Below are 238,703 nucleotides of genomic sequence, written 5' to 3'. Positions count from 1 at the left end.
GATCCTATTTTGAAGTTTTAATGCCAATTTACTCCATCCATCTATTAATTAGCTGTTATAAGTTGGACATAAAAATATGTTAAATAACTAAATTGCACATTGATGAGAAAAAAAAGAGTCAAATGTTTTATTTCATTTTTCCTTCTCATATATAGGCTAATATTGCAATACATATTCACCATGTTATTGACAAAAAACCTTCAAAATGTTGGGATCATAAAGTGCATTTCGTTTTATTTATTAGAGAAAATTAACAAAGTTTTCCACTTCAATATAATAGATCTACATGCCTTCAAGTTTATCAGTGTTCCCAAGTATACTCTAAATGATATTCTTGATTTTCACTATCGAAAAAGTATATTCCATCATCTTGGACCCGCCAATTGCAATCCATATAATTTCGATTTTGGAAATATTGAATTGATTCTGAACACTTTTCAAAAATGAAAGACATTGTAGCCCTAAAAACATCAAAGGTCTTATGTCCACCCGACCACGACAGGTCGCAGAAGTAGAGTGTGGTCCCCCAAAAGTTCATGTCGAATGCCCAATGGAACTCTTCACGCAAAGAGATATGCTGGAGGCCAAGATCTTGGTCTCCAGACTTGCAATGAGCTTGTAGAGTTTGATTTGATAAGCTATTTTCAATGTAAACAAAATACTTGTAGGGTTTCCACTCGTTGGGGATTTCCAGGCGTTGGTGATTAGCGATTGACTCATACACAAAGCCAAGACAAGCAATAATGCTAAATTTACTCATTTTCTCTACTTCCATGGTTTGATTCATTTCGAATGCTTTTAATTTTGCTACTTCTTACATCCTTTAAATACCTACACAATTGTAAACAACTCATTCATTGTATACTAAGAATTTAGTGGCACATATGATAAACCGTTAAACACTATTAATGTTCTAAGGTTACTTACCGCTAATCCTATTAAATTGTAGGTTAACTAATAGAAGTGATTTCCATATGAAGAAAACAAAAACCCCATTATTAAATTGTCTTAATGAATAAAACAAAATGTTTTCAAATTTTCTCTTTCTCTCTCTATTTTTCATTTTATATTCAATTGATTTTTGTTTATATCCTCGATGTGAGATAGTTAAAACTTGGAACATGCTCCTCTCCAGTTAGTTATAGTTGAGGGTATGTTTGTCTTTTTCACTTTTTGAAGAAACAAAAATACCCATCCACTATAACTAACTGGATATTCTACAATTCAAATGAAATAAAGATGATCCTAATTCAACTTAAAACGTATGGGTTTTATTTGGAATGCATTTAATTGACGTCTTAATAAAGAAAACAAAAGGTTCGCAAATTCGCTCTTTCTCTCTCTCTCTCTCTCTCTTTGTTTATTTTTCTTTTTTCTTCTCTTACTTTCTATATATATTTAAGCCGAGTTTTGGCTTAGAGAGTACATAGAATAGTGACACAGTCTTCAAGGGTAGCTCAATCGACTGGGGATCACGTCTTATGAAGCGGAGGTCTTTAGTTCGAATCCCCATCTCCCCTCTTGTGTGGACATATAAAAAAAAAAAAAAAAAAAAGAATTGCGACACGTATCCTGAACCTATTTGTTTTTATTGAGTGAATTGGTCCTCTTAGAGGGTGCCTAGTGGCGTTTTTGAAGTAAAATTTCCATTTAGGTGAGACAATTAAAACATGATGAACTTAAAAAAGTATGGGTTTTATTTGTAATGCATTTAATTGTCTTAATGAAAAAATAAAAGATTCACAAATTTTGTCTCTTTATTTAATTGTCCTTTTATCTCTTGGTTTCTACTTTCCACTTATATATCAATGTGAGACAATTAAAATATAGGGATTTTATTTGTAATATATTTAATTGTTTTAATGAAAAAAAAAAACACAAAAACAAAAAGTTCTCAATTTTTTTTTTCTCTCTCTATTTTGATTTTTATCTTCTCTTGCTTTGTGTTTATATCCTCAATATGAGACAATTAAAACGTAGGGGTTTTATTTGAAATACATTTAATTGATGTCTTAATGAAGAAAAGAAAATGTTCCCAAATTATCTCTTTCTCTCTCTGTTTATTTTTCTTTTTTTCTTCTCTTGTTTTCTATTCGTATCTCAAAGTTATTTTGTAAATTTTACACTCAATTTTATGAAAAATATGAGAGAGAGAGAGTTTCCAATCATTGTTTCTCAAAGAAAAAATATAATACAATTTTTTTTCTCTTTTTTTTTTTCTTGGTTATAACAGTTCTTTTCAATTATATTAGTATTTTATTTTATTTTTTTCCTTTTTTTTATCTTTATCCGGTGGTTATGTTCTTCAATTTTTATCTGTGTCCCTTTTTTTCTTTTTCTTTTTTTCTAAATTATATATTATTTTTATTCAAATTGAGTACTTCTCTTTTACAAATTTTACATTGAATTCGGGAAATTTTACAATTAAAACGTACGTAGGGGTTTTATTTGTAATATATTTAATTGCCTTAATGAAGAAAACAAAAGATTCCCAAATTTTCTCTTTGTCTCTCTATTTTTCTTTTGGACTGAAATTTTCTCCAAATCGGTATGAAGGAAATATCTTTCAACCCATGTAAAATAGTGCAAAGTATCTGTAAACATTTAAAAGGCACATTAAATTTACTCTAAATTAGTAAACTGCTATTCATGAGATTAAAAATTTAATGTGTCTTTTAAATGATTACAGACACTTGACACTATTTTACATGAGTTAGAAGATATTTCCTTTATACCGGTTTGGAGAAAATTTCTTTTTCTTTTTATATTCTCTTGATTTCTGTTTATATCCTCAATGTAAGACAATTAAAATGTAGGGTTTTATTTGGAATGCATTTAATTGATGTCTTAATGAAGAAAACAAAAGCTTTCCAAATTCTCTATTTTCTCTCTCTCTTTATTTTTCTTTTTTTCTTCTCTTGTTTTCTATTTATATCTCAATGTTATTTTGTAAATTTTACACTCAATTTATGAAAAAGACAAGAGAAAGAGAGAGAGAGAGTTTTTGATCGTTGTTTCTCAATGAAAAAATATACTACAATTTTTTTTTCAATTATATTAGTATTTTCATTTTTTTTCCTTTTTTTTTTTAATTTTTTTTAAATTTTTTTATCATGTGATTATGTTCTTCAATTTTCGTTTGTGTCCCTTATATATATATATATATATATTTTTTTTTTTTCTATATTATATATTATATTTATTCAAATTAATTACTTCTCTTTCGTAAATTTTACACTGAATTCAGGAAATTTATGATTAAAACGTATAGATTTTATTTGTAATATATTTAATTGTCTTAATGAAGAAAATAAAAGGTTCTCAAATTTTATCTTTCTCTCTCTATTTTTCTTTTTATATTCTCTTGCTTTTTGTTTATATTCTACAATTAGAACATAGGAGTTTTATTTGGAATGCATTTAATTGATGTCTTAGTGAAGTAAATAAAAGATTCTCAAATTCTTTCTTTCTCTCTCTGTTTATTTTTCTTTTTTCTTCTCTTGCTTTCTATTTATATCTCAATGTTATTTTATAAATTTTATACTCAATTTAGGAAATAGACGAGACAGAGAGGGAGTTTCCAATCATTTTTTCTCAATGAAAAAATATACTACAGTTCTTTTATTTCTTTTTTCCTTTTGTTTTGCTAGAATAGTTATTTTTAATTATATTTGTATTTTCATCTTTTAAAAGATAAATCTGTTTAAAGTCCAAAAACTATCAAAGGTCGTATATCCACCCTGCCACAACAGGTTGCAGAAGTAGAGTGTGGTCCCCCAAAAGTTGATGGAAAACCCCCATTTGAAATCGTCAAACACATGGATATGCTGCTGGCTGATATCTTGGTCTCCGGACTTACAATGAGCTTGTAGAGTTGATGTTTTGATAACCAATTTCTAATGAGCTTGTAGAGTTGATGTTTTGATAACCAATTTCTGATGTGAACAACATACTTGTAGGTGGTAAGGCGTTGGTGATTAGCGGTTGACTCATGCACAAAGTCAAGACAAACAAGAGTGCTAAATTACTTATTTTCTCTACTTCTATGGCTTGATTCATTTCGAATGCTTCAAATTTCGCTACTTCTTACATCCTTTAAATACCCACATGATTGAAAACAACTCATTCATTGTAAACTAAGAATTTAATGACACATATGATAAACTATTAAACACTATTAATGTTCTTAGGTTACTTACTGCTAATCCTATTAAATTGTTGGTTATCTAATAGAAGTGGTTTCCATATGAATTAACTCATCTTTGATGGGAAATTGAGTTATATGTGAATAAAGGAAACTGTCCTCTCTTTGTGTATCATAGGTGTTATCCGAGAGAAATCGGTTTAGGCTTTTGGCTTCCATAAACTGGGTTCAGGGGTTCATTGAGCTACAAGGGATGTTTGGGCTTTGTTGTAAGAACCAAGAATACAGAATGAAATTTTACTTCAATTCCTGAAAGATTAGCTAGTTTTATGTTTTAACTGCAGCCATTAACTTCCAGGGGTAACAATTTCCCCCAAATTAAAAAAAAAATTAATTCGATTTGAATACCAGTTAGAAAATGAAATAAAAATGAGTATAATCTTCTTCTTTTTTTTTCTTTTTTTTCTTTTTTTGTCTTTTCTTTCTTCCCTTGGTCCTTGCTTTCTCTGAACCAAAATAAGAATCTGATTTGAATGAAGCAGCCTTGACAATTACAATTTACATTCCACAAGAGGACCAGAGACCAAAAAAAAAAAAAAAAAATCAATTACAACTAAAAATGGTAGCTAGTTCCAACATGAACGAGCTGTCAAACAAATAAGAAGCATATTTATCACTGACACCCCTGAACCCTTCTTCCAAAAATTCTTTCATGAAACCTTGGTATCAGTCTCCTTTTCAGGGAATTTTGAAGCCCTGCAAACATCCCAAGTTCAAAAATGGTTCAACAACCCATTTGGCTCCAAAAAGAAGAAGTGGGTACTGGCAAACAAGCAGTCAAATGGGAAGCCTAGCCTGCTGTATTATTGACAAAGAATCAACAACACTCAACCTCTGTGCTAGTCTTGATCTATTCTTTCTACATCTTCAACACCAGATGGTTCAGGGAATATCTCTTTGGAATGCCGTCTGCGTGAGGATGAATGATCACCCCCACCATTTTGGCCACTTGCTTGTGAGCCTGTGGTTCCCGACTGTTTTAAACTACTTGCTCCTTCTGCTCTATAAGTAGAGGCTGCTGGGATAATTGTTGCTTCTGATGAGCTCTGGCGCCAGCTACCAAACAGAGCAGCATTCCAAGACCCTCTAGAAGATGTAGTTCTAAGCCTTGCCGACCCGGAATTTTCGTCCCGGACAACCTTTAAAGGATTCTCCAAAGCCTTGAGGATGTATCTCATGAGGGGACGCCTTGAAGGCTTCGGATTGAGGCAAGACCTGGCAACAACAGCCATGGCCCACACTTCCTCTAATAAATCCTCATCTATGATCAGGGAGGGATCCACAATTTTTGTCACAAGTTCCTTGTCGTATATACTAATGTATGGCAGTGTATGTTCTAACCATTCCTTAACTTGGGCATCACTAGAGGCGCTGATACCAAGTTTACCGGTTACGAGTTCGAGTAACACCTTACCAAGGCAGTAAACATCATACGAACATACTGCTGTCAGTGAACCTGGTCATTTGATTTGAGAAAAAGGCAATTTCAGTAATGGAATTCAAATTCTTACTTCCAATGCTATGTCATAGTAAGGATTATGGGCTATCTCCCTTGGAGAAAGACAATAAGGATCATCATCTCATATATAAGGAATAGGACTTATGCTATCCACGTATAAAGCTTGAATGGTACAGACTGCTATTTCTACTAAATAAAAGGCTAAACAAATTTAAGAGATAAGCAAATGGCTATTTCTACTCAAATAGATCCGCAAATAATATTATTAATTAATTTAAGAAAACAACAACCATCTATGGAACAAAACGGATTTGGAAAATCAATAACAAGTTTTATAACGAAATATGTACTTACCAGAAGTGCCCTGTTCAGATGATGACCTGCACATAATAAAGAGAAAAATATTATAACAATGTCATATAAGCATCATAGATCATAAAATCTTGATAAAATCCAAATAAAACGTTCATAAAAATTAAAAGAAGAGAAGGGGGTGATTTGTTACACTAAAACATGCAATACAGCAATTATCCTTGAAAAAGTAAAAGCCAACAACAACAAGAAGACATACTAGTTAATTTATTTGGTAATTATGTTGATTCCAAAAGCATAACAATAACACTAGTCTTGCTCAAGGTTTAGCTAACACCAATTATTTATACATTTCATTAGCAGGCATGTCACAGCTTTTCTGCAACAAACATCACTGACACACCCCATTTGACAATAACCCTTCATCAAGTGAATATGTGAAGAAAGAAGGCTTATGAGGCATGATCAAATATCATCAATAAGACAACACTCTTGAAAGTGGTATATGGGAAGCAAGTCAACAAGAAGCAACATATAATAGATGGAAAGACTAACTACAGGCTGATTCCCTATTAGAGGCCAATAGAATGTGAAAAGTCAAACATAATGAGAAACTTAACAAGTGAGTGAATTCAAACTCATATTAAATTCGATATAAGCTACACAGATACCTAGTGGGATTTAGACCATGACCACACCCTCCACTTTATTCATACAGCAGAAGGAGGTGCAGATTTGAGCACATCTAGTATAATGTTCATCCAGGTATATTTGTCATATAAATGTTCATCCAGGTGTATTCAAGTTCTGAAAATGAATCAACTATCAAGATATTGAACTATCAATAGAATACTTACTGTGGCAACCGCAGCAATCTGGTAATTCTACTTTGATGAGCATCCCCTTCTTGAGCACAGACCTCGCTCAGGCTTCCTAGCCGCACTTCAAATTTATCATCAAGCAGTATACTGCTTGCTTGAACATCTCTTCAACAACCAAAAGAAAGCCATGTCACTACTTGCACTACTAGGCACAAACTATCCTACTGTAAAACTAGTTAAAAAAATCATCTGATGAACAGAGAAGCCAGTTAACTTCTTTACAATTTTTTCCTCTCAAAGAAGCCAAAATGTCAGCTAAACAAAACTAAAACACAGAATGATGGAAGAGTAGATTTTGCACCACATAAACAATACATACAAAAGTAAGTCAATTATAAAATAAGTACGCCAAACCGATGAAACAAGGAACTTGTTACATTTCCAACTTTTTTCTCTATATGAATCAACTTTCTCAAGCTTCCTATCTATATTGCTCGGTTATTCCCAAACATCACACCTAATTCATCAGCTGTAAAATTAACCAAATCTTTCAACTTGGCAAGGCAAGATTGCAAGATAACAGGATGCACGAGTTTAAGAGATTTGGAGTCTACCAGATAAGTGTCTACTGAACAAGAAGACAGATGAACTTAACAGCTTTGTACTTTCTCATCTTGCCTGTGTGTGACCCAAATTTCATGATAAAGTATATCAATAAATGGAGAAACTAGCTTCCTCCATTTATTCTCTTCCAGTCCCATATTTTATTTTTAAAATTTTGTTCATAATCTGCCACAGCTGCATCTGATTCTGATTTTGTTGAATATCTGCAGTCAAGTTGGACACATTCACAACATCTGACTTCCTGTCTCAAGGATATTATAGTCACCTCTTACAATTCCTAGAAAATTATTGAAGCTCACCGGTAATATAATTAGAATTATAAGTAACTAGAACAACCATAATTTTCTATTGAATATCTCAATCCAACAGACTTGATTCTACTTCACAGCCACTATTGGTTTGCCCAACTTTCAACTTTCACTGACACTCATAACTAGTATCTTGCAGCATATAGTAAGCTCTCTCTAGGCAGCAATTAACATATGCCATGGTTTAACTCTCAAAGCATCTTAAGAATATGAACCTATCACGAAGTCATCCTCAAGCTACCATCAGTTTTATATTCATATTGAGAAACATTCATTAATGAGCATGCCAATAGATAGACACAAACCTTCAACAAAATGTAAAAGGTATGTTAAATTTACTTGAGATTTTCATATGGACATAAATATCATATTATGATGACAGAACTCAGTTAATTCGGTGAATTGGCAATAAAGAAGTATTAGTTATATAAATGAAGGTGGGGGGAGTGGCTTTAGATACGTCCAAACTTTCACCGGAACAACTCACTTACATCAATAACAGGAAGGACAAAAGTAAGAGAATAACAGAAGGGAAAGAAAGAAACATAACAAAAAATGAATCTTGAAATACCTGTGCACAAGGGGAGGAATACACTCATGATGCAGATAACATAGACCCTCCGCAGCTCCTATTGCAATTTTCAGTCTTGTTATCCAATCCAATGACTCTAAACCATCTTCCACTGACTTGTTTTTCCTGTACAAGGAATTTGACAAGTCTCCATTTGGCATGAACTTGTAAACAAGGAACTTCTCGTGCTCATTCTCTAGGCAGTATCCCAAGAAGGGGACCAATCGTGTATGTGAAGGCTTACTAAAGAAATCCAATTCCAGAAGGTATGTTTCCTTTTTAATTGCGCGCAAATCAATCCTTTTGATGACCACATCAATCCCATTCTCCAAGACACCCCGGAACAGATCCCCCGAGTGGCCATGTTTGATGAGGTTTGTTTCGCTAAAGTCACCAGTGGCTTGAAGCAGTTGCTGATATGTAAATGCGTCTCCTAGACTGGAAAAGTTAATCACTAATCCAGGAGGTGGTGCACTGCCTTCGGCAGGAACTGGCCCCACACCAACCCCTCTTTGATTTGTAGCACCCCTCTTGCGGGTGCATAACAGCAGCAGTACCAACAACACAACCAAAAGCACAAAGACAATTCCCCCAAAAACTGCGGCCAATATGATTTTCTTTCTATTGCTCTTCCCAGAATTTCCCGCTGCTGGAGGTTGTGTGGGAATTGGAAGTCCAAAATTATCAAAAGTCAGACCCTTCCCTGCATAGAATGATGAGCACTCTGTCAGTGTCCTTTGACTCGTCACATTTTGAAGGCAATTACTCTCAAGTGACGCATTACTAAGCACATAGTCCGGAACACTGCCTTCAAAGTAATTGCCAGACAGATCAATGACACGGAATGTTCTCAGTAAAGGCGTAAGACCTCCATAGAACATATTTTGAGAAATATTAAGTATTGCAGCAGTGGCATTCGTGTTCGAACTCAAATTGGGCAGCATGCCAGAGAAATTATTGCCAGATACATCAAGTAAACGCAATTCAGGCAATGACCACAATCCACCAGGCAGATCACCAGTAAAACGATTGTGTCTCAGAACTATGGACTGCAACTGCGTCAGACTAGCAAACAAATCATTCGGCAACGACCCATCAAGCAAATTGTCCCCAATTATCATACTCCGCAAATTTCTCAAGGCTCTCAAGTCCTCAAGCAACGACCCAGACAAAGTATTGAAGCTGAGATCAAGGTCAACCAAGTTACTGAGGTCCCCGAGTTGAGGAGGTATGCGAGACGACAAACTATTGCTCGAAAGGTTCAAATATTGAAGCTTCACTAGGGTCCCAATGCCTGGGGGAATCGACCCCGATAAGTTATTTGAAGACATATCAAGAATTGAAAGATTTCGGAGCGACATAGACGGCAAGGGAATCAATCCTTCAAGCGAATTCGTCGAAAGATCAAGAACCGAAAGGCTCAACAATTGACCCAAACTAAAAGGAATTTGCCCAGTGAGGTTATTATGGGATAGGTACAGACTAGTTAAATTGGTCAAATTTCCAAGACTCGAAGGGATAGCACCCTCAACAGAACAATACCGAAGATCAAGCAATTGGAGGGCACCCATTCGAAACCCGAACCAGTCGGGAATCGGGCCGGGAAGCAAGAAATTCGAAGCATTAAACGAAGACAAAAGCGTCAAATTGGCCAAAGCATTGACAGCGAACTGAGGATTTTGCTTGCCAATTCTGGTTCTTTGAAACCCAGAAATGTTCAACCCAATGACTCTACCTTTTAGGCATCTCACACCGTTCCATCTGCGGCAAGGGTCGACCTTTCGAGGCCAGTCCCTGCTTCTCAACCCTAATGACGATCTGAGTTCGAACAGAGCAGCTAGGTCAGTGCGCCAACTCAGTGGCTCCGACTGCTCTAATGTGTACTCGAACAGCAACAATAACAAGAACCCAAACAATACTATGCTTTGCCGATCCGCCATGCCTTAAGAACACTAACCCAAAGATCCAAACATGCCAATATCTCTCTGCCTCTGTCTCTCTTTCTTTTTCTTTCACATATGTATGTATAACAAGTGTATGTATCTTTGACTCAAAGAATCACAATTTGAGATGCCAACCACACTAAAATGCTTTCTTTCTTTTTTTTTAATCTCTCTCTCTCTCTCTCTCTCTCAAAAAGAGCAAAACCAAAAACTCTTACCTCAAACTTCCGTTCTTGAAACACTGTTTCTGAATGGTGACAAATCTGTTTCACTTTTCTTCTCTAGCTTCTTCTCTCATTTTCCCCTCTCTCCCTCTCTTTGTTTCTCTCTGTGAGTGTCTCTCTTTCTGTCTCTTTCTCAGTCTACCTGCTCTATGAATCCTTCCGCAGTTTCTCCGGTTGACAAAAGAGAGAGAAGAGTAAGAGAGAGAGAGAGAACAGAGAGAGAGATAAACCTTTTTAAAAATGGGTAAATGAAAAATAATAATAATAATTTAGAGAGATAGTAAAAAATATAAAAATAAAAAGACTAGTCAAGATTCAAGAACACCTTTGGACTATCACCCTCTCCCTCCCTCTAATCTACAACACAGCTTTAGCTTAGCTTATCGGCTATTGTGCTGCTTGGCCATTTATGACTCCGTAAAAGGTCCCAAAAAAAAAGTCTGAGAGTGGCCTGAGCTGCAAAAATTATTTTGAGCCACAGGCGCAAGCCAGGGGGTAAAGTCAGGTACTGGACCGGTGGCTCGGTGGTTGGGAAAGACTCTGATCACTGTCTGACACCCACCCAGGTCCGGCGCCGGGTGTGTTCCCAGCAGGGGTTTGACCTCCGCTTATCCCGCCCAATCCAGCTAAGCCCAATCAAAAACTACACCTAATTAAAATATTATTGCTCACTATAAAATTTCTGAGAGGGTTTTTATTTTTTCCTAATTAAAATATTGCCCACTATTGATGAATTCGTATAGGTCAGAGCCCATCTACGCGCACTGTTTATTTTTTCACGTTAGTAATTTTTTCACTGAAAGACTAGCCAAACCCCTTTTTCTTAAGATCCTTGTAAAAGGTATCATGCCTTTTATGTTGACTTTCTGTTATTTTATTTTTAAAAATAATAATAATATGATAATGTGCTTTAAAAATAAATAAAAATAAAATACTCTATCTCTTTTAACATATGAAAACAGTTAGAATGTAAATCTACTTGATTTTAAAATCTTCATCTAGATAGTTTTTTTTTTGTTGTGGAATTCCTTAATCGGTAAAGTAGACATAGCCGTGTTGAAACAAGAGTGTGGGACATTGTTATGGACTTTGACTCATTAGGATAGATGCATCACATAAAACTGAACCATTAACATTGACCCGTTAAGATTGCGACACATATATTTTTTTTATATTCTATTATAGAGCATGTGTGCCAATTTCAATAAGTCCAGTTCTAATTATAATAAATGGTATGTTTGCGTTTGCAATTTAAAAATAGTAGTTTTAAAATGTACTTTTAAAAATTCAGTTAAGTATTTAGTAATTTAGCCTTTAAAATTGCGCGTTTTAAAAAAATACATCCTTAATAAAAATACAGATTTTTTACGTTTTCAAATCGCAGTCTGAAATAATCAAATTTTTGCGATTTGGTTTAAAATCACACATTTTACGTATAAAATCGCAATGATAACTGTTTGCAGATCTGAATTTATGAAGATAACATTTATGTCCATCACCTGCACACAAAATTAAAAGAGTAAAGCGTGGTGTTATAGTTTGAGCTGGCTTTGCAATATCTCTTTAATTGAAGATAATTACTTTCCATAATGCATTAATTTTAAGATTTTCTTTTATTATAGGTGCAACCGTGCTGCAATGCATAGGTCCCTTAAATATGTCTTGCCCTATGTTCACTCACCATAATGATCAATCAAAAGCTATTACCTTGCATTCTTTATCGACATTATTCCAAAATGAGTATTACAGTTTTTACTATATTTTTTTGTCAAATTAATGTGGTAGTTCATAATTAATAAAATAATTAACAGTACATGGTTGATAAGTCAGTTATTAATCAATTAAATTGACAAGTTATATTTTTTGCTCAACCAATTCACTAGTTATACTAGCTTTCGGTAAAAATTGGTGCAAATTTAGTCATCTAATTGATGGAATTAAAGATGGATTGAGCCAGCTACGATCGTAAAGGATTGAACATGTAAAGAGAGATCCGAACTCGGTCGCTCATAGTCTAACTAGAGAGGCTATTTTAGATGTCGTAGATATAATTTAGGTTGAAAAAAACTCCAGGTTGTATATATGGTATTGTGAATAGGGAGCAATTTGCCCCTATTTGATCAATGACGATCAATAAATATTACAATTTCTTCAACAACAAACAAAGTTATACTAGACACACAGATATTTCTAAAAACACAAGACAGGAAAAAGAGTTTGAATGGGAAGGTGAACCCAACCAAGTCTTGCCAAACTATGTCTTACACTTTGACACTCAAATTCAAAGCAGCTGCATTTCATGAATAAATCTCCATTTTTATTTTATTTTATTTAAAAATAATAATAATAATAATAATAATCTCCTTTTGAGATAAAGGTCAAAGCTTGTTAACAAATGCCTTTCAAGTATTGTTGAAGGACTTTTCTCATCAATGTAAAACCTAATTAATCTCTGACATTTTTACAACTACCTATATATCTCTTGAATTTAATTTATTAAAGTGTCTCCGACATTTGTCACTATCATAATATTGGCAGTGAAGCTTTGTCAATATCAATGATGCTTCTCTTCAGTCTCATTTAACTTGTTGCATCACTAAGCAAGTCAGGTTCTGATGAACCTTGTTAAATTTGGCTCTTTTTGCCAGGAAAATTTGTAGGAGTGTTGTAGGAGGGCTACCTATCCGAGCAGAAAATTTCCTGCTTGAGCCTTTGAGTGGACTCCATATTCAAGCAGGAAAGTCAAATTCCCACAGTCGGAAAAAGAAAATACTAAGAGCATGTTTGAGATTGTGTTTGAGAAATAGAGTTTTTAAGTCAAAAAGAACTTTTGGACAAAAGCTTCATTTTTAAGCTTTTGCTAAAAGTACATTTTGATCATTTTTAGGCTTTTAGCACCTTTAAAAGCGCTTTTAATTTTTTTACCAAACGAGTACTTTTTTCTTCAAACGGACTTTTTGAGAAACACTTTTAAGCCCCTCAAACGCAATCACAAACAAGCCCTAAAACACATGAAACAATTTAATTAGATTTTGTTTCGGTGCATGAAAAATACTGGATATTTTATTCCGCAGCGTTATTTTTTCCAACAAAAAAAAACCTCATTTAACACTTGATGCATGTGTAGGCTTGCATCAGTTGGGCCAACAAGATTTTATTTGATTTGCCATTAGCATTAGTGTGTGATGCCTATAAAGTAATTAAAATCAATCAATCACCATCTCTATTGCACATAATTACTGCTGATAGAGATAAAATATAAACATATATATGGTGGATAGTGTAAAAAAGGGTTACACCTGATTCAACAAGTCACCTTTCTTTCCATTTCAAGAAAATAAATGTTGTTTCAACAAGTTGCCTTCCCCTTCTAATTCAAACAACCTACAAAAGTCCTTGACTTGATTACTGTGGACCTGGCTCTACCTGTTTCTTGAGAAAAGAATTAAAGTGCCAAATGGTGGCACAAGCCACAGCCATAAAACTCTTCCTTTTTTTTTTTTTTTTTTTCAACAAATATCTCAAAACGCAACCATTCTCTTTATCTTTTTATTATTATTATTATTATTTTTTTTTTTTTTTTTTTTTTAATTTGTGAGGGATTTAGACTGTGGGTACAATGGGCGCTTGTCTAATAACGTGCTTTACTATCTAGAGAAGAAAAAGCTAGTGATTAAAGAGCGTGGCACGTGGAATAATTTTATCAGATCATATGTTCGGTGGATGAGAAGTACCGAAATTATATTCGTTACTTATATGTTTATATTTGTAACAAGATACTAAGATAGAACCAAATGCTCTTGTCAAATTTGGCTTGGATTCTTCTTAGACACTGCTTTTTTGAGTTACCAACCAAAAAATCTAAATGCACTGAGAGTCTCAGGAGAGAAGAGGAGAGTGGAGAGTCAACTTGATTTAGTGGTCAAAACACTGTTTTGTGTCTGAAACAGTGGATCATTCCCCGTCATGTTGAAGATCCTGAACATGGCAACAGCAGCAATAATAATTGACAGCAACAACGTTAAGAAAAAAGGTCCAATAAAGGGTACCAGAATAAGTGGGCATTACTATTATCACATGTTTTTTCCCCTGTTTCAATCGATTGAAAAAGACACGCTGAATCTAACTATTGACAAAGCCAAACCAAAGAATTTTCCCATAAAGATTGAAAGAAAGAAATTTAAAATTTATATTTGGATGGGTTTGTTAGGATTTTTTGAGTGTGCATTTTTTTTTTGAAAAAATTATTCTGGTATTCAATGAAGGAAGAGGGGCCAGAGATTGCATTGAATTTTTTTTTTTTTTTAAATGGGCCATCATAGTGAAAACAAATTCTATCAACAGCTGGTTATTCCATTTTTTTATATTTTATTTTTTGACATGTTCGCATAAGAGAGAGGAGAATGATTTGAACTAGTGACATCTGCTTCTTTAAGCGTGATCATAGTCGGTTATTCCATTTAAGAGAGCAAAATTGTCTAATTTTTTTTTCCACAAAATTTTCTGAAAAATTTGTCCTCATAAACACATTAATTGAATCCTTTCCATTTCATCATAGCAAGGATTTATTTATTTATTTATTTTTAAAGTACCCTAAATAACTTTTTTTTTTTTTTTTTTTTTTGGGAGGAGGGAGCTTGGTAGGGGCCATGGCCGCTCAGAGTCCCCCCAAATAAAATTAAAAATAATTTTAATTAAGTTATATTTTTTTAGTGATTTGTTAAGCCCCGTTTGGTTTGCGGAATAGACCATTGGATTGGATTAGCTAACACTAGATATAGTTAATCCTTTGTTTGCACTACAAAAATTAATTTTGTTTTTGACTAGGGGTTTTGGACGCGTCGTTTTTGACGTTTGTCGACCGTTAAAAGGGTAGGTGTCAAAAAAATTTTGACGTGTCGAAAATGGCACGTCAAAAAAAATGTTTTTGACGTACTACTTTGACACGTCAAAATTTTTTTGACGTGTCACAATGACACGTCAAAAAAGTTTTTGACTTGTCAAAATGGCACGTCAGAAATGTTTTTGACGTGCCATTTTCACACGTCAAAAACTTTTTTGACGTGTCATTGTGACACGTCAAAAAAGTTTTGACGTGTCAATTTTGACACGTCAAAAATTTGTACGTATGATTTTTGACGTGTCAGACAGTTTGACACGTCAAAAATTGTTTTTTTTTTTTTTTTTTTAATAATTCTAATATGCCTGATATTCAAATATTCCTGATATTCCTGATATTTCAAATATTCCTGATATTCCCCAATTACAATAATTTCAATATTCAAATATTTGTAATCCATAATCTACATCCAATATATATCCAATATCCAACATCCAATATATATCCAATATCCAACATCCAACATCCAATATATATCCAATATATATCCAACATCCAACATCCAATATATATCCAAAATCCAACATATATATCATTAAACTAAATCCAATATCCAACACAACTTCATTAAACAAAATTCAATATCCAATCCACTTACATAATCCACAATCCAATCCATAATCCACAATCCAATCCACATACATAATACAATTCACCTATATAATCTACAATCCAATCTATAATACACATCCATAATACAATCCACCTACATAATCCACAATCCAATACATAATACACATTCATAATACAATCCACCTATATAATCTACAATCCAATCTATAATACACATCCATAATACAATCCACCTACATAATCCACAATCCAATACATAATACACATTCATAATACAATCCACCTATATAATCTACAATCCAATCTATAATACACATCCATAATACAATCCACCTACATAATCCACAATCTAATACATAATACACATTCATAATACAATCCACCTACATAATCCACAATTCATCTACATAATCCACAATCCACATATATAATCTACTATCCATAATCCAATCTAATCCAATCCATAATCAATTTCCAAGTATATATATATCCAACACAACTTCATTAAACCAAATTCTATTTCCAATATATATATATACAACACAACACAACTTAATTAAACAAAGTTCTATTTCCAATATATATATCCAACACAACACAATATTACTAGACTGATCGATTTATGCATGCATGATACATATATATATATATATATATATATATACCAACTTCATTTATACTAATATGATAAACTATATATAATTTTCCTATCCAATCAAAATTAATTTTCTATGCCAATTAACATTAAGTGTTGTTTATTACATATTTTTTTATATCATATTAAAATTATTTTTGATATACATATATATACATATATATATATATATATATATATATATATATAATTTTTTGACGTGTCATGCTTGACACGTCAATAGTTTTTGACGTGCCATGCATGACACGTCAAAAGTTTTTGACGTGCCAAACATGGCACGTCAAAAACTTATATAATATATATATATATATTATCTTATTTAAACTATTTTCATAAAATTTTATTTATTTAAATGTTATTAAAATAGTATTTACTCTATCATATATATATATATATATATATATATTTATTCTCTCCAATTAAAATTAATTAGAGAATAAAAAAAAAAAAAACCCCATATATTCTAGATGTATAGATATATAATTAAATGTATCAACTAACCGGCCGCATATATTGTGTTTGTCGAGTTCATATGAGTTTTGCAGGTCTTATAAAATAAATGCATCGAGTATGTTTTATATATTTTTAGAAAAATAATATGTGTAGCTATCATATTAATATTAATAGACTGATCAATTTACGCATGCATACATATATACTAATGATAATAAACTATAATTTATACTAATGACAATAAATATTAATTTTTTATGCCAATTAACATTAATTGTTTGTTAATGCATATTTGTTTATATCAAAATTATTGTTAATTTTTTTTTTATTAAAAAAAGTTTTTTGACGTGTGGAATTGACACGTCAAAAGTTTTTGACGTGTGAAATTTACACGTCAAAACTTTTTGACGTGTCAAGCTGACACGTCAAAAGTTTTTGATGTGTCGATTCCACACGTCAAAAACTTTTGACGTGTGAATTTCACACGTCAAAAAACTTTTGACGTGTAAAAAAAGACACGTCAACAAAAATTTTTTTGACGTGCTTACTTAGACACGTCAAAAGTTTTTGACGTGGCAAACATAAGTTACTGTTTGCCACGTCAAAAAACTCATATTTTTTTGTAGTGTTGGTAACACTCTATTCCTAGGAGTAGTCTATTCTCATGGGACTACTAATCTCATACACACAAAGTTAGCTAAGCCACTAAAAAATGAGTGGCTTACCTAATCCTTTCCTATGGGATTAAATTTCGTTCTCTCTCTCTCTGGTTCATCTATATTTCTCTTTCTTTCTCTCTCTCTCTCTCTCTATATATATATATATATATATATATATATATATATATCTGTTTCTCTTTTCTCCGTCTCTATATTTCATTCTCTCTTTTTCTATCTCTCTTTCTATTTTCTCTCTGATTCTTCTGGTACAATTTTTCTGCAAGTGCAAACGGTTTTTTTTTTTTTTCTCTATGTCGTCTCCCTTCTCTAGACCGTTTCTCTCTGATTTTCTTCTCTCCGTTTCTCTGTTTTTTATTTTATTTTATTTATGTACCTTTTTTTTTCTTTTTTCTTTTTTTATTCTATTTCTCCGTCTCTCTTTTTTCTCAGTTTTTTTTTCTTTGACAGAGAAACAGAATCTGCAAGGTTTTTATAAAATACAAATATATAATCTATTTTTTAAATTTCTTTTGATTTTCTGTACATTCTCCAACTATATATTTTTGATTTCAAGATTGAGTTTGATTATGTTTTCTCCAATTATATATATTTTTTGTATAAATAATTTTGTAGCATAATTGCAAAAAACAAAAAAAAAAAACAAAAAAAACAAAAGGCCACATACCTGACATAATTAAAAACAAAAAAGAAAAAGAAATTATAGTAAAGTTGTTTATGATTTTTTTTTAAAAAAAAGAAGGAAAGTCCTTAATAATATAAATTGTATTTGTATTATAAGGGTATTTTAGGAAATTTGATCACAATATGATTCCATTCACTGACATATTGCATTGTACCAAACGAAGGAATATGATTAGCTAGTCTATTCTAGCGTTACAACCAAACAAAGGAATAAGAATAACTAATATATTCCACACTCTTCTATTCCCAGTAGTATTTAATCATTTTCCAATGGACTAGACATTCCGTGAACCAAACAAGGCCTTAGTGTTTTTGTTTTGAAAAAAATAAAACAAAAAAAGAATGAAAAGGTGTTATTAAACAAATTAATTATTGAAAAACCTCGTTTTACCACATGTAATTAGTCTTTTTTTTTTAAGTGAACTCTCATACTTTCATTCATAATAAGTCAAATCACATGTAATTAATTTAATCGGCTAAAGACCACGCCTTATAAAGCGGAGGTTATTAGATCGAATCTCCCCTCTTTATCTTGTGTGGACATGTAAAAAAAAAAAAACAATTTTAATAACAAAGTTTGCCTCCACGCTAGCCAATTAAGTTTATTAAACTATGTTTTTAAAGCATATAATTTATGAAAATCAGTAATACATGTGAGATTCACATACTTTAATGATAAATGACACTTTAATAAATTAAATCAGAAAAAATTGCTTCCGCCCAATAATTTGAATGAAACTTTCTCCATTCTAATGTGGCGTTTCAAAGATGGAATTCCAAAAAGAAGCAATTCTGAAAACTAGATTGGTCAAATTCAATATAAAGGGCTGAGATTAAATCAACATGACCTGGTCTTCTTTTTTTTTTTTTCGGCTACCACAAGAGGATCTGAACCCCTTGGTCAGTCATTGACAATGGAGATCATTCCACATTGACTAAAAAAAGTTAATGATATTTTGTAAAATTAAATGACAATTAATAAGGTTAAAGCGGCACAATTAGGGCTAATTAATTATTTTTCAATGATCATTTTGAAAACTTTAAAGTCTTCAATGGGATCACATACAATAGCCCTTATTTTTATTTTTTTAATTATTATTATTATTATTTTTTCCGGCTCTACCCACTCAAGTAATTCAAACACGTCCATGATGTATATCACTGACCGAACAATGGCAGAAGTTTATGCGACTTGAAATGTGGTGTTTTTTGGTTGAGACAGGGGGTACGCAATGCCATCTTGAAAGGTGATAGTTTGGAGATAGTACATGCATTTTCATAAGAAAGATTAACTGTGACAAATGTATGGTAATTTGTAGGGGTGTAAAAAAAAACCGGGAAACCGGAACCGGGACCGGAAAACCGGGAAACCGGGAAACCGGAAACCGGAAAACCGGGACCTGGTTCCGGTTCCGGTTCCAAAAAAAAAAAAAAAACCGGGACCCCGGTTCCGGTCTCGGTTTTTGGCACCCGGTCAAAACCGGGAAAACCGGAACCGGGTATTATTTTATTAAATAATATATATATATATATATATATATATCTTATTATTTTAATTCTTTTATTTTTTGGGGTTTTGAATTGTTGTAGTAAGGGGTATTTATTTCTTGTGCATGTTGGTTTGTTTACATATTTGTTTTTACTTTTTATTGTTTTAATGTTTTCTTTATGTATCTAATTTAAAATTATGTTTAGGGTATTTTAAAAAATTTGAATTTTTATTTCTAAGGCTCATATAGGCAAAAACATTGATTATTTAGGATTTTTATGCTTTTTTAGGTTTATTTTTTAATTATTTGAAACAATCACAATCAAGCCTCTTTAATTTAGACAAAAAGATTAATAGTTTTTTTTTTTTTTAAATGAGCTAACTTATGAAAAAAAATAATGGGCTTATTTTAGGCCCAATACCTAAAATAAGCCCCAAACACTAATTATTTTCAAAAACCGGGTACCGGACCGGGTAAAACCGGAACCGGCCGAGAATCGGGACCCCGGTTAACCGGGGTCCCAGTTCCGGTTCCGGTTTTGGCCAAAAACCAGGAAACCGGACCGGGTTGACACCCCTAGTAATTTGATTGAAAACTCAAAGATTATATTAAACAGTCTTCAGTCATGACATGTGGCACATATAAGAAGGAAAGCAAATACGACAGTACATTAATTGAAGAAGGCAGGGCTTCAAACTTCCACAAAAGGAATTCGGATGGAAGAGTACATTGTGTCTAGGGGTGTAAACGAGCCGAGCTTGAGTGAACTTCCCTTGTTCAAGCTTGGCTCGTTTAAATTTTACTCGAGCTCAAGGGCGAGCCAAAAAAATCGAGTTCGAGCTAATAATAAGTCGAGCCGCGAACTGGCTCTTATATTTAATATTTTTGTTTTAAAAAAAAAATTTAACTTCAAGTACTCTTAAACGGCTTAAGAAGTTAGTTTGCATATGAATATTTGCTTAGCCTGGCTAGTTGAGTATGGAACCTGAGTCAATACAGCAAGGCATTTTGTTTCAAAAAAAGAGGATATGCATCATTTTATAGATAAGCAAACTTGGAGATTGATGTTTTCTTAACAATGTGGGACAAGTTAACAGGTTGCATTTAGACTGCATTGGGACAACGCCCCTTACAAATTTTTTTTTTTTTTAACGTCTCTCTCTCAATCCCCCTCACTAGTCACAATGGATCTTCCACTTAAACTCTCATTTTTCACTCTCTCACTCTCACTCACTAGACAGGTAGTGATAGTGTTTGGGTATGTTTGATTCTTCAATAGTTTATGCCTTTCGCAATCTCCCTCAATAGTTTCGGTTTGATTCTTCTTCCTTTCGTTTGGGTCTGCTCTAATTGAATCGAGGTCTTTTTAATGATTGCTCTCTCTCTCTTTGATCACGAAGGGTCTAGAATTTTTCATTCTCTAATGCTTAAATATAAATGCAATTTTAAGGTTTTAATAATTATGAGATTTATAATTAATTATGTATTACTTAGTTTATATATATATATACACGAGCTTAGCCAAATCGAGCCGAGCTTGCTTCATTTAATATTCGAGTTAGGATTTGTGTTCATGAAGTGTTTCATTTAATATTCGAGTCGAGCACGAGCCGAGCCCGAGCTTACTCGCGAGACGCTTCGCTCACTTAACAGCCCTAATTGTGTCTGTGTTCCTTCATGATATTGTGAGTGCTGATTATTGTATGATTTAACTTTTTATGAATGAAAGTATGAGAGATCACTTTAAAAAAAAAAAAATTAAAAAAAATGGTAATTCAGAGCCCTTTTGTCTATTAATTGTCTAGCTTTCAAACAATTCTCAATAAGTAATATAAAATATGAATTTTATGTCTAAAGTTCAACGTGATATTTTACGTAACACTTATTATATTAATCACTAAATAATTAAATTTTATTGTAACTGGCATAATAGTACCACATAAACCTATATAACTGTCACATTAATTTAAAAAATTATGAAATATTTATCAAATTAGTCGCTAAATAATCAAATTTGATTATCTTTAATATTATACTTGTATATGAGCTATCACCTCGATTTATTAAAAAATTATAATAAAAGATGGGAAAGTCACAAACGTAAACACTATAAACACCATGAAAAGCTAACAAACATATTTCTTTTAACTTGTTAATTTGAGCACGACTTCTCAAGTGTTCTCACCATTGATGTGATATGAGTTTTTAACGCTCATATGATGTGCACCTAGTCGTTCTTCGGTAGCTTTTTGACTCCTCTAACATTATTGAGTCAGTCAACTACCACTTGCTGCGTAGGTGTGCCACTTGGTTTTTCTTTCTAAATGTCGGCTGCCATGTCATCAACATCGGCTTTATTTGGTATGGACATAGTTTTATTTTATACCGGAGTAATTCAATTTATAAAAATGATGTGTGTTATTTGAATATGTGATATGCACATGCTTTTTAAAAGTATAAACAAAGTTTCAATCAATTTTATTAAAATTTATAAACTAAGTTTGAGAAAATTTCTTCAGTCCAGTTTGAAGAAAAACTCTGTTCATTTGGGTATTGGCCTTTGGTTGGTATTTTTCTGTAGCAGTATCTTATTGATATAGGAATGATCGATTGATAAGAAAAAAGAAAAAAAATTTGTTTTGCAGTGATTTGTTTAATTAAATAGTAATAAAAGGTAATTAATATGATGTAAAAAATAGTTGAATTTTGAATGAATAGTATGAAGCCATTTTTTGGCCATTGCCAAACATAGCCATCAAGTCAAGATGTTATTTTAGTCCACGTAAGTTTAGATTTGGTGTGAATTTGATTATGCTTTAGTTTGAAGATTTTTATTTATACAATTTTACATTTGAAATGGAGCTAATCTATTTTGCAGTCGTTATTTTAGTTTGTTGAATTTAATGGTGTACCTATGTATCAGATTGAGTCTGTTTAAAGCAGACATATTGTTATAACTGAAGATTACTCATGGGTTAGCAAATGTTGATGTCATAGATAGGTCTTGAATATAAGATTGTTATGTATGTATTTATAATGTTGTAACATCGTAACTTTGGCTATGATTTTTTCAGAGCTTTATGCTCTGCGATGTAAAAGTTTTATGCTCATGACCATTTTTCAATTAATGAGACTGGAATGATTTTTCCTTTAATATATATAATACTAAAATAATAAACATTGAGTTTATAAAGATGATAAATATGAATATGTTAATATAAAAATAATTATTAAGATCTGAAAGAGAAAGAAAAATTACTTTTAGACTTGAGAATTCTAAAGAATCCACTATCCTATTTAACTATGAATAAAAATAAATTTAAAAAGATGCCAATAAAAATAAATTTAAAAAGATAACAAAATTAAATTCAGGTACACTGGACTGCAAATGACGGATCCATGTGATGTTAATTTAATATTTCTGACGGATGGACCGCACCACTTCCTCTATGATTAGGATATAATTATAGCCACTCGTGATTTATTAATCAGTGGCCTTGATTTCAGATTCCAGGCTGTACAGTAGATCCGTGTGCAGGAAAAAAAAAACATTGTCAATGTTTAGTTACTTAATAGACAATTAAAAAATAAGATTAAAGAAAATAAAAAGTAATTAATTTGTCGGCTTAGTGAACCCAATACCCGGTCGAGCAACCAACCAGTTCGAGATCAGGTGTATGGTGTTAGCGGTTGGGAATTAGGCAACATTTGCAGCAGGGAAGTCTCCAATGAATACGGGACATGCGGTCGACGATTGAGGCATATACGCTATAAAAAATGGTGGCGTACACTAGGCAAGATGGGATTTCCGTCTTCTTCTCTTTTACGTTACCTTTGTTTTCTCAAAATTATTTTCTTTGAATCATATTATCTCAAGCATCAAAGTTATCTTCCATCTGTCCACTACAATAAACTCGTTTGCTAAGCTCTTTTTTTCTTGTAGGTACTTCTAATCATGCCTTGACTCACAACCAACTATTCTACCATAATCACAACAAAATCATAAAAGCATTCTAAAATCTCTAATGTTTGCCAAATAATAATAATTATTATTGAAGACTTTTGACAGCTAATTGAAGGAAAATAACTTAATTTTTTTTTTTTTTTTTCTTTTTGGAGCTTTTCACATTAGTTTACATTTCTATTTTGCTAGAAGATTGTAACAACTAATAAAGTAAACACTATATTACACCAATGTCATGTTCATGATTTCCATGGAGTTGAGGCTTTAAAAAACAAGAGGCGTGGTCACAAGTTCGAATCTCTATTCCCCTCTTGTGCGAATATGTCAAAAAAAAAGAAGGCAAAAATTAATTATTGGATGCGCAGACACGGGAGCGCTAGTTCCGGTGAGGCACACCACGACATTCAGTGGGGATATATCAATTTCCTTCTCTAAAACATCTTACTTGGGGGAGGGAGAGACAGATTTTAGACATCATAACAATGACATGTAAACAGACAATTGCGTGGAGTAAAGAGGTATTTTTTTAAAAAAATTTTAAAGGAAAAAAAAATGTAAAATCAGTTTACAATTAATTCTATGTGATAAGATTAAAAAATAAAAAAATAAAAAATATCTGCACCTAACTTTCGTTTAAAATTCTGACAAAAATTGTCAGCTTTTAATCAAATGGGGGTTGCCAAAACTACCTCCTAATCATTTGAGGATGTCGAACCATCTCCTCTAAAGCATATTTGGGGTGGCTAAGTGGTTGTTTCGGCTACCTCTATTAACCGTTTCGGAGTAGTTTGGCCCTCAAATATGTGTTGTATTTACTCTGATTTGATCATTTAATTAATATTATAATATATTTAAATTCAAATATTTTAGGATGTGTAATAAACTAAGTAAATAAAAAAAATTCACATATGTATGAGTCTAAAAAATGGTAGATGCAATATGGACCTACAAATACATCAAAAAGGGGGCAATGCTATGATTTTCAAAGCATATTATCCACCCTCTCGACCCTATGCACTTATAAAAGTTAAAAACATAAATGTGTTACTATCATAATTACTTGATGAGGGCTATCAAACCCATTGTCATCATGTCCAACATATGCCTACTTACCATATTATGATCTTACCAAATTACCAATCCGTGTAACCTTAATTTTAATGTCATGCTTACGTCAATAAAAGAGGGAGCTCAGTAATCTGGTTTTTGATTAAGGGGATCATGAATTCAGGCAAACAAGTTGTCCCAGATGTACGAGAATTGCCTTACGGATTTGACTTGGGTGCCGTAAAAGGTTACGTCATTTAAATATGGATCGTTGAAAAAACTACAATACGTATATTATAATTTTTTGGATAAACTTCACTTAAGACTCTTGAATTACCATGCGTTTTAAGAAGACTTCCCAGATTTCAAAAAATCTCAATTTAACCCCTTGAATTTTCAATTTGATTAAGTTGACCACCTCCATCAAATTCAGTTGTTAAGCCCTAACGGAAATGACTAAAAAGACCAATTTACACTTTGATTTTTTTTTTTAATTTAATTTAATTTGAAATTAAGGGTAAATTTGAAATTTTATAATAAATTTAGGGGTATAAAGGTTATTTTATCATTTTTTAACGTTTAAAATCTGATGAATATGATACATTGCATTAAATTGAAAGTTTAGGGAGGGGTAAAACTAAGAGTCTTTGAAATTTAGGAGGTCCTCTTAAAATACATAATAATTCAGGAGTTTTAAGTGAATTTTTTTTTTTAATTGTTTTATAGCACTTAAGCCAAATCTTTGCCTTATGTCATTGTTGGTGCCAAATTGCCAATCAACCATTGTTAATATATATATATATATATATATATATATATATAGATTAAAATTAAAAGTTGGTTGACATAAACTATGAGGGGACATTATATATTGAGTTTGTGTAGTCAATTTGATGCTATTGGTGAAGATGATATAATTAGAGAATGCTTTGGGAGGATCAATTGAGTGGCGTCTCAGTCAAGTATAAACAATCATTCAAAGAAATTATAAAAAAAAGATGTCTTCTAAGTCAAATTGCACATTGTTTTTTTTTTTTTTTTTTTAGATTAACAGTTTCAACAAATAAAAGTAGTATATTGTTCATCGCTTGCACGCACAAAACGCATCTGCCAAGACAACCTTAGTTATATCTTAAAATTGTTGCTTTCATGAAATAGGATAACAATGATGCGCCACCATTTCCCTGAAAGATGTAGTAATCCCTGTTGTTATCAAATTAATTGCGATTATTCAAACCCTTGGAAAGTTTTTTTTTTTTTTGGTTATATTATTACCAAGGACTGCAATTCTGGGGTAATGCTAAGGACCATCTTTTTATCCTCCTAAAGTTGATGTGACTTTCAAAATTACCATTTGATTAAAATTCAAGTATGATTCATCTAAAATTTAATGGTGATTTTAAAAGTCACATCAACTTTAAAAGGATAAAAAGACGGTCCTTAGCATTACTCACAATTATGTATATATTAAATAAATTAGTAGTGTTATTTCTGATACTCATTTGTCAGATCCATTTCACACGGATTAATGTTACTTGTTTTAAGGAAACTGAATCCTCTCTAGTCCAAAATAGACCGGAGAAATTGTAGGGTACTCATAATAAAAAAAAAAAAAATTATTTAAAGTTAGAAAAAAATAATAATAATAAAAAAAAAGAATGGGGTGGTTGGCCACCCTAATTTGGGTAGCTTGAGCCACCCCCAATGGCCAGCCAGAAGGTGGCCGAACCACTTCCATAGGGGGCCTATTGAACCACCCCATTTTGGGTAGCTTGAGCCACCCCCAATGGCCAGCTAGGAGGTGGCCGAACAACCCCCATAGGCGGCCTATGAGGGTAGTTCGGCCACCCCTTGGCTAGCCATTGGGGGCCCCTACCCTAAATGGGGTGCCAGCCATCCCATTCTTTTTATTTTTTTTTATTATTATTTTAACTTTAAATAATATTTTATTAAATTTTTATTATGAGTACACATGTCTCATTTGTAACCCTAAGATTTTTTTTAAAGAAATCTTAACTATAAACTGGATATTGAAGAGGATCCAAATCCTTGTTTTAAGTGGCTTCCCACATCACCCATTTATGAACAGTAGCATTACTCCTAAATAAATGTGTGGTTATAACATGTAGACCGATTATCGGATTATATGACTTTTTTTTTTTAAAAAAAAAAATGAAGTGTTGTTCGAGGTATTACAACTTTTATTATAAATTGACTTGTTAAATAATATTACATTTAACACATTTACAAACTGACACGACAGTCATTTTGACACTCATTTACATAAAAATATAGCCTACTATATGTAACTGCAGATGATATAAGTGAATGTGTACAGGCTTTTTGTGATTTTGAAGCCCAAGACAGAAAGCCCATCAACTTCTTATTTCTAAACAGAGGATTAATAACCCAAAATTCTGTGGCAAGATTTTTTAGGGGCTGAAGGCCCATAGCCAGCAATAACAGAGTTATTGGAAATTGTGATTGTACACCCAATTTGTTGTATTACGGGCCTCTCCAAGCCCGCCATAGATTAAAACACACCATCTATATTTGTAATTATAACCCAAAATTCTGTGGCAAGATTTTTAGGGGCTGAAGGCCCATAGCCAGCAATAACAGAGTTATTGGAAATTGTGATTGTACACCCAATTTGTTGTATTACGGGCCTCTCCAAGCCCGCCATAGATTAAAACACACCATCTATATTTGGAATTATATATATATATATATATATATATATATATATATATAAAGTGGGAATGCATGCCAAATAGTAACTTTTATTTTGCACTTTAAATTTACTATTTTATCCTTACTCTTTGTTCATCATGATTTAGTTAGATGAGGTTATTTTTGTCTTTTGACATTTATTTAAATTGTAAAACTATAAATTTGCCCTTCTTAAATCTAATGAATCTAAAAAGTTGTCTGGATATTTTTGTCTTTTACTTAAATTTACTATTTTATCTTTACTCTTTGTTCATAATAATTTAGTTAGATAAGGTTATTTTTGTCTTTTGACATTTTTTTAGATTGCGAAACTACTAATTTGCCCTTCCTGAATCTAATGAATTTAAAAAGCTGTCTGGATATTTTTGTCTTTTATATGTAAATTACCATTTTGCCCTTTGAGTAGGTAAACAATCAAACTTTTTGAGAGATTTTTTGGTCTTTTATGAAGGAAGCTTCAGAAATGAACAAGATTAATGGGCGATTCAAAAGGAATGAGCAAAAAATGGGCGATTAAGAAGGGAATGGGTAAGAAAGAAAAGCAATATATATATATATATATATATATATATATATATATATATATATATATATTTTAGTTGCAGAAGTGTACAAAAGTAAAAACAAAATCTACTTAAACCGATTTTGTATTCAAATAAGGAATGGAGGAGAAATGAGTAAAAAAGAAAATCTACAACTCAGAGAAGAAATGGAGGAGAAAAGGTGGAACCATTCTTTTTTTTTTTTTTGAGAAAATTGCAATGCCACTCCACCTCCACCCAATCCCTCAAGTCTCTATCTTTTTTTCCAACGATCCAATGTTCCATTTCCTCAGCTTGGTAATTTTGTGAGTTTTTGGTGGACTTTTCTAGATGGATTTTGGGGCGGTGAGTTTGGATGGGTTAATAGGTTTAGAGACAGATTTTTCTTCTCTTGCTTTAGATCCTGAGACAAAGCAGAAATGGTACAAAGCTGGGTTCCTCAAGCAGGAGAGATCTGCTGGAACCTTTGAAGATGACTGGAGGAGCTCAAAGTTGGCAAAGACTGATGATTTCTCTGCCTCAAAAGTCATGGTGCTTCAACAAATAAATGCTTTACGGAGATCTAAGAAGAATGTTATGAAGACGGTGAGTTGTTTTTCAATTTTTATTTTATATTATAATTACGTTATACCCGGTGATTATTAAGCACATAAATCATGCTAATTGGTAGTATTTTGCTTAGGTGATTTTTGGGTTGAGTTTTGTGGGAATTTCTTTTTTTGTGGGTTTCCGTTTGGGGGGGGGGGGGGGGGGGGGTCAACAATGAGTTTGGGTTTTTTTTTTTGAAAAAAAAATTTATTTTTTATTTTTTTTATGGAGTATGTGTGATATGAATCAGAAGTGAGTTTGGTAAGCGCTAATTTTCAGTGACTTCGTTAGGTTTGATATTGTGAGAACAAACATATTGTTGCTAATGACTTAATAACAAATGAATCTATGGGACAATGTCTTTGTACAATTGCTTTGCTCTATTCAATACCCAATTAATAGAGAAAATGCTGATGATGCATTCTATGAGTTTCAGAACCCCAAGGGGAAGATCCAGGCTTATGTGTTTGATGGCAATTTCTTAGCTTTGGCTTTTTTTTTTTTTGAATAAATTGGGAATCCATGGAAATAAACCTTGAAGCATCTTATTCATCCAAGGATGCAGTTCCTGACAGCGAGAGTTATGATTCAATCTCGTCAATGGGTAGAAATCATGAAGGAATGAAGATCAAGAAGCCCACGCTTTTGCTTCCTAAACCAGTGACATTGTTTTCTCCAAAGCCAGTTAGTGAGCTTGATGTTGCTGCAACTAAGCTTTTGAAAGTCTATTAAGAGTTGTTGGACTAGACGGAACCTTGCAGATTATGTAGTTGTGGTTGAGGAGGAACTCTAGATTGTTTTTATATTATCTTAATTTCTTTCATTTGTGGTTGAGGGTTTAATTTCTATTGTGCTCTATGGGTTTCTTGAGTTTGGTGGGTTTTTGACAATTCTTTCGTTGGGTGCAGAGTATGACTTTTATAGTTAAATTTTCGATTTTTCATGTGTGAAATTTGATAAATTTGATGGGTTTTGTTTAATTTTTTTTATTGGCTGTTTCTTTGATTGTCCAGAGTAGAGAGGTAAGATCGAGAGAGACGAGCGGAGAGTGAGATCTTGAGATAGAGAGAAGCTGAGAAACAAATTAAAGACCTGTTGTTGCATATTGCTTCCTCATGTTTAGTGATTGGGTACGGCTGGGTTTTGCTTCCTCATGTTGGTGATTTTGTATTGCTGGATATTTTTCTAAAAGTAATTTATTTTTTAAAATTGTAAATTTTGAGAATGCTGCTACAATTTTTTTGTTGGCTCAATGAATAGTAAATTTGAAAAACAAGTGCCAAATATTTTTTTGAATTTATTCTGTATTCATGGCAGCTTCATATATTATATTTTTTATTTGGTTACTGGTAAATTTTATTCAAATTTTGCAAGAAAAACATACGTGTAGTAATTTTTATCAGCTTCATATGTTATATTCGTCAATTGTCCCCAAGGGGTACAACATGTTTTTGAAAGAACTAGCATACATATCATGTCTTGAAATACTTTTTAAGCTCTTATATTTACAGCACAATAAGACTATTTATCTTGGAAGACCTAAGAGAGAACTTGTAATATGAGTATCTTCGAACTTTTCTGTAATAAGATGTATGATGATTACATATACATATGCAGCAACATAGTGGTCTATGCATGTTATTTAGATAGATACTGAGTAATTATTAATAATTGTATATATAGAGTTAGTGTGCAGATCCCTATTTCCGACATATCCACTTCCACATGACTTATCTGTTTTTTTTTTTTTTTTTTTACAAAATTCACCTCACATTCAACATACAACACACCCATATTATATACTAAACTTACTCATATCCTTATTTCTTCTTCTTTCCTCATTTTTCAAACTTACTCACCTAAACAAATGACTCAGTCACTTGCTTTTGTTTCTTTTCTCCTTTGCTTTTATTTATTTTCTCCTTTTCCTAATGTCTCATGCAGTTTGTTCCCAACTTTTTTTTTTTTTTTACCTATATGGGGATTTGAGAGAGAACAAAATAAGAACGAAGAAAAGAAGGAATAAAAATTTAAAAGAAAATAAGGAAACAAAGCATGGGTCATTTATTCATAAAGGAAGATAATGAGTAGATTCTCCAATAATGCTTAAATTTTCAGCGAAATGAATTGGAATGCTGAAATTTAAAAGCAGCATCCGTAAACAAAAGAAAAGTCTAAGCTATTGGGCCATGATGAGTTGTATAAAAATCTTACACATCCTTTCTTACAAACTCATATATAATCAACTTTCTATATTTATCTTATTGCAAAAAACAATTGCATCAAAATTATAAACTCCAACAAACAATGAATGCAGCACTCCATCTTTTGGGTCAAAGCAAAAATCATTGTCAATAACTTGCAACAACGTTTTGGTTACATGGCCGGCAACAAATGTAGCAAAACTACATGTGTAGAAGTTAATGAAACACTTGCTTGTCTAAATTGCATGGAAACAAATGCTATTGCACAACCACGGTATGGACAATCTACTTCTACATGACTTTTCTTTAACTTGGAAATATAAAATAAACAAATTTTATACTTTTAACATCATATCCCTAATTTTTTTTCTTCTATGTTTTATGATATGATTTTAGATGTCGTGTACATGTGGAATTTCATGATGCAACTGGTTTGTTAGTCGCATCTTTGTTTGGCGAAGATGCAAAAAAGTTCTTGCAATGCTCAACAAATAAATTAATGTAATACAGCACTGAGGCATTAAAAAAATCAAAATTAAAATTGTCATAGCTCACAAAATGTTTTTGTTACTCAATATTATGAATATAGGTTATCAATATTTTCCGCTTTTTTCATAGTACCAACAAATACCTTCCACTTCTCGTCAAACCTTTGCAACATGAATTTTTCCTCTTTGTTTTTATGATTCATCAAACCTATCTTACTTTTATTCTCCTGTAAATAAGAGGGCATTACTGATATAGAAAGCCTTGTAAGACTTTCTTCAAAGCAACAATTCATTATTCGGTTAAGAGCTACATTGATTGATAGACGTGAAGGACTATGCTAAAGATTCAACATTACTGCTGTTGAAGAGCTACCAAACGAAAATAGATCAATTTTCACAACTGAATAATTATGTGTGCTATATAAATTAACTTTTTCTCATATTTTAACACCGAGAACCAATGCACGTGCTATCCCCACTAGTATATATATAAACTTTTATCATTATTTTTTTTACAATTTACATGGTAGTCTATGCGAGCATAAAATATAGCTAAATGCTTTGAAATTACAAAGGCATAGATATAATCAGAAATTTTTTAAAATCAAATGATATCTATGACATCCAGTTCCGCTAACCCATATACAACTTTAGTTATAAAACAGATCTACTCCAGGCATATTAGATCTAAGATATGGGTAGTTCAAATTACCAAAAATTATTTTCCGCCTGTGAGAGATAATCCATCACACCGATTCTCCTCGGCCTCAAAGGTCAGGAGTCAACTCTAGTCCTCAATCCAAAAGTTAGGAAAAAAATAGCAAAAAACTGAAAACCACAAAACCCCACCAGAAGCAGCAACAGAGGAGCACGACATCGTAAACATTTATGGAAAAACACGATTTGGCGCGTGAGATCCATTCGTTGGCACGTGAGAAACACGCTCTGGGACGCGAGACTTCGTTGGTTGATCAATGCAGAAGCAATGGAAAGCAAAGAAACCGGCGGGAACAAGTAGATCTGAGTATGAAGAATTAGATCAATATCTAAAGTAAAACACCAAAACAAAAACCAAAATAGACTACATAGAAAGCACCTAGCACTACTACCGGGGGGGGGGGGGGGGAAGGAAGAGAAAGAGAGAAGAACAAGGAAGGGGAGAGGAGAGAAGAACGGCATCTGTGTTTTTTTCACTTGTCAAACCTCCTAAAAATTACATTTTAAAATTACTATTTTTTCAAACCACACTTTTTGAAACCCTTGAACTAACCTAACAAATGTGTCCAACAACTTTGACATACTATTCTAGCCCAAGATCAAGTCCACCATGAGTACATGACTAATTTCTTACGTTAAGCTAATGTAATGAGTAATGCCAAAAATTGTATTTTTATCTCACAAATATCTTATAATGTTGTCGTGGTTATCTTAACTATTTTTTTTAATAACGACTAATTCGAGAATTAGTTAAAACTATCACATTAGCATATAATTATGAAATAAAATTATAATTTTTTTGAGAATATTTTTCCGGTCATGGTATAAACAATGTGTTTTGTACCGTGGAATATGAAGCATACACATAAGCTTGAAACACAATAAAAATAATGTAATTGTTCACACCAAATCATTTTAATTCTATTGACAAAATACTTCATAGACAAAATATTAATTATCAAAATCACCATAGCCACCGTTTTAGTTGAATTTAGAGACTCCGATGTCGGAGATTCGCACGTAAGTGAATAGTTTGGTAATAAATAGAGGGTATTTTGTTAGAATTAATGAAAAATGCCATAAAATTGAGTTGAAGTCAATAATTTCTTCCATAGAGTAACGTCAAGGCATCTCAATGTGTCATCTACGTGTGGTCCATTCTTATCTAAATCGGAGTCAATTCTGATATTTTGTTCTCATCTCAAACAAAAGGGACAGATAAATAAAAATACCATTTTAGGACGTGACCTAGACGGCAAGAAAAAAAACTGGAAAAAGAGAAAAACAAGTATGTGTGGAATTTCGTAAGAAGTGAGGGGCATAACTGTACTTACACACTGAGATATTTTCAAATCCCTATTTAGGAGATATTTTCAAGGCCGTAAATATCTGTCGTATTGAATCAACATCACGTGACTGCAGTGGACCCTACTACCTAACCATCTTGGTCACTTTTATTAACCAGGGTTCCCCCGAGCCAGCCAGCCACATTGACTCTCTTGGCGGTGTGTTTGGTTACAAGTACTGGCTTACTCTGAACCCAAAACCACTCTCACTCTTTGTTTTATTTTTTTATATTATTTAAAGGAAAACTAACAAATATTTTAGCAGCTAATTTTTATTTTATCGAGAAAAATCCTGCATTTTATAGCAGAAGAGTATGCTTTGATATCTTGAAATGCACTTTTTATTTATTTATTCATATCTTGATATGCACTTGATGCCTATCTTCACCTAACTTGTCTTGAAATTCTTGAGGGAATCTCTATATATTTTTTTTTTTTACTTTGATTGATTTGCTTTTAGCACTTTTCCAACCACAGGTAAAGGATATCCGTTTCTTCCCTCCTCCTCCTCCCTAATATATATATATATATTTCTTTCTTCTGAAAAATACAGTGGTGAGTCAAGTTTTTCTATTATTTAAAGTTTAAATTTATTTTAGTTGGTTTTTAAGGTTTTATTTAGATAAAATCCTCTGAGTAGTGGTTTTAGATCTCCGATATGTCTTTCATTTTTTTGTCATTGTTTTTCTTTTTTTTGAAAGTACATAACTAACAAATGGCGGATGAATTTCTAGACATGTGAAATAATTTGTCATTGATGGCGGAGGAAGAGAAGAAAATTGTGATTAGAAGTGCGCTTTGTAGCGAAGATGGAAAAGATAGAAAATCATTGCTTAATTGGAAAAGTTATGATAGATCAGACAATGGACATGGATGTGATTTGTTTTACTAAAATATGATGTGGATCTAAAAACTGTTGGGACGATAGCATTCAATGAGTTAGATATGAACGTGGTCCTCATGTAGTTAATATGATTAGGTCTAATTCTATCATCTTCTTTTGCTTATATGACACGTGGGATCTAGCCAAAAAAGACAGTTAAACAAAACATAGATCGAATTTGAATGAAATAAATTTCACGTTGTATCTATGGTATTGTTTGGTTAGAGCAACTTACTCTCTTTTTATGAAATTAATGAAGAATATTTGTTCTAAAAAATCAAATGTTTTGAAACCGTTAAACAAAATAGACCCTTTATATCTTCACACTTATTTTCTTTAATTATTATATCTTATTGAAAATTGCATATTTTTTATACAATGAAAATGCATGTACCAATTGAGTTCATAGAAAATTAACACCATTGCATCAACCTCTAATAGAAGAATTTAGATTAGAGTAAAGTAAGCCACTAAAAAGATATCATATTAGCGGTATAAAATGTATAATAAATGAGAACAAAGAATAGCATTACTTATTTAGATTGAGTGCCTTTGCATTGCGATTTCGCAAATCAAAAATGCTTTAACTATATTTAAAAAAAAGAAAAAATTACAGTTTATCCATTCAAAGTTGACATCAAAGTTTTAATTCGAACATCAAAATTTCAATTTTTGCAATCCACCTCCACAAAATTCTAATTTTTTTTCAATTTGACCAATATTATCCCAAAATTTCCATATTGCCCCTGATTATTTTTTTATTTTTTTATTTTTTATGAAGAAAAAAAATTTGGGGGTGCAAAAATGGCCAGATGGCCAAAGGGGTGGCTACGGCCACCCTGAATTTTTTTTATAAAAAATAAAAAAATAAAAATTAGGAGCAATATGGGAAGTTTTGGATTCAATTGGTCAAATTACAAAAATTTGAAACTTTGGGTGGTGGATTGCAAAAATTGAAACTTTGATGTTCGAATTGAAAAAGACTGTTAACTTTTGGGAGGTAAACTGTAATTTTCCCTTAAAAAAATTTGTATATTTTGAAATCGTTCAAAACAAATATCCTCATGAGATTATTTATCAAATAGTTCAAAAATCAAATTGCTTTCTCAAGTGAGTCAAGTGTATGGAATAACAAATAATAAATAAATTCAATTAAATAATTTACCGAACTCTAAGATTACGATTGCATAGGTAATTAGTGTATTATCTTTTAAATTACTATTATAAGTAAAACTTAAAAAGGAAGGGTTTATTATATGCTGGCAGGGTTTGACTAAGGCAAGAATAGGCAACACCTTATCCGGAGTATCCTATTTACAACTCACAAAGACAGACTAGTATCTGTAACCAAACAGACCACCACAATCACCGCTCGTTCCGCTCTGAAGTTAACCCGAGTTAGCAACGAAGGTGCACCGCAAACTAACCCTGGTTACACCTCTCAGATCTATATAATCATGCTTGAGGCTCCTTCATTACTCGCACTTTCCTGAGAGATCCCTCTCAATTTCCTATTTTCCCTACCTATCCCTTTTCTAGGTTTTACTCTCAGCTATGTCTGCCGAAGTTGAATACAGATGCTTTGTCGGCGGGCTCGCCTGGGCCACCGATGACGAGGCCCTGCAGCGAGCCTTTTCTCCCTATGGCGATATCCTTGAATCGAAGGTCCGTTTGTCGTCGCAGAGAGCTCGGATCTGACTCGATTCGGCTTTGCGATGCGAAATCTGTTCTGATCTGATCTGCTCTGTTTGTGTTACTTGATTCTCTCTGTGTTACTATATGAAACTGATTCTTTTATTACTCTCTCACACAAATCGGTACGTTCATCTTCCGCTTTGTTACAAAAGGGCGAAGATCGATCGGTTCTGTATTTTTTTTTTTCTCTTTTCACTGTGGTTCTGATTAGATCTGGTTGTTTTGTTTCTCAGATTATCAACGACCGCGAGACCGGTAGGTCCAGAGGCTTCGGATTCGTGACCTTCGGCAACGAGAAGGCGATGAGGGATGCGATCGAAGGTATGAACGGTCAGAACCTCGACGGTCGTAACATTACCGTCAACGAGGCCCAATCCCGTGGAAACGGAGGAGGTGGCGGCGGCGGCGGTTATGGCGGTAGCCGTAGCGGTGGTGGTTATGGAGGCGGTGGACGCCGTGAAGGAGGTGGTGGTTACAGCCGAGGCGGTGGTGGAGGTGGTTACGGTGGTGGTGGTGGCGGCTACGGTGGTGGCGGTAGCGGCGGAGGCGGTTATGGTGGTAGCCGTGACCGTGGATACGGTGACAGCGGTGGTTCAAGGTATTCTTCCAGGGGTGGCGGCGGCAGTGAAGGCAGCTGGAGGAGCTGAATGATTTGCTTAGCGTTTGTTTAGGCTTTTGATGATTTGTGTTCTCGTTGATTTGAGTGTTGGTGCTCTGGCTCGTTCTGGTTCTCTTATGTTATGGCTTTCAGTTTGGTGCTCTCTTTTTTGACCGATGGTTCCCGTGTTCCGAGGTTATGTTACCCAAAAATGTGAAAGAAAATTACTTTAATGAAATGAAGTATATATGTTCTTTCGAATACCTTGTTATCTGATTTATTTCTTGTCGACTTTGCAAAACAGTGCCTCTGAATCTAAAGTACGCAACTAATCCAATCTAGGGCTGTAATATTTGTCACAATAATTTGAAAGAATTACGAATTAAATTGGTTAGATCTTTAGATTGATTTAAATGTCGAATTCGACATTGAAGAACATAGTCTACCACCTAATGATTTGTTATTGTATATGATTTCTTTTTTCGTAGAAGATTGGGTTCTGATTCTTCACCAAAAAAAAAGGTAGTAGAGAAATCTCGCCACTACGAATTCGTCGACTTTTGTGATTCTAGTCGTCGGCGTGGGATTGTAATGTCGAATTCGACATTGAAGAACATAGGCTACCACCTAATGATTTGTTATTGTATATGATTTCTTTTTCGTAGAAGATTAGGTTCTGATTCTTTACAAAAAGGAAAAGGTAGTAGAGAAATCTCGCCACTACGAATTCGTCGACTTTTGTGATTCTAGTCGTCGGCGTGGGATTGTAATGGTATATTCTCTAGGGTTTTCTAGAATTATCGCTAGGTATCTTCAATCCGGAAAGGAACGGTTTAGATCGGGTCAACTTATTTGTCGGTTATTAGTCCTGAGTTAGCTATTTCTTTTAATTAGCTTGAAGATTATTGTTATTTTTAAAATTTTATTGACACAATATAGGTTTAATTGAGTGGGCATAAATAACAGTATCTTGCATCTCGATAAAATACCTTAGGTATTATTCCGCCAAGTTTCAATATACGTTGTAATTCCCACATCTCAGATTCTCATGTAACCTTTTTCTCAGCTACTAGAAGACTAGTGTTATCTTTTCTCAATTGTGTTTCCCATTATCCAGCAATAGCAGCGGGAGAAAATTCGTAAGACAAGCGCAGGAGACCACCACGTAGGCTGTCCTAGAGACATGGGCTGCTAACCATTTAGGAGAACTTGGGCCTCCAGCACAGTATTAACCTCCAAAATCAACTTCTCTAGGCCCAGATTAATAGTTCTTGAGCATCAATCACGGCCGCTTGGGCCTCACCAGAGTTTGGATCGTATCGCATGGCTGGCATCTTTTCTCTAGTTTACTGTTTTTGTTTTTCTGTTTTTAATCTTTTCTCTAACTTTGAAGAATCCAGACCACCCAATGGGGCAAGGCACGCCCAAAAGAAAGTAAAAAAGAAATTCTTAGGACTCGGGAGAAGCAAGGAATAAGGATCAAGAATTGGAATTTTATCAAAATTTATACGATTAATTGTTACAGTCCCTCTATACTTGTCTCTTTCAGCCTTCTCAAGTATTTGACTTATAAGCTGTTTTGTATTTAGGGTGTTTGAATCAGTGAGAGTTTATATGAGTCCATTTATGGTAAAATTGTATAGAGAGAAGTTTGTTTGCTTGAAGGAGGTGAAGTTTTCTAACCTATCCTAAATTACCCCATTGCGGACCTGATATTCAAGTTCTTAACATCAAAAACTGTGTAAGGAGGAGAAGAAGAAAGGAAGAAGCGTTCGAATTTTGTTAAAGTATACAATCAATGACCTTGATAATTAAAATGAAGAATAATGCTACACTTATTCTCACTTTTTTTTTTTTTTTTAATGGGGTATATGTCTCATTTATGGCCTCAACATCTCTTTAAAGAGATTCTGACCATTAACTGAATATTCTTCAGTTCAAAATGGACTGGAGATGATCCTGTTCCCAATTCTTTACACAATTTTTTTCACATTTATAGGTTGCTTTTAAAACTACTATTGAATATGAAATTGATTTTTATTGAATTTTAATTCAATGATGATTTTAAAAGTTACGCATGAAAGAAACAGATCATCTCAATTTCATTTCATTTGGCACCTCCTAAATATACTAACTGGATCCTCTTAATTTCAAATGAAATGGAAAAGATCATTCTTCACAACTATGAGCGTGGAAAAATGAATGTAAAAAAGTGAAAGTAAGATAGCATTACTCTAAAATGAATTATGGTTTACTCAAACAATGAGACAATCAAATTTACTTATTCATTGATAAATAAAATTCCTTATTAAGATGGCTTGGGCACAATTTGTCATTGAGCGGCTCCCTAGACAAGGCAACCTCAACATGTCCTCTCATGTGGTGACTTCCAACCCCATAAAAAGAACCTAATTGTCCCCTCCCTCCTCTTGGTGCCACCCACCTTCAACTATTGCCCGTTATTTTCTTGTTTTGTCTTAACCAAACAATATGAAATTAAAGAAAAAGTTTACATACTCCCCTCAAATTATCACCAAATTAACAAAGTTACTCCCGAACTTTCAATCAAGATAATGTCCTCCTAAACTACTAAAATATTGCCCATGTCCCCCAAGGCTTGCAAGAAGACAAAAATGACTATAATTTATTTTTTTTTTGGGTCAAAAACACAAAAATACCCCTATAAATTAAAAAACAAAAAAAAAGATTAAATTTCCACTCCCTTTTTATTTATTTATTTATTTTCTGTTTTTAATTTTTTGTTTTTTTATTAAGGGTATTTTCTTCATTAGGAGGACATTGACAATTTTTGATAATTTTGGAGGACATTGTTGTAATTAAAAGTTTAGGACTAGGTGGACTTTCCCATAAAATTAATAATTTTCTTTAAAAATAATTTGAAAGAGAATTTCCGGAATGGGAAAATATCTTTTATGGGCCGAGTCCGGGCCTGGAGTTTTACTTAGGGCCATACCAATACACTGTCGCTGCAAATCCTCTCCCCTTTTCTTCCATTCGATAAAAGTAGAAAGGATCCACTCATTTGGCCCCTCTTCCTTTTTGTATTGCATACCAAAAAAATATTTTATAATGTGGAATAATAATATTGTGGAAATAACAATAAGGAGAGAAAAGAGATAAATTTACAAAAATTAAGGTGGTTTGACAATATGTCTATATCCACACACTAAAGCACTATACATTTTGCTTTTATTAAATGATTTGATAGTATATATAAGGCTTCAATATATAGAAGCCAAATGGAGGGAGACTCTCATACATTAGCAATATGGGACAAGCCTACTGAAGAAATTCGTGGGCTTAATTCATCTCATAAAATCGGTTCAATAAGAGAGGGTTGCCTATTCCTTATAAATATGCCCAAGATCTTGTCCACAAGCAATGTGGAATCATTCCTCAACACCTTTCCTCACGTATAGGCCAATATTTTTTCTAATCCTTATCACGAGTAAGTAGTGTGGGCTCCATTTTTTCTAATCCTTATCATGAAAAAAATTGTAGTCTTAACGCATCTCATAAAACCGGTTTAATAAGAGAGAGCTGTCAGTTTCTTATAAACATGTCCAAGATCTTGTCCATATGTAATGTGAGATCATTCCTCCGTCAATTCACCCCATTTAACATGGTATCAGAGCCAAAGATTCTGTGATTAAACTTTGACTCCGTCAATTCACTCCCATTTAAATTAAATATTCTACGTGTTGAGCCTCACTTATTAAAAAGGAGTTTGAGCCCATATGTGAGGAGGAATATTAAAGTAATGATTAAGTAATTAAATTTACCTCTTCCTATCAGCTTAAACTTTTGAAAGGAATAGTAGTTTAACACCTACATATTCTCTAACAGCATTGGATACATTGAAAATCAATATCATCTAATTATCGAGATAAATTATGAGAGGTACTAGACCATCCAAAATACCTCGAACCGGCTTGTATGCTCAAAAAAGCATTTGAACTCACAAGAAACACGACATGTTGCAAGAGTCTAAAAAGTGTTGAATGATTATGAATTGTACACTTACATAGGAAGAATCTTGGTACGAGATTCATCCATATCCAACACAGTTTCTGTCCAAATCCTCATCTAAATCTGACACGAGCTACTGTACAGAACCTTAGGTGTTTCCTAGAACAAGTCCAAGAAAATGACATGACTGGCTACAACTGATACACTCGTTTCTTCTGTGGTCGCCAGTTAGCTACCTCAAAAATTTCAAGTTCTACAAATTTTTTTCTTCTTCTTCAATATCTAGCATTTAATGTTAAGGAACCAACATAGTTTGTTTTGGATTCACTCTTTAAATCCAAACAGATCGGAACCACTCTCTAGCATTATCTCTAACATTATCCTTATCTCTAGCATTATCCTTATAATTGTTTTTATTTTTTCCCTTTTAGTGTTCTAGTTGTATTTGTTCTACTTGTTTGTATTATATTAGTTCTCCTAGTTTGTATTAAGTTTGGGTTTATCAAACTTGATTACAATTGTAACTTTTTGCCTATATAGACAATGAGAGAACGAAGTTGAGACTTCATTCTGCCAAAAGCAAGTTTAATCTGCTTTCTTTCATTTAGGACTGCATTTTGTCAACTTAAAATAGCTATAAAGAAGGGATTTAGGTTCCTGCTATTCCCTTAATTCAAGCTGTTCATTCAAGATAGAGCCATGCACAGAAGCAGTAAAAATAATAAATAGGAAAAAAAATCTCAAGAAGTTAACGGGCCAGATCACTCATTAATTAAGATGGTTGATCACTCCAACAAAGTGTTTAGCAAACGCCACCTTTAATAAAGTAGTTGTGATGGGAAGCTGCAAGGGAGGGATTTTTTGTGTGAGGAGTTTGAATTTATGTGAATAAATAAATACATAAATACATATAATCTTTTTATATATATGTGCACACGTTTATGTAGAATAAAAGTATAGCAGTCTTCAACTTATTTCCATAACAATTAACAAATCATAAGTCATAATTGTATATAAAAGTTATATATTTATAAAATCATCTATATTGTGCTTGTGTTTTTTAAAAGCTATAAGCCTACAACATGGCTATGTTGTTTTGGTCTGAGTACTACTAGTAGACAGCTTGAACTATTTGAGGGGTGAAAGTTAACATTGATTGGGCCATACTACAGAAAATATCATTTTTTATAAAGATTGTAAAAAATTTTTGGAGTTGCCAATACTACCCAACAATCTACGCAAATCTGCTTTCGGCTACCATCCCAAATGATTGATTAGCCACCAAAAGGGGTGGTAATTGGCTACCTTAGGGGAATGCTTGGGTGGTCAACCATCCCTTTAAAGGGTGAGAGGGTGATCAACCACCCTTAAGCTAGCTATATATGTGGGTAGTCAGCCACTTCTAAAAAAGTTATGGGGTGAACCAACTACCTCTATACGCTTTAAAAGGGTGGTTGGCTAAAGGGTGAGGAGGTGATCAAACCACCTCAGCCACTTTTTTGGGGTGCTCAGCTCACCCTGAACAATTTCTTAAAGTGGTGTATAATTGTTATAGATAGAATTAGGATGAGATAAGATTAGAAGTTGTGTTGGGTTGGTTTAATTAATAAGAATCATTTAAATTTAAGATTGAGATTAGAATTAATTTTAGGGTTAAATACTCAAAAACCCCTTGGGGTTTTTCAACTTTATTTTTTCCTCCTGGGGTTTCATTTTTATCACAGGAGGTCCCTGTGGTTTTGATAAGTGACCAAATTAGTCCATCCGTTAGTTGACCGTTAGAACTGACACGTGGACCAATCAGACGTCGACACGTGGCACATATATTAATTTTTTTATTATTTTTTTTAAATTAAAAAAAACATTTTTTTAATTAAAAAAAATTAAAAAAAAATTAATATATGTGTTACGTGTCGACATCGGATTGGTCCACGTGTCAGTCCGTACAGTCAACTAACGGTCAACTAACGGATGGACTAATTTGGTCACTTATCAAAACCACAGGGACCTCCTGTGATAAAAATGAAACCACAGGGGAGAAAAAAATAAAGTTGGAAAACCCCAGGGGAGGTATGGAGTATTTAACCCTTAATTTTATCATTGTTTTAAGATTTGAGTTCTTATTAGTTTAAGTGTTTTCTTATTGTATAGTCTATTTAAAGACTATTCTATTGTTAATAAAATTATCAGACAAGTTTATTCCCAAACTTAGGTTGGAAGAAAGTTCAAATTCTCTCTAATAACTTAACCTAAATTATCTACCTCTTTTATTTTTAGTTTTTACTTGGTTCATTGATTGAAAATAAAGAAACTGGAGTTTTGAGGAACACTGTTGTACCATATCGCAAGCAAATCACAAAGGATGAGGAAGGACAAAAGCATTGACATTGCACTTGAATGAGAATGACAATCGAGCAGTGTAAGGATAGAAGAATACATGGCGCCCGACAAGATCGATCTTGGACTGTTCCGACTGAATCTTTTCTAACACGAATCAAAGTACAGGTGAATTCATGGAAAATTTGAATTCAGATGTTAGAAATGAAGTGAATTCCTGAAGCTAAAACGCAGGCCAACTACTTTTCAAATACTTCCAACATGGTCTTTCAACATGCTCATCATAAAATGATAAGAGAACCATATATCATTGGTGTATCCATCTCGGCATGCCACTATAAAAAAACTATCAATTTCTGACGTGGTTACAGTATATGAATTTTTTCACGTCACTAATTACTGACGTGGCATTTTGTACCACGTCAGTAAATATTTTATTGACGTATTAAATTTCAACACGTCAATAATTACTGATGTATTAAAATACCGCTTCAGAAATTGTCAAAAATTACTGACGTGTTAAAATACCACGTCAGAAATTTCTGACGTGGTATTTTAACATGTAAGTAATTTTTGACGTGTGAAACTACTACGTCAGAAATTTCTGACGTGGTATTTTAACACTTCTGACGTGACATTTTCGCACGTCAATAATTGCTGACGTGTTAAATGTTGGCACGTCACTAAAAAAATGAGCGGGATATTCAACTTTTTTCCTCTTCTTATTATTTATTCTTTCCCTCTTCTTTTATTTCCCCACACTCTCTCTCTCCTCTCTCAATCTCCGTCTTCTCTCTGCACAGCCAGGTCCCTCTAGAGTCTAGAGGGAAGAAGAAAAAGAAAAGGGGAAGAGAAAAAGAAGAGAAGCAGTAGAAGAAAAGTAGACGAAGAAGAAAAGGAGAAGAGAAGCAGAAGAAAAGAAAAAAAAAAAAAAAAAAAAAAAGGAGAAGAGAAGATAAGAAGATTTTTTGGGTTTTTGAAGATTTGTTGAATTTGATGTTTGGGTTTTTGATTTTTCAGGTTGATTTTTTGATATGGGTTTTTGATTTTTTGAAGATTTTTTGGGTTTGGGTTTTTGAAAATGGAGAAAAGAAGAGAGAGAGAGTGAGAAAATGGAGAAAAGAAGAGAGGGAGAGCTGGAGAAATGAAATTGGTGAAAAAAAAAATTTAAAAATTATTTTAATTGAAAAAAAAAATTCCAAAAAAAATTTTAAAAAAGAAAAAATTATTATTTTTTAATAATTTTTTAAAAATTTACTTGTGTCAAATAGTAACACGTTATTAAAAAAAATTTACTAACTCCTATATTTTTTACCTTCAACTCACATCATAAACGCTATGTCAGAAAAGTTTTATGACATATTAGACACCATGACACATAAAAAAACTCTGGCCAAGAAAAAAATGATTTTTTTGTAGTGTGCTGATTGGTGACACCTATGAAATGTCTATTAATTAGCTATTATTTCCTGTGATGTCTTTTGCATGGCTCATGTCTTATGAGTGCATCATATCTTATCCAACCTATAGTGGCCACATACTTATTATCAACTTTTATGAGGCTTTCTTATGGTTTCAACCTGTTTCACTCATAATCATACCTAAACGAAACATATCCAAATGCGGATATAAAGATATGCTTGATTAGTATTAGTCACCTTAAATTTTTATTGACGCTTTGGTTGGGTCGGACTTGAGGAAGCGTCTGCAGTTTCCACCTTCTAAGTTCTTCCTATGCGGCTCCCAGCAAGTAGGTGCTACTATGGTCACACTCAGGTAAGATAGTCACAATTGATTTCCCTCGCCTACTCTTTTGTGAGGATTTTTTTTTTTTTTTTTTTTCAATGAGCCGGTGATACCATTAACCAAGGGCCCACACGACCTCAGTCCATATCAGGCCCAACAAGGCCCGTTTACCCATTGGGTTGAGCAGTGTCGGTCGATGAACAAGGACTTTGATGAAGGTTTAAAAATTTAGAGGATTGATATAACCCCAACTTTGGGCCAACTTTTTTCTTATTTTTTAATTTAAAAAATAACAAAATTAAAAATAAAAAGGTTTCTGAAGGAATAATTTTTATTTTTTTGGTATTTTTTTTAATATAATTTTTATTTTTTTTAAAAATACCAAATAAAAGAATGACCAAAATAAAAATTATTGCTTCAAAAACTTTTTTAATTTTTTAAATTAAAAAATAAGTAAAAAGTTTTTGAAGCAAAATACAATTTTTATTTTTTAAAAAATACCAAAAAATAAAATAAAAATTATTGCTTTAAAAACTTTTTATATTTTTAAATTAAAAAATAAGACAAAAGTTGGCCAGGCTAAAAATAGTTTTGCCACAGTTGGGCAAAATTTACCTGCTAACGTGGACTTGTTTTTATAAGGGAGGGACGTGGCACAATCTGGTTGGAAAAGCGGTAAATATTTTCCTTCACACAAGGTTGTGAGTGAGAGTGGTCCTACCGCTTATCGTGATGGTGATGGTGACGTGGCATGGGGAAAGGTTTTGTGTTTTTCGTAATGCAACCGACAGGCGGGGGAATCTTTGAAGTTCTTCCACCCTTTCCTATTTCTCGTTAATTAGAATTTCTAATTTTTCAAAGTTGCCCTTTTTGTTAAAAGATTCCACCAACAAGGCAACCTTTATGCTTTTGCGGCCAAGGTAGGACCGGCCGGCCAAGTGTGAGTGGTGGACCTGTTCCTCGTCACCATCCATTATGTTGGAGATTCCAGGTTGCCTGGTGAGATGAGTGAGATAAAATCATAAAAGGGCTTAATTTGGATCAACGATTTCTGAGCAGAAATACAGCTAGTACTCTTGGACTGTCAAGGATATTTTCTCCTACATCATCTCACAGTCCACGTCATGCAAATTCAAATCATGAGGATCCAGAATAAGATGAACCACCGTGATCAACAAGCCAATGATAAGGCAAAAAGAGTCCAAGGCAACTCAATTTCTCCCACTAGTAATGAAGGACCACCGGTGGAAGAAAAGTCCTAAGGAAGAAGAGGAGGAGGATTCCATAGATGTTACTTTCTATGGAGATAGACTTGGTTGATAAGGATTCGAAATATTTGTAGGAGGCCAGGGTGTATAATCTCAAAGCATCACTCCTTTTCTTTTTTAAGTTTTTGTACAGATTCCTAGAAAAATTGCTCACGTAGTTTTCAACTAATGATCAGTGCTAGCCCCACTAGCATGTGGCCAGAATCCCATGACCATGACTCGATCATGCAACTTGGCAATGGGGGGTGCCTTTTCCTTCCAATGTTTACACACCTGCTGCTCTTTAATTTTAACTCTTAAGGGATTGACTCAACTGGTGATGATCTTAGAGTTTAGTGGCATAATCATTAGCTTTAAGATTCTAATTTCTTTGAATGCAAACAATTCTTTGTGAACTATATTTAACCGATCTGTATGGTGAGAGTGCATTACACGGGTCTGAAGTTTATCTTTCAGGGGTTGGAGTTGATACATGAAGGGAGAGGTCTTAGAGGGTTTTCCATCAAAAATAAAAAACTTAAATTCTCAACCAAATTCAATCACTACAGCATCATCAAGATCGTAAGCAGTGACGAAGAGAGGAGGGACTGGGATAGGCCATACCCCCCACCAAAATAAAATAAGGAAAAAAAAAAAAAAGTAAAGTTTTAATTTTAGTCATTTGTTCAACTCTAAATTTTTTTTTTGGCCATATTCTTAATTTTTTTGGGCCATACCCATTAATGTTTTTTTTTTTTTTTTTTTTTTTTCAAATGCCCACTTTTTTAACCCTTACGGTAGTCTTTAATTCATAAAAACAACAAAAATATATTAAAAAAAAAAAAAAAAAAAAACAATTTTGCTGGCCCCTCCTATAAAATTTCTTGATTCCGTCCCTCATCATAAGGAATCATAAGCCATGCATTTTTACTGCTGAGATTTGTGTTATAGATTCTAGAAGAAGTAGTGAATAGACTAAACTGAAGTCTACTTGCAAGGATTTTCCTCAACATAGGCCGGCCCATAGGTTGGGGCTAACATACACCAACTTGCAGCTTAAAGCCATGGTATCACACCGCCAGGCTCCTATATTGATGCTTTCTTAGTTTAGCTTTTTATTCCAAACAGATATTTGTGTCATTTTCTCCATGGAGACACTTCCTAATGGAGCATATCGTGGGATATTAATAATATGCTCACCCTAGGAGGCTAGGACGACTACTCCAAACCAAATCTACAAGTTATATGGACCAGCCTTCTTGCTTCTTAAGCACACAATTCTGAACTAGAAAAAAGCATTGTTTACTATTCCTTACCTTAACAAAGACAAATTCAGGACTCAGTTATGAATCATAGATTAATTAGGCATGAAAAATTGCTAAAAAAGGGGGGGTTGGAAAGGGCTTGTCTGCAATCAATCTGCATGCATCAAATACAAAAAAGGTTGCTCAAGTAATCTATGAAGTTTAACTTTCTAGCCCGTACTTTCTTACATAAGAAAGTACGGGCTAAGTATCTTCATACAGCTAAAACCCATTGCCCTGTAAAAGAGAAATTTCTTAGTTTGTTAAGGCACCATTAGTACGAAATTATGGAAACTAGGGACGACAGAAAGATATGAAAACCTTCGGGCTTGTTTGGAAAGATAATTATTTTCAACTTTTTTATTTTTATTTTTTAGTTGATTTGATAGACTAATAATCAACTCAACTCAAAAAATTTCAACTTTATTCAAAATTTTATATTTTTCAAACAACCCAAACATAATCTAAACTCTTTTTTCTCTTCGATATTCGTAATTTTGAATTCAGTTTAGTAAAATAGAAAAAAAAATGGCAAACCCAAATGAGCCTTTTTGTGTAATCTGGCCTGCAATTGTTTATCGAAACAGAGAACAATGGAAGTGCGAAGAGTTCCAAACGTACAGTACTAGGCCAATAGGAACTCTTCACATTCAGAGCATGAAAAGATTCCCCCCAATTATTGCATTTCAGTTCCCCATGCCTAACCTGATATCAGCTAGGATATTTTTGGATCTTCCTCATCATCAATAAGGGTGAAACAGATATATGGGCCAGCCAAGCTCAAGGCGTGTGTTCATCCAAGAGAGGTAAAACTTCAAGTCATTTTTCCTTTTACTTGAGGAATGACAATATATAGCCATAAAGATTGATTTATTTCTAAACCATAATGAGTTGTGGGGGGCTCCAGCTAGCACACCATCCCGAGGTACCAACTAAAAAACAACTCAAATAGATCATCTGTGGACATCCTTGTTGCATATAGAGTACGTTATTTTGTATTACTTGTTATGTGCTTTCCAACTGTCTCAGCAAGAAACATAATTAGCCAAAATGTACAAGTTTAAGCCTTTTTAGTTAAGGTGGTGTCTTAACATATTCTATCAACTTTAACTCCCCAACACATACTACCTGTTTATCACATTAGTTTTTGCTTCATCTGCAAGGCCTATAGCTCAGTTTTCTACAAAAATAATTTGATTACTGACCAACCCTTTTGAAAGATTCTCACATTAACTTAAAATAATGCATATATCAATCATGAAAAACAAGGTTTCTGCCCATTTGATAGTGATGTCTTTGTGACACATGCATTGAATCTATGTCAACTGCGCAACCACAAATATTACATGTTATGCTTAGAGTCCAAGACCAAGTCAATCAACCACTAAATGAACCTCGTTTTTCATTAGTTTGACTAACAACGAGGAATAACACTGCCCGAATTGAGATTTTCTAAATTTTTTTTTAAACTTGAGATTCTCAAATTTATAAATATCAACCGTTCATCTCATTTAATGAGAAAACATGATTTATTAAATTCCTTGAAGGTAACTTTTTTATTAAATTTTCTCATTAAATACTAAAATATGACTTATTTTAGATGAGATAAACAACTGAAATTTATGAATTAGAAAATCTTAAATTTAAAGACAATTCTAGAGATCTCCCTTAATCATTTATTGAACTTTCACGATATTAAATAAATTAGGAAACTTTCATTGTCCGATAGGAAAGAAATCCAAATTAAGTACGTTTGTTGGTAGTAGAGTCTTATCGTTCTAGAGCAATGGGTGGAACAGAATCTCCTTGTTAAGTAGCCAAACACCAACCAGAGAGACCTAAGTCTGCCTGCTAAGACACCCCTCACTAAGAAAGACTAACATTCAGGACAGGTCTCAACATAGGTTGGCCTGTCCGCAGAGGAAAAAAAAAAAAAAAAAAACGATATAATCATTGTACGGACTCATCTGGCCAGCTAGAGTGCTTGGAATGTTACTCAGTAATGAAGAGAAACCCAGAAAGCTTTATTTGCAGCAGATCTCCCTCGAACAGGAAACAAAATGGATTTTGGTGAACACGTGATAGCCTTGGTACGGTCATTGGATTGATTGGGGTTTGAGCTTGGGCCTACCCTATGACCCAAAAAATTTACCTAATTGTCCAGAAGTTAGGTGACTTCCACAGTCCCACAAACCAACCCACGTGGATTTTGCTAAGCCTAGTTTACTAGCAAAACATGAAAAGGCTTTTCTGGTGTTTATAGGTTCTACTATTTTCAGATAATGTGTTTTCGTGTATATGATCTACATGCTTATTTTTATTTAACTTGTAGAGATATTCGAATCTCCCCTAGCATCCTCTCCCCTTGGGCCAATTACTTACAAAAAATAAATAAATAAATAAACTTGTTGAGATACTGATTCTCCCACATTGTTGGTCTGCTTTGTCCTGCTTCATTTTTGTGGTATCTAAGGAGACAAATCACAAAAAATTCGACTAGAATTTTGCAAGATTTCTACGCCAACTGGCGCTACCCCACCTCACCCCCCTCCACTCCTGCTTATAAAGAGAAGGTGCATTGCCACCTCTTTGCACATAGAAAAATCCCCTTGACTTGAGTCTTCTCCCTTGACTATCTATCTCTTCAAACCTCTCTCATTTCTTGCACTCACTCTAAGCTTCACCCTCCTAAGCAATGGCATCCAGTTCCATGTCCTCCCACAGCTCTGACACGTGGACTGCCAAGGACAACAAGGCCTTTGAGAGGGCTCTGGCTGTGTATGATAAGGACACCCCCGACCGTTGGTACAATGTCGCCAAAGCCGTTGGTGGGAAAACTCCTGAAGAGGTGAAGAGGCGCTATGAAGAACTCGTGGAGGATGTCAAGCGTATTGAGGCTGGCCGCGTGCCCTTCCCCAAATACAAGCCAACTCAGGGAAATGATGAGGACAAGAGGTACTATATATATATACTTCAACCCCTTCCTTCTATATATATATATATATTCCTACCTTATTCTATAATATTTCTTTTCCCAATGCAAATTCATCGTCTAAAATCCTTAACAAGTAACCAAGCAGAAGATAATAACACTACCTCTTAACTTTTATTTGGATTCTCTTATCACTTCTTGTTAAAAAATGTCTTGAAAGTATCATTTCATGGGTGAGTGCCACCACTTTTGTTAGAAGTTTTTCTTACAAATCGATATGATAGTAATTTTTTATAATCACATGTGAGTTTGTATGGAAATTATAATAAAACTTTATCATGGACCCAAAAAAAAAATATTTTTCTCTGTTGGCGGATCAAAATCATCACTTTCCTTGCTTTTCAAAGGCAAAATTGCTTTCTTTGACCACCCAAAGCAAGTATTTCCAAATTGCTCAGTCAATGGACAATATCTTGTCCACGTTTACACGGAATCCGCATATATTCAAATCAAATATTAAATCTATAAAGACATATTAAACATGCATGGCTCATATACTCTAGCTGCACTCGTGGACAAGGTGCCTTCTACTACTACTATCCACGTGCCTTAAATGTTTGTTTCATAAACTCTGTGCACTCTGCTCTCAACAACATGACACGTAAATTAAACCCCGCCCTTCCCACCAAAAAAGAGTTTTTCTTTTTGTTAAGCCTAGTTTTTGTGGAATTTTCCTCTTATTTGCAGGATGAGAAACCTGAGGCTCCACTGAAAAACAACCGCCATGGCAGCAACAATAAAGAATAAATGGCGCTGCTCTTGCTAATATTTGACTTTCTTGTAATTGCAAATGGATCACGAATGAGTGATTGTAATTTCAGTTTCATGTCCTTCAGTTCTAGTTTATCACCTATTGTAGTTCCTATTCCACCGTAATTATATCAGTGCAGTGCAGTGCAATGAAAAATATATATAAATAAAAATAATAGCACGTATTTTATTCAATAGATCTGAGAAATCTCCTTTCCATTTCACTCAAAATGAACAGGATCCTATTCCTAATCCTAGCAAGACCTCTTGAATCTTGACCAATTCATTATAGCAGAAAATATAATCCAAATATGTCATTAAATTGAAAGAAAGAAAGAAAGAAAGAAACTAAAAAGCAATCTAGATCAGAGTTTGAGATTTGAAAATTTCTGACCTCGTCGGCCCTTGGAGATCAGTGATTGGCTTTAGAATTCTCCTGAATTGAATCAACGCGAAGCAGGTTGAAGAGAGGGGGAGAGAATGAGGGACACAACAAGAGAACGGGGGCAGTGAAGACCGAAGAGGCGGGAATTATTGCTTTAAAAAAGTCCTTTAAATTCTTTGGCCGATTAACGTTTCGATGACTCGACGACGTTTCGCGTGATCAAATTCTTCCGCATGGCAAAAGAAACGTACACCACCTCCAATTATTTTTTGTGATAAAGTGATGCTAAGAATATTACATCTTTTATTATATATTTTTTTTTCTTTTTACAAATTGATGTAGTAATTTATAATTAGTACAATGACTTGTCAATATAATTAATTACTAACTGACTTTTAATTATTCACATCAATTTGTACGGAACGTTATAGTAAAAATTATAGTATTCTTATCATTTTCCTTACTAAATTGGTTAATTAAGATTTTTTTTTTATTTTTATCTAATTTAATTAAGATATTCTTGGATCATGAAAAGTATATACTTTCTTCATTTCCTTGTGGAAAAAATCTTTGATACATCACATAGAGTTTCATCCAATTTTTTTTTTTTTATTATTATTCTTTTTACATTTCATTTTTTTTTCTTTTTTCGGCTCTCTTTATATTCAATACGATCAGGAACGGAAACAATTCTCTAGCAAACTACAAAAAGTTTCACACCCATAATGTGTTTAGAGAGAATGATTAACGAAACTTTTGAGATAAGCGATGATTTAATAAAATAAAAATTTCAACAATTTTGTCATTTAAATTGTTAGCAATTTTGACAACAAATTATTAGGAATCGATATTGAATTTAACGTGATATCATAATAAATTTTTTTTTACTCCAACTCTCACTCTTAATGGCTAGTATTAGACTACTAGCTAGTAGATCGAGTTGATATATATATATATTGTCCACCATGTCCTCTCGTATAGGCAAAGGCAACGACTTACACCAAGAAAATAAAAACCTTGCAATTCGTAGAAGCTTTGGATCCTTGGTGGTGAAAAGAAAAAAGAAAAGTGCATCTTGATATAAGTTTCCATGTATTCAACCCAAAAAGTCAACAAATTTAAGCTTAATGCGGTACGATGATTTGGCCGGCTTAAGATTAAGTGGGCCGAAGCCAATCGTGGTTACTTGATAATTACTTAATTAGGTTGGTTGTTCAACAACCTCCCTCTGTATACGAGATGCATGTGGCATTGAGGACTCATATTCAAGGCAGCCAATTGGTAATAAATATAAATAAATACAGGTAAGGAAACCTCAAAATATCTTCCACCTACCTCCAAAAACATAAAAGAAGGAAAAGAGATAAGTTTATAGGTTAAGTACACTTAACCCTTTTAAATTACCATTTCAATGATAATCTACCTTTTAAATTATCAATTGTGATAATTTATTCTCAAAACTATCAAAACAATGACAATGTATCTCTAATTTTAACAAAATAACGAAATTACTCTTACTAAAATAAAGACAAAAATACTAAAATTTAATTTTTTTTTCAAATTTTAAGAGTATTTTTGTCTTATTAAAAATTATATAGGGGTAATTTTGTCATTTTGCTAGTATTAGAGGGTAAATTGTCATGATAGTTTTAGAAGTAGATTATCATTGAAGTGATAATTTAAGGGAGTTATACATATATAAAGCCTAATTGGGGTCATATGTTAAAGTACACAAAGAATCGGATGAAGCCTTGGGTCCATCACAAAAAGAATAAAATAAAAAATAAAAAAATGAAGCCTAATTGGGATAATATGTTAAAATACACAAAGAAAGCCAAGCGAATTGTAATGCTAAAAATATTACAACTTTTATTATCACTCTTTTACGAATTGACATGATAGTCCATGTGATACTTACTATGTCAGCCACTAAAATATGGACTCTCACGTGAGAGCTCACATGTCACTTAACACATTTATAAACCGACTAGTCAGTTTACATTATACTTATCATATCAGTTACTAAATTGCAAACTATCACATAATAGTCCAAATAACACTTGTTTCCATAAAATATGAATTGCCACGGAAGCTTATATGGGGTTATAGTAAAAATTAGAGTACCGAATTCGGCAAATAATTGCCCTCATAAGCAAATCAACTCCTGAAAGGTAGTTACCGGAGCATTGGGGAGCAAGAGAATTGAACCGTCATCTGTAGATAGTACTTGGACAAGCAGTCTCAAGACATGTTCCTCTTTCTCTCCCTACTGAATCTTCCTTTGAATAGTGAGAAAGACACTCCTTGATAGTTTTTGTTGGCCTATTTTTTGTAGAGGCATGGGTTTTATTTTCTTCTTGTATTTGCTTTGGTTCCTTTGTGTTTTCTGTTTACATTCTCATCCTAAAAAAACAGTAGCCACAAGAAGCCCGACAAAGTTTGCACATGGTAGACCGATAATCTTGTTAAAAATAAGTTATCATTTGAAAATTGAAGACTTGAAGTACTGGATCTTGCCAACTTCTTAGCAGTCTTATATTGGTTTAGAAGAAATGCTGTGGTACATGGGGGTGTTTTTTCCCATCCTAATCAAGTGCTCCGTGAAACTAGGGACTCCTTAGTGACTTCCAAAGACAAAACTCACATGATTATGAGGAGAGGGGGCATTCTCAGGTAAAACAAACTGTTCAATGGAAGCCGCCACCCTATAATAGGATTAAGATCAACTACGATGCAGCGGTGGACAAGAAACATGGATGTATAGGTCTGGGGATGATAGCCCGTGATGGTTCTGGCTGGGTGATGGCAGCTTGAAGCACCACGCACACTAGCGTAGCAGAACCTGTCATGGCCGAATTAGCACAAGCAGCACTCTACGCTATGATTTTCAGCCAGGAGATGGGCTTTACAAACATTATTCTTGAAGATGTGCTGCAAATTGTGAAAGCAGTAAACTCAAATATGCCAAACAACAACTGCTATGGACACTTTGTGGAAGGGATTCAAACAGGCTTGTGCCACTTTCAGACTTCTAGTTTTACTCATGTAATGCGGGATGCCAATATGCTACCCACGGGTTAGCAAAAGAGGCTACCAACCATGTCATAGATAAAACTTGGATGGGACAAATTCCACCCAGCATCAATGGTATTGTCAGTCAGTCGGGAGATCACTTTCCCCACTGTGATCTTTTTTGATCTTTTCTCATATTATCAATAAAAGAAGAATTTGTTCAAAAAAAAATATATAGCAGACCGGATTCAAATTGGACTAATCCCAATCCACCTCAGTAGAGTTCGACTCCAAGCCCATCCGACAGAGTCCGGCTTCCTACCTAGTACCTCCTAATTGTTGAGCCACCAACAGGTCACAACTAAGAGGTTTCATGGCTTTCCAACAACGGGGCATGCTGTCATATGAACCATGACCTAATTGATCATCACCTATAACTAAGGCAATCCCCACATGACTCAGACCACAAACTTATCTACTATGCAAAGCTGCAAAACACACATTGACATAGACCTATGAATGATGAAATCCATTCATCTGAAATCCAATTTGGGATAGTCAAAGAAACTTACTCATATTTAACATCCAAGCAGGATTAGTTTACCCAAGTCAAAATTCTAACAAGAAACATAGCCTAGTATTATTATCCATGGAGAAAATCATGGTCTAAAACTAGATATAAAGCTGTCACCAAAGAAGGGGAGACATTCTAGTCTGACACTGTTGTTTGGAGGGGCAGAGAGCTTTCAACTCCCTTAGATTCTGAACTCCTTTCTGCAACAATCTTTGACATTCCAAACATCTGAAATTGAATTTGAGCTACACAATCAGTAACAAGTACAAAAAGGCAAGGCAATGAAAAAACATAAGCTTGTGGAATAGAAGAAGTAGCATAGAAGTTAAAAGATGGAAGCACCTTCTGTATAGTCTTCTTGAAGCAAGTTTTGTGTTCATCCATAGATGCATGCACAAACTCATCAATGTGCTCCTTCAAATCCTCCAAGAATGTGGCTTCCTCATTCTTCTTCTTTCGACATGAAGCCATTGGTGGGGTTGCAGCAGCAGGTGAAGACTGTTTTTCACTTTTTTGTGCTTCCATCCTTAGTTACCTGATACAGAAGTTACTCCGTATGAGCATTAAGCTTAGTAAAAGAGTCTGATGAGATGAAATCAGCAGCTGTGCTTACTAACTATCCATCACTTGAAACTCCATCAAAGCCATGTCAAGCCACCTGATTCTTTTTAGTCATTCAAATTTAAAAACAGCACAGAAAACCTTGCAAATCCACTCACCAAAATATCACTCCATAATTCAGAATAATCTCAATAATACACACTGCATGAAAATCAAGTTGTGAAAACAGAACCGCTTTACATACAAATAAGTCATCCTGCTATGCGCATACAGGCTAAATTTCGAGGAAAATACACTTAGCCCCCTAAACTTACGCCCATTAGGCACTTAGATCATCAAACTTTAAAAAGTGACGCTCGATTCCCTCTAACTACAACTCCATTACTGTCAATACCTACATGTATTTTTTAACATAAACTGCCGAAAATGCTCCTTTTTATAAGTTACAGTTTTCTTTTTTTTCCTTTTTCAGTCCGTTTGTTTGAAGTTTTTTTAAGTTGAGATAGGACACCAATGGTCTGTAACTTATAACCCACATGTTCCTAGTACCAGTACAGCTAGGGGTGGGTATCGGTTCAGTTCGAAAAAGTCATTTTCGATCTGTTAATCGAAATTGTCGGTTAAATCGGTATGCGGTTAATAAGAATATAAGATGCAAAAAACTTAATCAAACAACAATCAATCTTCTGAAGAAAAAAAAAAAAAGCCAATGAATGCACCCCATGCACCCAGCATATACATCATACCTAAAGGTCCTAAACAACCAAAACCTGACACAAACAGAGAAGAAAAACAATGACCCAACAGCAATACAAATTTCAAGAATAATTACAGCAATTAGCAAATGCTTATCCAAAAGAAGAAAATTTATTTGCAGGAAAAATCAAGTAGCGTAAATCAGATCAAGGTTGCGTAAAAAACTAAAAATCTATCATTTTCATTCCTAAGTATTCCTAAATCCTAATAATATAAACAAACTCGAAAATAAATGCAAAATCAAAGAATCAAGTGTTCAAAATCAAAGAATCAAAATCTAAACCCTCAATTAGTTCAAAAAATAAAAATCAAAGAAAATGAAGTAACTCGAAAAATCTGTACCTGAAAAGACGAGAGAAAGATACGACGGCTTGCCGCTTGCAACGAGAAAGCGAGGGAGACGACGATGAAGTTAAGCCACCGGACACGACGGGAGACGAGAGAGAGAGAGAGAGACGACGGCTCGCCGCTTGCAACGAGAAAGCGAGAGAGAGAGTCGACAGACGGCCGAGGTTTTAGTAACAGCGGTGGCGGTTAAGGTTTTACTTGGAAATGAGACTTTTCAGCGAAGGGCTGGTGAGCTTTGAACGTGTCGATGAGGTATTGGCTAAAAGCATAATTAAAGGTAGGAACTTTGACTTTTCATTCAATGGGTCAACGTATTTCTGACTTGTCATCTAAGTTTTACTAGGGGCAAACCATCTAATCACTGCTCTTTTGCTTGGAAAGCAAGTTGCTTGGAGAAGCCGAATATTATATATATATATATATATATTGGCGGAGTAAAGATTTTGATTCAGGGGATCAAAATTAAAAATAAAATTGAACAAATATTGATTAAAAATATTAAAAAAATATAAGTAAAAATAAATAACAATTCAACAAAAAATTAATTATTGTTTAAAAGATATAAATGTAATTTACAATTTATTTTGTTAGGTCTAACATTAATTTATTCGATTGTCCCGGATGAGTCTTCATATTTTAAAATCGCTACACATTACGTAATATTTCAAACATGTTTTTACAAATTGTGTTTTTCATCGCAAGATCACTTTTGTAGATATGCTTTTAGGATTTGATCTCTTTCATTAAGATCAAATTTTTGTTAATAAGCTTATCGACTCGCATTAGTGTTCTCCATAATTTGAGCTAACTACAATTATATATTTCATATAATTAAAATGTGTAACAAAAACTATATATATTTATAAACAATAAATTTAATTGAGCAAGCTAAATATAAGAGGTTACATAGACTTTTTATTATTTAATAAATCTGTGTATAATTTGATTATATGTCTCAAACTTTTTCAAAAGGATTTTTTTTTTTTTATTAAAAAAGTAGAAAATATTTTCATAAAAATAATGTTCTATATCATACTTTTATCTTACAACTATTTCATAATACTGACGTGGCAGCTAAAATAAAAATAGTAGTTTCTAGCATTTCTTTATTTTAAAAATATTAAAGTTTATTTATGTCTAAATGATTAATATTCAATTATTCATGTTTTTTTTTTCTTTTTCTTTTCTAAGTGTCCAAATAACAAACAAATTATTTATATTATTTCTTATTAAAATTTGATTCCATTTTAGATCGGATTAGTCGATTTCCGAATTTTTTTTTTTTTTTTTTGTGAAAAGGTTGGTTGACTAAGTTGAACATTTGGAATTTTGGTGGACTCATGGTTCTTACAGCATTAAAAAATGCTTTTTTTTTTTTTTTTTTTTAGAGCAAGTTTAACCAACGACCAGCGTTTTTTGGTCTTTTATTAAGGCATGAATTTTTTTTTTTTTTTTTTTTTTTACATGTCTGCATAAGAAGAGGAGGGATATTCGAAATGGTAACATTCGTTTCATTAGGCATAGTCCCAGCCGATTGAGCTACTTCATAAAAACTATTGAAACATGAATTAAATCGCAATGTTTCTACTTAAAGTGAGACGCAGCATTTTGGTAGGAGACTTGAGTTGTCTTTTAACTTCGTCCTTTAGCCCTAAACTTTTGAAAATCTGAAACACAAACACAATTACGTAAATAATAATGAAACGAGAGAATAAAATTCTGTGATGTCAAATCCCAGTGCTGTTAAAAATTTTTGTTCCCTGAGAAGTGGCGGAGGGAAACTTCTACCGGGGGAAAAGAAAAATTTGTGGGCTGAGGGGAGGGACATTTGACCCCCTCCCTCCGCCCGTATATATATATAAAATTACTTAAACGACCACGTTTGTAGCTATTGTTAGTTTGTGACAACACGTTTGGACCATCGTTGAAGCCCAAAACAAAAGTACTGCAAAAACAACCAGAGTTGGGCTTAAGCCTAAATGCTGAGCACCCATCGTCATTTTGGCCCAAAAAACACACGTATTTCTCGATTTGCTGAGCCCATATCCCTAGCACTCGTCAAGAATTTTTTTTATTTTTTTTTTTTTGAGAAATGCTACATTTTTTTTTTATTTTTTTTCCTAAAAAAATTGTTCTTCAATTGACGTGTCATAATCTTATATAATCTATTATTTTAGAAAATGTGTTATCATCTCATGAGATTGTGATATATCATTTCGGAAGCAAATTTTAGAGAGAAATTTTAGAACGTATAACATTTTTTTTCTTCTTGAAATGTTTGTTTGGATTATCGACATATGTGTGTTTTGGCCTATTTCAAATTTGCAATCCTATTTTGACCTTTTCAATTTGTTTTGGCCTGCATTTACGTTTCAAATTACTATAATCATCAAAGTAATCTGAAACATAAATGTGAAAAGCTCTTCTTAAACATCAAATTAGGTTAAATTGGGATGCTGGACCAACTAAAATCAGCACATAAGAATTGACATTATTATTAGACCACGACATAAAGGTGCTCGCATCTCTTAACTCCAAGAAAAATTGTACTTTTGGATTTGGTAGCAGCAAAGGCATTGGCGGCATTGAATGTTGAATGTATAATTCAATCGAGATTTTGGGTTGCAGCAAATTATAGCAAAAGGAGATGCAATGCAGATAGTGATGGAATGTGATGAATTTGAAGGGCATAAATTGAAATAAATTCTAGATTGAAGGGGTTTGGTAGCCAACTCTGCACTAATAGCTATAAGTCAACATGATAATGCATGACACAATGGTAGATGGTGTAGCATTGATTCAATAGTTTGGTTCCATTTGCCGTTGCTCACATGAAATCTGTCTAAGACAAGTACGGTGAGTCAAATACAGACAAGGTGAGCAGACTTTAATAGCCGTTGTATTCAATAAAGTTTGTTATAATTACTGCCTGCGGGGGAAGGTGTGGGTTGGCACTTGGCCGTTGAAATTAATTGTGGAAGCGTTGGATTGGTAAATGCTAGTGACGTGGATGACGATCTTGTTGGCAGAATTTGAAGACACGTCGCCAGAAAAAAAGGTGGGAGAAAATTGACATAGGAAGGTTTCAAGCTTGGTGGCAGTTCAAAAAAGTCAAAAACCATTATTATTATTTGTAATTATCTCTAAAAACAAGAAAATAACTTATAATTTATCTTAAAATTTATTATTCAAAATAGAAATACTACATCGTTTACACAAGTTAATTATAAATTAATATGACAATTCATGGTAATTATTAAATAATTAAATCTGGGTGTGCTTGATGTGGCAATACCTTATATATGGATTATCATGTTTGTTGGTAAAGTTTGCGTGACACTTATGACTTATAACATTTGATTATGACATGACATAACAAATTTATTTCTTGTTCATCTTTTGTCTATATGTAGGGGTGATTTGAATTTCTTGTATGGAGACGAATAAGACTATTATTTGAGAGATTCTAAACCTTTTAGAAACTCAAACACACTCATCATAATGTATTATAGATAACACTATAAGATATTGTATCCTAGTACTTTGACATAAAACTAACTACAATGTAAGATAAACTATTGAGGCACTCTTTGACAACTCATTCTCCTTTCCTCAGTATTATTCACGTTTCATTTTCTTAAAAAAAATTAATATCAAAACATTTTCAAATTTTTATTTTCTAAATAACATAATTCATTTTTTACTACTATTTAAATAAACAAATCATTACAAAATAAATTTTTTTTCATACCAAACATTCTCATATATATATTACAAGTTTTTTTTTTTTTTTGATGAATATATATTACAAGTTATTTATTAAATTGTGATTACTTAAATTATATAGAGATTTGGTTGTGATTTTCAAAAGATATGCAGGTAATTTATATATGATTATTCCTAACCATATGTAGATAATTTAGAATTTATGCAAACTTTTATATTAAAACCATCTTTCATTCACTATGAGAAGCATCGAATGACGAGAGACATTTGTTGAAGTAATTAGTATGGTTGCCCTTTAAATAGTTGCAACTTGGTGTGGATAACATTATGGTATTATAATAGTAGTTATAGATAAGTGAGATGTGATTGGCCGGTGCTTATTGTCATACACATATAATAAGTGAGATCCTATTATTATAATAATAATAGGATCTCTTGAATGTTGCTTTTATCATTTTTAGTTGTTGGCAATTCTACACGAGCCTACTAATAATCAATACAAGGTCTAAGCTTAAAACTTATTATATATAATAAGCTCACTCAAGCAGTCTATTACATGAAGAATAATTGAACATAATTGACAACTTTGAGCCCGCCACATGATGATAACCCTTAACTTTAATTTAAAAGAGACACTCTCACCAAAACTAAAAGATAAGAAGACTTAGGTAAAACGTCTTTTCTCTTCGATATCTTTCTTTGTTTTTCATACAAAATACTAACTTCGATTAGTCACACAAAACTTCATTGATTATTTTCTTATCTTGCAGGCTTCATCAACGAGCAAGGAAATTTTTTCAAACTTTCAATTATAAAAAAGGATCCGATACTTTGGGAAGTGTCCAAGTTATATGCAAATTCACAAGCAATTGTAGTAGGGATCCAATTCAATATACTGTAGAAAGGTCAAAGAGGCATAGAAGTATTAGAAAATCAAATGTGGTGGCTAGAGGCTTATTAAATACTTCTCCGCGCAACGATAATGTGTGAGTGGGGCCAAAAATGATCCACAACAAATGCCAACCTGCCCGGTCAAAGTGAACAACCTGGCCACCACAGTGATTTATTATTAATGTTTTGGCCGAAGGTTTTTTTTTTTTTTGTTTTGGGGAGAGGAAATTATCATTTTTCCCTACGAATTAAAATGCCATAACTATTTCTCCCATCAATTGCCAATTTTACATTATGACCTCATCAAACTATCATTTTGTTACTAAAATTCTCATTTCGTCAGTCGACGCCGTTAAGTCGGACGGTCAATCGTACTGTTCACGATATTGTTTCGTCAGTCAACGATCACGGTACTGTTCACGCACGTGATGGATGATCGTTCGACTTAACGGCATTGACTGAAGGAGAAGGAGTTTTTGGTGACGAAATTGTAGTTTGATGGGGTCGTAATGTAAAGTTTATAGTTGGTGGGGAGAAAATGGTCATTGCGTGGTAGTTTATGGAGGGAAAAGATAATTTCCCCCCACCCCAACCTTTTTTATTTATTTATTTATTTACTTTTTTTAACTTAAAACATGACGTGCCTTTTAAAATTACTATTAATTAACCGATGATTTTAAAAGTCACTTCAATTTTTATTTATTTATTTTTTTTTTAAAGTAATAGAGTGATTATTATAGATTGCTAAACAACATTAAGCATAACGCTCTACATATATAATATTCAAAACACAATGGGGAGTTTTCTCATTAAAACCTTGCTCCACGACGAGAGATAGCGCTTCTTTCGCAAGGCGATGGGTTGTGCCATTGGAATTAGGATCATCTCCACTTTATTTGAACTAGAGAGGATTCTGTTCCGTACCATTGAAGTGTGTCTAACATGATTAATCTTTCATCTTTGAAGACAATTTAATATTTCTCAAACTTTCCCATTTTTAAAATAACACAATAATGACACAAAAATAACTTCAAAAATTAATGGGATTCATCATTTATTGGCTTCTAGAAGACTAGAACTGCACGATCAGTTGGACAGTTGGGTGTAGATATGATCATATGAGGACAAGGACGCCCGTCTCAACCCTCACCAATGTCAATTGGGGAGTTGTCATAATTGGACTACATTATATTTTCCAGTTTCGTGTTAATTTAATTATGGTTTACAAATAAGATACGTGAACGGGACCAAAACTTCATATTGTGAGCTCTCTCTCTCCCGGTCGCATGAGCGTTATAAGTTGTTTTCTTATTATTAGACAGCACTTTAATGAATCACATCTCGTGTTATCTCGTGTTATGTCTTGTCTTTCGTTATGATATAGTTTTAAGAAAGTAATAAGATATGATGTGTGTACCAAAATGTAGCATTATCTTATATTTTGTTGAGAATATGGAAAGTGATTGAAGTAAAGTATCAAGATCACGGTTAACAGATAACTTAAAACATAAAATATATAAAATTGTTTTAACTTTTATGTCGTATTAAAACACTTTTACAGAAATAAAATAAAATAAAAGTACCCTAAAAAAAAATTAACAAATGGAACCAATTATAGCTTCTTAATACATGCCATAAGCCAATAAAGTTGTTAGAATATACGAAAAATATAATATTTTTCGTAAATTCGATAATTATGTTGATATCAAATAATCTATATTTATGGGTTTAAAAAAAAAAAAGGGTTAATAAGCACAATGTAATTCATAGGGGTATTCCGAGTGATGGACGTAGGTGTCTAACACCGATTCACTCATAAATTCTTTTTGTTCACTCTCTTTCTTACTTCTACTCAATATTCTCACATCATTATTATTTTAACATGGTATCAGAACTATTTAACAAAGATAAAACTGTAAAAGTGAATAAATGATATGATTTGAAAGTGCAAATATTAATTTAGGATAAATTCAAAAGATGTCAATGTCTAACTATATCAACATGCTCGTATAGTGCCTTCAAAATAATTTTTGATGAGCACCTTAGTCTTATCTTAAAAGAGTCAGCAGTTGAGTTTTTTATTTGAGCAGTTAGCAGTTGGGAACTTGGGGTCATGCAATAATAAATGTGGATATATTTATTTATTTATTTGTTTTTTATTTTATTTTACATCATTACACATTCTTTTCAAACTCTTAAAAAAAAAAAAATCCTTCCGGCACGCATTAACAAACAAAGCTCTGTCCTGTAAGAATTCCAAAAATGATGTCCCCAACTCTTACGTTATTTTTTCGTAAAATTTTTGTTTCTCTTGTGTTGTTTTTGAGTCAATTTAAGAATGATGTGGTTATTAAAATTATAATTTGATCAAAATTCAAGAATGATCGATCACAAACTCAATAATAATTTTAATAACCGCAAAAATGAATTAAAAAAGAAAAAAAAAAAAACTTGGACCATTACTCTATTTTATTTTTTTAGTACAAACCAACACAGATTAGAAAAACCCAAACAAGCGTCAGTTCCGAAGCGAAGACGTGCAGAGAAGCCACTTTGAACCTTCCGCTCCCTTCTGGCTGACTCTTTCAAATCCCCCCTCCTCTTTTTTCTTCCCTATAAATTTGATTTCTCCCACCAAACAAACACAGAAAATAGCCATCATATTCCTCAACAACAAGATTCCTCAGAGAGAAAGAGGTTGCAGAGGAAACAGAACAGACCAACCTCGTCACTCTTCTCACTGATTTTCTCATATATCTACGTGGTCCGTGATGATCTGTACTGGGTCGTTGCTTTAGTTGTATCAAACCCTTCTAAAAGCCCATCCGACAACCCCTCCAACCATATTTCTCTCAGATATCCTATCCGTCTTCACCATCTATATTATAAACCATCAAACTCCCCCAAATCCAAAATCCATAGAAACAGAATTTTCCCATCATGAGCACTGAACCCGCCGCCGCATATGGGGTTCGGATCCACCAGACCCGGAGGCTACCGGACTTCCTCCAGAGCGTGAATCTCAAGTACGTGAAACTGGGCTACCACTATCTGGTTTCCCACCTCTTGACTCTTTGCTTGGTCCCTCTCATTGCCGTCATTGTCATTCAAGCCGCCCAGCTCAAACCCGACGACATTCACCAACTCTGGCTCCACCTCCAGTACAATCTCCTCAGCGTCGTCATCTTCTCCGTCGTTCTCGTTTTCGGATCCACCGTCTACATCATGAGCCGCCCGAGATCCATCTACCTCGTTGACTACTCCTGCTATCTTCCTCCCTCGCATCTCCAGGTCCAGTTCCACCGCTTCATGGAGCACTCCAAGCTCACCGGCGACTTCGACGATTCGTCGTTGGAGTTCCAGCGCAAGATTCTCGAGCGCTCCGGTCTCGGCGAAGAGACCTACGTCCCGGAAGCTATGCACTACCTTCCTCCCAGGCCGTCAATGGCGGCGGCGAGAGAAGAGGCAGAGCAAGTGATGTTTGGCGCCTTGGATAACCTGTTCGCGAATACCAATGTCAAGCCCAAGGATATCGGTATTCTCGTTGTGAATTGCAGCCTGTTTAATCCAACGCCATCCCTTTCGGCTATGATTGTCAACAAGTATAAGCTGAGGGGTAATATCAGGAGTTTCAATTTGGGCGGAATGGGCTGCAGTGCTGGTGTTATAGCCATTGATCTTGCTAAGGACATGTTGCAAGTTCATCGGAACACTTACGCAGTTGTTGTTAGCACTGAGAACATCACTCAGAATTGGTACTTCGGAAACAAGAAATCAATGTTAATACCCAATTGCTTGTTTAGAGTCGGCGGCGCCGCCGTTTTGCTATCCAACAAACCAGCGGATCGGCGGCGAGCTAAATATAAGCTTGTACACGTTGTGAGGACACATCGCGGAGCCGACGACATGGCCTTTCGTTGTGTTTATCAGGAGCAGGATGATGCTGGGAAAACCGGGGTTTCTTTGTCTAAGGACCTCATGGCAATTGCCGGTGGAGCTCTTAAGGCTAATATCACGACTATGGGTCCCCTTGTGCTTCCTCTAAGCGAGCAGCTTCTTTTTTTTACTACCTTGGTGGCCAAGAAACTGTTCAATGCCAAAGTGAAGCCTTATATCCCGGATTTCAAGCTGGCTTTCGACCATTTCTGCGTTCATGCTGGCGGGAGGGCTGTGATTGATGAGCTTGAGAAGAATTTGCAGCTTCTCCCTCAACATGTGGAGGCTTCTAGGATGACTCTGCACAGATTTGGTAACACTTCATCCAGCTCGATTTGGTATGAGCTTGCTTACACAGAAGCCAAGGGGAGGATGCGAAAGAGGAACCGGGTGTGGCAGATTGCATTTGGGAGTGGTTTCAAGTGTAATAGTGCAGTTTGGGAAGCCCTGAGGAATGTAAAACCTGCGCCTAATAATCCATGGGAAGATTGCATTCACAAGTATCCGTTGCAGACAGTTGGATAGCCCGACCGCAATTCGGTTTTGGCTCTTGTTTTACAGAATTGGGATGCCTTGATAGTTTGAACTTCGCAATTATCTTGTTCTTCTGTCCTCCCTATCACTTTTCATGTTTAGAATTTTATTTTTTGGGTCCTGCTATGTGTTGTTTGATCTTCAAAAGCCATAATATGTACCTTGCTTCTTGTACTTTGATGTTATATATATATATATATAAGATCCAGTTGTGCATGGAGTTCATTTCATCTACTTTGTGACAGAATTTGAATGCATAAATTCCAATTCAAATGAAGCGCACGGACAACAGCTGCTATGGGAACAGAGAGTTTCTCAATTTTCATTTCCACATGGTTTCCTGAAGCTTCCTCATGAAAGCACCACCCTTGCAAGCCTTCGGTGCATGCAGATTTATCTCAACTATATTACCAAACACCTGTGTGCTTGTATGGGTAATTCTATGACAGTGATATTTCTGAGAACTTTATTGCCTTGCGGCAGCTGAACACTAGCTATTCTGTCCTAGCCAAAGATTATGCAGGAGAATTGCATGGGGAACCCACTTTTGCAAGATGATGTTTGGTATTGTCCAGTATATTGATTGCTTGTACATATAGATCCACCTATCAAAGTCTAAACTTCACAGCATTCACCCTTCTTTGGGTTGGTGGACCCTGTACGGGCTTTCTCACATTTGATCTTCGGATCACAAACTTCGTATCATAGTTTATCACTCAAAAGAGAAATGTTACCGTTCCTCTTAGTATTCTGTTAATCATATGTGGATATTGCTTTCCAAAAAAGCAGGGAAAAAAAAAAAAAAAAAAAACGTACTCCATCGGTACCTCAAGAATAAAATTTAAAAAAAAAAAAAAAAAAAACAATATTTACGTAAAATCAGGATAACACCTTTTAAAAAATTAGATATCATGATTCGGGATTTGGATACTATGCAATTTATTGTCCTAATTGCTAGAAATTATGATACAGATTTGTGATGCCCTAGATGTGGTGCAGAAATCTAGGTAGGTGTTATTTACAATTTATTAATTTCCATCACCTGTCTAAAATTTACTTGTCTTGCTATGTGGCTTCTGCAGTTCTGCAACCAGTTTTGGGCGACTTTGGGTGATGGGGATTGGGGAGTGTCTTATCATATGGAATCATGGCTAAAACTCTTCTTTACTCTTACTCTTTCTGAGTTTTGAGGGGTCTCATAGGCTCTACATCTACCTACTACATATGTAAAATAAAATTAGGCAAAAGGTATGATGTCTGAGGCCTTCTATCTTTACTGAGCATTATGAAATAAATTTGCTATATATCTTCATAGACATGCTAAAAACAATCACCATGGCTAGATTTTGGATTATGCTCTTTGCATAATTGCTTTAGGTTATACGTGAGTTATCTTGGGCTCATGTTTGTTTCTGGGAAATATAACAGAGCCATTGCTGATTAAATCTTGACATATATATGTCCTTGATATAATGGGAAAAGAGGCAAAATCTCTCTTATCAGTCCTTTCCAAGTTTATCCACTTTTGGAGATTTCCTTCTTGCTTGTATCATTGTATATCTATCATTTTCCCTCCATTTTCTTTTAGCCGAAGCTTCCTTCAACCCAAAATGCCATTGCTGATTAAATCTTGACATATATATGTCCTTGTTATGATGGGAAAAGGGGTAAATCTCTCCTTATCAATTCCTTTCAAGTTTCAAGTTTATCCACTTTTGGAGACTTCCTTCTTGCTTGTATGATTGTATCTATCATTTTCCCTCCATTTTCTTTTAGCTGAAGCCTCCTTCAACCCAAAATGAATAAGGGTCTGTTTGGGATTGCAGTTTCAATTAGTGCGATTTAAAAAATTTTGTTTTTAAAAATTTTGTTTTTGAAATCGCTACTTTTTAAAATCACAAAGGCGTTTGGTAAAACATGTAAAAAAAAATATTTTTATCAAATATTTGTTATGCGAAACAGTGATTTTTGTTTAAATTTGGGCTTTTTCAAATAAGCGCACCCTAGTCTACTTATAGAAATCACATTTTTTTATTCTTATTTTACATTAATTGTTTTAAATCGTAGTGTCAAACGTCTTACGTTTTGCGATATCTTTTAATAATATAGATTATTCTTACGAAATCTCAATCCCAAGTGCACCCAAAGTAAATATATAAAACTTTTGGTAATATCCCTATTTCACATGCATTGTAACAAGAAATCTGTGGTAATTAATATCCTTTTAGTCATGAACCCTTAATTTATATCCTTGGACTTGGGTCAGTTAGCCCATTAAAAGGACTGACCAGCCCAGCTCCAAGTTAGCCCAATAATGTTGCTATTGGTGAGGTATCAAGAAATTGAATTCTCAATTTCCACAATTAATATTTGTGTCTTACCAAATTAGGAACATGGGGCCTCGGTTTCTCCTCCTAAGACAAATCAAGCTCGATTTGGGCCTAATGTCTCACAGTCTTGGTCGTTTGCTGATGATCGTATCCAAATATTTTGGATTAAAATTGGGGAGTTTGAATTGCATGCAATTTAAGCAACTTTATAGCGAGCAGGTGTTACTATGATCAGGCCCAAATAGAATAGTCACAGTTAATTTTTCCCATCTACCTTTCTTTATTAGAAAAAAAAAAATTAAGCAACTTTACATAGGTGAGGCTGCGAAACCCACATTCCTCATGCAGGTCAGGTTCGACTTTGAGCTGCTTGGAATAGGTAGGCCCTGTAGTTCACTCTCTTTAGGGTTTGACCTTTTTACCACACTACCCTATATAATTCCATCGAACGGAAGACAACAAATGTAAGTTTTTTAATACAAGATTCTGTTTAATACTGCAATTTTGCAAGTTAAAAGTGAGTTTTTAAACAAAATAGTGAATAATGTCCAAACTTAGAAGTACGCTTTTTTTAAAATGACAGAAATTTTTTCCAAACTAATTTATAGGAAATTTCCTCAAACCTAATCTAATAAGTGCTAAGTCTCATCTGTCACATGTTTTCTTTAATATTTTAACAATAATTTATTGTCATTCTATTAATTTAGGAATCCAAACATTAATTTTTTAGAAACTAAAAAATATTAAATAACGTGGGATAAAAAAAAAATAGTAATTTAAAAAATTTAAATCTCAATGGAATATACGAACAGCTCAGATAACGTATACAAATTTCGTTTTCTATTTGGCATTGACTTGGAATTTCTAAACTAAGGGATGGTTACATTATGGGATCGGGATCCCCTCCAATTGAAAGTAATTGGAGAGTCTGATGTTGAGGGATCTTGGCCTTTGATGAAATCCAATGGTGTAAGAGCTTTTGTGTAATCAAGGTGCAGTGAATTTTGATTTTAAACTTTTTGTTTTATCGATGTGCTGTCTTAATTTGTCTTCCTCATTTGAAAAAAAAAAAATAATAATAATAAAAAAAAAACTTTTCTTCCTCACCTCACCACACCATGAAAGCTGCTTCTTTCTTCACACAGGATTTTTTTGCAACATTCAAAGGTAGAATAATAAAATCCTATCTTTTACAATAGTCTTCACCAACCCAGACCAGGAAAGCTTCTTCTTTCTTCACACAGGATTTTTTTGCAACAGTCAAAGGTAGAAAAAAAAAAATTCCTATCTTTTGCAACAGTTTTCACCAACCCAGACCTGGTTGGTTGTTCGTACGTGGTTGTTCTTCGTTTCTTCTTCCGTACGTGGTTGTTCCCGATGACTTGCTGGGTGAGCTTATCTTTTCTTTCAATTGTTGAAGTTTTCATATTCTTATGTTTTGTTTAAATGGACGAAAAATTGGTGGTTGAAGTGAGTTGGGTTGATTTTTTATGGGGTTTTGTTTTGATCTTTCTTTTGATTTTTTCTAAGAACGGAATGGGTTTTCTTTGGGTTGTTTGCTAAATCGAAAATGGGTAAGAAATTTTAGTTAGTTATGGTTTTATTTTTCCTTTCTATTTCAGTTGAGCACCGATTGGGCATGTGGAGAAAACGTTCTGTTCTTTTTATTTTTTACCATGGCCAAATGAGCAAGTTGGGGTTGGGTTTCTTTTGCTCCCCGCTTTGATTTTGCTTCACTGAATAGTAAATGGTCAATTTTCGTAATTTATCAATTTGCATATACAGTCATGAATTTCTCTATACTAATTAATTACATTGGGTTTTCATCAAGAAAACAAACAAAAGAAAAAAAAAATGACTTTATGTTTCCTATGGCTAGCTGTATCATTTTCTTTATATCCTGTTTCAATATATAGATATACAACTGTTGGGAGAGATACTCTTTCCCAAAAAAAAAAAAAAAAAAAAAAAAAAAAAAACTAGAGATGTGATTCTATCTGCAATGCTAGTGGAAGCTGAATTAAAGATAGGGGAGCGAGGTGTTGTATGTGGATGGACAACTAGAAGCAAAGCAGCACCGATCCTCAATTAATGTTTTCAATGATTCAACTAGGGTTGTTTTGCTGGATGCGGTATGGACTCCATCAGTGGAAAGGCAAGCTATATCCCGTGCGCATAGGTTTGGGCATGAAAAAATTTGTGTACATCCATCATTTTGTAATTGGTTCACGAAGTTTTGTGGCCTCATAAAGTCTTTATAGAAAAGTGCCAGTAGATTTTAGAAAAATGTAAATGGTTTGCTTCCTCGGTAGTCTATATATCTATAATTAGTGATTCTTAGTTATGTTTCTTGAATTTTGAAGTATGATTTTCTTAGAATGGATATATTTGCTAATACTCTAATTCACGCCAACAACATCATAAAGAAGATTTTATTTGTTGTGATTGTCGGGATATTACTCTTTAAAATTATATCAGTAGCACTGCCATTCAAATTTGGATACAAATGCACACAAATTGATAACCATCCATATGAATAAACAACACTGATTTTCCTCTTAGTTCCTTACAATGTTCCTTTGCATCAACTTACAATAGTTTCCAACACAAAAAATGTTCTAATCACAACACGAAGTCACCAACCCACCAAAACATCAAAAAATCGCAATCAGCACCCCCTTTCAATCTCACACCACCTTTCAATGTCCTGAACATGTTTCAAAATCAAGGTTAATTTTTCAAATGAATAAGAAAATACTAAAAGATTTCTCTATTAGTAAGTTTGCTACTTACCAAGAAAATTAATGAGATCCATATTTGCATTTGTGCTATCAGCAATTGATGTTGGTGTAAGATTGAACCCATTGGTTTCCTAAAAAATAAGAATATCATTTAACTTGTCAACCTAATATGAGATGCATTAATGTTTTCAAATATGAATAAAATGTATATTTTTACCTGAGTAATGTACGCATGATTTGATACTTGAGAAGATGAGGGCAATGAACTTTGATCAAATGGTTCCTACATAACCACATCAATCATATAAAAAAGTAAAATAGTGTTCGGGCATTGGTAAAATGGTCACTATATAATCATAAGAGTAGAATGTGTAAATGTACCGATAGAAAGTTAATGAAACTGGTTTCGCATCTATGTTGAAACGATTCTTCAAATATTATCATTGGTATTGAATAAGGCACTTGATCATTTTGCTATATAACAAAACAAAATATAATCTCATTAACACAAGCTACAAATGGATAATACATTTGGACATATCATACGATTCAAGTTATTTTAAGCTATTCATTTTTCCTTTTTATTTTTTTCTAAGTGCATTTAGACATATCATGAAATATAGCAAAATATTATAAACTCAAATAATACTCACCTAATGAGAGTAACATTCTAAATGCGAGTTAGAGTCATCATCCCAAAGGTTGAGATAACAATTAATTTCCTGTAAGTAAGAATAAAATTCAATTAGTCAAATGGTATTAAATCTAATAAATTATATGTGATTAATGTGAATTTATAGAGCTAGAATATTACCCGAGAATACTTTTTTTCAATTTTTTTTTTGCTATAATTTTTTTTGTCTTCTTTGGTTGCGTCTCAACCTAACTTTTTAATGTTTTCCACCCTTTCGACCATCCTTCTTCTTTATCCCTTTTACCGTTTCAAATAATGTCTCAACAGATTGAGTATGATTTGCAATTTTATTGCCGTCTGACAATGACAGTTGAGCTTCATTATCAAGAGTAGCACTCGAACCTTTTTTAATATTTCGAACTCTATTTTGCATTTCTTTTACCATCTTCTTTACGAAAGCAAATGCCTCTTAATTGTCAGCTACTTCAGTGGCTACTCCCACTAGCATTGGACACAATATTCTATATCGTTGTGTAGCATTTAAATTCACATCCTCTTGCACATTCATTGTCGTAGTATTTAAGATGTCTTCACTATTTGCTTCTCTTGTCCACCTCTTCAAAATGTATGTGTCGGGAATTGTCTTTATATCAAGTACGTCAAAAATTTTCAAAGCATGACAACACAAAATCCCAAAGGTTTCAAACTTCCTACAACTACATGAAATTATCTTATTGGCATGGTCGTAAACTACTTTGTACTCTTTACTGTCATTGACAAACCTAACAATATATTCATGCACTAGCTGGCTATCATTGCAGTATTTTACTATCGCTGTTGATGCATAATCATACTCATTATGAAATTTTTTAAATATCACAAGAGTATATGTTTGGCTTACCTGCTTCAACAAAGGAGAATTCTTTAATCCCAAAGTAGTCAATTTTTCTCGAGCATTAAATACAGCCTCCAATTCCTTATGTCGCTTTTGCTTTGCCACTAGCTCAAAATGTTGAAAAAATTCTGTTATGCTCAAATTTGATTTTAAGTACGCTTTCAAGTCACTCTCACTAAGTTGAGTACTTCACACTCCAAGAGTAAGGACATTCTTCATGTGACATCTAGCCCATTTTGTCTTCAATTTGTATATACCATCCAACCAACTAATTGACCCGACGTTGTACTTCTGAATCATTTTGTCCCAAGCATTTTCAAATTCAGCCTCATCATCATATTCAAACATACAAGATTTAAAGTCTCGTAGAAAATAAAAACCATCTTTCATGAAATTCCCCAATGCTTGATGCCATTTTGCATTATGTGCCAAGTACATAATCCATGCCAAATTTTTGGCATTACCTCAATTAATGCCTTTGCCATTGCAACGTTTTGAACTGTAAAAATTGATCGAGGCTTTTTACTTGCATGTGCATCCAAGAAACTTTTAAAAAGCCATTTGAATGACTCTACCGTCTCATCATATAGAAGTGCAGCCCCAAAAATCACAACCCCTCTATGGTAATTAAAACCAGTAAATACAGCCAGGGGTCTGAATTCTTTATTAGTGTCATATGTAGTATCAAAAGTCATCATGTCACCAAAATAGACATAGTCAACGATCATTCTTGCATCAGCCCAAAAAATATTCGTAATTTTTTCTTCGGTATCTAATTGGACTGCATAATGAAATAATGGATCTTTATTAATTTGTTCCTGAAAGTAGTTCAAAAAGCTACCTGCTTCACCATATATTAAGTTCATTTGCTGTCTTGATCGAAGATAATTTTTTTGATCGAGCTCATTATATCCAAGATTTGCCTTCCCACCAGCCTCTCTACTCATCAATGCATGTGTTGCCTTAGGAGAGATTCTAGAAGCACATGCCAAATCAATTTCAGATACTTGAACTTGATATATATATATATATATATTAAAAAAGCGGGTCTCAGACGCACCTCCACACTCCGGCAGAAGAATTTGGGCCTAAGCTTCACGCGCCTCAGCGCCACCACAGCGAAGCGCGTGTGCTACACGCGCTAGAAGTTCTCCTACATCCACATGTCGTTCAAACAGAGTGCCACCTCAACCCTAGTCTTATGTCAGCACCTCTGCCACGTCAGCACATTCTCAGGCTTGACTTTAACCAATTGTTGGACTTTTGATTTTGATTATTCAAGTTTACTTTGACCGTTGGCCGTTGACTTTGATCGCTCTCAGAGTTGACCAAGTGTTCCCTACTCTATTTTTCGTCCGGATTTCATATTTGTGGTCTGTTTTTTGCTTTTGGCATCTCTATACAGCAGAAAATGAGATTCTTCACCAAGTTAAGGCTTTTGTTTTATCCGGTTCAAGTCGGTTCATGCATTGTTCTGTTCAGTTCAGTTCCACAACCTTTTTCAGCACAGTTCAACCTGGTTCAATCTTCTTGAGGTCATTTTTTCTCGGGCACTCTCGTGTCAAACCGATCCTTTCATTTAGTCCATGGGTTCGGACCAAACAAGTCCATTTCAAATGGCCCACTTACGCCTTGCCAACCGCCACCATCACTGGTTACTGCAGCCTCTCCCCAAGCCATCGATCCATTACTAGCTCAGAATTTTCAGGTCAGACCTTTCAGCAATCCATGAATTTTTGGGCGTGATTGGCCCTTTCAACCGGCTCTTTCTCTCAACTTGACTAGGCGAGACGGTCCAAGGGTTTCAAGCCAAATTAGCTTGTTCAACCAGCCCTTTTCTCTCTGCTCAGCCGACCAAGCAAGCTAGTCTATTACTAGTATATGATTTTCGAGTCAAATTGTCACCAAGTGAACCAAGCTCCAGTCCAAATGCATGACTTAATTAGCCAAGGCCCATCACAGCGGCCCAATCCACTATTCCATCAGTAGGCAACCGGTCTCTTGCAACTTTTATGGCGTCACTCTGGCAACTCTTCCGGCACAAGCAGCTTTTTCAGCGAATTCAAAGAAAAAAAATATTCTTTTTCTTTCCTTTTTTTTTCCTAAACTCAAGCTTGCACCTTGCGTTTAAGGGGGATGTTAAGAATATATATTTGATATTATTTTAGGGTTATTTCCTTCTTGATGTATTCTAGGGTTTCCTTAGTCTAATAGGTTTACTTGCCTATCACTTATAACCTCTTTATAAATAGAGGTATCTGTAATACTTCATCATAATTGATCTTACTACAATGTAGTCCATTATATGCTTCCACTCTCTCTTCTTCAGTATATATCTCCAATATATTCAACAGTGTCTCCCTTTCTTGTTGTCATCCGTGTTGGAATTGTGGTTTCAATTAGTATGATTTACAAATGTTTATTTTTAAAAATTGCGTTTTTAAAATCGTAAAAGCGTTTGGTAAAATATGTAAAAATAATATTTTTATCAAATATTTGTTATGCGAAATAGTGATTTTTGTTTAAATTCGTGCCTTTTCAAATAAGCGTACCCTAGCCTACTTATAGAAATCACATATTTTTATTCTTATTTTATATTAAGCGTTTTAAATCACAATACCAAACGTATTACATTTTGTAATATATTTTAAAAATGTAGATTATTCTTGCGAATTCGCAATCCTAAACGCATCCAAAGTAAATATATAAAAATTTTGGTAATATCCCTATTTCACATCACATGCATTGTAACAAGAAATCTGTGGTAATTAATATCCTTTAGGTCATGAACCCTCAACATCACGATTTATATCCTTGGACTTAGGCCAGTTAGCCCATTAGAAGGACTGACCAGCCCAGCTCCAAGTTAGCCCAATAATGTTGCTATTGGTGAGGTATCGCTATCAAGAAATTGAATTCCTATTTCCACAATTAATATTTGTGTCTTACCAAATTAGGAACTGGCCGGGCCCGCCGGTTTCTCCTCCTTCTAAGACTAATAAAGCTCGATTTGGGCCTAATGTCTCACAGTCTTGGTCTTTTGTTGATGATCGTATCCAAATATTTTGGATTAAAATTTGGAAGTTTAAATTGTATGCAATTCAAGCAATTTTATAGCAAGCAGAGATTATTATAATCACGCTCAAGTAGAACAGTTACAGTTAATTTTTTTCACCTGCCTGTTTTAATTAGAAAAAAAATAAATTTTAAGCAACTTTACAGAGGAGAGGCTGCGAAACCCACATTTCTCAGGTAGGTCAGCTTCGACTCTGAGCTGCCTGGAATAGGTAGGCCTTGTAGTTCACTCTCTTTAGGGCTTGACCTTTTTACCATGCTACCCTATATAATTCCATCGAGCGGAAGACAAAGAATGTAAGTTTTTTAATACAAGATTCCGTTTAATACTGCAATTTTGCAAGTTAAAAGTGAGTTTTTAAACAAAATCGTGAATAGTGTCCAAACTTAGGAATACGCTTTTTTTTTTTTTTTTTTTTTTTCAAACGACAGAAATTTCTTTCAAACTGGTTTGTAGGAAGTTTTTTTCAACTTACTCTAATAAGTGCTAAGTCTCATCTGCCACATATTTTCTTTAATATTTTAACAATAATTTATTGTCATTCTATTAATTTAGAAATCAAAACATTAATTTTATAGAAACTAAAAAATATTAAATAACGTGGGATAAAAAAAAAAAAAAAGTAATTTAAAAAATTTAAATCTCAATGGAATATACGAACAGCTCAGATAACGTAAACAAATTTCGTTTTCTATTTGGCATTGACTTGGAATTTCTAAACTAAGGGATGGTTACACCATGACTCATCCTCGTAGTTGTAGCCGGAATACTTTAATTAAGGAATCGAAGGAGAAACTTCCAAAAAAAAGAAAAGAAGAAAAAAAGAAAAAGAAGAAGAAAAGGAATAAAAGGAGAAATTGGTAACCATCTCTCATATGCATGTACCCTGCAGATGCTTAATTTGACTTTGAGCAGCAAAAAAGGTGTGGGAACAATTTTATTTTTGTTTAATATAAAACACATCTTAACCCCCAAAAAAAAAAAAAAAAAAAAAAAAAAAAAGTACGAAGGAGAGTCTTTGTTACTCATAATCCTAAGAAAAGTAAAGGAAATGAGAATTGTCGGGAATGCTTTTAAATATCTAGTGAAAAACGACCCATTTAGCAACCGGGTGTACCTGAAAATTGGCACATTTACAGACCTTAAAACTTAGAAGTGATCCAAAACGAAATAGAAGAGAGCTGGTGATGATAGTCACTAATGATTCAAGGACACGACCAATTTATAAAGAAGTGGCCTTGGTTGAGAGCTATAATGGTGAGTGAGGGAGTTACCTTCAAACAAGATGAAAGAGTAGCCATGGGATGGAGTCGGTCGGATACCAATGAGGACTGCAAAAGCTTCACCAAAAGAGACATCCGAAGGTGACAGCCTAAGAGTGCGGGCTGCCATAATCCATCCATCATGATATAACGACTCTCGGTTATGTTTTTGTTTATTTCTCGATCTTTTGTGTTGTTGTTAGATACAAGAATCCATCCTAATATAAGGGTGTTTTGTTTTGTTTTTTCTATTCAAAAGAGTAGGACGACCATGTGTGGCTTTTTTTATTTAGGTGAAATGAAATTATAATAATATATACTCACCAAAACCTCAACAAAAGAACGGTCGCCAAAGCAAGGTAAACGGTCTAGCTACGGTCTACCCACAAGGTTGCTTTATTATGTGCATGTGAAGAATTGAGAGATATGTCTAGCTAGATACGTTGTAACATAGAATTAATGTAAATTATATGAAGAGATTATTTTATACTTTGTAACCTAAATCGTCAAAATTTATCAATGCAACCTCCTTCATAAGAGAGAAAAATTTCAAAGCCATCTCCTTAGCCAAATGGAGACCACCCTACGGCTGTGACTAGTGGTGGTGACCTTGAATGAGAGGGTTAATTTGGCCGTTGAGATTACCTCTCCAACAAAAATTCTTGAACTAATTTAGTATCTTAAATTGTCATGATAAAGTTTTATAAATACAACTAAATATCTTTTTTTTTAAAAAAAAAAAAAATTATTTTTTACGAGGGAGATTGATAAAATGCTTTATTATCATCATTTCCTCCTATATTTAGTTTTATTATTATTAAATTAACCCAAAATAAATAAATAAATCAATATATATATAGCCAGCTCAGGTGGGTTCGTATCGTATCAAGATCGACTGAATGGAAGTGGAATTATTATATCCAATTCTTCCAACCATAAGTCCATAAGAGGAAAAGTCAACTTTCAATTCTTCTCTCCATGGTTTTCGTGTCTGACCCGAAGGAAAAACAGAAAGGAACATCATAAATCACTGTCCTACATTCTCTTTCAGTTTCTTCATTCAATTGAAATATATTGAAAGTGCTTTAGGCTTGAATACCTAAACAGCACAATATCACGTTTATTATATAGAGTAATGTACAGTTTGAATTCTATATAATCTTTACAAGAGAATTTGAATATGATACTAGAGTCCTGCTTAGAGTACAATGTTATCTCTTAGGATATAAGATAAATAAAGAGATAAATATATGAGGAGATAATATAGAAGAAAAACATTATCTCCTTCTTGATCTTGATTCCTCTTGTGGTTTATCTTTGAAGTGGTCTTCTCTAATATCGTCTTTATCTCTAACAGCCCCCCTCAAGCTAAGGGGAGGTTTAATCACCGTAAGTTTGTCACGCAACATGCAAAAACGGGCTGATGTAAGGCCTTTGGTAAAAACATCCGCTAGTTGATCATGTGTGGAGAGATATTTAACAAGGATATCCTTGTTAACGACTTTCTCACGAGTGAAGTGATAGTCAACCTCAATGTGCTTAGTACGACCATGATAGACCGGGTTAGACGCAAGAGCAAGGGCACCAATGTTGTCACACCACAATGTAGGAGGAGATGGTAGTAAAATGCGAAGATCTTTGAGCAACATTCGGAGCCAATAGATCTCAGCAGTGGCAACTGCCATTGCCCGATACTCAGCCTCAGTGCTTGAACGAGCAACCACTGATTGCTTCTTGGCACACCAAGACACTAGACAAGGGCCAAGAAAAATACCAAATCCTGTAGTAGAGCGACGACTATCCGGATCACCAGCCCAATCTGAGTCACAAAATGCTTCTAAGCAAAGCGAGCCCTTGCGAAAAAACAAGCCATGGTCTATACTTCCTTTAAGGTAGCGTAAAACTCGCTTAGCTGCCACCCAATGAACCGTGGTGGGTGAGTGCATAAATTGACATAATTGATTTACCGGGTATGAGAGATCTGGCCTAGTCATGGTGCAATATTGTAAGGTACCAAGGACTTGGCGATAGATGGCACTGTCAGCTTCAGAGAGAGGATCGCCATCTGTTGCTGAGAGTTTAGAGCCAGACACTGTAGGAGCTGCATATGGCTTGGCACCTACCATTTTTGACTTGTGCAATAAGTCAATGATGTATTTGGATTGCCGTAAATGTAACCCAGTGGAATCACGGATTGCTTGCATACCTAGGAAGAAGCCAAGGTCACCTAGATCCTTCATTGCAAACACACGTTGCAGCTGGTTGATGACAGAAAAGATTTCAACTTTGCTTGTTCCTGTAATTAAAATATCATCCACATATACTAAAACATATAAAGTGGCATTGGTAGTGTAATAGATGAAAAGAGATGTATCCACAGCAGAGGAGTGAAACCCAATGTCAAACAGTGCTTGAGAGAGCCGAGTAAACCAGGCCCGGGGTGCTTGTTTAAGGCCATAGATAGCCTTATGCAGATGACAAACAAAATCAGGATGAGAAGCATCTACAAAACCCTGAGGTTGTTCCATAAAAACATCTTCCGCTAGATGACCATGAAGGAAAGCATTGGAAACATCTAATTGGCGAATGCACCAATCAAAATGAACAGCCAAAGTTAAAACCACACGGATCGTAGATTGCTTAATGACAGGGCTGAACGTCTCTGTAAAATCAACCCCACTCCTCTGATCAAAACCCTTAGCAACTAGCCTTGCCTTGAACCTCTCAATGGAGCCATCTTGTTTACGTTTGATCTTGTAAACCCATTTATTGCGAACAATGTTCTTATGTAAAGGACGTGGGCATAAAGACCATGTGCCATTAGCAAGGAGAGCATCAAACTCACAACCCATAGCAGCTCTCCATTCAGGTGATGACACTACTTGTGTGTAACAGCTAGGTTCAGCATATTGTAGAACACTTGAGAAGGCTTTGAGTGGGTGTTTGGTGGAGTAGAGAGCTGTGTAGTCTGGAAAAGATTTCGGCTTAAGGTTTCCTGTCTTTGTCCGAGTGAGCATTGGATGGGAGGGGGATGGACTGATGGGTAATGAGAGATTTTGGTCATTGGCAAGAGATGGAGATCCGTGTGATGCAGGGAGTGATATGGAGGTGTCACGGACTGATTCAAGGCTGTCTAGTGAGGCCAAGGGCGCACATGGGTCTGTAGAAAAAGTAGGTGCAGCAGTGTGTGCAGGTCCGTGTACTGCAGGGAGTGATATGGATGTGTCACAAATGAGTAATGCTATTCGTGAGCATTTCGTGCGCAGTTCATGCGCAAAATGGTTGGTTAACCCAACCTGGGTTAACCAACTTTCTAATAAAAAAATAAAAAATAATAAAAAAACCAAAAACGCGCCTTTAGTTTTAGGTTTCATTTTCCCCCTCTCTCCCAAAAGCTCCCGCCACCCCCCTCTCTCTCAATTTCTCCCTCACCACAACCGGCTGCCACCGCCGGCTACACCATCCAGTGGCTACGAAGCGCCGCCGACCCGAACCCAGTTTCTCCCTCTCTCCCAAACCACCGGCCACCACGAAGCAGCAGCACCGACGCAAACACCATCTGCCTCCGCCCACCACTAGCGACGCCCACCCTCTTTGGCACCAGCTAGATCCGCAAAAGTACCGAGCCCGGCACCCACGGCCACCAGGTTCGTCCATCTCCATCTCCGGCCACAAGGTACCTCGCCATCTCCAGCTCCGACGACCAATCGGCATCTACATCCACCGTACATTCTCGCGCCGCTGCTGCACCCAACACCCACAATCTTTGGGTTTTCGATTTTTTGTGTGTTTTTAGCTCAAATTTCTTGCATTTTCCAACCGTATTTCATTCAGGGTGTGATTTCTATTGAAAATTCGAAATTTCTTGTTTTTCTTTGTTATTTCTCTTATTTTCTGCTGCGGTTGAGTTGCAAACTTTGTTTGCATTGTATCTAAGCTTAATTTCCGAAATCTAATGAACTCTTTTCTCTTGCCTGCTATGTACACCTTGTGTTCGGCAAAATGCCTAACCGGCATTTTGAGCTATGTTTTTCAATTCCTGTTTTAAAATGCTCTTGCTAAATATCTATGGTGTTTAGTTTGTGTTTGTGAGAATTTTTAGCGTGAGTATCTTTGGTTATAACATGCTCAATTTTAGATGCATACCATGTGTTTGATGAGTTACCTATAATGAAGTTTTTCTTTTTTCTAACCATGTTGCTAACCTTTACCACTTTTGTTTTTTTGCTAGTTATGTTCTGCTCTGAAAAATTTAAACAAATTGGTCCAGTCCACCAACTCAAATGTGAGGCTGTGTGAAGCTGCTGTCGGAGAAGCATCAGCCAAGGCCATCCATGTCTGTTTGAAACAAATTGTTCACATGAAATTGTTTGTTGTCCAACGGGAATGTACTGTAACCTCATATGAGTGAAACTTCAAGCTATATTGTGCATAAAAATATAGAGGCCTTGCGAGTAATTTTGCCATTTATGATATATATATGTACTGCCTTTTTTTATTGTAATTTTGCGACCTTAAAATGTTTTGTTTTTATCTAGCAATTATGCCCAATATGCACATCATTTGAGATGGTGGATAATCAGGAGGTTTTTTGTTGTTGATGTTTGTCATTAGTGTTTTTGTTTTTGCATTTCAAGTTTGATGAAATTTTCATGAGAAAGAGCTTTAATTTGGAGCAAATACTGGGAGATGGTATACCTAATTTGCTCACACTTCCTCGAGGATTTGATAAGAGAACATAGCAAGAGAGAAGAGCCAACCCCATTAAGCTACTGTTAATGCCTTTTTAACATGCCATGCACAAATAAATCACATTCATTTGTCAATGCTTTAGAGCAATAGATATTAGTCGGTGGAATCAAGATGCAAAAATGTCAAAATTACTATCCACACAAGACATTGTACTTCAATGCACCAAAAAATCCAATTAACATCTCTATATGAGAACTACATCTACATGTTACAAGTTTCGCATAGAAAAAAATCACTCCTTTGAATATAACTTTTTCCTGCTAGAAGGAATAACCTAAAAATACAAACAAGGAAGCTAAAAGACAATTAGGTACATCGTGTAACAGAAAATTGTCCTCCTTTGTTGTTGCTTTAGGTTGCCAGAAAATTGTCCTCCTTTGTTGTTGCTTTGGGTTGCCTCTCCAATAACCATGGTGTGTCAATACTCCCATCTCTTCTACCTCCAGATTGTTGTTCATTTGATGGGCAAGAAACAAACTTTAAAGAGAGATCTGAGAGAGATGCATTAACACCACTTTCAAAACAATCCATTTGCATCTTGGTTCATATTTCATTCAACGGTCTTTCAAGCGAATGAAATCAAACACATGCACATATAGCTCCCGAAACAAAAAAACAGAAGTAAACATACTGTTTTTCTCACAGCATTCAACTAAAAATAATAGAATACAAGAACAAAAACACCAATGACAAACATCAACAAAAATCTCTCATGGAAATTTCATCAAACATATGAAATGCAAAAATAAAAACATCAATGACAAACATCAACAACAAAAAATCTCTCATGAAAATTTCATCAAACAAACACATGGAATTCAAAAATCAAAAAACCAATGACAAACATCAACAACAAAAAATCTCTCATGGAAATTTCATCAAACAAAGAGAATAAGGGAAATTGACTGAGAGAGGACGGTGTGAAATATTTACCCAGATTCTGGAGGAGGGTCGCACAGGGCCCGGTAATTCATTAGATTTGTGGAAGACATAATCTGAATCTTAAGTACTATAAAAACTCTAATCAACAAAACCCCTACAAAAACTCTAGTCATCAAAACCTAATGATTCAGAAACTCGAATCCTTCAAAATCCCCTAAAACGTAAGAAACTACAAATCCTAAAAATGAGAAAACCAGATTCAACCCACAAAAAAATCTGAGATTCAGACCCAGCCAGATTTAGAACAATCAAAACTCAGATTCGAAATCCAAAGACAACTAAAAAAACCAGATCTATGGGAAAATCAAAATCAAGAACCAATTACACATCAACACCTAAAACAAACCTGGCAAAGCAGGTTGAAAACAACCTACGCAGAGGCCAAAAACCAGAACCACACTAAACAAAAAAAAAAACACAAGCTGCAAAACACCAACAGCAACCCAGAAACAGGCTAAACCAAACCCTTACAAAAGACTAGACAAAACCAAACTTTCATCAACAAAGTAAGTTGCAGGCAAGGTCAGAAACCTGCAGTAACTTCCATCAACAAAGTATACTTGCAGGTAGGTTCCATAAGGAACAAAGCACCAAATTCTCCTTAGTCTTTGAGAATTTTCCTTTCCCAGCAACTCTTGCTATTGTTCAGCTTAGGTACAATTTTCGTTTTTTTTAAAAGGTCCCATTATCCTTATTCTATGTTTGGTTGCTGAGAAAACTAGTTTCTTACCAGGGAAAAGGCCATTGAGGGCGGCGGCGCTGCTGCTTCGTGGTGGCCGGTGCACTGGATTGCGGCGGCCGGTGGTTTGGAAGAGAGGGAGAAACTGGGTTCAAGTCGGCGCTCCATATATAAGTAACTGTGGTGGTTGGCGGCACTTTGTAGCCAGTGAATAGAGTGGCCGGCGGTGGTGGACAATGGTGGCAGCCGGTTGTGGTGGTGGGTGGGAGGAGGCGGGAGAAATTGAGAGAGAGAGGGGCGGGAGATTTTGGGGGTAACAGTAAAAGTGGGATTTTGGGGATAATAGTGAAAGTGAAAGTGAACGTATGCCTCTAGTTTTTAATTTTTTTTTTTTTTTTTTTTTTAATAAAAAAGCTGGTTAACCCAGGTTGGGTTAACCAGCATTTCTTGCGGACAGGTTCCGCAAGAAATGCTGCTGAATAACATTACTCGTCACAAATTGATTCAAGGTTGTCTGATGAGGCCAAAGGAGCACATGGGGCTGCTGAAAGAGTAGGTGCAGCAGTGTGTCACCTGGGTTAACCAGCATTTCTTGCGGACAGGTTCCGCAAGAAATGCTGCTGAATAGCATTACCCGTCACAAATTGATTCAAGGTTGTCTGATGAGGCCAAAGGAGCACATGGGGCTGCTGAAAGAGTAGGTGCAGCAGTGTGTGCAGACCCATTGATGTACTAGTGGTAGGCATGGGCTGTATGGGATTAGGACAAGTCAAAGATGGACTAGAATATATTGAAAGTGCTTTAGGCTTGAATACCTAAACAGCACAATATCACGTTTATTATATAGAGTAATGTATAGTTTGAATTCTATATAATCTTTACAAGAGAATTTGAATATGATACTAGAGTCCTGCTTAGAGTACAATGTTATCTCTTAGGATATAAGATAAATATAGAGATAAATATATGAGGAGATAATATAGAAGAAAAACATTATCTCCTTCTTGATCTTGATTCCTCTTGTGGCTTATCTTTGAAGTGGTCTTCTCTAATATCGTCTTTATCTCTAACATCAGTTCCTTTGAGTTTTTGTGTGTTGGAAGAGAGAGAGAGAGAGAGATGGTGAACATTTTTGCAGTATACAGGCCACTGTTGCGTGGACTATTGAGTCTAGCTGGGGTGAGACCACAAATGGTGGAAATAGAACCAGGAACAGCCATGCACTTCTGGGTCGGAAACGACGTCGCCAAGAACAAGCAAACCAAACCCAAGCCTGCTGTTGTTTTTCTTCATGGGTTTGCAGCCGATGGCATTATAACATGGCAGTTCCAAGTCTTTGCTCTTGCGAGAAACTACAGAGTTTATGTGCCCGATTTCCTCTTCTTTGGCGGTTCACTCACCGACAAACCGGACCGGTCGCCGGAGTTTCAAGCCGAGTGTTTGGCCAAGGGTCTGAGGAAGCTGGGTGTGGAGAGGTGCACGTTGGTGGGGTTGAGCTATGGAGGGATGGTTGGGTTCAAGATGGCTCAGATGTACCCGGATTTGGTTGAGTCAATGGTGGTGACATGCTCTGTCATGGCCTTGACCGAGTCTATCAGCGGTGCAGCCCTTGAGAGGATCGGGTTCAATTCCTGGCCCGACTACTTGCTTCCCGACTCGGTCAAGGGGGTTGAATTGCTATTTGACGTTGCCACCTACAAGCTTCCAAAGATCCCTAATTTCATTTTCAAACACTATTTGGAGGTATGCTTTAATAGCGCTCAACCTTGCCTTAAATCACTTGTCTTTATTAGAATATGTTATAATATTAATTAAACCATTTAATTTTTTTTATTGACTTAAGTTTTTTTTGATAATTACTAATTTAACATAATATTGAAGTAATTAAACGTCTTTCGAATCTTGTACGTTTCTATTACTCACTTCTCATTTCTTACTTATTTGGAAGAAGTTTGAATCCTCATGTAAATGTGTTAGGATATTAATTAAATGAAATAAGTTTTTTAGATAATTGGTGACCCGTTTTATGGGCTTAGCTTGTTTTATCTGACTGAGAACCTGTTATATACAATTTTTTTATAAAAACTCATGCAGCTTAAAGAGATATATGTTTTGTGCACGTGACTCTCGCATCTTAAATTGTCCTAGATCGAGATAGATGTACTCTATATCTCTCTCTTAGGCTAACCAACAAATATTTGAGTAGCCTAATAATAAAGAATTCCCATCCTATTTTATTTACTAAGCAAAAATGATCCTATTTAATAATCAAAGCTTGTAGCATAGAGATAATACTGCCAATAGTCATTAGATTAGCTATTGTTAAAAAAAAAATTAAATTAAATGACTGATTGGAAATGCCATATCAACACATTAAGATAAAAAAAAAAAAATGCAATATATAATATTGCTATCCTATTCACATGCAAAATTCTATTTGTTTGTGATTTGTAACTCATCTATGACAACTTGCAGGCAATGTTTGACAATAGAAAGGAGAAAGTCGAACTACTCAAGGCTTTGGTCATTGATGACAAGGACTTTACCCTACCTCATTACCCACAGGTTTGAATTAATTGCTCTTTTTAGTTTTTACATCTTTTCAATTAAGATGATTTTAATTACTAAAAACCAAAAAGAAAAAGATTATTTTTTAATTGTGAGCAAGAAAATTCCACCGCCGCCCCATATCACTTTTATGACTTTTTTTGGATTAATGTCACCTAAACATTTCGGGCCTCCATCATCATCCGTCCGGGTACCGCTGTTTATATCTCTATCTTCTGCCTAGTCTTTTTGTCGCTCAAACAGTAGTTTGCATGACAAGAACATCCTAGCTAACCAACGAATTAAACCTCGGTTAAGTTGAAAAGATAGACAATACTTGGGAGTTTTCTTTTGTTAAGAGTATATTTAATTATCATATATTAAATAAGAATCAAATATGGGCTGAAATTAGGTCAATTATAAGCCTCAAATGGACATGGGTCTTCAAACCATACTACAAAGATTAGGTCTGGATCATTAAACAATACCACTAAGGTTAAAAGAGATGGGTTTGGATCAACAACTAAACCAACAATGACCAAAATTAATAATGGGTTAACAAATTTTTTTGTTCGTAAGATACTCACTACAAAAATTGTGACAATTTTTGACCAAGGGTTTTTGACGTGTCAATGGTATTGACACGTCAAAAACCCCTTTTGACGTGTGCTTTTTGACGTTTATCAACGGTTAAAAGGGTGGGTGTCAAAAATCCCATATTTTTGACGTGTCTACAGTGACACGTCAAAAGTTTTTGACGTTTAAACACAGACACGTCAAAAAGATAATTTTTGATGTGCTAAAACTGAAACGTCAAAAGTTTTTTGACGTGTCAGTTTTGCCACGTCAAAAAGTTTTTGACGTGTCAAAACTGACACGTCAAAAACTTATGCGGTATTTTTTGACGTGTCACCCCGTTTGACACGTCAAAAACTTTCTATATATATATTTTATATATTATATATATATATTTTATATTTCTTACAATATTTCTTAATTACAATATTTCAATACAATAAATCCTATTCCAATATTCCAATATTTCTAATATCCAATATTCTAATATTCCAATCAATAATCCACATATATAATCCAATCAATAATCCATATACATAATCCAATAATTCAATCCACGTACATAATCCAATCCATTAATCCACATATTTCGATACATAATCCAAAACTCAATACAATATCAAATATCTAATACATAATCAACTATCTAATACATAATCCAATCAATAATCCACATAATCCAATAATCCAATCCATTATTCCCTTACCCCCTATCAAGTGGTCAAATACCAAACCCAGAGAGTGGCGCTGGTTATTACGGCACACCTTACAGGGGCAGTGAATTTTTCCATTAGGAATTTTACAGTTCCTAACTGCAAAGTCCACGAATGATCTACACCCGTCTCTGTATTCCCTCGTACCCCTAAACTTTGTCACCCAACTCTTGTTCATAGCTTTTGTTACTGAAACCGTAACTGAATAAAATAAATTTAAGTTAGTTAGTTAGATGTTATTATCTTTTTTTTGTGTTTTTCTTTAAGTACATCGTTTCAAATTTTTGTTTATTTTTAACAAAGAAGCACATATATTGAGTATTAATTATAACATCTACATAATCTAAAATTGCAAAACCTAAACAAAATTAAGGTCCACAATTAAAAAACATTTGACATGCCACATGGGGACCGTAGATAAAATATATGTGGCTATCTTATGCGCTATCTATTTTTTTGTTATCGTTTTTTATGACATTTACATAATCTAAAGTTGTAAGACTTAAATTAATTTTTTTATATATGGGGACCCTAAATAAATTAGTTATAGGTAGCTAGCTAGGTTAAATGTTGGTTTTCTTTTTTCCGTTTATTATAAAATTTAGTTGTTCCTTACTTTCTTTTTATATCTTAGCATTTACGAATGTATTCTAAATTTACAAAATCTAATCATTAATTAACAACCAAAATAGATATGCATTTCTTATTTGTCACGATAATGTGCAAAAGCATAACCTACACAAAATATGGGTCTAAATATAAATGCAAATTAATGTTCAAAAAAATTATTTCAAACTATGAGGGTACGTAATTTTGCATGCATGCACGTAAATACATTAAACAATATTTTCACCATAAACAAAACATATATGTAAAACAAGTACTTGTTTGAAATTAATTAATTAATTAGCTAACATGTAAAAAGAATTTGCTAATATAATACAACAACAATATATAATTGCAATAATTAATTACCTAACAAGTAATACACTGTAAATTGCATATATATATATATATATATATATATATAAAATAATTTATATTTTGTACTAATTTATAAATTAGTATATATAATCTGCGTATATATATATATATAATTTTTTTATTTATTTATATATAAATAATGAAATTAGTTTAATATATATATATATATATATATATATATATACCTGATTTTTGAGACTGCGTCGGAGAAGGCTTGGTCGCCGGAAGGAGCAGCGCCGGTGATGGGCGCCGGTGAGAGAGAGAACCACCGAGGGAGAGAGAGAGAGAACCACCGAGAGAGAGACAACGTGAAAAGACCTGGCTGAGAGAGAGGACGCGGGTGATCACCGAGAGAAATGTTGCAGAGAAAGAAACCAGAAAATATATTTTGAAAATGGGTTTTGAAAATATGGGTCTGCAGCAAGAAGACGCGGGGGAGAGAAAGAAAGAAGAAAGAAGAAAATATATTTTGAAAATGGGTTTTGAAAATATGGGTCTGCAGCAAGAAGACGTGGGGGAGAGAAAGAAATAAGAAAGAAGAAATATATTTTGAAAATATGGGTTTGCAGCAAGAAGACGCGGGGGAGAGAAAGAAAGAAGAAAGAAGGAAGAAGAAAGAAGAAAGAAGAAAGAAAGAAAAAAAAAAAAAAAATTGGGAAGGCAGCTGGCGTGCGCGCCTTCCCGAGGTTGTTTTTGACGTGCCACATGGCACGTCAAGAATTTTTGACGTGCCAAATGTGGCACGTCAAAAATTCTACCTATATTTTTTTAATTTTTTTTTTTATTATAAACATAAAATTTTAATTAGAGAAAGTTTTTGACGTGCTAAATTAACACGTCAAAAGTTTTTGACGTGTTAAAATACAACACGTCAAAAACATATAAAATTATAATTAATTATATTATATAATTTAAATTATAATTAATTATATTTATTTTAATTTTATTAAGATTATATATTAAATTATAGTTCTATTAAAATTATATTTACTCTATCATATAATTTCTATTAAAAATTATATTTATTCTATTATATAATTTTTTTTCTTCTTATATGTCCACATTATCCATACAACACAATTACAATTAATTAGAGAACAAATAAATTAATATTCTAGATATATAGATAATTAGATGTATCCACTCACCGACCACATATTTTGTGTTGGCCGAGTTAATGTGAGGTTTGCGGGTCTTATAAAATAAATGTATTGAGTAGTTTTAATATATATTTTAAAGAAATTAAATATATTAATTTTTTTTGACGTGTTGTATTTTAACACGTCAAAAACTTTTGACGTGCTAAATTAACACGTCAAAAACTTTTGACGTGTTAAATTAACACGTCAAAAGTTTTTGACGTGTTAAAATACAACACGTCAAAAACATTTAAAATTATATTTAATTATATTATATAATTTAAATTATAATAAATTATATTTATTTTAATTTTATTAAGATTATATATTAAATTATAGTTCTATTAAAATTATATTTACTCTATCATATAATTTCTATTAAAAATTATATTTATTCTATTATATAATTTTTTTTTCTTCTTATATGTCCACATTATCCATACAACACAATTACAATTAATTAGAGAACAAATAAATTAATATTCTAGATATATAGATAATTAGATGTATCCACTCACCGACCACATATTTTGTGTTGGCCGAGTTAATGTGAGGTTTGCGGGTCTTATAAAATAAATGTATTGAGTAGTTTTAATATATATTTTAAAGAAATTAAATATATTAATTTTTTTTGACGTGTTGTATTTTAACACGTCAAAAACTTTTGACATGTCAATTTAGCACGTCAAAAGTTTTTGACGTGTTAGATTAACACGTCAAAAGTTTTTGACGTGTTAAAATACAACACGTCAAAAACATATAAAATTATATTTAATTATATTATATAATTTAAATTATAATAAATTATATTTATTTTAATTTTATTAAGATTATATATTAAATTATAGTTCTATTAAAATTATATTTACTCTATCATATAATTTCTATTAAAAATTATATTTATTCTATTATATAATTTTTTTTCTTCTTATATGTCCACATTATCCATACAACACAATTACAATTAATTAGAGAATAAATAAATTAATATTCTAGATATATAAATAATTAGATGTATCCACTCACTGACCACATATTTTGTGTTGGCCGAGTTAATGTGAGGTTTGCGGGTCTTATAAAATAAATGTATTGAGTAGTTTTAATATATATTTTAAAGAAATTAAATATATTAATTTTTTTTGACGTGCTGGTTACTTTTGACGTGTTAAATTAACACGTCAAAAGTTTTTGACGTGTCAATTTAACACGTCAAAAACTTTTGACGTGTTAAAATACAATACGTCAACAATATTTTTTTTGACGTTTCTACTTAGACACGTCAAAAGTTTTTGACGTGGCAAACATAAGTTACTGTTTGCCACGTCAAAAAACATCTATTTTTTCGTAGTGACTATTCATGTTATATGATGAGAAATTATGCAAAAGTAATGACTATAAAAGAGGAAAAATTCATTGGACCATTGAGATCGAGCACTATCGTTAGCCTAATAGCTTTGATACTATGAAAGAAAAGATAATCAGATAAAAAAAAAATAAACATCTTAACATCTTCCAATCTAATTTTAGAGCCAAAATAAAAAGAAAGAGCAGAAGTGAGATCACAATGGTTTGAGACAATTGTTGACCTATTGATGCATATTGGTGCAGAGGGTACATCTCCTGTGGGGAGAGAATGACATCATCTTCACCATGGAAGTTGCCAAAAACTTGAAGAGGTATGTTGATTGCTTTACTGATCATAATTAGCAATACTTGGACCGTTTGATTGAAAGCTAATACAATCAAATGGGCCTCAATTACAGGCAATTGGGAGACACAGCTACGCTCCAATACATTGAGAAAGCAGGCCACCTTGTTGAGATGGAACGACCATTCGTCTACAACAAACACCTCAAAGAAATTCTTGCAACTTTAATGGAAGAAGGAAACAAAAAACAGTGAAATTTTTATCGTTAATTTGTCTTCCTATTATTTTGGAGCTAAATATATAATTTCTTCAATGTATTAATATTTTCTACATTATTAATAATTTTTTTAAATAGAAATAATTTGGATTCTCCGGAAGCTGCCTTGAAAATTAGTCGGGCCTAATTTCAACGGCCCAGTCCAAACCTATGGATTTATGTTGCTGATACTAACCCAATTGTTTCGGGTTCGTTTGGGCTGGATCGACGGGCTGCCAGGCCCAAGTCCATCTCTTGGTCGGGATGACAATGATAACTGTTTTTATTTTTTCTTCATTACCGACAGCAGTCAGAACAGTCCAACACAAGCTTTTAATTAAAGTCATGTTTGTGTCTTCGAGTGGCCGTGTCTGACCAGAAGAATGGAAATAATACAAAAAAGTACTGTTTGTAATATAGCCTTTAATGTTTAAAAGATACTAAGTAGCTCCCAAACTATTAAAATGTATCAAAAATATCAACTTTTTTTTTTTTTTTTAATATTCTTATAATATCTCCATTTTTTTAACAAATAAAATAATTGTAAAAAAAATCAAAAAATTAGTGAAAAATATCAAAAAAAAAAAAAAAATACAAAACAAACAAACAAATAGGTGAATAAATACAAAACAATTTTTTTTTTTGAATAAATAAATAATTAGCCATTGTAGTTGGCATAAATTACAAATTACTTTATGTCGTATTAAAGTAAAATCAATGGGGGAATAAAAAATTTTTTTAACAGAATTTGACTTTAGGGACTGAATTGTTGTTTTTGAAATATCTCAATAACCGTACCTTTGATTTTACTTTAATACGACATGAATAGTTACTGTAGTTGGCCTAAATTAGTCAATGTAATTGACCTAAATTATTTATTTATTCCTTTTTTTTTTGTATTTATTCCCCCATTGGTTTTTTTGTATTTTTGAAAAATTGTTTATTTTTTATAATTATTTTATTATTTTATTTGTTAAAAGAATATGGATAATATTATAGGAATATAAAAAATAAGTGACATTTTTTATACATTTAATATATAGTTTGAGGGCTACTTTAGTATATTTTGAACATTAAAAAACTATATTGTAAACGGGAGATAATTTGGGAGCTTTTTCATATTTTTTCTCGTAAGAAAAGAACAAGCTGAAAAAGAAAGGAACGAAGATGGATTATATAAACCAATAAACCACCATTCTCTAAGAAGTTTATGTGCTTGAATTTTCTTCATTCCTTTGTGTGTGTGCTTGTGTCTTGGAAGAGAGAGAGAGAGAGAGAGATGGTGAAGATTTTTGCAGTATACAAGAAACTGTTGCGTGGACTAATGAGTATAGCTGGGGTGAAACCCCAAATGGTGGAAATAGAACCAGGAACAGCCATGCACTTCTGGGTCGGAAACGACGTCGCCAAGAACAAACAAACCAAACCCAAGCCTGCTGTTGTTTTTCTTCATGGGTTTGCAGCCGATGGCATTATAACGTGGCAGTTCCAAGTCTTTGCTCTTGCGAGAAACTACAGAGTTTATGTGCCGGATTTGATCTTCTTTGGCGGTTCACTCACCGACAAACCGGACCGGTCGCTGGAGTTTCAAGCCGAGTGTTTGGCCAAGGGTCTGAGGAAGCTGGGTGTGGAGAGTTGCACCTTGGTCGGGTTCAGCTATGGAGGGATGGTTGGGTTCAGATGGCTCAGATGTACCCGGAGTTGGTTGAGTCTATGGTGATCACAGGCTCTGTCATGGCCTTGACCAAGTCTTTCAGCTGTGCTGCCCTTGAGACGATCGGGTTCAATTCCTGGTCCGACCTTTTGCTTCCGAACTCGGCCAAGGGGGTTCAATTGCTTTATGAGATTGCCACCTACAAGCTGCCCAAGATTCCTAATTTCATTTACAAAAACTATTTGGAGGTATATATATTTATATATATATGATTTCATCTTTTTCCCCCCGGTAATATGAAGAATTGTGGTCATGTTTTATTTACTCAGCAAATGATCCTATTTGTTTGTGATTTTTAACTCTGATCTATATATATATATATATATATATATGAGTACTTGCAGGTAATGTTTGACAACAGAAAGGAGAAAGTAGAACTACTCAGGGCTTTGGAGATTGATGACAAGGACTTTACCCTACCACATAATTACCCACAGGTTGGAAATATTTATAGCTCTTTTTATACATCTCTCCCTCTTTTAAGGGGATATTCACTTTCTTTAATTACCTCTCGATGATTTTGATCAATAATTAAGAAGAAGATGACACGATCCCAATCACCGCCAGAAGCTTTCGTGAGTTTGAGTTAAAAAATTTCTAAGAACCAAAGAGAGAAAGAGAGAGAGAGAGAGAGCAGGAGGAGGATTATTTCATGGAAAAAGTTAAAAAACAATCTGACATCCCTCTTTTTATCCTGCCTTTAAAATTTCTATAGTTTTTACTACTGCGTAGAAGCTCGTCCATGACGCTTGTGATTTTCTTCATTTATTTTTTTAAACGTCACTTAAACATTTAGTAGGAAAAACTACATTTATCTTCCCTCTAAATATTGTCCCCTGTGCAGTGTGTCCATTCAATATGTTCAATGTCCTCCAAATCTGCCCGTTTTGAACCCAAAATAATAAGAATACCGTTCAAACCCTTCATAAGATAAAAATTCAGAAAAAAATGTAAGCCATTTTTTTTTTTCCTTTCATTTTGAATTGTGAGGGGGGACATTGCAATCCCAATAATGATTAAGAGAGACATTATAAATTAAGAAACATTACAAAAAGATGATAGTTAGAGGAGGGGACCAGGGTTGGGAGGGAGAGGTAAAAGTAGTTAACCCTATTTATTATAAGTGCTGAAGTTATTATAACGAGGTACAAGTAGTTAACCCTATTTATTATAAATGCTGAAATTATTATAACGAGGAAAAAGTGGTTAACCCTATTTATTAGGACCATGATACATAGCACGCCGCGTGCTGTATTACTTCACCCCATGTATTATGGACAAGGATCCTCTCTAGTCCACTTTGAACTGGAGAGGATCTAGTTGATGGCTAGGATCTCTACTTAGAGATTCTAAGGTCATCAACTTGCTTCATGGCACATTAAAAAAATAATACTATTTTATTATTTTACTTTTTTAAATAAATAAAAAACAAAATAATAAAAAATTAAAAACAAATATATATATATATATATATATATATATATAAAAGGATGGCTGGCCACCCCATGTTGGCCACAGGGGGTGGCCGGCCACCACATTTTGGGGCATGGGGGTGGCGTCGCCACCCCCATGGGCCGGTTGGGGGTGGTCGAAGCCACCCCCACGGCCCTTGGGGCGAACCACCCCCAAGGGCCAAATCAAAAAAATAAAAAAATTTGATTTGGCCCTTGGGGGTGACCAATCCACCCCCGTCACCCCCAAGGGCCGGTTGGGGGTGGCCGAATTATGGACAAGGATCCTCTCCAGTCCACTTTGAACTGGAGAGGATCCAGTTGATGGCTAGGATCTCTCCTTAGAGATTCTAAGGCCATCAACTTGCCACATGGCACATTAAAAAAATAATACTATTTTATTATTTTACTTTTAAAAATAAATTAAAAAATAATAATAAAAAATTAAAAACAAATAAAAATAATAATAAAAAAAATGGTGGCTGGCCACCCCATGTTGGCCACAGGGGGTGGCCGGCCACCACATTTTGGGCCGGTTGGGGGTGGTGTCGCCACCCCCATGGGCCGGTTGGGGGTGGCCGAAGCCACCCCCACGGCCCTTGGGGGTGGCAACGCCACCTCCATCCCCCAAAATGTGGTGTTTGGCCACCCCCTGTGGCCAACATGGGGTGGCCAGCCACATTTTTTTTTTATTTTATATATATATATATATATATATATATATATATATATATATATTTGTTTTTTATTTTTTATTTATTTTTAAAAATAAAATAATAAAACAATATTTTTTTTACTGCGCCACGTGACAGGTTGATGGCCTAACCATCAACTGAATTCTCTCCAGTTCATTTTGGACTGGAGAGGATCCTTGTCCATTTATTATAAGAAGGAAAAAGTAGCTCCTTGTCCTGTCAAGGAATTGAGATCTCCTCCAATTGGGAAAAAATTATAGATTCTTTAATTGTTAATCGTGACCTTTCATTTTAAATCTAATTGTCTATAAAATGTCAGCTACTTTTGTATAACCAAGGCATTAAATGCTGGCTTTTGTTTTACCGAAGTTTAAATAATTTTATAAATCATTGAATTTAAATTAAAAGATCACAATTAATAATTGAAAAATTTGTAATTTCTCTCCATTCGGAGTGGATCCGGATTCCGGATCCCCTGTCAAGAGGGCTCCTTGGGTGGTAAAAAGTTCACAATTCTCCAAAAAGCATACAGTGGAATAGGCCAAATACAATGTGGAACTGTACTTTTGACGTTTGTTTATGGCAGATTGGAGCAACACATTACTTATCGAGGGATGGTAGGAACTCAATTATTTTGCTTAATTTTAGGCCAATTTTTGTCTTTTTTTTTAAAAAAATAAAATAAAATAAAATAAAAAATGGAAAAAATGTCTGAAGCAACCCTATCTATTTTTTTGTCTTTCTTTTATTTGGTATTTAAAAAAAAATGAAAAATGGTATTTTTGTTCATAATAATGTCATTTTTTTAAAAGAAAATGTCATTATTATGAAGAAAAATACCATTTTTCATTTAAAAAAAAAAATACCAAATAAAAGAAATGCAAAAAATAGATAGGGTTGCTTCAGACATTTTTTTTCATTTTTTATTTTGATTTTTTTTTTTTAAAAAAAAAAATAATGCAAAAGTTAGACTTATGTTGGGCAAAAAAGTTGGACCTTTAGCATTTGCCTTACTTCTCCCTCTTCCATTATGAATTATTGCTTTGCTGTCAAAACAAACGATTTATACATCGATTTTCTTTACTTAATTTATTAAAGTACTAATATTTATCTTTAGAACATGCAAAAATGCATGTAAGATTAATTTACCTATTAATGCATATTTCTGCAGAGGGTACATCTACTGTGGGGAGGGAATGACATGATTTTCACCAGGGAAGTTGCCAACAACTTGAAGAGGTATGTATGTTTGCTTTTATGGATTTGGACTTTCAGTAATTTTTTGTTGTGTGGATCGTAATTCAGACAGCAAATATGAAAGTTCTTATATAGTTTATCAGTCCCAACAAGTTGACATGTTATCCAAGACTTACTTGAGTAGGTAAATTTTTGAATTATTAGCAATTTGAACAGTAAAATTGCCGAGAATCTCTATCGTTGCTTTACTTTTCCTTAATGCATGATTACCAAGTGATAATTGATCAAAATTAACAAAACTTGGACCGTTTGATTGAAAGGCAATAGAATTAACCATCTGTTTTTTTATTATTAAAATGAATATATAGTGATTAGATATAGAGGGTGATAACTGATAACATGTAGGCAACTGGGAGACAGAGCTATGCTGCAATACATAGAGAAAGCAGGTCACCTTGTTCAGATTGAACGGCCATGCATCTACAACAGGCTCCTCAAACAAATTCTTGCCCCTCCAGGAGAAGATAGGCTCAAAAGACACTGATGTTTTTGTTGTTTGTTGTCTTCTTTACAATGGATTCAAACTAATTACCCTTGCTTTATGAGATGTTAATTTCTTTAAATTTGGGTATATCTTTCAATTACCGGAGTGATGTTGGCCCGTGGTTAATATGAGAGCCTCCGATGATTAAGTGATTAAGTTATTTTTGTCTCAAGAAAAAAGAAAATGGTGGACCTTTTGAGATGAAGGATCTTCTATTTTAAACCTTCTTAGGGCCTTTGGGCTCTTTTAAGAGTGGACCTTTAATTTGATCAGGTCTTGGGCCTTGGGCCTGCTTATTTTCTATCTCCATCACTAATATATTTTCAATAATTTATTAGATGTCAAGCATGATGATAATTAAATGTGCCACAACAGGATTCATTATTGTCATTTTAAAAAAAAAAAAAAAAAAAAAAAAACATTTAAGAAATGAATCTTGATTTACTGGAATGGTGGACAAGAAGAAACTTCGTTTCTAAATATGGATATTTTTATTACATTTAGGACGGTCGAATAATGACCCATAGAGAGAGATTTTCATCCATGCATAGATACACAGATTTCATTTACTTCCCACAAATCATGCAGTTAAGACTTGATCCTAAAACGTGGCCATGGCTCCTAGCTTGGACTTTTACCGCAGCTTAAGATACTTCAAAAGCCTGTATACAAATCAATGAACAAGTTAAGCAGTTTTAGCTAAATGAAAATGGTGTAAAAGGACCAAAAATCAAAAAATCAAAAAATCAAAATTCCAATAATATTACTGTATTTTGCATGCATGGTTAATGGTTTGCTGCAGATGATAAAAAGAGTCCTCGATCTGCCGAGAGCTAGCTTGTGTCACTTTTGACCACTTCCTTTCTTTTTTTCTTTTTTTTTTTTTAATGTTAATTTTAACATGGGTTAGTGATTAATTTATTCTTTGTAGATTAAATGCTGAAATTATTTCACTTATATGAAGAAAAAGCTAATGCATGGACGCCAGACCAAAGCAGCAGAGAATATGCATTCTGATCAGAAGCACTACATAGTACATAGTACATAGTACATAGTACATATAGTATATATAATATATGCTAGTCAACTCTATAATTTGAGAAGCTAATTCTTTTTTCAAATCATATTTTCATAACTTTAAACGGTATTTTGAATATATATATATATATGCAAAAGTATCTAAATTAACACGTGGTGATAATATGGGATAACCCTGTGTCACATTTCAAAGTTTAATTTGAAGGCATAAATAAAAATGTGATAATAGTTTAGGGGTTTATTGGAACAGACAAATTGCAAACAGAAATTGATGAATCTGAAGTCTTTAATAGTGCGATCGATCGCACTAGTCACAAAGCGATCGATCGCAGACGTAATGGCAAATGAGCCTGAAGTCTCTGGTAGTGCGATCGAGCGCACTCACCATTGCGCTCGATCGCACACGTGATCGTCTGAAGAACTGAAGACTTTTATTCCTACTGCACTTGTATAGAAATAGGTTTCTATCATATTAGAATTTTATCTTTATTTATCTGGTAAACGATACAATCTCTTTATCAATATAAATAAGAGACACTGCCATACAGTTGAGTAGGCAGAAAACACAAAACCAAATTATTGTTTAGGGTTAACAATAGCCTAGTATGATATTCCAATCAGCCCTCATTTTTTTTTTTTTTAAAGCAAAAATTAATTGAGAATAACACCTCAATATAATGAAAAAAAAAAAAAAAAAAATTCTAGGCATTCGACCGTTTGATGCTCAATGTGTACGAACCATTGCTTGTGATACACATTATGTCGGAATATATCTCATGCGGGCTTCAAATCAGGGACAAGATAAGGAGCCGAAGGCAATATATAGATTCTTTTGGTGGAATAATTGAGGAGTCGGTTAGGGTTTAGCTCTACAAAAGCGGCCCCCAATTTTTGGCCCCTACCCACGGTTTTAAGTCACGTGCATAACAAAGGGTGTCACTTTATTTAATTAAAGTGATCAAATATTTCAACTTTATTTCATTAATTTTGTATTTAGTTTATGGGTCAGGTTAAAAATTATTAGTTCTAAATATCACGTGTCAAGTTCGGATCATATCGAAACATGAATATAAAACTATATAAATTAATTCTGATTCGACCCGTTTAATTAAAATGACCAAATTCTTCAATCCTAACTCGTTAATTTAATTTGAAGCAACCCGAGCCAATATATGGCTTCTACTCAAAAGTAAGACTAAGTAGGCCAAACGCTTATGATTATTTCTGTTTACTTTCGGCCTTATCGAACATCAGAAAATGGCAGAGGGTTGTTCAACTGGAACAGTGGTGCTAGAAATTATAGAAGTCGAAATTTGAGGGTGCCTTGAACAACATGGGAGAGCCCATCTGTCCATGCATGAGAATTGAGAAAGATAAAGAAGAGAAGATTAGGAAATTGTATGATTTGGGTAAAAGCCTTACCTTTCTTCTTCTTCAAGATTGTTGATGCTTCCATTGGACCTGTACTTGGGAATGGGAACAAGACCACACTCGATATGCCGGAGATCCTCTAAAAGGATTTCATAGTGTCTTTTCACTTCCTCCGTCGTTTTCCCACCGACAGCCTTGGCTACATTCTGCCACCGGTCCGAGGTTTCCTTGTCGTACAACGCCAGTGCCCTTTCAAACCGTTTGTTCTGCTCCGCCGTCCAGGAGGAGCTGGAGCTTTGCTTACTGAGAGAGCTTGAAGCCATTAAAGAATAACGGCGAAGGTGCTTGTGGAAATGTCTCAGAGAAAGGCGAAGGAAAGGAAAAAGAGCTAGCTAGACAGAGGGCTTTAGATGAAGCGATGGTTCGTGCAAGAGACTGCCGTGGTGCTCTGCTTATAAATGGTAGATAGGGTGCATGGTGGGGTGGAGCCAGTTGGCGAATCTGTTTTGCCAAAAGGTAGATTGAGGGGTGACCCGTCTCCTTTGGAACCACAAATGCAGCAGGACAAAGGTACAGCCAGAGGTGGAGGGAATCAGTTTCAAAGGAAAGGCTTCATCATATTCATTTAATGTTTTCCTCATGAGCATCTTTCCTTCAATTATAATACACATAGAAAGTAGAATTTTCATGACTAACTACAGTCTATATTTGCATATCTATAAATATTATATCATTTAGGTAGACAATCCATCAACTTTTACCCTAAAAAAAGTCAGCAAAAGGTGCAAACTTTTTGGATTTTTTTTTTTCTTTTGGTATAAGCTTAAGCTTTTGGGATAAGTTGTCATTTAATACGGAAGCAGAGCAGAAGTTTGAGTTCGAACACTGACTCTACACAATTTACTCTATTTTAGTTAAATTATTTTACATGTTAGCTTAAACAGTAATTTAATGGAACCAAATTTATCATGAGCAAAGCATGGATGATGGACCAGAAGAGGGCCAAAACCTAACCTCTTAAAACTAAAAAGAAACACAAGGGAAAGAAAATAATAATAATAAAAAAAAAAGTGTAGATTTCAAGAAGGTTTACTAGAAATGCCAAACAGAACAACAAAACAAGGACAGAAAATTGTGAACCTTAGTGGTCAATTTCACTCAATGGACTGGCATGCAATTTGGTTTACCTTTTATTGCCTGGATTGATCACATAGTTACAGTCAATATTGACGGAAATGCTATAAAAGTGAAAATGCTAATCCTATATGGGTTATCACTATAGAAGTGATGGTAATTTACATTATCACTTTAAAATGACTATTCAAGTTGTAATTAGAGTTCTTTAGATTGCTTGTAAAATTTAATCTTACCTAGTAAAAAACTAATATAAAACTTAACACTCATGAACTCTTTGATAATTCATTGTAAACTATTAATCTTTTTAATATAAAAGTCTTGTCAGGTGAGTTAGAAATCTTTGTCCATTGAATTGTCTTATAATATGTACTTCTTAATTTCTCTTCTCAAGTTCCATCGATCATATCTTGAGCTTCTCACATTGCATTATTTTACTCTTTTTCTTTTTCTTTTTTTCTTTTTTTTTTTCCCACCTTTATCTTTCAAAATCTTTTGAGTTTTTATGGGATAACTCTTTCATGACTGTACTATTGATTTTGATCAAAGCATGCATGTGCAATCTTGAAATCTTCCCAAAAACCCCATAATTATAATAACAATAATAATGTGTCAGACACTAACTCTTGGCCTCTATATATACATATATATGATATGATATATTCAAGTGATCTCTTGAGCTAGCTAGCTAGTGCCAATATTTATGACTGACATAATCTTTCAGACTGAGAAGAAGCTGCCAAGAAGGGGTTGATGGTGGAGTAATTTTGTCATTTTGATGGGGCACCAGATCTTGGAACTGGGTTTTCGGATCTTTGTTCTGAACAACATTCCAAAGGGTTTGAGCTGGCCAACTATGACCGTACGATGATATCTGTATACTAAAGTTGTTTGCTTCTGCATGTGTTTGAAGAGTCAACAGGTGCTGCTGGGTTTTCTGGTTGTGTTTTGAGTCAGATCGATGATTGGTGGTGGTTCAAGTTTATCCAATTTCCACTGACTCTGCATATATATGATATATCTACCCAACAGGCAATTATCAACTAAAGTTAAAAGCTAGCTATGACAAGCTCTATTATATATGCAAGCAATAGGCTCGATCAATCACTTTTTCTTTGAATTTTAACAGGATAAGATAAGATCCTAAAGCTTTATTTATTTATTTATTTATTTTATTTTTTCCGTGTATTGTTATATATTATATTTCTACCCCACATGATAATTTCAACTAATTTATCATTATTATTATAAAGACGGGTCTAAATGTTGAAATTTGAATTGAAACATTTACATCGTGGGATAAGCATTTTTTTTTTTTTTTTTTTTTAAATTTGCCAAAATTTACAAAAATATCTCATTCCAATTTTCAAACAAACAAGATTCCCATTTGCTTTTATTTATTTATTTTTTCTTTTTGGTGCTTGGCTCTAGTAAAAATCCATGATAAAATACAGTAAAAACTGTCTTAAAAAAATAGACGAAGTCGGCTCAAGAAAATAAAAAAGTACGTACACTACACGTTTATCTTACTTTGTTGACATAACATGGTCTAGTACCCCTTAAATCAATTCTCGTTAAAAAAAAATTCAAGAATTACTAAACCCTACCATATCAGTAAAATAAAATAAAAATGTGGTGTATAACATTACTCTTTTTCTATTCGTTTTGTTGTAAAGAATAGTGGCTCCTCAACCCGGATAAGCTGTAGCAAGGTGCATGTACAATAAAGAATGTATCAACAAATTCCAACTGATGACCAAATTCAAAGGATATCTCAACTACATTATTATTATGTACGAATTTAGATGTGCTCTTATATGTTTGTTCATATATATACGTACAATAATTTTTGGTCATCTTCTTGAGAGCCATATATCTAGACGATGAAGTGGTCCAGTAACCTTTTGTCATATGATGAAGAGATTTCATAAATGCCCCCAGCTAAAATGTAGCAGCCGGCCCCAATTTAATTGGGTCGACATGTCTACCATGTTGTCAAAAGAACTGGTAGGAATATTACAATTTTTACTATAATTTATTTATTTATTTATAAACTAATGGGACAATCCATGTTATACGTACTATATTAGTTACTAAACAATTAAATTTATTTATAAATTCTTCTCGCTAAATTTTTTTTACCAGAAAGATTCTACGATGAGAGTTTGTAAAAAACTTGTAATAGTACTCCGAGCATTTTCCAATTGTTTTATAATAAGTTTATAAATTAATTGTGCTTTTATTGAACAATTTACTGATCTAAAAGCCTAGCTATTAGAAATAAACGGGATTTCAACAAAATCTTGTGTAAAATATGATTCTTTTCATTTCAAATCAAGATTTTATTTTCTTATATTCAACCGTGTATATAATATATTATGACATTTATTATGTGGCAACGTATACACTATACACCACTAAATATTTGAAATCGAATTTCTATAAGTTAACTCCAAATTTTTACGCTCATTATTCATAAAAAATAGGGGTAACTTCACTTTAGACCCCTGAATTACCATACGATTTGAGAAGTCCCCAAACTTTAAAATCTCTTAATTTTGATATCTGAACTTTCAATTGCAGTCAATGTGAACCTCTCCGTCAGATTTAGCCGTTAACTTTCTTGATTTATCCTTAAAAAGACCAAAATATCCATGATTTTTGTTTTTTTTTTTAAAAAAAAAAAAAATTAATTTCAAATTAAGGGTAGATTTGAAATTTTATAAAAAAGTCATGGCTATAAACGTTATTGTCTCACTTTTAGCGTTTAAAATTTGACGGAAAGGTTCAAATTGATTGCAATTAAAAATTTAGGGGTTCAAATTGAGAGGTTTTGAAGTTTGGGAATTTCTCAAATCGCTTAGTAATTCAGGGCTTTTAAAATAAAGTTACCCCTAAAAAAAATAAAACAAATTTCTATACACAATACACATTCTTTTTAGGGACAAAAGTCAAAGTCATGTAGTGGAATGGATCCAAATCTAAGGGTTGTGCTTTTAGTTTTGTAATTATTTGCGTGGCCGAAGAAGCAATTATAGATTAGTGAAGGAGCAAATGATAATAAAATCATTTTGTGCTTATCTCTTCCTTTTCTTCCTTGATCCATCAATTAATTGCTTTTTGCCCGACAAGAGCTCTTCTCAGAAATGCTATCCGTTAACATGATCATGCCTTGAGGAGCAGGACATACTGTACAAATTTCCTTTCACTTCAAGCGGACGAATTTCCGACACGACTCCAACACAAATTTAACGATTTATGGTCGAAGGGTCTAACCTGTTCAATTAAATGAGTCGGGTTAAGGCTGATTTATATAGTTTTATATTAATGTCTCAACATGACTCGACCTCAATACGAAATTATTGGGTTATGATTTAGGAATTTGACCCGTTCGAAATAAGATTGACTTATATGGTCTTACACTCATATCTTGACATAGTTCGAACCCGTCACCGAAAGTAGCCTTGTTGGTTATGATTTGTTAAATGAAGGACAATGATGCATGCGAAATGGACTATACATGTAACAACTTGCATTGGTAGTTGGTTTGCCATATTATTACACATTGATAGGAAAAGATATGATATTTAATTTGTTGATCAATCAACAAGTGGGGTGTGAAGCAAATTGGGCAGGCAGGCCCTTGTACTCATAAAACATGGCCCTCCAACTTTGATATATACGATCAAAAGTAGTCGTCAATTTCTTAGACCAATCTTGGAAAAGCTCCATTCATTGGCTACTCCCTTTTCAAGAGCCAGTGGTCCTTCCCAACAACTTGGAAGGTCCTCAAAAAGGTTTAAAGCTATGGATCATGATGATCATCACCATGGTCGAGCCATTGAACCATGACCTTTCAAAGAAACAAGAACCAATCCCGCTATCGATGGGTCAAGAAAGCAAGGGAAACTGTGACTTTTTCGAGACTTTTAGAGCCAAAAAGCATAAGATATGTATAAAGGGAATCTCTGGTTTGAGAAAGAAAGGGAGAGAGATGGGGGAAATGTATATATTTTTTGTGAGAAATTAAGTGTTCTTTCGGCGACGTAAATTTGAGGATAAGTAGATAGATGTACTAGTCTTTGAGTACCAACCAATGGGAATCATATATATATATACTAATCATATATAGGTGATAGATATTTGTTGATGTGCAAGCTGAATCTGTGGATTTTTATAGTGTGACAAGAAAAAAGTGGTGAATTATGAAACATACAAAGCTTTCAAAGCCCCAAAAAGTCGGTAATGGAACTGTCGCAGTTGATTTAGAAAGATAACCCTTGCAATCCTCTTTATAAAATGATCTTGCAAAACGACATAGCACGGGTGAGAAAATTAAGCCATAAAATTTGATAAATTGAAGTGACAATCTACATAACACTTAACCAAATTGACGTGACTGTTTTCCTACCTCACATTAAATTTCTTGCAAAATGTTGTAAATTGTCACTGGATTTTGTAAAGAAGATTGTAGTACTCCGAATATTTTTCTTAATTATTTAGCGACCGACGTGTGTAAAAAACTTTTTGGTAAAAATTTAGTAATCCATATAATCATCTTTATAAAAAAGGTCTTGCAAAATGGAACACAAAGTAGAAATTGGGCTGAGTTAGCCCAATGTGAGATTCAAAAATGCTCAATTTACTTGTCCATATAGTATTCAGTAGCACCCAATCTACCTTTGTGGGCTTATTGCCCTATTCTTTTAGTGGGCTAAACTTTTTTTTCCCCCAACTGTCCAACTTGTATAGCTATAGTTTAAGCCCTCCAAAGTTCCATCCTCTAACCCAACCTGGGCTAGGGCATTCATGGGGTCGTAGTAGAAAATGTCAAATGAGCTTTAGTGGAAAATATGGGCTAGGTTACTACTTGTCCAAACTATTAGCTCTTATGGGGCCCATTACTCGATTAGGTCTTGGGTAGCTTTCCCACTTGTTGAAGTAAGTGAGCTTTATAGATACTCTTTTATATTTATTGTCCGAATTGCTAGTAATCCCAACAAAATGCTAGGATCAACATCCTCCTTTCTGTGTGATTGGATCTCCAGTAATTTGATGCATAATTGTGAGAGGACTCATATAGGACCCATTGTCCAAATAAGGTTCAAGCTACTAAGCCACCGACTTAAGAAACTAGGTCCAATATGGGCTCTCTCACAATTACTACCCAAATTGTTAGTAATAATCTCGGTGGCAAATTGTTGAATATCTCAATCCCTTTCTATGAAGGTGTCTAAATTGTGTGCAATTTGAACACTTCAACTGTACAGGATTCGGGATCATTAGGGGCTATGGCCGAATTATGTTCACCCTCCAAGCTTTAACGTGCTTCCCAATTTTTTTTAAAAAACTTCTTCAAAATTAAATTAAATTTTACTCCTCCAAAAAATTCTTTCTTTTTTTCATTTTGCTCTACACACTTAAAATTCTAGTTCGACAATGATTTGGGAGCTTGGTTCTTTTTGACATTGCTTAGGTACAACAGTGGAGAATCAAAGTAACATAATTCCTCCATCATATGTCACCAAAGTTTCTCATTCTGGCTTTGAAAGATTGCGAGTGTGATCCAATACTTTTGATCCTTATTCTTTTTCACCTGTCCTTTGAAATCATTATATATATATATATATATATATATCTGAAGCCTGCTTTCTCTTAAGTGGCTCAAAGGGAAAGAAAATCGACCTCTCTAAACTAGCTGCTATCATATTACAATTATATCACTCTCTACAGCTGGCTCTCTCAAAATCATGTTGACTTTGCTTACATCCATCCAACCAAGCACCATCATGATCTTCAAGGATTAATTCCCCCCACCATCTTTACAGTTGGAAGTACCCACATCTAAATATTGTATGCTGTCCAATCAAATTTCCCAAGGACTTTCTACTAGTGAAAGTTGTAACCCTAAGTAATGAGCACACTACTTTTTTCTTGGTCACAATGGCATGATCTTGTAATCAATGAAATCCCAAGGGAATTATAAAAGGAGATGATACTTCAAAAGGTAGCATCAATTAAACCAATAGTATATATTATCCAATTAGCCTAAGTTCTCCCTAGTGAATCTACAATAGCATCTCCAGATGCGGTAATTCTTTGCGTCTTAATCGTCATGTACTTTTCTTGCAGAACGTTGCAGTGGTGCTTTACTTCAACGGCTCCAGTCCAATCACAACTAGTGTTCCCCTCCATGCTATAGTTCTGAAGTTTGTCTCAAGCAGATCTATCTATGAACTATCCTTATAAACCACTATTTCAAGCGACCGTTTCTTCATCGGTGAGCCAAGAATTTAATAGACCAGGCTCATTCTTTTAGCCCATTTCCAATATAATTGAAGTTTAAATTGTACCACCCATATTTTCTATTTATCCTTTGAGGTGTTCTTCCTTTTCTAGTTTTCCTTTTACTTGCTTAGAAAATAGGTTCAAAAGTATTATTTTAGACACCATTAAATACAATAAAATAAAATCTTTATCATAAAATGGCTTACTAATTCTTATAAGAGGAGCGTGACTGAACAGTATTAAGGCATTTACTGTGCCTTTACTATCACTTGCTAGCTAGTGCTTTAAAAAGCCATAAAATAGGATTAGAAAATAGGTTTAGTACGTGGTCAACTAATCAATCATTTGGTGATCTTGGATACTTTTACTACATATCATGTGGGACTCAGGCCAAAAGATATTGATCACCCATTAATTTGCAACTTGAAAAATAATGAGTCCAAGTATATATATATTACAGAATCCAGCAAAGGTTGCTGATGGCATTCAGACTTCAACCATCGACCCATTGTCCTTGTCGTGATGATCAGTGGCGGAGCCAAAAAATCATTATTATAGGGGCCATACTAAAAAAATGATAATGTTGGAAAATACACTGAATTCTATGGTGTGTACCTTTTTCTTGAGAACTCATAAATTTAGATATTTTGTAAGTGTTTTACAATGTGTATAGTGATGTCTTTCACGTAGAAAATAAAAGAGATGATGTTAAAATGGATGAAGATGTTTATAGGAAACTGGTAGATCAAAAACATGATTATGGGAATTGTGGTGGATTACTGCAATTCCATCCAGATGATGCTTGGCTTGATGGAAGCCATTGTAGATGAAATTGTTTTTGTCTTGAGCAAAGGCCAAGGGAAATATAGATAAATTGGTTTGTAATAATTGAATTGCAGCGTTTTAACCAAAGATTTGAGAGTCGTTTCTTTCTTCTATAACCTAAATATCTGAAAGTTTAAAATAGTAAAATTAAAACAGAAATGTTCCACCTTCTTGACAGAGTATACTAGATAGGTTCTCCTGAAATTTTTTTGCAGGTAATCTCATGTCCCTCGTGAATACAGTGAGAGAGGCTATAGGCTATCAAAATTTTTGGTGATGGTTACGTGGGACATCAATATTGATGTTATCTATGATTTATGTAATCTCAAACACGTTTTGCAATGCAGATCTCTGCATGATCAGTTGTTGGCCACCTATAGCCAATATAGCACGCTTCTCAATTGGTATTTCTCATAATGATTTTCATTATGACCATGTATATTTTAGGGATAGGCTTGCATGCCTATCCCTAAAATAAGGGTAATAAAATATTAATTTTTTAAAAGAAATAATATAAAATTTATTAATTATTAAAAAAATTAAAAATTAAAAAATTAAAACTATTAAAAAAAATAAAAGAAATAAAAGAAAAAAAATAAGAAATGAAAAGAGTGGCCTCGGCCAAAATGGGGTGGTACGAACCACCCCCATGGCCAAGGGGTGGTTCGGCTACCCCCAAATGGCCAAAATACCAAAAGAAAATTAAAAAACAAAAAAACAAAATTGAATTTTGGGGGTGGCCGGACCTCCTCCAAAGGCCTTAGGGATGGCTTGACCATCCCCGTTTGGCCAGAGAGTGGTTTTGGCCACCCCCTACGGCCGGTATGGGGGTGGCCCAAACCACTCCCATGGCCAAGGGGGTGGTCTAGCCACGCCCAAAACCTTTTTTTTTTTTTTTTTTTGGCAATTTGGGGGTGGTCGGACCACCCCCTTGGCCATGGGGGTGGTTCGTCCACCCCCATACCGGCCATGGGCTTGGCCAAAATGGGGTGGTGCGGCCACCCCATTTTGACCAAGGCCACCCCTTTCATTTTTTTTTCTTTTATTTTTTTAATAGTTTTAGTTTTTTAATATTTTTATTTTTGATTTATTTTAATAATTAATAAATTTTATATTATTTCTTTTAAAAAATTAATATTTTATTACCATTGGACGATCTCAGCCGTCCAAGGAAACTACCGCATGTAAGCCTCTCCCTATATTTTAATTCCATACAAAATATTTTTGTATCATTCTTTTTTTTTTTTTTGAATAAAATGAGATATTTGAAAAAAAGGGTGAAAGCGAAATTAGAAATAAGGATCACCGTTGCTTAAACTACAGCATACATGCTATTACTAAAATAACAGCATGTAAGCCAGATCCAAGAAAAAATAGAACACAAGAATTTGGGTGTGATCATCTGAATTCATTATACTATTGTTTTAGATTATCCAATATGGATTCTTTACGTTCCTATCTAAAATGATTAACAAAAAAAAAAAAAAAAGTCACTACGCCCGATTACGGGGCTTTTATTTCTTTAATTCATTTAAATATCTTTTATTTTATTTTCCAAACATATACTATATATATCTTTGATGAAAAAGAGAGAAAAAGAAAAATTAAGAGGGAGAGATTAATACACAAAGAAAGAGAGTGGGAAAGAGAATGAAATGAACACGTTTTTTTAGGCTTTTGGTTAACCATTTTTGATACAACTCTAAAATATATATATAAAACAAGGATTGACATGAAAAACTAATAAAAAAAATACAAGTGTACTGAAAAGAAATGGAGCCCCAGGCTATAGAGCACTGGTAGGTAGAGATTAGAGAAGGGGTTTGGAGGGGAACAGAAGCAAAGAATGAAATATTTGGTGCATGGTTTTTGTCTAGAAGAAATGGGAACATAAGCATGTGGGCTTGTGAGAGTGGCAGATCCGCCAAACCATTCTGCAGATCCATCCATGCTTACTTAATTACTTATCCTCCTGATCACCTGCATATATATATTCCTAAACACGTACGGCTCCATTTCTTCACTACGTAATCTTCTTTTTCATGTCTTCCTTCCTAATGCCCACCCCAAAACCTTCATGTGATTATGTCTCATTCAGTCCTTAGCCTTTAAAAATTATATCTCACCCAAATTTGATTAATTTTTATGAAAAATATTTAATGGGTTTCCTTATTTTTGTGTCTTTGGTCTTGGCAGCACCCATTAACACGGTTTCTAGCTCGTAGGGCCAATTGGGTGAATATATATATATATATATATATATATATATATATATATACAGTTTGCAACACTATCACAACAAGGGGGGATTGATTGACTAAGATTAGCCAATGGAAATCTTTTGTTTTAAGTCAATTCGATATCTTCCACACCCATCAAACCTAATGACTATATATAGGAAGTGTTAGGTGGGACATGAACCAATTCATTTAACTTTCCAACTATTTGATGAATTATTGTTTTTTGGAATAATTAGTTATTCTCATAATAGTTGACCTTTTTTAAATAATTCGGGCAATTATTAATTTATATAGATAAACTAAGTACTTCGTTCCACAACAGAGAATTAATAATTCTAATCCTTAATAATTAATGGTATTCCAAAGCATTTATTTTAGTAGAGAAATGCTATATGTACTGTATATGGCGGTGAAAATCGCTATTGAATTTTGAATTTGTTAATCCATATATATTTGATATAACCTAAAGTCATTGTTCGAACTGTGCAATTGCAAGATAAAACCTATAGCAAAACTAGTAATTGGATTTATAAATGAACATATATATATATATCTTGATTCCCTATCTATCTATCAAGGTAAAAAGGATCAAGAGAGATTGTTAAATAAACAATAGTTCAGAATCCTTACTGAAATTGACTGAAACAGGAGAAATAGGCTCTGCTACAAAACTATTGGAATTATTTGTATCAGTGCCATGTTGTGTTGGCCATTATGGAACTTGTCTTTATTGCTGTCTTTGATTCTGCAGCTGGCATATGTTGTCTTTGACCATGATTTTAAGTTTTGACTCTTCCAATATTACACAATGCATGCATCCATGCAAATGCCCTTTAAGAAAAGCAACAGCCCCTTTCCTCCATGTCTCTTCTTATCCTCATACTGTTCATTACATACATAAGAAAGCTTTCATATATATACATATATGAAAGCATACTTTTCAGTTGAACACTACGTTTGTTTCCCTATAAAATTCCAAGAACGTACGGTAGCCGAATGACAAAATTAAAGTTTGGGCTTTAATTAAAACTTAATTAGCCACGTACATATATAGCTGATCCCTCTCTCTAATATTTGGGTTCTTTGGCTTTAAAACTAGCATGCATCCACCAACATATATAGCTGATCCCTTTGCTGCAGAATGAAGAAAAAGAACATGGAAAACAACAAAATTTATTGATTTTAGCCTTCTATACTTCATGAAGAAGAACAAAATTAAACTATATGTTATAATTGATTGAGTTTGGTCGATATGTTTGAAATAATTATCATACAATTGGGAAAAAAATGGTGTAAGAATGGTTGTTGCATGCCATGAGGCCAGCGACACAGAGAGAGAGAGAGAGAGAGGAGTTGGGGGGCATCTCTCAATGCATGGTATGTTTAAAATAAGGTCTTGTTGCACGACCGACATCTTTCTACTCCTAAAAATGACAAGAGGAAAGGAGATTAAAATGCTAAAGTATTAATTAAATAATTAAATTTTTTTTAATGAATTTAAATTTGTAAAATAATTAATAATTTAATATGGTATTTTGAGGAAGAGCTACCTCAGCTCCCATATTCCATTTATGTATAGGTTACCATTGTTGCTTCTTCTTTCTAATTAAGCATGACATTGAACAGAAACTACAGCTGTGGACAAATGGCATGAGAATAACATTGTTGCAGCCTTAAAAAAAATGAGTTGTGGAAATTGAACAGAAACTACAGCTGTGGACTGGTTTGGGACATGAATATGCATGATGAGTTAACATCGAGATTTTGATTTCTCAGGGAAAAGAAAAACATGGGGATTTTGATACTTTTTGACAATCTACCCGAAATGGGCCAACCTGAAGAATTTCAACACAAGCAAGAGGATTTGATGATGATGATGAGTTGCTTTCCTTTTGTTTTTGCACAATAGTTTTACCATTATAACTTATTAAAAAAAAAAAAAAGATGCCCACATTGCCTAGCTTTCCACCACGCTCTCGTACGAATGGCTGCAACTGTTTGGAGCTTCTTTCTTTTCGGAAATTCCCCAAAGCCAGTGAGACCCACTTCATCTACCCTAACAATTGCCCTAGCTGTAACCGGCCGGCCCGCCAAGCAATAGCTAGGGATTTAGGAAAGGAAAACGTGGGGTGGTGTTTATAGAAGAACTCGATCCGATCCCCTTTCTTAATCAAATAGAGGTTTAGGGCCTGTTAAGGATAATGATTGTACCATTGAATATTTAGGTTCCCTTATTGATTCAGACCCGTGCTTGCGGCAATGTCTACTTTTATTACAGCTCGTTACAAATTCACGTGTCAATTCATAGTTAACGAAAATGATCAACGTTACGTTGACTCTCACATTAGTTTGTAAGTTTAGTGAGTGTACGTTAATTAGTTTATAAGAATTTAAACACACACATATCTATATATATATATATATATATATATATATAGGGGAGGTTTCTGTACAAAGTGGCATCAAACGTCAACACCTCTGTCAACTTAAATTAAATTGGTTCATACAAAAAAAAAAAAAAAAAGGGCACATACATAAGGGTCGAGTTTATAGTTACTTTTTCGTCCCCCAAAAGTTGCCTAGCTAGCTTCAACACCTTTGCCAACTTAAAGGCAAAAAGGAGAAGAAAAAAAAAAAAAAAAAACTTTTTTAGCTAACTCAGCTACCAGATGCATGTGTACATGTCACGATTTTTGGACTTTATTGAGGATTGCCAAGATTATACGATTTAGTGAAAAGTAAAAAAAAAAAACAAAATAATATACAGAAAATTTACATGGTTCGACAGTGTATTTACGTCGAATAAATGACTCTTTTTTTGCGATTTTTTTAATTAACAACTATGCGTGACACTGAAACACCTTGGAGCTAGGCTTAAAAACTGTTGAAGGAGATTAAAATGATGAATTTTCAAATTCATTTCCAAAAAATGATGAATTTTAATTGTTTAATTAATATTTTAACACAAAATGCTTACAGAAATGAGAGTTAACATTCATTCTCTGATCTACTGCTTATGAGAAGTATTAGAGAGCCAAACAAATGAACCCAGAAAAATTTTCAAACTGACGTGGTAAGGGTTTTTAAATTAAAAAAATGCAATTCTCTCTTCATTGTCTGCCACTCACAGTCTACCACGTCAGTTTAAAAATTTTTCTGAATTTATTTATTTGGCCTCCTAACACTTTTCACTGCTGATTTATAGGGTATGGATAAATATGCAATTTTTTAGTCTCTTTTGAGTGCATGGCTCTATTTGATGACAAAAAAAAACCTACCATGCCAGAAAATTCTTATTGTCAATCTTGCTTCTTCTTTTTTCCAGAGCAAATAGTACAAAGACGCCAAAACAAGACAAAAACATGTACATAACAGAAAATCACCAACAAAGAAAACAAAAATAAACAAACAAAGAAGAAGTAAAAAAGAAAAGAGGGAATTCCAAGAATAAGGCAGGGACAAAATAGGAATGCTTCTACTCTTTTCTAAAGAAGCGGCCCATCTAGCTAGATCATGCACATGTCGGTTCGTACTGCAATGAATTTTAAAATTCATTGCAAATTTATGCAAATTTGCATAAGGACCAAATTGGAATACGATTAAAAGCTATCAAGCTTTATAGATAAATGGTTCCAACTTTCGGTAAAGAGGGACATTCTTGTCAGTAAGAAAGAATTATTGAGAATCACCCTAAAAAATGATATTTATTAAGACTTTCATCCACGGTGTGTTCTATTGCAAACATAGATGTTTTGGCTTCTCCCACTGATAAGTCCCTCTTGAGACCGGGAAGCTTTTCCGTCCACGCAAAAAGAAATTTCTATCCAAATCTTGACAAGTGGCAGCACCCTAGGAAAATGAAGCACAGATTGCCACATCAAAGCTGAGCTGGACGAAATTTGCAGGACGTGGCAATTTTCCCATTTTCCAGCTTGGGAATCGAATTATATATAGATTGATCTCCAGGCTTTAAAGTGTTCACAACGAAGACTTTTGGCTTGAGCTGCCAGGAAAATAGCATTAGAGGGGAACCTCCATGGATTACTTTATTCCTTTGGGACCATATGGCATTCAAGGCAATAGCTGCAAACTGAAGGAACGGGTGAGAATCACTAGGAAATTTGATTTAATTGTTTATTGACACCCAAAAAAAAAATTAAAAATTAAAAAAATATATTATTATTATTTTGGGTAAATGCCTTTTAAAGTTAGGGTATTTTTAGAAAAATCAATTTAATTCTAGTATCATTCATGTATTTTTTTATTGCATTCAATAGAAATTTGACAAATCAGGTAAAAACTCAAAGTACAATGAAGATAAAAACACTGTATTTTTATCCAAATCAACCTTACAAACTTTTCCATTAATTATAACCCAACACCCACTACTCACCACCGAACCCTCACCCACTTCCGAGTTATCATCATCAGAATCTCCAAAACTAATCAAGACGGTAGATCCAGTAGTTTTATCAATGAATATTTTGTCTATGAGGTATTTTGTCAATAAAAGAGAAATTATTTAATTTGAAGGGTTGTATTATTTTTTAGTGTTTAAAACTAAAATATTTGCTTCCTATTAGATGGTGCAAAACATCCAATTTACGCTACAACATAATTAAAGTTTTTCTCAGCAAATAAATAGATAACCATCATTCCAATGTACCAAACGTGCCTACAACATTATGGGACGAGATCCTGGGAAGTTGTGTAAAACATGAACAAAAGACGAGTGGCAATAAATAGAGGGAACAGTAGGGAGCTTTGGTGCATTAAAGAGGAGAAGGAAGCCCATAGTATTCATCTGAATATGATTAGAAATAATAGCTGTAAATGGAATGGAGGCAGAGACAGAAGAGAGTCACCAAAGACCCCAACTTCTTTGATATCTCTCCCTCTCCCTCTCCCTCTATAGCCATTATAATAGAGAGGGCCTGCAAGAACTAGGATTCCCCATACATAGGATCTGCTGCTATATCTCATTGCCCCCCCTCACCCATATACCTCCCCTCTATGAGTATATTCATTCATTTTATCCACTAAAGATAAGATAAGAGGACCCTCTTGGGATAATTTTTATTAAATCAAGGAGTAGGCCTTTCCTGGTTGGGATTTCCACCAGTTTGTTCTCTAAATTGCTAAAAATTTGAGCAGCAATTATATATGAAAGAGTTCATATAAAACTTATCTATCTAAACGGTTCAATCATTTATCCAAACAGATAAATCTCGCAATTATCGTTCAAATTGTTGGAGATTTGAACCCACGACTCTCTGCTTTCTTGGACGGGTTACAATAAGGTGATAAAACTTTGCAAGGAAACTTGGAAGGACCAATCACAATAGGACGTGTATGAATTGTGGCAGCCTTATTTAGGATGCAATTGGCACAAACCTTGGGCAACTCTGTTTCCTCCCCTCCCCCCCCCCCCCCCCCCCCCCCCCCCCTTTTTTTTGTGTGTGTTGGGGGTGATGGCTGCGATATCATTGCCCATGGAAGTTTGTTTGTCACCACGGAATTTGGTTGGACCACATAGTCACAATCATAGACACACTGCATATGATCAACACAAGAGGTTATTGCTATGTCACATTCTTTGTGTGATTGGCTTGCCGTGTTGTTAGCTTGTCATTGGGAGAAAAATCATTCAATTAGAAAATATTTAGAACGGACAATTTTTAACATAATTTACGAATTCAAAATAAATGCAATACAAATTTAATAGGTTAAAATTGAATGGTTTAACCTATTTAATTAAATGGGATGTGATAAGAACTAGACCCACATACACGAATTGTTACTCTTAATTAATTATTCAACATATTCATACTATCATTGAATTTATTTGTGAAGACCTCTTTTTTTTTTTTTTTTTTTCTTTTAATTTGAAAGTGTTTTGATGTGTCATAACGGTGGAAATTATTTTGTGTTATGAGGAGTTTTTTTTTTTTTTTTTTTTCAAAACAAATAAAATAAATAAAAACACAAACAAACATATTGCCGCAACTCGAAAGGTAGAGAAAATACAAGAAAAATAAACTCCCACTTGTTAATTTGCCCTATTTTCATATTGCCAATTATGTAATGCCATTTTTCACATTCACTTTGTACCAACTGACGTGATGTGTTTTAAATGACTTCCAATATCAATCACTTTTTTAAATATATATATATATAATCATGTTGTAATGTTAACAAGTGTGAATTGGATGTAAAAAATGGCATATTACTCTTGCCAGTTTGTTTGATGCCTTCTAATTTATCTAGAGGGACTACATGAGTAAATACAATCTATGGTCTAACCTACAAAAAGATATACTTTATGGGGTGTAGTCCATCCAAGTATAAAGATGGAAAGCACTTGAGCAAAAAGAAAGACAAATTACAAGAGGCAGCAGGTTAGTTTGATGTTGATAAAGACCCAGAGAAAGTGACAGAAGAAATGAGATAGAGAAAGAGAGGCCCCATTTGCCTTTCTCCATGGCATAAGGTCATGTGTAAGTGTGTGTGTGTGTGAAAGAGAGAGAGAGAGAGAGAGAGGCTTACACACCGATCGAGGGAGATGCAAAAGGGGAGGTTGAGAGGGCCCAGTAGGTGATAAATTGATAATGGAAGTAGCCTTCATCCTCTCTGGATCTGTTCCCCCACCAATCCAAATTATATATGCAACCCCTATCCTCCATTGCTTCAAGCTTCAAATAGGTAGATAATTTTGCAAGCAAAGCATGATTTGGACAATAGACTGTAATGTCTAGTCGCTGCATAAATATGCAAATGTTATGGCATGGGATTCACCTGCAAAGCAAGCATAGGAGCTAGGGAGATCTAGGGTTGTGACAATTAGCATGCAAAAACATTGTCATGTTATTTCTTGCAAAGATTTTTCTCCTAGCTTTTTGTCCTATTGCCATAACTAAACATATATGTGCAATCCATTCTTTATGAGGTTAACTTGTGGCAACACATAATTAACTATGAACAGTGGCGGATCTAGGAATTGGAGTTACCAGAGGCGTACAAAAATAAATTTTTTTTTTCTCTTTATGTATTATATTTTTTATAATACGATAAATACAATCAAAAAATAAATTATACCATAATATATGTATCACAAATCAAATCAAACTCATCAAATTACCCAAAAAAAAAAAAAACAAAGTAACTATTAAAAATCTTCATCTAACGACGTCACAAACAGAGACGGAGGGAGGGGGGGACCGGGGTGGGCCATGGTCCCCCCCCAAAATAAGGAAAAAAAATATTATAAGTAAAAAAAATAATAAAAAAATAAAAAAAGTTAAGTTAAAATTTTAATTTTAGTCATTCGGGCTCCTCAAAAAAAAAAAAAAAATTGGCCCTATTTTTAATTTTGTTGGTCCTTATCCACTAAGTTTTTTTTATTTTTGGCCCTTACTTTCAAATGTCCACTTTTTTTTGTCCTTACGATAGTCTTTAGTTCATAAAAAACAACCAAAATAATTTTTTTTAATAAAAAAATTCTAAAGAACCGAAAAAAAAAAATTGGCTGGCCCCCTCCCATAAAATTTTCCGGCTCCGTCCCTGGTCACAAACACATAATAATTTAAACTACTTACGAAATAAACTAAGCACAATTAAATGACTACTAGTGTCTAAGACAAATGAGTATTTTTAATGGGCTATTAGCATACGGCTATTTCTTTTAGAAAAGTCTCAAATCTCAAAGCATAAATTACATTAGAGTCTAAGCCTACGTAAAAAAGACTAGAGTCTAAATTTAGCAACAAAAAAAAAAACCACATTTATTTATAAACTATGACCAGAAACACTAAAAAATTCATCCACTATCTTTTTTTAATAATAAACTATTATCTGCTCTCTCTCCACTAATAAAATATAACTTTATTCTCTCTCTTTAATAAAAAAATAGCCTCATTTTTTCGCATAATGACATTTGAACGACAAAAAGAAGGCTAAGGGTGCCCCTAGTAATTTTTTTTTTACCAGGGGCACCCTTAAAATTTTGATTGAAAATGCTTGTTGAATTTAAAAAAAAAAAAATTTTACCAGGGGCGCCTGCCCCCAGGTCGCCCCTGTGTAAATCCGCCGCTGACTATGAAGATCGATTTCTTCCTAACTGGATTGAAGAAAATTCTTCTAATTCAGTTTATTAAACTGACTTCTACCCTTAAAGCATGTTAATGTCAAATGTATTTTAGAAAAAAAGTAAAGCTATACACTATACTTTTATGTTTTATCTAACTTTGTTGATGTAGCATTGCCAATCAGCCTACGGGTCTTTCTTTCTTTCTTTTATTTTTTTTATTTTTTGAAATAAAGTCTCATTCAAAAGTTGATTGGCAGTATTACATCAGCAAAATGCGATAAAAGTGGGGTATATAGCGTTTCTCTCTTTTTCTTTTTCTTTTTAAATGTATGTGAGAATCATGCGCCTTAAAGATAAATGTCAATTTAATAAACTAGGTTGAAAGAAAAGTCGTCCAATTCAATTTAGAAGAAAACTTTAAAACTGAATTATCTGTAAATTTTCTAACCGATCATTAGTTGTCGCTTTAACGGCCTTTATTTGATGATACAAATTTGATAATCCATCAATCACTTTCTAGGTGTAAACACAAATTAAGACCTTGTATGGTTTGTATTTCCTTAAACAAGCATATCACTTGATGAAAATAGACTATTTTAACCTCTTCAAACGACAAATGGGAGACAAAAACTTTTTTGTTAAGAGCATATGAAAATCAAATCAAATCAAAACAGAACTAGAATTGATTGATGATTTAACATAAAATAATGATTGTTTAAGAGAGACGTGAGGCTTTAATTAGAAAGTTTAGCAAAATAATTAAGCATGCAATTAAAAGCAACGATAACTCAGGCCAATTTAAGCAAGACTTTACTATTTTTAGAAGGGAGTGGCATTGGGACAAGCCCCTAAACATCCGCAGAATCTCCAGCTAAAAAGCATGCAAGGAACCAATGCGGGAATCCGGTGCCACTCACGCTCCATGCGTGAGAGTGGGTGAAGAACTCTTCTCTGCGGCCGCTCTTGCCTTTAGTATATCACTTATTAACAAATTCCCAGGTAGCAAGTACCAACTACGGGACCAAATAACCCGTTTCAACCCCACGTCATCTCCCAGGTCATCGTTCTGACATGTCTGATCAAAAGCACCGGAGCTTGCCACGCGTAAGAGTCCATGTGGGTGGAGACGTAACCATGGGCGAGCTTCCCGCCAGCCTTCACGGGGCCCCAAAAACCCAAACGGAATTACTATTAAAAAAACCCACTTCTAGAACTGTCCTACTGCACCTAATAATTCGCCTGAAAAATAATTTAAAAAAACAACAAAGATCTTCAAAAATATCGGTGTCTGTCACAAACCTTTAGAAACATGTCAGTCCAACTCCGTTGGTGTCTTCACATTATAATATAAACTTAAGAGTTTTTTATATTTCTTTTTGTCTTACGATATTACAACTTTTATTGTAAATTAAAGTGTTAATTCACATGACACTAACGTTTTTACTGTGTCACCTTAACTTGCCTATGCACCAACAATCCTGTACAGAAAGCATAAGTCAAAATGAAATTCCAAACATAGTCGTTAGAAATATAAATATATATATATATATTAGTCATAATCTTACTATGAATGTGAATACGACACTGTAACATGCAGAGGAGGTGTCACAAGTCGTGGACATGAGGGGTGATGTGTTTTTTTGACCATTTGGCAAGAAAATGACCAATCGATTTATGTAATTAGAAATTTATCTAGTCTTACTCCGACATTTTTGACTTCAACAAAAGAGCAACAATGTTCTTTGTACAAATTTATTACGCTTATATATATATATATGCTTTTTTAATTTTTTTTTAATTTTAAAGAAGTTGATATAATGAGTGCGAAGGGTGAATCTCGTTTCAAATGTTGTTGGTACGACGTCGTAGAGATGGGAATGGAAAAATAAATAATAATAATAATAATAATAATAATTAAAGTGATAATAGGGTTGTTGTGCAGGGAAATCCCGCTGACCCCGTTTGAACAACATCTGTCGTTCCGTTTTGCTTCGGACAGTCCCACGTGGAGGTCATGTCAGTAGGGCCCAGCGCCCACGGCCTCTGGTTATGGATACATTCGATGGCTCTCTGCCCCAGTTGCCTCACTACTCTTCTCGTTCTCTCTCTCTCTTAATAATTCCGGCTAGTTAGTGTCAGATTCCGGCGCTCCTCGTCAGACTTTCCCGACTACCTTTTTTCCAATTATATATATACCCTACACTCTTCTGCTCTTTACCTTTATATACGAAGTACAGCAAACCCACCACATACATAGGATAGGCATACATTACGCGCACGTAGTAAGCAATAGTCAGCAGCACAGTGTCTTGCTCACAAAGGCACGAGAGATAGTGCAAGTTTGCCTAATCCTTAATAACAGCAGTACTAGTACACTACCTTTTTATCCACCAAGCAAACGCGCACCAGTGCGAAAACCAGTGCCTTTTTTGGATTCCCTTTCTCTGTTTCTCAAAAGGGTATAGTTTGGTTTTTGGTGATGAACAGGGCGTTGCCGGAGATGTTGCACTGTCTAAACGGGCCGGCGACCAGTACGGACATGACGGTGCTGGAGAGGCAGAGGGCTCGCATGAAGTGGCAGCCGCAAGAGCAGCAGGGATATTTTGGGGGGAGTGATCAGTTCGCTGGTTTGTTTTTGGAGCCGGGTCAAGTTGGGAGCTTTCAAGGTTTGTTGGGTGGTGAGTCGGTGCTCGGGGAGGTGCTGACCCGGTCGGTTAAACCCGACCCGGGTTTGGAAAATGGGTGGCCTGAGTTGCTCAATATGGGGTTTACAGAGTTCGACATGAATTGTGCCATTTCAAGGACTTCTAGCTGCCCCCCCACGGTGGCTCCACCGCCGCCGGAAGCTAAAGGTAAAGTGTCACCGCCGGCGGAGAAGGTGAGTTCTGCGGTTGGGAGAGAGAGCTTCAAGAAGAGGAAGGCTGATAAGCTGCAGAACACCAAGGTGTGTGTGTGGGTGTGTGAGTGTGTGTGTTTCACGATGGAGACTGTAAAACTAAGAAAAAAAACAAAAGAAAAAGCCTCTTTTAGTTTTCAATGCGTCCATTCTTTTTGCTGCTCATTTATTGTCTCTTGACTCTGCAATCTTTATCTTAGAAAAAAAAAAAAAAAGGATTGGGCGATTTTGCATGATAATTCGTGGAACTTGATTTCTCTATGTTTTCAATGAATGCTCTGTTGCAGTAGTTATGACTTGTGTTTGACTTACAAATCAGAGACCTTTTGACAAGTTATGGTGAAATTACTGATGAAGATCGATCTCTTTGTGTTTATTTCCAGGTTGTTGCGGAAGACGATTCCAAAGACAAGAGGAGCAAAGTATGCGCAGAAGAGGGGGAATCAAAGATCACAGAGCAAACCAGCAATAAAGACAACAACAGAGAGACTTCTGCTGATACTTCAAAGGAGAATTCTAAAGCTTCTGAGGCTCAGAAGCCCGATTATATTCATGTCCGGGCACGCCGCGGGCAGGCCACAGACAGCCACAGCTTAGCCGAGAGAGTGAGTGGGAGTCCTATGATGTTTTCCTTCTTTACAGAGTTTCTCCTCTGCAATTTGTGTGATTTATGTCGTGTATGTGATATGCAGGTGAGAAGGGAAAAGATCAGTGAGAGAATGAAGTATCTACAAGATTTGGTACCAGGGTGTAACAAGATCACAGGGAAAGCTGGAATGCTCGATGAAATCATCAACTATGTGCAATCCCTTCAACGACAAGTAGAGGTATAGCTTCTTCACCTACTAGTCTTGATCATAGTCTTTTTGCTTTTGTTCATAATTCTTCACATATTTATTAGCATTTCAATGTATTCTGAATCATTCCCTCTTTATCATTACAATTATATGCAGTTCCTGTCCATGAAACTAGCTGCTGTGAATCCCAGGCTTGACTTTAACATTGAAGACTTATTTGCAAAAGAGGTAATGGAAAACATTTACTGTTACCATGAAAAAAAAATCCCTGCAATTTTGCTGCTTGAATCGCTAGACAATAAATGCGAGCATGTGGGCTATACTAAAAACTCTCTTACGTTTGCTATCCGGATTGTTATCCGCTATATATTCATATGTTAACCATCCACTTGGTTATGATAAAGAATTAGTAAAAATGACTGAAATTGACTTGTTTTGGAAAGGTCAGTTTTTTTAAAGCATTTTGATGTTTGTTAAATCGGTAGTTGTCCCAAAAGCAGTCTCCTTTGCGTGATCTTAAATAACTGAAGTATCGGTTATATCGGAAGCATAAACTGATTGAAAATGATATAAGAATCTAATTATTTAATTAATACTTTATCGTTGCTCATTCTCAGTTGCTTCTATATCAACAGATGTTTCCTGCTTGCTCAACTGGTTTTCCAACAATTGGAATGTCATCCGAAATGACTAATCCTGCCTATCTTCAGTTTAATCCGGCACAGCAGGTGGTTGCATGTTGTGGGTTGGATATGGGGATGAATAATACAGCTGATATGGGACTTAGACGAACAATCAGTACACCTGCATCGATCCCAGAAACATATCTTGATTCATCCTGCTTCACTGTAATTGCTTCTACACTTTTGTGTTTCAATGCACTACTCTCTCTCTCTCTCTCTCTCTTCAAACTTTGTCAGTTTATATAAAGTAGATCGAACTTGCCTGCAGCAACTCCAGCCTTCATCAACCTGGGATGCTGATGTACAAAACCTTTTCAATCTGGAGTTCCATCAAGGAAGATCGATTTCTTTTCCATCCCAACCATTTACAGGTAGATAGAGCTAGCATCTGATCAATTTTTCTTACTTTCTTTCATCTCTCAATCATTTTATGGTGGAAATGAAGTGAAGTAGATATCTTGACATGTGACAGAGACCATATAGTGCCCTGTTAATGATTTTGCTCAGAAAGTATCGCATCCCTTTTTATTGAAATGATAGAAAAGCTGCCTATAAGGATCTTTCAATCTTTTTCCTCCAAAATGATTAAATCCACATATTGTTTCAGTGACCACAATACACCCACAACTGTCCTGATAGAAAGAGGAGGCAATCAATGGTGTGGTGCACTTTGACTCCATGCCACATAATTGCTATCACACCATTTAGTGGTGAATATACACCAAATGGGTCTCCCTACTTTGATTAGCTAAGCCTCCGTTTGGGTTTGAAATTTCAAAACGCAGATTTTTCTGTGTTTTTAACTCGCAGTTTTTTAAAAATGCTTGGTTTAAAAGTGCTCTTTTGGTCAGTGAAATCGTTGTGCCGAGTCAACCAAACACAGGATATGATGCCTTTTGATTGTTTAATCAAAAGCACCAACTGGGCTTGCAATTGACCCCAAAACCACTAAATTGCTTTTGCAGGTTCAATTGAAGCTAGCAACCTAAAGATGGAGCTCTGAATCAAAATATGCATCATACAATTTCTTGGATAAGCCTTTGATCCATATTCTTTTTTTTTCCCGGTTGAAGTACATAACGTATATATTTTGTATGTATACTTGTGCCATAGTATGAATAAGATCAACACCTATTGACTTCAACAATCTTCCTTTGTTTGCTTTCTCTTTCTCTTGTAATCATAAAATAAAGAGATTTAATAACGCTAAGGGGACTAAGAAAAGTTGATGGCGATAGATGAGAGGACCAAGGGTGGGGGCACACACGAGTAAAGAAAATGACTTGGCCCATCTGGTTTAAGTATCCTCTGCAATTACAACTGTACGCTTTTCTGATTAACAGTCTGAAGATGACACCCATGCTTGATGCTTGATGCTTAAACTAAATTAATTAACCCCTCATTACCATTGAAGGAGAAAACAGTACAAAAGCTGTGATTGGGATGGAAGAACTGTCAACTGTCACAATATATTATTATTATTATTATTATTATATTTGTGAAATCAGAAGGGAATACGTCGCTGTAATCCAGTGGTACAAGTTGTCCCTCCATTGGATGATCCGGAGAGACAACTTCAAGCACTCTTGTGAAGGACACAGGACATGAGCCTACTGGTGGACCTTCTGAGTTCCCTTTTGGACATTGTAAAATGTTGATTGAGACGCTGATAATTATGCTGCACAATGATGAATGCATATACACTACCCATTATATGCATAGAGAGAGAGAAGACAAACACAATCCGGAACTTGTTCAATTGGGAGGAATGCTAAGATTACAAACAAATTTTACTAAAAAAATTTACAAACTAACGTGGTATAACTTGATTGAAAATGAGATAGATTCAAAATTTGAGAAACCCAATAATATTGTGTTACATTAGTTTGTAAAATTTATTTGTGAACCTACCATTTTCTTTCGATCCGTTATAATGGTCTCTCCGTCTTACTAAGTGCTAGGGATATTATACTTTTTACTATAAGTCTCTTACGAACTGATATGACAGTTCGTGTAGCACTTGTCATGTATTTGTGTTAGCCACCAAAATATGGTCAGTCACGTGTTAGTTCAAATTTGTTTACAAACTTATGTGAGAGTTCATGTCACATTTACCACACCAATCACTAAAATGTGAACGGCTATGTAATAATTTACATAACGCTCATTTTCATAAAATTTAGATAGCCAAGTGAGTTTGGTGGGGGAATTAGGGGGTGGTATTTGCGTTACCTCATTGCCCTATCATATTAGATGGCGGTTGACTTAAAATTTAGAAGAAATTTTCATATTTTTGTGACATTTTTAAATTTCGGGAGGACCTAAAACTCCCCTTGGGATGGTTTTGCCCCTCATCATTATATATATATGACCTTTGATAGTTTATTATGCACTATTGGAAGTGACCATCATTCAGAGTAATTAATCATTTTCTTCGTATGATGAAGTGGTGATGAATTCAACAATAATAAGCTAAAGGGTTAATTATCTTTAGCCACTTTTTAACTACCACTCATTTACACATTGTCCCCACAAATTATCACATGTCGTACTCAACTCCTTCCAACTATCAATCGTTCTAAAAGAAAACCTTTTTTGTTAACCAAAATGTTAAAAGGGACGGAATATTGATCACGTGCCGTACATGTAATATTAAGACATGAAATGATGAAAATAACCCAAGTTTAAAAAAATAAATTTACTTAAATACCCCCAAAGTCAAATAAAATAAATAAAACTCATTATAAAATTTGAAATAAAATAAAATACAAAAAAGAAAACGTGCTTGAGAGTAGGTTTGCAGGTTTGCCACCCCCATGTGCTTCGAGAGTGATTGATCCATCCCTCAACCATCTCCAAACACTTTTGGGGTGGCAAAACTTGGAGGTGCTCAGCCTATATATATATATATATATAAGTTTTTGTTCTTGTTTAAACTTTTTTTACTTTTATTTGAGGGCATTTTCATAATTCCACATAAAAAGAGCACATGCATGTCACGTGTGCTTTTTTATGTTAAATTGAACAATCTCACGATTGGTAGTTTAAGGAAATTGAGTGTTATTATTGTTGATGGGGGCTAAAGATAATTAACCCTAGACTAAAATAATGGCCAAAAAAAAAAAAGATTGGAAATAGAAACGTGTTTTGTGATCTCTATCTTGTTTCAACAGGATTCTTGGAACCCAAATAAAAGGGAAAAAAGAAAAATGAAAAAGTCGTAGTATTCAGAAAAGTATGATCCATTGTTGTACAAATCATCATTCACACCTGCTCTGCATTCGTCTATGATTCAAAAAAAAAAAAAAAAAAAAAACCAGAAGATACACGTTATTTAGGTCAAGTCAAGAGAACAATAATAGCGTCTATGATTACTCTTTAATGAGTTAAGTTAAAGTCGACCTATATAGTATTATATTCATGCCTCCATGGAATCCAAATCCAACACGTGGCATTTAAGGTCGACAATTTTTTACACGACTTGTGAACCCGACACATAAACACGAATTATCACTCATATGCAAGACCCGGAACAGGTGAGCCCCGCACCTATTCTCCGTGTGGCTGCCCAATTCGAACAAATTGCAAGAGACTCCCATAGTAATTTGTATAGGCCTATTAGATATAAACGTCGTAACTAGACAAGAAAGGAGGCTTTCGGTGTTAGGTTGCTGCAATGGTTGAGGGACCACTAAAAAGGTTGCCTACACGTTCATAGCATCTTCTTGCTTTTGGAGTTAACAGGAGCCTCAGCTTTCCTTCACTTTCAAGCCATAGGTAATAGCGAGAGTTGTGGGTCTGGGCTGGCCTCATCCATAGGCAAGATCTCTTTGATTCTCTTTGTTCCTGTTAGATGGTGATATTGTCATCTCCCTTTCTTGGGTCCATTTTGTGTGAGAAAATTTCTCTTCTAAGTTTTTTTTTTTTTTTTTCAACCTTCCACTCACTCACAAGGTGGAGTTTTAAAGAAAAAGAAGCAAAAAAAAACCTACAAAATATTCTCTTGGCAATGTGTGTATATTAGGGTCACTCCCCAAGATTTGTTCCTTGCAAGTGACCTATCAAGTTGTGTCTCTTTCTTGTAGGAGAATCCGATAAAATAATAGATGCAACCCTAAGAATCAAATCTTTCTATGGTTCTAAATATCAGCAGGGAAAGATATGGGTTTTGTTTGTTTCTCTCTTCATGTGTTGTGGGGGTATTTTTTTATTTTTGGGTTTAAAAGTGTTTCATGTAACGTTAATGTGATAATAATTTTGAGTGTTTTGTGAATGTTATGTGTTTATTTATTTATTTTGTTTGTTTTGTGTTTATCTTAATTCAAGCAAGAAGATGGATGAAGAACTTGAATTTTCAAGACCGACACTTTCAATTGACATCTATCCCCTTTGCGCTTCGCCCGACCTATCTATCTTCACCCCGGCAAGTAGAAGCTTATCTATGTGATTCTTTTGAGTTGTTTGTTAATCATTTTGTTTTGAAAACATTTTTTTTTTAAATAATAATAATAATAATAATTAATTGCCTTTGGGATATAACAGAATAATACTACAATTTATATTTCTCACCTATTGCTGATTTTAGGAAAGGTATATTTAGGGTGGTCCTGAGTTAGGCAAGAAACAGATTAACCAGGCCCTACCAAGCCTAGGTACAAGGACTCATGCTTGGTCCTAGATTTCATTATCAGGCGTAGGCCCAGCCTGGGTCAATTAATATCTCAGGAGGCTACTACAAAGTTTAGATGCTAATACTTGGTTTAATTTGTTAGACAAAGTTTTGGGTTGGAGGAATTTTAAGCACGTAATTCTCGCGCATTTTAAAAACGCACATAAAAATCACATGCTCTAAGAACATATGTCAGATTGAATTGAAAAAATTTTCTTCTAAATTGAGTTGAAATGACTAATAATTAAGAATGAGGCCAATTATCCAGACCAAGGCTCTAATATAGTAACTTTTTAATTTCGAAGATCATCATTCTTCTGCAAACTATTGAGAGGGTGAGGATGGCAATTTGTGTTTACGTGTCAGGTTTGAATTGTGTCAATGCATGGGTAAAACTATAAAGGTCAGCCATAATCCAATTCATTTAATTAAATGGGTCATACTCTCCAACACTAATTCGTTAATTTTTTGTTGAGTTTGTGTCAGATTCACGAATCATGTCAAAAATTGTCAACCCTAAATGTTGGATTCGAGTCATGTTAATGCATGTTTATAAAACTATATGTCAACCATAACCATACACATTTAATTAAACAAGTCATACCTCTCAATTTTAACCCGCTAATTTTGTGTTAGATTTAAGTCAAGTTTACAGGTCGTGTCAAAAATTGTCAACCCTAGAATCAAGTTCCATTGTCTGCAAAGCTGGTACAGGTAGTTTATAGTAGCAGAGAATCCACTGATCCAATTTGATCTACCGATTGAGATGAGGGGATGGGAGTATGAGAAAAGGAAAACACCCCCAACATATGGGCAGAATTTATAAACTGAATGACTCGAATTACATGGATATCCATATAATGGAGAAGAGAAAAAGGGAGAATATAGCAGAAAATAATGAATTACCAACCACACGGTGCTAACAGCAATATAATTGATAAAAGCTCAAGGGTATGGCTTTTTTTTCTTTTTTTTATAACCAGGATATCCCGGGCTTCGCGTGCAAAGGGTATTTTTAAAACAAGGTTTCCATTAGGTTTATATTTTTAGTTTTACCAATTTGTTTCACAGGCTACTGTTCTACTATTTTCTCATCAATTCTAACAGGTAGGGCATATGTATTGGCCTATGTATCTTAAACTTCAAATTTCAAGCAAGGCTTTAGATGGCCAAGCTTCACTGGAATAAAAGATAACATAGACTACTGCACAGGATAAGCTAGACAAGAGTGCATTTATGTTCAAGCTTGATCTGACCCACCTAGGGCAGAGGTTTAAGGGTTGCTCTTTTATTTTCTTTGGTTCTAGAAGAGTGCTCTTCAAGCTGTTGGTGTTAAGGAGACTAAGAAGTAGTAGTGACAAAAAGGGCAAAAATTAAAGTTCATACATTTCCATGCTTGAGAGCTTTGGGATGATACCCTACGAATATTGCTATATTGTAGACCAAATCCATCACCTCAAAAAATTGCATCTACATAACAACAGCTAATTCAAATAAAACATTAATACACTATATAAATTGGTCACACTATAAAATAATGCTCTTTCTCATTACAAAATCATTAAATTTCTCACACAGAAAACCTACGACTATCTACAACCAAGCAAGCTATTATTAAATACCACAACCATGACTTACAGAAAACCTGCGACTATCTTCAGTGCCCATTCACTAGATCAACGACTCATCTCCAGCTTCTGCCAATCCAAGATACAAATCATTAAGAATTAATACTCACTAAAAGGAAAATTAAATGATTTCATTATACCTTTCCCGGGAACAATTATAACAGGTGCTGATTTACAGTGGCGGAAGCAATACTCGCTCACACTTCCCTGCAGTACCCTGAAGTCCCAACAACATTGAAATCAGCAAAGAAAGAGACAGAGGGGAATGGGGTGAGGAATGAACCTTTGAACAATGCCTCTGCCTCTGGTACCCAAGACCACCGCTGCAGGCTTCAACTTTTCTGCTTCCTTGCAAATTACCTTACCAGTATCCCCTTCCACGATCCGAGCCACAGTCCTCACCTATTCCACAGAGACCATTTAAATTTGATGATAAAAATACTTAAAGCACCAACAGTGGGCAATGGTCAGATTTTTAGTGTGGCAAATTTATTTATAAAACCAGTTTCTGATAAGTTGGGGTTATCATATATATAGCGGCCGGGGAGGGAGGGTCATACATTTACTTGGCAACAGAATATCCCAGCAGGTTAAGCGTAGTGATAACTGAAGTTAAAGGGGATTACATAATTGATAGAAGAAGTGGTCAAGCAAGGTTCCCACTTCCCACTTATTATACACAAGCTGAACTACAAATTGGTTGGATACAACCAACTTACTTGAGTCATGAATTGTGGTTTCTAATTAGGAGCAATTCAGTCATGTGTACAGCTTGTTTGAAGATAGAAGCAAAGAATGTATAAAACTGCAACGTTTAGATTGAGCACATGAATTACTTCATGTCGCAACATTTAGCTGCGACAAGGAATGTAGGTCACCAAGGCATTAACTAATAACTATAAATTTAAGCTTCAAAGAAAATCACACATAAAATTTCAACAATTATCAATATCATGATGTGTAGCTTGAAATTGAGGAGAGAATGGACTACTAGGGGCAACCTATCTTAATAATAAGAAGAAAATTATAAATAAACTCCTTAGGTCAACGCGCTTTCATTAAAAACTCCCTAGGTGTTTTTTTTCAGAAATCGACTCCCTTGGTCAATCGAAACTATAATAAACTCCCTACCATCAAAAAATTTTAAAAGCCGTTAGTCCACTCAAAACTCTCCGTTTTATCTGATTAAAATATTAATTTTTTATTAATTTAATTTAAAAAATTAAATTTTTTTTTTTAAAAAAAAAGTGAAGGGTGGCCAGGGGTGGCTCGAGCCTTTCCACCACCCCAAACCACCCCTGGGGTGGCTCACGGCCACCCCATGGGTGGAAAGGGGTTGCCGCGAGCCACCCCAAGGGTGGGCAAGGGTGGTTTACAGCCACTCTTCACTTTTTTATTTTATTTTATTTATTTTATTTTTAAGATTTAATTTTTTAAATTAAATTAATAAAAAATTAATATTTTAATAAGATAAAACAGAGAGTTTTGAGTGGACTAACGGCTGTTAAAATTTTTTGACGGTAGGGAATTTATTATAGTTTCGATTGACACAGGGAGTCAATTTCCGAAAAAAAAAAAAAAACACCTAGGGAGTTTTTAATAAAAGTGCGTTGACCTAAAGAGTTTATATCTAAATTCCCTAATAATAAGAAAGGGGGCGAGACTCCCGTATTATACACAAATAAGCCTTACCTTTTCTTAGAGGGATTGGTTTTCCTTTCCTTCACGTGCACTAAATTTAATGCTTCACCTTTTCTCAACCAAAGACCAAACCAACCTTAGTCTTTTGGTTAGCTGACTTTCCACTATCATATACAGGACCAATTCTTTTGCTACTGCCCTAGAGCGTGTGGTGTGAGCAGCAAGGAATTAGAGTGACTTACTCCATCTTTGGTTAGCAGATTTTTAACTATCTCCACCCATGAATATACGTCACATAGTGGGAATCACAAAGATTTTTTGTGTTCTCGCACATTTTTGTTTTGTGTTAATTACTGTGATCGTGATCTATTGTACAGCAAATAAAGATAATTATAATTTTAGGGAGGATATATGCACAACAATGATAATCAACAACATGGGATTTCAGGGTAAATCAAGTAATTGCCAATGCATAAATCTAATATGCTAAGTGTTATGTAAAGAATCAAATTTTTAGCATCCAAACATGTTCTTGACTATACGTGAGCACATTAACACAATTGTCCCACTTAAACCCTCTAGATTGAAACTAAAAAACTGCATTCAGTTTGAGTTTTGAGTAGCTTGCCCATGAGTCCCAACTTCCAAGATGCCAAGAAGGGATCCTAGCTGAACCAATAGAACAAATTTGATGGCGCATGACCTTAATCATACAAATATGAACCTCGTTTAATTAACAAAGCCAGACGATTAAGGGTAGATGGCTATCACAACGATATACTGAAATTAGAGTGTATGAGATGGACCTTAAACAATGGGAACGTTTATTTTCTCTGACTTTTTGTTTGTTTGTTTGTATCTTAGATAAATTACTGCTTGTCTCATAACACTAAGCTGATAAGAAACAGTGAATTTAATCACTTAATCGACATTTTAACCATCTTCCTCAAGTATCAAGCCAAAGTAAATTTAATCACATAATTCAATTGTGGCCCAGAATCCTCGTGTGTTGGTTCAAACTTGGAATTGTTAACTTAAAATAGAAGGTAAGGGGGATAAGATTTGAGTTCAAATCCCCGTCCACACGGATACCATTATAAATTACTACTCATCTCGAGACAAAAAACCTAAGCTGAAGGGAAATAATAAGTTTACAAAAACCTAAGCTGAAAGGAAATAATAAGTTTACTGGCTTGATCAATACTCTAACATGCTTGCTTCAAAAATTCAAAATTTCATCGTAAACCAAAGAATAGCCTTCCATAGATATCGTTGATCGCTATTTTTGTTCAATTAGAAAAGTAGTTGCAGAAAATAAATGAAGGAAAGAAGACGACTCACCATGGCAACTTGAAAAGCCTCAACCGCAAGCTTCTCCATAAGTACCTGGCTCGACTGGTAAACGACCTCGTTGTTCACGCCTAAACAAGCAAAACCCACAAAAATTAAGACTGAAAAATTTACAATCTCGAAGCTAACATCGGAGAAAGAGATCAACTAACTGGAAACAGCATGGAGAAGATGGACGGTATCGGCGAGCCTGCAGAGGTGGATGAGGGCCCAATCAAAGGCGTGCTTGCTTTTGGGCCCGTGATCCACGGCTATCAGTATGTCCCGGCCACGCCTCCTCTCCCCTGTCTCTCTTTCCAGCTCTGGCTCCGCCTCTGGCGCTATCGGTATCAAAATGGGCAGTGTCACATCTCTCCAGCTGTAGTCTTCGCGATCCTCCACCAACGTTTCCATTGCCTACGAATAATTAAACCCAGAGAGAGAATTGGGTACAACAAGGTGGCTGTTTTTGGTTTCAGAATTCGGATTGTTTTTGTTAAATCTTTTGGGGTGTTCGAGAAAGTTGTAAACTTGAAATGATAGGTGGGCCGTTGCTTTTGCGAGCAAAGCACTTCCGTGTTGAAATTGCGTGTGTAGTATTCCATAAAGTTGTCCTCCTCTTTTGGCGCTGTCCGTTGACTCTATCCTCTGCAGGCTGCACAATTCAAAGTTGTTCCTTTTCACAGTTTCCTCATGGCAGAGGAAGCTAGCGGGAAAGTTGTCAATAATACTGGTTAGTGTAAATGTGGTCGATATTTTAAGTTAGTGTATATAATAAAATATATAATGTTAATTTCAATTACACCTTCTACACTCTAACTTTCACGTGTTATTGAAAAGGTTTTCAAACTATGAAAACTCTTAATTTTATCTTTCAAATTTCTGACATTAAATCCTCAACTTTTTGATCTTTTTCATCATCGAGTGAAGGGATCAGGATTCCCTCGAATTAGAGGGAATCTCAAATTATCTCCAATCATCAATTTAGACCGTTCATTTTCATTCAACCATCTAAATTAATTCACTCAAATAAAATAATAAACTATTATTAGATTAAAAAAATAAATCCAAATAAAAATAGTAAAAAATAAAAAATAAATGGGATGAGAAATGGGGTGACTGGCCACCCCTGTTGTGTGCCTGGGGACTAGTCTGGGGTGACCGAAGCCACCCCTTGGCCCTTAGGGGTGGTGGTTCGGCCACCCCCAAGGGCTAATTTTTATTTTTTATTTTTTTGGCCCTTGTGGGCTACCCCCAACAGGCCCTCGAAGCCACCCCTAACTAGCCTTCCCCCGAAGTGCTAAACCCATTTTATTTTTTTTGTTTTGATTTTTTTTTTAAATCTGAATAATAGTTTATTATTTTATTTTAGTGGACCAATCTAGACTGTTGGATGAAAATGAATAGTCCAGATTGGTGATTTGAGATCCCCTCTAATTCGAGGGGATCCTGATCCCGAGTGAAGGGAAGCAACACCTAAAGTCTAAAGTGCAAGTAAAATGCTAATTAGATCCAGCTTATAAGCTATTATTTTAATAACAGTATGTATATTATAGTTTAATCAACGGTGAAGATTGAATCTTAAAGTTAACTTAGTTTTAATAGCTTTAATAAGAGAGAGAAAATAAAGAAATATTTTGAAAAATTCAATCTTAACCGTTAATTAAACTACAACATATATTTATATATATATATATATATATATATATATATGATGTTATTAAGCCGGTATCCAATTGAGTCACCAATTCAAAGAGCATCGGAAAATGCTAGAATTTCAACAATTTTATAATGTTTTTACAATTTTTAATACTACATTTATTTAGTGTTTAATATGTTTTAAATAACATATCAAAAGTTTAAGTGTGATATTGCTTGGCCTAATCCCTAAACCCACCATTGACATGATGCCATGGTTGTGAGCAAATCAATAGACATGAATAACTAGTACAATTAAATTTAATTGTTAATTGATTAACTGGTTAAGTGTGGTAGTTCATGCATTAAACAGGATCCTCTACCCATTTATATGAAACAGATGAAATAAATTTGAAATAAAAAAATAAAAAAAAAATAAAAAGTTAACAAAAAACCCTAAAATACAAAACATTTAAAACTATTTTCAATTACATCAAAACGCATTATTAGAATAAACAAACAAAAAACATAAAGAAAATTAAAAAGACAACCATTTTCAAAACAAATCCCTAAAAACTCAAAAGCCCCAACAATTTTCAAAGAACATGCGACAGGTACCACCTTAATCTGGAGCCTTCCACTTAACATTGAAAGCTCATATTTTTCTTTTGTCACAAAAGTAGCACTAACATTGAAAATCAAAATAATCCATTAATCAAAAAAAATCAAAGAAAAGAAAAGACATTTAGATCAATCGCTGCGTCAAAGACGGAGAAGGTGCTCAGAATCTTTAATGAATGGATGAGACAAAAATCCTCACGTTAGCATCAGATTAACGAGATTTTTTGTAAACTCATCATCATCGCACCTTCTCCTTCATATTTCGTACGACATCAAACGATTCGTCTGTGAGAGAGAGAGAGAGAGAGAGATTAGAGGGAGAGAGAGCTGCAATGGAGCCGACGAGATTGAGGATTAGGGTTTGCTTTCTGATATTTATAGCCATATTGACCTTCTATAACTACGGGAATACCCTTTCGAAGAGTTAACATGGGCTAAGTACACAACTCTTTGTCGGCCCAATCTAATTTGTTGGCCCAATCTAATTTGTTGGCCCAATCTAATTTGTTGGCCCAATCTAATTCGTTGGTCCAGTCCATCCATTTGTCCATAACCTCCAAGCTGGGTAGAGACTTAGAGGGCCGTTTAATTGACGTTGAACAGCCGAAGGGCCAATCAGCCTCTATTGAATTTTAACTATATATATATATATAGTATTGTAAATTTTCAAACATTTTTAAAACCAATAATCTAGGATTTACTAAATTTCTATTTTCAATCTTTTGATTTTTAAAAAAAAAATAAAAAAATTAACAAACAATATAAACACAAAAAATTCTTAAGCTTACGTGGTTAATGTGCGTAGTAACCGTCACATGGAGAAATTTAGTAACTGACATAATATGTCACGTGAATTATCTCACATTAATTTATAAGAAACTTATAGTAAAAGTTGTAATATCCGCTCTTAATTTAGACTCCAGAATACGGGCTGTTCAGCACTCCACCTAATAAAGATTTCTTAGCAAAGTTGGTCGATTAGGTTTGCCTGTACATAATCACCAGCATCCATATATGTCAGAAAATCATTTATTCAAGTTATCATTCTCTCTTTCTTTAGTTGAACAATGAGGCAATGAGTAAGATAGAAGCTTTTTACGCTACAAAATAAGTAATATATTTTATATAGTATGCAATGTACCACAAAAACTCTGCATGTAATGCGTGCAACTGAAAGAAAACGACACAGCAATGAAGCAAATATAATATGAGCCACCGGCGGCGGTTGGTTTACTGCTCACTTAACGTAGTTTGAGAAATTCAAATGGCGCCCAACACCGAGTGCTTATGAAACCCAACACGTAAAGTGCTTCCTCAAACACAATCTAAGGCAGGTTGGTTAGATACATAGTCATATTATATATATATATATGCTTACGTGTGAAGATCTTCATGTTTGAACTTCAACTGTAAGAAATCGGCGCAGGGCTGGCCACCAATATGTTGACAATTCGTATGTTTATAATAAGGCGGTTCAACCCATTTTTCGACAAGTATTTCCATCACAGAATCATATCTTAATAGAAACTTTAATTTATTCTCTGCGCACATGGGTCCAGCGGCAATGAAGATTTATAATGGTTTTGCAGTGCTGCTCTTGGTTGTGCTTGGTTCTTTCATGGCTGTGAGTAGTACTACTGCTGCCACAGGTGTCATGGACACGTCAACCGCCCTTCTCATAAGTGTGGATCCATCGGGCAATGAAGATTTTAAAAAGATACAAGATGCCATCGATTCAGTTCCATCTAATAACTCTGAATTGGTTTTCATTTGGGTTAAACCAGCAACATACAGGTGTGTGTGTGTGTGTGTGAAAGAGAGAGAGAGAAATATATGCTGTTTGATTTTTTTTTTTTAATAACCGGAGCATTTGGGGCTTCGTCCAGACTAGAACTCCGGATCCACACGGGTAGTGTAATGCTTGAGCTATTGCTCGTGAAACCTAATGTTTCGTGAGACGCCAGGACCAAGTGACTTACAACTTGAGCCAACCGTTATGCGGTTTGGATTTAGTTATGTTTATTGGTTTGTATATGTATGAAACTAGCTAGACTCTTCTCTTATGGTTAAGCAGGGAAAAAGTTGTGGTGCCTGCGGATAAGCCCTTCATAACATTGAGTGGCACAAAGGCCTCTAACACCATCATAACATGGGGTGACACAGGGGAGATAATTGATTCTGCAACACTTTCCGTATTTGCTTCTGACTTTGTTGCAAGATCTCTCACAATTCAGGTATATATATGATATGCCTACCCTTATATTCTACATGTCTTTGGGTGGGATGGGAAGTCATATATTTGTCTAGGAGTCATTTAGGATTGCGTTTGAGAAATAGAGCTTTTAAGTCAAAAGGCGCTTTTGGGCAGAAGTTTTATTTTTAAACTTTTGCCAAAAGTGCGTTTTTGCCATTTTTAGGTTTTTTGGACCCTTAAAAACACTTTTAATTTTTTTACCAAATAAGTATTTTTTTCTTTAAACGGACTTTTTAAATATTAAACGCACTTTTAGGCCTCTCAAACGCAATTCCAAACAGACCCTAAGTCAACATAATGAAACTTCGCATTTATTCTGAATATATGGTAATCATTTTTTCTGTGTAAATTTGTTTTTTTCTAGAATACGTTTGGGACTTCAGGCAAAGCTGTTGCTCTAAGGGTAGCAGGAGACAGAGCTGCATTCTATGGTTGCAGGATTCTTTCTTATCAAGATACTCTCTTGGATGACACTGGCAGGCATTATTACAGCGGCTGCTATATTGAAGGAGGCACTGATTTCATATGTGGAAATGCTGCTACTCTATTTGAAGTGAGTATTTCCCTTGACTCACACAGAAAAAAACTGATGATGGCATATATATATATATATATAACTTTCTTTCAATTTAAATTTGCTTTTGTGTCCATGTAGAGGTGCCATTTGCATTCACTTTCCAGTGCAGATGGAGCCATTACTGCTCAACATAGGAATTCACCATCGGAGGAAACTGGGTTTACCTTCATGGGTTGCGAGATCACTGGTGTTGGAACTGCTCTTCTTGGAAGACCATGGGGTGCTTACTCTAGAGTGGTGTTTTCCCTAACTTACATGTCCAGTGCCGTAGTGCCACAGGGCTGGGATGACTGGGAAGATCGAAGCAAGCAGAGGTATATATACATATATAGAAAACTTCATTTACCTCCTATGAATTGCGACGCCTCTTTCAATGTCACTCTCAAACTATCAAAATTTGTAACGAGGGTGTTCGATACATCAACTCCTTTCAATCACCTTTTCCGTCAAAGGTGATTGAAAGAGGCTAATTCATCGGATAACCATAGTGAAAATTCACTTCTTTCTATCGCTTAAGCTATTCTAACATGTTTGTTTCTTTATGAACAGCACTGTGTACTTCGGTGAGTACCAGTGTTACGGTCCTGGAGCCAATAGAACGAAGAGGGTTGAATGGTCAAAGAGTCTATCGAATGACGAGGTTGCACCCTTCTTGACTAAGGACATGATTGGTGGGCAAAGTTGGCTTAGACCTTCGCCAACTCACTTCAAGAGAGGCTCTACCATTATCCCAGCGAATGCTAATGGAAACAACTAGAGTATATATAACAAAATACTTCTCATAAATTGTTTTTTATATTCATATTTTCATGTGAGACACAGTACCAATTTACAGCTATATATGGAGACATTGTCATTACAAATAGATGAATCAAACGAAAATTTCTTGCTTTCTTTCTTCTATCATGTTTTTCTTCCTAACCTGAGATTTTTATCTGGAATAATCTTTCTAGAATATGCTACCTCTTCTCTTCAAATGATCAAAAAGTTCTCGCTCGCTCGTTAAATTACCACTTATCGCTTCAAGTAATAAATAACTGTTTTAACAAAAATATGATTCAACTTCAACCTACAAGACTCCACAAGATCATTGCACACCCCGCCTCGGTTTTGGCATTTACAGTGAAAACCGAAGTAATTATCATTTCAGCTTACCAAACGTACCTTAAGTTATGCACTTCTCTAACCCACCAGAGGGTGTGAAAATTGAGTCTCAAGCACAAACTTATGGCCCTCGCTGCTTCTGCCATCAAAGTTCAATATGTTTTAAAGCTTTATCTAAATAATCATAGCAACAGACTAAATTGATCTAACAGTCAAAAGTTGCTCATACAGAAACAAGGGAGACAAGTAAAATATCAAACTCTAATAGAGGGGTGTCGATTTGCATTACTCTAGCAGATTCAAAAGGTGCTTTCCATTATAGCAAAAGACAGGAGAGGGGAAGGAACGCAAAGTAACAATCTTAGAAAGCTCAATAGAAAAACTCTGTTCACAGAAATTGAATTACAAAGAACCAAACAGTTGAAGATGAAGAGATATCATCACAGATTACCCTCCCAATTACATTCGAAATCCAACAGCCAGTATGAAACTTCTCCATGAAAAAAGCTCCAGTCTAACAAACCAAGCCTTCCCAATTTTATAGCAGCAATCAAAGCCTCAGCTATGAACTCAGATACTTCAAGAAGCTAAGATGGAAATAAGGCATATCAACAACAGAAGCAGCACCAAACCAGCTATCCAACAAAGCCATTTTCCTCTCCTCTTCTTCATCTGATTAGCATGCAAGAGTCCATTGGTTCCACCATTTATGTAAGCCCCAGCGCTAGCCACATTCTCCTCAATATCATTAATCTTTTCTCCTTGTGTTTCCACCAACACAGCCATGTCTAGAAAAACTTGATGGAGCTCTGTCAAGCTCCTCTGTATATCCTTCAACGCCTCATGCCGTTCCTTATTCTCTGTTATCAAATCTTCCCTCCCTTCAAAAACATTGACCTGCCCACCTCCCAAAATCATCTTCTGAATATCTTCCTCGCTGGGTTCCTCTCCGGTGGCAGCATAATACCTCCTCTTCAGACCTTCTTTGTGATCTTTAACAATCTGTTCTCTCAAAGACTGAAAATCATTCATCATATCCCTCAATTTAAGCCTCAAACCATTGGTCACCGAAATCCTCGTTCGATCAACCGGACTTCCTTCTTTGTATTCCTCAGATAACTTTCGATTAACAATATTAGACCGATCAAGCGACTCCAATCTTGCTTTAATATTTTTCGCTTTCCGGAGAATGGAGACCATGTCTGAGTTAATCCTATCCCTTAGCCCACGAAGAACTTTAGCACTGTGAGCAGACTTGGTCTCTTCATTCAGGTCCTGAAGGTTGAGAAGAAGATTGGTGATCTCTTCCATGTCAGCCTTGATTCCAGCCACTTCTTCGAAAAACTGTGAGAGGTTCTGTTCATCAGCAGGGTTAAGTTTTCCCATCTCGATATCTGGCTCAGCATCCAGGTCTTTCATGGCCTGTTTCTTCAGGTCCACGTAACTGAGAAATGACTTCGTCATAAGATCATTCATCTTTGGGACGATCAAAGACCCACCTGAAGGAAAATCTTCAAATTAGAAGAAAAATGGTATGATATTGTAAATAAATTAAAGTTTTCACTGGAATATATGTTCTCAAACACAATGAAGAATGAAAGATTGATTGGGTCAAAAAAAAAGAGGGAAAAAGAAGAAGAGATAACTGAGTAAAAGAGTTTGCTTTCGTTCCATTAAAATGGGAAAATTCCATTCAACTGGACCTATAAAATTACTTTATTAGATTAACCAAACTTCCTTTGTTTGAGCCAAACATAGAAGCTAAAAGTTTTCAAGCTACTTCCCTTTCTTTCTGCCTCAATTTTCTCAAAAATCCAACAGAACCATGAACAAGAACGAGAAATGTAGGTCTTGAATACCCATAAGTTCTAGTAAATTAAAATCTAATAGGTCCAAAAGAAATGAAGAATCCATAAAAATTATGATTAATAAAGCAATAAGGAAAACAAAGCTAAAAAGATATAAACCCTAAAAAGTAGATGATCCGGCGAGAAATAAGGCTATGATAACTATCAACTTATCTTTCCAACAAGAAATCTGAAATGAAATTAGAATGGATCATAAGTAGATATAACGCTTGCCGACTGTTTGGTTACTGGGAAAACAGAGGAAAATATAAATGCTCCGGTTCCGGTACAAATACAAAAACTCAACTGGAACAAACTATTAACTGAGTTCTTTTATATACCCAGAAAAATTATTGACTGAGAGATTATATAGAGTTTTTCGATCTCGTCTTTTCTTTTCTCCTTTTCACTTAAAAGCTCTCTCAGCAACCAAACAAAACAGAGCCTATATGTAATTCAAATTGAAGAAAAAGAACATGGACCTCGATGATCAAAGTCCAAATGATATAACAGACATAATTCAGGAATAACAATAATGAATATTAAGAACAAAAAAACTGAGTAAGAAAAAACAAAACCTGGAAGAAGAAGAAGTGGATGCTAAGAAAGGAGAAGCTCAGGTCAAGTGCTTGAATCTTGTTCTCTGTGAAAGTGGTTTAGGATTTTTGAAAATTCAAGGAAAAGATTTGTGAGATCTTTGAAGCCTTTTGCAGCTTACATATATGCCCCTAAAACAAAGACCATCAATCAATGACTTCTCTATGGCTTCCGTTACGTTTGAAATTTATGCTTTCAAAATTTGAAATTTAAAGAGCCGTTAAGAGTTTGAATCTCAAATCATGTCGTTTCGCTCCGCGTAACGTTGTACTTGTGGACCCCGTCCGTTTACGTTGTAACAGTGCTTGTCTCTTAGATGGCCCTAGGTCCAGTCCAACTATGTGGTTGGGTATCAAAAGTCCTAACCAAATTTATCAATTTGGGTTTTTTTTTTTTTTTTTTTTTTTTTTTTCACATGTCCATACACAAGGAAGGAGAAGGGGGATTCGAACTAATGATTTTCACTGTATGAGACGTGATTCACAGCCAATTGAGCTACTCCTTAAAAAAAAAAAAAAAAAAAAAAAAAATTTATTGTCTTAGATTAGGGGTCATGTCACTTCACCTAACTCGAATCTTTAATCATACTTATGTCCAAATTTCACATTTGTTGCAACATGAAGCTATTAACTCCGTCTTAATTACTTTATGTGTTAAATTAAAAACACGTTTATCAAAATGCTCTTTGGGTTTTATAAGAGTTAAAATTAGTAGTTGAACTTTGTGTGTTTAGTAAATTAATCCTATTATCCATTTGTCCTCAAGCCCATTTACACTTGTACAAAAAAAAAAAAAAAAAAAAAAAAAAAAAAAAAAAACCTAGGCCTATCAAATGTTGTCAGACGCCAAGGCACAACCAAAAATATCAGCAAAGGGGGAGAAGCGTAAACGTTGGATTCTTTAAGCCGATAAAAATAGGTAAATTTAATTATTTAATTAATATTTTAATTTTTTTTTTATATATAGGTTCAAAATCTTTTTTAATAGATAAAGTTCGACACGTAAAATATTTAATTAAAATGAGAGTAAATGATAGAGTTAATGTTCAAACTTAAGACCTTTACCTGTGATATTATGTTAAATTGCTAATTATAATAAGAAGATGTAATTAGATATGAAATTTGAGAGATAAAATTCATTTAATTAAATATTTATATTACATTATATTAGGAAACCAAATCCCAAGGGCGAACACGCACCCTGTATTTAAAAGGAAAATTATATCTAAAATCCTTAGGTAAACACGCTTTTATTAAAAACTCTCTGGGTATTTTTTTTTTAGAAATTTAGTCTCTGGATCACTCGAAACTACTAGAAAACTCCCTACTGTCAATTTTTGTTAACTTCCGTTAATCTACTCAAAACTCACCGTTTTATCTGATTAAAATATTATTTTTTTATTAATTTAATTTAAAAAATTCAATCTTAAAAAAAAATAATAATAAATAAATAAATAATTTGAAGGGTGGCCAAGGGTGGCGGTGCCACCCCTGGCCACCCCCCCTTGGGGTGGCCCAAACCACCCATGGGGTGGCTTACGGTCACCCCATAGGGGGGGTGGCCCTTCAAATTTATTTATTTATTTTTTATTATTTTTTTTTAAGATTGAATTTTTTAAATTAAATTAATAAAAAAATAATATTTTAATCAGATGTGAGTTTTGAGTAGATTAACGGAAGTTAACAAAAATTGACGGTAGGGAATTTTCTAATAGTTTTGAGTAACCCAATGACTAAATTTCACAAAAAAAAAAAAAAATACCCAAAATTTTTTTTAAAAAAAGTGCGTTTACATCCTTAGATATAATTTCCCTATTTAAAAACGCGCCTACGAAAGTTGAGTGGCAAAAGGCAGTGTAATTGAGTGAGTGAATCGGAGAGATGGGGAAGAGCAGAATACTGATAATCGGAGCGTCCGGAAAACTGGGGTACCATTTGGCCATAGCCAGCCTCCATTTCTCTCACCCAACCTTCGCTCTCGTCAGAGACTCCGCCTTCTCCGACCCCCGAAAGTATGACAAGCTTCACTCCCTCTCCAATGCCGGAGCCACTCTCCTCAACGTCTCTCTCTCTCTCTCTCTCTCACAAACACGCACTTTGTGGGGTTCCTTCATTTTTGTCATTTGGGTTTTTTTTTTTAGGTTTACTGGAATTTAAAGTTGTTGTATTTGTGCTATTTCTTGGGTGTCAATTGTCAGGGTTCGCTGCAAGATGAAGCGAGCCTGGTGGAGGCGATCAAGCAAGTGGATGTGGTTATTTGTGCTATTTCTTCAAATCTGGTTCTCGATCAGAAGCTTCTCATCCCAGCTATTAAACAAGCTGGCTGCATCAAGGTCTTCATCTCCTCTTTTCGTTCGTTCTTAAATATGAACCATTTTTTTCTCAACCTCGAAAGAAAATTGTGAAATGTTTCTTTATTCTCAATGTACATGTTTGTATGTAGGTAATCAAAAAAAATAAAACAAAAAATACCCGGGTCTCCCATGGTTTTGTTGAATGAGATAATATCTATAAGATTTATTTATTTGGTGTTATGAAAATCATGTGTATATAAGCTGTTGGGGGCTTCATTTTGTATCTGATACTCGACATGGTAGTTGACTCTGATACCAAATGATACAAGCCTAAATGTAAAATGTATCATATGATTTAAATATAATCTTAACAATGTGTATATAAGTTATCGGGCACCTCTCCCTTTCCATCCGATATTTGACGTGGTGGTTGGCTCTGATACCAAATATTATAAGCCTTAAGCAAAACTCACCCTTGAAAATTAGCTTGCAAAGAGTGGGTGTTCAAGAGCTTATATACATGTAGTTATGTATGATTATATTTAAGCCATGTTGAACTCTTATAATTTTAATATTAGTATATCTTCTGGTTTGATTAATTTTAATATTAGTATATCTTCTGGTTTGATTTATTTATTTATTTATTTATTTCATTTTCTAATCTGGATTCTCTGCATTCTATGTAAAATTGTGCGTTGGTCTTCCACAATCATGCAGAACATGTCAATCTCTCATATTTTATTTGTCGTACGATACTTATGAGTGTTGACTGGTCCAGAGATTCATCCCATCAGAATTTGGATTAGACCCGGATAAGGTTCAAATATCAGACATGGACTATAATTTCTATTCACGAAAAGCTGAAATTCGACGTCTTGTGGAAGCTGAAGGCATTCCCTACACTTGCATCTCCTGCAACTTCTTTATGAGCTTTCTTGTTCCTTCACTTGTTCAACCAGATCTAGAGACTCCTCCAAGGGACAAGGTCACTATATTTGGTGATGGAAATACAAAAGGTATATATATTTGTTGATCAGATAGTGAATTGCAATTGTTCTCTACAACCTTTGCCTTTTGTTGATTTACTGCTTTGTTATTTGGCTTCTCTGCAGGTGTCTTTGTGAAGGAAAGCGATGTTGCTGCCTTCACAATTAGTGCAGTGGATGATCCACGCACATTGAATAAGGTGTTATATTTAAGGCCTCCAGGAAATGTGTACTCCTTGAGTGAGATGATTGAGATTTGGGAGACTAAGATTGGGAAGAAGCTCGAGAAGATATATGTAACAGAAGAAGAGCTTCTTAGGAAAATTAAAGGTACTTCAGTAGTATTTGAAAAATATTCTTTGTGCCCTAGGTGGGTGCTAATTCCACAGTTGATGGGAAGAAAGAAAAGATATCTAATGTAAATTGCTAATCACTGCAACTAGGGAGATCATATTTACCTAAATGATCTTAAAATAACTGCAAAAATTATTATTGTAATGCTAAGTTGAGACTTGAGAGAAAATATTAGTTTCATGTGTAAACCTTTTTGATCTGTCAAATCCTCATAAATCAGAGATTTATCACGTGTTTTTGGAATGTAACTGGCTATTTGTGAGATCCAAGATAAAAAACCTGCCATAAAATCACCATATCTAGAAGATAATGATACTGCATCTGTTCTGTTTTTGCAACATTTAGGAGTTCCTCTTTGTAGGTTTACTAGGGACAAAAGTCTGGAGCTATTTCTAGACAGATATTGTATGATTAAATTTTCCTTATCACTCATTTCCTTGAACTGTTTTCTGGTTTACATTGATTCTCCTTTAGTTAATTGTTGAGAATTTTTTTACCAAAACTAATTTATTACATTGCAGAGACTCCATATCCTGCCAACTTGAAGATGATTTTCATATATTCTACTTTCATAAAGGGGGATCAAACATACTTTGATATCGAGTCTTCAGGTGGTGTTGACGGGACCAAGCTGTATCCACAACTGAAATACACTACAATCAGCGAATATTTAGATACCCTGTTGTAAGTTGTAGCTTGAAAGCAATGATATTATTTATTATCTTTCAAGTATGTAGAGCTGTACCTTCTATTCAAATAAGTTCCAATCTTGAGTAAAGTCATCGTAGTTTATATCTAATGGACTCATAGCTTTTGGCAGACTGCATGCTTATATTTCCATCTATGTATAATGCAACAAAAAAAAAAAAAGACATGGTGGTTTTGAACCCAATAATGACTTTTTAGAGTTTATTATGTTTGAATTATGTTCCTTTTTCTTTTTATTCTTGAATTTGAAAATAAACCATTACAATTTTGATTGATATCTTGCCATTTTTACTTCTTCACTGAGTTGCATAAACTTGGAACCTTATAAAAGCTTATTAGCCTCCGAACGATGGCATGGATGTGAAGAGCTCAAGATTAGTTGCTTTTTTCCCGAATCTTGGAGAAACATCATCACCAACCAATTTGTTTATTGGACAAAGTTCTGTAAATTGGCCCCAATTTAAAATTGCATAAATTTTGGATACACGTCGGTTTGGAGAAAAACTTTGTTGTTAGCGTCTCTGCAAGAGGAGCTCAGTAATACTACTCAGAAAACCAATTTGTTTTCACATGCTTCAAATCTCAATCAATTGCCGATTGTTGAAGGACGATTAACAGCTGAGCAAAAAGTAACCACAAATAAATTTTATTCCCAATTTCTACAAAAAGAAACAAAGCTTGCCACAGCTCTAAGAAAGCCCTTTGCCAACTGAATCACAAACAAAATTTTTTTTTAAGAAAAAAAAAAAAAAGCAATGACGATAAAAACAAAATAGTAAGGAGCAGCAACCAACTTCTTCGTGAATTTAGCAAAGCTCAATCATGCATGCCCATCTTTTTTCCTCTTTTCCCCTTCTTCGCCGATGAATTCTGAGATCCTTTACCTTTCTGAGCTCCTTTACCTTTCTGGGCTTTGACGTTCTTTCCCTTCCCGCCTTTTCCTGGCTTACCACCCATGCCACGGGTTCTCTTATCTTTTTTCATCCGTGGATCAACCAAGACTTTACCCTTGCCAGCCTTCACTTGAACGCCTTTCTTGGCAACCACAAGTTCCTTTTTAGGTCTTTTGGGCGTAGCTTTCTTATATAGTTGTTCAATTTGCTTCCTCTTCGAGCGATCATTGATGTCTGCTTGGTCTGATATCATGTTTGCCTTCTTGCGAACCCCTTCAAGCTTCCTCTGAGCAACACGCTTCTTCCGGGCTTTGGCCTCCGCAACTTTCTTTGCAGGCCGGGCATCAATTTCTTTGAACTGTGCTCTGATTGCAGCAACCTCCTCCTTGGTCACAGGCTTAATTTGTTGGCGGTGCCTCCTTTCCTCATCCAAAAACCAGCTAGGCAAGCCATCGTCATGGAACATGTACTTATTGTAGGCATCATCCAGCATCTGCTCCCTTTGCTTTTTCCGCAGCATCTTCTTTGCACAAGCCAATATCTCGGCTTTTCTATAAACATCTTCATCCTCTGATTCATCTGAGGATGAGTCATCACTTGAATCTGTACCTGGGGCAGGGACTACCTCATAATCATCATCTGCCTTAGAAGCTTTTAGTTTAGGGAGATCAGACCCTGCAGTCGGGTTAACTGCCTTTTCCTCGGACTTTTTTGGGATAGAAAGTTTTTCCTCCTGCCTATCTACCTGCATTTCATTATCACTATCATCCCCCAAATCTCCCTCTTCTACAGCTTCAGCAAAGATATCCTGACTGAACCACTTGTTTGTAATTTCCTCTCGAGTTTGCACTTCTTCATCAAGTGGTACCATGAGAGGATTCTTCTCCTGATCACCCTGATCTCTGTCTGAATCATTATCGGACTGAATAATATCATCGCCATCACCATCCTGCACAACCAAAAGGAGAACAAAATCTATGAGCAGAAACAACCATGCAACAGTCTATGCTCCAATATCTGCACTTCCACAACTGAACAACATTTGTGAATACTTTATGGGAACAAGATCTTGCAGAAATCAGAAGCTGAAATAGACAAAACCAATTCATAATGCATTCTCAACTGTATCTACACGCAATATGGGAGGTCCATACCTCCAAATTTTCAGAATAGGCTTGTTTTGCACGCTTACGCTGCTTTGTGCTTCCCTCCTTTTTTGCCACAAATCGTTCATATGCCTGATCAAGAAACTCTTCCATTTGTTCATCATATCTAACATCAGAATACATCATTTAGTGAAAAGATAATTACAATATCCAACTGTATTCCCCAACTAAATATCAGTTGTAATGGATAGGAGAAAGAACCTTCTGCGTTCTTCATCAGTGTCGATATCAGTGGATGAATGCTCTTGTGTCACATCATGGGTATCTTCATTTTCATGATCCTTCAAGCCACCATTTGCATCATCATAATCGTCAACTGCTACCAGATCTTTCTTACCCTGAGAACCATCAAACAACCACAATAAAGAAATTATGGATGAATGAAATAAAACCGAGTTTTAAGGTTTGTGTATTCAGTTTTATTTATTTCATGTTCATTGATTTTTTGGTCACCAACAAACATATATCAGATACCAGGTCACGTTAATATTTTTCATGGTCGATAAACCAGAAATTTGATTCCCTGCTTCTAAAATCAATAGAAGGGGGAGAGGAGGTGTTTCAAAGTGATAAGAGTACCTTGATGGAAGAAAGAGAAAACAACTCAAGATCAGTATAACCATCTTCCGTTGCATCTATTTGCATCCCAGTTGCCTTCCGTGCCTTGTCCTGCAACATTCAAAAAATAGTGAAGCAAGTGCTCAGCTAGAAAATTGCCTACAAGCAAAAGAGTGAACATTCCATGACTCGAAATTTTAAAATCTAATACAAAAGTCTCAGTTCTCTTTCCAAACCAAAATAAAATGGCTATGGAAATATGAAATAGTAACATTGCATAATTAGACTAATCGATGAATTTTGAACAACACATGTAAGGATCTCTACTTCATGAACTTCAGAAAATGAAAGAAAGAGGGGGGGGGGGGGGGGGGGAGGAGGAGAAGACAAGATGGATTTATTCTAGAGTGGATAGAGGCTGTCACACAACCTCCAAACATACAGTCTTTTGTCTTAACAAGATAAAATTTATTCCAAAAAAGGTCTCAACCAAACAGGATCAAATTTAACTTCTTTTGTAATTGATGTTGTTTAAACTAATTTCCAACTATAGATTGATTGAACCTGTAAAATCAACCTTTGATTAATATTTCCATCTCTTCAACAAGTTTAGCAATGAGAAATGCAATTTATATGCATATCATATTATCACAATAAATATTACTACCCTGATGCTTTAAGAGCATGGTATAACTGCCAAAGAAGTAGTAATGATAACTTCACACCAGACCTTAGCACGTCTTTTTGCAAGAAGCTTATGTTCTCTTTTCTTCTTACGCTCCATAGCATATGTCAGCTCCTCCATTTCATTAAGCATTCTATCATCTTCATCCTCCTTATTCTCATTTTCAACATCTGTGGTAGTTGTAGAATTCACCTTTTGTGTAGGAGATAGGGCCTTTCTTATCTGCAGCCGCCACCTACATTAGGAAACAAACATGACAACATGTTATTCAATGTAGGGTAATAATGCTTTCTGAAACAACAAAGCTAGACTACAACCATAAAAACCAATCACATCAGGAACAATGTTAGCAAAGCGTAAATAGACATGCTACATATTTAAATGTAAGGAAGAAACTATTTTTATGTGTGTTTTGCCAACTCCAAATGTTCAAAACAAGAATCTGCAGAACGCACAGATAATCAGTAAGAGTAAATTTATAAGAGTAAAGATAAAGGGCACAGCTTACTTCAATAGATGCTTGAAGTCTTGCTTCCCCAGAACACCCAGATCATCACAAAGAGTTTCAACCTGCCAGACAATAGCATTTTGAAACTACTGATAGTGGTCTACATCGATGTTGAAACTTCTAAGAGCATTCCTTTACAATGAAGCTTTTATAGAATCACAAGACAAGAAAAGATTACCTCTTCTGTTGTTAATTCATGATCCTTAATCGTCAAACAAGCTGGATCATCAAAGGTTATGGAAGTAACAGAACCAAGGATCTCAAGAGGAGTATCAGACCAAATGAAATCTGCAGCCGAGGACACTTTCCTCAAAGTTGTATCTCCATCCTCGTACCTGTAATTAGAACCTAATTAGTAACAACCATAACACAAATCCACAATTATACTTATGCTCTTTCTATGAGATACTTTAAATGTATTTCCATCCATAAAAACAAACAACAATGTCAGCATATGAATGCTAAATCTTAAGGAACAGCCAACAATGTCAGCATATTGCTAATGTGGCTGTATAAGAAAATGGCAAATTAAATTGAACCATAATACAAAGAAGGTTTACCCATCACGGTGTCTCTTTTGCTTCGTTCCTCTAAGTACATCCACTACCTACATCGAGGATTAATCCCATGAGAAAAATAACCAGTCGTAACGAAAGTACTCAAAGTTAACAGAATGAAAATGTAAATGGAGAGAAGCCATTTTTCCATTAGCTCCATATTGATTTACCTTCCGCTGTGGTTCTATGGATCCCTGAAATAAATGCTTCACATCAAGAAGGCGGGGATCAATCTTTGCAGGGGCCTTGTACTTAAGACCCAAAACATATATCTCTGCAGATGCAGAACGACTAGCTGCTGGCTTATCCACCTCAACTTTTTCAAATAACTGCAAAGCAAATGGCAATATCAGATTAAAAAAAAAAAAAAAGCTATACGAATATGAGCAGGATATCTCAATACAGAAGTAGAAGATCACCTGCTTGAGACAGTATACAACGGAACTGTAGTCTTGTGACCTGAAAACCTAACACAAGACAACAGATAAGCGTTCAGCATTCACCCAATACAGGATTGGACAAGGATATATCTATAAAGCATTCCATATACAACAGACAAGCAAACACTCTTAATTTACATGTTCATCATATGATACACATTAACTATACAAAAATAGTTTCATAACTCAACAGTGACACATTAAACATATCAAACTTATTTCAGGGTCTATATCTATATCTATAGCCATTCATAAGTTTTGTGAGATTACACATTTGGGGGACCATTGAGCTCATAAAATACATCCACAGGCTCGTTAATTTACAAAATTCAACAATGACCCACAAAACAACCAAACCAATCACACAATTATCAAAGTCCCCTACTTTTAGACCAAAATAAAAAACAAAAGCAACCACATTTTCAACAAATCAAAAATTTATCCAAAACCCAATCAAACCCAATAGCCAAATTCAACAACCCAAAACAAAACAAAAAACCTCAAAGAAAAAAGGATCAAAATTACTTTGGTGACAAAAGTGCCTTTTGGAGCCAAGAACTGCGTGGCCAACTTGACCGCATCGATGACAAGCGCGTTCTGGGTCATGGCCTCCTGGGCCCAGGCTCCACCAACGTTGGGCGAGCCGTCGTGCAATACCAGGTCGAAGGCGGGGCAGCCGCGCTCGGCCATGATGTGCTTGATGCGAGAGCGGCACTCAGGCTTGGTGATGTCCTGCTCGATAGCGAGGGCGCCGCGGATGGGGGCGATGGGGACGAGGTCGACGCCGAGGACGAGGCTGCTGACTGGAACGCGCTGGACGGCCACCTGCATCCATCCGCCGGGGGCGGCGCAAAGGTCGAGGACGGCGTGGGAGGAGCGGAGGAGGGAGAACTTGGCGTCGAGCTGGAGCAGCTTCCATGAGGCACGCGAGCGGTAGCCGTGCTCTTTGGCTAGGCGGTAGTACTTGTCCAAGCGGTGCTTTCCCTTTACCTTCCCCTTCCCCATTGGCTTCTGTTATGCTCTTCTTTCAGTTTTTGGTGTTTAGGGTTTTTGTTGGGTTTTTTTTGTTCCTTTAGGCTCAGACCGAGTAACGACAAATCTCTCTCCGAGTTAGGGTTTTTCATTTTTCATTTTTATTTATTTTTAATAGGATTAAAAGCATAAAATGTAATACACCCCCCGCTTAAAATTAAAAACACATCTTACATGCTTAATGGTCCATTTGGGATTGCGGTTTCAATAAGTGCGATTTTAAAAATAGCATTTTTAAAATCGTTACTTTTTAAAATCATAAAGGCGTTTGGTAAAATATGTTAAAAAATATTTTTTTATTAAATATGTGTTATGCGAATTCATGATTTTGGTTTAAATTTGCACTTTTTTCAAATAAGCATCCATTAACCTGTTTATTGAAATCGGAAATTTTTTTCCTATTTTAAATTAAGTGCTTTTTAAATCACAATGCCAAATGTCTTACATTTTGCGATATCTTTTAAAAACGCAAATTATTCTTACGAAATTGCAATCTCAAACGTACCCTAAAAATACATGACAACAGATTGTACGAGTTCTCTCTCTCCCCCCTCTACGAGGGTTTCATCTCTAGTAGCCGTTAGAGAGAGAGAATTTACTTTGTGTTCTCCCCCTCTGGTCCTCCTCCCCTCTCCCTCTTTTGCCTCCCCCCTCCCCTCTCATTGCCATCTTTCATTTAGCGAGCTAGCCTATTTACTTGATTCTCCTAGTTCTTTGGGCGATTTTTTTCATTTCTCTTCCTCTCCGCCTCTTCCCTCTCCTTTGGTCCCTAGTTATTTTTGTTTCTTTCTGTATCTGTTTTGGTTGTTTTTTCTGTTTGTTTAGGTACACTTTGTGGGTGATGTTCTTGGAGTTTCACTCAAACTTTCCTTTCCATTTGAGTGCGCCGCCAATCTCCTCCGCGTGCTCCCCAGCTCACCATCCTCTGCTGGGCCTTTTCTCGCGTCCCCACCGCAATGAGCTTCCAACGCCCCTTTCGTTTTCAGTTTTCGGTGAGCGCGCGATCGGCTCTTCTTTCCGACTGCTGTCATCCTCTTTGTGTGCTTTTTATGTTGTTTATGTCCCTATAATTTTGTCTAGCTTTCTTTTTTTTTTGTTATTTCTATCTTGTTTTGTTTTCCTGTAATCGTTTTTGTTTTTGCTTGTAATAATGCTCATTCCTCTATCTCAATCGCCTGATACCCTTTTGGGTTTGTTGCTTTGGTCCAGATCTTTGGGTTGTGAATGTGAATGTTATCTTGGTTTTCAGGTTGAGAAGGATGAGCTTTGGCTTGGGGTTCTCTGCCTTCAATACCGAGAAATAAGAGATACCTATGCATTGGTTTGAGTCTGTTTGGCGCAAATCTGTTGTTTAATTTGAAAATTAGTCATAAGTTAGCAGATTTTGTTTGAGTCTGAAATGTAATACGTTATCTTTGACACTTGTAACTTCGTAGTTTCGGCTATGATTGCTTCAGAGCTTTTCCTCTGTGTTATTTAAGCTTTATGCTCGTTTATCAATAAATAAGACTGAACTAATTCCTTTAAAAAAAATAAAAAATAAAAAATACATGACAACAAAGACTATTTTATTAAAAAGAAAAAAAAAAAAAAAAAAAAACATACTTCTCGTTAGTTTAGAGGAAAATTCTAACCAAAAAATAATAAGTATTTGCACCATATATATATATATATATATATATATATATATATATATATATATATATCATTTTTTACTCATATCTTATTCATCTTTATAAAGAGATAGGTAAATCTACCATTAAATTTGTTAGATCTACGTTTGGATCCCACTAATCTAATTATGAATTTGCAAATGTGATTGATAAGAGATGGGTAATGAGTCATCCATATACAACTAAAAAAATTGCGTTAAGTCTTTGTCACGGGTATTATGATGCTCCATGGGATAACTCGATCCATTGTCAGTGATAATGAGTCTTAATGGATTCATGATTGAGTTTAAACATATCATTTTTTTTTTCTCTTGTTTGGTTGGATTCTTTTAATTGAGCACAAAAACAAAAATTGGTTTGTGCCCTATCACTTGCTCACATAGCCCTAGTTGCAAAATCCACGTCTCAAACGGTCCAATGTGAAATTCACTCCTGGCTATAACCACAATCGCAATTGCCTTGGACAGTTGTCGATTTTTAATAATCGCAACTGCAACTGCCTAGGTGGTTAGCGGTTATTTTATATAGGCTTTTAGGCTTTTTAAGTGTTTTGGGCCTTTAATTAGCCTATTTTTTGGGCTTATTTTATGGGATTGACCTATTTTTTGGACTTATTTTAAGAGTTTAAGGTCAAAATGTTCCAAAAAGAATGGAAAAAAAAAATAAAAAATAATAATAATTTTTGGGCCCGCCAATATTTTTGAATAAGGCTTAGCCCAAAAAATCACATATCACATTATATTTCACATATATCGTCATAAATAGCCCAAATCCATTAATCAAAATACAAATGAAAAAATTAATATATTTTATTAATATAAAATATTTAATATATATTTATATTATTATATATAAATGAAGATGGTTAGTGGTTATAACTGCCTTGCCCTAGGTGGTTAGCAGTTTTTAATAACCGCCTACTAAAGCGGTTAGCAATTAACAGTTATTAGGACCGTTATAACCGCCCCGTTTGAGCAGCGCTATCCACAACCTTCCTCTTTAAAGATTTCAAGCAATGATGAATACCACTTTTGACAATTGACCGTTAATGGAGCCCAATTTCCCACGAAACCTTTGTTCTCTCTCCTTAAAAACCCATAGTTTTCCTCCTACGGCTGCCATGGGAGGAGGGAGCCTTGACTCCTTCCTCCTCCTCCCCCTTCCACCCTCTCCCTCTTCCTCTTCCTATCCTTCTCGCCTCTTTTGAGGCCAAACTCGTCTCTTCGGACGCCTTATTTGCCTTTTCGGAGACCCTATCTTACATCTTTGTTATTTTTTCTTTTTCCAATAACTGCATCACTCAATCCTCCACTGTAAATCCATTCACTGGCATCACTGATGGCTCCCATTGTCAAATCGGCTCCCTTCTTGGAATTTTTGGGTTTAATTTTTTCAAAATCAGATTTATGCATTTTAGGAAGTAATCGCTATACACGCACCCCTCCACCTTGTTCCTGGGTGTTGCCGCTTCCGCCTGCCGCCAAAACCACCCCCATACGATGGCCATGCGCAGGAGCGTGACTAACATACGTTTGCGAGTAGATCTCACTCGCAGGTGCGTGTAGCCCACGCGCCACCCTATCAGGTGCTACACCTCCAGTGCTCCACCTCATCGACCTCCAGTGCACCTCCATCGTTTGATGCAATTTGTGTCTAGTTTGTTTGTTTTGTTTTTTTTTTTTTTTTTTTTGTTGCGTTTCTGTGCTGAAATTTCCTTCTGTAGGTTTTGAATCGATCATCATCAGTGTTTTTTTTGTTTTTGTTGTGGTTATCCTTCGGGTGTGCTGCAACGGTTCTCTTGAGTTCACCATTTATGGTGCTCCTCTACAGACCACCTTAATTGGTGGTCAATTTACTTGGTCTTCGTACAAAGAAAGCATAGGCCAACGTCTTTTATTTGATGCATTGTCTCTTTTTTTTTTCTTTTTTTCTTTTTTTTTTTTTTTTTCTCCTGTTTACTCATACTGATGGGGTTTTGGAGCTTATTCTTGAGTTGTCCAGCCCTTTGTTATTTGTCGTGATCTCTTTTTTTTTTTTTCTCTCTATTAAAAAAAGAGGTATTTCAGGCAATAATTATAAGAAATCCTGATCTCACCTGCAGTTATAAGTGTAATCCCTAAAAACGTCCCCCTTTTATTCTTCCTTAAAAATGTTTAAATTACTCTCAAAACTATTGCAAATCAAAAACCGTTACCGAAAATGAAACCCTGAAATCCAATCATATTGCGACAATTAACAAAAGGACATCTAATGAGACGTTAACACATATACATTTCCATGCTATATAAACAAAGAAATGCCATGTATCACACTTTCATCTCTCTTCGCTGGTGTAACAGTGATATTGCCAATCAACCCTTTCATAAAGCCTTTTTTTTTTAAAAAAAAAAAAAAAAAAAGGTGGGGTAAAAATACAATAAAAGTGCGAAATAGAACATTACTCTTCTGAACAGGTCTCAAGTTTCATTCATAAGATGATAATAGACTCAAATTTGAAACCCGAAGTCCATGAGAGTACAAAGCTCAGCAAAGGCCTGAACGTAGCACCAACTGTATAAGTGATACCAGCAAACCACACAGTGACATTGTTCATTCCACAGGAATGATGACATTATTGCCAATCATACTCTTGCAGCTGCCATTGCTAAACTTCAGTAAGAGGAACTTTTCACTCGAAAAAACATTTATTGGCACAGTAGTCTAATCTCAATAATATAGGAGACCATGCGAGTGAAATATTCTGCATCATGCAGACAATAATTTCAAAGGCAGAATTGAATCTTAATGGGTATAAACAAAGTTTCCCTGCAACATCAGCAGGACAAATGAACTTTGTAAGTGTGACTGCATATTAAAACACATAACATGATACATGTCCAACGCAAAAAAATTCTACCATCCTAAATCTTCACAAAGCCTATTTTTTCTGGTAAATTTATATTTTGCTCAAATAATGAAATTAGACGAGCTTCAATCCCCACGGGAACCACTGCTACTTGCAGAAGATTTCTTGCCACCATACCTCTGCCAAAGATAAAAGGTAAACTTTTCAAACTCCAGAAATCAATTACAGGAAAAGTCACTCCTACGGCAACAGTAGCTAACGACATAAACAATGTTGATTCTAAAAGTTGTAGCCAAATGCACACAGATAATAAGAAATATACGAATCTCACCTGCTTCCCGATGTTGAAAGGAATATATTTGAATTTGATCATGTGTGCAATTTGGCGCCTCATTGTCAGGACAAACAGAACAATCCAGTAACAAAGTAAAATAGGCCAGAAGACAGGAACGTCAAACACGGGAAAGAATGTCATGACAAAAGCGATACAAAAAGCTTTGGTGAAGGAGTACCTGAAACAACGTCAGTAAACAGAAAATACCATCCCATGAGTACATACCAAGAAAAAATTTGTGAGGTCATCCTAGGAAAGTGGGGAAAGGTTTTAGTAACTTGAGATATATGCATATAAATCTAACAAGTTCACATGATCCCAGTGATAAAGTAATGGGGTGTATGGATGGGGGTAACCTTTTAAGATTCTTGGGAATCCTAAGAGATTACCTCGTTTGGTTGCACTTAAGTGGAGCCGTGGAGGGATTCCAGATACCCAAGGTATTGTAGATTCCCTCCCAACCCCTTTTGATGGCAATGTGGATTCACTTTTAGAGATAAGGAAATCCACATTCCCTTGGCCTTGGGAATGTCTTCTTTCTTTTATTATTATTATTATTATTATAAAAGAAAAGTTGGACTGATGATCGTAAAACATGTATATAAGGAACTATTTTATTCCACAAAAAAAGGGAAATAAATAAGTTTTATTTGGCTATAGATGAAAATAAAGAAAATAGATCAAATAGCATAGACAATTTATATATTGGGAAATTAAAGAAAAATCACGGTTCAGATACAATTTTTTTTACCTGACATTTTTTGTTTGATTTTCAAATAATTTTGTACCAAACAGCCTTATGCACTTGAAGAGATAAATATAAGGATGTTTTGGAAAGAATAAATAATTCCTACTGAATGCCTAGGAGTAAACCAAACATGGGAATCACATATTCCCAAGAATCCAGTCAAGAATAATCATTCCCAAATGTGGGAATAGTCACATTCCTGGGAATCTAAATTCCCAAGCATCACATTCCTAGAAATGTGGATGCTGAGGGGAATATTAGATTTCGCAAGCCAATCACCAAGTAAAGGAATGACAATGCAAATTGCAAGCTTTTGCAACTTCCAAGAAAGTAGGAATGACATATATCAGACCAGAGCCAGTAAGCTTGATCTATTTAGTGGTTTCATACAATTCTATGCTCAAATTCTAATTGCCCATTAACTTTGGCATCCTCACTATAAATTTTATCTTTTCCAAGGTGTGCACTCTGCACGGAAAAGTAACCAGAAAAGCCAGCATGTAATGTCATCATTGTTAAAGCTAATATAACGGCATCAAAAGAAGAGAAGGGGGAATAACACAACCTTTATGAAAACTGAATCACCATTTATATACCAACTGCTAAATTTAGGAAGTAACCATATAACAATAAAAGAAAGCATTGATTACAAGAATAACTAGCTGGAAAGCATGAACTTCAGGTAATAAATATAAATCATTGTACTCTGATCATTCAAAAGATTGACTTCTTATACTTTTTTTATGACGAGGAATCCCTTCAAGGCAGGGTCACTTCGTGCACCCACCTCTGTCGAGTAAACCTCAGACCTGTGCAAAGCACCCTCTCCACACGGATCCGGCGGGCTGGCCCCAAGGAATCATTTGCACTCAAGGGAATAAACTTCTTATACTTAAAGTCAAAGAGCTGGTTGATGAGTAGAAAGGAAGTGGTAATGAACAAATTTGAGTACATTCATTAATGACTGTGTTTCCAAAGGGATCTTAAAATAATATATTAACCACAAACGTGAAAGGAAAATTTTGATTGATACAATGTCAAAGCAGTTTGGGTGATTAGAGATCAAGTGCCTAGAGAGAGAAATAACAGGTTGAGTTTCTGAACATAAATATATTAGAAACATAATCAACTTGTTAATAAACAATGTAAATTGATAAAAGTAAGGCTTTCCAAAACAAAAGGACAGAAAAGAATGTACATCTAGGTGCAAATAGAAATATGGCATGCCATAATCGAGAAGTGAGCCAGGTGAATGAAGATACAATGGAGTTGCTTAGACACAATGAGGATTAGAATCAAGTCTGATACAGGAAAGCAACTTTTGTCCAATTCTTTTATAATTTTCTCTATTGTAAAGATGTAGTAATGAAAGAAAAGGCGCCAAAATATCATCTCACTTTCTTCCAAGGAAAATCAGAGTGTGAGAAAAGGCAACCAGCAATTTCGCAGTAGTGAGACAAAGAGGACATCTCTATTCTTGCAAAATGAAAGGAGATGCATAAAATTTGAAGAGCACAATCATGAATGAAGCACAGGAACCCTGTTCAGGAAAAAATCTTTAGCCCTGCATACTGATGAACAGGATGCATAAGCGACAAAGCTCTGGAGCATTAATGAGGAATTAACAATGGCATACATAAAACTTTTTTTTTGATAAGTAAACAATGGCATACATAAAACTTAAGCAAGAGCAATTCATTGATATTATTAACCAAAGTTTATTGCCTACAGTTACTTTTGATATACCTTTTTTACCAACCCAAGTAAAAACATGTTTTCTGCAGTAACCAATCAAACGTAAGATATACAACTAAAAAATGTACAAAACCCCAACTAAGTCAAGCCAGCAAATGAAGGTATAAGAGGATGAGAACCACACAATCTTCTTTAGAATGCTGGAACTAGATCATTTTGATAAAAGAAACCACAAAGCAATTAAGCAAATAATGCCGAAAAAACAACCAAAAACCAGACAATGAGAAAAGTCTTCACGTACCAGAACTTAAACTCCGGAAGCCGGCGAATGAATGGCTTAAATTCGTCCGAACCTTTTGTTGGCAGCAAAGGCCCACCATCCGAAACTTCCATCTCCGGATCAACCAAAGGCGACAAGAATCCAATCAACAAATTCAGCAGATAAATCCCCACACCATACGAGACAATGTAAAACCCTTCACGATAATAAACCCGCAAAATATAAATCAACACTATGAAAACGCTCCCAATCCATCTATAGACCGCGTGTGGAGTGGTCTTATCCAGAAAATACTGGTACTGCCTCCACACATCATGCCAAAATTGGTTGACGGGTGACGCCGCCCCACCATCTCCTCCAAGTCCCTCCATTCAATTCAACCTTCACAATAAAGCAGTAAGCTCCAATCAAATCAAGCACACACCATGAATTGCATTGACTATACAATCATTAAGCTTGTGCCTTTGTGTGTACAAGTACATCACACTTACATACATACATATGCATCTATGTCAGCTATAACTAGTATTTCCACGGTAACAGGACTTAAATGGTGGAACACATACATCCCATTTTGCTGAAATGAAAAACATAAGGAAAAGAAAACCCTAATGTTGAATTGAATTTGTGAGAAATGTAAGAATACAATGTACAATTAGGAACCTCAACCAAGCTTAGCTAAATGAAACAAATCGGCTCTCATTAACCCACAAAAACGAAAACCCATAACAACAAAAGGGGTAAGACCCATTCTTTCATATTATTTTCCCCACCACTTTCTCGGAAACCAAACATAGGGATAGGATTAGGGTTTTCGCATACAAAAACAGACAATGTTATCCAAGATCTATAAGAAAACATACACAAACAAAAAAAGAAAGTAAATCCTAGGTTTCAATGTAAGAGATTAAATGCAAGGTCAACAAAAAATAGACCGAAATTAAACCAAAAATTATCAGCCATAAAGGAGGCCAAAGATCGATATCACTCAACAGAAAACGAACAGAGGGCAATTTGGGAAGAAAAATAGCTGGGAAGGTTGGAGAGCTGACCTTGGATGACTGTTTTTCAGCTGTGCGAGCGAAAACAGGAATTCGATGTGAGGAGGCGAAAAAAGCGAGCAGATCTGCGAGGGAGAGGTCTATTGTTTTTTTTTTTTTTTTTAATTATTATTTTTCCTTCTTTATATATATTTTTTACTTTAAAAAACAAAAAAAAACAAAAAATTTGGAAGAGCTGCTGCCTGCTGGAGATGCTCAAGTAGGACAAAGTTTGCGTTGTTTAAGGAATTTTCTTCGGTGTCTAAGCCAAATCCTTTTTCTTCTAAACTAACAAAAAAAGAAAAATTGAAATTCCTATTATTATTTTAAGTTGTTAGCATTTTCCAGAAATTAGATTATGAATTTTTTTTTACAGAATATTCTATTTAGCATTCTTTCAGTTTAAGCGTTCGTAGAGTTCGTTTGGAATTGCGATATTCTAGACAAAAAAATGCGATTTTAAACTAAATAGTAGAAAATAAATTTAGAATTGTATTTTTTAAAAATTACAATTTGAAAACTCATAAAATCTGTGTTTTAAAAAAGCAGGCAATGGGATACTTTTTAAAAAAAAAAAGAAAAAAAAAATTCATAATTTTAAAGGTTAAATTATTTTTTAAATGCCGAATGCTTAACTACGTTTTTAAATATCACGTTTTCGAATCAAACGCACAAACCCAAACGGATCTTAAATTTCTCAGCTAAAGCCTAAAGTAACATACTTAATTCAACTTTAAATCAATCTTAATTAAAAATAATAATAATAAATCAAGATGGATTGCGTAAATAAGTTGTACTTTGAAAATGTATTACTTCAAACATTTTTCATAACGCGTTATGTCAGAAACTGGTATTTCTAAAACAGAATAGCATATTACACCTCAATATTCTTAAAACATTTATTGAAGATAACCGACACAACCATCTTATTACATGTATTAAAATATAAATAAAAAATACTACAGCTGTCTTTTATATCCTTCTCTTTCCTCTCTCTTTTCTTCCAAAACAACACTAAGAAAAACTTAAAGAGGAGAGAAGATCTAGCAGTATTCGGTGTCTTCTCTGTAGGCTTCATCGGTCTCTGTTTCTGACGAGTTGCTTTAGATCTAGTTTGTATATCTAGATCTAGTCTCTTCAATTTTAGATTTGTTCGTCTTTTTTGGTCAAGTCGTGTCTTTCGAAGGACTGTCTACGATACTGTGCTCTTTCGTTGCTGTTAGTGGGGTTTTTATTTTTTGTCTTTTATTTTGTTTGTCCTAGCCTTTCAGTTGATGATGAATTTGTTGTCTTGTCCTTTAGGTTAAAGATGGAATAGATCGGTATAGGAGCTTAACTCTCACGGCCGAATTTTTAGTTTCTAATTGTTTTTTATTTTTATTTTGTATTTGAACTACCTATGTCCTAGATTTACTCTGTTTAAAGCATATCTGTTCCTTAAATATAATTGTTCATGAATTAATGAAAGCTTGAAGTCATTTTTATGACTTTGTAACTTTCATAACTTTTTACTATAATTTTTTAGAACTGTATGGTCTATAATGTAAGAGGTTATAAACTTTCATTAAAAAAAAAAACAAAAACATTTAACACCCGCGGCAAAACCAGAAAATACAATAAATGTTACGCATTTTGCTTCTCTCTGTCTCGAGATTCATAAAGGCCCAAATATTAAAAAAGTCATCCACTACTTAGGATTTTAATGGGCCAACTAATAAATAAATTGGTCCATTGAATTGGGAGCTACTATTGTACCCAACTTCAATGGGCTCAAATGACCCGTTTGCTAAATAGCCCGACAAGTTGTCAGATTGGATGATGATCAGTTGATCACACTGTAATATCCATATCCCAAACATTATTCACACAAAATTTGTCAAGAAAATAAACACGACACACACGTTAATCTCCCACTCCCAACATGATTTTATAAGTTTCGTTTTCAAACGACGTCGTTAATTTGCTGCCCAAATAAAAATAATGTTATCAATACGATGTTCATGCAAGTGGAAAGATGACGTGGACAAAAGACGACCAAAACAAAACGTGTTCGGTCTGCAATCATGGTTCGTGGCCATCCAAGTAGCCAACAAATCCAAGAGTTTCGTGGCCGTCGTTTCATCCAGCTCGATCGTCTTTAGCCTTTTCTCCCTCGGCTCGACTCAACCACCAGCCGATCGAACCCACCGCACCGCAACTTTAATATTTTTGTGATCACCTTAATTGTCAAAATATTAGTTACAAAGTTAATTATTATTAACCTTAGTTTTTTTTTAGAATAACATCTTCGTGTCGTAAATTTATCGATTTTATAATTATTTTTTATTTAGTTAAATATTTCTATATTATATAAAATAGATTTTTTATAAAATGAGTGAATAATTTATATTAGAGTTGTCTATTAAAAAAAGGAAAATATATTATAAGTTACCAAGTCAACGCGCTAAAATTAAAAACTCCCTAGATTTCTTTTTCCGACAATTTACTCATTGGGTCAATCGAAACTACAATAAACTCTCAATTTTTGTTAATTGTTGTTATTTTTATTTGAACGAATCGTTTCGCTTAAGTTCACTTTAGTCGATTTTTAGTATTCTACGTGTCCACATTAGACACGTAGGATCAAAAATCACCATTTTGGATCATCCAAAATGGTGAGTTTTGGCTTAAACTTGAAGGTTTATTTTTTTGAAACCCCAAATTCCAAAGAACACAATCCAGATCATGAAACCACCAAGCCACCTCAAGTGCAAAACCTACCGACGCAAAACCCATTGGCGACAGAACCCACCGGCGACAGTACCCACTGGCGCAACCACTTAGTTCGGCGTTAGTTCTCCGGCTAGGGTTTCATGAAATCGAAAAATTTTGATTCAAAAAATTTTGCTTCAACAAAGGTATTTTCTGAAATTTGTTTGTGGGTTTTGTTAATTGAAAGAAATTGAAGCCTTTTATAGTAGTTTTAGGAATATTTTTGTTGTATTGGAAGTTTTTTGTCGAAACCCTATCCCCAAGCTTTTTGTCAAACATGTGTTGGATTTCTATATACTTTGTTGAGAACTTTTTGTCGAACAATTCCTATTTTTATGTCCTCGGAAATCCACCATTTGAGTAAATAAGCCAAAAAATAAACAGTTATACAGAAGAAAAAATCCCCTTTGACCAACCTTTGAAGCACATGAAAAACCAAAAGGTCAAGTTGTTCTATCAACTATGACTCTAGAACCAATAAATCCGGCAAAATATGATTGTATATGCCCCTCTATCATTTTTCATTAAAATTTGTAACTAAATCATCAAATTAAAACCAAACTTATAAGATATTAGCAATAAACATGATTTCACAATCTCCAGTCTAGTAGCTCACTACGAAGATTAGTAAGTAACACACCACCAAAAACCATGAACAAGAAAAAGATTCCTAAAACTACTATAAAATGCTTCAATTTCTTTCAATCAACAAAATCCACAAACAAATTTCAGAAAACACATTTGTCGAACCAAAATTTTTTGAATCAAAATTTTTAGATTTCACAAAACCCTAGCCGGAGAACTAACGCCGAACTAAGTGGTTGTGCCGGTGGGTACTGTTGCCGGTGGGTTGTGCATTAGTGGGTTCTGAGCTTGAGGTGGCTTGGTGGTTTCGCGATCTGGATCGTGTTCTTTGGAATTGGGAGTTTCAAAAAAAATAAACCCTCAAATTTAAGCCAAAACTCACTATCCAAAATGGTGAGTTTTGATTATATGTATCAAATGTGGACACGTATGATACAAAAAATTGACTGAAGTTGACTTAAGTGAAACGGTTTGTTTAAATAAAAATAACGGCAGTTAACAAAAATTGACGGTAGGGAGTTTATTGTAGTTTCAATTGACCCATGAAATAAATTGTCGAAAAAGAAAACCTAGAGAATTTTTAATTTTGGCGCGTAGACTTAGAGACTTATAATATATTTTCCCATTAAAAAAAATATATTGAATCTGCCAATAAGCTGCAGAAACTGAAGTCGGAACCCATGCTCTGGTGGCTGGAGGTGCAAATTGCAACCTCAGCAGCTCAGCTGGTGAAGATATTTTTCAAGAGAAGAGATTTTTTTTTTAATTTTATGTTGGAAACTCTTCAAGGCAGAATTCTTTGAACCTATCTTTTCAAAGTAAACTTCGATCTTGTACATCGTATTCCACACTCTCAGAAGAAATATTTATAAAGTCTTGAACATGCCAACTTCCAACAAACTCGGAGTATGATTCCAAGATTTATTTATTCATTCCGAGATTTTTTTTTACAGTTGTTTACAATACGTTATGGTTGGTGGAATGGTGCAAATTGATGTGACTACTGACTACGTTTAAGAGTCAAAGCTCAGGAAAAAGAATGTATTTAAAATCAAAAGTTTTTTTTTTTTTTTTGAAAGTACATCATACGAAACTACAATCCCAAGGGGAAAAAAAAAAGCTAGATCCAAATACAAACCAACTATAAAGAAAAATCCAATCAAGCCAGATCCAAATACAAACAGCCTATAAAGAAAAATTCCAATCTTTAAGGCTAACCAACCACTATTCCGGAGGGAGTCCTCGTTGGTGGAAGGAAGGAAGGACGAGCGGAAATATTGTTAGCAAAGCTGGTTATAATGGTTCATAGACAAAAATTGAGAGTGCTAATAAGAGAATTTCATGTAAACTTAGCTCTTTGTCCGCCTTCAAAGAGAATGGAGGAACATATTTTGTTGAAGCTCATGGGATCTAAAATATCTAAAAATTCTAAAAAACAAAATAAAAAATAAAGGGTAACGGGTGGCCGCAAGCCACACTTGTGGGTTGGCTTGCAAGTTGCAGCCACCCCCTAACCCCCTGAGGTGGCCGCAAGCCACCCCATAGGAGTTAAGGGTGGCCTTTCATTTTTTTTTTTTTTTTTTTTTTTTTTTTTTATAAAAAAAAATTAATTTTTAAATTAAATTAATAAAAAAAAAACGTTGCATTTAGTTGAGAGTGACGAGCGTTAAACATTTTGGAAAAAATGTAATAGTAGAAGTTAATTTGCCTTTTCAATTGACCCATTAAGTAAAAATTTGAAAACAAGGTTCAGATAATTTTCTGTTTTGGTGCGTTAGACTTGAGAATTTATAAGATATTTATCCAATAATTTAAGAGGAGTGGTAAACATTCAAATTCTTTTTTTAAAAGTTAGTTCTCAAATGATATATCATCATCTCATGAGATTTATTAGTTTTACTGATATTTTTTTTAACTTATAAAAAACAAATTTAAGATAATAATTTAATCGATCTATACCGGTTTAAGTTTCCCACTCGTAGGTAGGAAAAAGTACATGTATCCGCCGAAACAGAGGAACGCAAAAGAACAAGACAGAGAAACGACCAATGGGAAAAGTGCAGGTGGGTGGGGTCGGCCCACACCACACCTGTCGCTTTCTCTCGCCGGCTGAGCGGAAAGCAAACCTAAGCAAAGCGAAGCTCGGCTTCATCATATTCCCTGTTTCCTTTTACACTCTCTCTTCCTCCTCCAATCCTATTTATGCTCATCCAATCACCCATGTCCACAAAATTCCCATCTTTCTATGTGCAAAAACTCCTCTCTTTCTAGCTGGGGCTTCGGCTTTTGATCTCTTCCTCTGGATCTACTGCCGCTTCTCAACTCTTACACCTCTTCTTCGCTGCCTTTGTCACCCGCGAGTAAGTCATTCATTTTTCTGTTTATTTACCAGTTTTTATTACAATTTTGAAGAGCTTGTGCTGTTTCCGAATCGATGGTGTGGAAATGGAAGGAATTCTTATCTTAAAGAATTAGCCTTGTTTGGTACATAATAAATAGTATTTGGTATGACCCAGAAGAGTTTTGTTGTAGAATTTGTATGCCAGATATCTGAGTCTGTGATGGTGAGTGAGGTGAGAGATGTTCTGTGTAGTGGGTTAATCTCAAAATATAATAAAAAAGTCTCGCTTTCGCAGAAACTTTCTAGAATCGCACAACCATGAGTCCTGCAATTGACCAAAATACTTTTGGGGTTGTCCAGATTATTGTTAGTGAAAGGAGTTTTTGGAAATAATTTGGAGGCTTAGTGATCCCGAGCTAAATTTTGATGAAACAAGAGAAATTTGCAATTGATGCTTACTTTGCATAACCACGAAACCACCCATTATGCAAATTTTCACATATCCTTCATTTCCTGTAGATTTTATGCTTGTATACTCTTTTGAGCTTTAGATCTCTTCATTCGTTTGTATAATACTATTGAAGTGGAGCAATCATATATGTCATAACAACATGGAGTCTCTAAACACCTATTTTCTGAATTGTATGTTCAGGTGGCTTTTGACAAGGTGCTGAGGGATATTTATTGATTAGGAAACATAGTTAAGTACCATGTCTGATCATGTTACACAATCCTGTCATGTTAGTGGCACAATGGCTGCTGAACCAGTGCATCGTTGTGAATCTGTTTGGATGGCTCATTGGATGAGCACCAGCTGTAAGTCGGAAGAAGTCCATGATGCCAAGCAGCCCCCCAAGCTTTTTGGGTCAGAGATAGCAACAGACATTTATGCTAAAGGGTTCAGAAAGGTACCCAAAGCGAAGACAGTTGATACTATCAGTGAGAGTCTGACAGCGAGTTTGAAAAGATTAAGGAGTGAGAGTTTAGATTGCCAGCCCTTTCCTATGTTTAGTCTTTCTCAAAAGAGAGAGGGGATTCTGGCTTCAAAGAATGTCAAAGCCAGTTTTCATGAGGAAGTACCAAGTTGTCGAAATGATTCCAAGTCTGGACATAATACTGTTTCTCTCTATGGAAGCGAGAGCCATTTACCTGCAAAATGTGCACAGGCTCCTTCCGAAACAGATACTCTTGAATGTTGTTTTCATCCTGGAGGCATCTCACCGTACTCGGAGCGGCAGGTAAAATCTCATAAACATCTTGAAACGAACAGCTTACCTGTTTCAACATCTCTTCAGGATGATTTTATGAGATCAAGTTTAAAAATTGTGCCATATGGGTCAAACAGCAGCAGGACTCCATTCCAGTCTTTCATGTCTAGACAAGAAGAAAGAAATCAATCAAACTTCGTTATGGCATCCAAAGAACATGTTCAGAATAGTAATTATTGCCATTCCCCTTTTTTGGCTCATGAGAATAAAACCAGTAACCTATTAGACTCCAGGGGACTTGGGAAGTCATTGTTGATGCAGAAAGATGCAGCTCTGTTACTACATCATCCCTCAACAAGCAGTCATCGGCAAGCAGATTTTGTTGGCAAAAAGTGCCTGAATATGCAAAATCATTCTGGTATGGAATTGTTTCCAAGCCAGAGTAGCCAACTAGAGGTGAGCAAGTTAGAAAAATTACATCATGGATGCTATTCACTGCCGAGACTGCCATGTCCAGTTCATGATGTGGAGACTATGAGAATATACACCACCGTCGACTCCATGGAAGGACCATCTAGAGTTCCTTCCAAGTTCTCCCAAACAACTCGCCATTTTCTGATCACGAAAAAGACTGATGTTGACTTATCTGATGGATGCCAAATGTGTAAAGAGTCGACAGTATCAACCAAATTCAAAGGAAAACCTTTCAGTGAGCTTCTTGGTTTATCTCCAGATCTTCAATTCCATGTTCAGCAAGGAGTGAAACTGCAACCTCTAGAAAGCTCCGCAGACAGTGACAGAAAAGAAAATTTCATAGATGTAAACGTTTCTGTTGGATTGCAGAATGAATCATCCGCTGAAACTGATACTATGGACATGGATGCTTTCCAGGAGAACTATCCTTCAGGTACGTGTATTCTCTATCTTGGATATTCTGGTTTTAATTGAATGGCATTTTGTACTATGTTAGATGGATATGATTCTAGGTTCTACAATATCACACCAAGAATAAGATGTTTGTATTGAGTGGTGGACGTGAATATTTATTGTCTTACTGAAGTTTATTTAATAGCTTTCTGAGTGTCATGCTTAATTTGCAAATTTATGGTAAGCTTTTTCTGTTCCCTTTTTGGGCTGACGGTACTACCTGCTTGTTGCAGGTGTTGCTTCTTCCCCATCTAATAAGGTGACTCTTGCTGTGTTTTGATCTTTTTGATAATGTCCTCTTATTGTTTTTTGAATTGACTAGACCATGCTCCAATTTATCTTCCAAGTAAATTGGGCTTGTAGTAATCATCCTATGCTAGAATGAATCTGCTAGCATTTTAAACTTGATTTGGTGCTGTACTGAAGCCATTATCCGTTTTTAATTTCCTAGTACCTCAAGTGGATGTCACCAACGTCTCAAGCTGCAGATACTTCAGCTAGAGAAGAAATGGGGGGCAGACTCCTGAATAGGGAGTTGTGTGATATGAATCAATCACTTCCTGATCTTCCTGCTTTGGCAAGCCCAATGGGATGTGGGGAGCCAAGCACATCAAGAACCCAGAGTTTGGATGTGGAGCACCTTCTTTCCCATGCTGAGCTGGCCATTATTCCCAAACCCAATGGGTGTCCTGATGGCCTTCTGGGACCAGACCCAAGCAGCAGATGGGTCAAACGCCTCAAGTTGAGTGGTTCAGATTTTGCTCATGGTACCAAGAGCTCAAAAATGGGACAAGCCTCTTCTCACGAAAAAGTCAATAAGTTCTTCAGCAAATTTTTGAGATCTCATGGTAAAGAACAGATGGAAGATCAAAAGCCAATGTTGTTAAGGAATGACAAGTCTTCTTCTATTGAATCAGTGAAGAAAAGCCAATGCGTAACGCTCTCACATCCTTGGATTCGGAGGTGGTGTCATAAGCAGACTGCATCTCCACAAAAGAATCCTGAAGCAGTGGTGGTGTGTGAGCCACAGAGTTCAAAAGCAGTAGAGTTTCAAAAGAAGCAATTTCCAAGCATTGCTGCTATGGCACTGATGGGGAAGGCTATGTGTGGTTTCCATCCATGTGAATTTAGGAAAGGAGGATCCTTTGTAGTTTGGAATACCAAAGGGGTCTCGAGATAACTCTTCCTGAGTAATATGTGTTCATTATGAGAAGTAAGCAAAGAGACCCATGGAATAGTGCGCCCATTCTAGATATTGAAAAGGGAAAGAAATGCTTTGGCCATTTATCACAATCAAATCAGAGGGAAGAGACATGGAATGTTTTTCTTTTGGGTTATCTGTGACTTTTCCTTCTCTTAAAGGAGTAGGGTTTTCTTGACTTGCAGTGGGAATAATTCCAGAGTATTTGTTTCTTGAACATGGCAACTTGGAAGGGATGATTTAAATGGGCAGCCATAATTGCTGTCATAATAAATTTGAAAGCATCTGGCATGCTGCTGACGCACACGAAAATACACAAAGACGGACAAAATTATTTGTATGATTGTGATTATAGAGATATAGAGAGCTTGTTAACCCTTTTTAAAGGGTGCTTTTTCTTTGAAATGTATTCTGATGTGATATATGGATGATGTAGTTTTGAGAATTTTGTGAATTTGGTTGATGGATGATATTTTTATTTTAAAAAGAGAAAAGGAAAGGGAAGGAGAAAATGTTTTATCAAACAAAGCTTCTGTTTGAGTATTGTGTATTACTAGCCTATAGCCCATGGCTTTTCATTATAAATAATGTTGTATATTACATTTTTATTTCACAATGTTGATGTTTCAGTTCTAATTAATCTTTAGATTTCATTTTTTAAATGACTAAATCAAAGGTTGATTGGGCATGTTATATCGGTTTGTGGGATAAAAATCCAGTTTTCATAATTACTTGTCACAATTTTAGACATATGCGGTTTACATTGTCTAGGTTTCTGCTTTTATATATTACCAGGCCTCATCAGTGGGCTTAAGGTCATTTCCCTTGACAGTCTCTAGATATTTTTTTTTTGTTTTTTTTTGAAAGGACAATCTCTAGAATAGGAAAATCATAATGGGTAGCGTATAATTCAAGAATAAATGCACTAGTAATATTCAAGTGCCATTTTACGTATTCCAAAGGGATAGCTCATTTGACTGGAGGTCACGTCTTATGAAATAAAGATCACTACTTCGGATCGCCCTTCTTATTTTCCTCAACAACATTCTTATCAAATAGGGATTTTAGTCAATTTGTTCCACATGCAAATGTTCTGTTTAGGGAGCACTGTCAATAATTCAATGCGTGTAACAAAAATCTAAGAGAAACTGAAATTTCAATTGTATTATTAATTCAAAACGGCCTAAACAAACACAGCTCTTTAGTACTTATTACACGACTTAACTAAAAAAAGGGTATGCAATATAAGGTAAATTGTAAACTAACTTAGGAAAGGAAATATTGAAATGAAAGGTCAATAAACACAAGAATCAAAAAAAAAAAAAAAACTAATTTTCCATGTTTTGAAGGTTGAGTTTCCATGTTAATTTGTCCATGAGAATCAAAGATTCGATCTCCAAATTGAGCATATGTAACAACCGCTCAAGCAGTTTGTTTTGGGTGGCTCTACTCGAGCGCCCTTCGAGTGGTACTCGAGCAGAGTATAATGTGTAGCTCATACTTGAGAAGAGTGCTTTGCTTTGGCTTCACTTGACTGCCTATCGAAGGGCCTGTCCCGTTTTGTCGAGAGGTGCGAGTGGTCTGCCTCGAATGTGGGGCGCGGCTCAATCGTTCTTCAAGCACCACTTGAGTGGTGTATCCTGGTGTTGTCTAATGTCCTACATCAAACAGTCACCAAATTTGTCTTGGATAGGCCTAGAGATGCTTTAATTTTCCAAGTAAACAATAATGGTCATGTGTTCAGAATATGCAAACAAGAGATGTAAGGGAACAGTATCACCAATGAATCTTTCTAAGAGCATAGATTTTCATACCAGTAAGAGTCCAACTCGTTTCCATTATTCTTAATCATTATTCATACAGAAAGAAAGTATCTGTCTGGCATTTATGAAAACCCAATACAAATGCAATACACAGGAAAAAAGCCCGCAAGCCAGCTAGCCAGCCCTCTGATTATTTATGTACTTCTCGCATCTATGAAATCTTATAAGCTATAAGACTAATAAACACTCTTTTTATACATGCAAGGAACTTCTAGTTTACATACAGTAAAAAAAGCTGCTGCTTGCTTCTTTCTGTGAGAAAATGCCGCCATGCATGTCCTCTCATTTGCGCCAGTAGCACAGGCAATTTGGTTTGCAGTATCCCTTTCCCAACGCCTAAACAGCCTGTGAAAGTACTTGAGATACATTTATATGACTGTGCCGTCTTCTATTGTCGCCTTCTCCAGGATAATGGTGATTCCGGATCGAATGTAAAATCCATCTTCTGGCCTATCTGCTTCTTGAACACCCTATGAACACCAGGGCATTCAGATGGATACTTAGGATGAAAAATGCTAGTATGAATTCTACTTCTATCAAAAGTTTATTATCTCTAAAGGAAAAAGGAAGTCTATGCTCTTTAGTTGAAAAGGCTTTTGCTTACATCTTTATTCATGATGATAACATCCTTCCCAATCTTCACATTCTTGTCGATTATACAATTCCTTCAAAGGGAAATAATGACACAGTCAGACAAGACATTCTAATATTCCATCGAAATCTAAGAATTCTCAATTTTTGACACCAGTTACCTAATTTTTGTATTTCTTCCAACCCCAATTGGGACCTTCCCTTCTGCCAAGAGAGATGCAATTTCAGATTCAGTTTGGTAATGGTCTGCTCCCATCATCACGGTGTCCTGTAAAAATGGAAATAGCCACTCAAATGAGTTATCAGAAGAAACCAAAACGAAGTGCTCTAGTCAATTAGGCTCCTTTGTATTTGAGGATAAAATTCAGAAATCACAATAGTTTACTTTGAGCTCAACACCATAATCTAATCGTGAGCGTTCGCCAACTATTGAATGTACAATACTACATTCTCGCAAGAAACATCCATGCGAGATTATTGCATCCACAACCTGCAAAACCCAATACAAGCATGAAAGGCAAGTACCTCAATGAAGCCAGAAACAAGAGCCAAAAGTCTGTTAGCATACCCGGCATTTATCAATCTTGGTTGGAGGTAAGAATCGAGGAGACGTGTAAAAGGGTGTCTTTGGATCATAAAATTCGAACTTTGGAATCTGCCAAAATGAGATGTCACTACACAGATATTAATCTATTTACAAGGAAATAAGACAATTTTGTAAGTTTCATATGATGGAAGGAAGATCTGATTTATGGTAGTAATGGGATATGAACAAGTTGCTTAAAGTTGAAACTCCAAAGGTTTTTAATGTGTTAGAACTCACTACAATAATACAGATACATATTACATACAGATTCCATGTATGATTTGCATTACAGGTTGCCACAATAGGATGAGAAAAGGCAGGCCTGTTTCACGAAAAAGGCAAAATACATGGAATTTTTTTGTTTTGTTTTAAACAATGGGTATGGAAACGCCGACCTTATCCTCTACCCCATTCTTATGGAGGAAAGAAATGCCATTTGAGATAAAGCTTATTGGGTCCTTGGATGAAATCAATGTGCCATTCATGAAATTATGAATGGAGGCTACAGCCTGCAGGAATATGAAATTCAAAGATGTGTGTCTTAAAAATATTAAACAAACCTCTTCAGTAAGGGCCAAATTAGCATCAAAAAAGGACTTTATTGTTCCAATGTCCTCCCAATAGTCTCTAAATATGTATGCCTGTCAAAATAGGAGACATCTGTCATATAACACTACCTTTTCTTCATCATGCATTTAGTAAATAGATGCACAGGGCAGGTAGAAAATATGAAGAATGAGACATGAATGAACAAATGGCTGAAATCATATGTGCTTGTCTCTAATATAATGTTCTACCATCTATGATCTACAGTGGTGAGAAAATGGGGTGGGGGGGGGGGGGGTGGTGTGTGGGTGTGTGTCAAGCCTTAGTGAATCAAAAACCAACCCTCCAGCAAGAACAGAGGCATTTTTCAAAATTTGAAGACATTTTCCCCCCCAACTCTTAACAGTTCTCTTACTTGGACATTGTGCTCCATCACAGCTGCAGGAATGATTTCAGATCCAAAGTCATTTGCTGTAGTATATCTCCACTTCAAAAGCTTCAGTAAAATCTCTGTCTTAAAGACATAGACTCCCATTGATGCAATATACGGGGATTTTACAGCGTCATGCAGGGACAAACCCAGAAGACTTGTATCTACTTGCTGCATAGAATTAAACAAGAACAAGTGATTAAATTGAAGTAAATTTTTGGGATCATGATAGTCCAATTACATGGCTAAAAATTACAGTAATAGGTAAAAGAGAAAGCAAGAATCTGAGGTGCATAAAGCATGCTTAAAGTTAATTAAAATGTAAACCTTCAAGATAGATAGTTTTGTTATCTGCACTTAGCTTACAAAAGGTTCAAAACAAGAGCAAGTTGGCAATTTTTGAGCTTTATGGGGATAAAGTCATTAGTAAAGCAGAGCTTTAATCTTTCACTAGGTGTGATCAACTCTAGAAATTATCTAGAGGAACTTATCAGCAAAAATAAAAAAAATCCAGAAGATAGGAAATGCAAATCAGTTCAAAGCATTGGATCTACTTGGTGCTTACCATTGCTTTCAGATGATTTCCCTTTGGTTTCTCAACAAACTGGACAACACGGCCTCTACCGTCTATCTTCACCAATCCAAAATCTGATGCACGGCTGGAAAGTACCACTAAATTTTAGATGAAATCTATAAATTCAGAAAGGAGAAGGAAAGTTTTTTCATTTTACCACTTCCTCAGCAGAAGAAAATTATGGTGTTATTATACAGGGAAAACATTATAATCGCTAGATGATCAAAGTAAACAAACCAAATTCAATAAAGATAAAATTTTAAGGATGAAATGATCAAGACAAAAAGAAGAGTGAAAATACCTGTCATCCACTGCTGCACATGATAATGTAATATCAGCATTTCGATCCACATGGTTCTGTTAATTCATTGAAGATAGACAAGCTAAATTTTTTTAAAGATGAGAAAAATTTAAATAAATCCATCTGTTTCATCAGTGAGTTAGTTGCATACCTGCACAAAGTTCATATAATCCATTCGGTAGAGATGATCCCCTGACAATATTAATATATTCTCAATGTGCCTGTTCTTGGCTTCCTACAATAATCAGTTTCAATTCAGAGGAATAAAAAAGGTGCAAGGTCCATCTATTCATATCTGGCTATGCTTAGATTATAGAGGGAATACAAATTTCCATACCCACCTCAAACACCCATATGAATTGCCTCACAGCATCTGCTGTTCCCTGGAACCACTTCATTCCTGATTCCCCAGGCGTCTGAGTGGCGGCCAGAACCTATTTGCCAAGTTCATTTTGAGTCATCAACAAATCAAGGGCTTGCAACATTAATATCAAAGACACATTAATTTGGTCCAATCCCTTATAACACAAGACAATTGTGACCTCTCCCACTCTCTTGATAAGCAAATACTTTATTTGGCACTGATATCATGAGGCTTCCCCATCACACTCAGCTGCCAAGTATGCAGATTTGGTAAATAGTTACCAGGGAAGAAATCAAGCAGACATAAGTTGTTTCTTCTGGTTTAATTGGCACATGTTACTTTAAGTCATGACATCTAAATATTCAAGTTATTCATGTTACTTTAAGTAATGACATCTAAATATTCATTTGGCAGGTTTCTTACCTCTATAAATCCATCCCCAAAGTTAATACCATTTCCAAAATACGTGCGCGCAATGTGTCGATTCAGGGAAGCAGAGTTAAACTGGGTAAGTACACAAATCTTGTTTATGCCGCTGTTTATGCAATTGCTCATTGGGATGTCTATAAGCCTATAGCACCCTCCCACTGGAACCTGCAGCAGATCATGCCATATGATCACATAATGATAACAAACAGAGCGGATAATTCAACAAAGGCAAAGGGCTCTTCCTCAACTCAATTAGTTTAATTGTCATTGAATTAATCAAATATACATGTATATCTATTTTCTTACAGCAGGTGTTGCTGCTCTTCTGGTAAGAGGAAAGAGTTGAGCCCCTGCACCTCCTCCCAATATGATTGAAGCCACATTTTTCGGGTCTACTTTTCGTCTATAAAAGGGTGGTGATTGTATGGTCTGAGATCAAGCCCAAGATTGTTAATGATAGCATTCATAAAACTATTCCATCATATTGAAATTACAAAGACAATGGAACTAAATTAATTTACAGTTCAATTGACATACACAACGATTATGATCATACAGAATTAATTTCCAAGCATTTGAAGAAGGTCTAGAAATAGATCAATGAATTGAATCAACTTACCACAGTCTCTTTGGCATTATTTGAAGTAATAATAGCATAAGCAACACCAGGTTTGAGCGTCGTGATCTTCTTCTCAGTTCTAAAACTTCTTGCCACCTGATTAACCCAAGCGTTGTTATTCAGGCTCCCTGTGATCCTCTCCCCCAAAAAGCCATTATTTGCCAAATGGGTATTGGGTTTCAAGGCCAAACAGCAAGAATCCATTGCAGTAGCCTCACTGATAAGACTGACCCAGAAAATCAGTAACCCCGGATTGTATAAAGGATCAGAGAAATGATGCTCTCACACAATACTGAACCCAAATCGCAGTAAAGCACAAATCTTTTTTTGTTTTTTTGTTTTTTAAGATTTGGTTAAAGTAAAGAAGAACTCTAAATCCAAGTAAAGTATAGGTCACATAAAGGTACGAGAAAGACAATTGTGTCAGACGTTCAAAGTTACACTAAGAATAATCTAAGCAACCTCACAATGAAGTTTCAGAATCAAAGCTAATCTAAATCCGGGAAGCCCATGAGAATGCCAAGGAAATTCTTAGCACCCAGACCAAGTTTTGACAGTAGAAAGAAACAGAGCAAGAAAACACAAACAAGAAGAAAGGTGATGATCTGAAGATCTAAACCACCAAAACTGACAGCTCGGAGTGATCAACGAGCTAAACAAGATTCTGGGTGTGGAAGGAGAAGTCAAATTGAGGAGGAGTGAAATGCGTGAACGTTGTTGAAGAAGCTGGTCAGCTTTTATTGGCTTGTGAGCTTCTCACGAGAAATCTTGCAGTTTTTGGTATTTATAGTATAAAAGAAATACTGTTGCATAAATCATTGTAGCCTCGTCACAATGCACTACATGTACTTGAGACTTGAGAGTCCACTGCCTGCCAAGAGTACAAGTTTCTAGGCTCCTCTCTCTTGCACCAGGGAGCAGCCATTATCAGCCACACACTGACACACCTGTACCTTTCAACCCAATAAAGTTGAAATTAAAAAAAAAAAAAAAAAAAAAAGCATTAAATTTTGAAGTTCTTTTTACTCATTCCTGTTTGATCAGTTTTAAGCCGACGATCAAATATCTTGAGAGACGTGTTATTGATTGGATGATAATGACTTTACTTGTGTTCAAAAGTATGATTATAGTTTTGCTTGATCGACATTACCCCAATTTGTAATTTGTCATCACTGCAATTTTGATTTCAGTATGCATGTATGATCAAATTTAAGAATTTATCATATTGGTATCTTTACTCATTCCAAAAACCCATAATATAATTTGTTGTGACATTATCTATTCATGATTTTTTGTATGTTGTGTGGGTTTGTCTACGCGGTAAACGTTTACACTTTATTTACTATAAGGACCTTATTACTTATTAGGGAGATTAATAATTTTTTAGAATCTTTCAATCAAATCATAAGTTTATAAGTTTGGCTCCAATTATGCTATATTAACTATTTATGTTTCCAATTTCATCGAGTTCTCAACATTTTTCTTAGATTCATTTGAAGAACCAAATCTATTTTGCACCCACTTCATTTGCCCCCAACTCGCCACCTTCCCAGTTTTACTGGCCCTGGATCCAACTCATGTGCCCCCTCAGCGTGCATGGCCTATACACGCCGCCTTTATGCTCCCACGACGGATCACGTATGGTTTTTCATAATTGGTATTATTCTTTTGTTTATAGACCTCCATATTTGGTTGTAGATTCAAATGCAATGTTCTCTTTGCCTTCATTGTCGGATATCGCAATGGTGTTATGCTCTAGTAGCTTCGATCTAGTTACTATATGTGCTCTCTTCTTTGTTGTGATTTTCAAGTTTGATTGTTGTTACAATAAGTGGTATTAGGCAGATACGCCTTTGGACTGCTCTACAAACCACCATTTAGGCAGCCTTCATATGGGCAAAATGAAGGCCCTATATGTTGTTGGTCTAAAGAACCTAGACCATATATGTTCGTGTCATGACACTTGCCAAGTGATTTTCCTTTTCAATTTCCACATCGAGGACGCCAAGAAGGTTTTTGGCTTTACTTGTCAATGGCGTTCTCATAAATCATTTCCATTTCTTGGGTTTGAAGGTTTCCTTGGAGACATGCAAAATCGTTTTCTGCCTATCATCATATGATCATGTGCTTGACTTGCAATTACCTTTACATCACTGTTAGATCAATATAAGCCAAAGAATTTGCTTTACAGCCATGCCAATTTGATAAAGCAAATTTGTTATATAGACCCAATTGGCGTGGGAAAATGATCCCCCATTACAAAATCTATCAATCCCCTAAAGCAAATTGTAAAGATAAGTGATTACTTTGTGCAAAATATACCTCAGTCATTGATTACGTCATATTGAAAAGATCGCTTATATAAGAAATATACTCATGGGTGTTAAGTTCTATATTATTTAGTTATTAGATGAAACTTAGTTTTTTAAAGAATTATAAAAAAATTTTAAATTGACTAGTCATTTTAAGGTAATAGAACAACTATAGCTATTGTCTAGTGTTTTTTCCTAAGTCGTTAGCTGTCGAAAAATGACTTCTCTTAAAATTGGCCATTTGGGTGTCTCTACTATATGACTGTCATACAACTAAAATTAAAATGACGTGGTAATAAAAATCAATGTTTAGATCAACAACAACAAAGATGTATTAAAAAAAAAAAAAAATCAATTTTTTTATATTATTTTTTTGTTTATTGTTCAATATATATATATATATATATATATATATATATAGATGGAAAATGTTAAAGTCACAACATAAATCCAACTTATGACCAACTTTTCTCCTACGTGTCATTTAACAACAAAAGAAATTGAGTGAGAGGATTTTGGGATTCCGAAAATTTGGGAAAAAAGACAATTTGTTTGGTTAAAAATTCAAATTTTTTTACACATAAGAGAGAAGTTGGCTATGAGTTGAGTTTGTGTTGTGTCCGTATCAAACCTTTATATATATATATATATATATATATATATAGTTTCTTGGAAGTTTATTGGAGAGGCGATAGGGGTGGTGGGGCCATTAAGCCGAATCGAAACAAGTAGATTCCTCAATCATGTCTCTAGATTTTGGACATATACCTTAGTAACCCTCACCTAACCACATAGACGGTTCTCATTACATGCAGAGGAGCCCATCAGCAGAGATTATTGTAAGTGGGCCCCAATTTCTCAAAGCCCATCAATCTGGTCCGCTCCTCCCCTCCATACAACACGTGTGTCGGAAAATGAAATGACCCTACTTTCTGATCAAGTGGTCATTAATAATAATATAATCCCGATGGCTATGGGAGAAAGTGTTGCTTTTTTAAAATTAATATTTTTTTATTAAATCATGTTGGAATTAAGGATTCAAATTCATCATTTTTTACACCGCTCGCAAACTAAACACAAACTTAATAAAAAATTAATGAGAAAATATTGAAAGAGTCTGACCTATTTAATTAAATCAGATCGAATTAAGATTGATTTATATAGTTTTATACATATGCCTCTATACTATCTGAATCTGACAACCGAACACCAACCACTATACGAAGAAAATTATGATTTCTTTAATTTAGTCTATAAAATTAGTATTTGTTCTTAAAACATATGGGAATTAAGGATTTAGATTCTTGATTTTTTACATGATTTGTAAACTCAATACAAGACTAATGAATTACAGTTAATAAATATAACCCGTTTAATTAAATGAATTAGATTAAAGTTAAATTATATAATTTTATACCCATATGTCTCGACATTCTAGTATTTAATACAAAATTAAATTTTATATTAAGATATAAAGTAACATGAAAATCAACGAAATGGTGTATTTAGTAATATAAATATAAACCTGGACGCAGACATTTGGAAGACAATAGGGGCCACACTGCATAAGTATACATAACAAGACAGACATGAAAGGGACTGATAAGCAATTGGGCATTAGGTGATTGATATATGGTGACATGGGAATAAAGAAAAAAAAGAAAAAAATCTATCAAATGATGTTACTCATATATTTGACTTCTATTGTTTGACAGGTGACTCAAATCATTACTCTAATTGGTAGGTCTTTCTTCTCCGTACGCGTGTCTGCTGGTACCACTTACTATTTTGGTAAGTTTATTGTATATTGTTTTATATAACATTTACACAAATTAATGTGACAGTTCACGTGACACTAATTTTTATGTCACGTGAATTGCTACATAAATTTATAGCGAGATTATAGTAAAAGTTATAGTATCCTAAACATTTTATAAATACAGACTTACGTGCTTCTCTGAATGTGATTAATGTTAGTGCCCACTTCGTCGTTCTTTATTTTATAAGGTTTAACCCATATGCCCGAGGGATTAATTAGGATCTTCTCAATTTCAAATAAAATGGAAATGAAACATTTTATGGTCTGAATTATATTTCACAGATCTAATGACGTATATATTCTCATATTATTTAATAGCAACATGTACAATATTAGAAGCAATAAAACAAAAAAATAAGATTTAGACCGTGAAATAGTTTGCCTCGAAACTCGCATCGTATCGGATGTATTATTATATATTTTTCCAAGAGAACATTGCTTCGGTTTTCATTTTTTTATTTTTCAAAAAAAAAAAAAAAAAAAAAAAATCAGACTCTGAAGAGTAGAAGGGCCGGCGGTGGGCATTTGGGGAAGTCAGGCAAATCAGGTGTCTTTATTCAAGGGACAATACAGAAGAAGAACGAAACAAAGCAAGTGGCTGAAGGGCAGGAAAAAGAAAGGTTTAAAATTGGAGTGAAATGAGGATAATCCTGTTCTATGATGGAGTGGGCCAACCATCGATGAATTGACGGAAGACAAGACCAGAGAATTATCAAGTGGCAGCTAAGGCCAAACAAGAACTAGTGTAGAATGATAAACAACAATTAATTAGGTGACAAAACGTCACGTGGCTTGCTTGTAAATAATGAGCTCAAGTCCACTCCTTTGAGATATCATTGCATGCCTTTTTCTTCTTCATCATTGCTGAGGACACAACGGAAAAGCCAAAACTTCATTACCTTAATGAATGGAGGAAACAATCATGCCCCATTTTGGTACATCTACATAAAAAAAACATACATCATATAGAAAGCCAATTTTCCAATCATTATAATAAAGTGTTTTAGTTTAAAACTTGAGTTTGGTTGATTTAGCTAAAGCAAACTTGAGGTAGCAACTTTGATTGAAACAAAGCCCAAGGTCGCCAAGAAGATACCCACTTCTTAATTCATCTTCAAGGCCCATCAAAAAGATGGACAAATGAAACGGTGCTGTTTGGAGCCCACTCCCTCATAGAGAACCCCTAGTGATTAATAAAGCTGTACATTTGAAAGCGGATACTTTTCCTCTAATACATGCTCTGTTAATTCTATTAAAAATCCATTAAAAACACGTAGTTAAAAACAAATGTCATTTTTCTATGAGTTAAATACTAAATACCCCTATGGGGTTTCGAAACTTTATTTTTACCTCCCTAGGATTTCATTTTTATCACAAGAGATCTTTGTGGTTTTGATAATAGACCAAGTTAATCCTCCGTCAGTTGACCGTTAATTAACTTAACGAAAAACCACGCGGACTAATCAAATGTTGACATGTAACACCTACTTAATTTTTTTTTTTTAAAAAAAATAAATAAATAAAAAGGTATTTAAAAAAAAAAAGAAAAAAAAGAAAAAAAAATTGGGGGTAGCTCAAATGGCCGGCCACCCCCATCTGGCCGGATGGGGCCACCCCCTTGGGGCCTAAGGGGGTGGCTCAGCCACTCCCTGTGCACCCGGGGGTGGCTTGGCCACCCCCATCCGGCCCGATGGGGGTGGCCCATGGCCAAAGGCCACCCCCAAATGGCCAAAGGGGTGGCTCGGCCAACCCCAATTTTTTTTTTTTTTTAATTTAAACAAAAAAAAAATTAAGTAAGTGCTACACGTCAACATTTGATTGGTTTACGTGGTTTTCGGTTAAGTCAACTAACAGTCAACTAACGGAGAACTAACTTGATCTATTATCAAAACTACAAGAATCTCCTGTATAAAAATGAAACCTTAGGGAGGTAAAAATAAAGTTTCGAAATCTTAAGGGGATATTTAGTATTTAACCATTTTTCTATTTAATAAACTAAATTGAAAGAATTTCCTTCTATTCAATTTGGCGAAGAACTTTCAATCCACCAATACAACGAAATGAGACTAGGCCACAACATTCAGAGGCACCACCAAGCTGTAATGCCACGAATCTAGCACATCTGATAATAATAATAATACTAATATAGCCCATTACATTACACATAAAGGAGCATAATATGGAATGTTGAAGATCAAAAACACCAAGCTCAAATCTTATGAGTAGATACTATTCTAAGAAAACTTAAAACTTAGCAATCTCAATCACTCCATATGGGAGATTAAACAACAAAGTTGACAGATAGTCTAGAACTAAGCCGATACCCGTTAGGCCTTTCTTTTTTTTTTCTTAACATGTATAAATAATAAAAACAGCAACACTACATAAAATTGAACATGCAAAGGCAATAAGACAACTAGGTGTTTGTTGCTCGCGTGAATATCTCCTGGCTTGCATGCGAAGACACCATCCTGATCAAGCCTCTAGCCATCAATTCTCTGATTGCTCTCCTTGCAAGTGATCCACTAATCTGTGAGATGCACACAACCTCAAATGAGACATAATGAAAAGATTCAAAAGAACATATTACTCCCCATAGTAGAGTTAACAAATATACATGACATGAATCATTAAAAGGGAAGCCGGAGGTGTACCGACCTGAAAAAAGCGGTAATAACATGATCACTCCAAAATGATTAGTTAATTTGACCCTTTCCTAAAATTACTCATAAAGCCCAGTCTTACCTAATAAAGAACTAAAGTGTGACTAGCACCCATGAATTCATATTCTCAACGTGGGACTGGAGTGTTACAATCTCACCCATGAATCACTTAGAAAGCTCATTCTTACCTAGTAAATAACCAATGTGGAACTAGCACTCATGAATTCATATTCTCTATTAGGACCGGAGTATTACAATCACACAAATAACAAAGACCTAAAATAAGTTGATGAAAAAACAAAACTAGAAGAAAACAACCATGCCCAAATAACAAAAAACCTAAAATAAGCAATATATGATGAAATTGAAATCTAACCAAAATCAACTTTCACAACCTACTACAACTACTCAACTAAAAGCTTGGATGTTAACGCTCTTGTCATCAATCAAAGATTCCACGTGGTTTATTCAACATAAATGGCTCATCCTCAACATTATGAATTCTAATTGACACTCGCTTAGTTTGAGGTTCAACCAAGAATGAGTGCACATGATTTTTGGAAATTAGTAATCTTCTATCAGTTCACTCACAATAAGCTTCTAGAAGGTCATGACTGTTTGCACTCTATGACATCAGATCCCATTGTCAGGAATCCACTACTTTCAACAAGGGTTTGTTCCCATATGTTACTGCAGGTTTCTTCATTGTGATATCCTTCACAATAATTAGCTATGAAAACAATCCGCCAACAGAAAACTCTATGGAACCAAGCACAAGCCTCTCATTGCCCAAATCCTATGATTTTTTACTTTTTTGAATTAGCCACCCACTTCTATATTGCCTCAATCAAGCTTCAAATAGAGTTCTATTGATCCCAAAAGTTTTTACTTTAACATACAATTTTGCGGGTCGAAGCTGCAACTACTCTGATTCCAGTAAATTAATATCTTCCCTAAGAAATTTCAACCTGATTCCAACAAATTAATCTCTGCCCAGGATTGAACAAATTTTAAAACACACACCAGCTTTTCAATCCCACTTCTAAAAGAAACACAATCTCATACAAAGTAATAGAGGTGCTTACTAAACTAATAATCAACGACATCCGCACACAAATGCGTGTAAATAAAAAGAAAAAACGAGCCGAAAAAAATTATACCCTCATACGGTCGGATAAAACGGAGGGGGTGATGAGCTTGTATTTGGGAGCCTCGGACAGAAGCTTGTCATAGGTTCCCTGGTCGAACAGCACCATGTTGTTCACCTTCTCCTTCTGCTTCCCCTTGCTCCACTTCTGTTCCCCACCAAATCAAACATAAATAAACAAACAGAATAAAACCAATTTCGCATCTCTACCAAATACCCACCAAACCAATAGCACACTAGAACTATAACATAAAAATACAACAACATTAGCTCCAATATGCAAACATGTATGTATGTAAAAAATGTTTGTGTGGATTTGACCTTCTTCTTCTGCTTGCCACCACCAGACTTGGCGGGCTTGGAGGATGGTGCAGGAGCCTTTTCTTTCTTTGGAGCCTGCAAAACCAGTAATCCACCACATAGTTAGAGCGAGAGAGAGAGAGAGACAGAGAGATAAGCTAACGACTATGGTGATTCGTACCATCTGATCTGATCAGAGGGAGGGAGAGCAGAGACAGAGAGGCCAGGCAGAGAGGAGCAATAGAAGAAGCGCAGGCGTATATAAGACTAGGGTTTTGACAAGATGGACCAGCATAAACGACACCGTTTTTTTTTTTTTTTTTTTTTTTTTCTTTTTTTGGGAAAACTCCACTTTTAGCCATTGAACTATTATACATTTTGTTTGTCGCAATGATAGTTTGAGGAATAAATTGTCAATGAGATGATAATTTGAGGAGGTTAAATGGACTTTACCCAAATATTTATTTAAATGATTAAATCAACTACTTCCTATCAGCTTAAATTTTTAGGATAAGAAGTTATTTAACATTGTATCATGAGTTCAACTTGTTCTCGATAAGAAACCACGCTTTATGAAACAGAAGCGATCATTAGTTCGAATCCCCCTTCCATCTTTCCATCCCCTTGCACGGACATATCCAAAAAAACAAAAAAAAAAATACTCAATTCAACTTATATCAAACTTAGCGGTCAATTTCACGAATAATTTTCAACTATGTCTCCCCCCAATTCCCATTATCCCCATTCTCCCAAGCCTATATAGCATGATTCTTTAATCAAAAACTCAATCTCCGTCCCAAGAGATAGTTCAATCGGTTGGGACCATGCCTAATGAAGTGGAGGTTACTAGTTCGAATTCCCCCTCTCCTTCTTGTACGAACATGTCAAAAAAAAAAAAAAAAAAAAAAACTCAATCTCCATACACTAGTGGGACCATACCACATGGGCTTGTTGGAAAATCTACTCCCTCTTGCCTTTTTTTTTTTTTTTTTTTTTTTTTTAAGCTTTTTTTTCATGTAACCCTTTTCATTTGATTTGTTATATATATATATATATATATATAACAATAACACCCAGTGGATGCAGATGCCATGAGTACTGAGCTTTCTAGCTGAATCCATAGTCGCCGCCGCCACTCGACTCTAAGCTTTTCTCTCACACTCACAAGCTAGGTCTGATCTGATCATCGTCTTTGTTTCAAGATGACAGCTTGTCCTTTGGCTTTGGGCCTTGAACACAATCAAGCCTAAAACGTCATCGTTTACAACCTGGATCAAGACTCTAGAGCGTGCATGTACAAGAGCAGGACCACATAGAAGAAAAAGGGACTACCTTTTATAACATTCTCACTTCAACTCCAAGTTTCTGTACGAAATGAAGCTCTCCGTAGGGTGAAGAGAGGCCAACGAGGCCAACGATCAGATCCTGTCCGAGAAATCAAGCCCAACAACCGGAGGATCATGGTACAAATTAATTATAAAACCTTAATTTCTGTTCAAGATTTCTATGAATTTTGGTACAGCTACGTACGTACGACTGTCTGATCTTCTTTTTTTCTTTCACTTTTTCTTGGAATCTTTTTTTATTATTGCTTTTTGTCTTACTTTTGTCTGGTGAATAATGATGCTGTGTTTTTTTTTGAATTGGGTATCATGGCTTTTCCTTTCTTTTTCAAAGATTTCTACTCCTACGATTTTAATTTGCTTTCTGGCATGGGTCTGCTTTTTTAATACTTGGTTTTCTTCTCTAACATTTTTTTCCTTTTTTTTAGGAAAAAAAAATGCAGAATAAATCAATAAATACTTATTTGGCATATTGTATTATTATCATGTGTATTACGTAATTAAAGTTTCATTAATAAAATGGGAGAAAATAAAGATAAGAAAGAGACAGCTTATCTCTCTCTCCATCTCTGCAGAGCCAGCTATATATATTAATCACGTAGTTTGTCACAAAGCCCATAATGGAAAACTCTCATCACATGCAAGCTATCATTTTGTAAACACCCACTTCCATTATTTATCTCCCTCTCTCTTATCACTGCAGGGGTAGTGCTTATAAAAGGAAGGCAGAACAACCAGCTAAATATATATACATGGTAAAAGATTAAAGGAGGGTACACTTCAAGATCTTGGCTTCCCTAAGCTTTTCAAAGCTGAAACCCTAGAAGATGAAGGCTGAGATTCAAGACGAAATGGATGCATTTCATGACAATAGGCCCTGCTTCTTCAAGCTCATCTTTGGATGCGCCAACACTGAGCACCTGGTAAATTTTCTCTTACCCCTGGTATATTTTCTCTCGATATCTTGGTTGCCCACTCTCATCCAATCATGAAGGAGCATATACATGTAGAGGAAATCCCTTTTTTCTAGACTAAAAAGGCGAGATTCAAGCTTCCACCATTTTTCTTGATTTTCAAGTTTCAGACATTAGGTTAACCTTTTGTCTCTCAACGAAAAGAAGGAAGATGATAAAATATAGCGTTAAATTCTTTTTGGCAAAACACACCGTTTTAATAAATCCATTCTCTTGCATCTATATATATATATAAATCTTTTTGTTTATTGTTTCTTTTTTTTGTTGATCTGTTTGTTCTGATTTGTTTATTTGTTGGAATTGAGTGCGGTATATATCTGAGAGCTTTGTTCCGTTAAGAGATCAACCACAGTTTTCTTATGATTCGTTTCACAGCAGCTTAAGTTTGATCTTCCTCTATTTCTTTTGTAACTTGTAGCGAATCCCACGAAATTTTGTGAAGCATTTACCCAAAAAATTGCCTTATCAAGCAATTCTTAGGGGTTCCTGTGGAGACGAGTGGCATGTAAAATTGTGCAACAATGCAGAAGACATAGTTATAGAAGATGGTTGGAAGCAGTACTTTGAAGATCACTCCTTGGGCGACAATGAGTTCCTTCTTTTCAAATATAATGGAGATATGTCATTTGATGTGATCATTTTTGGAAAAGATTGTTGCGAGAGAGTTTATGATCATGCTATTAACAAGCAAATTCCACATGATGAAGCAAACCAGCAGAAAAAATTCAAAGGGAAAGGCATCCAGAGAACTCCCACCCAAAGAATGGATTCACATCTCAAATTTAATGAAGAGAAAGGGAAAAAAAGAAAAGTTGATACAGAAAAATCAAACGGTTCAAAAACGGCCGAGTCTTTTACCTCTGACTTTCCTTTCTTCAAGATGTACATGAAAAAACACAATGTGGAGAAGGGGTTCCTACTTGTAAGCATTCAACCACTACATCTCTCTCTCTCTGCTGTCGATATTTGATTGTATAAGCAAAATTTACAAAATGGGTCTTTTTATTTATTTATTATTTTTTTTTTTTATGCAGAGAGTCCCAGCTCCTTTTGCTAGAGAACACCTTCCTCCTCAAGGCACAACAAAAATTGTTCTACTTAATTCAGAAGATAAAACTTGGGAAGTTAATTATGTGAAGAATGGGAGTAGCAAAGTCCTTTCTAAAGGATTGAAGGCATTTGTGCGTGAAAACAAGCTCAAGATTGGTGATATGTGCATATTTGAGCTTGTGGCGAAAAAGAAAATCAGAGTCCATTTCTTCCGGTGAACCAAAAATTTAGTTAACCTCAGTTTTTGTTTTCTTCAAGAAAGTTGAATTAAAGTTGTGTTATCTATTCAACAAGCACTTTCTAACATGATTAGATATCAGTATTCATAGGTTGTTCTTATTTGATATTTCTCCTTAATCTATGTAAAGGCTTTATAACATGATCAGATATCAGTAATCATAGTCCAATTGGCTTTCAAAATGCTTGTTCGTTTGGTCCCGATCTTAAAGTTGTTCACTAGCAATTGTCTTGAAAGTTTATTCTCTTTCCTGGGTCTTTCGAAAATACAGCTTCTGAAACGAATGCGCCGGTTTTTGGACCACTTTTGTTTTGGTGTGGGCCTGTAGTGCTAATGTTTTGTTCAAGCAGAAAGTATGGGCCGACCGTTGTGAATGTTGTCTGAGGTTGGCCCAATTTAATGTCCTATTTATTGCCTAATCCTGAGTTGCCATTTCTTGCCACTGCCTTTTGCAAGGAGTTCAGACTTCAAATTAAATATTATTTTGAAAGGTGATGCGCTTCAAGACTTCAAGTAGTGAAAATGGTAAATTCTACCCGACGAAAATGGAGTAGATTTAGACAACTAGAGGATGACACTCGCATAGCTATAACTTCAATATCTAGTTGGCAAATTATTTCATCTTAGCAGAGTTACGAATAATGCGGTACAGGACTTAGCAATGGCCGTCAGTTAAAAAATCACAGATTAGGCTTGGATTGAAGAAAATCATTGATGTATCTATAATGTTTTGTTAGAGCAATCTGCTCTATTTTCTTGATTGAATAATGAAAGTAACATATTTATTCTTAAAAAAAAAAAAAAAAAAAACTCTTCAAGAGGTATATAATACAACAATTAAATTAATATCCATCTAATACATGATATATTTTATTAGTTAAAATAAAATTTATAATGAACCCTTCCAGTAAATTCACATGTGGGTTTTTCTTTCTAGCTAACATTGATGAACCCTTCCAATAAAGAAGATCAAGACAATGAAGTCAATAATATATGTTGACATTCTTGCATATGCTTCTAGATGGAATAGGTAGAGTACTGTTTGTTTGATTTGAACTTAATCAAACTCGATCGTGTTCTCCTGGCATCCAAAAAGTATAATATTTAGTATGACAAAACCTTTTTTTTATAAATTTACACTTGGGTCTTACAGATTCAATAGCGAGTGAATTCATATGTTATGTCTATAAATTGAGTTAATGAAACGATTTTTATATCGATCACTTCAAACCAAAACCTATCTCAAGATTTCTAACAAGTCCATGATTTTATTGAGTATAATCTATCATCAAACACAAATATGTATTGAATCCTAGCCTTATTAATTAGTTTAAGGCATAAAAGTAAAACTTCACATGCACCATTTTCGCAAGTCAATATATATGATAAGGTTGAAAATCATAATGATGTGCAAGTGTGTATATATCACTAAAAGAGTAATGTTAATGTCATTAATTCTTGTCTCTTCAAAATTGATGTTGCTTTAAAATTATTATTATTATTATTATTTTTTTTTATCAAAGTTCAATAGTGAGACCGATGTCAATTTCGGGAGACACAATGATGACATGTAACATTACTCATACTAAAGTAATTAATGGTTCTTTTGTTACAATTTTTTATTTGGTACTTTTAGTTTTTTTGGTTGTTAATAGTGAAAGTAGTTTGTGAGTTTTTTATATTTTGAATTATTTATTAATACTTTTACTTTTTAGCTAAGAAGTAAAAAGCTGTTATAAAAAGTATTATCAAACGAGCCTAAACCTTTTCAACCAGAGATTTGTGAGATCTTTAAGCGAGGTATTATAAATTATTAGCTTTCAAAGTGTTTTCCTTCATGGGGGCGGACTAAACATAAACCTTTTTAACGGGAGATTAGTCAGATGTTTAGGTGAGATCTTAATTCTTATTAGTAGCTTTCAAAGTGTTTCCCTTGGCCGGTCATCGGGGAGGACTAAAAATGAACATTTTCTGGGGGAGATTAGTCAGACGTTTAATTAGGTGAGGTCTTATTATTAATTTTCAAAGTAGTGCCCTTCATGGGGGGGTAGATTAGTTAGATGATTAGTCAGATGTGAAAGCAGATCAGAAAATGAGAAAATAATTAAATACAAAAAATAGTTCACAATACCCATACATGGTGTTCAGTCTAATTAGTACATGATAATTGGCCCAAATCATCAAAGCAGTTGGATGCTAAAAAAAAAAAAGTCAAAGAATTCGGCTGTGAAGGACGTAATACCACGATAGACAATACATAAGGGAACATAATTAGGGAAAGAGTAAAGGAGAATTACAACTTAATCAATACAAAAGGGGTAGAAAACCAAACAATAAGAATAAATACAATAGTCTCTGTGCAAATAAGCGTAATTGTGCCAAATAAATGATACAACCTTATAAATTCTCGGTACAAATCCAAGAAACGCCTTAACTGGCGTTTTGAGGCACTGAGTTACCATACTTGATTGAACCAAAGCCACCGACGCAAGACACCGGCCCTGTGTCTAGAGGGCACCACAACCATCTGCAACACCGGTATATATATGTGCCAAGTGTCCCTGTTCAAGCGTTTCTAAATCAAAGTACAAGTGGCCAACTATATGTGTACTACACGTAAAGTAGGCATCACCGTCAATATTGACTTGGTGATTTCAAAGAAGAAAAAGAGATTGTGTGTTGGGATGAGAAAGAGAGATTCTGCTGAACCACTCTCCTGTCTGCTCTCCATCTCTCTTCCTTTTAACATAAACAACTAAAAATAAATTTTCACTCTATATATATGTGTTTTCTTTGCACGCACAATTCTTTGACGATAAAAGAGTATTTGGTGCACAAACAAATTAAGTATTTGGGAGTTCAGTCTATCCTAACTTTTGAACTACTTCTGATCGTTTTCCATTTCCCACCTCTCATCGATCAGTTCTCCCATGGCTGACAAAACATGGAGATCTCCTGAAGCCTTCTTCTCTCCATCTTCTTCTCCTCATTCCAATTGGAATATTTATGATGTTTTCTTGAGTTTCAAAGGTGAAGATACGCGCAAAAACTTCACCGACCACCTCAACTTAGCTTTGAGAGATGTTGGAATCAACACCTTCAAAGATGACAACGAGCTCCAAAGAGGAAAAGATCTTGAGTCCGAACTGTTACATGCAATTCGAGGGTCCAGAATCTATGTCATTGTTTTCTCAAGAAACTTTGCCGCTTCAAGGTGGTGCATGGAAGAACTTGTAGAGATCATGGAGTGCCGAAGAACTACAAGAAAGTTGGTTTTGCCTATATTCTATGATGTTGACCCGTCAGAGGTGAAAAACCAGACGGGTAGTTTTGCAGAAGCATTCACAAAACATGAAGAGCGTTACTTATCGGACATGGGCAAAGTACTCAGGTGGAGAAAAGCTCTTCATGAAGCCGGTAATTTGTCAGGGTGGGATCTACGAAGAATTGTAGACGGGTAAGTTCGTATAGGCAATAGTGTTATCTTTCACCTACAATTCTGTGGCACATTTATAGTATTAAATTACAATATATTTTCTATAAATACATTATGCATATGTTATAATATAAATGCTTTTTCAAAAAAAAAGAAAAGAAATCAAAGCAATCAAAGTATAGTCATATATCAACAACGTTGTAAGCAAATGGAAGTAAGTCTTTCCCATTTTTCACATATTTTCTTATTTTTTATTTTATTTTACTTTATATTTGATAAATGTTTAAATTTTAAATTTATAGCTAAATATTACATTTATCATACTATGCTGACGTGGCAGAGTCTCATAGCTTTCTTTTTTCTTTTTTCTTTTTTCTTTTTTTTCCCTAACAATGGCTAGTACTACACTAGCATGTTAGGATAGTACTAGGATAAAAGTGGGATATTGGTGTAATATATATAATTTCTCTATATATATCTTGTTTGTCCACATGTGACTATGTGAGTCATTTCGATCTATACTAAATTCACCTAAGGATTTTAAACTTTCAGGATTTTGTTTTAAGGTTAAGAATTACAGCTAGAGGCAAAAATTCTACATATTAGGTTAAGAATTTTTGTTTTAAAGTGGTATCAAATACAAGGAAAAATGTTTCGCCTATGTTCATTCAAATGTTTAGGATCAATGGATGTGTCTTCAAATATAGATACATATATTAGGAAAATACATATATACACGTATTATTTTGTCAATTTTATTGATATTTTTTTTATAAAAAAAAAAATTGCCATTATTTTAGGGTAAATATAAATTCAATTCTTGAGTAAACGTGTTTTTACAGATAACTCTCTAGGTTTTTTTTAAAAAAAAAAAAAAAAAAAAAAAAAAAAATTGCTTTTCAAAACCTTAAGTTTTTGCATTTTCAATTAGGTCCATCCATGTGTTTTTTTTTTTGGTCCAATTAGTAATGCACATAAGTGACATTACTACCATTAACTTAGGCTTTTGGGCTAAAGTGGTGTTTAATATATATATTAATGTATTCTTAATAAAACTCTCTAACCATTTATCTCTTCAATAATTCTTAAGTATTTGTTATAAATTCATGTACTTAATTATAACATAATTCTATGGTATAAAAATTTAGTTTCTTCATTTGTATCGTAAAATGCTAATGAGTTTAGAATAATGACCAAAACTAATGTGTTCTAAGTTTTTAAATATTCATGTATATGCAACTTATACTTCAATTCTCCCTTGTACAATGTGACTCTATCTTACATCTTAAAATTATTTCTAGGCATGAAGCCAAGTTTATCAGGAAAATTGTTGAGGAGATTTCAAGAGAATTGAATAGCACACACTTGTTCATAGCACTCTACCCAGTTGGAGTAGATTCTCGTGTGCAAGAGATGGCTTTTTGGTTAAATGTCAGAGCCGACGATATTCGCATGATAGGAATTTTGGGAATGGGCGGAATTGGAAAAACAACCATTGCTAAAGCCATATATAACCAATTTGTTCATGAATTTGAAGGTAAAAGTTTTCTTGCAAATGTAAGGGAAACTTTCAAGGAACCTAGGGGCCGCGTTCGTCTCCAAGAACAACTTATTTCCGACATATTGAAGATAAGCGAGATAAAGATAAATAGTGTTGAGAAAGGAATCAATATAATAAAAGAAAGACTTTGTAATAAAGCAATACTTCTAATACTTGATGATGTAGACCAGATGGAGCAACTGAATGCCATAGCTAGAAGGCGTGAATGGTTTGGTTCAGGAAGTAGAATTATTATAACAACCAGAGATGAGCATTTGCTAAAGGAGCTAGAAGTTGATAGCATATACACAGTTACAACAATGAATGACAATGAATCTCTTGAGCTCTTTAGTTGGCATGCCTTTAGGAACAGTTATCCTACTAAAGATTATACTAACTTGTCAAGAAGCGTCGTTGCTTATTGTGGAGGATTGCCGCTGGCTCTCGAAGTTTTAGGCTCACATTTATTCTCTAGGAGCATCCCAGAATGGAAAAGTGCATTAGATAAACTGAAAAAGAATCCTCATGATCAAATTCAAAGCAAACTTAGAATAAGCTTCGATGCACTAAGCGACAATATTGAAAAGGATATATTCCTTGACATATCTTGCTTCTTTATTGGAATGGACAAAGACTATGTTGTACAAATATTGGATGGTTGTGGTTTTTTTGCAGAGATTGGAATTAGTATCCTCATTCAGCGGTGTCTTCTTAAAGTTAGCAAGACAAACAAGTTTACAATGCATGATTTGCTTCGAGACATGGGAAGACAAATTGTTCGTGAAAAATGGCCCAACGAACCCAAGAAATGGAGTAGATTATGGCTTAATGAGGATGCATTTGATATATTGACAAAGCACGAGGTAATAAGAACTTTCTCTATTGAAACAATTAAAAAAAAAAAATAGAGCATTTTGTTTTCTAATACATGTGTTATTCGAAAGCAAATGCATACTAATTCATGTCAATCACTTCTAATCCCTCTGTTCCTTTTCTGAAAATGGGGACACTTGTTTTCTTTGCTAACATCATTCTACTGTTTTTGTACTTGCAAACATGATTACATTATATTAAGCAATGTCAAATAAATGAAATGATAAACAAGAAAGCATTTTGGTTGGCTGAAATTGTTAAAACCACCATTTATGCCAAAAGTTTTTATTTATAAGAAATAATGAATTTAATTATTTAATTAGTATTCTATCACTTCAATAAGTGATCGAGATCCAGTATGTGAAATATTCAATAGAAATAGCAAGTAAATTACAGAGACAATGTTTGAACTCAGGACATTTGCTCTGAAACCATATTAAATCAACAATTGCCCTAAAAGCTTAATACTATGTTAAATAATCAATTGTCCTAAACTTCTAGGATAAGTGGTGATATAACTCAAATTTATATCACCACTTATCCCAAAAATTATAGTATAAGATTTCAAACTATAGTTGACGTAGTCAATCTTATGCGTCACACATTGCAAGCATGTGTTTTGCTAGACTGATCACTTGTCTCACGCAGTTCTTGTTTTTTATAGGGAACAAAAGCAATTGAAGGACTTACTTTAGAATTGCCGAGTTTAAATAAGGTGAATTTCAATTCAAGAGCATTTATAAATATGCAAAGACTGAGATTACTTCAACTTGATCATGTACAACTCACTGGAGACTATAAATATCTTCCCAAAGAATTAAGGTGGCTCCGTTGGCATGGATTCCCTCTAAAGTGTATGCCAAACGACTTTTATCCAAGAAACCTAGTTGTGATTGACTTGCAATATAGTAATCTCAGACAAGTTTGGAAAGTTCCCAAGGTATAATGAAATTTTAAACTTTAATTAATGAGTCTTGATGTTCTAAGCTCTAATATTGTGATTTCCTTCCTTTTCATTATTTATTTTATCATTTGTTTTGCAGTTGTTTGAGAAGATGAAAATTATAAATCTCAGTCATTCGCATTATCTGAGCCAGACCCCTGACTTTTCAAGACTCCCCAATCTTGAGCAATTAATACTCGAAGATTGTACAAGTTTGTTTGAGGTTCACCACTCCATTGGAGATCTTAGTAATCTTGTTTTGGTGAATTTGAAAGATTGCAAATGCCTTAAATGTCTGCCAAGGAGTTTCTATAAGTTGAAGTCTCTTGAAACTCTTATTCTTTCTGGGTGTTCTAAAATTGACAATTTGGCTGACGACTTGGGGGAGATTGAATCCTTGATAACTCTTTGTGCAGATAGAACTGCTATAAGACAAGTGCCTTTTACCATAGTGCAACTAAAGAACCTCAAATATTTATCTCTATGTGGGTGTAAAGGATCACCGTCTAAGTCATTGCCTTCACTATTTTGGTCCTGGATATCACCAAGGAAATGCCTCGACTCAAACAATCTATTGCCCACTGCACTACAAGGCTTGAACTCACTAACACATTTATGTCTCATGAAGTGCAATTTATCAGATGACACAATTCCTACAGATCTTTGGAGTTTATGTTCTCTTCAAATTTTAGATTTAAGATCCAATAATTTCGAAAGCCTACCATCAAGCCTAGGTGGTCTTTTGAAGCTTGAAAAGCTTAGATTGGATAGTTGCAGAAAGCTTAAATCAATTCCGAATTTACCACCAAGCTTGATTTCTCTACGTGCAGAAAACTGCACGGCGCTAGAAAGAATGCCGAATCTCTCAATGCTCTCAAATATGCTTGGCTTGTTCCTTACCAACTGCCGTAAATTATTTGAAATTCCAGGTCTGGAAAAGAGGTCGAACCCCATTAGATTTGTTGACATGGGAGGGTGCAGAAATCTAACAAATACTTCTAAGCAAAGCTTTCTACAGGTACGAGTTTCTCTTCCTCTTATATAATATTACGTATGTTAAATCACCACTTATTGTTCTTCCTTATGTAACAGGAATGGGCTACGCTTGGAACATATAATGCGTTTGGCATTTTTCTCCCCGGCAATCAAATTCCTGATTGGTTCACACATAAGGGTGAGGGACCCTCTATACGTTTTGAAGTACATATTGATGATCAGATGCTGAAAGGGTTTGGTATATGTGTTGTCTTTTCATCACGTGTTCTAGTATTATGTTCATATAGAGGTAAAATGTCAATTATCAACCATACCAAAAATAATATTCTGGCCTATCAATTGCCAGAATCAAGTCCTGGCCCATTCCCCAAGGGAGATCATCTATTGCTACGCAATTTTCAAATTACAAAAGATTTTGAGGATGGTGATGAAGTTGAGATGTTTATAGATTGGGGACCTGATACCATTGTTAAAAATATAGGGGTTTGTCTACTATATAATGGAGTTGGGGTTGCGGATGGAAATGAATCAAAGGGGATCTCCAAAAAGAGAAAAAGAGGATCTCCAAATCAAATTAATGATTCACAAATTTTACTGAAAAAGCTTGCTGCAGAGGAGAATGAGTACTATTTATTTTATTCTTTTATGAGGAGGTACCAAAAGTTTCGTTTTGAATAGTTCTAAGATATATGTCATCTAATTATCTCACATGTATTGTATAATTGTTGAAATGTGTCATGCCCCCAATTGATGAATGTCAATGCAAGAATTGTATTACAGTAAGTTGACAGAAATCAGACAAAAAAATCACCTCACGTAGGCAACAAAACTCATTTACAGTATTACACTGTTAAAAGCAGACCCTTGCAGAGAGAATAAACACCTAAACTTAGCGCTCTTCTTTGTTAATAATAATCTTACACATCCTTAAAGAATCAATATGAAGCTCACTCACAGTAAAAAAAAAAAAAATCAGTTGGAGCTACCTTGTAGCTTCAAACTCCAGATTGATGAATTTCTATTCTGATCAGGAGTTGAGTCGTCTATTGTTTGTGGTTATTGCTTTCACCGCTACCGGAGTCGGGGTTCATAGCAATTTGGTCAGAAATTGCATCTGGCCCGTACATCTTAGTTAACTCATCCTGTTCCATCAGCAAACCAATTTAATTAAATAGTGGTTCCTTACAAAAACATATCACAATGAGGATGATAATGACAATCATCATTAGAAAGAAAAAGGAATTGAATTGAATTTCAAGTATCACTTGTATATGTTAGGAATGCAAACCAGAAGTTGCTTTGTTAGGAGTTTTACCCTAGTCAAGCTTGACTTATTAAAAATTATAGAAGTTCAGTTTGAGCTTTAAAATCTGAGCTATATAAGCCGAAGTTTGAAAGAAAAAAAGGTATGATATTAGTGAAAATGAGAATGCTTATGTACATTAAAAGGATAAATTAATGATATCGAATTCAAATATATATTTATATATAAAATCAACCAGTTTCAAAATTAGGCTTGAGTTTGTAAAATTGCTCTTTCTCATGGGTGGTCTGTGAGTAGAAGTTTAGACTCAACAATAAATAGGTTCCACATAAGAGATTCGCACGATAAGCTCTAAAATGGCTGTAATAATGAAAAACCCAGATATTAATTTTCAGTTTTCAAAAGGGTCAGAGGAGGGAACCACAGATGTTACATAAGATTATGAGAACATGATGTATATCTATTAAGTGGAACTATCATCCGTATTGCAGAAACCAAGGCAAACAGGGTGAATCAGAGTAAAGAAGCAGGGTTTAGATGGTGAACCATTATGGAATTGTTTTCATCACCAAGATTCCCAGAGTCCTCAGAAAGCCTCATTAGCTCGTCCTTCAGCATGGAACTCTCGGTTCTCAGTATCTCCACCACTGCTTGTAATTTTTCACATTTTTGCTGGGAAGATAAGAATCCAGAAGCAGATATCATATGAACAAAAATAATAATCAAGTCAATTAAGGAAAGGCTAACAAGTTGTTATACTAAGTATGAAATCCCATGTTTATGATAAAAATTGCCAAATATTTTGATTAAATCCTCTCATTTTTTCCTTCAAAATAAATGGTATCGGATTGAAACCAGATAACTAGTAGGCTAGAAAACTGCTGACTCCCAGAAATGTCTAGTTTTCTATAGAAAGATTGTTGGTCAAGCTAAGGTCACATTTTTGCTTGCCTTCACACAAAACCAAATTCCCTGGAAAATAAATAAATAAAGAAGCTTTAATACCCCTTTTTCATTCTATTCTCGACTGATTTATGCCTCCACTAATTTTTCTACTTTCTTTTCTCTTTGTGATTACACCTTATATGTAGCATGAAATCATCACAAAATCAATATACACAAGAAGAAAGAAAAGAGAAGAAAGAAAAAGATCCATAAGTCGAGTTATGTTGGTTTTGTGCTTCAATTTCCATTGTTCACCTGTTGTATCCTGCTTCATACCTTTTATCATTGGGTCAAGCTGAAGGAATTCCGAAACTTTCTAGGCCAGTCATTTCAACATAATATAATCAATCAATCAAATAGTATGGTCTTAGCTCTTGGTTCCTCTAGGACCATGATCATCAATTATATTCATTTTTTTCTATTGTAAAGTTTTATTAAAAGGAAAGAGGGCTCATACAGGAAGCAGATCTTTAATATAAAACTAAGCAAACAGATATTAACTTAAAGCGTGATCATGGTAAATGGAAACGTCCTCAGCATTTCTCCTATGTGCTAAAACCTGCATTTTGTTAGAGTATCTACCTCCAAGTTAACTTAAATCAGATCATCAATCAATAGCAGAAAATTTTCAACATCCCAAAAGAAATTTAAAGCCTAGATTTTCAAAACTTCAAAATATATAAATTCTCATCTCATGAGGTGTAGTGATTATTGTACCTGGAATGCAATAGAGATAGAAATATGGAAAATGCTGATAAAAAGGTAAGAGGAAAACTTAGTAACTGGATATGGTGATCCTTTTCACATATTTGGATAATAACCATCCCCTCAGCATAATGGCATTAAGGCAGCTAAACCTATGAAAGCTCAAAAAGCATCTACCTTAGTTGCCTAGAGATCATCCAGAAATGGTATAGAGGATTCCATGCTACATCTGAAGTATATGCTAAAAACTGTACAGACCAAATACTATAATCTTGACCTTTAAAACAAGGCGAAATCTGATTACTGGAAATAACTGGCATCTTTGTGGACCAGATGCTAAAACTATTAACCAGAAAAGAAAAAAAAAAAAAAAAAAAAAGATCAAACAACGCCTGCAGAATTGAACAGACATATACCTGTCTGTGTAATCTTAACCTCCTAGCTGACTCCCTGTTAGACTGCTTCCTCCTCTCTTTCTTAAGTTCAAGCTCTTCCTGTCAAAGAAAGAGATAGAGGTGATCAAAATTACAAATAATTAATCTTGATCTCTTAACAGTAGTAATTGTACCTAAGCGACATGGGTTCAGGATGGGAAAAAAAGGAGGGAGAGAGAGAGGCCAAGACAATAATATGCATTCTATTGCTGCAACAGACAGCAGCAACACTTTCCATTCCTGAATCCAGTTTTCAGATGTAATTTCTCATACAAGCATTACCTTCATAAGTATGGTTTGAGCACTGGATGCACCGAGTCTCATCCTCAAATTCGGATCAGTTTCACTTGTGGTTGCCACTAAAACCTGCAATGCCAAATTTGTATTTGGAACATGATACTGGACAGTAGCGTTGTTCTGTGAAACCACACCTGTTCAAGTATTACAGGCAATCAAATTAATGGGCTTTAATAATGAAAGAAAAACGCACAAACTTCAAAACATACCATCTGCCAGCAACTGGTTAAATCTTTGCATTTCACTTGCAGAAAACTCCTGCAAAAAGTCAAAGATCAGGACATACTAGTGATACCTTCATGTCCAAACAGTTTTTACTCCACCTAGACTCCATCACTAGGCATAACCAATGCAATAGGCATTCACATTGATTAAAAATTTACTCAACATAAAATTAACTAGAGTGACATACCTCGTTAGTGTCATCACTTTCATCTGATGAGCACACACTTCCAGTTGCAGCACTGTTTAAAAATAGCTTAGCAAAATATATCCGAGATTCAACTAACATAATAGAAACAAATAATGTAAAATAACTTATGAGAAGGAAAAGAATCCTATAAAGGAATTAACAATACCTTCGTGAAGGACCATTATTTCCAAAACGTGAAGCTGCCTTTTCACTTTCTCCTGATCCATTACCTACAAACCCCAAATTGTTCAAGCTTCTCTTTCTTTTTCTCTTTGGATCCAAGTCCATTCTTTTGGGAATCCTTTCTATTTTTTCTGGAATAGTCAATCCTGCACCCTGACCATAGACAAGTAGTTCTATAAAATATATATACATGAATCATATATGGGCGTTTAACTACTGGAACACAAGTATATTCAATCCTTAAAAGTTCCAAAATTGCTAATAAAAAAAAACATCCATATAATTTCTACGTAAAATAATTTGTTGGTGGAAATTGATGAAATGATAGATGTTTTGAGGACCGTGAGAGGATGTTGGAGGAGTTGAAATATCTTTTCTTCAACACTTTGTATCTCTAGACAGCTGTTTTTGTTTCTCTTTTAGTGATTAGTTATTTTGAGTTTCTTGTTCTTTTTGCCACTAATTCCTAGGTGGCTTATTTTATATACTCTATGTGTACATGGGGGTGCCTTACGCTTTTAATGATATTTTGATTATTTATCAAAAAAAAAAAAATTGATGAAATGGAGAAATCTAGCTGCTAGAATAAATATATGTAAGAAAGGGACAGCACACTTAAAGTGAGATGACAAGATGAGTTTGTGATTACCCTAACTATGTTAGGATTTGCATTGACCTCCTTGTTATATACAACATGGTATTGAAGTGCAGGCCCATATTGCGGCATAAATTGATGCTGATAAACCACCTAAGATAAGCAAATAATCAGTTTTATCCAATATCATAATCAAAGGTAATCAACTCACTACATGAAATCAACAATAGGAAGACTTTGTTCACATATATGGATTCAACATCAAAGAAGCAACAGAATGTGAGGTGACAAAGGGAGGTGGAGTACCCCAAGAACAATAATATGCCTATTCAATAGTCAAGACTCGAGGCTTAAGAGTAAGTTGAAAGCTATCTTAAATACTCAAATCGATTCTTCATTACCATCCACATATCACTCATAAACAAAAGAAAAGGGCTAGATTAGTCTTCAAATCTCAGAAACGCTTATTCATCAAAATTAAAAGTCATACTAGCTATAGAGAAAGGCCAGATTAATCCTCAAATAAACAGATTACTGAAAATTTAGAGCCTCCTCTTTTACTATGAATGGTAGGACACCAAGCTCTTTCATTCTTGACTGTATGTAGGCTTTCCAACGAATTCAAAACCTTCTATTTAAAAACATTTCATTGCATAATAATAAATCATCACTTATCCCAAAAGCTTAAGCTTATAAAATATTTAATTAAATTATAGAGTGATCACAGCCTCTGCTATAATACATATTAAATCACCATTTATCTTAAAATTTTAAATCCTTATAAAAAAAAAATGTGAATTTCATCATTTAGTTAGTAATTTAGAATCACTTCAAACGTCCTAACTAGACAAATATAACAAGCTAAAAGAAATATTAGTAACTCTTACAAGAAAATCCCAAATAAGCTTATCATCCACATTGAAGTTCATCAAAGGTCATCATACAATACCCCAACAGAAAAAATAAATAAAACCGAGATTATTACCTGAGCAAATAAGAGGGATGGAAGATTCAAAGGAATGTAAATTGCATATAAGCAAGTAAATAAATTATATATATGAGAGAGAGAGAGGGAGAGAGACCTGTGGCTGTGGCGCGAAAGGGAAGTCCAGGAAGGAATAAGAACAGACCCTCTTTTGTAAAATTATTAAAACTTTAGCGGTTGCGATCGTTCCCTTGGGATATCTACGGTCCAGAAAAAATGGATTCCACCGACTTCCTTTTTTTCTTATTTTCTTATTTTACTCTTTTAAATTTCTATTTTTATAATAACGAAGGTGTCAAAGAATGGATTAATTAACCAAAAGAATTTAATATTAAAAAAATTAAAATAAAATCGTAACAAAATGTGAATTAATTTTTCTGTTAATAAAAATAATTATAGAAGTTTATTTTCAAAGAGTAATACTAGGGACCATCTTTTTATCCTCCTAAAACTGATGTGGCTTTTAAAATCACCATTAAATTTTAGATGAATCATACTTTAATTTTGATCTAATGGTGATTTTAAAAGCCACATCAACTTTAGGAGGATAAAAAAATGGTCTCTAGCATTACTCATTTTCAAAAATGAGTTTAAAAGAGGTGGAGGTTCCTCTAAGAACCTACTCAATTTATCCTATTACAAATTAATTTTCGTAACAAAAGGTTAATGGATTTTTCTAAATACTAATTTGTATTGAATTAGATAAAAATAAATAAATTATAAGAAAAAATAAAAATATAACTTTTTATTAACCAAAATATGTATTAGCCTATATAGTCTTTATGATCATTTTATAGTTTATATTAGATTTTTCAAATTTATATTGCCACGTTATTCAAATATTTATACATTGTTGTGACAGCATTTTGCTACTGACTACCGACCAAATTGCACCTACAAAATAAATAAAATATAAGTAATTAATAGAGCTTGCTAGAGGGTGCTTGTGGGAGATCACTTTGATGCTTAAGTCAATAGTTTTTCAAGTAATGAGAATAAGTAATCAGAGTTTCGAGCTATAAGCCAAATGTCCTTTGTACCTCATACATACTTACCTTTTTATAGTGGTTTTAGGGTAATTATATTCACACCACGTTCCAACTTTTACGTGTGAGTAAACCCACAGCGACTTAGGTTTAAGCATCATGTATCTTTCTAATTAAGAACTTATCAAATGTCTAGACACATTTTTTTATCATTGCGGCGCACTTCATTGGTTTGGAGGTGAATCCTCTACTACGCAGGTAGGATAGGGTTAGGCCAAGGAACCGGTTTCGGGTCTTAATATATATATGAGTTATTTGGGCCTGTTAGTTCAATTATCATTCGTTACTCTCCAATTTTTTTGTCCAATATGACTAATTGGGCAACAAAAATTTAAATTTTAATGACTGATATGATTGATGTTAACCTTTGGGATTTTTCGATTGTTATTCATTTCAAATGTGTCAATGTGAGGATTAATACCAAACGATTCATTTGCAACGTTTTTCACATCTCGACCCACGGGGATCTCCATCTCCGTAGGTTCGGCAGTCGAAAAAATTGCATCATACTATTAAATATAATAAAATAAAATATAAACAATAAAATGCATCTTATTATTTCTTGCCGCTTGGTGGCCCTCTAAAAGAAGATGATGAATCTAAACAATAAAATACATCTCATTTATGAAGCTAATCGCAACTCTCTAGAGTCGAGTAAATACCGGTTTTCAGAGCACGGAGGATCTACATATAATTATATAAAGACAGCAAATCAATAATACTAGTTTTCAATTAATAATAAATAAATAAATCATCAAAAGCAACGCTGTCATCCCATGAAATAAAGTATTATTGTTAGTTGTTGATGTTTTAAAAACCCAATTGAATTGAATCTCGATTTCCTCTTCCAATTTTTTTATTTTTTATTTTTTTAAAAAAAATCATTTAATTACAAAGGGCCCAATATTCTTTTAATTTAACTGAAGTGGGTAATTTAAATATTGCAGCATTTTACGTGCTTAAATATAGTGCACTAGAAATTATTTTCTCTTGATATATACTTAACACATCTGTTATTATTAAAACGTTTATTAAATTTATCAATTCCTATCAATTTAACATAATATCAATATAGGTTATGAGTTCAAGCCATTACCGACATTCACCTCCCATTATTTTCACTCATATCAAATTGAATCTTAAACATTAGGCTATGTTTGTTTTGTTCTTGAAACTATTTTTTTGTGTTTGGCTTGTATGGAAAAATGTGCGACAGCGAAAAATGGTTGACAACTTCCGATAACCTCCGACAAACGTTCAGCGGAGAGGTCTGTTCGGTTTGAGAAGGAGAAATAGTCCAATTAAAAATATTTTTGAGTTAATTATGATTTACCTAAAAAAAAAAAAAAAAAAAATCTATGCCATCTGGACCTGGTGACTCATAAAGCAAGTCAGTCAGTCAATTTTAATTTTTAATTTTTTGTAAAAAAGCAAGTCAGTCAAATTGAGAGAAAGAGACGGGATACTTTCACGGTTTCACTTTGAACTTTAGCTACCAGAGCTTTATCATTCTTCTTCTCCTTTGTGTCCTTCTCTTTCCTCGTTGGGCCTCAAAAGGGGCAGCAGCTTCTGTGCTTCCCCGAGCTTTCGTTTCATCTTTGTCAGGAGGGCCAAAGACAATGTGTGGGTTTCAGGTACACACATTGCTTCATTTCCAGAAGCCCTCTCTGCTCTGAATATGGCTCTATTGCATTTTGGTGGTTGCATTTCCTTCACTCTCTAGTGGATGCTCTCTGCGCAGAGGTCAGTGGGTCTCTTTGATTTTCACTCTCCTTTAATGGGTTTGATTTGTTTCTCTGGTTTTTAGTTTCTTCCCAAATCTTCCAAATTTTTGTTATGGTTATTGTTATTTGGATAAGATCAGCTGCTACATTGCTTTTTTTGCTAATGAATCTCTGATCTGCTTCCTTGAAAGATTTACTGTATGTGTAGCTTCTTTTTCTTTTAAATGGTTTGTGTACTTGTGTCTAAGTCTTCTTCTTCTTCTTTTTCTTTGTTTATGTATGAAAATAAATTTCCTATTCTACTTTCCCAGAATAATGTATCTTGTCCTACTTTATCTACTTCACACTCAAACAGTGAAAAATAAATTATCTTTACAAATGAGAGTATGATCTTTGTTATCTTCTAGGAGGTGTAATATTTGAAATTTTATGAAGATCTCGGGGTCATAATCTGGTGAATGAGGAAATTATTAGTGTTGGATTCATGGTTATCCCATATTTTGTGATTTAAAAATGATAGAGCTTACATTCTATTACTCAATAACAAGACATCTTGTGTTATTGGATGTGGACGGGCACGATTAAAAACCCACTATTTTTAACAAAAATCTCTAGTAATGCTTGGAAATGTCCTGACCATCCATAGTCAATAACAGGAAGTATGATGTAATTTGAGAACTTAACAAGGATGATTGGATGCAAAAGGGTGTGGGTTAAGGTAGTGAGTGAACGCCAAATCAGATTTGTGGCTGTGGCCCTTATGTAAAGTGAAGTGACAACTAAGTTCATCTACTTGGAGCAAAAGAATCACGTAAAGTAGATGAAAGATGTATGGAAAGAGACTGAAGGAACAAATTAATACCAAAATATTAAAATGAGGAATAAGATTATTATTATCCTTGGATCTTGAGATTTGTATACTTCATACATTTAAGGAAGGTCAAGAAATGATGAAAGATATCTCCTTTTGTTCTAATATCGTGCATTTTATGCAACAATCAAGGACTAGATAATGATTTCTACATTTCATGAATACAATTAGGATTAGGTTAAGGATTGATTAACCAAATAAGTTATTAGCCTTGTTAATGTATACTATCATGGTACTAAAATCATGTGCATCGCAAATCTATTGCTTGCTTTCTTTGTTTAGTTTCTTGACATGGAGTAGTTGATGTTGTTGTTTCCATTTTTACAGGTTAGAACTGGGCATTGATGGGTTCCTGGTTTCACCCTTAATCATGAAATCAGGACCAAAGAATGCCTGGCACTCTATTATGCCTCTCTGTCTCAGAGGCAAATCAGCTACACGTTTCTGCTTGTTCCCAAAAGTGAAGTCAGCTGGATATAGTCCAGGCAACGCACCTGTCTATTTAAATGTGTATGATTTGACACCCATGAATGGATATGTCTATTGGGCAGGCCTTGGCATCTTTCACTCTGGGGTGGAAGGTTAGATGGCCTTTATTCTGGATTTCTCTTAATCATGAACTTAAACTCTAGTGGTTGCTCTTAGAATTGACAATCCTTATTGTTATCTAGTATTTAAGAACATATGATGCTTCTCATGGAGTTTGTACTCGAAATAATCTGGTTATGTATTATTGTCAATAGTGAAAGCACAAGTCAATAACTGAAATAGAACAGTCACAACTTTACTGAGTAAGAAAACAATGCCATTTTATATTGATTTGGTTTATGAAATCATGAGATAGCAACTACAGTTGAATTTTGTATACAATGGAATAAATGGCCTTCTTGGTTCTACTCACCCCTGCCAGATAATACTTTCTTTAACTATATGGACCAAATACTAGGAAAACCATTGTAAAAGATTTTCATTTGTTTGTCTCAATTCAAAGTGGGGGAATGTAAGGAGGCATTGGGGCAGAATCCACTTAATAACCTGTAATTGCACAAGTACAGGATTCAGTCTGATTCAAACACTTCATGTTAATGTATAAATATAATATGGCATGAGTAGATGTTTCTAAAACGAAATAAAGTTGCTGTATATTTATCAGATGTTCAGGCAAAACCACCCAAAACCAGCTTGTAATCTCATACAACATTGAAAATAGAGATGTTTAAATTATTTTCCTTAGGCTCTACTTGACTTCTTTGACCAATCTAACTCCAGAATACTTGGCAAAGTCTCAATCCCGTCTATTTGGGATCACAAAAATGAATGATGTTTCACAATTTTCTCTCCCTGAAACCTTAATTTGTATGCCAAAATGTTTTTGTCACTTATGCAACCCACACCAAATTTGAACTCCCATGCATCCTTGCAGCATGTTCAACCTAAACCACATGAATCCTTGCTGGTGGCTAAACTATGGATAAAGTAGCTTTTCAAATCCATGATGGGTCTGCTAAGCAGCAAAAGAAATTGACATTTCCATAAAACCTCTTTCCACACTAAGAATATAATATTATTATTTTTCCTTCCCTCCTCTCAACCCGTGCTTTACTCCCCTAAGGATAAATTCTCCCTTGCACGCATGTAAATATGAATTCACAAACATATCCTCTTTGAATGACCAGGACATGGAAAAGATCCTTATATGTTAAATAATGTTAATATATGTTCTGTTTCTTCCTGAATCATAGTATTCTCTGGATGATGCTAATGTTTTCTGATAGTCTCTATTACACAGTTTATGGGATTGAATATGCCTTTGGAGCTCATGACTATCCAACAAGCGGTGTCTTTGAGGTTGAACCTCGACAGTGCCCTGGCTTCAAGTTTAGGAAGTCCATATTTATGGGGACAACATGCTTGGATCCTGTCCAAGTTAGAGATTTCATGGAGCGCCAGTCAGCGAACTATAATGGAGATACATATCACTTGATTGCTAAGAACTGCAATCATTTCTGTGAGGATTTATGTTACAAGCTGACTGGGAACCCAACGCCAAAATGGGTAAATCGACTTGCAAGACTTGGTGGGTTTCATATATCTTTCTGTATCATACACTATATGTTACTTTGAGGTTTGGCTTGCATTAACTTTTTACTCCAAGTATTGTAGACCCTTAAGGCCTGAATGCTTCTCATTTCTGTTGACTCCAAAGATTTTAAAATTATGCAAAAAATTCACAGCCTCGTGCTCTCCTCAGTATTCTATGGAAGTACTTTTAAGGTTTCCCTCTTCAGAAATATGTTTCATATTATAGGCAGATGAGTCCACAATGTAAAATACATTACAATTTGCATATCCGCATATGTAACTTAAGGCACCAAAACAACAAAAACAAAAGAACTTAAGATAAACCAAAACAATCAAACGGGGTTTTAAGTCAATTGATTGCATACTACAATGTTCTTTAACTGTTGTTTGATAACTATAGTAATTTTTAGTTCGTGGGAAACAACCAAAAGCAAGAAAAAAAAAATGGAAAGAAAACCCAGACAACTAAGAAACACGAAAAAACTAAGAAAAATAGTACACAAAAGAAGAGAAACTTTAGTGCTACCGCAAGGCCCTAAGCTAGAGAGTTATTGTCTTCATGCTTTGACGCCCCTTGATAAGAATTCCTGCTTGCGTCCCTCATCAGACCTTGCCTTGTTTAGACACATACAGGCTAGATGCTTAGATTTCATCATCAGCACTAGTCAAAAGAACCAGGGAGCACCATTTTTCTGGAAAAATAAAACAAAAATGGAGGTTGAACATGATATTTACTGAGTTACATGCCCTGCAATGGCACTAATTCCCTGGATATCACTTTCCTCTCATCCATCTGTTGGTTACTGTTACCATAGCTCATTCTTTTATCTTGTGCCTTCCTTGTAGGTTCACTGTGCAATTGCGTACTCCCTGAGGCCCTTAAAGCTACCACCGTACCCCATGACCCTGATTTCCAAGGATATGAGAATGAAAAGAAGAAACTCAGGAGTGCCTTCAGTTGCCTGTCATCAATCTCAATGCAGCCGAAGGAAGTATCAATGTCATCATTGTTTCTACATTCTCACTATAAAGGATGCTTACCACCATGGGAGTTGAAGAGGTCCAAAACTGTTTCATTGAAGGAACAATGAGAAGACTATTTATTTAGCACCTTCCACAATTGAAAGGACACTGACCGTCCATCTTGCAATTGAGCTTTTGCAGGGACATGGGGTATTCCTGCCTTTTTCTTTTGTCATCCATTAGCCCTTGGGAGTGTGAAATCTGTGCAAGTTTGTTGCTGCGAATGTCAAAATAGAAGGCTTATTTTCTGGTTTTCTGTTTTTGGTAACCTGTGTGGAGTTTGTTTGTTGTAGTTGTAAAATTGTGTTCTGTTGTGATCTCCATTGATGTGCAGTCATATTTTTATAGCATGAGAAGAATCCAAATAGATTAATGAATTGTTTTCATGCTGTCTCATGCTCTCCTTATATTGGCTACTCTCCTTGACTAACAAAATGCCATTTGTGTGGCTTATCCTGTAATTTTTCACTGTGTTCTGGGTGGCAATTTATGTTCTGATGTCAATTTTGAGTCGTGTCAAAACATGAGTATAATAAGATTATATAGGTCAAGTATAACCTGACCTGTTTAATTAAATAGATTATATCTTTCAATCATAAATTTTTAACTTCATGTTGAGTTTGTATTGAGTCTGTAGGTCAACTTTAATATGATCAAGTAAATTGAATGTATAAGTCTTTTTAATTTTAATATGTTAATTTCGTGTCGTTTGCAAACCGTATCAGAAATCGACAGTTTTATATATATAAAATTGAATGTCCACATAAATACATTAAGCTCCAGATTGGTCCAGCTGTTCAAAGTAGGAGCAAAAACAGACAGCTTTGGTCAAACGTGAAAATGGAAACAAACAGTATAGTATAGTAGTTTCATTATTTGTCGACTACAGAACTGGAATCCAAGATCATTTGTCGCCATAGGTGCCTTTACTCACCTCCCTGGATGACAGGAATGATAATTTCATAACCAAAGTAAAAGGTTCATCACGACTACGAATTTTACAGACTTCAGTAAAATATTCTGATTAACAACGACAATTTTTTTTTTAGAAATTTAAGTTTCTTTTATAGAGTTAAGAGATAATTTTTATTTTTATTTAAAAAAAAAAAAGAAAAAAAAGAAAAAAGAAAAATAGGGTGGCTACCCTGACTTTTTGCCCTTTTTGTCGATTTTACAAGTGAAGTTCAATCTTCGTTTGGTAATTCAAAATAAACAGATGTGCAAAAGTGAGAAAAAGAATGTTTTTAGCCCTCTTATTTTTCTATGTAGAATGCCAGCGATGATTGGTTAACACTTCCAAACAGCTCAGAAGTAAAAGGTCAACTCCAAGTCCGGTTCCAACTCATTCGAATGTTGTCGATGCTGCTGTCTGTTCTGAGCATTCTGATGAAAGTCTGACTGATTTTGGAACCTGTTAAGCCTCTATCTCATCCACCATTTTTCTAATCATACTGTGTATGAGTTTGAAGAAGGGAGAGCCAAAATTCAGTGATTATATTATAAAAAGCTCAGACCCAGTTGAAGTTTTTATGGGTAAAGGAGGTGGGTGTTTCCCAAGCAAGCAAAGGGCACCCGTAGGTGTTCCTGATCAAGATCCTCCAAACCCAGAAAGGGGCAATTCTATCTCTCTCCAAAACCAAATCTCAAGTACTAATGCAACCGCCCATGTTCAAGATGGGGCTGTGCAAGTACAACCGCCCAAGAAGCTCAAGATTTTCATTGTGTTTTACTCAATGTACGGCCACGTGGAGATTTTGGCGAAGAAAATGAAGAAGGGGGTTGATTCCGTTGAAGGGATTGAAGGGTTTCTTTATAGGGTCCCGGAGACGCTGGCGCCGGAGGTCTTGGGTCAGATGAGGGTGCCTCAGAAGGACATTGAGGTGCCCGTCATATCTGCGGATGGGCTTGTGGAAGCTGATGGATTGCTCTTCGGATTTCCAACGAGGTATGGGAGCATGGCGGCGCAGATGAAGGCGTTTTTCGATTCAACGGGGCGGCTATGGGAGCAGCAGAGGCTGGTGGGCATGCCTGCCGGGTTTTTCTTGAGTACCGGCACGCAGGGTGGCGGGCAGGAGACCACGGCGTAAGTATGAACTTTGGTTTTGAGTGATTGGACTGATTCATGATTTGTCAGCAAAATTTTCATTATATTTGATGTTATTTGTAGGTTTGATTCTTGTTACGTTAAGAATTCTTTGGAATTATATGAATTGGGAACAACATATAGTTCTATATATTTGTTGGTTGCATGAGTGTAGGAATCCTTATTAGATTTTATCCTGTTTCTCTTGTGATTTACAGCCAAACAAGAGAAATAGGATAATTGTAGTTGTGAGAACCCTTTGCGGAAGAACATGCTGAATGTAGGAATCAATTTGCAGGATGTGAGAAGCCTTTACTAGTTGCTTGGCCCCCATAATATTGTCACCTAGAGGTTGTTTGCTTCAACTGAGCTTCTGGAGAGAGATGGACGAGTTACCTCAACAACAATTTATATCAATATTATTATGATTATATCTTGACATCAGATAGAAGTGATCTTATGTAGTTGACATCAAAGAAAGGGGTTAATCAGATTGGTGGGGATGATATTGCAGTTATATGGATTGTACAAAACTCTGCTAATCAATGGTTGGTCTTTAGATTCTAGACTGGAGTGGAGCTCCTATATGTGCCATTTGGGCTGGTTTCAGCTATTGCATTAATAAATTCCCATCTCTGGTCTAACTGATCAGCATCTGCATCTAGATGTTGTAAATTTCATCTTTTCTTCTCCTTGTTGTTTTTTCGTGCTTAGTTTGTGTTACGATCCTAGTGTCTCATATGGGTTAAGTCTAATCTTAACCGTGTGTATATAAGCTTTTGGACACCCCTCCCCTTGTAAGCCAGTTTTCAAGGGTGAGTTCTACCTACCTAACCTTTGTATCATTTTGTTGCATAACTTGGATATAGTTTACAGCTCCTAGTAGTTATGAGCTTTTGGGGATTCCGGATTATGCTTTTTTAAAATTTTTTATTGATGAGATGAAACAAGTACAGGGTAAAAAGAATAAGAAAAATTACAGGAAAACAAAAAATAAATACAAAACAGACCAACAAAAAGAACATTGTCCTTACCAGCAGAACTGGTTGTAGTGGCCCATAGTGAGATATGAGTTGAACTTAAGGCACTCATATTTATCTTGTTATCAAGGATATCTCACTGAATCTATTATGCACCTAAATTTTTACTTATCTTACAATGAAAAGCTTATTCGGATCCAATATTAGTATCCAATTAGCCTTTTAGCTCAACCCAAATTATTATACTTTTGTATTTATTGGTCCAATGGTAGGGCTACACAATGGGATAGTCCTTCCTCACCCACAAAACCACCGACCCAATTGAAGATGGTATTTGATCCCGGGTTTCTGGTACAATATTAAGACCATTTGCCAGCTGACTGGCTAGCATCTTCTGAAGGGTTATTCTTTTGAGGAGTCAGATTAAACTAAGAACCTCCAGCATTACTTCATTTGGTTGTGGTGTCTTATATTTATTCAAACACTTTCATCCCATTATCATTTCAACATTATACACATTGATATTCCAAGTACTTTGAATTTGTGAAGATAATAATTTTTAGCCTTTTGGATTTCAGAACACTGGAACTTTGAGAATGCAAAGATGGATGGATATACAGCATTGATCAACCCCTGATTCCTTGTACTTTTTGTTTGGGGTGGGAGGGGGGGAGATAAGTATTAAAATTTTCTGTGCTCATTTTAGGGTCAGTTCTGTTATTTTGTATCACTCTTATCAGTTGCATCAATATCATTTGTCAAAGATATGGAGTGAATTTCAGCATTATCATCTAGATAAATATCATTTTAAGTGATTGAGTTTCATCTCATGAAATGGGTTGTATATAATTGCTGCAGTTGGACAGCAATCACTCAGTTAGCTCACCATGGGATGATCTATGTTCCTATCGGGTATACTTTCGGTGCCGAAATGTTCAAAATGGACGCTATCAGAGGCGGATCTCCATATGGTGCCGGAGTATTTTCCGGAGATGGCACTAGGGAACCAAGTGAAACTGAGCTTGCTCTTGCAGAGCATCAGGGCAGGTACATGGCTGGTATGGTCAAGAGGTTTGCCCAATCTTCTTAACTTATCCCTGATCACAGCCTCAACTAGCCTGGCTACATTCATGTCCAACTCCATTTTTTCTGTTCTTGATTAATACAGATTTTGCTCTTTTTGGGATATCATGTGTTAATAGATTTTAGGTAGCTGAGGAGCATTTCATTTTATAGCCTGAATACATTGTACCCCCCACATAATGGTTTTCACTTCATTGTTTGTTCAAAATGCTACATTTGTATATGGTGTGAAAATCTTTTATACTGATTGTATTGATTATTATCATCAATAATACAGTGGTTGTGTTCTTCTCCAGAGGTTTCTTCTCATCTCTCTAGTTGTAGTCTTAAAAAATATCTCTATATGACTTGATGTTTTTCCAATGTCATCATATCTTATGGTGTCTCCCTTGAAACAAAACTTCTCTCTCACAAAGTTCAAGCTCACACGCCATTGGTTTTGGTTATAGATCTGAACTCTTTGACCGAAGCTTACTCTTTTTTTTTTTTTTTTTTTTTTTTTTCAAGTAATTGAATTTTATTAAAAAAAATGCAAGGGCATAACTCAAATACACAGGATGTATTAGGGAAAAAAAAAAAAACCACAGCTTACTCATGAAAATCTAATACAATATTGATGATGTCATAGAGAAATGATGGTTCTTGATGGAAAAATGGCTTTTTGATTGCTAACTCCATATTATGCACATTGTCATCCCTTTGAGGGGAATATTTTCCTTTTTTCTTACCAGAGATGATTTGATGGCCATAGGTGGCTAGGGTTTTAAATTTTTACTGTAATATAGGAATTAGGATCATTTCCAGTTTATTGATAATATTCAGTTTGTTATGTTAGAATGGTATTTTTGTCTCCTTAAAAAGTGAAAAGACAAAAATACTCTTCAGATATAAAATATAACTAACTTGAATGACGGTTCTTCATCAAAGCTGATGTTACTTCTGATTTGTGCGCTGAGATCATACCATTTTTAGGTGGGACATAATTTCTTCCATTTTGGCCCAAATAAACAAAATTTACACAAATTTTATATCTATCGACCAAGCATATCATCAAGGAAAATGAACTTTTACTATAACCTTCTTACAAATTGACATGCTAGTCAACCTAGCATTGTCACATTTGCCAAAATCAAATTTAATTATTTAGTAACTGATATGGTAAATTTGATTGGCTGGCGTAAAAAGTATCACTGAACTTACAAATCGACATAGCAACGCACGTGATATTGTTACATCAATTACAATTAAATTTAATTGTTTAGTAACTAATGTGGTAAGCGTTATAAATTGTCACATTTGCCAAAATCAAATTTAATTATTTAGTAACTGATATGATAAATTTGATTGGCTGGCGTAAAAAGTCTCACTGAACTTACAAATTGACATAGCAACGCACGTGATATTGTTACGTCAATTACAATCAAATTTAATTGTTTAGTAACTGATATGATAAGCGTTATAAATTATCACATCAATTTGTATGAGACTTTTAGTAAAAGATTAGTACCTGAGAGCAGTACATAAATAGTGGGTTTTTATCCCAAATCTCAAACTTTCCACCTCATTTATGGGAAAGGAAATACCATTTGAGCTAGAAACCCACTAAAGAGTAAATAAAATTAAAGGTTGGGATATTTAAAGGCTGGAAGACATGACAGAAGACAGTTGAGTTTTAGCATAATTTGCCCAAGCATGGCAGTAAATGGCATGTTTTCAACCAAGAAAAATGAAAGAAATAAATACATAACTGAAGTCTTGTCCCGGTGACTCAACGTCAAAATAAAGAAAATTGGATATCCCCAACCAATAATTCAAACATGTCAATAAGTTACACAGCATACAGAATGGAAAACAAAACAAAAAGTTACACAGCATACAAACACCTTCCAGAGGGCCTCCACATTCTGAAGAATTCATGTCCAAACAGCACTCTACAGCCCTTGAACCTTCAAGCGATGAACTTGGTGCTTAGCAACACAAGCCAGCTGCTATATGCAACGCGGGAAGAGGGTCTGTCCTACATACCCACCAGACATTGCCCTTCGCACATTCGATTCAAACAGCTTTGGGTTGTCTCTTAAAACGGCTGCTGCATCGTGATTGAGCGGATCTTCATAATTTGGTTCCTGCGTGTACAAACACAAATTATAATCAAAGGGATGCCCCTAGTTGCAAGAATGTACTTGTGTAAGAATAATAAATACCGTGAAAAGATGAAATAGGCCATAAATTATAGTGTTGATATTTAAAACGGGTTTCCAGTCTTCTCTTAAAATGTTGAGACAGACATTTCCTTCCAAGTCGATATTAGGATGGTACACCTGCATGTTGGATTCACTGTTAAAATTACCTTACTGCACATAACAAATAATATTCTCAAGCAGCAACCTTCTTAATAGGGAACAGGACATGCTCATTTACCTTTGTCTTGCACTTGACTTTTGGTGCCTCATGAGGGTAAATAGGGGAAACTTGAAAAGAAAACAAAAACGTACCACCTCTGTAACAAGAAAACAAGATATTAAGTATTCAAAACTTCTCCGATAAATAATGGCATAGAGATTATCATGAAAACCTCACGATAAAATACTGTCAACATCGAAGAATGATGAGGAATTTTATAGAGTATGCTTACAGATAATATCCTTCATCAGGCCGAATGGTAACCTCGAAGTTCATCAAGTCATCCTTGCCATTGGGAAACGATATGGTACACGATTTTGGCAGGTTTAGTTCGCTGATATCTACACAATGAAACACACAAAGTTTAGAACATAACCCCTGCCTCTATAGCTCTGATATCAGTTAATTGAAAAGACAGATTATCAGGTTTTATTAGTCAAAGAACCAATGCATAGGCTATGAGATCCCATAACTTTGCCAACAAAAGTCTTCAAATAAAAAATAAGTTGGCTTAGGTGGTCCACAATTTCAGGATATGTCAACCAAATCCCCGTTCCTTGAGGAAAACACTTAAACTATATGTTATAGTCATTCAAAGAAATACATCAGAAGGCTCAATACCTTTGTGAAGCCGTAATTCTCCTGCACTTTGCTTCTTGACAGGTGTCTTTCCATTAGCATTCTCTGCAAGTTCCCTTTGCTTTTCCTTCACTTTAAATAGCTTAATCATTTTTCCTACAGCATAATATTGTAGTCAGTTTAAAGAATGCAATACCACCATATCCAAGAATAACTTGGACAGCACGATAGTACTAAATGGAAACAATGAAGCCAGTCTTGGCATAACAGATAGGATTTGCAAAGTTCATTGCGAAAGAGGCGACATCCAAGACTAAGAAACAAAGGAGGTAGCACAGATAAGGATCACCAAAAAGAAAAGAAGCCAATATGGAGTACAACCAGGTCCAAAAGTTTCACTCAAGCCAGGCGCAAGACCAGCCACACTTCTACATAACAGGGTATGCGACACACACTATGACATCAACAAAGTACCAATCAAGGTTTTGCAAGTTATAAGCATTACTTTTACTGATCAGAGTCTGGCTATTCTTATAAAGGATTTAACCTCCAATAGGCCTCCCACAAAGGGTAACTTCCTTGAACAGTTGAACCCAAGTTACAATTTAGGAAACAAAAAAATGCTATTTTTCCCACCGATATTCCACATATTTCCCATCTCCATGACATATAGAGCCTCTATGTCAGTTCCTTGAAGATGCCTCAAAAAATCTGATAATATGAGGCAATAAACTTTCAAATGAAAAATGGATCACAGAAAAAGAACTAATCAGCTTAGTATTTCCTCAATTATGTGCTTTTGTCATCTAACAAAACAAAGCAACAATAATTAAGCCCTTATGACATCCGCCTTATTTTGTCCTTAAATATAGCATCGATGAAGACGAAAGACTTGTACTGCTCGGCACCACCATAAAGGTTGAGTCATTTTAATAACATGGCCACAGTCTTAATCCTAGTCATTGGATTCGAATAAAAGCCAAAGCGAAATCAATTATGTTAGGTGTGATTCAGACATATAAGGGCGCAAATGGTCATTACACTAAAATTATTCTTTGAACAGATTTGAAGAATAATATTAGCACCTATATAAACTAACACTAGCATGCTAATTGTTTTCCTAATGAACAATTACAGATTTGAAGAATCTATTTGCCAATGCCTAACTAACAAATATCTCATGTAATGGCCTAGAAAAAAGCGCTAATCACATCTATGTTATCCCCAAAGGACTAGTCAATTTGAAGCTTCCCTATAATTCATTATAAAGCCAAGTTTTACCTAATAACTAGACAATGTAGTACTTAGCACTTACGACTATCTTTATAAACCACCCACTCCATGTGGACTACTTTTCATTTTTCCAATATGGGACCAAAGTGTTAAATCTCATCACTTTATCATGTCAAAACTAATGGTTTGTAACCGACTTTACAAAAGGATTAAAAACCAAACAAAATGATTTGACATGTATGAAATGATGGGTGGATGATCTGATTTGACATGTACCAAATTATGGGTGGATGATGCCAATTTAATTAATCTTGTACTTGAAGCATGTAAAGCATTAACCCTAGTAAATATACTAAATGGGTAAACAGATAAGGCAACCTTTCTGCTTATGTAAGCAGGCAGCTGTCAGCTTCCGTGCAAGTTTCTCCAGAATACTTCTCAGGAACTTGAGGAAAAAATCTTGAGCATATTTCTGGGAAGTTGAATATGTAGCTGTGTTTTTTGAAATTCAATGCTTTTATGGATTGATTTATTCATTCAATATATATAAACTTCAAAACTTTAATCATTGATGGGCCAACAAAATCATCCAAAGTAAGGCAGGAAACAACATAGCTAAGAAAGATGGCTCGAGATGTGCCCAAAAAATTCACTCTTTCATGAAACTCTTTGAACAACATAATTTAATGACTTTCTTTAGCAAATATAATTGAGGGACACCAATCCAACCTTATTCCAGCGATCTTTCTTTTGTGAGCTTGTTCTAGCGATCTAACAACCTAACAAACACTCATACACACCAATAATTCAGTAAACCCAAACCCAAAATTAATCCCCCAATACATATATAAGCATGATCCTAAAACAACACAAACACGTAACAGAGCGACGATCTCATGGACACAAGCCAATGGCAATGATTTGCAGAACATACAATAAAGGACCCGCTTGAAAGAAAAGCCCAGAACTACTTGAGTTTCCAACTATCTACCATAGATCATGCAACAATTCAGGACCTTACAGCCCTCTACCTATAGTAGTTTGTGACGTTCATCACTCTATATGAAACTTTCAAAAGATATAGGCAACACGTTCAAAAACTCCCACAACAAACAGCCTATCAGGCTATCAGCAATTCATAAAACAAGCACCCATGACGAAAGAACCTCTCTTTGGCACAACATCTAGCAAATTAATTCAAAAACAAGAAACCCAAAAACAGAATAAAGCCCCCCAACAAAAATCCGAAAGTCCCAACTAAACCCAATCGCATAGAACCCAGAACCTGATCAAAAGTCCCCATAGTTCCTCCAATCAACAAATCACAGCTACAACATACACACAAACATACATGTATAGATACACGTATGTGAAGCTTGAAACCTGGATCAGGGTAGCTGACAAAACGCGAAAGTTACGATCGCGGGTAAGAAGTTGTTGGAGAGAAGAAAAAGAGCGAAGCTTTACCTGGTGAAAAATAACCCAAAGGCCTTTTGAGAGAGAGAGAGAGAGAGCTCAGAAGGAATCTGCAAGAGTGTTTTTATATAATATATAAAGAGAAGGGGGCTCTCTCTCTCTCTCTGGCTTGCCTTGGCTTTGTTTTCTTTTCCTTTCTCTCTTCCTCGCGTCAATCATCGTCATCCATTTCAAGCTTGGATTTGGTTTCGTTCGCTTTCGACTGTGAAAGGCCTACATCGATTGTCTCCATCGCACTACTTTCTGTGTTTCAGTGAAGCCGTCAACCACAACTCGCCACGGAAATAAATTGATCACCACGATGTCGTTTCGGTAGTTCGAAATGTTTGTGCGTGCTTGTGGAATTACCCTTTTCAAGATTAGTGGACACGCGTTCGAGAGTGGAGGCAAGTGTATTGGCAGCAACATTTGCTGCAATCACAGGATTCGACACCCTGAACCGGGGAGGATGTGGCTTGATTTGACCGGGAACCGGTTTCCTGAGTTAAAGAAGCCCTTTTGAGGCAAATTGTGAAGAAATTTTTTTATCTAATTTAGCAGACTTAAATTAATATTTGTTTTTAAATATATATATATTTTAAAAATTATGAAACAATCACATATTCTTTACAAATCAAGAGTGACAATTTGTGTTTGTATGTCGAGTTCGGATCGTGTCGATGCATAGATATAAAATTATATACGTTAACTTTAACCAAACTTATTATTTAAATCAGTAAGACTCATCAACCTTAATCTACTATTTTTGTGCTGAGTTCATATCAAGTTCGTTGGTTGTATCAAAAAAATTTAGCACTTATATCGAGTGTTGGGTTCAGATTGTATCAAGATATAGGTATAAAAATATATAAGTAAATCATAACTCGTTTAATTAAACGAGTTAGACTTTTCAACCCTAACTCGCTAATTTCGTGTTGAATTTGTATCGAGTTCGCAAATTGTGTCAAAAATTGTTAGGTATAACAAAGAAATCATGGTCAAGTTTGTTTTCTAGTTTTTATTTATTTTCTCAAGTCAAAGACATTAAAATGTTATATTTAGCATGGTAGAATTAAGTGGCAAATGGCAATATTAATATTGTAGTATAAGAAAGTTGTACAACTTGCTAAAGGCTGTTGTTTGACTTCAAATTATATTTTCATTCTGTCCTTATTTATTAATTTTTGTTCAAAATTAATCACTGTAGTAATTTGTTATGTGCATTTCTATGTTATCGATCCCAATATCATATGAACAGTAAAACCATCTTTCATGCCCCAAGTTTTCTCCTTAGATTTTGCACTTGCTCTCTTTACTAACATGGCACGGCACGTAGTTTTAGATTCAGGTCTTCAAATTTAGATTTACTTTTCTCAATCAAATTTTGCTCCACCACACGCCAATGCCAACTAGTACGCATCGTATATTTTTTGTCCCACCGCTGCTGCTACTGTTTATTAGTTGTTTGTTTAAATTTTTTTGGTTTTTGAATAAGAGTTTTATTCTCTCTAAATCTACCATCATGAGTGATTTATGGGGTGAAGGATTTAGTCTCCTGACCATTGGGTCGAAGAGGATTAGATCAGTGTGAGAAATTTTCTTTCACGGCCATAAAATAAAGGTTGAAAAATATGATTACCTATATCTGAGATCTAATATGCACAATAGCAGATATGTGCATTAATTATAGTTGTACATGGGTTAGTAGATAAGTTGAAGTCATAGATAATACTTAATTGTAAAATCTATATTATATCTATGACGTTATAATCTTATATCTTTATGCTTTGGATCTTATTATCAATGAAATTGAAAAGATTTTCGTTAAAAAAAATTTCCCAAGTATTATTTAGGTGCTGATGTTGTCGGTCAATACTATTTTTTTTTTTTTTTAGAAAATTCATTTTACCTTTTGAAGTTTCAGAGGTTTTTCAATTCGAACTCTAATGTTTAAAAATTGGCAATGTACCCCCCTAATGTTTCAAACATTTTCAATTCAGACCCTCCGTTACTAATTTCCATTTAATTTGACAGAAATCATCCTATGTGCATCCCACGTGGGATTTTGATGCTCTCTATTCTAATTTTGCCCTCATTAAAACCTATAAAATAACATAATTACTCTAATTAAAACTTATAAAATTAGGTAATTACCATCAATTTCATAGGTTTTAATGAGGGCAAAATTGAAATAGATGGCATCAAAATCCCACATGAGAAGCACGTGGGATGATTTCTGTCCAATTAGATGAAAATTAGTAATTGAGGGTCTGAATTAAAATTTTTTGAAACATTAAAGGGGTACATTGCCAATTTTTAAATATTGGTGTTCGAATTGAATAACCACTGAAACTTCATGGGTAAAGTAACCCCACCCCCCCCGGGGCGCGCCCCCGCTTTTTGCACAAACTAATGGCCCCCTTGTCGCTCTTTTGGGAAATGTTTAGATTTTGAAACCCCTAACACTCTTTGCATTGATTAGCACCACATCCGACCCTTATGCATCCAATCTCAAATTTTTACACAAATTTTTCACACATATAGGTTGATTTTTGAAATTATCATTGAATATGAGATTAATCTTTATTAAATTTTGATTTAACGACAATTTTAAAAACAACATTCGAGTTTGAAAATTATTGTGTAAATAACTTGTAATAAGTGTAGCATTTCTCGTACTGAGTGATCTTTACCACCAAAGGAGTAATAGATTACTTCCTTATCTTGAAGGGGTGGTCAATCATTTATAAGAGTTATGTAAAGTGATGGACTACTCACTCAAAGTGTAAAACATAAGAGTGGTCGGGTCTCCCTTTAAATACTTTATTTATTTATTTATTTTATTCCAGGGCTTATGTAAAACGAGATATAGATTGACTCATTAGTTGGTAAGAGTATTCCAATCCAACAAAATTTATCTGAACTTTTCATTATAGTTAAAAAAAAAAAAAAAAAAAAAAAAAATTATTTTAGCTATCAATTTTTCTGAAACACCTATACCTCATCCTCAATTTAAGTTACTAACTTTCACTATTTTATTAAACATTATTTATTTTTCAAATCACCAACATTTCAAAGTCATGAACATATCTTATTAGTGTAAAAAATAATTTTCTTGGCGAAAATTTCTAGCCAAATACAGTTACATTTTTCTCCAATTTTGCATTTGGACTAGCCAAAATAATGTTTAACTAAGAGCACTAGTAGCAGACTCCCTATAGCCCATATGTTTAAGGAAAATCTAGAAAAAAACCACAAAAAAACATCAACATCATAAGCCCTAAATCTAACTAACATCAAATAGCATCTACAGTGTTTCTCAATGCATTGAGAAATACTATAGATGCCAAATGCATTATTAAATTATAAAAAATAGATTATCTTTCCTCTCTCCTTCACATGTTCCAATAATTCTCTATCATCTCTCCTCTCTCATTGGCTGCAATGATAAAAAAAAAAAAAAATTAATTCATATAGGGAAAAAGGGAAATGTTAGGTGTTTTTCTAGTGTACTCCTAATTGTGATGTGGCTTTTAAAATCAGCAATAAATTAAAAGTCAATAATAATAATATCAAATTCAATGATAATTTTAAAATGTATATTATAGTTGAGAGGACACTAAGAGAACACTAAAAGAACACTTATCATTTCTCAGGAAAAAATAAGAGAATCTATTATAAATTATTTTTTATAAGAAATAAAAAAAATAGTTTTATTCCCTAAATTGAGGAAAAATGGTTACGAAGCGGTTCTAATAGGGGTGTGAAAGCTCAAATATCTTATAGTAAAATAGTGGGTCTAAAGCAATTAAGAATTCTTTTGTGTCCTAATGCAATTTCCTATTGAACCCTCACAACCAACAATTTCCCAAAACTCCCCTACCTCCCCATTTTCACTTTCCAATCCAACTGTAAACTCTAATCCTCGCACACTCTGCTCCCCCAAACATCCGCCATGGCGAAGCTCCTCCTCTTCCTAACCCTAATCCCTCTCCTCCCATTTCTCTGCACCTCCTTCTCTCCCGAGAACCCCTCTAGTCGCCGAGCCCTCGTCTTGCTCGACGACCTTGCCCTCAAGTCCTCGCACTCCGACTTCTTCAAGTCCCTGCAGTCCCGCGGGTTCGACCTCGATTTCAAGCTCGCCGACGACCCCAAGATCGCCCTTCAGCGTTATGGCCAGTACCTATACGACGGCCTAATCTTGTTTTGCCCTACGACCGAGCGTAAGTTTTTTTTTTTTTTTTGCTCAGTTTCGTTTCTTGATCCGTTTGGTTGCTGAGAAAATGAGCGAAACGACGTCAAAATTTGGATCTCAGGGCTCAACTGTGAGAATGTTTTGTTGCATTGGTCTTGGTTGACCGGAGGTCAACCTCTGAGTTTCTGAGTTTTAACTTATTTTCCTTACAGTCTCTCAGCAAACAAACAGTGGCGATTTGAGCTGAATTTTAATTGTTTGCTTGTCTTTGATGATTCATAGAGGATTGTGTTTGATCGTTTGGAAACTATGAGGCATTTTGTTTTTATTTTTATTTGTTTATTAATAAATGTATTGCATCAAATTATATAGGTTTTGGAGGATCCGTTGATTTGGCTGCTATACTGGATTTTGTTGATTCGGGTCATGATTTAATTGTTGTGGCTGATACTAATGCATCTGATCTAATCAGAGAAATTGCCACCGAGTGTGGAGTTGATTTTGATGAGGTGTGTATTAGTTTATTTACATTTATCCCAACCAAAATTATTCTTTGCTCGACATTTCAATTCTATCTAGTATTTACGTGTTGCTTTGTGGTCAAATTTTCTATTTCAATAAAAAATTTCACTAATTAACAATCTTAGTTTCCTTATTTATTTATTTTTTTAAATTATTCTTGGGCACAGGACGCTGCAGCTATGGTTGTTGATCACACAAGCTATGCGGTTTCAGAAACTGAAGGAGACCATACTTTGATTGCTAGTGATGATTTCATTAAGGCTGATGTAATTTTGGGAGGCAAGAAAATTGAGGCAAGTGCAGTCTCTGACCACGATGTTAGTCTTCCAGTTAGATTTAACTCAGCGATGCACAACTTATAGGCACTTGTATTTTGATGCTATACTTTTAGTCTGTGCAGATATCATTTTCAATGAGCTATCTAATGTCTCTGTAAAGTTTTCTGAGCTGCTTTTGAGTTCTTAATTTTTGTTTATTCGTATTTTTAAGATCGAATTAGTATTATAACTACTACAATTCCAGAAGTTTTATAATAGAGTTTGTTCCTTGAATTTGCCCCACTGTATAGTTTAATAAGCTTTGCAATTACCAGCCTACACCTCTAGCCATGGAATTTGACTACATTTCATGACAGCTATGCTCAATTTTAATGTTCTTTGCAACCACTGGTCTATTATCCCAAGTCATTGTACATTATCAGTGGATGTGATAATCAAAACTCACTTTTGATTACTGTTTGGATAAACCTGTGACAGGCTCCTGTACTATTCCAAGGAATTGGCCATTCGTTAAATCCTGCCAATACCCTGGTAAGATGTGTCACTCTTGCATGCTTTTCAAAAACTACTAGTAATAGATACTTATCAAAATTGTTCAACTTAATTGCTTATATGTTTTTCCCACGTTGTCCTCTGCACATTATTAGGTGCTGAAAGTTCTCTCAGCTTCTCCTTCAGCATATTCTGCCAATCCAAAGACCAAGCTGGCAAATCCTCCATCACTCACTGGATCTGCTATCTCTTTAGTTTCTATTCTGCAGGTATGTTGGTACTCAAATCTCCATTTTCCTCTGCTCCTTTACAAAATTATTTGTCTTGATAGGTTTGTTACTGCTTTTATGGTTCCTTCTTGTTTTAATATATTGTTTCTGTACTCATTAGATGAATTGAGTATACATCGAAAGGAGAAGGATATAATTTAGTATTTAGCTTACACAGCTCTAATAATCTCTTAATCTTCTTTTGGGCTATTATGAAGTAACTTGTATGCTCCTGATAATGATATTGACAACAATGCACCTTCTCAAGTGAAGTGTATCAATATTGTAGAGTTCCATAGAAATTTCATAATTTGTCATCTTTTATGTCAGTGCTTCAGCAAGGTCATCTCACCATTACACTGGAGCCTTAAGATACAGCTCATCGCAGCTTTTCTTACTTCCTTGAAGTGGCTTTCTGGATACAAAAGAAAGGCCCATCTTACATAAACATATGAAGTGACTTTTTTTCTCATTATCAATATCAGGCAAAGTAACTAAGCATAATTGTGTGTAGATCTCTCGTGGAACATAGAATTACTTGCAATCGCATCACCTCTTTGCAGAGAACTTTGATAGAAATTGAATTCAACTCTCATCTTACATGTTGCATGTTCTGAATCCACACTATCTCATTGGCTTTATGAGCATGGGAACTTCCTCTGATTTTTGACCTGTCTACTGGACTCTTCTTTTGATCCTCTGTGCTACCTGTTTACTTCCCAAGTTTGAATCAAAGAACAAGTTCCTTCAACATAATCCAATTGAAAGAATTCTTACCCCTAATTTTTCTGGAAAATCTATTAACAGTTGGAGATTGTTTGCCTGCTAGATGTTACCCTAGTGGCATGTTTATTTGTCTTCAGAAGTTGCAGAATTTGGTTATGTTAGTGACTTTTGATAAAGGACTTGTGTGTGTCTGACTAACATAGGATGTATGTGAAAACCTTTGTTGCCAATAGCATTACAGGTTGTTTTGATACCTTTTCATGGATAGTGTTAGTGTAATTGCTATCGTTGTAAAATCTAAACAGGTTCAGCTCTTTTTTGTTGCAGGCTAGAAACAATGCTCGAATCTTGATCTCTGGCTCATTAAATATGTTTAGCAATCGGTATGTATTCTGCTGGTTGATCAAGTTTTTCCTGGTGTATGTCTTCTATTGACAGAAATGGTTTTGTTTTCAGATTCTTCAAATCTGGGGTCCAGAAGGCTGGGAGTTCAATTAAGTGAGTAAATGTTTGTCTTGCCTTTGTTTTGTGTCTGATATATGGTAGGCTGTAGGGAAGCCTGTGTCGATATCTGACAATTTTGAATTGCCAGGATCCAAATGTCTCTACAATTTTTCAATGCTAACTATTCTTAACAATACTTTTTTATTTTTTTATTTTATATATAAGTAGTTGCTTAATAATACTTGTGAAATCTTTGACTTAAAAACTGAGACTGTTATCCTTTTAGTATCTGAAGTGAGCATTCAAATTGATCTCCTGGGCATATTTGTTGATTTGTTGTTATGGTCAGTTTTTAGATCTTTTACCTACCATGTAATCTTTTGATAAATTAAAGAATATGGATAATTTTCTATTGGAGATGAAGCTACTGTACTGTTAACAAACAGTACCTTATCCAATATGCATTGGGTATATTAGTTGTATAAATGGTGTAAATTCAGTGCTAAAAACAATTTATTGGAAGAGGATCTGGAAGCCAAAAGGATGGCTCATGGCCAACTTCATGTGGCACTTCTGGTGAGAGATTGAAATCTAAAGGATTGATCAGGCCGATCAGGAAAATGAGTTGTGAAAGAGGGGGGAAGATTGTATCTTCATATCTTATTCCATAAAGATAATACTAGACATCTCAACACTTTTTCCCAAATGATCTGATCCATTCAATAAATAAATAGATTTATATTGTTTTTTTTTTTTCTTAAATGAATGTGGGATCTAGATCATTTGGGAAAGGGAATTTGGGAAAAAAAGTATTGGGATGCCTAGCAGCCCTCATTCCAGAAAGGGCTAGTAGTAACACCCTTACAGTTACTGATAGAGAATAGGTTCATATGGAGATTACTGTAGTCAGGTTATTTGGCTGTAAATAGGAATGCGCTGATACAACTATAGATGTTAGGAGGAAAATTATGGCACGACTTAAGTGCGAATTGCAGTTTTGTTAGTGGTGTAGGTCCGTAGGAGCTTCCCAGCCCTCTTTCTCAATCAGAAACATCTTTTCCAGAAATAGTAATGGCAATCCTTGTTGTTTGTGCTTCAAGTTTTTGTAAAACTAAGATTTTTTTATCATATCTGGAATCCATGGAAATGAGATCTTGATTTATATATATATGTTTTTGCCTGTATCTTATGCACATTCTTTTTGATACTACAATTAGTTCATCTGATTTTGAATGGCAAATTGACGATATATTTATTTTCTGGTAACAGACATGAGAAATCGGGTAATGAGCAGTTTTTAACTGAACTTGGCAAATGGGTTTTCCATGAAAGAGGGCATCTTAAGGTCAGCATCTTTTTGTAGTTGAGATGTTTTGTATTTAATTCTTTTTGAATGAGGTTTAGGGGAAAAAATTGTAGTTTACTTATGGGATGATTAAGAATATCTTGTGTCATCCGTTGGTTAGAATAGTTTTTAATTGTTTACTGCTTCATCATATTAAGACGTGGTTTTATCAATAGGCTGTGAATGTAAGACACAATAATGCTGGGGAGGCTGATGAACCTGCCATGTATAGGATCAGCGATGACCTGGTAATTTCGACTCCAGTTTTCATTTATTTTGAAATATATAACCTAATTTTAAATAGAAAAAGAAAAGGTTGTTTCTACCTCTCACATTTTAATTCTGGTTGAAGGAATATTCGGTTGAGATTTATGAGTGGTCTGGTACAAGTTGGGAACCATACGTAGCTGATGACGTTCAAGTGCAATTTTACATGATGAGTCCTTATGTTCTGAAGAATTTATCCACTGACAAGAAGGTACTGTATTAATTAGGTTATGAGTTGCTTGTGACTTCACTGGCTGAGTTGCTATGAACACCTCTTTTGTTTGTTTTTGGTTGGAATGAACACTTAAATTATAATTATGTTTTCTTGCAGGGTCACTATTTTACAGCATTTAAGGTTCCAGATGTTTATGGGGTTTTCCAGTTCAAGGTTGAGTACCAAAGGCTTGGATACACAAGCTTATCCCTGTCAAAGCAGGTATATTTTAACTGCTGGACCTTAAAAAAATTTTTTACACAGAATTGTATGTCAAATAATGTTCTAGAGCAATGGATCTTATTGTGGAATTATAAAGTAAAGATAGCTTCCTGACCGTGCTTGATGCTATCTGCACCCAATTAAATCAGTAGGATGCTGTTTGAGTGAAAGAGTGGCTATAGACAATAATATGAAACTCTATACTTTCAAGGATGGTCTTTGTGTTCTAAATCCTTCCCTCAATTTGTTTCGCTCTAATCTCCAAATTTATTTATTTTCTATGTTAATCGAGGCTTGTCGCTTTCGATTGGCGTTGCGTTCATCGGTGCGTATAAATCCAGAAGGACGCATCAACAAAATCGTAAATCACAGAGAAATTCGACCATTTTTCCTTTACATAACAAACAGCTACACACTGTTGGTTGGTCGTAGTTTGTTTCATGGTCGGGTTGTGGCATTGTTTTTGAAGCAGTTATTTATTAATATTATATGCATTAGGAGGGTGTTGCTTCTTACTGGTGAACTCTCCCTTGTTTCTAAGTGGGGGATGTTCATGTTTCCGAAGCATAGATTAATATCTTTGCCAGTATTAAACAGAGCTGTGTATTCTTTTTGTTGTTTTACTGTGCTACCTGTCTCCTGGTACATTTCCATCTTATTTTTCTTTTACTTATCAAAAAAAGGTTTTTGGTTTTCATAGACTCCAAATAGTTCAAACATCCTGTTACTTCCATTGGTATTGTTAGTTTTCAGCTCTACTATATATATATATATATATATAATCATAAATTCATTAAAAAGTGCAAATGTGCAACCTAAGTACGCAGGAAGTATACAAGAGAGAGCTATTGTCATATTTCAACTTTCTTATATGGCCATCTTGCAAAGAATTTAATGCTCAGTTGAAAATAATACAGAACCAGAGTCATGATCTTTGCCTTCCCACTTGATATTTATTTATTTCTCATTAACTTTCCCAAGAAGTCAAGGTGAACAAGATGAAAATTAAGGTCTAAGCGCTTTGAAATCCAATCTAAGAATAAACAACACATCTGCTAGTTGATTGTCATCTTTGAGAATGCTTGCAATTGTGATTCTCTGTTAGAATGTAGAAGCACCTTTTTCTACATGCACTATATGATATGTGAAATTTTCAATTTGCAGATTCCAGTCCGGCCCTATAGGCACAATGAATACGAAAGATTTATACCAGCAGCTTATCCCTACTACGGGGCAGCATTTTCAATGGTATGAGACTCTACCCCCCCCCCCCCCCCCCCTCTCTCTCTCTCTCTCTCTCTCTGGTCAATCTCGTTTATGTATACTTGTTTTATGCAACTTATCTTTTCAATAATTTTTTAGTTTTTCGTGTTCCCTCTTTTAATTTATTGGAGGAGGGGGAGTTAAGGTTATAGGGTGGAGTTCAGGCAAACAGACTCCTCTGCCTCTTGTTGAAAGATGGGATTGTCTCCATTTTTTTTCCCAGCTAATGTTATGATGGTCTAGGTTGGCCATTTTTGTAATCCTCTTTGCTTACTTTAGATAAACCCAGGCCATCCCGATTGAGTTCTAAAAGTTTTGAGCTTAGCCTGGTTTTAACTTGAATTGGGCTCCGCAGAAGTTTTGATTCTATAGTGAACAATTTACTCCAACTTGGCTTATTATGCAATTGAGCTTGAAATTCAAGCTTAAACGTAGCTAGCATTGTTGGAAGAGAAACAAGCAGATTTATGAGCCATGCTCAAGATGTTTGCAAGTACTTTGTTCCCTAGTCAGCCCTACCTGTGGACGTGCATTTGAAGATTACCGTCTTAGCTAAAAACTACCCATACTAGACGCCAGACATTAATTTTGCCTAACTAATTCCTCCAGTATGTTGCTCATTTTTTTTCTTCTGAAACTGGTTTTTCACTTCTGTGATCCTGTTGCATTTCCTTTGTTAGCACAGTGAGCTTCTACTCTGATCTCTCTTGGAGATGTACAATGTCAAAGTTTGATTGTTACAATTTTGGATTTGTACACACTAGATTGATATGGTCTCATGTTTAATTTAATCTCCTTTTTTCTGGAATTTAATATGAAAATTTAAATTTTGATGCAGATGGCAGGTTTCTTCATCTTCACTGGCGTCCACCTATACAACAAGTAGCTTTAGGACCGTTAGATGTGGGGACAATTTACCATCGCTGTTGAGAGCCAATTTTTCAGATTGGAAATTTTGTTTGAGCAATGATATCACGTAGATGCTTATGATTTTATTAATCTATGGATATGCCACTTGATTAGTTGGTCAAAGAAAAATGCATTTACCACCATCACATTATTTGTTTCTTTAGATGTAGTCACTGATGCTGATTTGATATTGGCCACTAAACATCAATTTGGAGTTCAGCTTGCATCCTGGACGGTCCGGATTAAAACCAACTATTTTTAGCACAAATCCGCTCAATGCTTGGACATGTCTTGACCGTCCATATTCAATAACAAGAAATGTCTTATTATTGAATAACAGGACACGAGCCAAACTCGAAATGACATATCGGAAGAAAAAAGAAATGCTAAGATGAAAGGCCATGGCCATGTAGACCCTCATGCAGCTAGTGTAGATTTCAATTTGAGATTGTTTTCTCTCTAGGTGTTTGAAAGCCCCGTTGGTCTTCTGCAGCTGCGTAGTTTTCTGTCTTGGCATGTGTTCTCTCGCTGTATATGAAAGCCTTGTGATCTCGGGCTGTGTGCTCTCTTTAAGAGCCGTGAGGATGAAAGTTTTCCTCAAATTAGGTCTTTTAAACTGAACTTAGAGTATATGATTTTTAATAACATTAACATTTTAATACATGTGAGAATTAAGTCTTCTAAAAACAAATGTCAATGGTTGGAGATTAGGCCTCATGAAATAGAAATCACTAGATGAAATTATTTTTTTTTCCTTTCTCTCTCTCTTATATGGATATGTAAAAAAGAAAAAAAAAATGTTCTTAATAGATTAAATAAAAAATTCTAAGAGTCGGCTCGAATTTGCGAATTTAAAACGTACAATTGAGGCAAAATCTGCCTTCTTGAAGGCACCTCTGGCCTCCTCGGAGGCTTTATCCTTGGGTATTTTATCTTGTAACAATAGCTGTCGTATGCTCCTCTACCGTTGAAAGTTTACTCTCCATCTCCTTCTGCAGCTCCAAGCATCTGTTTCGCTCCCTTCTTGAAATTTTTAGATTTAGTTTTTTTAAATTCAAATCTATCAATTTCAAGAAGTCTCGAGCCTTCACACGCCACCCAACCACGTTACTGGGCTCTTCCGCTACCTGCTGCCACCAGAATCGTCTCAATCTGGCCATCATGCGCCGGAGCGTGCTCCACAGCGCCGACACGTGAGCAGCGGTCCGGAGTCCTCTACCGGCGTGCTCCCTCGTCCTTCGCCCTACCATCCTCCGACACTATTATTTTATGTGTTTTTATCTTTTGTGTTCTCTTGTTCCTTTTCCTTTAAACATATCTTGTTGGGCTTGTTATGTTTCTTTCTTGTTATGTATCTTAATCATCACAGTTTCTTTGGAAGTTGGTGTAGTTTTAAGTTTATAGGAGTTTTTTTTACCTCTAATGGTTTTATCCATCAAAGTGCACTGCAGCTTTTATCGGCTGCATCCACATGTTACTTTATCCTTCAAGAACTTTGGGTTGCTAGATGTCTAGCTAGATCTGTTTTTTCTGTTAGGTATGTATTTTCTTTTTGTTTCCTGTTGCTGTTCTTTTTGTTTTTCCTGTTGTAATCTTTTTTGTTGTTGAATGAAAGCAGTTTATTAACAAAAAAAAAAAAAAAGTTAACTTAAGAGATTAAATTGAAAATTCTAAGAGTTGGCTGGAATTTGCAATTTCAATTTTTTAAAAGAGAGTTAAGCATTTGATAAAATTGTGATTTTGCTAATTTAGCCTTTAAAATTGTGTATATTTTTCTACATTCTTAAACCATACAATTTTTAGGAAAACACATTTCCAATTTATATATTCTAAGCCATTTTTGTTTAAAATTGCAATTTCGGCAAATAGAATCTAAAGAAATTTATTGTTTATAATGGTTTTTTGATAATAAAAACTTTTATTTACCACAAGAAAAAGGAAGGGAATAAAGCGGAGCAAAGAAGCAAAATGGTCCGTAATTAGCATTTTAGATGGAAGTTGATCCTTCTTTAAAGGATAGCTGTATAACATTCATGAGGGGAAGTCAATTGCAGTAGCCTGCAATCATCAATTAGGAGAAGTTGATCTTTCTTTAGTTTCTCTACATGACTTTTCGCTTGGCCTAACTCAGTTTTTCAGATTGTTTATCAGCAGCAACACACGTTAAACTTTGATTTCAGAAAGAAAAAAGAAAAACCTTGTAGATTTCAGAAAACCCATGTCCAAAACAGCCAAAAAAAAGTAGGAAGGAAAATGAAAAAAAGGATGTGTGGAAAAGTTACTAAGTAAACGCCTCAAAGTGATAACAAGAAGGCGTTAATCAGCGAAACCTCCAGCTTTGGTTTTGGCCTCCCATGAATCAGGTAAGCACTAAGGCTTATGCTTAACTGGGATTATGAAGGCACCTCACCTCTTTCGTATACAATAACAAATAAACAACAACAAAAAAAAAGAAAGATGAAGATTCAGAAAAACAACTCGGGCGGTGCAATGAGAGCTGCCCATTGCAGAGGCGGCGGCAGCCCTCGTTGCAGCCGATCGATCCCCATCGATACTCTTCAGACTAGGGTTTTTTGCTGCGGTTTGGACTGTGGAGTCTTGACCTTCAATGGGCTATGTGCCAATAGCCAGTATTTATAGTCCCTGCCGAAACCCTAACCCCTCATAATTTCAGATTCGTCCTTCATGTTAACACTATTTTATTTATTTTCCCCATAAATTCTAATTAATTTTCCTATTAACCTCTAAAACCAATCAATTGCATAGAATTACTTATAAAGTCCTTTCTTATGTTAAAAGATTTATTAAAAAATATTTTCTACAATTGCTCCCGGGCTATGGCACTTTCTTTCTTAAATTATCATCTTATTTGTTATATATATATATATATATATATATATATATATATATATTTTTTTTTTTAAAAAAAAAAAAAAAAAAATAGGGGAAATAAAGTTTGTTGGGTCATGGATTAGCTGAGTTGGGCTCGGTAAAACGATTTCTCGGCCCATCCCTAGAACTCGGTCATTTTTACTGTTCACCATGTTTACTCTCGGTTATTTTAGGCCCACTAAAGTCCAGTAAATAACGCTCGGTTAGAAGGCTCGATAAGCCGAACCTTCCATGAATATGGAATTTCGGGAAGCACTCTCGGAATATTAGATATATCTGCATAAATGTCTTATTTACTGTTCCCCAATATATTGTTAACACGTGGACCCTCGGTAAAGTCTACAGTGTTAGATGAACAGGTGCAACCCGATGCCTATAAAAGGGGGTCCCCTCCCACTATTTTGGTAACTTCTTTTTCCCTCCAAAACTGAATATTTTGCATACACTTTATCCCTTCCATAATCTTCGAAGTTATATTTCTCTTAAACACTGTGACTAACTTAGGCATCGGAGCTTTTCCCGGCCGGACAACGCCAGCAGCTTTGATAATTTTTTCTTTGTTTTCATACTCAGTTAATCCCTTAGTTACACGGGGCCCATTCTACGTCATCATTCGGAAAACTGCTCAAACAAAGTTCATCCCAAACTTTAAAAAGTTACAATATTCCCTACCAATCTACAAAAACCATTCACTTAACGGCCTCTTCGGTTACGATACTTTTGTTAAATCATACGAGAAATAAATTTACCCAAAATGGTTATAAAATCCCTTAAAAAAAGTAAAAAAAAAAAAGAAAAAAGAAAAGAAAAGGAGGGTGGGTCGTTGCCAAACCTACATCATGGTAAAACCCACAACCGCTAGACCCACAACTTAGATGTAGGTAACCTCCGTGGCTAGCGAAATTTTGTTTTATTTGTTTTTATTTTTCAAGTATAATCTAATTAAGGACATAATTATATTTTTACACATCTCAAAAGCGGAATAACAGTATAAAAATGTCACGTGAATCACATGTGATCCCTTCTCTAATAGGATTTAATAGAAAATTATAATGGATGGGGTAGATGAACAGGCTTGGTAGATTTGGTAGAGGATATTGTAACTTTTTAAAATTTAGCATAAATTGAGTGGTAGTTTAATAACGTAAGGGACGGAAATTTTCTCCAAACTAGTTTGAAAGAAATTTCTTTCAATTTATTCTTAATTTCTGCTGAATCTTCCAAGTTCCAATTAAGTTTCATGATTCTGTCAAAATTCCATGCATTCTTTGTCTATTTGTTTCTCTCTCTCTCATTTCCCGTTCAATAGAACTCGTTTGCATTTGAACATACATGGAGATGATTCTTATATATATACGGTTGGATAAAACATTAAACATAAAAACATAGAGTTCTATACGTGTGCCTTTCTTCTAGAACTCACAAATAAGGATCTTTGGTAAGTGTTCTACAATGTATAGTAATGCCTCTCACGTACATATTTGAAAGAAACTCAACGATAGTGTTTTATTACAAGAACAAAACACATATGCCCACAACCTAAATGCTCTTTGATGGAGAATAGAAGAGACAATTGAGAGAGATTTAGAATTTTTGATTTTGAAATAATATTATGAATAATCTGTAGTTTTAACTTCCATTCCATAGATATTTATAACCAACCAAGAGACACAACTCTTAGTTATGGAAATTATTAATTCTAAGAGATACAACTCTTGGTTTTATATGGACTAACTCCACTTTGGCTATATTAAGGTCTAATTACTAACATATACGGATGTAGATATTAATTGTAGCTAGAAGTGGAAAAAAGTATATATGATGCCTCGGAACAAACTTGATCAAAGAAAGCAAACCATTAATTTAACAAGAATATTTAGTACATCACAACGTAAAAGCAAAGAAATACAACACCAAAACATATATAAGAGATACACAAACAATTAAACTAGGTGAAAAGCAACATATTTTAGCAAGGGGTCCTGATCTGTACGTTCAATAGTGTTGTCTTACGTGCTGTTCGACTCTCACATGAACTACATTATTGAAGTGTAAAAGGACAACCTTATTGCACAAGATCGATGTTCTGTACTCTAGCAACGGGTTTGGGGAAGATTGCATTTAGAGGGGAGCGCCAAGGCGAGATTGGGGTCAATTCCATAGAGATTCAACAGCCTGGAGTTCTTAAAAAGGCACAGGCATTGCATGTCGGCGTTGGAAAGAGCCGAGCAGCATGCGGCGGATGGAGGAGCAGGGTTTGGGCCGTTGACGGATGGCTCACATGCCTTAAGACCCTCTTTGGTCATGCGGCAGAGTGTCTGAGCATTGGCCACCATGGGCTCAGACAAAATGGCCAAGGCCAAAACCAGAGCCACAAGGACAAGCTTTTTGCATCCTTCCATGTCTCTAAAAATTCACTCTTTGTTGGGGTTGAGAGAGTACTGATGGGTACTTCGTTCATGCACGTTGGCCATATATATATATACATATATAGGCCAAGGTGAGAGAGCATATGGGGATTTGTGGTAATTTCGGCTGGCCAATGGTTGCTCTTAAATTCCTCACTTTGTCCAATCATATTGTGACATGTCATTGTATAGGTAAATAATGTGGATGGTATTGGCACGTAAGGCTTAATAGTGCTATTTTTATTACAAATTGACATAACAGTTTACGTGACACTTATCGCATCAAACGCGAAGCAATTAAATTTGATTGTAATCACGTAAAAATTTTATATAAAACTATCACATTGATCTGTAACAGAATTATAATAAAAACTATATCATCCTAAGCAGTTTCCAAAACTTTGGTTCATTTTAATTAGGGGATGAGTAATACTATAACTACACTTTTATTCCACTTTGTTGATTTAACATTGCTATCAATCATTGATTTTATTTATTTATTTTTTTTAAACAACAATGATATTAAAAACTCCACTTTTATCCTATCACTATCCTACATCGCCGACATAGCAAAGTTCATTGGCCATTGGATTTGTTTTTTCTTTTACAAAGGCAGATTCAAAGGCATTGACATTGCAGCCATGTCAGTAGTTGTATAGTGGTAGGATAAAAATGAGTTTTATAGCATTACTCTTTCAACAAAGGCTGATATATAAGAACTAATTCATAGTGCTACATAAATAATAATAATAATAATAATAATAATAATAATGTAGTTTATATCATTTTTATGAAGTGAAAAATGTGAGTAAAGCTTGACCTCGAAGGCCACAAAAATAGCTGAGGCTCGTGACAAAGATTTGGGAGTTAGCTAGCTAGCCAAATATTGGCAATACAATGGGCCGTGTCACGGGTGGACATCTGTGGTTCTGTAAATGGATTGGAATTTTGTGAGAAGCTTGTCCCGATTGTCTTTAAAGTATTATTATTTATGGAAGAAGGGGGTTTTTTGCATGGTGGCATCACTGGCATGCATGCATGTGAACCTCAGAACCATGTGCCATCTTTATTTTTAGCTTTCATCGGATAGCAAAGTTGGCCTATGCTGCTATGCAATATTGGCTCGTGACTTTAATTCAATCTTTATAATCATGGATTCGGTTCGGGTCTGTGTATTTTTTGTGTCTTAAGCTTGTGAAAAAATTCGAAGACCTAACTCATTTCATAAAACTGGTTCAATAAAAGAGGATTGTCCATTCCTTATAAACATGTTCAAGATCTTGTTCAAAGGCAATGTGAGACTATTTCTCAATACCCTCCCTCACGTGCATACCGGTATTTTTCCTGGTCCTTGTCACGGGGTAAGTAGTGTGGGGCCCTATTTGTCTTAAGGTAGGCTTTGATACCATGAAGAAAATTCGTGAGTCTAACTCATCTCATAAAATCGATTCAATAAGAGAGGGTTGCCCATTTTTTATAAACATGCTCAAAATCTTGTTCACAGGCAATGTGAGACTATTTCTCAACATTATCCCTCACGTACAGGCCGGTATTTTTTTTGGTCCTTGTGGGGGCCTACATTACTTACTCTGTGACAAGGACCAGAAAAAATACTGGCCTGCACGTGAGGGAGGGTGTTGAGAAATAGTTTCACATTGCCTTTGGACAATATTTTGGGCATGTTTATAAGGAATGAACAATCCCCTCTTATTGAATCGGTTTTATGAGATGAGTTAGGCCCACGAATTTTTTCATGGTATCAGAGCCTACCATATGACGAATGTGGCTCACACTACTTACCTCGTGACGAGGACCAGAAAAAATACTAGCTTGTACGTGAGGGAGGGTGTTGAGAAATAGTTTCACATTGTCTGTGGATAAGATCTTGGACATGTTTATAAGGAATGGACAACCCTCTCTTATTGAACCGGTTTTATGAGATGAGTTAGGCCCATAAATTTTTTCATCTTGTTATGAGATATGTGTCCCAATTGCAACGAGTTTAATTAGCTTCAACTAAAACAGACTCAATTGCAACTAAGGAGTGCAGGGGGGACAACTTGGGACTTTCTGGCACGACTCTTAATTAACCCGCACACACCGCGTTAGGACATCACGGAATACTCATAGTACTCGTCATGAATTTGATTAGCGTTTCAGGTGGGCATGCAATGCGTGGAGTGATGCTCCTCTTCATCCTCTATTCCTCTTGCATCTCTGAAACTATCATTGTATTTTTGTTACACAAACATTATATATTGGATACTTGAATCAAAGTTATTGAAAAAAATATGGAAAATATAAGTCAGGTTCGTAAACGGCTTTGTTTTCTATTCTAAAGTTCTAAGACATTAATAACTAACCCAACACACAAACTCGTGTTTTTCAAAGAAAAATGGCCTGTTTCACCTTCATGTTACATTGAACATTTGTTTCAAACGAGAAACAAAAAAAACCCCCAAAACACATTGACAAAAACCCATAATGGCTTTACCACTTCTTTCTACTTGTCGTAGACAAATTAAGTTTACATGCTTTCCCTAGCTTCTACAATTCTAAATAGTGATTTATCTAAATAGCTTCTACATTATTATTCTCACTTTGGACAAAGTTTTTTTTTCTAAATTGAGTTGAATTTTTTTCTTATTCTAATTTTATTTATTAAGCTGACATATATCATTAAAACATGTGATTTTCAGTACATTCTCTTTAAAAAGTACATGGGAATCAGGTGCTCTAACCCTTATATGCCAATATCTACGGCTGCTATAACATTTTCCTGTTTAATAAAGAAGCCTTCCTAAAAGCACAATTGGTAGGATACTTTTTCAATAGGCTTTTGTTTTTGTACTCTAGAAGTGCACTCAGTTTCGCACTTGTTAATAATGTCCAAAAAGTTCAAAAAGATAAAAGAGATAAAAAAAAAAAAAGGATAAAATATATTAGTTATTGGTAGTGGAATCGTGCTATCCGGCATCCTAGAGGCAGTCCAGCGTCATCCAAGGCTGATTTGGCTGCCTCTAAAAATAATAATAATAATAATAATAATAAAAAGAGAAATGAAAATTTCATTTCTCTTTTTATTATTATTATTATTATTTTATATAAAAAACACGTTTATATGAGAAGAAAGTTTTTTGTTTTTGTTTTTTATGGTCATTGGTGGTTTATGTTTAATTATGTTTTTGCATTTTGTATGTTTGATGAAATTTTCATGAGAAAGAGCAAGTTTTTTGGGTTGCATCTTGAGATATTTGAGTGATATTAGCTAATATTTGGGTTCTAATGCCTCAAAACTCGTTTCTGGATTTAAAACTAAAATCTAGAGGTGGAAAGTTAACCCTTTAGAGCATCTCCAAGAGGCCATGTAAACTAACCTTTTAGTTAAAATAATATTTTTTTTTCTTCCTCCAGCAGTGCTGTAAAATAGCATTTTTGTTTAGAGATACTACAGTGAACTTTCAAATATAATGTAACTATTATTTAATTATATTTTCTCTTTCTTTCAATATTTTTAATCTTTTCTCTCTCCTCTCTTTTTCTCCCCTTCTTCCTCACGCTCCCTTCTCCTCCCTCAGCGCCTCCTCATCTGTTTTCTCTCCCTGTCCCTTCTCCTTCAGCGCCTCATCTCTCTCCCTATCCCTATAGGGCTGCCGCCCAACGGCCAAACGACCACAAAGCAATGGCCGAGAGCCTTTCTGGGTTTCGATCTATCCGATCAGAACAACCGGTAGCCAGAACTCGGCCACCCACGGAGTTTCGTCCGCCATACACCACCTTGATAGGTTTTAGGTGGTTCGATTTCTCCAAAATGGTTCAATACAGTTTGTGGTGGGAGAGAGAGAGAGGAGTGGAAAAAAATAATAAAAAATAGATTAAAAACAATTTTTAAATAAAGTAGGCATTGTAAAATAAAGAGCCTGTTGGAGTTAATTGTAAAAAAGTAGTAGCTAAACTAAAAAAAAATAGTATTTTGAGTAGCTAAACTACAATTCATTGCTAAAGATGCTCTTATGGATAGTATCACCTTAAAGTGATTTGGTTATCTTAAATTTGGTGCTAATGCCTCAAAACACTATCTCTGTTTTATATACTTTTACTCATATCAATTTCTAATTAGTGATTCATGGAGGCCAGTGAATTTGATATATAATTTGATCAAATTCTGATAAGTGATTCTCGGTTCTAAATTTAGTACATGCTTCCCCCCTTGTAACTTCTTTCTCTTTCAATTAAAAAAAAAAAAAATTAGCAAACGCTTGGCTGACTCTTCTCTTAATAGTGCATGAAAAGATTAAAAATAAAGTTAACAGAAATTTAAGCAAGATGATCATAATGGTTGAAAATTTCCTAGTGTCTTGCCAAGGAAAGCAACAGATCGATCGAGGCGCGGCGTTACAAAGCACGTGAGAACTTGAATATGTTGACGTGGCGTGGAATTCAAAATCAGCCGAAGGCGGCAACCAATGACTCACTGACACGTCTTGTTTAGCATTCATTACGTGTCATCTAGAGACCTGGGTGATTGTGAAACTCCGGAAAGCGAGTGCGTCGGAGCACGCGGTCTTGTCTTCAGAAAACGACTTGCTTCTTTCCTTTTGCTTTTGTTTTCCTAGTGCTCCGAAGAGTCTCACCGCCAAAAACACCCCTGGTTCCAAACGAAAATTACGACATGGCCATTATTGGCTAATTTCCTTTTTCCACCAATGTTTTTATAAGGAATATTAATGCTACTTATTATTGTTTTATCATCATTTTATTCCCAAAAGTTAATATAACTTTTTTTTTTTTTATTATTATCTTAAGCTGATAATATGATAAAAAAAATAAAAAAATTTAATCATTTAATTAATATAATAATAGTTTCTTCATGTGGGAAATCAAATTCTCTTTCATCGATGAGAGTAAATAGTAGAGTTAGGTTTAAACTTGAGACATTAGTTCTGATACCATATTAAACCACAAATGCACAAATTATCTTAAAGCTTAAGCCCATTAGAAATGATGAATTTATTTAATTAATTAATATATTAACAATCTACTTTTGGGAGTTAATCATAAGCAATTTAAATAACTAAGCAATACAACTAATTAAATTTGTTTCACATATACGAATATATATTTATATATGATATTTCCTTGTTACTTATTAAGGCTGACAATTTTTGATATGACTCGTGAATTTAACACGAATTCAAAACGAAATTAAATAGTTAGGGTTGAAGAGTCTGATCCGTTTAATTCAATGAGTTGGGTTATGATTGACCTATATAGTCTTATATCCATGCTTCGACACAATCCGAACCCGATACGCAAAATAATGATTGGTAATTTTTAACATAGTCCGACACAAACCTAATACCAAATTTTTATACATATTATATACATTTTACCAAATCTTAATGAATTTTTGTTCAGGAAAAGAAAAACCTAGCTAGTTTATTTTTTAATAATTAGTCATGTACGTTTCTGTAATTTTGTCTCGATTCTTACAGTTACACAAAATGGGCAAATTGATTCTTGGACACCAAGTCATCGTTTGAATTTCAAAGATTAGAATGTGTGTATATATATACATAGAGAGAGAGAGAGAGTGCCACAATGCTGCTAAAACATTCAACCATCTGAGGTCCCAAGTTATTTATTCCTTTCAGGCTGTGAGTTATTCCCACTACTTTCGATCGAGCTGCTTTGTTTATATTACCAGGCTTCAACAACTGCGATCATCAGGTATATTTCACTTCTTATCATTTTTGTTTTTGTAATTTACTCAAGAAACTTTTACGAAATCGAGTCGGAAAAGTGTTCTGATATGACGTAAATGTGAAAACAATTTTAAGTGTTTTGTGTTTTGAAAAGAGAATACAAAAGCGGAAAGAAAAAAAGAAAATGTTGTTAAACAACTCTTTTGGGATTTTATTAAACCTTCCTATCTTTGTAAATCAAAGGGTTTTTGGTAGTATTTTTCTTTCATTTTTCTGGGGTTTTGCCGTTTTGGTGTTCAACCATTTTTAGAACAAAGCTTTCTTTTTTATCAAACTAATATATATATCATTTTTATGGAGTGAATTATATTGCTTGAAATGGATGGGAGGAAAACCCTGCAACTCGATCTAGAGAAAACGTAGGGAGAAAAGAATTGTAGGGCTTCTCTTACAATTTATCTTCAATTATATATATCGATCCCTTGAAGTGACAAAATCATATGCCCTTCGTATGTATAACTTGTTTCTTCAAAGCTTCTCAACAAGAACAAGTGGTGTTCCATAAAAACAGTAGTAAAGCTAGCTTGAATATTTGCGTGGAACCCTTTTTCAGCATGTGCAATTTTTTTATTTAT

At 34.8% G+C, this 238,703-nt stretch overlaps 24 protein-coding genes, 4 non-coding genes and 2 pseudogenes across 30 annotated transcripts; 15 read left to right on the top strand and 15 right to left on the bottom strand.

Moving 5' to 3' along the window:
- Positions 1-4,574: 4,574 nt before the first annotated feature.
- LOC132188099 (Leucine-rich repeat protein kinase family protein) lies at positions 4,575-11,062 on the bottom strand. The gene is made up of 4 exons (XM_059602508.2): positions 8,300-11,062; positions 6,833-6,961; positions 6,018-6,043; positions 4,575-5,660 (listed from the first exon to the last, which is right to left on the bottom strand). Exons 1-4 carry the CDS (start codon positions 10,237-10,239, stop codon positions 5,044-5,046), a joined length of 2,712 nt encoding a protein of 903 aa, XP_059458491.1. The 5' UTR covers positions 10,240-11,062; the 3' UTR covers positions 4,575-5,043.
- A 24,824-nt stretch (positions 11,063-35,886) lies between these two features.
- LOC132167174 (cold, circadian rhythm, and RNA binding 1) lies at positions 35,887-36,966 on the top strand. The gene is made up of 2 exons (XM_059578078.2): positions 35,887-36,075; positions 36,339-36,966. The coding sequence occupies exons 1-2, from the start codon at positions 35,965-35,967 to the stop codon at positions 36,750-36,752; spliced, it is 525 nt and encodes a 174-aa protein (XP_059434061.1). The 5' UTR covers positions 35,887-35,964; the 3' UTR covers positions 36,753-36,966.
- Positions 36,967-49,776: 12,810 nt separating this feature from the next.
- On the top strand, positions 49,777-51,246 carry LOC132167122 (protein RADIALIS-like 2). The gene is made up of 2 exons (XM_059578021.2): positions 49,777-50,282; positions 51,007-51,246. Exons 1-2 carry the CDS (start codon positions 50,023-50,025, stop codon positions 51,029-51,031), a joined length of 285 nt encoding a protein of 94 aa, XP_059434004.1. The 5' UTR covers positions 49,777-50,022; the 3' UTR covers positions 51,032-51,246.
- A 3,728-nt stretch (positions 51,247-54,974) lies between these two features.
- Positions 54,975-56,862, bottom strand: LOC132165819 (uncharacterized). Its single transcript, XM_059576505.2, has 3 exons — positions 56,700-56,862; positions 55,383-55,575; positions 54,975-55,268 (listed from the first exon to the last, which is right to left on the bottom strand). Exons 2-3 carry the CDS (start codon positions 55,563-55,565, stop codon positions 55,176-55,178), a joined length of 276 nt encoding a protein of 91 aa, XP_059432488.1. The 5' UTR covers positions 55,566-55,575; positions 56,700-56,862; the 3' UTR covers positions 54,975-55,175.
- A 6,992-nt stretch (positions 56,863-63,854) lies between these two features.
- LOC132190210 (3-ketoacyl-CoA synthase 4-like) lies at positions 63,855-66,017 on the top strand. The gene has a single exon (XM_059605131.2). It carries the CDS (start codon positions 64,263-64,265, stop codon positions 65,781-65,783), a length of 1,521 nt encoding a protein of 506 aa, XP_059461114.2. The 5' UTR covers positions 63,855-64,262; the 3' UTR covers positions 65,784-66,017.
- A 5,736-nt stretch (positions 66,018-71,753) lies between these two features.
- Positions 71,754-76,860, bottom strand: LOC148587415 (protein FAR1-RELATED SEQUENCE 5-like; annotated as a pseudogene).
- Positions 76,861-84,210: 7,350 nt separating this feature from the next.
- Positions 84,211-90,993, top strand: LOC132167816 (uncharacterized). Its single transcript, XM_059578845.2, has 4 exons — positions 84,211-84,846; positions 85,579-85,668; positions 90,671-90,738; positions 90,826-90,993. The coding sequence occupies exons 1-4, from the start codon at positions 84,223-84,225 to the stop codon at positions 90,962-90,964; spliced, it is 921 nt and encodes a 306-aa protein (XP_059434828.2). The 5' UTR covers positions 84,211-84,222; the 3' UTR covers positions 90,965-90,993.
- Positions 90,994-92,111: 1,118 nt separating this feature from the next.
- LOC132167412 (uncharacterized) lies at positions 92,112-96,646 on the top strand. Its single transcript, XR_015911451.1, has 4 exons — positions 92,112-92,868; positions 93,025-93,117; positions 95,998-96,065; positions 96,429-96,646. It is a non-coding gene; the product is annotated as an uncharacterized LOC132167412 (transcript).
- Positions 96,647-97,022: 376 nt separating this feature from the next.
- Positions 97,023-99,520, bottom strand: LOC132167414 (protein RADIALIS-like 4). The gene is made up of 2 exons (XM_059578381.2): positions 99,028-99,520; positions 97,023-97,229 (listed from the first exon to the last, which is right to left on the bottom strand). The coding sequence occupies exons 1-2, from the start codon at positions 99,297-99,299 to the stop codon at positions 97,202-97,204; spliced, it is 300 nt and encodes a 99-aa protein (XP_059434364.2). The 5' UTR covers positions 99,300-99,520; the 3' UTR covers positions 97,023-97,201.
- A 20,138-nt stretch (positions 99,521-119,658) lies between these two features.
- Positions 119,659-123,072, top strand: LOC132184477 (uncharacterized). Of its 2 annotated transcripts, none has more exons than XM_059598126.2 (7): positions 119,659-120,493; positions 120,829-121,050; positions 121,138-121,272; positions 121,399-121,470; positions 121,860-122,090; positions 122,194-122,296; positions 122,891-123,072. In XM_059598126.2, the coding sequence occupies exons 1-7, from the start codon at positions 120,029-120,031 to the stop codon at positions 122,926-122,928; spliced, it is 1,266 nt and encodes a 421-aa protein (XP_059454109.1). In that variant the 5' UTR covers positions 119,659-120,028; the 3' UTR covers positions 122,929-123,072. The 2 variants fall into 2 exon arrangements, with proteins under 2 accessions (XP_059454109.1, XP_059454117.1); XM_059598134.2 differs by having other exon boundaries at positions 119,661-120,493; positions 121,878-122,090.
- Positions 123,073-128,082: 5,010 nt separating this feature from the next.
- On the bottom strand, positions 128,083-131,770 carry RD2 (Adenine nucleotide alpha hydrolases-like superfamily protein). Its single transcript, XM_059599045.2, has 5 exons — positions 131,366-131,770; positions 131,205-131,284; positions 128,506-128,624; positions 128,363-128,439; positions 128,083-128,291 (listed from the first exon to the last, which is right to left on the bottom strand). The coding sequence occupies exons 1-5, from the start codon at positions 131,604-131,606 to the stop codon at positions 128,266-128,268; spliced, it is 543 nt and encodes a 180-aa protein (XP_059455028.1). The 5' UTR covers positions 131,607-131,770; the 3' UTR covers positions 128,083-128,265.
- Positions 131,771-133,609: 1,839 nt separating this feature from the next.
- Positions 133,610-133,697, bottom strand: LOC132168338 (small nucleolar RNA U30). Its single transcript, XR_009438852.1, has one exon. It is a non-coding gene; the product is annotated as a small nucleolar RNA U30 (small nucleolar RNA).
- A 1,171-nt stretch (positions 133,698-134,868) lies between these two features.
- On the top strand, positions 134,869-137,123 carry LOC132167743 (putative pectinesterase 11). The gene is made up of 5 exons (XM_059578768.1): positions 134,869-135,245; positions 135,526-135,685; positions 136,070-136,258; positions 136,361-136,596; positions 136,832-137,123. Exons 1-5 carry the CDS (start codon positions 135,001-135,003, stop codon positions 137,037-137,039), a joined length of 1,038 nt encoding a protein of 345 aa, XP_059434751.1. The 5' UTR covers positions 134,869-135,000; the 3' UTR covers positions 137,040-137,123.
- A 377-nt stretch (positions 137,124-137,500) lies between these two features.
- LOC132164098 (syntaxin-112) lies at positions 137,501-139,984 on the bottom strand. The gene is made up of 2 exons (XM_059574519.2): positions 139,812-139,984; positions 137,501-138,885 (listed from the first exon to the last, which is right to left on the bottom strand). The coding sequence occupies exon 2, from the start codon at positions 138,860-138,862 to the stop codon at positions 137,966-137,968; it is 897 nt and encodes a 298-aa protein (XP_059430502.1). The 5' UTR covers positions 138,863-138,885; positions 139,812-139,984; the 3' UTR covers positions 137,501-137,965.
- Positions 139,985-141,652: 1,668 nt separating this feature from the next.
- On the top strand, positions 141,653-144,311 carry LOC132166334 (NmrA-like negative transcriptional regulator family protein). Its single transcript, XM_059577139.2, has 5 exons — positions 141,653-141,890; positions 142,028-142,162; positions 142,902-143,139; positions 143,236-143,439; positions 143,985-144,311. Exons 1-5 carry the CDS (start codon positions 141,711-141,713, stop codon positions 144,149-144,151), a joined length of 924 nt encoding a protein of 307 aa, XP_059433122.2. The 5' UTR covers positions 141,653-141,710; the 3' UTR covers positions 144,152-144,311.
- Positions 144,312-144,730: 419 nt separating this feature from the next.
- LOC132191449 (FtsJ-like methyltransferase family protein) lies at positions 144,731-150,042 on the bottom strand. Its single transcript, XM_059606469.2, has 11 exons — positions 149,504-150,042; positions 148,958-149,005; positions 148,709-148,867; positions 148,542-148,588; positions 148,160-148,316; positions 147,982-148,043; positions 147,519-147,708; positions 146,810-146,899; positions 146,432-146,568; positions 146,219-146,336; positions 144,731-146,013 (listed from the first exon to the last, which is right to left on the bottom strand). The coding sequence occupies exons 1-11, from the start codon at positions 149,981-149,983 to the stop codon at positions 144,988-144,990; spliced, it is 2,514 nt and encodes an 837-aa protein (XP_059462452.1). The 5' UTR covers positions 149,984-150,042; the 3' UTR covers positions 144,731-144,987.
- Positions 150,043-154,411: 4,369 nt separating this feature from the next.
- On the bottom strand, positions 154,412-158,745 carry RER1B (endoplasmatic reticulum retrieval protein 1B). The gene is made up of 4 exons (XM_059577926.2): positions 158,638-158,745; positions 157,607-157,966; positions 154,860-155,040; positions 154,412-154,707 (listed from the first exon to the last, which is right to left on the bottom strand). The coding sequence occupies exons 2-4, from the start codon at positions 157,954-157,956 to the stop codon at positions 154,654-154,656; spliced, it is 585 nt and encodes a 194-aa protein (XP_059433909.1). The 5' UTR covers positions 157,957-157,966; positions 158,638-158,745; the 3' UTR covers positions 154,412-154,653.
- Positions 158,746-164,155: 5,410 nt separating this feature from the next.
- LOC132185329 (uncharacterized) lies at positions 164,156-168,110 on the top strand. Its single transcript, XM_059599119.2, has 4 exons — positions 164,156-164,321; positions 164,955-166,417; positions 166,671-166,696; positions 166,889-168,110. The coding sequence occupies exons 2-4, from the start codon at positions 165,013-165,015 to the stop codon at positions 167,615-167,617; spliced, it is 2,160 nt and encodes a 719-aa protein (XP_059455102.2). The 5' UTR covers positions 164,156-164,321; positions 164,955-165,012; the 3' UTR covers positions 167,618-168,110.
- Positions 168,111-169,416: 1,306 nt separating this feature from the next.
- On the bottom strand, positions 169,417-174,672 carry LOC132162329 (glucose-1-phosphate adenylyltransferase large subunit 1). The gene is made up of 14 exons (XM_059572578.2): positions 173,902-174,672; positions 173,589-173,711; positions 173,277-173,447; positions 172,831-172,923; positions 172,641-172,724; positions 172,490-172,545; positions 172,180-172,273; positions 171,600-171,785; positions 171,199-171,279; positions 170,621-170,707; positions 170,438-170,542; positions 170,214-170,320; positions 170,066-170,126; positions 169,417-169,931 (listed from the first exon to the last, which is right to left on the bottom strand). The coding sequence occupies exons 1-14, from the start codon at positions 174,103-174,105 to the stop codon at positions 169,830-169,832; spliced, it is 1,554 nt and encodes a 517-aa protein (XP_059428561.2). The 5' UTR covers positions 174,106-174,672; the 3' UTR covers positions 169,417-169,829.
- A 5,703-nt stretch (positions 174,673-180,375) lies between these two features.
- On the bottom strand, positions 180,376-182,396 carry LOC132168169 (small ribosomal subunit protein eS25y). Its single transcript, XM_059579281.2, has 4 exons — positions 182,324-182,396; positions 182,164-182,238; positions 181,856-181,990; positions 180,376-180,562 (listed from the first exon to the last, which is right to left on the bottom strand). Exons 1-4 carry the CDS (start codon positions 182,324-182,326, stop codon positions 180,449-180,451), a joined length of 327 nt encoding a protein of 108 aa, XP_059435264.1. The 5' UTR covers positions 182,327-182,396; the 3' UTR covers positions 180,376-180,448.
- Positions 182,397-183,238: 842 nt separating this feature from the next.
- LOC132170810 (B3 domain-containing protein Os01g0723500-like) lies at positions 183,239-185,909 on the top strand. The gene is made up of 4 exons (XM_088513879.1): positions 183,239-183,605; positions 184,189-184,408; positions 184,878-185,381; positions 185,494-185,909. Exons 2-4 carry the CDS (start codon positions 184,313-184,315, stop codon positions 185,725-185,727), a joined length of 834 nt encoding a protein of 277 aa, XP_088370005.1. The 5' UTR covers positions 183,239-183,605; positions 184,189-184,312; the 3' UTR covers positions 185,728-185,909.
- Positions 185,910-188,677: 2,768 nt separating this feature from the next.
- On the top strand, positions 188,678-194,213 carry LOC132170820 (TMV resistance protein N-like). The gene is made up of 5 exons (XM_088512595.1): positions 188,678-189,204; positions 190,485-191,586; positions 192,261-192,536; positions 192,640-193,557; positions 193,632-194,213. Exons 1-5 carry the CDS (start codon positions 188,678-188,680, stop codon positions 194,211-194,213), a joined length of 3,405 nt encoding a protein of 1,134 aa, XP_088368721.1.
- Positions 194,214-194,354: 141 nt separating this feature from the next.
- LOC132166117 (G-box-binding factor 1) lies at positions 194,355-199,488 on the bottom strand. Its single transcript, XM_088513191.1, has 9 exons — positions 199,453-199,488; positions 198,425-198,523; positions 197,759-197,928; positions 197,593-197,644; positions 197,390-197,438; positions 197,166-197,314; positions 196,866-196,943; positions 195,346-195,471; positions 194,355-194,677 (listed from the first exon to the last, which is right to left on the bottom strand). The coding sequence occupies exons 2-9, from the start codon at positions 198,500-198,502 to the stop codon at positions 194,579-194,581; spliced, it is 801 nt and encodes a 266-aa protein (XP_088369317.1). The 5' UTR covers positions 198,503-198,523; positions 199,453-199,488; the 3' UTR covers positions 194,355-194,578.
- Positions 199,489-201,905: 2,417 nt separating this feature from the next.
- On the top strand, positions 201,906-206,495 carry LOC132167391 (deSI-like protein At4g17486). Its single transcript, XM_059578352.2, has 4 exons — positions 201,906-202,144; positions 203,324-203,577; positions 204,786-205,073; positions 205,925-206,495. Exons 1-4 carry the CDS (start codon positions 202,128-202,130, stop codon positions 206,167-206,169), a joined length of 804 nt encoding a protein of 267 aa, XP_059434335.1. The 5' UTR covers positions 201,906-202,127; the 3' UTR covers positions 206,170-206,495.
- Positions 206,496-207,320: 825 nt separating this feature from the next.
- Positions 207,321-210,542, top strand: LOC132183636 (quinone-oxidoreductase QR2). The gene is made up of 2 exons (XM_059597001.2): positions 207,321-208,184; positions 210,023-210,542. Exons 1-2 carry the CDS (start codon positions 207,559-207,561, stop codon positions 210,252-210,254), a joined length of 858 nt encoding a protein of 285 aa, XP_059452984.2. The 5' UTR covers positions 207,321-207,558; the 3' UTR covers positions 210,255-210,542.
- Positions 210,543-211,899: 1,357 nt separating this feature from the next.
- Positions 211,900-216,018, bottom strand: LOC132167212 (NEDD8-conjugating enzyme Ubc12). 2 transcript variants are annotated; one of them, XM_059578120.2, is made up of 6 exons: positions 215,930-216,018; positions 213,272-213,385; positions 212,883-212,991; positions 212,669-212,747; positions 212,452-212,568; positions 211,900-212,373 (listed from the first exon to the last, which is right to left on the bottom strand). In XM_059578120.2, exons 2-6 carry the CDS (start codon positions 213,378-213,380, stop codon positions 212,236-212,238), a joined length of 552 nt encoding a protein of 183 aa, XP_059434103.1. In that variant the 5' UTR covers positions 213,381-213,385; positions 215,930-216,018; the 3' UTR covers positions 211,900-212,235. The 2 variants fall into 2 exon arrangements, with proteins under 2 accessions (XP_059434103.1, XP_059434104.1); XM_059578121.2 differs by lacking the exon at positions 215,930-216,018 and adding an exon at positions 214,841-214,911.
- Positions 216,019-219,774: 3,756 nt separating this feature from the next.
- DGL1 (dolichyl-diphosphooligosaccharide-protein glycosyltransferase 48kDa subunit family protein) lies at positions 219,775-227,222 on the top strand. The gene is made up of 13 exons (XM_059577907.2): positions 219,775-220,140; positions 220,485-220,621; positions 220,802-220,927; positions 221,390-221,443; positions 221,560-221,673; positions 222,727-222,782; positions 222,856-222,897; positions 224,113-224,188; positions 224,365-224,436; positions 224,541-224,666; positions 224,787-224,891; positions 226,056-226,139; positions 226,993-227,222. Exons 1-13 carry the CDS (start codon positions 219,873-219,875, stop codon positions 227,038-227,040), a joined length of 1,308 nt encoding a protein of 435 aa, XP_059433890.2. The 5' UTR covers positions 219,775-219,872; the 3' UTR covers positions 227,041-227,222.
- On the top strand, positions 225,396-225,541 carry LOC132168349 (small nucleolar RNA snoR137). The gene has a single exon (XR_009438863.2). It is a non-coding gene; the product is annotated as a small nucleolar RNA snoR137 (small nucleolar RNA).
- A 2,104-nt stretch (positions 227,223-229,326) lies between the features above and the next one.
- Positions 229,327-229,457, bottom strand: LOC132168335 (small nucleolar RNA snoR83). Its single transcript, XR_009438849.2, has one exon. It is a non-coding gene; the product is annotated as a small nucleolar RNA snoR83 (small nucleolar RNA).
- Positions 229,458-232,048: 2,591 nt separating this feature from the next.
- Positions 232,049-232,357, bottom strand: LOC132170847 (putative lipid-transfer protein DIR1 pseudogene; annotated as a pseudogene).
- Between the last annotated feature and the right edge of the window lie 6,346 nt (positions 232,358-238,703).

Source organism: Corylus avellana, chromosome 2 (genome assembly GCF_965113065.1).
Source record: "Corylus avellana chromosome 2, dhCorAvel1.hap1.2, whole genome shotgun sequence".
Lineage (NCBI taxonomy): Eukaryota > Viridiplantae > Streptophyta > Magnoliopsida > Fagales > Betulaceae > Corylus > Corylus avellana.
The sequence above is the reverse complement of the archived record's forward strand: the minus strand, read 5'-3'. Positions and strand labels throughout refer to the sequence as shown.

What these genes read in the sequence shown, in the direction of transcription:
- LOC132167414 (XM_059578381.2), bottom strand. Translation starts at nt 99,299, where the DNA reads ATGGCTTCAAGCTCTCTCAGTAAGCAAAGCTCCAGCTCCTCCTGGACG. An exon ending in AATCTTGAAGAAGAAGAAAG is followed by an intron (nt 97,230 to 99,027) that starts GTAAGGCTTTTA and finishes ATTTGTATACAG; the next exon opens with GCTTTTGAAGTATCTTAAGC.
- RD2 (XM_059599045.2), bottom strand. Translation starts at nt 131,606, where the DNA reads ATGGAAACGTTGGTGGAGGATCGCGAAGACTACAGCTGGAGAGATGTG. An exon ending in AGGCTTTTCAAGTTGCCATG is followed by an intron (nt 128,625 to 131,204) that starts GTGAGTCGTCTT and finishes TCTGTGGAATAG; the next exon opens with GTGAGGACTGTGGCTCGGAT. An exon ending in GGCAGAGGCATTGTTCAAAG is followed by an intron (nt 128,440 to 128,505) that starts GTTCATTCCTCA and finishes TTGGGACTTCAG; the next exon opens with GGTACTGCAGGGAAGTGTGA.
- LOC132188099 (XM_059602508.2), bottom strand. Translation starts at nt 10,239, where the DNA reads ATGGCGGATCGGCAAAGCATAGTATTGTTTGGGTTCTTGTTATTGTTG. An exon ending in AGATTGCTGCGGTTGCCACA is followed by an intron (nt 6,044 to 6,832) that starts GTAAGTATTCTA and finishes TATTATGTGCAG; the next exon opens with GTCATCATCTGAACAGGGCA. An exon ending in ATCTGAACAGGGCACTTCTG is followed by an intron (nt 5,661 to 6,017) that starts GTAAGTACATAT and finishes TCAAATGACCAG; the next exon opens with GTTCACTGACAGCAGTATGT.
- LOC132162329 (XM_059572578.2), bottom strand. Translation starts at nt 174,105, where the DNA reads ATGGATTCTTGCTGTTTGGCCTTGAAACCCAATACCCATTTGGCAAAT. An exon ending in TGATGGAGCACAATGTCCAA is followed by an intron (nt 171,280 to 171,599) that starts GTAAGAGAACTG and finishes CTATTTTGACAG; the next exon opens with GCATACATATTTAGAGACTA. An exon ending in TTATCATCATGAATAAAGAT is followed by an intron (nt 169,932 to 170,065) that starts GTAAGCAAAAGC and finishes TGGTGTTCATAG; the next exon opens with GGTGTTCAAGAAGCAGATAG.
- DGL1 (XM_059577907.2), top strand. Translation starts at nt 219,873, where the DNA reads ATGGCGAAGCTCCTCCTCTTCCTAACCCTAATCCCTCTCCTCCCATTT. An exon ending in TAAATCCTGCCAATACCCTG is followed by an intron (nt 221,444 to 221,559) that starts GTAAGATGTGTC and finishes GCACATTATTAG; the next exon opens with GTGCTGAAAGTTCTCTCAGC. An exon ending in AAGGCTGGGAGTTCAATTAA is followed by an intron (nt 222,898 to 224,112) that starts GTGAGTAAATGT and finishes TTCTGGTAACAG; the next exon opens with ACATGAGAAATCGGGTAATG.
- LOC132185329 (XM_059599119.2), top strand. Translation starts at nt 165,013, where the DNA reads ATGTCTGATCATGTTACACAATCCTGTCATGTTAGTGGCACAATGGCT. An exon ending in CCAGGAGAACTATCCTTCAG is followed by an intron (nt 166,418 to 166,670) that starts GTACGTGTATTC and finishes TGCTTGTTGCAG; the next exon opens with GTGTTGCTTCTTCCCCATCT. An exon ending in CTTCTTCCCCATCTAATAAG is followed by an intron (nt 166,697 to 166,888) that starts GTGACTCTTGCT and finishes TTAATTTCCTAG; the next exon opens with TACCTCAAGTGGATGTCACC.
- RER1B (XM_059577926.2), bottom strand. Translation starts at nt 157,956, where the DNA reads ATGGAGGGACTTGGAGGAGATGGTGGGGCGGCGTCACCCGTCAACCAA. An exon ending in CTTCCGGAGTTTAAGTTCTG is followed by an intron (nt 155,041 to 157,606) that starts GTACGTGAAGAC and finishes ACGTTGTTTCAG; the next exon opens with GTACTCCTTCACCAAAGCTT. An exon ending in CTTTCAACATCGGGAAGCAG is followed by an intron (nt 154,708 to 154,859) that starts GTGAGATTCGTA and finishes TATCTTTGGCAG; the next exon opens with AGGTATGGTGGCAAGAAATC.
- LOC132167174 (XM_059578078.2), top strand. Translation starts at nt 35,965, where the DNA reads ATGTCTGCCGAAGTTGAATACAGATGCTTTGTCGGCGGGCTCGCCTGG. An exon ending in GCGATATCCTTGAATCGAAG is followed by an intron (nt 36,076 to 36,338) that starts GTCCGTTTGTCG and finishes TTTGTTTCTCAG; the next exon opens with ATTATCAACGACCGCGAGAC.
- LOC132167212 (XM_059578120.2), bottom strand. Translation starts at nt 213,380, where the DNA reads ATGATTAAGCTATTTAAAGTGAAGGAAAAGCAAAGGGAACTTGCAGAG. An exon ending in AAGTCAAGTGCAAGACAAAG is followed by an intron (nt 212,569 to 212,668) that starts GTAAATGAGCAT and finishes TCCAACATGCAG; the next exon opens with GTGTACCATCCTAATATCGA. An exon ending in GCCTATTTCATCTTTTCACG is followed by an intron (nt 212,374 to 212,451) that starts GTATTTATTATT and finishes TTGTACACGCAG; the next exon opens with GAACCAAATTATGAAGATCC.
- LOC132184477 (XM_059598126.2), top strand. Translation starts at nt 120,029, where the DNA reads ATGAACAGGGCGTTGCCGGAGATGTTGCACTGTCTAAACGGGCCGGCG. An exon ending in ATAAGCTGCAGAACACCAAG is followed by an intron (nt 120,494 to 120,828) that starts GTGTGTGTGTGG and finishes GTTTATTTCCAG; the next exon opens with GTTGTTGCGGAAGACGATTC. An exon ending in GCCACAGCTTAGCCGAGAGA is followed by an intron (nt 121,051 to 121,137) that starts GTGAGTGGGAGT and finishes TGTGATATGCAG; the next exon opens with GTGAGAAGGGAAAAGATCAG.
- LOC132166334 (XM_059577139.2), top strand. Translation starts at nt 141,711, where the DNA reads ATGGGGAAGAGCAGAATACTGATAATCGGAGCGTCCGGAAAACTGGGG. An exon ending in CCGGAGCCACTCTCCTCAAC is followed by an intron (nt 141,891 to 142,027) that starts GTCTCTCTCTCT and finishes GTCAATTGTCAG; the next exon opens with GGTTCGCTGCAAGATGAAGC. An exon ending in GCTTCTTAGGAAAATTAAAG is followed by an intron (nt 143,440 to 143,984) that starts GTACTTCAGTAG and finishes ATTACATTGCAG; the next exon opens with AGACTCCATATCCTGCCAAC.
- LOC132168169 (XM_059579281.2), bottom strand. An exon ending in GTGGCAAGCAGAAGAAGAAG is followed by an intron (nt 181,991 to 182,163) that starts GTCAAATCCACA and finishes GGTGGGGAACAG; the next exon opens with AAGTGGAGCAAGGGGAAGCA. An exon ending in TTTTATCCGACCGTATGAGG is followed by an intron (nt 180,563 to 181,855) that starts GTATAATTTTTT and finishes TGCATCTCACAG; the next exon opens with ATTAGTGGATCACTTGCAAG.
- LOC132166117 (XM_088513191.1), bottom strand. Translation starts at nt 198,502, where the DNA reads ATGCCGCAATATGGGCCTGCACTTCAATACCATGTTGTATATAACAAG. An exon ending in CTCAAACCATACTTATGAAG is followed by an intron (nt 196,944 to 197,165) that starts GTAATGCTTGTA and finishes TTTCTTTGACAG; the next exon opens with GAAGAGCTTGAACTTAAGAA. An exon ending in ATGAAAACAATTCCATAATG is followed by an intron (nt 194,678 to 195,345) that starts GTTCACCATCTA and finishes CTGATGGAACAG; the next exon opens with GATGAGTTAACTAAGATGTA.
- LOC132183636 (XM_059597001.2), top strand. Translation starts at nt 207,559, where the DNA reads ATGAGTTTGAAGAAGGGAGAGCCAAAATTCAGTGATTATATTATAAAA. An exon ending in GGCGGGCAGGAGACCACGGC is followed by an intron (nt 208,185 to 210,022) that starts GTAAGTATGAAC and finishes TAATTGCTGCAG; the next exon opens with TTGGACAGCAATCACTCAGT.
- LOC132167391 (XM_059578352.2), top strand. An exon ending in CTTTCACTCTGGGGTGGAAG is followed by an intron (nt 203,578 to 204,785) that starts GTTAGATGGCCT and finishes TCTATTACACAG; the next exon opens with TTTATGGGATTGAATATGCC. An exon ending in AAATCGACTTGCAAGACTTG is followed by an intron (nt 205,074 to 205,924) that starts GTGGGTTTCATA and finishes CCTTCCTTGTAG; the next exon opens with GTTCACTGTGCAATTGCGTA.
- LOC132170810 (XM_088513879.1), top strand. Translation starts at nt 184,313, where the DNA reads ATGAAGGCTGAGATTCAAGACGAAATGGATGCATTTCATGACAATAGG. An exon ending in GCGCCAACACTGAGCACCTG is followed by an intron (nt 184,409 to 184,877) that starts GTAAATTTTCTC and finishes TGTAACTTGTAG; the next exon opens with CGAATCCCACGAAATTTTGT. An exon ending in TGGAGAAGGGGTTCCTACTT is followed by an intron (nt 185,382 to 185,493) that starts GTAAGCATTCAA and finishes TTTTTTATGCAG; the next exon opens with AGAGTCCCAGCTCCTTTTGC.
- LOC132170820 (XM_088512595.1), top strand. Translation starts at nt 188,678, where the DNA reads ATGGCTGACAAAACATGGAGATCTCCTGAAGCCTTCTTCTCTCCATCT. An exon ending in CTACGAAGAATTGTAGACGG is followed by an intron (nt 189,205 to 190,484) that starts GTAAGTTCGTAT and finishes AATTATTTCTAG; the next exon opens with GCATGAAGCCAAGTTTATCA. An exon ending in ATATATTGACAAAGCACGAG is followed by an intron (nt 191,587 to 192,260) that starts GTAATAAGAACT and finishes TGTTTTTTATAG; the next exon opens with GGAACAAAAGCAATTGAAGG.
- LOC132167816 (XM_059578845.2), top strand. Translation starts at nt 84,223, where the DNA reads ATGGTGAACATTTTTGCAGTATACAGGCCACTGTTGCGTGGACTATTG. An exon ending in CCCTACCTCATTACCCACAG is followed by an intron (nt 85,669 to 90,670) that starts GTTTGAATTAAT and finishes ATATTGGTGCAG; the next exon opens with AGGGTACATCTCCTGTGGGG. An exon ending in GTTGCCAAAAACTTGAAGAG is followed by an intron (nt 90,739 to 90,825) that starts GTATGTTGATTG and finishes CCTCAATTACAG; the next exon opens with GCAATTGGGAGACACAGCTA.
- LOC132167122 (XM_059578021.2), top strand. Translation starts at nt 50,023, where the DNA reads ATGGCATCCAGTTCCATGTCCTCCCACAGCTCTGACACGTGGACTGCC. An exon ending in GGAAATGATGAGGACAAGAG is followed by an intron (nt 50,283 to 51,006) that starts GTACTATATATA and finishes TCTTATTTGCAG; the next exon opens with GATGAGAAACCTGAGGCTCC.
- LOC132165819 (XM_059576505.2), bottom strand. Translation starts at nt 55,565, where the DNA reads ATGGAAGCACAAAAAAGTGAAAAACAGTCTTCACCTGCTGCTGCAACC. An exon ending in TCAAGAAGACTATACAGAAG is followed by an intron (nt 55,269 to 55,382) that starts GTGCTTCCATCT and finishes ATTCAATTTCAG; the next exon opens with ATGTTTGGAATGTCAAAGAT.
- LOC132191449 (XM_059606469.2), bottom strand. Translation starts at nt 149,983, where the DNA reads ATGGGGAAGGGGAAGGTAAAGGGAAAGCACCGCTTGGACAAGTACTAC. An exon ending in AAGGCACTTTTGTCACCAAA is followed by an intron (nt 149,006 to 149,503) that starts GTAATTTTGATC and finishes GTCTTGTGTTAG; the next exon opens with GTTTTCAGGTCACAAGACTA. An exon ending in ATGAATTAACAACAGAAGAG is followed by an intron (nt 148,044 to 148,159) that starts GTAATCTTTTCT and finishes ATTGTCTGGCAG; the next exon opens with GTTGAAACTCTTTGTGATGA.
- LOC132190210 (XM_059605131.2), top strand. Translation starts at nt 64,263, where the DNA reads ATGAGCACTGAACCCGCCGCCGCATATGGGGTTCGGATCCACCAGACC.
- LOC132164098 (XM_059574519.2), bottom strand. Translation starts at nt 138,862, where the DNA reads ATGAATGATCTTATGACGAAGTCATTTCTCAGTTACGTGGACCTGAAG.
- LOC132167743 (XM_059578768.1), top strand. Translation starts at nt 135,001, where the DNA reads ATGGGTCCAGCGGCAATGAAGATTTATAATGGTTTTGCAGTGCTGCTC. An exon ending in GTTAAACCAGCAACATACAG is followed by an intron (nt 135,246 to 135,525) that starts GTGTGTGTGTGT and finishes ATGGTTAAGCAG; the next exon opens with GGAAAAAGTTGTGGTGCCTG. An exon ending in ATGCTGCTACTCTATTTGAA is followed by an intron (nt 136,259 to 136,360) that starts GTGAGTATTTCC and finishes GTGTCCATGTAG; the next exon opens with AGGTGCCATTTGCATTCACT.